General features: G+C 41.9%; 1 protein-coding gene across 1 annotated transcript; it reads right to left on the bottom strand.

Annotated features, from left to right (window-relative positions):
* Window positions 1-61,429: 61,429 nt before the first annotated feature.
* Window positions 61,430-206,858, bottom strand: FAT4 (FAT atypical cadherin 4). Its single transcript, XM_081926415.1, has 17 exons — window positions 200,517-206,858; window positions 125,994-126,125; window positions 122,263-122,524; window positions 120,288-120,638; window positions 113,423-114,345; window positions 112,413-112,587; window positions 101,857-102,037; window positions 97,560-97,810; window positions 92,086-96,435; window positions 87,602-87,706; window positions 81,784-82,091; window positions 78,604-78,689; window positions 76,881-77,060; window positions 72,667-72,791; window positions 71,556-71,776; window positions 68,938-69,199; window positions 61,430-65,095 (listed from the first exon to the last, which is right to left on the bottom strand). The coding sequence occupies exons 1-17, from the start codon at window positions 205,863-205,865 to the stop codon at window positions 63,228-63,230; spliced, it is 15,129 nt and encodes a 5,042-aa protein (XP_081782541.1). The 5' UTR covers window positions 205,866-206,858; the 3' UTR covers window positions 61,430-63,227.
* Window positions 206,859-288,358: the final 81,500 nt, after the last annotated feature.

The following is a 288,358-nucleotide window of genomic DNA, read 5'->3' as shown; positions in this document are numbered from 1 at the left end:
TCCGCAATCTATTTATTTTTTTGCAATGTGTCATTTCTTCCTTCCCAGTAATAAAAGCAGTTGGTCACTCCACAAAGAATGTCATGATGACATGATGTCAGGTCATACTGTGTATGTGCGTATGGGGGGGGGACAATTCAAAGGAAAACAACAATAAAAGACTGGGCCTTAAGTCTGGAACACAGCATTTGCAACTGCATTGAATTGAACTCAACATATAGAAATGGTCATCACTTCTGATGTGGAAGCTTCGATGAAGAAGGTCAAGAAATGCAACATGGCTGATAAGTGTGGTGCTATTTGCCTCTTTCCGCTGCCCTTCGGATGTTTCTGCTGACTTGAATCCCTTTTAATTATTACATTTCTATCCCTCCTTTCCTCAAAGGAGCTCAAGAAGACATAAAATGGCCACCATTTTACCCTCATAAGAACAGGGTGTGATAGGTTGAGCTGAGTGACAGTGACTGGCTCAAAGTCACCCAATGAGCTTCACAGCAGAGGGGGGGACCAGAATCCTAGTCTCCCAGGTCTTGGTCCAGGTTTAATGATAATTCTGCAGAACTGTAAAGTTTCATTAAGTTTATACAGTGGTACCTCTGAATGTGAACGGTATCCAGTTCGGAGCCCCGTTCGCATCCTGAAGTGAATGTAACATGCGACTGTGCATCTGCGCGTGCGCGGGTCACGTTTCACCGCTTCCGCGCATGCCTGTGACATCATTTTGAGCATCTGCGCATGCGCGAGTGGCGAAACCTGGAAGTAACGCGTTCCGTTACATTTGGGTCACCGTGGCGCACAACCCGAAAATGCTTAACCTGAAGCGTATTCATCCCAAGGTATGACTGTACAGTGGTACCTTGGGTTAAGTACTTAATTCGTTCCGGAGGTCGTACTTAACCCGAAACTGTTCTTAACCTGAAGCACCATTTTAGCTAATGGGGCCTCCAGCTGCTGCCATGCCGCTGGAGCACAATTTCTGTTCCCATTCTGAAGCAAAGTTCTTAACCTGAAGCACTATTTCTGGGTTAGCGGAGTCTGTAACCTGAAGCATATGTAACCTGAAGCGTATGTATCCCGAGGTACCACTGTATAGGAACAGCCATTTGGAGAACTAATTCCTTTGTACATTTGCTGGCATCTTCTCAATATATTTTCTTCTCTCTTATCATATTACATTGGAATCGTCCCGTGCAACTGAGCAGAAAAAAGCTCCTGTTGCATTGTCAACTGTTTGTCAGTCGCTTGACAGTAGGCAGACTGCTTTAAGGGGTGGAGGTATTTAAACAGAGAAGGAAATATATCTGGGAAGGTACAGTTTTCTCCTGCCCTACAGATCTTGCATTCTGCAGAAGGCTGAACTAGACAACCTCTGGGATAACTTTCAAATCTATGATTCTATGAATTTACAAAAGATAAAACCCACACTGACAACTATCCATTTAAAATATGATAGGCTATCAACTCAACCTTTTTTTAAAAAACTACATTTTGCAACCCGCCTTTCCCCCAATGAGCTCATGGAGGCCCCTCTCTCCATATTACTCATCTTATCAACCTTGTGATGTAGATTTGACTGAGAGTTGGTGACTGACCCAAGGTTACCCAATGAGTTTCATGGCCAAGTAGGAATTTGAACCCTGGTCTGTCAGATCCTAGTCTGACACTTTAACAGCTACACCACACTGGCTCTCATCTAAATTAAGGATAACATGTACATGAGAACATCAACAACAAATGTTTCAGTAATACTGTATGGTGGCTGGTTACTGAGGACAGGGTCTTTTGAGTGGTGGTGACCCTGGCTTTGGAAATCGCTCCCCAGAGAGGCTTGCTTATTAGTAGAAGGTTATCAGAGCAGGCACCACTCTCTTTTTGATCTGTTTTATTCTGGCTTGGGCATTAATTTGATGATACTTTATTTCCCCCTCTTTTAGAGCATGTGAATATATATATTTTACTATGTTTGACAGATTTTATATATTGGATAACTGGTCTGGCTGGTGGTTTCAGATCTTAATAATAAATAGGGGATTGATTGACAGTGTGTTTAGTTACAGCTAGCCCTAATGAAGCTAAAGTTACCTGATGCTGAAATTACACTTTTGTAATGTTCTCCTTTGATCATGTAGTCAGCAATTTCACGGTCCATTTTATGAAGTTTTATGGAGGAGGCTGAATGGCACAGCTTTTCATTACAACACTCGTAAGCACTGAAATCTAAATCTTGTAGTTTGTATTATGCTCTATGTTTAGCGAAAGGGTATTTGGCCTTAAGCAACGCTGTGCATTTTTGCCTATAGAAGATGAACTCACATCGAAACTGCTTCTGTTATTATGGTGAATTTGTTTTCAATGAAAAACAGGGGGAAAAGAACAGTACTTTCCAAGTCCACTTATGGTGAAGATCATTTTTATATTCTTGCATAGTTTTCTGCCCGTGGAAATAATTTCCAAGTGATTTAAAAAGCTGGTTGCTCTTCACGTTTTCATTCTTTGCATTTGAATGCATCTGGCTTATCAAACTTTTCAAGGAAATGTAAGCCTCGAAGCACAGGAGCCGTACATAATTTGTCTTGTGTAGTCCCGGAGGCAGCCTCTGCATTCTTGAAACCATTTTATAGTGTTAGGGCAGATGTTTCTTTGTAGGTCAGGTCAGTTAGTGTAATGGGGAATTGAGAAATCTAGGGGAGAAATTGTATTGAATGTCACAGTAAGTCTAAAAATAATTTCTTTTACTCTAAGATTGCATTGCCTCGAGCGCAAAACAGCTCACTCCATATAGTAAGTATTAAGTATCTGACTGACTCGTATTCAGAACCGTGGCAACTGGTTTGAAGATACTCAGAACTGACCTGAATTATTGGGTCGTTCCATATAAGGTGGGTTTCCTGCCATTCCCCTGAAGGTTATCCAAAGCAAGTAGGTATGAATGGTAAATCTATTTGGAGAATACAGACTAAGATACTGCTGAGAAGGCATCCTGATGCATATAGCAGATGTTTGATTCAGCAAAGTGCTGCAAACCTTCCATCCTGAAAAGTCTAGTGCTTAATGGGCTGAATCTCAGTGGAGGGCTGTATGCCTAACTGATGATCTTATGATACCTGTGGTGGCATTTCTTCTTGTTGTTGCAAATGGTTCAAGAAAGGAAAATGCAGCACTTCTTGTTTCACAGTGGCTGCACGTTTTGCAGCACTACAACTCTAGAAGACTCTGCACTCAGCCTAAATTATGATAGCACACATAGGTAAATGACGGCTTTTTAAAGATGTTAGAGAAATTTCCATTCCATAAGTAGCATTGGGATGTTGGCTTTAAAGGCTCGCTTACCAGGAGAGGCAGATGGACTTCAAAAAAGTCCATCTGTCCCTACATTGTCCATCACCTAGCAAAATGATGTGGACAGTGGCCCAAATACAAGGGAAGTCAGTCATTCTAAAGTCCTGTTGAAATTCACAGGGCATAAATTGGTTGCAAGAAACCTGTCCGACTGATTTCAATGGGATGTTGGCCGTTTTTCTCAGGATGCAACCAGCATTTTTATGCACTTACCTGATCAAAATGATACTTGAGTGCAGAGTTCTTCAGCTTTGGGCTCCACATGCTGTTGGATTCCAACTGCCATAAACCTTAGCCAGTTTAAACAATCACCAGTAGTGGTGAGAGTTGTAGTCCAACAACATCCAACACCCAAAGTTGAAGAAAGTTGCTTTAGTGTAAATGTGTACTGATAAGTAAGACCTACAGAGCTCAAAAGGCACCTGGGCATATAATAATAATAATAATAATAATAATAATAATAATAATAATAATAATAATAATAATGCTGCGATAAAACTACAAGCATTAAAAGCTTCTCTAAACAGGGTAGTAATAATAATAATAATAATAATAATAATAATAATAATAATAATAATAATAATTTATTATTTATACCCTACCCATCTGGCTGGGTTTCCCCAGCCACTCTGCGTGACTTCCAACAAAATATTAAAATACAATAGTCCTTCAGATATTAAAAGCTTCCCTAAAGAGGGCTGCCTTCAGATGTCTTCTAAAAGTCTGGTAGTTGTTTTTTCCTTTGACATCTGGCGGGAGGGCGTTCCACAGGGCGGGCGCCACTACCAACAAGGTCTTCTGCCTGGTTCCCTGTAGCTTCACTTCTCGCAATGAGGAAACCTCCAGAGAGCCCTGGGAGCTGGAACTCAGTGTCCAGGCTGAACAATGAAGGTGGAGATGCTCCTTCAGGTATACTGGGTCAAGGCTATTTAGGGCTTTGAAGGTCAGCGCCAACACTTTGAATTGTGCTCAGAAACGTAATTCTATGCAAGAATGATTTAGATAAACAATTGGCAAATGTTCAAATTATTCCACAACCTTTGTCAAGGAATTGCAAGGAACAAGTTAATGATATATCCTATTTAATCACCCTTATTCTCAAATTGTTTTAAAATCATCTAAAGTGGTAACTGCTTATTTTCATTACAAGTGCGTCAGAGGCAGTCTTGCTTCATACAGACATAACTCATGTTTTCTTTGCTACCTGCACATTCTGGTTCTAAACATCTGCTCTTGATCTTCTCTTATGAATACTTACACCTTGAATGTAAAATGATCCCTTCAGACTTTTTGGTAGGCCACCCTTGCTCTTATTCTTGTTTCAGAAAATGGAAAACATTCAACAATTGAAGCCACCTCTTACTTCAATTACATGGTCTCTCGTAGGATTGAAATTCTGGTGTTGTTTTGGAGATGTGGATAGCACAGCTTATTTATATTAAACCAGTATTACGGTGCACAAAACACCGCGTTATTTTTAACTGCATTTTTATTCCGATACCAAGTTGATTTTTATTTTATGTTACAATATTTACTTGTAGTTACCTGATGATAAGCTACACAAGGCATTTAAAAGAGCACTGGCCTGCAGTCCCATGAACCTTTGCTCATGAAGGGATGTGGTCCTCAGGGTGAAGGTTTTTCACCCATAAAAGGTGCTCAAATTCAGTATAGCAGTGTTTCTGTAAGAAGGGAAGAATACTGTAAACAATATGAACTGTTCTTCATATAAAATTGAAGGGGAGGCTTAATGATCTCCTTCTGTGATGCAGCAAAAAGAGGACTGTAAATGGCAAGGAGAGTGCATCTCACTTACAAAATTGGAAAATTACAGTTTCTTGCTAAGTTTCAACTAATATATGCGCTTTTTTATACTGTACAGCTGTTTTCGTGATGGTGTTGATATCCCAGTCCAATTTCCAACCTAAAAATGTGCAGAACTAGGATTACTATCAATTTTGTTTTCTCTCAGTTTCTCATTTTTTCTCATCTAAAATTCAGTTCTCCGAATTTCCACACCAGTTAGTTGTTTTTTAAAAGTTTTCATGAAAATTAATCAGCATTTTGCATACATTTCTCCAAATATAGATGCTTTACCCCAGTACATGCATTTCTGTGCACATTACTTAGCTGGAGAAATGTACTGCAAAATTCAGAGAATTGCAAATTTCAAAGGAAGGCTATGTTTTGGATTACATATTGTTTCAGAAATTGCATATTAGGTAAGCTCATCTTTAACTAATAACTGTATCAAATACCTCCCACAGCCATGGTCAGAACGTATAGTCTGCTTACTTCATTTGGGCATTTTATACTGAACATACTGAAGATATCTTTTTCATATTTCGTGCATGAAAGACGACAATGCAATTTTGTAAGGATGCCACAGGAAGCACATATATAAGAAAAAACTGTGGCATTTGCCATCCTGCTTCCTGAATTACAGAAATAAATGGAGGGTGCTGGTGACATGTCCTGAGGTTTAGTAGGACTTCTCTTTACAGTTTGCTGATTCTTTTGGCACTCACAAATCAGCATGACAGCTCCACAAAGCTCCCGGTCTTCAAACTAGACACGTCAAAAGAACTATAAAGAGTAAGTTAGTGAAATGTCCAGTTCAATATCTTTTTCTTTCAGCATTTGCTATCTCCTTTGTTCTGTGACATTGTGCTAAGAAATGAGAATGATTATTTCCACCATAAATCCTCAATCTTTACCCAATAAATTGTGAACAACAAATGAATTCTCCCCAACCAACTCAATTAACTTAGGAGGGATACATTTATTTATTTTTAATAAACAATATTTTAATACTGCCTTTTGGTCCCAACAAGAACCCTCAAGGTGGTATACAAGAAAGGGAAATGCCAGAAAACCATATGAGAATTAAAACGACGTCTTAGAAAGCAAGAACAAAGTTTGAATCTAAGCCACTCTATGAATTGTAGCTCTGTTAGAGGGACAGGGGTTTCCCAACAAACTCTTAGAATACTTAACAAACCCCATCTCCCAGATTCTGTGGGAGAAGTCATGACTGTGGCCATGGTGAACCAGGAGAGACAAAGTGGTAATCAAACCCTTCTCTTATTCCCAAAGCAGGATTCACACACAAACACATGCTACTTCTACTGAATTTAAACCATAATGTTTGAAAGTTTTGAAAATTATAGGAATATTATTTTAATATATGCATATAGTTTAAACACAAATGTCTCAAGCATGCAAAAAAGCTAAATGAGTAATCTTCCAGCATAAATGTCAAATTAGAGCATTTTCTCTGAATCTCGATGTTTTTTACAATGGAAGATAATGCATCTCTCTCCCCCTCCCCCACTTCAGACAGACCATTAGTATATTTGCTATCAGAGCTGTTACATATTACATTCTCAATCCTGACAACAGGAAATAACTGGAAAGCAACAAGGGACAAGGTAAAATGGAGTTCAAGGACCCTTTCAACATACTTTGAGTCTTTGAAGTTCATATGACTAACTGGGGTTGTAGACTATGCATCCACTGGATAGCAAATGACTTGCCATGGATTTATCACTATAGGAAAGCTTGTGCTTTGTTACATATTTCAAATCAAGAGACCACATTCGTTTTCATTTGTTATGTTTGTATCCCACCCTTACTCTAAGGAGTGGAGAGCCTGATTTTCAAAACCTTATCTTTATTGGACTTGATGAGAGACATATCACATATAAATTACTTTGCATACAGCAGTGGCTTCTATATATTTATGTCAAGAACATAAGAAGAGCCTGCTGGATCAGGCCAAAGTCCCATCTAGTCCAGCATCTTGTTCTCATAAAGGCCAACTGGATGCTTATGGGAAGCTCAAAAGCAGGACCTGTTAGGATTCTTGCTCCGTGCTTGCAGTCATGGGATTGTTGTCTATCACATAACAGTGTATGTTTTCATTCCACAGTGTGGGAAATGACGGAAACAGGATGTTTGGTATTACTGTGTTTCCGTGATGTTGGACTATTGTCCTTTGTTCTTTCTCTTTGCTGTCTGATGAGAAAGAAAAAGGAGCTAAGTCAGAATGCTCCGAATGTATTATATGTAAATAAAGTAGATTAGCCAAAATGTTGTGCTACTGAGTTCTGTTACGCAAACTGCTAACACTCTGCTGGATCCTAAGCGTGCTAATGCCTTTTGGTATCAGTCGCTGTATGTTTGGCTGGAGAAAGCTTTTGAAGCTCCCGAATGACCAACCAGGAGGGAGAGAACATGCCAATCGGCTTTGTGTCTCTGCTAGGGTTCTACATGCGAGTTCGACGATCCTAAGAAGTGCAACAGAACTCTGCCCATTTGTAAATCTCAGCTACTGGCACTGGAAGTAGAACATAGCTGTCCTGACTAGTAACCATGGTATTGTGTCTTAACTTGATCTGAAGCTCATGCTTTAATTTGAGTAATGAATGGAACTCCCTCAAATCAGCCTTAAGGAGTAGTTCAGTCTTCTTTAGAGTGACTCACGGAGTGTCCATGGTCAGTCAAATGGAATTTGGACATGGGTTTCTTATACCCAACCTCAGATATCAGGCACCACATCCCAGAGGTTAAAGGTATAATAACAATAAGCTGAATATGTGATTGTGAGGAGTATCCCAATTTTATTTAAGTCTTCAAAGCTACTTTGGTTTTCACACAGGACTTAAAAACTTGCCTCTCACTGTGACATTTTCCAACATCCTCTACAATTGGCTAGTAAACTTTAGCACATTGGGAGTTAACAATTTATTGAAATTAATTGGACTCAGTTTCAAGAACATACACTCAGGCAATTTGTGAATACAGTGGTACCTCGGGTTACAGATGCTTCAGGTTACAGTCGCTTCAGGTTACAGACTCCATTAACCCAGAAATAGTACCTGAGGTTAAAAACTTTGCTTCAGGATGAGAACAGAAATCACATGGTGGCAGCACAGCAGCAGTGGGAGGCCCCATTAGCTAAAGTGGTACCTCAGGTTAAGAACATTTTCAGGTTAAGAACAGACCTCCAGAACGAATTAAGTTCTTAACCCAAGGTACCACTGTAATAGAATTAGGGCAGGTTTCTTCCTCTCCCAGAACTGGCTGTCTCACTCAATCACACACCCTTTATTCAGTATAGTAAAACTGTACGATTACTGCCACCCCTGTCTTATGGGGTGTTTTTAATGTTTGAGGTTTTACTATGTTTTTATATGTACTGTAGGCCGCCCTACAGTATAATCATACTACTAATAATAGAAATCTCCATGATGAAACAAGGGTGATTTATTTACAGAGCTTTCTGTAAAGTCAAGTAGGAATTGTGTTTGAGCCATGGCCCCAGTCTCAAGCGCAGAGTTGGAGGAGTCCAGGGCTGCTGTTGGAGGAGGATGACCAGAGTCCAGGGCTGCTGTACTACCAGATGGGAAACTGGGCAGGGTTCCTGATGCTGAACTTGATGCTGCTGGGCAAGAACCTGTAGAACCCAAACTTTCATGGATCCCTTTCCCTGGGCATTAGATGGAGGGACTCAAGCGGCTTCGGTTCAATTCTAGCCTTCATCAGTTCCAGTTGTCCTCTTGGAGCTGTCCATGGTGCTACAACTCCTGCCTTTTCTTGCTGACTACCTACACAGCAGTAGACAATGGTGCCTGTTTTCCAGTGCTCGAAGGGGAAGGCCAAGAGCACGTGCAGAAGGCCTCAGGTTCAATCCATGTCATCTCCACGTATAGCTTGAAATGCCGAAGAGCAGCTGCCTTTCAGTGTAGACAATACTGGGCTAGGTGGACCAATGCCCTGGCTTGGGCAGCTTTCTATGCTCCTTTACATTATACCCAGAAGTGGCATAGCATATGAGAGAGAGAGCTGCTCTGCTCTGTTAGCTTCCTGGCAGGTGGCTCGCTGGGAGAGAGTGGGGTGCGGCAAAGAGCATCAAGGAAGTTAGCTCAGTGCAAATGCACGGGCAGAGCACATCTAGCGCTCCTGGTGTGGGAGTTGGTATAAAAATGCCCAGTTGTTGTTTAAGTTTGTTTACTGCCCTGTACCAATAGATCTCAGGGCAGTTTACAATATAAAATAACAATATAACAATATAGAAAACAGAAAATACATAATGGAAACAACCCAATAATCTCCCCTTCCACACCACATTTTAAAAGGGCATTGGATGTCAATCAGCCAAAGGCCTAAGACAGTGGTGTCCAAACTTTTTTCAAAGAGGGCCAGATTTGATGAAGTGAAGGGCTGTGGGGGCCAACCAAAGGCCAGTTGAGGGTTTTTTTTGGATTTTACCCTAGGAAATAAACTGCCACAGGGGCCAGATTAAACTGACCAACAGGCCGGATTAGGCCCCCGAAACAGACTTTGGACATGCCTGGCCTAAGTAAATAAATATTCATATTGCCATTGTTGCCCTTGTCGCACTGCATCTGTCAGCTTTGGGAAGTTCATTTAAACTTGTTTGTTTGTTTGTTTGTCCTGTTTGTTTGTTTGTTTGTTTACCACTTAATCCCCAGATAGGCTTCCAAGCAGTTTACACAGTATGTAAACCGAATGCACAAACAATAAAATATAAAACATTGGTAATTAAAATGTGCAATAAGACAATCCCATTAAAACAACACAGCAATTTAAAACACAGATGTGGGACAAGTAGCAGTAGAAGCAATTAAGCCAATGCAAGACTTTTCAAGCTAAAAGTTTAGTGGGGTTTCACCTCTTTTGGAAAGCTCATCAAAAATGACCTAGTTGTGGGTCTGACAACTTTTATTCTAGAAGAGAAACATATCTGTTCCTAAGAAATGTACTTGGTCTGCAACTCTATACACCCTTACCTGGAAGTAAGCCCCACTGAAAACAATGAGCAGCCATACATAGAAATACACTGCTAGTATATTGCAGTACAAAGACAGCGTTCTCTCCAAATTAAAAAACCGTTTGATAAATGTCATCTCAGCAACTTCTATAAAGGTTTCTTGTGTTATCAAAACTGGCAGACATTAAACAGAACATTTTTCAGAATAATGGCTATGGATGAAAGAATAAGCATTTAGACTCCCAGTAGCCCAGCCACCTGTGCAAACAGCAATCCAGCTTCAGTCTGAATGGCTGGATTCTGAAAAGCAAATTATTGCAGGCTTTGTGGAGCACATACTGCAGAAAATATTATCCAGACACGTTTGGATATTCTTATTAAATGGGACTTTCACAGTGCACTTTCACAGCGCCCCAACCCCACTCCCTGTAAAGTTACTTTTGCTTTGTTTCGGTTTTGTGAGATCAGTTCTGCTGCAACTTTGGTGTATTTGCCATCACACCTTCTAACAGACATGCCTTTCTGCAATTTAAAATAAACAGATTTTTGAGTTTACTGGCATCGTAAAAGATGGAAGCATTTTTAAAAATGCGCCATTAATGGCTATAGGAGCACAGGAAATGCTCTTGCTCCATCTAGCTTGTTATTGTCACCACTGATTGCAAGTGGCTCTATTTAAGGCAGAAGTCTCTCATAGAACCACTTGCATACAAGGCAGATGCTCTACCACTGACCTATAAATTCCTTCCACATGCTGAGGCAGCATGCCTCTGAATACCATTCCTGGGGAATAGCAGCAGGAGAGGGCTATATTGCCCTCCTGTCCTGCTCATGGACTTGCCTGGTGGCATGTTGATCAGAGTGAATGTCTTGGGGTGTTGTGGGTGAATGTCACCCCTGCCCCTGTCCACAGTTTGCCCTTGAGTACATGTGTTTTCTTATAAAGGTAGATAAAAGAAAAGATATAGAGAAAAGGACAGAGAAATATTAATTGGGAGTGTACTGTCAATATCTGGCATCCATTCAGCAGCAGCTGATCATTAAAAAGTTAGGCTGCCTTCAATCTGCTTTGCTGAAAAAATCAATCTGAATGGGTTGCTGCCAGGTGTCACTCCAAAAGCATCTCTGCTGTAGAAAGTAAGTATGGTATAGTATTCACTGATGCAGCCCAGTCAAAGTGTGTCCTTAGAATGTCAAAGCATGTGGAAATCACCATCTTGCAAATCGCCTGTGCACAGTATTTAGTTTCATTGCAAATTTGTCCTTCCCCTGTTTACTAATATCTCTGCTCATAAAAAGAGGAATATTTATGTGGCTTCATGTCAGATAATGCTATCATGTTTTTTGGTGTGTCCCCCTGTTTCTTTCACCTCCCCCCCCTTTGAATTAGTAAACCAGGACCTCTGTTTCCCTTACCCCCCTGGCAATGTGCTTAAGTGCTTTTTTATGTGTTGATATACATTGTAAACCAAACAGCGGCTGGCCAACTTTGGATTCCCATTTTCAAAACTGTATATATTTGGCTCGGAGGCTGCAAATGACATGAATGGCCTGTCACAAAATACAGCTCTAGGAAGGCTTTCATCTTGCCCTCTCTGTTCCTTTGCAGTTATGAACTGAGCAAGAATAGTTGAAGGGGGAGGCGGGGAAACAAGACAAACAGAAACTCCAAAAAATCCCACCCCTTTCCTTTCCAGCTGAAAGGCTCCAGGTTGCACACTCTTAACTGAAACAAATGCTCAAAAATGCATCATTCAATTTTGGCCACAATTTCAGCCCCTATTTTACTGAATGTGGGAAAATTAGCTTTTTCACCTTGAATAGCCATGCTCTCTGGGGTAGATGAGAAATGTAGTCCCAACCTTCTGGAGGGCACCAGGTTGAGGAAAACTGTTCTTGAAGGATTGAAAGTTGAGGCACCTCTGGGGGTCCATATGCCAGTGGTGTGTGTGGCCAAAAGTATTTGTGGCCACCCCACTTCATTGCATGGGCACCTTCTCGTGTACACACAGAGGACATGCCTGCTAGTCATGATGGCTATGTTCTACCTCCACTGTCAAAAGTTCTATGCCTCTGAATCTCAGTTGCTGGGAATCACAAGTCAGGAGATGTCAGGGACTGGACTGGACTGGATTTAGGAAGAATGGTGGGAGCCACCCCCCCCTTTCTGAACCTTCCCAAGAGCAGGAGGACAGTATTGATTTAGAATAGTGGTTTGCAGAGGGACATAGTCCAGATGGGGAAAGAAGGGAAATACTGGGTGAGGAACAGCTAGAAGAGGAAACACCAGGAAAGAGACAGCTGGCAGATTCACTGTCTTTAGAAAGCATTCCTGACCCCCTTCACCTAAGACTAGACGGGCTATGAGAGTGATAGAACAGAAAGCAAAGTGGCAACAAACTCAGATTACCCGACATAGGAGTGACAGAGATTAATGGGGACGGAGGGGGTGAACCTTTACTGGGAGCAACACCATTTTTTAGAGAGATATGCATTCCTTTGTCACTCACTGTGATTATTAAAGAACTTATCTGGTAAAAATGCTCCTTTCATTTGATCTGCTTATTTACTGCCACCAGGGGAGGGATCTGATTCCACAAAACCTGACAGGAGAGTAGTGCTGGTCCTGGCTTTGGTCTTCCCACAGGCATCTGGTTGGCCACAATGAAAACAAGAGGCTGGACCAGATGGGCCATTGGCCAGATCCAGCAAGGCTCTTTTATTTTTTAGGTTCATAATGTAGCTTGTGTCTTCACTGATGAATCTGAAGAGCCCTGGAGAGTGGCATAAATACTTGTTTCTTTTTTAAAGCTTTTAAAATGATTTCTTTTAAAGGAAAAAGCAGAGTTAAGAGAAACAAAAGCAAAACATTTCTTAAAGTGAGCCACCAGTGTGTGCAAGATCCACCCCCCATTTTGTTTCTCTGTTCAACTTTGTTTTTATAGAGCACATTTGTTTCATTATTTGTTCAGTAATGCAAATCACATTCATTTTGTTCTTCATTTGTTGCAGTCACATTAATTTTCATTGCTCACATTTGTGGTCTGTGTGCAGCTACTGTGTTTGTGTAACGGAAGCAGAAGTCTCCTTGCCTTCCCATGGCTTCCTAGTGGGCTCCATTTTAATTACCCACCATATTATGTACTCTTTTCTATTTTTATTTTTTAAAATCACCCATGTCTACTGTTAGTGTTTTCTAGGCTTTCTAGCTTGCATGCTAGCCGCCTACTACTTCATTCACACATTGTGTTTGCTTTCTTCCTTGAGGAAGGGGCATAGCTCAAGGGTAGAGCCAACAGTGTAGCTAGCCACTTAGGTGCCCAGGGCAATGCACACATCCTGCACCTGGGAGCAGAGTGAGCGCAAAGCCTCTCCGCCGCCTCCCCCTCAACTGTGGGGCAGCTGAGGTAGAGGTGGTAGGCAGATGCAAGCCCCACGCTGCCAGGAGAGACACTTGGCTCACGCATGCTGCAAGCCCCACGGTAAGTGCCGGCCTCCACAGTTTAGCGCCCAGTGCCAGCCGCGTTTCATTGTTTGTTGACTGAACTAAAAAGTTTGTGAGCCCCACCCCAATGTTTTTATTTTTTTTAAAAAAACACCCTCATATTTTTGTCATTTTGTCAACCCCCTCAGTGATGACACCTGGGGCGGATCACACCCACCGCACCCCCCTTCCTACGCCACTGAGTAGAGTGTAAGAACCCAAGAAGAGCCGGCTGGTTCAGGCCAATTTCCCATGTAGTCCAGCATCCTATTCCCACAGTAGATAACCACATGCCTGTGGGAAACCTGAAAACAGGATCCAAGCACAAAATCACTCTCCGCTCCTGTGACTTCTAGCAACTGGTACTTACACTACTAGCCAAAACTGTGGAAACCTTTTAGGAAAAGTGTATTTCTGAGGTCTGATGGCTCATAACACCACTTTTTTGGAGTAATACCATAAAATTATATAACGACGGAAAGATAATTTAATGAAGAATGGATTGCAACAAGGTTTGTTCAGTTATCTGTATTCTGTCAAAAGTTATAGTCAAATAACCAGAAAAAGCAAGCACAACTTGCTTAGGTTGATATGCCATAGCTTTGAATGTAGCCAATAATCATGAATGTTTAGAGAGCTAATCAGGTGTTATGAGCCATCAAACTTTGGAAATACAGTGGTACCTCGGGTTACAGATGCTTCAGGTTACAGACTCCGCTAACCCAGAAACAGTACCTCAGGTTAAATACTTTGCTTCAGGATGAGAATAGAAATTGTGCAGTGGCGGCCCGGCGGCAGCAGCGGGAGGCCCCATTAGCTAAAGTGGTACCTCAGGTTAAGAACAGTTTCAGGTTAAGAACGGACCTCCGGAACGAATTAAGTTCTTAACCTGAGGTACCACTGTACACTTTTTCATAAAGGTTTCCACAATTTTGGCTGCTAGCGTAGAAGGATTACTGCCCCCAACTCTGGAGCCACAGCATAGCTGTCATGGCTAGTAGCCATTGATAACCTTAAACTCAATTCATCTGCCCAATCCTCCTTTAAAGCCATCCGAGTTGATGGCTATCACTACTTCCTGTAGAAGTGAGTTCCACAGTTAAATATGCACTTCACAAAGAGGTACTTTCTTTTATCTGTCCTGAATCTTCCAACCTTCAGCTTCCTTGGATGTCTATGAGTTGTAGAGTTCTATGTCTGTGTGTGTTTGAGAGAGAGAGCTTTTCATCCACCTTCTCCACGCCATAATGTTATCTGCTTTACATACACAGCATTTTGCTTTGCATACAGAAGGTCCCAGTCCTCAGCATCTCCAGGAAGGGCTAGAAAATACCCCCTGCTTGAAACCCTGGAGAGATGCTGCCGGTCCGTGCAGACAACATTGCGCTAGAGGGAGCAGGGGTCTGACTCAGTATGAAACAGCCTCCTGTTTTCCTACACTCCACAGTGCTGGCGTATTATTTTGTTATCCTGGCTGTTTTACTGCATATAAATAACATCCACTTATGACAATATTAATTCTAATAATTATACACTTATTCCCAGCTGTAATAGTGGCTTGAGACAGCTGCCTTCTGCAGACTCTACTGTGGAGTAGTGCGTAAGTGGGATAACAGCCAGGGGAAAGCCTAGTAATAAAGATTAGTTACCTATAATCTTATTTTCTCCCATGAGAGGAAATAAAAGGATAGAGCTTAACAAATGGAGGGATATTCTGGCAAGCAAACGAAAAAGTACAGTAATATACAGAGAGGGGTTTTAAAAAATTAATTAAAAACATTTCATCTTCTCTGTCAGAAGTTATGTCTTCCTATCTACTGTAATAAAGAATATGCCTAAGTGATATTTTTTTAAAAGGGCTAACATTTGTTGATGGCTTTAAAAACAAAAAGAAACTCGCTTTGCAGAACTCTGTTGAAACAAAACAAAACAGACAATTACTTTCAACAAGTTTGGAGGAAGGTCATTAGCACATCAACTCAAATCTGTGTCAGCCACAGCTTCTGTGATATCTAAGGATCACAAAGCAGTTTTGGAACCTTGAGCATGGCCTCCATTTTCTCATGACTTCAAACCTATGGGCTTGTTTTCAGAATCAGTTATTCTGGGATAATGAGGAGATAGATCGATCTGTCCAATTTAAGTTTCTCACTTTTGCAACTTTAAGTTCAGCTTGATTTTTTTCTCATTGAAAATTCATTCAAATTTCTGCTCATGTATGCATTTTTGGAAACAGATCCCCCAAATTTAGCTTTGCATGTTATTTTGTCATGGGGTTCTCCAACCCCAAAAGTGTGCACACTATTGGGGTTGGAGAACGGCACCACAAAATTCAGAGAAGTGCAAATTTTAGAGGATAGCTATGTTCTAGTTTCCTTATTTGTTAGGGAATTTCAAATTAGGTAGGTACTTATTAAAATGTGAATATGACACTTTTCTCACTCCTTAACACTTCAGCCCATGATTTCTTTATATACCCACACAGCTGCTAACAATCTGAAGTTAACTAAGTGGAGGAAAGCAATTCCAGTTAAAACAGGGGCTCTTCTTCACAATGAGATAAGTGATGGTGTAAAACAAGAATAGAGCAGTTACCTTGGAAATTTACAGTTAGTTGGGATGTTGAACTTCCTGAACAGTCATAAGGATTTAGGAATAACCTCGGAAAGTAAATGAGTCACAATCCTATGCAGTTTTAGCTGCAGAAAAGAAAAAACCAAAACGATCAGAGAACTGAAATAACTCCCCTGCAACAAAAAGGTACAACATTTGAGGCTATTTGGTTTAGAAACAAGGCAAATAAGAGTGAACATGATGGAGGGATATAAAATAATCAATGGTGTGGAGAAGTCAATACAGAGATGTTTGTCTGCCCGTCTTGTAATACTAGAAACCTGAGGTCATCCAATGAAACTAAATGTTGGAAGATTCAGGACAGGCAAAACTAAGTACCCCCCCCAGCACATAGTTAAGCTACTGTATGTAATTTACTTCCACAAGAGGGAGTGATGACAACCAACTAAGGCAGTTTCAAAATGGGATTAGACATTTTATTTTATTTTAAAGAGAAGGCTATCAAGGGCTACTATTTGTCCCTGGCCATTGGCCATGCTGATTAGGGCTGATGAAAGTCTGGAGGGCCACAAGTTCCCGATCCCTGAACCTCAGCAACCCACAGATGGAGCTCCAAGAAAGTCAAATGTCCCCTTGACGCTTTCTGTGAATTAACCGAGGTGAAATTTGAGCAGGATCCAACTTAGACAACTTGTGTCTGTCATCTGAAACAGTGGTGAAGAAAATCTTTTACTATACTTATGCACCTGATCACCAATCCAGGGAAGGTGGGAATGGTACCGCTATTTTCACCGGTTGACAGAACAGCAGTGGGCAAGTATCCCTTGGCAGGTGTCAACATGCACATTGTGGCAAGTTACCACTGAGTAAGTGCTCATCTGTATTCATCCCATGCATTCCCAGTGTGAAAGTATGATTTATGTCCTTTTCCTCACTAACGTTGAGTTTCTACATTTGTTCTGTACAAATTAGTGCAGCGCAGTGTTGCCAGATGAGGTCATATTTGGCTATAGTATATTTTTGGTGACCGCTACTTGTAACCATAGCAGCTGTTTTCTCTGTTTCTTTCTCTCTAGTGCAGAGGGAGGGAACCTCACTTTTTTTTTAAGCCCTCAGGCCTCATTCCCACATGGGCAACCTTCCAGGGACTGCATGCCAGTGGTGGGTGGACCCTGAGGCAAAAGTGGCCAGAGTAACAGATATGACTCTTGCCTTTGTACAGTAGGCTTCATTCCAGCCATGTAAACATATATACTATGTTTGTATACAGCTCCACTTGCACATGTATTCCTTTAAGGCAAGCAAGAGGCATCACCATAGCATAAGAGCCTAAGAAGAACCTGCTAGATCAGTCAATGGCCCATTGTCTCCAGCAGACTGTTCTCATGGTGGCTAACAAAATGCCTGTGGGAAAGCCACAAAAAGGAGCTGAGCACAAGAAGACTCTCCCCTCCTGTAGTTTCCAGTTACTAGTATTCAACAACATTACTGCCTCCAACCATGAAGGCAGAGCGTCATGGCTAGTAGCTATTGGTAACTTTGTTCTCCATTAATTTGCTTAATTCTCTTTGAGAGCCATCCAAGTTAGTGTCCATCACAGCCTCCGGTAGGAGTGAGTTCATGCACTACGTAAAGATGTATCTTGTCCTGGTCTTCCAGTATTCAGCTTCATTGAATTTCCATGCGCTCTAGTGCTATGAGACAGGGAGAAAAATCTCTATTCATATTCTCCACGACACACATCATTTTATAGACTTATATCCTGTCACAGGATGGAATGGACAGGTGGGCAGAGACACTGAGCGCCTCTGGTGCGACAGCCCCACTGGCCAAGAAGAAGAAAGTCAAGGAGGCCGAGTGAGTAGGGGCAGCGAGACACTAGGGGGAGCGGCTGTGCAAGCTGTCCCCTCCCCGCTCCAGCTCTCCCCTGCTCTTTTCGCGCCGCTTTTGCGCCATTACCTGCTTCAAACAATTTATTTATTTATTTGACACAAACACAGTCATGCATAAGTGGAAGGTGCTTAAGGGGGGCGTGTCTGTAATTTATTTATTTTAAAGCATTTTGTGCATTGGCTGGTTGGTTATAATATATGGATATAAAGTTTTCAAAATGGAGGGTTTGGGAGTGATTTAAGTCCTGAGAAACGGGATCTAAGGGAGATCCTCGGAAGATATAACTGTTTGGTAGGGCCTTGGATAAACATCAAATTCTGAGGTTAGCCCACCAACCTGCTTTGAGATGTTATGACCACACTTTTGTTGTTTCTGAGACTGCAAATAATGTGAAAAGTAGGGGAAACCACCTCTAATGAAGTTCACAGCCCTTCGGCTTGAATTCAGACAGCACTAGGTATTCAGTTTTAGAAGGATGGGGAAGCTTGTTCTCAGAAAACAGAACAGACTATTCTTTATATTCCTAAAAGGCATACAATGCATGTATTCTTTGCTTTTACAATAATTGCTGGTGATTTAATTGCATGGGAACTACCATATATTTACAGAGAAAATACATGGATATTTTTGTTCTCTAAATCACAGTGCAGATTATATCATACAATAATTATCCTTTGGACTCTCAATAAGCAGTCGTGAAGTTTGAGAGAACAAAAGTGCTCTAAAAAGACAAATCTTCAAGGCTGGCTGGGGGACTGAACATTTCTTCCATCTCTTCCATTAACCTGCTCAACCAGCTATAAGACCTTTCCCCCCTTTTTTCTTTTGCTCTCCAGTCTTCAGTCTTCAGTCATGAACCACTGATATGGCATGTCAGTTGTATGAGGCAAAGGTGGAGGTGGGCAACCTGAATGAAGCACCCACTAACAGAGGTTATCCTAGCAACTAGGACCTACATTTAGTTTATCACATGCCTTATGGCAGGGATGCTATGAAGGTGTCCATCTTCTACATATGGCATGCCTATTGGGTAATGTTCAGTGGCAAGCTCTTATTTATTGTATTTGCTTACATTTTTATGTTGCCTTTCTTCCATCATGGAGCCCAAAGTGTCATGCATGTGGTTCCTAGGCAGTCACCCATCCAGACACTGTCTTGAACCTCCTTAATTTGCAAGGTGGTGGCATCATGTGTCTTCAGATCATAGTCAGGGGTATGGAACCCCATAGCTCTTGTGAACAGAGTATAAGGTTGAGTACAGGAGAAGCATACCAGGGAGTTATCTTTCCTTTGATAATGTGGGGTAATAGTGTAATTCCATATGCCATCTTTCCTCTTTAGTTTTCAGTTATTCAGCAGGAGGGACTGTGGTTCTGTATAATTTTGGTAATGCAGATGGAATTTTATTTAAAGCAAAAACAATCAAACTTAAAAGTACTATTTCTTTTTTTAAGGTGTAAGATTTGGCAGCTTGGCACTATGGAAAATGTAGAAATAGTGAAGGGACCTGGAAGGAATAGAAGCTACATTGGTGTGTCAGTCAATCATTTAACACTTATGTCCATTCGTATTACTCATATATTATAAATGGCATAGCACTAAATAGACAGGTAGTATTATGGTGCCACTGGTACAGTTACTGCAATTGGCTTTTGCCATCTACGAACATCATATAACTGCCAAAGTTGCTGTTGCATTAAAAAAGTGACTTGTAGGAAATTGAAGAATAACAAAAGAGCATCGTTCTAATTTATAAATAATAATATTTAGCTGATGCCACTCTAAGGACAAGATTTACAGTGTTTTATTTCTCAAATTGTCAAAGAAAATGATTTAAATACACATTTAATATGCAGAACAAATATTGTAAATATTAAACCCATTGTATTTTAAGGACCTTCAGATCTCAGAGAACAGAAAATGCTTTCATTGACCACCTACCTACGTTCTGTCCTTTAGTAGTTTTGCTTCTTCAGGATGCATTACTATGAACTCAAGTATTTCTTAGTTTATTTATGATGGTAATGACCACCTGTTTAAGGCAGTCTGAGATGGCTGGCTTTGAGGCTTTGACTCTAGGCTAGCCAAATCTCTATGTCTAGGAGGATTGTTGAAGTGAGCTGAGTTATTAGATACTTCTGCCATGTTTATGGTATTAACTTTATATTATACAGTGCATATTTGAGCATGTAAGACTAGTTCACTGGGTGATTGTGCCATATGAAATGAACCCACTTGAGTATCCATTACTGGATTCTGGAAATTATATGTGTGCAAGAAAATGCAACTGTGGAAATATTTACACCTTATTGTTGACGATATTATGAACAATATGCCTGGCTCCTCTGTTCAAGGTTCTGCTGTTGCTGATCCTTCAGCAGTACAGATATATGCCTCCTGGAAGATATATGAAATAACAACAGTGTTATGCAATATTCAAAGCCAAACCACCATTACACAACCATTTTTATCTTTTGAGAACCATTTCCTTTGGACTTTAGTCTCTACACCCACCCCCACTTTACTTTTTTATTATTGGACTGCTTTTTAATTTATTTTACTAGACTACATAGAGATGTATATTGTTATCAATAAAACATTTTTCCACCACTAATAACAATACATTGATAGTTTTACAGATGAGAAACTAGTGTCAGGCTTTGGGGAAAATCAGCTCCCTCCCATGGGGGCAGCCTAGAATCAGAGAAACAATAACAGTTCTTACCAAGTTATTTATTCAATTATTCACAGAGAATGATGAAGGAATGCACCCTTCCTAAAAATGGAGTTGTCCCCAATTGAGCTCTCCCCCCCCCTCCCTTCCTAGCAACAGCACTTACCCTTAAGGTGGCTGCCAGGGGCTAATTGTCTCTGAGTCCTTTGCTCTTCCACTTTCAATGCATGCCGGGTTCTGGGAGAAGGGGGGTCAGAAATTATCTCCAGCAATAACATGTCAGCTGGCTGCTCTGTCTCTGTCTCCCCCTTCTCTTCTCCCAACGCCTCCCAACTCGTCTGTTCTCCTGTCTCTGAGCTGTGACCTTCCTCAAACCACTGCTGTAATTCAATACTGCCTTCCTCTTCTCTGGGGAGGTGAGGAGGAGGTAGGATGGTCTCCACCATTCCTCAGTCTCGTCCCCCTCAGTCCAGTCCCTGGCAACTAGACACAAAGGGCCCCTTTGCATATTACATTGGCAGCAAGACATTGCAGTATGGCTTCCTGGTAGCATGTGTGGCAGGAAAGCATGTATTTGATGACATTTGAAGTTCCACATCATTTCCCTGGCAGTGCAGAATGAAGCAGTGATGCTGAGAAGGGAATGAAGGGACTCTGTTGATCATCATACCCTTTCCTAGGATGTTCGCATTTACAATGCCATTAATGAGCAATCTGCTTGGAAGACTACAAACTGTACAGGTTCTCCAGTAATACTGCTCCTGGAGAAAATAGCTCTGATAAATCTAACCAAATGTAAACAAGGCACAGAATGTATGCAAAAAAAGGGGGGAATGTGACCTGACTCTTTTAAGTAAACACACTGCAGACCACCAGGGTGACAGTCAACAGTGTGACCACAGGACACAATATTAAGCAATGTAATGTGTTCTTCAGTAGCTTTTACTTTTTATATTTGAAGAAAGTAAGGTTTGGTAGGCCAGAGTTTGCTGTCCTTTAGATGTTTTTTTAAAATCCACTCCATCTCTATGAGAAGTGACGCCCTTGAGTGTGAGCGTTCACAAAAGAAGATGCCTGGCATTGGATATTTTCTCTGCCTACTCTCAGACAATAAAAGATCATAAACGGCTGAGTGTGTGGTAGCAATGCCAACACTTTATAGTACTTTATACATCACAAATGGAGCAGAAATGGTATGTTTAATTGTATAACACCTTGTTTATTTCTATTGAAACCCTATTTGGGGTAGTGTGGTAGTGATTTAGGCTTTCTCAACCTCGGCCCTCCAGATGTTTTGAGACTACAATTCCCATCATCCCTGACCACTGGTCCTGCTAGCTAGGGATCATGGGAGTTGTGGGCCAAAAACATCTGGAGGGCCGAGGTTGAGGACGCCTGTTTTATGGGCATATACATAGCAAATGGAGCAGAAAGCATATATATTTAGTTTAGAACATCTTATTCATTTCTGTTCAAACCTCAGCTCAGGATAGCTTAGAAACCAGCTAATAATCTATTACAATAAAATCATAAGAATATCTACAATAAAGTCCTTGTAAAATCTATAATACATTCAAGCAGGCACCCAATTAGTCACAGTACATCAATAATCTGTTTCCACATCCTTTTGCTACTGGTGTCTTCTTAGGAAACCTTTGAAACTCCTAGTTCTTCCCTAGGTATAGGAACTCCTTCCCCAGGGGGCAAACCATTAAACAGGCAGAAGATCAGAGCTCATATCTCCTCTGACAGCAGTTGTGTAACATGATTGTATTTGAATGCTTCACTGGCAGATTAAAAGCACCGTGTGCTTCCATTAATGGTGCATTTTAGCGAGAATTTAGATACATATCCACAAATTAATGAAAGTAGGTTAATCCTTTCAGTTCAGATAAATCACCAGAATGCCCTTAAGTGCTAGTCATGTTCAGATACCAGTTAATATACAGGATTGGCATTTGTGTTCTCTAACCTAAAGTTGTAAGTCTTCATGTTCAGCTGGCAAACCCAATCCTCTCTTAATCAACCAGGTTAACCTTAGTGCAAGTTTATTTCAGTGTTCTTTATAATTGCAGTTGGGGTTGGACAAATCTTTCAGTATCTCATTTTTCCTGTCTTAAGTTCCAGTTACTCCATTCCTGCATCAGTTTGAAATTTTGGAGGGGGAAGAAAAGTGTGCATGAAAGTTCACACACATTGTGCTTCTCTCCTGATATACTCATTTTTTGCAAGCAATTTCTAATATAATGCATTTTATACACTTCTTCACTAATATACAATTTCTGTGTGTGCATGTTTCCCTTGCAAATGCTTTCCTGTACACTTCTTTTTAAAAGTTTCACAAAATTAAGAGAACTGTAAAATTCTGTTGACATTCAGCGCAAACTGAGGAAAACTATGCTCTCCCTTTTATCCTATATACTAACAATGAACTATAATGAACTCATTCTCTGTGCCTATCCTTATGTTGCCAAAATGGCACCATCAATGCACAGCAGGAAGGAACAGGAGGTGTGTGGAATCTCCAAGGTTTGTGGAAGTAACCTTGTGGGGGGGGGACCTTCATGGGAGAAAATCTCTATAAAGTGTACACTTCATGTTATAAATCAGTTGGAATGCTGAGAATGAAATCATGTTTTCCTTCAGTGATACATAACTTCTAGGAAAATACTCACACTCCATTAGAAAACCATATGTAATGTAATTAAGAGCTTACCCTATAACTTTCAAGTATATAGAAATAAAAATCTATTTAATTTTTATTTGCATTTTTATGCTTTTTTAAATAGTTTACAGTATTCATAATGACCTTTGCCTTTGACATTTCCTTAAAGTTAATGCCTTGTTAAATTAAGTATAAGCAGGTTTGCTTTCAACTTTCAGCCAGTCAACCATCCAATACCAGGAAATACCTTCTCTATTGGTTGTTACCTCTGACTTAAATTTATTAATTCTACCTTTTAAAACATAATGAGGGTGAGTGTACCCCTCATATTTTTGCTTCTCTCGTCCCCCCACCCCCACTACTACGTACATAAATAAAAGACTTCCTATTATATAATCAAATTCATTTCCAAGGTTTATAAGTATGAAATGAAAAAGTGATCCTCTCTGCCCTGCCATAAAGATTACCAGTGTTATGCACTGACACAACTGGTCATTTGTTGTGTGGAGGGAAGACAGACCCCGCAGGCCGGAAATTTATCTTTGCCCTGGGCAGGGGGCCAAGCACCACCATTGGTCAGTTGGCCCCAAGCCCAGGGGAATGCCCTCTGATTCCTGCCATCAAATCTGGCGGCAGGAGGATGATCCAGCCTGCAATAGGCCGGTTCACAGAGGAGGCCTGGGGCCTGCCCGCAAAGCCATCCACCCAAGAACAGACTTCCTGGATGAGTTCTACCACAGATTCAAAGCCTTTTCCTTCACTCACAGTTTTGCGGAATGAGAAAGTATTGTGAACTAACATAAGAAGAGTTCTTCTGGATCACACCAAGAGTTCATCTAGTCCACCATCCTGTTTCATACCGTAGCTAACCAGGTGCCTTTGGAAAGCCCACAAATAACACAATAGCCATGTCCCATGGTTGTTCCATAGCAACTGGCATTTAGTGGCATTGAATTTATTACTTCTCAGCCATTAGGATTATGTGAAGTATGTTTAGAAACTACTATTGAAAAAGCATTTCCACCAGAGACTATGGATCTGTTTTATTTCATACAATTACAGCCCACCATTCTTCCATCATGGAACTCAACGTGGCGTATGTAGAGGCACTGACCAGACCCAGACCTCCTTTACTGCAGCAAGTTGGTTGTGCAAAGTGCCCTCAGGCCATGCCCTGATGTTTGGCAAAGAAAATTAACTTAGGAGATCAAACTCTAAAGAACCTGACATGATTCCAGTTGAAGTTGATTTACAAATCTCAGCTTGACTTAAGTACGTCAGAAATGGTTCAGTATGTGCTGGAAAGCAAGCCAGGAATGCTTCTGTCTCTTCTTAAAATTAGGCAACTCAACATTCCAGTAATGTCAGAGACACTGCTGTTGAAATCATTTGCCTCTGGAATTCAATTCCCCCTTCCCCCCAAACCCAAAGAATTGGTTCAAATGTTATAGGTCTATAGCTTCTTAAACCTGATCTGAACATTTTGAGGCCCATCCACCATGATTTCAAATGGCTTATGAGTCATACTTGCAAGAACAAGGATTATGCATTCTCACAGTGTTTGTTTTGTTATGCCAAGCCATCTGTTCTAGGTTTTACATTTGATTTTTTTAAAAAAATCCTATATATCCTTAACTCATGGAATAGTATAGGACAAAAACCTTAGTGAATGAATGGGACGGGATTCTCCAGGATCTGTGGAAAAGGTCAGGGCTATACTCTTGTAGATCTCTCATTCATTTGAATGAGGCTTGAACATCAGAACTTCCTCATAGCTTGTCCCCCATCTCTGCATGTTATCACCATCAGTCTTGCCAGAATCCTGCTTCTCAACTAATCTATTGAAATTATAGAGTGTGTTTAAAATATTTCAAGTTTGAACTTGGCTCTCTTAGGACCTAATCATGAATGCAGTTTCTTGGAGGAAATGATCATGAAAGAAAGGGGGGGGCATTGTGTAAGCATACAATCACAGTTTCCCAGAGTTACCTGTCAAGAACATGAATGAATGTATGTGTTGAAATTATGCAGGTTCTTCTTCAGTACTTGGAAACTTTTTTTTTTAATGAATGGCTGTTTCATATTATTCCGCCAGTGGCAAACCCCACAATTTCTAAAAGGGGAGGTGCCATGCTTGAAGCCTGACTGGATTCCTCAATAACAATGCCAATCCCAAGTGTGAACCATGCTGTGAATATTTAGTGGTAAGAGAAACACACTTTGTACAGGCTTAGGTGCTCTTTTTAATGCTGCACATGTTGCAAGATTAACAAGTTCCTGAGCTGAGCACTGGGTTATAATGAACCCCAACAAATGGCTCCCCACCCCCACATCCTAGGAATGATTCCTGCTACCTCATTCAACATATTCTACCAAATCCATACATATATTCTGTGTTTAACCTTCAGAAGAAAATCTGTTTATGTGTGAAATGACTATTACCAGACTTTGGCTAACCTATACAACCTATAAATAAAGGGGTAGAAAGGATCTAAATTTGTACCATTGAAAAAAAGCCTTTCTTTTAGCCAATCTACACCTGGTAATCAGACAAATGCACGACATAGGAGAGCAAGCCTCATCATACCAGAATTGCACATAGGTAGGGAACATGCAGAAATCCAACTCCGTTTACATTCAAAGCTGAATCTACCAAATCCACATATTCCCTAATAATATACACACTGAAATATAGCCATCCTAATTTCACACCTCCAAATTTTGCAGTGTAGTTCTTTGGCAACGTGAAACGAAAGACAAGGGTAAAGTGCGCATATAAATGCTTATATTATTGGAAGCAGGAAACAAAAATGCACTATACAGTCATATCTTGGAAGTCGAACAGCCTAGTTCTCAAACATTTTGGCTTCCGAACAATCGAAACCCGGAAGTGACTATTCTGGTTTTTGAACGTTCTTTTGGAAGCCAAACATCCTATTCTGCAGCTTCCAATTGGCTGCATGAGCTTCCTGCAGCCAATCAGAAGCCACGTTTTGGTTTCTGAACGTTTTGGAAGTTGGACGGACTTCTGTCCGACTTCCAAGGTACGACTGTATAAGGGTAAATTGTATTGGGAAAATGTGTATATTGGACAAAACTGCAAACAAAAATGTGCATATTAGCACACTAAAATGTTGGTGAATTTCCATAAAGATGTTATTTTAAATCTCAAGCTGAGGTGGAAATGTGGCGAATTGAACTAAAGGAAAGACACAATAGTGATGGAGCAACATGCACAGGGCCTGAATTCAGATCCCTGTGCAGCAGCTCTTCTGGAGTGGTTGAGAACTAGGCTGGTTGGAACGCCTCATCGCACTGTATCTTCCCACTGGCCCAATGGATGCTTAAAAGGGCTGGAGATGAGTAGAAAGCTGTATACAAAGGGGAAAGGGAAGTAAAGAAAGAACACACAAGTCAGGTACCTTTCAACAGTTGCTAAGCTACATGGACCCCTGCACCCCTTGAGGGAAAAGAATGCTAAAGATTTCACACTTCCTATGAAAGCAGCAGAAAAATACACCTTGCTTTTGCAGGAGGTCAGATGATTTTTTTAAGCGCTAAGAGGGGACCAAGGAATTTGTGTGTGAACTAGGTTCCATTTCTTTCCATTGGATTCTGAGCACGTTAAAATCTCTTGACTTTTGATGTGTGTTTTTCTGTTTTATGAACAGTTGCATAATTGGTGTAGCAAAACTCCCAGGATTCTTCATGGCCCCTAAAATTCCATCCCACTATAACAAAGAAATGAACATGTTAAACAGTTTCCCCCTCATCAGCTTTGGTATGTGATGGGTGAAAGTCCATTAAATTAATTGGAATCAGTTGGTTGAGTTCAGTGGGCTTTGGCTCAAGCCCAGTGTGAATTATATCATCAGAAAAATATTCTTGGATTTCTTGTCATGCAAAACAAATGAGCAATGAATTTATATATGGAATACTGAAACAAGGGAAGTGTGGACTGAAGTAAGGACTACATTGGCGTGAGATTTTCATCCTCAGATAATAAGCACCATCTCAGGTGAGTGGTAATAAAACCTTTTCGACTTTACTTCCTTACCTGGGAGTAAGCGCTATTGAACTTACTGTTGCTTACTTTTGAGTAGAAGTACATAGGTAAAGTACCTTTTAGGCCTTTATGATATGCAACATCCACTGCACAGAAAACTGTTGAGCAGTGGTACATGTTCTAGGTGAATTAAAACAAGCAATAAATAATCATCCCAATTAGACTTTCTTGCTAATAACAGAGAGCAGATTTAAGCACCAGTGAAAACTATAATCTTACAGTCATTTGAATCACACAAATTATAAGAAGAAAATGAAGAAGTTTTGTCTTTGCTTTTCCATGGGAGCAAAAACATGGTCTGGAAAAAGAACTTTATCCACAGTTATTCAAACAAATAATCATGATCTGATTATTTTGAAGAACTAATCATCTGTTAAAACATTTCTATTGCATACTGCCAGCTCATCAGTTTCATATGCACCTTGTATCTTCCTTTCTGATTTCTAGGAGAAATGTAAAACTCAAAAGTCATTCCTTCGACATCATTTTATGTTGACACTGCAATTTTGCCAGAAACAATCCTGCATTAAACCTACAGAGTATGAGCCTGTTTTCAATATGGCCTGTAGCTGTAGGGGAAACACTCTTCAATTACACAGGCCCAGTGGTGCTGGCAGAAATTCAGAGCAGCTGCAAAAATTACTAACATAAACTAGGACATCACTTGTGAGTTCTTCTTGTCTTAAATTTAGGGTTAAACAGCAAAATCTAGGAAACACATCATTTATGAGCTCTTTTCAAATGAATTTTTTTCCTACTGTGAAATTAATTTAATCTAATGGTCTTCTAGTCTATTGGTGTCTCTTTTCAACAGAACAGTGACAGTGTCAGCTATCCATGTCGTCACTGTTGGCTCAGTCCATGAGTCCACCTCTTCCCCAATGCTTTCACATTCAACTGAATGCATAAAAGTGGCCCTTTGTGCTGTCATTTGTTGAACTGAAAAAATGGGCATCAGGGGTGTGGTCAATGTGCTGTCATGGAGTTACAGGAGTGTGGTTAGCTGGTTTGGTTCCACTCTCTATACACATTCAGGCAACATGTGGACAGATCTTCTGAAAATGCTTTATGTTACCCTGTTATTTTGCCCGGGGGTCAACACAACCCAGTTAGAATTTCATGAATTACACTTAAGAACATAGGTGGGAGACCTGTAAGCAGGATTCAGGCACAAGATGGGGAGTGTAGGATGGGGGCAGGCCTAGTAAGGGGCACACTGCACAGGTTGATAGTGAATGTGCTTTGTTGAAGTCTTCCTTCCAACCTGGGGGATTGTGGTTGTCACCCAGCCCTTGGGTCTGTGGCTGCTGCTGCTGACTGTCAGGTCAGCTTTGAATAAGACCTCCCTCATCCATGATCTGATTGTGGATAAGGAGGCTGATGTGGTCTGTATTACTGAAACCTGGGTGGGTGAGCAGAGTGGAGTTGGTATCGCCAAGCTGTGCCCACCTGAGTACTCAGGGCAGACTTGAGGGCTCAGGAGGGGAGACATTGATGTAGTCTATGAGGATTTCATCTGTCTCTCCAGGCTCTCTGTCCAGTTGAGTGGGCACCCAGAGTGTTTGTTCCTGGAATTGGGCAATAGAGAGAGAGGAGGGATCCATCTGGTTTACCGCTCACCTCACTGCCCAGCAGTTTCCCTGCCTAAGTTGACATAACTGGTTTTGGGGGTGGTGTTGAGGTCTTCCAGATTGCTGGTTTTGGGGGACTTCAGCATCCATGCTGAAGCAGTTAGTTCTGGAGTGGCTCAAGGCCTTTTACAACTCTGAAGGAAGTGGCAGAACCGACAGGAGCTCACTGTGATTTGTTTGCGAAACATTTTGAGGACAAAATCACTTGCAACCACCAGAATCTTGACTCCACTATTACAATAGATGAATCTCAAGGAGTGTCCAGAGCACTGTCTAGTCCTGTAGTGTTGGATGAGTTTCAGCTGGTAAGTCTTGAGGATGTGATCAAGGGGCTTGGATTTTTTAAAATTAGTTTTACATAAAGGTTATACACAACAAACATAACATTTCAAAAAAGAAAAGAAAAAGGTTCTCTTGAATCTTTGAACCTCCCTCCCTCCGTCCATGGATTCCATTTCTACATTTTATTCTTGCATCTTTTACTGTAATCTATCTATTATAACCTAGCAGTTCAAAAGCACGTCAAAGTGCAAGTAGATAAATAGGTACCACTCTGGTGGGAAGGTAAATGGTGTTTCCGTGCGCTGCTCTGGTTTCACCAGAAGCGGCTTAGTCATGCTAGCCACATGCTAGCCAGAAAACCTGTCTGTGGACAAATGCCGGCTCCCTCAGCCAGTAAAGCGAGATGAGCGCTGCAACCCCAGAGTCGTTTGCGACTGGACTTAACTGTCAGGGGTCCTTTACCTTTACCTTTTTATCTATTATATAACCATAGTATCCAAAATTCATGTCACTTTAGAAGTGTCATTGTATTCCTGCTAACAATTTCAACTGTTTACAGTGGTCTCTCAGATATGTTAAGAAATTGTTCCAGGCCTTCAGACATAATTGGTTTTCCTGGTTTCTGATCTTTCCTGTCAATCTTGCCATTTCCACATATTCCATCAGCTTGGTCTGCCACTCTTCTCTGGTCAGTAAAATTTCTTCCTACCATCTCTGGGCTAAGAGCATCCTTGCTGCTGTCGTTGCAAACATAAACAGTTTTTGTTTTCTTTTGGTAGTTCCTCATCTATAATTCTTAACAAAAAAGCCTCTGGTGTTTTTTTTTGACAAAGGTTATCTCAAACATTTTTTTTAACTCATTGTATATCATTTCCCAGAATGCTTTTACCACCCCACCAAAGGGCTTGGATTGGTCAGGGTGACTGCTTGCACACTGGACCCTTGCCCCTTTAGGCTGTTAACAACAAGCAACTGATATTCAGAACCATTACTGTTGCTACTTCTCTTGCCATCGCCACCCACTCATCTGGTCCAGAGGGAGGCCACCAACAAGCAATGAGAAGGAGCAGCAGTTGCCATTGCCTGTTCAGTCATCTTTTCTTTCTATTTTGGAAGAGGTGGAGACTGGGCCTAGAAGTAGTGGAAGAGCAAGTGTGTGATTGCAGGGTGAAGAAGAGGGTCCCCAAAAGGAGCTCTTGCCTATCACTCCCCCCCCCCACATATGCACACACCCAAAACTCCTAGAGCCAGCATTAGTTGAAAGGGTGAGTCTAAGGGTTTTTCCAAATGGAAATTCTGAGGATGATGTACGCAGTAATGAAAACTATTTGGAAGGCACTGACCCACTTAATCTTACATTTTCAAAATGAGAAATTAAACAGTGAACTATAATCAAAGTGTATTTCAAAGGAACAGAATGGATATAATGGTTAAAAGAAGCAGAGAAAATTTAAAGGGATAAGGTCTGCTATACATAATATAATTCTGTTTAGATTAACGGGATGTTTCACCGTTTGGTCCTGAGAATGACTGTCATATATTTTATACAACTAATCAGTTTTGACTTGGTGAAAAAAGTTTTATTTGCAATAATGCTATTAAAGTCTTAACACTTACTGTGTTGTAATTAACGTGTGTATTTCTTTCCCTTTCACTCGGCTAGTTACAACTTCTCAATATATATATCTCTCTCTTCAGCAAGGGGCCTCTCTTGCCTTTTTTATTGCTTTATACAAGAGGGTTATTTATTTTAAAACCTAAACCAAACGTGGGATTGAAAAGCAGACATTCAGAATAAAAAAATGAACAAAAAGAAAACAAACCTTCACCTTTCATTATGCCTGTCATAAGAGTCTCCTTTATTAAATTTGCCTGATGTTTAAACCCTCTTATTTATTTATTTATTTTAAAAAAAGTCAGGTACATTTGGTTTTTACTATTTCGAACAGGCTGTGCTGAATGTAGTAATTATTCTAAGCTAAACAAAGAAGTAATTTGCTCTTTGAAAATTAAAAAAAAAATGCTTCAAGACATCTGTATGCAGAACATGATTCATAACGTTCATATAATTTAACAGATGTCATGGCATACGTTGATTTTGCAGAATAGAAAATCTAAATGGACTTGTCCCACGTAGTGATATGGCCATGCATTAAAGTTGTACTTTGAAATACTTGGAACGAATAAAACTCAGACCTCCTTAAGAGGCACTTTCCACACCAGAAGAGCAATTTCCTTATTTTGCAAATACACCTGTCATTGTATCACACTGCTCCTTGATTCCTCTCATCTATGTAGCTCTCAAATGAGGACTTGCCCTTAAGCCAGAGTAAAGCCAGTTTTCCTTTCCTTACTGTTTCATCTAAAGCTGTTCCCACATCCAAAGTCTTTTTTGCCATGGAATCTGCTTGTCCATAACCAAAAAAGTTCTAGTCGAATTCATGGCTGTCCCCTATGCATAGCACAGATTTTGGATCCCAGCTTATATATTCTCACTGCTGAAGGGTGCTAGGGAAGTAAGGTTTTACTTAAGGAGATGGTTTTTAAATGAAAGTTGGATCAGGGCACTACACAGATTCTTTCCTTCAATTGTTTTTTAAGGCAAACAATATCGCAAGCTAGTTCACGGGTGTAGCTAGGAACTAGTGCAACAAAGATATCCAAGAACAATGCTCCATTGGAAGGCAAAATCAACATAGATTTTACAGGGAAGATTCAGAACATAATCAGTCAACAATCCATCTGTTTTCAAGATGAACTTTGCACAGCAGTGTGACATTTATTCTTTCATATTCTGGTCCATACATATTACGTATAAGCTTGTTTAGCTTTATACGTAAATCTGGCAGTGACAAACTGGAACGTGTCCAGAAGAGGGCAACCAAAATGGTCAAAGGCCTGGAAACGATGCCTTATGAGGAACGGATAAGGGAGCTAGGCATGTTTAGCTTGGAGAAGAGGAGGTTAAGGGGTGATATGATAGCCATGTTCAAATATATAAAAGGATGTCACATAGAGGAGGGAGAAAGGTTGTTTTCTGCTGCTCCAGAGAAGTGGACACGGAGCAATGGATCCAAACTACAAGAAAGAAGATTCCACCTAAACATTAGGAAGAACTTCCTGACAGTAAGAGCTGTTCGACAGTGGAATTTGCTGCCAAGGAGTGTGGTGGAGTCTCCTTCTTTGGAGGCCTTTAAGCAGAGGCTTGACAACCATATGTCATGAGTGCTCTGATGGTGTTTCCTGCTTGGCAGGGGGTTGGACTTGATGGCCCTTGTGGTCTCTTCCAACTCTATGATTCTATGACCCTTAGCCTGAAGTGAGATGAGCCCCGTAGTCACCTTTGATGGGGCTTAACCATCCAGGCGTCCTTTACCTTCTTTTTTTTTTAACCTACTAATGTGATGTAGGCCCAGTGTGGAGGACTGAGGGTGGATGTTAGATAAGGATAACAAACTATGGCTAACATTATTTGAAAAGTATTCTAATTCATTCACTGACAGGCTGTGGATGATCAGTCTCCACTGTTTACTTTTATGTTTCACATCTGACTTTAGAATATAGTGCTCTAAGTTTTCATTTTGGCACCAGTGTGTTTTTATTGTGTTTGCATTTTTCCTCACAGTTTCTTTTGATTTTATCCTATAGAGTCATATGAGGAATTGGCACTTGGCTGCCAGACTAAGAACAGGTGCTACCCATTTTAGTGAGACCAGGAAGGATTTTGTAAATTATCTTCATATTACATATAGATGTGCAATGTATGCATTTATCTTTTTTTATTTTTTAAAGCATTTGCTAGAGTGGGGAATCACTAAAAAGACCAAAAACACTAAATAAGAATATTCAGTTTCATCCTCCAGTGCCAGATATAGGAATAAACATTATCAGATGTACCACAGAAAGCTTTTTATTGACTACTTGTTGGGATAACACCATTTTGTTATCCCAACAAGTAGTCAATAAAAAGCTTTCTGTGGTATAGTCTTGCTCCCCTCACATTTCAGTTCCTGTGACTTTGGGCAGGAGAGTCTGATGGGTGTGAGGGTTTTTTTCAAATAGCCTGGCCACTTTAAAAGAAGGAAAAATACCACCATGTGGCATTATACCTACTTTGGTCTGTCCACTTCCAACATTTTGATGTGTAACTAAGTTCATCACTGAACCAATTTATAAAAGCCAAAATATCTTTACATTTGTGCTTATTTCTCTGGCCTAAGAGAACTCCCAGATATAAAAAGCTGATGCTGATATGAGTTCCATGTTTCTGACTGAGCAGTCCATTACATACGGTAAATTAAAATGCTATATCTAAGCATCTTTTCCCGACTATTTGCTTCCCTTTATTCTTTTTTCATGATGTCAGAGAAAGTCTGTTTGTGGATTACATGAGCTTTGGGGAGTACAAGAAAGGAGAAGGGCCATTAAAACTGAAAACTACAAATTATATATGTCTAAAGAAAGAGAAAAAGAATAGAGAAAGACCATTCTCGGACCTCACACACACAGCTTTCAACAATAGGAAGAAAAACTCTCGGGAATTCATACCCAAAAGTAATGGAAGAATTCTAGAATAATGACTGCTGGCTCAACCACCACCACCAGACCTTGTCTGCGTGCAACATAAACAGTCATTACATCAGCCTCTACAACTGAGAACAGACAATAAAAACTGTCAATTTCCATACACCAGATTTCATAGCTACAGTGTTACTTTTGTGCGTGTGTAGCTAATAATTCATTTCCCTTTTTATATGGATCATAATGTCATTAGGTTGCAATATTGGTTTTCTCTCTTCTCACGAGCTAATTCTTTCTTTATGGAAGACCAGCAATTCATTCTGAAATATATATGTATCAGTGCTCTGTTTCCAATGAACTTACTCAAAGCATTATGCAGAAATGCGGTAAGTCCACAAAAATCCCTTTTAAAAATGATTTGATTGGCTACAGCTGAAGAGAAAATAAAGCCACAAATTATAATTTGTTTACTGGGAACCTTTCTGTTGAACTTTGGCTAGCACTGAATTGCTGGACCAATCTGTTCTTTGGAAAGTTACAAAGAAGACAATGTCCGTTAGTGGACTTTAACAAGGAGCACATCAAATACAGCAGTTCTCAGCATGTTTTTACTTTGCGATTGTTTTTAAGTCACACGCTTCTTTTTGCTCAGCAAATTGTTTTCGAATAAAGTCAACTAGCAACATAACTTCTAACTCTAACTCAGTCTTGTTTACCAGTGATTGCTGGTGCCCATTGGAACTGGTAGGGCAGAAAGCACGGAGGCCAAACAGCAGGTGGAGCCAGAGCCAACGACAGACAAAACCAAGGAATTCCAGTTTTCTAACTCCCTGGTGAGTTCTACAAGGAACAACACTGAGACTAAGGAAAGGGAAGTGACTGCCCGTGTGTTCCAATGGACCACCCTCCATTGAATTTCTGTTCTGAATTGCTTGTGTGGTACTTTCTTCTTGGACTGTCGGTGCTTTAATATGCCAACATTATAACGCCAGGCCTTGGGAGTGAAAACAGATCCCAAGACTAAGTTCTGGGTGTATAATTTATATCATTAATTTTGCATCATTTACTTCATCCTTTGAAGGTATTGTGAGTGCACAAAGTGCTTCCAGATAGTTACTGTGCCTAACCAGCGAGTAAGACTTATGGAATAGTCATTAGCTCCATTGGCTTGAAGCATTGTAAACTACCTCAGTTAAAGCAAAGTGCTCCACACATGTTTTACTGCCCTCCTTTGAGTAGGCCAGTAGCTAGTACTGGAAGTGTTCACCAGACCTGTCCCTTGCCCTGTCCCATGCCACGGGAGTTCAGCCTCCTCTTAGATATTTTTTTCCTGGAGGCAAGAAATGCATCAGGATAGAGAATTGTGCAACCATACATCTCATATAGTTTATCCTCCCAGGACTGCCTTTGTTTTGTTCTTCTCTGTTTGGGTGAGTAGAAAACTTCCTCCTTTCCTGTTCTCAAATGTGTGCAAGCTTACCCGAACTTTTTTTCTCTCATTTGCCATGGTAAGCAAAATAGAATATACTGACAAACATTGAAACTATTAAATATTTTCCCTTATCTCTTCCTCATGCATATTGCATGCCCTGACTAATTGGGTTGTGGATTACAGTTACTAAGTCAGCAGTTTCACAGCTAAAAAGAGCCCCTCCAGAATATTTTCTTTCCCCTAAAATGCTTACGACACTCCATTACGATGCAAATGAATTTGAAGGGGGGATCTATTGGTTTTCTCTGGCATCCACTATCCCTGCACCCATAAAGGACAGGTTAAAATGTGGCTTTTGCCTGTCCAATGCAGCACTGCACAGCCAACAGCAACCTGCCTGTCATAGCTGCCAATGAAAAGGACACTCCTTGAATTGAGGAGTCATGCTGCCTTGAAATCCTGAGGGTGCTGCACAAAACCATTTTTCAGAATCAGTGCTGCTGCACCTTTTCCAAGTTGTCAAAATTTGCTCCTTGCTGAAGAAGTGGTGCTTAAGCTGGAAAAACAAACAAACCCTAAAATAGCATTTAATAGTCAATCACACTAGGCCTGACATATTAACACACAGCCACCTGACACAGGAAAGTGTGCTCTTTCCCCTCAAGTCAGTGACAAGAAGAGACAGTTGTTGTAATCAGCTTTCAGTGTTTCATCCAAAACCAAAATCGTTTCAGTCTAAAAGAGCTTTTCACTGAGAGAAGATGACAGGAGTGGGGCATTCTAACAGGAGCATGTCATCTCTAAATCTACCAGTCGGGAGCTTAAGGTTCTGTTTTATGGCTTTTAATTTCTACTTGTAAGCTTCCCATAGAACCTTTGCTACTATGAGGTATGCAAATAAGTGGAGGGTTAAAAAATAATTAATTTAGGGTAGTGTTTCAGTATTGGGACACCTGTGAGACAATTCTCTTCAGGTGTCAGGATGCTGTCAGTGGCTCCCAGCTGGTTGCCCAGGAAAGTATAAAGACAAAGAAAAGTTTCTTACAGTCCTTTTTTATTTCAAACTTTACAGAGAGAAGCCATCGAACCCTGCCTCTTGGATAATGTCATTGTCCAGAGTGAATCTCCACCCCCTTTCTCTCTTTTCTGTATGGGATAAAAGTTAAGATATAGTGTTGAGAGAGGATTCTGCAGTTTTCTATCTCTCTTTATGATTCTTTTAGATTAGTTCATTTTTTATTATATCATGAAAAACTTAAAACTTTTCAAAAGAGAGAGAGAGAGATAGAAAATAAGTTAGCAAAACAACAACAAGCCAAAACCCTGTGTTAAAGAAGCCAAGGTTCTAAGAACAATCGTTCCTCTAAAGAATGATAGTGATAAAGTTAAGAAGACCTTGGCTGTTTCAATATGGTTGAAGGGTAAAGAAAGATTTAGAAATATGGTCTAGATTAAGACTTTCCTTGTTAGGCCGAATTGCTGTTATTAAGATGAATGTACTGCCTAGAATGTTATTTTTGTTTCAGACGTTACAGATTTTGGACAAGATGGACTGCTTCAAGAAGTGGCAGAAAGACATATCCAAATTTGTCTGGCAGGGCAAAAAGCCCAGAATAAAATTTAAGATTTTAACTGATGCAAAAGATAGAGGGGGCTTTGCCCTGCCGAACTTAAGACTCTACTATGAATCAGCAGCTTTTTGCTGGTTGAAACATTGGCTGCTTCTTGAAGATACAGACATTTTGGATTTGGAAGGGTATGATAATAACTTCGGTTGGCATGCATATTTATGGTATGACAAGGTAAAGGTGTATAAAAATTTCAAAAACCATATTGTCAGGAAAGCATTATACAACGTTTGGATTCGATATAAAGACTTGTTGGAAAGTAAAACTCCCAGGTGGTTGTCACCAATGGAAGCTAAGGCGGTGAAAAAACTTAATATGGATTCTAATTGGCCAAAATACTGTGAAATCCTAGAACAAGACGGTGAGAAGCTTAAACTTCAGAGTTATGAGAAACTAAAGTTTAAAGTTCGAGACTGGCTACATTACCGTCAGATAAATGAGACATTTAAGCAGGACAGGAAAATAGAATTTCAGAAGGAGAGGTCAAAGTTAGAAACAGAATTGTTAGAACCCAATACTAAGAACTTGTCAAGAATGTATAATTTGCTGTTGAAATGGAATACACAGGATGAAACAGTGAAATCAGCTATGATTAAATGGGCACAGGATATCGGTCATGACATTATGTTTGCTGACTGGGAACAGTTATGGACCACTGGTGTTAAGTTTACGGCATGCAATGCCTTAAAAGAGAACATAATGAAAATGATTTATAGGTGGTACATGACCCCAGTCAAGCTTGCAAAAATTTACCATTTGCCCAATAATAAATGTTGGAAATGCAATGAGACTGAAGGTACCTTTTACCAACTTTGGTGGACCTGCCCAAAGATTAAAGCCTGTTGGGAAATGATCTATAATGAAATTAAGAAGGTCCTTAAGTGGACTTTTCCTAAGAAACCTGAGGCTTTTCTCCTGGGCATGGTTGGCCAATTGGTGCCAAAGAAGGACAGGACTTTTTTATGTATGCTACTACAGCAGCAAGAATTTTTCTGGCAAAGTATTGGAAGATACAAGAACTACCTACTCTGGAAGAATGGCAAACAAAGGTGACAGACTTCATGGGACTAGCAGAGATGACCGGCAGAATCCGAGACCAGGGGAAAGAGACAGTGGAAGAGGACTGGAAGAAATTTAAAATATATCTTAAAAACTGTTGTAAAATTGAGGAGTGTTAAGATGTCAAGGGGTAAGAAGCAGAGAATTACAGCTGTAACTGATAAGTTTAAGGAAATTTAATGAAAGGGAATTAATAGATAAACTGACTAAAGGGTTGCTAAAAAATTTTGGAATAAGGATGCAGCGAAAGGGAGGTATGGGGAAGTCGATATATGTTTAATGTTGTGTATGTTTTTGTTTTGTCTTTTGTTTGTTTTTTATATTATGTGTTGGAAAAATGAATAAAATTTTTTATAAAAAAAAAGAAGACCTTGGCTGTTTCAATATGGTTGAAGGGCCCCAAGCACTTGCATTCTGCTTGAACCCTCTTACACTCTGAGTTGCTTTACATTTACACCTTGCCTTGCTCGCTTTATCCCAATAACACCCAAACTCTCAATGCAGACATTCTGGAGAACACTGGGTTGAGGGAATCTTTGCCTTGCCATGGGACATGAGTTTAATTTGAGCGGCGACACAGCAGAGCTCTTTTGAATGCCAGGGTTCACCCCTTGGGACGCACAAAGTAATAATAAAAAGGTAATGCCTATGACGTATGTTGTGCACTTTTACCACTGAATAACCACGGCCAGCTCCCAAACATCTGGGATTAGGGGAAGGGAGCCAGAAGGCAATGAGGGAAGCTTGAAATCATGACCATTTGAACACTTCCATCATGCAGTGGTTATGATAGCACTTGAAGAGTACATTGTAGCTAACATCTACTAAATACATTGAATGAGCATAGACTTGGCTGTAAGAAGGGAATTAGCAAAAGCAAAGAATAAAGAAAAAGGACATCATTGAGTTGGGGAGGGGGATGACTTGAAGCAATTTGGGGGCTGCTGACATGGTATATGGACAAATGAATTCCCAGTTTCAGATGCATTGCTCTCTGGAGACAGTAGTGTGGAATGAGAAAAAGAAACGATACAATTGTTCAGAAGCCCATGAAGTTTGCACACTTTTCCAAGAGAAAGTCTACTCCACATTGAATGAATAATGTGCTTGAGACGATGGATGCCAAACAATGATGTCAAGTAGTAGTTGCTAATACCCTTGGGCACGGGTCTCATGTCATATACTGTACTCATTCAAACATTATAGCCAATGATGTAATGAGTGTAAAAGATGCTTTGCCACATTATTTCCTGCTGCACAGCTCTATCAAACAGACGTGGCTATGTACTCCCAAGTTAGTTTGCTGATATTCTCTCTTTTCTGTATCCTGCATGATGACAACGCTCATTCAGTCTCAGGGAATAGATTGCAAGATATCCACAGCAGAACATGCTACTCCCATTGAATGGAATAGGACTTACTCCCAGGTAACTAGTTATAGGATTGCAACCTTTATTGACTTAAATCTGAGTTCTAGCTCAGATGGCTTTTAAAAGGGGATAGATCTGTTAATGATTATTGGCCATTATGGCCACAGAGAAATATTTTTGGTCACTGTCCTTGATGCTGCGGCATGGCACTACAAATATAGATTCTCTTAAAGACATGATGTTCTTGAATGGTGTTTTCTGTGAGTGCTGCTGACATACCGGTATGTGCACACATGAAATCCCACTTTAAAACGCATTGCTCTTAGGATACATTCAAATGGCAGATTAAAAATATAGAATATATTAAAATAGGTATATCTTATCCATGGCCCCCAACTGCCACATGATGATAATAAAATCCAGGAAATTAGGAAAGAATTATAACTTGAAAGAGTTTTTTAAAATAATTATTTGTTTTATTTTAATTCTTTTTCCCTCTAGCCAGTTCTCTTCCTGCATGCACTGAATGCTAGAATGAATACAAGTGCAATAAAAAAAATTAAATGCTATTTTTTGGAGGGTTTCAATAAGTAAATTTAAATCTTATCCCTACCCCAAGACAATAAATCATTCAAAGCATTAAATGAAGGCTAACATCACCCAGTCATGATGATGGGAGTTGTGGTCCTGGAACATCTGGAGACACACAGGTTAGCCACTACAGCATTAGATGATCAGTGGCTTAATCCACTGGGGAAAATATTGAAAACTGAGTGGCGGGAGAGGAATCGCATATCCAGCTGGAGGGCAGTGATGCTGAGGAATCCCTCCTTCCTACTGGGGATTCCAAATATGCACAGCACAGAATATTCTCTTAAGTGCATATGCTGCACTTGAACTCAAAATAAGGCCAAAACAACTCATTGAGCTGACAGCCTACCTGCCATGTATATAGAATCATGGAATTGTAGAGTTGGAAGGGGGATGCCAAGGGTCTCCTAGTCCAACCAGGTTCTCGGCCCAACTATCCCCTTCCAGTCATTCTATGCAGGTAGCAAAAATAAGGGGTTTATTGCCATATATGCTAAGCGGATGGTGTTTGGTCTGGTGGGTTACTTTCACAAGTTATTCAAACTTTCCTTAAATTAGTTTTTTCCCTCTTCAAATTATGCATTGAGCATTTTTCATCTTTAATATCATTCATTTATATGACTGATTTTTTTCTCTGTCTCAAGGCACTTTTAGAGTGTTGCCATTTTGCATGAGGGATTCAATCGCAAACTGGCAAATTTGGGTTGCCCAATTAAAGTGTTTTTGTAACCCTTGTGCAAGAAACCTTTTGGGGGGCTTTTTGAAATAAGGAAAATGATGGGGAAATGCACTGGGAATTGTTGGATAACATTCATTGTGTGTAATATGTGATAGCAGTATATTCATGTTTTAAATGTTCAGTGTGGATGTGGCCCAACTGAGCTTCTGCAAGGAGTAAAAGGGCCCTTGGGACAGAGTTGTGCCTATCTCCATCACACCAATATCAAGTCTGAAGTGCCTGAGGTGGCGGAATCTAGGAAGTCTCAGGGTGACACAACACAGGGCAATAAGCATTACATGTTTGTGATAGTCAAAATTCTATTTGCAGCTAAAGGACTACCCCTGTAGTCTCACAACTTATTGTCCATGTTCCAGCAAAATGTTACTAGCTGACATGTAAATCAATGATGTTTTGAAAACATCACTGAAGGACAGGCTTAAACTAGATGACCCAGTGTTGGTTATACTGTAAAATACTTATAAATGAATTATTGTGCAGAGCCCCAAGCTGAAGTTTTTATGTAAATACTGTGATCTTAATTTATGGTCTTCTTATTTGTGTAACATTCTAGCTATTGGCATTTGTCCTATGAATATATGGTTTTGGAAATTGTGCACCAAGGTTATAAAACACTCTTGTCCCAATTCACAGCTGTAACAGAGAAAGAAGAAAGAATCACTTCTTTCAAAAGATTTGCCTGGTAAACTGTTTTACATTGAAGAACAGCATCACAGACATACGTTTGAGGGAAGTAAAAGCCTAGCCATTGGCAGGTTTAAAGTCAACAAAGGGATTCTTTTATTTTATTTTTTACATGCTGAACAATTGACCTGTGGAAATCATTGTCAAGGAATCAGCTGCCAGGAATTTTTTTGTTTTGTTTTGTTTTTTTAAATTAGGGACATGAAAATCAGGAAAACGTTTAGGGAGTAGCATGCTATGAATATCTCTCTCCATTGCAGGCCTCCCCAGTGCAGTGATGGAAAGCTTCTCTGTTGTTGGGCTGCCACTGGTGCTGTGCTGCTGGTGGGACCAGAAACAGGACAGTGTGTGTGTGTGTTCCTTCTGACAACAAGCATTCTTACACAACTGTAACACAAATTTCTGTTACACAACCAACAGCCAGGAAACTAGGTGCTGTTTACTTCTTGTGTACACTCCCCCCCCCCCAACCACGGTATCTTAAAACCATGCTTCACTATATTTTGTGTGTGCCTGAATACACATGTGAAGGTGTGTGCAATTCTACTAATTGTGTCTTTATTGGAAGTCACGTGAATTTCAGCTGGGCTTGAACCAGGGATTACAGCACAGTTGAGAAAGCATAGTGCAATATTAGCATCTCTTTCTGAAACGGTGACTTCAGCACTTTCCCACTCCTCTTATTCCCACTGGCTGCTCTTGTAAACGCAGCACCTTTGGATAGAGCACGTATAATCCTGAGATGCCAAAACTCCTTCCCCGCTTCTGAATCAGTTGAGAATAGGCGTGCCACTCAGTTCAGCCATGACAGCCTGGGAAAGAAAGGGGGGAAAGTGCTTTATTTGCCTGGTCTGCAGAATCTGGCTGATTAGAAAAGAGAAAGGGGAGATTACACGGTGTCAGCCATCAGGCACAGTTGGGTTTGGTTTAATTGCTCTGCCGAGCAAACTGGAGGCTGAAGTCTGAGCAATTTCAGAGCAAAAACTTTGTGACTTTCTCAGCACTCTTATGGAAATGTGTGGTATTAATGTGCAGTGAAAGTTCATTCCTGCTGGTGTTATGAAGAAAGTTCTGCTTTTAAAAAAAATGAAATTGTTATAGACAATGGGCTATAATAGATGAAGGATTCTCTTGAATTGATATGCAAAAACAACAAATTCTACCCCGTAACTACATGTCAGTTTCACCTAAAAAGCCTCTGCCCTAGCATCTTCTTCCATTTCTTCGGTTGGAAGAACCATAGCTTGGTGGTAGAATATATTGTTTACATACAAAAGATCCCAGCTAAATCATCAGGTAGCAGTTGATAGGAAAGAGTTCTGCCAGATTCCATGGAGAGCAGCAACCAGCCTGAGTAGACAGTAAATGGATAAATTGTCTGGCCTGGTATATAAAGGATGTTGCTTTGTTCTTCTCTTCCTTTCCCAATTTCTAAGGGTTTGAACAACTGGTAAACAGGGAGCCAGCAAGCTTTTACAATCCCTATCAAATGATTTTTAAAAAATGTTCTTACCATGGATATGAAATGCACAGGGGCTTTCATCGAGATCTGTTGGTGGGAAGAACCTAATGGCCCAGTCCCATATTACATGTTAGATATTGCTTACCAGCTCTGCTATATAGTGTAAAATAAGCAGTTTACTGAGTAATGACTGTGGAAGCAGACCCGTAGGCCTCAGCCAAGATCTCTGAACTCTTAGGCTGTATCTTATAGAAGACTAGTAACAAAGAAGCAGCAAACAGACAAAGTTTGGGGCTTGGGCTTACATCTCTGCCTCCTACAAAATTTGTCAGTGGCCTTAGATAAGCTAGTCTCATCATCATTGTCTGGGCTTTACAGTAGGACAGGCGCATCAGACATGCATCATGCTGCTTTTGGGCCAAGCAGTGAGGTGATAGACCAAATTCTCTCTTTCAGCCGAAAAATGAGGAATGGAGGACCCTTTCAGATGTACCATTTGTAACAGTATAGCTGCTGTTTTGCTTCTGCATAATGTTGTTACCATTTCATCTATATTCCGGAATACTGCAGAAATCAAACCACTTTCTTCTAGCGCAAAAAAAAATTGACATTGATCTTTAAAAAATGTTCTTACCATGGATATGAAATGCACAGGGGCTTTCATCTAGATCAGGGGTAGGGAAGCTGAGGCTTGGTGGTGGAGATGAATACTGTCCTCTAGCCTCTATATGGCTGTTTCCAGGCATGTCAAACCTGAGGGACATTTTAGGGAGTAATCTGTTGGTGGGAAGAACCTAATGGGAGAAACAAACCTAGATGTTGCTGGTCAGGATCAGGAATGGTTAGGTCTTCAGATCTCACTTTTGAGAAGCTGCTGTGAAGGTGGGCAAGGGATGAAAGAAGATGTTATTCCTAGGATGGCTTTTGCTTGCTTGGAATAGAGACAGAGAATACTGTTGTTTGCTGAGGTGTAACTTGTTACTGCGGTGTATGTATGTTGCATGTGCATTGTGTGCAGTCTCTGTGCATGTGAGAAGAGGAAGGTGAGTTATAGCAATGGAGTGTGAATCTACATATCCAATGAGAGTAAGGGCTGGTTTCTGGCCAGTTTAAAATTTGAGTCCCCTGTTGAGAATACTTAAAGCAGAGGCCTCTGCTTTCTGTATCCCAGGTTCCGTTTATTCTTGATGATAGATGAAAATGAGACTACTGTTAGGATAAGATACTAGACAGCCAGGTAGTGTGTAGAAAAGGAATATTGTACGTGGCAATATTGTACAAGGTCAGCAGTAGCTGAAGTATCTGTTGATTACACACAAAAGGAGACAGAAACCATGGCAGGGACCCACTGTGAATTAAGTGAAGAATGAGTCAAAAATTCATCACAGGAAAATGTGCTGAATCATCTGGTCAGCTCTGGGGGTTCCTTTGCTGGAGACAAAGGAGCATCTGTGCAGGTGGGGGAATGTCTGGCTTGGGTTACTTGTGGAATTACAGACAGCTATGGATCTTTGAGTTCTCACAAAGCATAAATGACATCATACACTTGTGTCTATAGTGCTTCGCTTAAGAGTGCAAGCGGGAACTTACATGATGGAAAAACACCTAGAAAACAACCTTCTCAAAGAAAGTTCAGACTCAATTGGTTATAGGGGTGAGAAGGAACGACCAGTTCTCCTTGAGCCCTCAACAACTCAACTGTGCCTCTCTAGCTGATTGTGGGATCAAGGATGCCCTCTCCATAGATTTGACAATGTGTGGTTCTGAGTGGAATATTTAATAAGGAATAAACTGCTAAAACCCATCCTACTATGGACATTTGTTTATTCCATGTATTTATACATTGCTTAATATCTAGAATTTCTAATTTAACATTCCCTTAACAGACCCCAGCAAACACTTCGATTTGGAAGAAGATTGGGAGCTACCAAGAGGCTCTAGCATTCCAGCTGGACGACAGCACCGAAGGACAGCACAGAGCAGGGCTGGTGAGAGGTGAAGCCAGGAGACAAGGTGACCTAGAGAAGAGAAATGGCAACCAGAGAATTTGGAGGACCAGATAGAGAAGCTGTTCCTGCACTAAGGCAATGACAGCCTCTGTCATTATCCTAACCGCTCTACCTCCCCTTGATCAAAATGTTAATTTTCAGTTTCTCCTTCTCTCCTCCACATGGCTCCTACTTGATCACAGTCCACCTGCCAACTTGTGACAACAAAGAAATCCAATCAATCCAAGTCAGAAAACACGATTCCACCCCACCTCCAATAAGGACATTGGCCACAAAAACACACCAGCCTGGAGGGGTTCTTGTGCCAGTCCTGAAGTGGAATAGTTTATTATATTGTTACAAATGTTGGACACGCTCTCTGCCAAGCAGTAGCAAAATTCCAGGCAGGTTCAAGGCACTCACCTGGGATCTGTGTTCCTTTGAGAATCAAGTTGCAGTGGAGACTGCTGTAGCTTTAAGAAATATGATTTATTCTCATATTTACACCTGAGTTTGGATGGAGGGAGTCCAGATCTTACAGCATGGTCATCACAAGAGGGTCTTGTTTCACACAGCAGTGTAATACTGGAGTCTAAGGCATCTCTTCCAACTTTCAGCCAGCTTGCCCAAGATGGATCTCTGTCTTTTTGTTCTCCCTTCTTCCCAGCACACCTTGCTAAAAACACACTTTTCCTGTCACCTCACACCCAGTCACCCTGGCAACCTTCCATACCATCTTTTTGGCCTAAAACTGTTTCTGTGGAATTTAGGTAGATGGTGCCTATTCAGCCCTCAGGATGCTGTTATTGGAGGAGAAAGTCTTCTTTTTTCATGCAGCAAAGGATGGCATAGCTTATCTCACATCACCTTCAAATGAATGCATTGGGAATGTGAAAAGAATGAGCAAAGTTTTAATATTTGACCCATTGCTTTAGGAGGATTTTTAAAAATGTATTTTGAGTAAGTTTAAAAAACAAACAAAAAACTTCACAACTTTTTTGTCGTTGCCAAATAGTTCTCTCTAGAAACTGTTCCAATCTATAAATGCTAAAGGTTTTACTTTACAGTAATGTTATATATGGTTCTTTTTTTAAAAAAGAAAAAAGTCTCAAAAGCCAAATTCTAAATTGAAAGAAAAATCCTTTTAAGGCCTTATCCATCCCTTAAATCCCAGGGAATTGGTGATCAGTGTAAAGTACAGTTTTCATTCTTTACCAGCTACTTATTAGTTCCCTCTGTTACATAAAAACAGTATCTCTCAAAATCTCTGACACCTTTTTTTTCATTGTTTCACATTTTCTGGCAAAAGAAATCAGTGGAGATTATCTAGTTCACTTTCTCAAAACCATGCAGTTTAATCAAAGTCAGTCTGTTTGATTTAATAGACCTCCTGACCTAGTTCTATGTGCTCCTGCAGTGAAGTGATTCTTTATACATCTGGCCACTAGTACATATATTACTGTACATATAGTAATAATGCACAAGTTGCTGTACACTGGGGTGGATAAGGGAGAAGGCCTACCATGGTCAACCTATGCTCACTCACTGAGAGTAGATAATAGCAACTGTGCTACAATGACCCAACCATTTTCCTGCATTCATATAGAATATGGGAAATGGAAAGAAGGATAATGTTTCTACCATACTTATCAGAAATTAGATGTTGCTTCAGGAGCTGACAGTGTAAGAAACTTTGTAATGAGGAGAGTGAATGCACACCTTCCATCCAACCTACTACTATATTCATGTTTAACCTTGAAAGTGGCCCTGTCCCATATTACATTAGATATTGCTTACCAGCTCTGCTATATAGTGTAAAATGAGCAGTTTGCTGAGTAATGATTGTGGAAGCAGACCCATAGGCCTCAACCAAGATCTCTGAACTCTTAGGTTGCATCTTATAGAAGACTAGTAACAAAGAAGCAGCAAACAGACAAAGTTTGGGTCTTGAGCTTACAATACTGCCTCCCACAAAATTTGTCAGTGGCCTTAGATAAGCTAGTCTCATCATCATTGTCTGGGCTTTACAGTAGGACAAGTGCATCAGAGATGCATCATGCTGCTTTTGGGCCAAGCAGTGAGGTGATAGACCAAATTCTCTCTTTCAGTCAAAAAATGAGGACTGGAGGACCCTTTCAGATGTACAATTTGTAACAGTATAGCTGCTGTTTTGCTTCTGCATAATGTTGTTACCATTTCATCTATATTCCGGAATATTGCTGAAATCAAACCACTTGCTCCTAATGCAAAAAAATTGACATTTGTGAAATATTTGGAACAGTTCTGCAATATTTTCATTGTGTCGAAGGCGTTTTGTACTATTTCCTGCACTTTGCACGGCATTTGGGGGTGTGTGGTTTGGCCCCAAGTGAAAGAGCTTTAGAACCCTGTGTGCATGCTCATAACTCCAACATTTACTGGCTGGAGGAGCAAGGGAACAGAAGGGGAGTGCCTACAGCTTTTCACAATTTGTCACAATCTAAACTCATCCATTATTAGTGCAGATGGGGAAAACACTCTTCCCAAAATGATACATGACTGGTGGTGTGGATGATCCACTACAGTTCAGTACAAGAAAACATTGGAACTAATGTCTGTAAAACAGTACACCTGGAGTGGGCCAGAGATCGCCAGAAATGGACAGATTCAGCCATCCCTACCCCTAGATAGGCCCATTGTTCGATCCCCTGGACAGACCCATTTATCTACAATCCACAATTCGTACAAGCTGGTTTGTAGCCCGTGCAGATTGAATCCATAATGTGTTTTTGAATCACAACCTTTAATTTTTAGTTTGAAGAGATCTGAGAGCTCTAGAGTGCCTGCTGCTTTTGTTGAACAGTAGCCTAAAATGTCATGCATCTGGTCTTTTAGCTGTTAAAAATATTTAAAAGCCTGCCCTAGGTACATTAGCCAGGCATCTGATTGCCAGTTGAAACATTTCTTGTTTGTTTTGTATGCAACTTGCTACCGCCAAATGTTCCCAAAATGAGATTAGATTAAGGTACATGCTTTCAAAGAAACATCACAGAAATTAGCCTCCAATATATCCTTCTCATATATCCTCCCAGCCATTACGTTGCTTTCTTTACTTTCTCTCTCTCTCTCTCTCTCTCTCTCTCTCTCTCTCTCTCTCTCTCTCTCTCTCTCTCTCTCTTTAAAAAAGAATAGTGTCTGGCATATGTGAATAATTACTGCACACTCCAAACCCTCTCCTTTAGCAGCACTGAGCATACCAGAGAGTACTGACAGGACAGGCAATATTAGAAGGCCTGTGTATTTCACTGAGCCTCTGAACCCAGATGAAAACCTTTCTTTATGTGAAGTTTAGATGTTCGGCTAAACCATTGCACATGTACTTTACATTACCTATTACATAGGGCAGAAAATATTTGCCTGATTTTAATTAGAGAAGCATTTCTCAAACATCGCTGGGAAACCAGGATTAGCTCAGTCTACCAAAAAGAGAAAGAAGGAGAGAGACATTTAAAGTAGCAGTGAAATGTTGCTGGGGTTTTTTTGGGCGGTTGGGGGGGTGGAGAGGGGCAATGAAACTGCTTTGTGAAGTTTTAGGATTCAGCACACACAGAAACACGCCCAATTTCACCTAAGAATGACTTCTGCCAACTGGTGGCCTTGCTAGGAGAGGACAGATGTGACGTTCTCCTTGCTGTCTCCTAATGCTGAGCACTTAGGGGAAGTCAAGGATAGCATTAGATGGGTGAGCAAAGGATTGCCTTCGCTTAACTAGTGGCAGATGGGGTGGCGAAGCTGTGCTGCTCACCTGCTGACCTCCATCTGTCTGGGTTGCTGCAGCATCCCAGAAGGAGACAGGGACGAATGCAGTGGTGGTGAAGTTGCTGCGGAGCAAACACGTGGTTAGGTAAAGGTAAAGGGACCCCTGACCATTAGGTCCAGTCATGACCGACTCTGGGGTTGCGGCGCTCATCTTGCTTTATTGGCCAAGGGAGCCAGTGTACAGCTTCCAGGTCATGTGGCCAGTATGACTAAGCCGCTTCTGGCGAACCAGACCAGTGCACAGAAACGCTGTTTACCTTCCCACTGAAGTGGTACCTATTTATCTACTTGCACTTTGACGTGCTTTCGAACTGCTAGGTTGGCAGGAGCAGGGACCAAGCAATGGGAGCTCACCCCGTCATGGGGATTCGAACTGCCGACCTTCTGATCAGCAGTTCCTAGGCTCTGTGGTTTAACCCACAGCGCCACCCTTCCCAAACATGTGATTAGGGACCTCCTAACTATCCTCAGCACCCTTCACAACCTGCAGCTTCCAGGATTCTTTGGGGGAAATTATGACTGTAAAATAATAGATACATACGTGGTGTGAATGTAGCCATAAGTTGGCTGCCTTGTTCTCAGGTTGTACGATAGGCTGAGGATGGAAGAGAAAGGAAAAGCAAAAAAGATAAATGAGGACAGAATTAAATGAAGGCAGAGTTAAAGGTATATAATATTCTCTCTGTGTGTATTTCTGTCTCTCTCTGTCTCTCTCTCTCCCTCTATCTGAAAGCATAGTGTGGTAAAATGCCTGCAGAAACCAGGGTGGGAGGTGGGCTCAACAAGGCCTTCACATGGTGCAAAAGCCACTTCCAGAAAACTAATGGAATAGAAATCCATATGTAGCTTCCTTAATCTGGAAAATCATGGGAGTAAAATGACAAAATTTAAGGTGGTATACTTTCATATTTCCTGCTGTTTTCACGAAGAATCATGGAGGGAAGGAGAGAAGCATGCATGTGTGGAAAAGGTGGGTGAGTAAGTAACATTGTCCAGGGGCATTGGTTGTTGTGTCACATTGGTCTGAGTTAAATTTAGCACGACATGCCAATATATTGGTCAAAAAGCAACAGTTCCATAAAGCAACAAATACTGCAGTTTGAAAAGAACATGAGAAAATGTAATGGAAGTTCTAGCATTTCTATGTGGGTTGTTTGTTTGGTGTTAGCCAAGACTCGACTACAGCAGAAAAGTGATAAATTGCAATGACTTTGACTATGTAGGACAGGAGTGGGAAACCTCAGGCCCAGAGGCCAAATGCGACCGTCAAGACCCTCCGGACTCTGCCCAGACCATACCTCTCACCATCACTGTTCACTGCTTGTTTTGGATACTTTTGCCTGGCAGGAGTATCTATTTGAGCTATGATAATGCCTCTTCCTTGCCTGGATGGAGAATGTATATTCTCTCCCCCCCCCCTTCAATGTATAAACCTCTGAATTTTGTGTGGTTGTAATGTAGCCAGTAAACAAAATTAAGAGCCCACTGGAAACCAGGCAGAGGGCCTTCTCAGTAGTGGCACTTCTCTCTGGAATGCCCACCCATTGTCAGACAGATGAACAATGATACAACTTTTAGAAGATGTTTTTAATGTTTAAAGTTTTATTGTGTTTTTAATATTTTGTTGGGAGCTGTCCAGGGTGTCTGGGGCAGCCCAGTCAGATGGACTAATAATAATAATAATAATAATAATAATAATAATAATAATAATAATATCATCTGTGAGGAAATGCAGTCCTTAGCTTGAGAGATGGAATGATTTATGACCCTTCATCTGGGGGCAGATACAGATATTCAGACATGGAAAAGAAAATCCGAGTCCAGTGGTCTCCACGTCTTAGCGTTGTTTTGTTATTGTTTCTGTGTAATGCCTGAAGTGGAGGCTCACACAATATGTCAGTGGTCCTAAACTGGGAACACATGGGTCCATTTTGGAAGTTATAAATATATACAGAATACAGGAAGTCCAAGCCATGCATACTTCCTGTCCCTGCCACCATTTAGAATTCCTGAAGCCACTCAAACCATGTGCAAGAATCTGTAGACTTCAGTGAGTACAGAGCCAAGCTCCTAATTCACAAATGGCTGAAATGTTATAGGTGTTAATAAAACATTCTTCCTGTTCATGCTTACCCCACCAAACATTTCTTGATTGGCTGTTCTTGGGTGGATGCCTGTGACATGTTTTTGTAAAGGGAGATGAGAGTGCTGATATTAAAGCAGCAGATTGCATGTGTGTGAATGTGTATCCTATTTCAACATACTACTTGTAGATCATATGTGTATCCAATTATGAGCTACTAGAATAAAAGGAAAATGTTAAATGAAACAAAAAAATATCTTGGAAGCACCATCAATTTGATCACTAAATCTAGAATAAGAATAATAATCAGGGACCTTTTGAGTTTCCTCTTTCTTTCTTCGCTTTCTTTTTTTGCTCCTTAAAAAAGAAGAAGATCAAAGCCACCCTTACTGAATGGATGTTAATGGTCCATGTGCTCATTTGCGAAAGCTCCGGGCCCCTGAAATTTGCACATTGATTGCCCCCCTCCCCGTCCATTTACAAAGAGCCCAAGAGAAAGTGTATCTGACACTATTAGCAGGAAATATGCCTTCCTAACTAAACAAGGCCAATTTACCATGTGTGAAGCAGCAGCTAAACTGTGAGCCATGCAAGCTTTCATCTTCTGTAATAGAAGAAGGACACTGAAAGCCCGAGCTGCTGTGGGAGGGTTAATGAGTCTCTTCCTCATGCATATGTACCTTCCTCGCATTGTTTTCACAGAGATATATGTGTGTTCAAGCGAAGGCTAACAGGCTTGGGAAAATGACTGAAATGAAGATGGTAGTATTAATCTCCTAGATCAGCCATTACTGTTCAAAAGCAATGTGTTTCTATGTTTATGTCACTGGACATGTTGATACTCCCCCCACCTTTTTCACACATGCACACTTCTGCTGCCCCATGAAAGCAGAAGAAAAAAACCACATGTTGGTCTACTACCTAAGTTTTGTCACTTAATCCCCCTGATATTTTGGGTTAAGAGGGGACTCAGCTACATTGGCAAAGAAAAAGTGCTTCATTTGCGTTGTTTATGCATTTTAACACTTTGACACCAGGTGGAACTGTGGAGTTTCGTTTTTGCCAACCTGATTTCTCATGCAAAGTTTGCAACACGTTTAACTGAAACACTTCTTTGATGTGTCGAGAGGGTTGCCAACAGATTGTTCCTGGAAGCAATTTACACAGAAATGAGAGCTAAACTTCCACTATTTCTAGAAGTGGCTTTCATGTCACGTGAAAGATCAAATAAAATGCAAAAATGATCAGGTAAGGAAATGGCAAGAGAACAGAATGAACTGCCATTGGAATGCATCCAGTGTACTCCCGATGACAGCAACCTACCTACGGGGGTGCAGGGCAGGTTGTCTGAACACCTACCTCTTTCCTCTGACATTTTGCTGCCACTACATGACCTCCACCCCCTCTCAGTACCAGCTACTAGAGACGAAAGGGGCAGGCCCTGCTGCCAAGTAAGGCCAATGGGGGGCACTGTGGCAGAGTCAGTATGTTGAGGGCCCTCAGCCCCTCTTTGTTAGATAATGATTTGGTTTATGATTTGGTGGAAGAAACTCTGGATGGAAAGGAAACTTGAAACCTGGTTTTGTGCATACTGCCTCTTGGCTGTGTAGAGCCTGTCTCTGGATTGTGATCGATGGCTGGGATCCTCTGAAAGGAAATGGATTCTAAAGTATCAGTGGGGGGGGGGGGATAGGTGCAATCTGAACAGTTGGGAAAGGATGTTGATTGGCATCCCATGAAAGAAAATGCACCACTAAAGAGAAGTGTTGCTGAACCAATAGGTAGTTCTGAAACGTGGCAGAGGAAATATCAATGCTTCCTCGTGTTCCATGTTAATACCTCATTAGCAAAATGAGCTTGGAAATAAGCCTGTAAATGCCTGAGAGGCATTTTGTCCATAGAAGGTATATTGTATTGCTGTATAAATAATAGTGGCAATGCGGGATTTCATCACCGTCATAAACAATTGATCAGCAAGCTGTACTTAAGAGAGACCACATCTTGGTGCCAGCAGAGCTGCTCCTCCTAAAGACAGATTAGGTCAGCTAATGAATTTTCCTTCTGTTTCTGAAAAAGACATTTTATATCTCTGCTTCTGGCTGAGATGCACTCTGGCTCTCGAGTTTCATACGATATTGGCCACCAGATAGTGGTAATTTTATTTTGCTGGATAAGATTATGCCAGCCTTCTTAACTATTAGCTAAGGGCTTTTGAGTTCCGTAAAGATTTTTTGGGATAAGAAATGAGAGCCAATTCACACAGCCTCACATTTGGCTTCTTTCACCATTCTCTTTCTCTCTCTCCTTAAAAATTAAAATCTTCATTATTAAATATGCACATGGTGGCAAACTAGTGATGTGAATAAGCCACAGAGTCACCATGGACCTGATGTGGTGGATGCAATAATTCATGAAACTCATCTTAGGTCCATACCACACTGGCCACACCTGCACCAGGCCTTTAAAGCACTGTTATGCTACTTCTTCCAAAAAAAAACAAAAAAAAAACCCTGGGAACTCTAGTTGTTAAGGTTGCTAAAAGTTGCCAGGAGACTTGCTATTCCCACCACAAGAGCTACAACTCCCAAAGGTTCCTGGGAATAAGGATTGTTAAACCACACTGGAAAGTGTACCTTTATGAAAGGAGAGGTTTCCTAACCATGATTCTTTGGGACAATCTATGACTGCTAAAGCGGTATAGCAGTGCTTTCAAGGCATGGTGTGGATGTGGCTTTCGTGTTGTATTGGATCACATGAGCCCCTCCCTTCAGAAAGTAATCAGCAAAGTCTGCACTGATTGAAGAAAGAACACACACGCCACGTCACCTGTGGGCCTATTCTCATGACAATTTAATACCCCTGTTTCCAATCGGCAGATAGTACAGCTCTTTACTATGGGGAAATGGTGTACAAATAAACTGGTGGTGTTGGCGATGATTACATCTTTCACCCTTCTACTTTTTAACACAAAGCTAACTAAAAATAGACACATGGGTGTCCATGGCTGCATTCAGACAGCACTTTATTCCCTATTCTGATGTTTCTTTACCCAATAATTTCCACTTTGTATGTGATATTTCACAGGATGTAAAAGCCACTTCTAGTGGAATCTAACGGAAGTTTGGCATTCATTTCCATGTTATTTGCTTCTAGAGGAGGAAAAAATGTTTGCAGCTCCGTTAAGGCAGAACATTGCTGGAGTTTTGCTTTGAAATTTGGGGTGGTGTTTTGGCATACAATCCTTTCCCACCATTTAAAAGTTAGCATTACGTGGCAGTACATCAAGCAAAAAGCCACAATGCCATAACACGACAGGTAATGCAGTATAAAATCTTGGACATAAGCATGAGATTATTATCAAGAAAACTAATGCAATAACCCCCACATCACACCCTACAGGAATCTTTTTTTGTGGGGTGGGGAGTAAAACACTGAAAGTGGAGGGCAACGATAAATAGGCTTGTTTATCGGGGGGGGCGCGTTATAAAAACAGTGCCTGTACATTTTGCCTTATGCCTTTGGTTCTACAAATGCTAAAAAACTTGCTCTTTTTTTAAAAAAAAAGAAAGAAAGAAAGAAAGAAAGAAAGAAAGAAAGAAAGAAAGAAAGAAAGAGAAAGAGAGAGAGAGAGAGAGAGAGAGAGAGGTATCTAGGGATTATGGTTCATCTGCGGGAGAAGCAACTGCCCCCTTTATCGATGCCCATGGTGAAGTATATTCCATTAGATTTTGAAATGCTTACCTTCCATGATGCTTCTATAGCGGGGGTGGTGTGGGAGTGTCAGTGAGAAGGGAGTTTGTAAGAGGAGACAAAATAGTCATGAAACAAGCATTCGGCCACATGTAGTTTAATGGTTTGATTTACTGAGACTTCACTCTGGAATCTGTGTGTGTGGTTTCCCCCCTTCCCCCTCGCTGACTGAGTTTGCCATATCAGTTTGCAAGCCTGGCAAACACTGAGGACATTTCTCCTCTAATATAAAAGTAAATTTGCTCAGTAGGCAATTTGCATCTTGCCTCTGTCTAGTCATGAGATCATTATAATCAAAAAACAGAGTCCCTAGAAATCTAGGTCACTCAGAGGCAGGGTTTTTCTTTCTTCCCCTAGCAAAAAAGAAGAAAAGAAGAATGGCACAGCATCTTTTATTGGAGGCTGCAGCTGTGGAAACGTGGAGCTAGCTAGCTATTCTTTCACACCCTCCAGAGCCTGATGCCGCTGCGAAAGCCCCATCCACTTTGCCTCAGAGTGATCTTATGATCACAGCATTACTCAGATTAATTGCCTTGGATGTGAACAAACTTAGCCGTAAACTTGATGAGGGAATCGGGGTCTTTTCTGAAAAAGAAATTGTGTACCGATGTCAATCGCAAGCCAGCTAAAGTGGCCTGTTTGATGCTCCATTTAAACCAAAGGAAGCAGTTAGTTAATCTCCACAAACTCAGATACCATCGATTGTAATGCATGGTTTTTATTCAACTATGTTAAAAACAAAAAAAACAACCCCTTCCCCACTAGGTTTTACTCAGATTAGACCCACTGAAATGAACAGATCAGGGGCCATTAATTGAAATGGGTCTTCTCTGAGTAAAACTTAAATACTACATTTTCTGTTTTTGTCATGGCAAAGGACAAAACTAAATTATGGCAAAACATACCACTTTTATTTTAAAGAAAACGCAGCTGTGGGGTCCTGATCCAGAATGTGCTCCAGATTCAGATCAGGGCCCTGATTCAATTTCATGCTGACCACACACACCTGAAGCTGTAATTTCCGATTGAAGGTGCCATAAAGTAATAAATGTATAATGTAATAAATGTCAGGGCCAAATAGCAGCTGGAAGGAAACATGCGCCCTGATCTGGATTGAGAGAACATTCTAGAGTGTGGCTCTGAAACTGCTCCCCCCCCCTGAGTAAAAATGCCCAGTTTACTCTTGGTTTTTCAAAAGCATGTTTAGCATGACCATCACATTCAGCATAAGATGTAGTTTGGCCTGAACACATGCTGCAATCCTGTATCTATTTACCAGGGAATAAGTACTCAGACATCTTTATGAGTAGAGATGTGGGAGAAATTCAACTCAGTTCACATTTAAAGGTGAACCTACCTAATTCATACTTTCAAAAGCAGCACACTAGCTGTTGTTGTTGTTTTGTTTTTTGTTTTTTTAAAAAGGACAACAAAATCACACTTCTCCAAATTTTGCAGTACTGTCTGCCAGCCAAGGAAAGTTTACAAGCATGGATATACTGAAGTGTGCATCCAAAATGCATATGTTAGTAAAAAATATAGAGAGAAAATGCATTATATTAGGAGAAACTGCTTTGCAAAAATGTGTATATTAGGCTGACTTGTGAACAGACATTAGGATATAGCTACACTAAAATGCTGATGAATTTTAATTAAAATATATATCTCAAAATGATGTGGAAATGTGGAGAACTGAATTAAGGATGGGAGGTGGGGAATGAGAAATTGAGTGACCAAAATTGTGAGTAAACATATGTAGGCTTGCATTGATAAACTGTATTGGCTCTGGAATATATAAATATGCAGTATGTGTGTCACCCTTTTGATATGAAGTGTGGGGAATGTGTGTGTGTTTAAATCTTATGCTTTATTAACATCATTACAAAGCTGCCTGGTCTTGTACCACAAGATTCTGCTTCAAAGAATTTGAGGAAGGATAATGTTCAAGCTCCATCTCATGTGCATGAGAAACAGCCTTTAAAAAGAGAGAGAAGGCAAGGAGTTTTTTCGATGGGGGAGGATCTGTGCTTAAAATGGTGTGTTTTCAAAAGGGGGACAATGGATTCCCTCTTCTGTGTGTGTGTTGCATGGCATTCAGGACTGTGCTGGAGCAGTGTGAAGCTCATCAAACAACTTTTTAAACTCGAGTAAGCAGGAACAAGCAAAACAGAAAGAGAAGACAACATGTGAATTAAAACTCTGTGAGGGGATCTCTAAACAATTTCTCATTCATAAGAGTCTTTGAATCTATTACAACACTTTTTTTCTAAAGCTTTTGGAAGCGTCAATCTCCCTGCTGCTGCTGCTTTCTGCATGTAGCATTCAGCTGGCAGGTCATCGAAAGAAATATACACATCTCCCTGAATATAATAACCCTGTAACATTTCTCCTTTGGGAAAGCATCTGTAGTACTGAGGACTGGCTTTCCAGGCAGGTGATCCAAGCAGTCGCCCAGAGGGCTGGGCTTATGGGGTGTTTGGACTCAACTGTTCACCTAACAGCTGAAACAAATAGTACAAATAGTTCATCACCACTGAGGAAACAGGCGATGCTAACCTGTGGGGCTAGCACGGTGTTAGAATTTGGGGTTGTTGTTGTTTACTTGCAACAGTACATTTCAACAATTAGTGTTCACTGTTTTGAATATTGTATTTTAAAACGGTTGTAATAGGGCCCTACTGTGAAATATAAAGAAATATAAAGAAAAGTAACAACAACAGTGGCCTTAACAAATGGTGTGTGTGTGAATTATTGGGCACGACTGTCATCAGATCCTTGTGTATAAACATACTGTCTTTTACCACAGGGATAAAGTGTGTGTGTGTGTGTGTGTGTGTGTGTGTGTGTATTCTAGAGTGCCTCTTCAGGCAACCCCAAAGCACTTTTTACAACACATTTCAAACCAGTAACGTCAGGCCGTATATACACTGTAACTTAAAAGCACATTTGAAGTACATTCTTTTCCGCAAAGAATTATGAACACTGTAGTCTACCCCTCACATAGTTAGAGTTTGCAGCAATGCTTAACAAACTACAGTGCACAGAATTCTTTGAGGAAAAGAATGCATTTCAAAGTTGCTCTAAAATAGCACATACACAGCCTAAAAATTGTGAAATGGGATGGAAATACAATTAAAAACACACACAAGGTATTCAATAGTTAAATAGTGGAATGGATGCAAAGAAAGTTCTTCGCCCAGCATTTAAGACAAGGGTGAACATTTTTCACCCTGAGAGCCACATTCCCTCCAGTAAAACTTTATGAGGGCCACATGCCATGGGTGAGCAGAGCTAGAAGCAAAAGTAGAAGGAGCAAAAGATAGGATTCTTTGTATAGTAGCTTACATTCTAGCTGCGTATAAGTTAGAGATTTACACCCCCTCACACCCTTCCATCCTCAGGCAAACAAGTTGGGACAATTACCATGGTTAGGAACTGGCAAAAGCACTGAAGGGCTGATGAAGGGCCCAGTGCCACACAGCAAGGCCTTGATGCTTGCATTTGGCCCTCAGACCCTTGCCCCTGATCAAGTTGATCTAAGGCTGGCCCTGGTACAATTCTGTGCAGCTGTATATGATTGGAGCATGGTTTCTCTTCATAATGCAGTCGAGGAGGTGAAGCCACCAACCTTTCCTGAGAGCAAAGTTAATTAGATGAGAAAACGTGAAGAAGGCCACCTTAAGCTGCTTAAGCTAATGATGGGTGAGTTTCATTGGAAGAAAAAGGGAACATGCTGTACTAAACCTTTGAAACCCGGAGATAAATGCACGTCCCATTATGTCATGCTTGGAAATAGAAAAGACCCCGCTCTCTGATGCGCCTGCCCTTCTCTTGCTGTTTTTCTTTTGCGTATTGGATGTCACTTGAAACACAACAAATTGCCTGGTTTGTATCCTGTTACAGCTATCCTGGGAAATCACAAAGTCAAAACAGAAGCCGCTAAAATCATGAGGCAAAGGAAACGTCGATGGCACTGCAGGGGAAAAAAGAAACCCTGTCAGACTCAATTTTTCAGGGCCTCGGCCACTGTTGGGAAGGGCTCATTTCACAACAGTCTTGGCACTGCACAAGAGGGGAGGAGGAGGAGAGGAACAAGGCTTATTGCCGTACAATGCAAAGACATTCAAATGGGTCTTTCATATAACACAGAGTACAAAGAGACACCCAAAGGTTTTTCATATATAACCCTGACTACAAAGGGTGGAGGATTACAATTCACACAGGGTCAAAGTAGAGGTGAAATTCAATGCAACTTTGCATGTGTTGTATTAAAAAATAAATAATAAAAACCTACCTTTTCTCCCAGTGTAGACAGCAGCTTCAGAGCAGCTGTTTTCCTCACGACTGCATCAGAGTTAGAAAAGAGTTAGGGACATAGGAAGTCCTTATATACTGAGTCAGATCCATTGGTTCATCTCATTTAGTATTCCCTACGCTGACTGGCAGCAGCTTTCCAGTGTTTCAGGCAGAAGTCTACCTGGAAACATCATGGATTGAACCTAGGGTCTTCTGAATGCAATGAAGATGCTCTATCACTTAGCTATGGCCTGTCCTCAAAATGAGGCAAGACAGCAAAAAGCAGGATGATAGCGAGAGAGTCTAATATATGCTTCTGCCGTGGAAGGAGGGTCTTTTATCAGTTCTTGAAAATATTAGTGCTTGCAACGTTTTTCAGCCCAATGGCCACATTCCCTCACGAGCAACTTCCTATTAAATTTCAGACAGGTATCAATATTGTCTTCTCAGCACCTATTGAAGACCTGCCTCTTCTGTCAAGGCTTTTAAGTAGAGCTCATTTCCAGTCTGCTTCTATACTGACATTGTTTTGAGTTGTTTCAGATGCTTTCGTGCTTGTGTGTTTGCCCCCCTGGGCTCCATTGGGAGAGCAGGTTATAAATTTAATAAAACAGCAACATCAACAACCTTTTAAGGGAGCCACATGCCAATGAGGCCAGAGGCTGATGTGTGTGGAGCAACAGATATGATTCTTACCTACGTACAGTTGGCTACATTCCAACCAACCAAAAGTCTGGGGGGCTCTAAACATGCACATCTTTCCATTAGGCATCTAGGCAAGCAGGAGACATGGTCACAGTTGAAGGGCACACTCTAGACAGGACAAAGCACTCAAGAGTAGATGGAACAAGGCCAGTGAGGAGCATGGTCTGAGTAGAAGCTGGATGTCCTGCAGTGGAACCAGGGGAGAGTTGTGAAGGCCAGACACAGAGGCTGGAGGACAGCATCTGCTCCTGGGCCTGAGGTTCTTCAACCTTGTTGTAGTGTTCTGAAATAGGCCAAGAACTATTCCTGGGAATAAGCTGTCTTTTGCCCATGGACCCAGCTTCTGCTAATGGCAAATCAGGAAAAAGGGGACTTGAATGGTCAGATAGGAAGTCTGAAATGCATAGGTCATATTAGGCCCCAAAAGAGGAATACAAACATGTATTCAGAAAGTCATTGGTACAGGATGCAATATATGTTTTGACTGAGCAAAGAGAAAGAGAAAAATGAGTGTGCTATATAACTGTGAAGGCTTAAAGGAATGTTATCAATTCAGTTTAAGCCAACACAAGGTATAATTTTCCTGTAACAATATAAACCGATAATCTTAAAACAACTTCTTTTTTTAAAACAGGCATATTGCAAGCCGTAAGAAGCCTGGTGTTAATTTCAAAAGATTTTCATCATTGAAGCCTCTAACTGGAGTTCAAATCAGAGTTTGGCTTGGGTACAATCAGTATTAAGAGGATAATATCTGACCCAAACAGACAGCTTTTTAACAGATGCTTAATTAGAGCAAGCCCTGAACCCACAGATCAGCTGTAGATAGCCTGTTATTTCAGATGCAACTACTTAGTTGTAAATGAATACTGTTCTGGCCCACTGTCTTCTGCTCAGCACACTGACAACGGGCAACAACTTGACAACAACAGAAACTTTGCCAGAAAAGATTGGTTCAACTTCCTTGTGCAAATGCAGAAGCAGAAATTTCCAAATTTTGCTCCCTGTGAAGAATAGCTAGAGAGTCTTGCTAAGCAGCACTGCACTTGTAACTCCCATTCATTTTGAAAAATTGACTTAGCATAGTTTATTATGTAGTTTGTTACCATAAGCTAAAGTCATTGTAGTATAACAGAAACCACAATACTCACTTAAATCATTCACAGTTGAAGGAATGAGATGGAGAGAGAGAGGTGCCTGGGAGGGGTCTTGAGGACCATGTAGAGAGTTCTGGAAGGCCACCTGGGGCCCACAGGATGGAGTCTATTCACTCCAGATCTAGATGAACCTGTCCGGCTGGTTTGCGTCTGTCTGTAGAATCACAAAGTTGGAAGGACCCAAGAGCCATCTAGTCCAATCGGCTGTAATACAGGACTCTCAACACATGGTCTCCCATCCAGTTTGAATATACTTGTGTGAACCTGCCTGAACACAAAGGTTAACTCTGGAGCCCCTGCTGTATATCCTCCCACCACCAAAAGGTCAGGGCCTTTTTTGTTTCTTCAAGGTCCAGCTCATCTTCGGGGCTGGCATGCCTGTTACATACCCAGAGTGACAATGATGGCCAGTTGCATTAGCCCATGGCATGGTGGGTCTGAGCTTGTGTTAAATCCACCACTGTTCCCCCAACGTAACAGCTGGGTGACTGTATTAGCCCAAAGTCTGGATCTTTGCCCTTTGCGCCACCATTCTCTGTGTAAGCTGTAACCAATCAACCTGTGGCCATTTTTAACCCGTTCCCAGTTACAGGGTCATTCATGTTCTCTCACTCTATCCGTGCTCCAAGCTGCAGACCCAACTAAGAATATATATATTTTCCCTGGTAGGGGAAAACAGCAACAACCTGGCAAGATGAAGAGTGGCAGATCAAGTAGTAGTTGAGGCGTAACTCCTTGTTCCCATCACTGCACACAAGACAGTTTAAATAAATATTTTAATTCTATTATTGGCATTTACACGTAGAAAGCATACGGTATGTTACAATTTTTATCAAAATGTGAAAAATATGGGTGTTACATAAGTAACAAATGTAAAAAAAAGGGGGGAAGAAAAGAAGAAAAGCATTTTTCTTACTTTCCCTGAAAGTAAGAAAAGTATTCAGTATAGGAAAATATTGATACCAAAAACATAGTTTAGCTAAAACAAAAACGGGCGAGAAAGGGAGAGAAACAGCAACACCTCCCCACGCACACAGAAAACATTTATTTTTAAATTTTTAAAACAGTACTATAGGAGCTGCATGGAAACACAGGGTTTGTTTACACAAAGCAAATTCAAAATGAGGGGGATTTAGAACAGTCACCTACCATGACTTGGAGTTTTTAGGCATTTCTCAGGGTCCCTTCTTAGGATACAGTTTGTACTTGGGTATGGGTAGTTGAGCACAGAACACATGCGCATTGTATCAGCAATGCATAGAGCCTGTATGTATGTTTCCTACTTTCCCCTTTAAAGTATATGCGCTTGCACCAGCAGAACCCCCTCTTTGCATGCATTTTTAAAAAGAAAAGCAGACTGGTGCCATGTATAACTGATACAATGTGTGTATCTTTCATACTTAAGGACCTGTTAAATGCATGTTCCTCTGATCCAAGACTGCAATGATTTCCCCCCCAATAAATATTTTTATGTCAAACACTTCAGTCGTAGTAAACGTTGTGATGTAGGAAAAGGTCACTCCAGGATCTGGTAGGGAAGGCAGTGCTTACAATAATAGTTAGTGCTTTATGGCTTTTAAACAACTTTTTATAGGCAAGTAGTCCTCACAATGGCCCCCTGTGAAGTAGGTTTGTAATTTTCGAAAGAGCCCCCTCCCATTTTCATAGATGGCAAAACTGAAACACTGATATTGAATAGTTGCCAAGACCCTACAGAGCTGAGATTCATTTGAAACCAGTGGAGTTCCGTCTACTAACCTCACCTTGCACTGTACCCACTCCCTGTTCTACAGATTCTATTATTTGTTCAACTTGATAATGTCAACTTGGTTTCCATACTAGCTAGAAATACTGTTGCTTGGAGGAAATAAGGACAGAAGATTCAGAAGTTCTCACACAACTTTGTCAAATATAATAATAAAAAACCCTAAAGTGCTGATGAGCTTGAGCTGGTTCTAGCACCCTTTGTATTGAGAAAGATAATATAGCCATCGCTCAAGCTTATCGTTCCTTAAAGTATCCAGATCTGAGCAACTGCGGTATACAGGAAATAGGTTTTCTGAGAGAACCTGATAGCATTGTTCCTTCACCCAGCCTTTACAGAATTGCTTCAAATATCTCCCAACAAAAACAACATACTTGATATTCTTGCATTTCAGAACAACTTATTAAAATTGGATACAAACACGCTTTCCACAATAAACAGTCTTGGGTCCATATTTAGAACCAATCACTATTAATTTAAAAAATCACAAACCAAACATGGAATACAGAAAATTCTTTCCAAATGCTGCATGCCAAATACCTTGTTTGGAAATATAATGCATGCAGAGAAAAACAAATTCAACCGATCTCAATTAAATTAAACAAAAAAGATGTATTTGTCCTTTTCAGCAGCATAATAATGATAATTTTTTTTAAAAAAATGTGTCCTAACTACTGGCCCTGGGTAAAAAAAAATGTTGTTTTTATAAAAAAAATCTGCCCTTCTCTTATCTACAACGATAGAATGGCTTGAAAGTTTCGTGCTTTTGCATTTTGACAATGTCAGTATGGAGTTCTATACATACTGTTCGGCTTCCCCATCTTTGGGTTGTGTTGTACCATTTTTGCTCTCTTCACTTACATTTGTGGTTGCCTTTTCTGGAAGAGATGCCAGATCTTTAAAAACATCCACATAATGCCCAAATCCTGGGCCCCAGTTCAAAAGGTTGTCCCAGTTGAAATTCCCTCCTTGCTGCCCAAGTCTTAAAGGTGACGTACTCTCATGAACACTGGGTGCAGTTGCTTGTGCACCCACAGGCCCACCACCCTCTCCTCTTCGGCCTGGGTATCTCCTGGGCTTCAACCTAGCCCCATAATTGTCTTCATCATCTGCATCTGACTCATTAACTTGAGATAATTTGGGCATTCTGGAGGTGTACACCATGGGCTTTTCCCTGTCATACTCCATCTCAGAACATGTAAAAGAGTCGTGGGAATCACTGTCAGATGATGATTCCGGTGCTGGAATGCCATCAGCTGGATTCCTTGTTCTGGACAGTGGCCTTCTGCAGTCCTCCTCAGAAGAAGACCTTCCATGGTCAGCGCTGCAGATGCTTGGATTTCTAGGACGCGGGGTGTTAAGCCTCTCCACCTCTTCAATGGAAAGGCCCACCGGAGGACCACTCTCCAGTGGAATCTGCCCTATGGGTTGCTTTAAGCGGCTTCCGGGCCTGGAACTATGAGTTACCATCATCTGAGGGCTCTTGCTTCTTCTCCCTAGTCGAGTGGGGTAGTTAAAAATGCCTGTCTGGCAGACATCATTGTGCATTTCCAAAGAGCTCCCTTCTCTAATGGAAAGATGCATGTCCCTTGCAGGGCTGTTTCTATAGAAAGTCGACGATTTGGAAAACGGAGCAGGGCTGTGACGAGAAAGGTGGTTGGGTGTCGCGCATGCAGAGTGACTTAAGGAACTGGTCCTTAGGCCTTGACCGTATGAAGGCTGGTATGTTAAGCTGCTTGCCCCCAGGGGCATAGGCGACTGCCTTGCAAACCCCAAAGGACTGTGCCTTTGGATGGAGAATTTCGGCGTGTGACTCCGGAACTGCTTATAGTGCTGAATGATGTCTGCATCTGAAGGAGCTATGCTGCTTGCGTTGTCAATGTCATAGTGCTCTATCTCAGTCTCAGGAGAAGCTAGAGGAGCACTGGGGATAGTCTCTGTGTTGTGCGGGATATCCGTCTCATCAAAGATGAGGTAAGGGTTTTCCCTCTCAATTATATCAGGCTTCGGGTTTCCTTCAGGCTGCTTCCTGATCGTCATATCATCGCCGTAGGGTGGGATGTTATCAGGGTCATCAAAAGCATCATTCTCACTCCCCTTCTTTTTCTTCTCCTTTGCTTTCTTCTCCTCTTTGGGGGCCTTGGCCTTCTTTCCCTTGCACTGATTGCACAGGATCAAGCTCAGCACCAGCAAGGCCAGCACAGTAGCACAGCTACCAACAATGGCAGGAACAGCCCAGAGAGGCAAGGAGAGCTCAGCTGGGTAAGTCTGTGGGACACAGACATAGGCTCCATTCGCCTCTCCCTTACACACTTTCCCATGGGCACACATGATGCCCAGGCAAGCCACCACCGTGTCACACGTTCTCCCAGTGTAGGATTCTGGGCAGATGCAGGTAAATCCAGACCTTTCTCCAGGTTCACAGCTGCCACCATTCTGGCAGGGGTTGGAGGCGCAGGCTCCAGGCAGCACACACTTGTATGTATACCATTGGTTAATGCACATCAATTCGCCCCCGCAGGGACTGCTGGCACAGATGTTGGGCCCTCGGCAGCCAATCTTCACAGAGGGGTCTGTTTTAGAGATGGTGGCGAGACTGTGCTTTCCGGTGAAGGGAAGGCTTTCGTCCCCATACTTAAAATAGGCAATGCAGCCATCAAAATCTAGGAAAACAGAAAGAAATAATAAGGATTTGGAAACTGAAGGAGCTTAGCTTGTTTAATGGATGTTAACTTCCCCCTCCTCTTTCCCATTTTCTTTTCTTTGCGTGACATGTCCTTTTATATTATGACCATCTTAGTACTGATTTTTGAAAGCTGCTGAAGGGCAGGGTATAAATACTGTAAGCAAATAAATACTTTAATTAGAGGGAGCAAGGGAGCAATATAAACCAGGTATGAATGAATGAGTGAATACCACTTGGAGTTCTCTACAACATAGCACCAACAAAAGTACATGGACAGTCCACCAAACATGCCTACTTTAAAGCTTTATTCATGTCAGTGGTAGTTGGGAATAGAACCCAGTGCAGCAAACCAGCAACATGGCTTTTGTAAGAAATGGGTTCATATTTTCAGGTTTGCAGCATTATTTATTTATTTATTTATTTATTTATTTATTTTCAGTGCTTCGCATCTGCATGCACTTGGAGTGTCACCATCATGTTCAAAGCAGCAGTATTCACTACTAAAATATAAGGCCAGTCTTTGCTTCCCTTTGAAGTTTAAAAAATGTCTTTTCACTTGGATATGCTGGAATGGAAAGAGGAGGGGAGACTCAAGTGTTTACATGTTGCCTACTGAGTATCTGAGTCACAGCCCACTTGCTTAGAAATTGCTGATAAAATCCACAATTGCTGATAAGTTCACTTATAAAACAATTATTGGACAAAATATCACAGAGTGAGAACAGTTTTAAATAAATAACAATTTAATCAGTCTAAGTAACTCTAAGCACTTTGGAAAGTCACATTAATTTCAAAGGCAGAGGTAAGCACACACATGGCTACTTGAATATAGGTTCTGTTGAGTTCAATGTCGCATATTTGTATAGGACTGCAGTCTCCATCTCTCCCACTGAAGAATCTCCTGTTGGACTCTCTCCCATTCGACTTAAAACTGATACATTTGAATGGCTCATAACTTTACTTTTGCTTTGTTGTACAGTTACACCACAATTCCCCCTTTTGCCCTCTAAAATTCCAGATAAGTTTATGTAATGGTTCTAGGGGTTGCTCGTGCATAAGTTGCCGCCATTCCTGGCTAGGCTACCTGGTTGAACCCTTTCTGTCTGGACAGCCTTTCACTTCGTGGCTGTCTCAGTCGCTGGCAGAATCCGTCAGTGGGCATTTCTTGAACTTCTTCCAGCAAAGAAGTTCTTTGACGCCAAGTCTCCTCCTACTCTCCCTGCGCGGAAGTCTTCTGCGCAGGGAGGGTGTGGGCAGCGGAGTACCCGTGCTCTCCCTGCTGGTCTCCGGTGAAGAGTCCTGGAGCCTCCTCTCCGATTCCCCCATCTGTCCCCCTTCTCCACTGGTGTTACGCTGATTTCCTTCCCCAGCAGATGGGCTGCCTCTCTCCCTACTGGGACCCTCTTCAGCATCCCTCTGGAGCCTTCCCTCCGCCTCTAGCTCCAATGTCAGTTCCCTGACAGTTTATTTAGGATTGCATTATTGCCCAGAGTTTCTAAAACTTTTGCTACATTTTGCAACAGATCACCGAGTGTCTTCATGCACATTTTCTGTTTGATGGTTGACTGCCTTCAGAAGCCAGGAAATAAAACTGATGAAAAGAAACCCCCATGGGCTAAAAAAGGGCACGTGCAAATGGGCACATTTCTGTCAGCCAGTGACCAGATTACATCTGAACTTTGAAATTCAACTGGAGATTTTCGTGACAGTAGCCGGAGAACATGAAAATGTATTGTGACCTACCGACCATCCGATGAAATGTATTGCTTCCACAACTCTCTCTCTCCCCCACCCCCCATATCATTGTTTCTGTGCATAACTGGAAAACAAAGGCATCAGGACTACAGTTCTTAAACCACAAACAATTCTGGTGCTGGAGGAGACTCTTGAGAGTCCCATGGACTGCAAGAAGATCAAACCTCTCCATTCTTAAGGAAATCAGCCCTGAGTGCTGACTGGAAGGACAGATCGTGAAGCTGAGGCTCCAATACTTTGGCCACCTCGTGAGAAGAGAAGAATCCCTGGAAAAGACCCTGATGTTGGGAAAGATTGAGGGCAGAAGGAGAGGGGGACGATGGAGGACAAGATGGTTGCACAGTGTTCTCAAAGCTACCAGCTTGAGTTTGACCAAACTGCGGGAGGTAATGGAAGACAGGAGTGCCTGGAGTGCTGTGGTCCATGGGGTCACGAAGAGTTGGACATGACTAAACGACTAAACAAAAACAAGGAGAAACAGTGCAATGCACTTTAATGAGACTGCGGTGGGGTTAATTTTGTAGCCGATGTCATCCTCCCATTGTTTTTTGATTGTCATGGGGGTTTGTGCAGCTTTGGAGCAGTGTTTTGTATATTGTGGATACTAGCTGAAGATTCTGACACAAACTTTGTTGAATGAATTTATGTTAGAAATAACATCTTCTACAGACATAAAAAAGGGGGGAAATCTTTCATTTGGAGTTATTTCTTTGAAGTTGAAAAATCAAACGTCAGTTGAATTACAAACCATTCTTTCTTTCCTTTCTATGAATAAAATGAAATATTGCATCTCTGCATTTCAGAAGGTATTTCAAATAGCTCCAGGGAGCAGCAGCTTGATATAAAAAGGTTGTTACTATAGTATTACGGAGCAGGAAAAATGCCCAGGATATATTTTCATTGGATTGTGTGTTTTGCTCCATTAGTTGTACATCTCTAAAATTTGTTACATATTTATTTTTGCTTTTCTGATTCTTCAGATATCCTGAACATAGGAGTTCACACAGAGTTTTATACCTCCCTTCATAAATCTTTGGCATGTCACATGCAGTGTAATCCAATATTAAGAAAACACTGAATGAAAAAATGGTTTTGGAGCATGCATCCCTAGTTCAGGCCAGACTCCTGTAACTTGTCAACGTCCACATCAGTCATTTTAGTTAAATGCTCCATTTCCTCCTCTCTTCCCACCAGCTTTGGTCCTAGCAGACTTCCTGTCAATACACATACTATGATTTTGACTTCATAATCAATATGCAGCAATAGGTCAGGAGCAGTGAATGCCCTAAGTGTGATTTCATTCACACCGCATCTCATACAAAACGAGGCAATTTGGATCTCGTTGTTTTCATTGGATACGGTGAAAAATGTGAAGTGTGAATTTACAACAGGCAAGGTTATTTTATCTGGTGATAATCCTTTAAGTTAGATTCTTTTTTTATAAAGAGCTCTCTCTGAAACATCACTCCTTACTGCTGAACTAGTCTGGGTGTCTGTATTTAAAAATCACTTCCATTAAAAAAAGAATAAAAAAGGAATTCCAAGCATGAACACTAACACCCAAACTGCTGATTTAATCCGTAAATGTGACTGTTTCTGTTCATGTGTGGCTCTGATTTAGTTGATCTGAACAACAAGAGGTTGCAATCCCTGCAGCGGAGGCCATGACAAGCAAACAGCAAGTTGAATGGAGCATTCTGCTACTAGGATTTTAAGTAGGCAGCAATGCCATTACAAGAGGAGTGCCAAGACTAGTGCTATAGCAAGATGCTTCCATTGCTCAGAGATGATGTGGGCACTGGGACTGATGCAACTGACCCTATGTGCTCTGGAACTACAGTTGTGCCATATGCATTGTAGAGAACAATGAAAAACTGGATCAATGATGTATGGTTTAGGACACAGCTCCTGATCTAACCCTTAAACAGCCTAATCAATCCTGCAATCCTTCTGTGTTGTTAAACTCTGAAGCTTGCCCTGTTGGCTGTGCATTACAAAATGATGCCTACCTAATGATACCCAACTATTTGTGATACTGCTCATATGTATGGCTTTCCTTCTTACCTGGATTGCTGCTTCTAGGGGCGTGGTTAGGTGGGATTCCGCCAAGTGAAATCATAAGGACATTTAGTCCTCCAAAATCTTGTGTAACATGCAGGACATCTCTACTGTAGGTCTTGTCGACTGTTAATATTGTGGAGCTCCCATTCTTCTCAACGAAGAAGGTATGCCAGTGGCCATCAGAAACATAAGCTTCAGGAATGCTGCGTTCCACCTTTCCACCAACTCCAGCATCAGAGATATACTGTACTTTGCCACCTTTGATCTACAAGGAAATATATATATATATACAGATATATATGTATTTAAAAATCACAGAATTATAGAACTGTAGTGTCTGAAGGGACCTCAAGGGTCATCTAGTCCAAGCCCCTGCAATGTAGGAATTTCAGCCAAAGAAAATGCCTAAGTCGCACATCACACCAAGTCAAAGGCTTGTGTGGCTCATAGAGCTAAACCACAAGGCCAGATTTGGTCCACATACTAAGCAAGCGATGGCTTAGCTTTACATGGTGCATCAGCAAAATGACCAAGAAGGAATGAGGGGGCCATGATCTCCTCCTTTGGAGGCCACATGCTTGTGTTTTTGCACCAAGCCATAGTTGGGCTTCCCGCGATGTGCAAACCAGGTAAAAAAGAAATTGCATCTTTTGTGCAACAGAAACTGCAATGATACAGGCTTAAAAGGCCCCTGTGTATTTCCTTTTACGTTACACATTAATCAGCTAAGAAGCACTGGCGAGAACATGCAAGATTTGATGGGATGCAACTACTCAAACCTTCATAAAGTTTATACATATATAGGTGACAGATAAGAAGCACCCATCTCTTGGGCTGAAAGCGTGATTTCATAGCTTCACATCCATGCTAGCAGTTTACACAGAGTCACTCCTTACAGACAGAATATGACCCTCAAAAAACTAAACCACACATTTTTAAATTGCCTTCTGTACACAAGGCAACACGAACAAAAATTGCTGAGGATGCAGGACTGTAGCCACATAGACTTTGGGGCTCTCTTGTTACAAACAGCCTGCACAACACCTGTGTTGGTCAAAGGATGTGGCTTCTTGATGTTTAGCTGAGAGGTGCTGGGGTCCTTGCATTGCCACCTGACTGAGTGGAAATGCATTCTGCGCAGCTGTGGAATAGCAGAGCAGGACTTCATATGTGCACTGTCGCCAGATAAAGGCCACGGGTGCCTGAGCTTATTCAGTTGGCTCCCTATCCACTTGTGATGTCTCCATTTTTTGCCTCCCATGCCACACTGTGGGAAAAGGTTTGACCTCTGCCCTTGCAGGCTTTCTATAGTGATGGTATCCACTGACCAAGAAAAGGCAAATAAAAGACCATGTTGCTATTGTCTGCTTAAAGAAAAAAGCAGAAGTAATTGCAAATTATGTGATAATATCCTGATAACTTGCTAGTGCAAGCTTTTGCATTGGAAAATATGGGTACTGAGAAGCCAGATACAACTGATAAATTAATGCTGGCTGAAGCACAGAATTGTGGTCTTACACTGGAGAGACTTATAGGCTAGGGAGAAAATGGAAATAATTAAAGCAGTCATGAAAACTTGGATCTTGTAACCATCCAAGAGGTTTGCCAGCACTACGGTTTCACTCATTTAGTGTTAGGGCTAAATTGACAGAGTCAGCCCTAAGAATTGACTCCACTACTTTCTCTTGTGCAAAAGATACAGCAGAATACTCTGAAATCCATTTCCCTATATCGTAATAGTGACGTTCACATGCTACATTAAGAGAATATGCAAGCTGTGTACCTATGTACACAAATACTTGAGCTGTACGATTAATTCACATGCACCACTCAATGTGTGCACAGCCTCTAGGCCCATGTACACAACAGTTGCACAAGTGTACACCATTTTACACAAACACTTGGAAACGTGTAGAAATATCTTGTACCTGTTCAGTGCAATGTGGGAACAAGCCCAATGATTCTTCAGCATCCTTGTGGGAGCCAGCTGTAACTGTGGCTTTAATGAAGCCAAAGTGCCTGGTACAAGTAAACACCACTCAGTTCAATGGTGTATCTATCAGGAGTGGGGAACCACTGGCCCTTCAAATGGTATTAGACTCCATCTTCCAATACCTCTGACCATTGGTCATGTTGGTTATGGCTGATGGACATTGGAGTCTACAACATCTGGGAGGCCACAAGTTCCTCACCTGGGATCAATAGAATTGCAGCTGGTTAAAACCAAGGACTTTGCCTTAATTGATCTGAGGACTGGGTTGTGTGTGCTACTATGCCTTTAAAAAATCCAAGAGTTCTAAATCTGAGCTTGGTGGTCACATTTTATAGGAGGTCTGAATGAGGAGGGAAAAGTTAATCGGAGAAAAGATTTCACTCTAGCGTGCAATGTTTCATTAAGAACATATGCAACAAACATTCTTCCGGCTGCCATTCAAATAGTCAGTACTTGGAGTCTAGACAAAGCTGATTAGAAGCAAAATCATTCAGCCCTTTTGATAGCTGGAGTTGTGCCCAGCACTAGTCAACGCTCTGGTATTTCTAAAGTAAAAGACTGGGGCAAATTCAGGAGAAATGAAGACCACTTCATAGCAAGTTGCCCAATCAAATCCACTCGGCCTTACCTTCACAGTAGTATAATTGCTGCTTTCCTGGATATGAATTAAAACTCCGCTTTTACTCCTTGTCCTGAATTTGACTTCTATACTCTCCATGCTACTCTGAGGCTCCAAAATGGTGTTGTCAAAGCTACGTCTCATCATGTATTCCCATTTCCTTTTCTGACTTATGTGGTAGTCAAGGCGACCTTTGCCTTCTAATGACAAGGCAGTATCAGCCGTAACATCTAGAATAAAGAAGTAAAGTGTGAAAAATATAATAATTCATCATTCACAATTCTATCTCTTTGTACCACCCACCCACCCACCACAGATAAAGAATGAAAAGATAATAAATAAAAGGTAATGAAGAAAAAAAAATCTGTCAATTTTGATTTCTCAGTTTCTAACTTTTCCAATCTTAAGTTCAGTTATCCAACATTTTTAAAGCCCTCATGAAAACCAATTAGCAATTTTCTTCAAATTCTGCACATTTTAGTATGCAAGTTACACTATTGTCCATGTTTTTTCAAAGTTCCCCCCCTGATATAATGCATTTTAATGCTATTTTCATGAATATATGCATTTGTATGCACACTTTTATATGCATTTTTGCACACCTTATTTGGTTGGAGAATTGTACTGCAAAATGAAGAGTAATGTGAGTTGTATTGTATTGTATTGTATTGTATTGTATTGTATCGGAAAGTATGAATTGGGAATGAGAACTGAATTGACCAGCAGACCATGTTGAGAAAATGTGTCTGGTTTTTAATTGGTTAAAAAAACTAGCTTCCTTTCCAACAATTTCCCCAATTCCATTCTATTTCAGCCTTTAAGTGAAAACAAGAACAACCCTAGTTGCAATTAAGAATTAAAAAATATATTAAGGCAATAGAAAGTGGCTGGCTGGGTTTAATAGATGGATTCCTACTTTTTAAATGTGTTTCTGTTGCAATTTGCTGGTCCCTTGTGGAGTTGGGCCAGCATGATATTTTGCTTCATAATTACTGTTATAATGAATTCAATCATTACATATTTCTTCCATGTGCAAAGCAGAAAACACAAAGATGTTTATGGGAGATGTAAATGTAGGTTAAAAGCAGAAGGGGTGGGGGCAAAGAAACACTCTGTTTACATTTTTCACAGTGTTTTCCAGTCAGTCCTTCTTTGCAGTGACACTGCTGCCAAGACCACTGATCCACACAAGTGCCACCATGTTGGCAAGGGTTAATAGCACAAGTTCCTTCCAGCCTAGGACACCTGAACAAGCAAAAATAAAATAAAATAAAATAAATAACGATAGTTTCATTGCTTGCATATTTCTTAAATAATTCCCACCCCAGAGACCAAGACACCACACAGGATCTCCCCTTTCTCCATAATAGCCCTGTGAGACAGTGGGTCACTCAAGCTGACCCATTGAGCTTCCTTGCTGAGAAGGAGTTAGAACCAGAAATGATAAACACTTATTTTTTTATTTCATGTGTCTAGCAGCATCAAACGTGATGAGGTAGAGCCATCCTCTCAATACTAATATCTCTGCTCCTTACCTGGACTGAGCTTGGGTGGGGCAGTGGCAAGGTTGGAGCTACACAGCTGCACTCTCAGGGATGCCAAATTGGCAATGGTCCTCCTGTTGGTGAAGTCCAGCTCCATTATCATCCCACCCGATTCAGGCGAGCAGCAGAAACACTGTTGTCAGAAGAGCAGCCCCACTGCTCTATCCAACAGGTAAAGGTAAGGGAAAGGACCCCTGGACGGTTAAGTCCTGTCAAAGGCGAAGGAGCTTCCAGGCCGAGGGAGCCGGTGTTTGTCCACAGACAGCTTTCTGGGTGACCAGTATGACTAAACAGCTTCTGGCGCAACAAAACACCGTGATGGAAAGCAGAATGCACAGAAAGGCCATTTACCTTCCTGCCGCAGCGGTACCTATTTATCTACTTGCACTGGCGTGCTTTCAAACTGCTAGGTTGGCAGAAGTTGGGACAGAGCTACGAGAGCTCATTCTGTTGCAGGGATTCAAACCGCCAACCTTCTGATCGGCAAGCTCAAGAGGCTCAGTGGTTTAGACCACAGAGCCATCCACGTCCCACCTTTACCAACCGTTTTTTTCCATTGACACCCAAGATGCTTCATTGATATGCCACATATCTTTTGGGCTAACCTGCTGTCCCTGAGAGCAAGCTGTGCCAAAGGGAGAGGATAGCTCAGCGATGATATCGTGGAAACCACATTAGGGGAGAGATCTCTTGTGTTCGGATCCTGCTTGCAAGCTTCCCACAGGCAGCTGGTTGGCTGCTGTGAGAACTGGATGCTGGATTAGAGGAGCCATGGGCCTGATCCGGCAGGCTCTTCTTATGTTTTCACACAGAGGGAGGGAGGAAGGAAGGGTAACAAAACACCAGGGGCCAAGCACTGGGGCTGAGCAACAATGCCAGGATGTTGAGAGAGGCTGTGCCCTCTGAGCTGTCATGCAGTCTATTTCTTATGACAAGAGTGCACACTCTGTATCCTTCATGGAGATTGTGGTGGACAGTGGCTTGTCACCTTAATGTAGGGCAAGAAAGAATGACTTCCTATTGGCCATTCTTGGCTGCGTTTTCATCAAGTCTTTACTACTTCATTTTCTCTCTCTCTTCCAAACAAGATGGTTAGGAATATAAGCTAGGAGGGGATGTATTTGGATTGATGCCTATATTTTAAGTTGAAATTAAATTTCAGGATAGATTCATGCGTTTATAAAATGCAACCCTGCTTCAAAAACCAGCTCCCCCTCCACACATTCCTCACACCCTCAAGCAGGAATGGGCACAGCTACATGAAGAAACATAAACCCTTTAACTCAACTCACACCGTCTCAACCATACATCATCCCAACACCTTTCTCTGAAGTGTGAAGTTAAAATGCTGCAAAATGTTTGCTGCTTCCTGCCTTTAATATTCCAAGTATGAGGAAGGTGCTTTCCGTTGAGGGATTGTTGACTTACACCCATGAGACTGGTCATTTACAGCCTAAGTGGAAGTAAGTCCCACTGTATATTCAATGAAGTGTGCGCCCAAGTGAAAAGTGCACAGAATGGTAACCTTAAATGTTATCCCTGAACAAGAGGCACTCAGAGTAAAACAGTTTCCAAGTAACTATCCTAATGCATAAAGGAAACCAGGCTAAAACTTTTCAAAATGAAAAATGTAGCCCTGTTTTTTCCTATTTCTTAAAAAAAGATAAACTCCACTCCCGACATAACTTGATTTTAAAATACTACTCCTTCAGTTTAATGATGAAATACGTATTTTGATTATATTGTGTCTTCTCATTGTTCCACAACTATGCCTTGTGAAACCCTGATCTTACCAGCTGAATTGGCTCTTATCAGATGCTCAGAAAATCTCAACAGAGGTTTTGCTTACCGAGCTTCCAATTCAGTGGGTAAGAAGATCAGATGATCCCAAGGCACAGGCAGGGAAAAACAAGAAAAGCTCTAGAGACCCATGGGGGAATGAATCAGTACACAATCCAATCTAAATAGATAGCAAGTGAAAGTGTGAAGAAGCCCTTAGTGTGTTTCAGCCAAAGGCTCTGATGGCACCTTATGTCATGATAAATCTGCCAGTCTTTAAGGTGCCATGAAACTCTGTTGTTTTTAAACCAGCTTTTAGTTATTCATTAAATATCACATTTACCAACGTCCACCTGGCAGGATGTGACTGTTCCTGAATGTTTCTCTTATGCTGCTTGAAATCAAGTAAAATTGCTTCATGAGAATATTATGCTTGATTATCCAGATAGACCAAATGACACACACACACACACACACACAACACACACTCTTCAGTTTTATAGCTTCATACTAGACACTGGCCACTTGTGAACCTCTGGGTCCCAGCAGCACATGTTAACACTGAGACACAAAAGAGATTCCAGAGCCATTTAGTTGCAATAACCGCATTTCACACAGCCTGAAAATATAATGCGGAAAGTAACCAGAGTGGAATAAACTTGAGCTGTCCATTGAATTTAGAGCAGTATGATTTTTACTTTACTGTCTGCCAAGTCAATCTGAAAAGAAGCCTGAAACCACTTTTCTCTGTGCAACTGTCCAAGACATTAAATAAAGAATCCTGGTGGACAAGAGATAAAAAACAACAACAATATACACATCTATCCTTCACTGGTGAAGGTCCAATGTTTGGCTGTCTGTGAAATTGTAATTGATGTTGATCTCTGCGCTACAGAGCTTCAGGAAATCTTATGCCACAAGCTGAGACCATGAAAAGCTAACCACTCAGGACATCCTCTTATTCCACCCCTAAGTTCAAACAGTGGGATGGAAGAAACAACAGGTTCAGTTAATCAATCATTTTGAACAGTGTTCACAGGGGGAGATGGTACAGGGAACTGCCTTGACATCTGAGAGGAAAAGTGAGATAACAGACACTTGGACCATATGGACGGCGTTTAATGCACTGGATATAACAATGCAGACAAATGTTAAAGAATGGTGCTTTTCTAGATATAGAACATCTGCTGGTGGACTTTATAGCATACTGTTGCTGATCTGTATGTCTGTTCATAGGAAAGGTGCCTTCTTATGAGAACATTAAGAAGAGTCCTGCTGGATCAGACCAAAGGCCTATCCAGTCCAGCATTTTCACAGTGACCAACTGGAGGTCTATGGGAAGCGCACAAGCATAACATGAACATGATAGCCCTCTCCCCAGCAAGCAGGATACAGAAGCACACCACGCCCGATGCCGGAGGAAGTGTAGCCACCATCATGACCATTGATGGCCTTCTATTCAGCCCACTGGTCCACCTAGCTCAGGGTTATCTGCACTGATTGGCAGTGGCTCTTCAAGTTTTCATGTGGGGTCCATTCTCAGCTCTACCTAGAGGTATCAAGAATGGAACCTGGGACCTTCTGCATGCAAACATGAGCTGAGCTGAGCACACACCCTTCAACTCTTTCACCATCTTTGTGTATGTCAGACTTTGCTGACTTCTCTTCCTAGTGGTGCTTAGGAACAAGCAACAACATGATGGCCCCCTTACATCATGCATAACAATACATATACAATCTTGGAGAGTGGAATTCTCATATACTTTTTAATATGGGTGGAGAACCATCCATGCAGTGTGGTGCAAATAAAGAGAACCCTCAGGTTCTTTTAGTGAAATGCACATTTCAACAGAGAAGGAGCATTTGGTCTATGACATAATTTGCAACCCAGCAAGAGAATCAGCCTGCTGTACCAGAGCATTCATGGGTAACAGACGTGAATTTTCAGACACGTGAAGATCACAAAACAGAGTTAGTCAATTGTTATTCTGATATTACGTAAAACACATACTGATCCAAGATTCCTTCAGCTGCCAAAGCCTGGCTGGGTTCTAAGGGACGTCCATTGACTGCAAATTCCATTATGCAACCCACAAAATCGTGACTTTCCAGCTGCCCCTTCCTTTGAAGTATTGGCTCCAGGGCTCTGATACCTCCGATGGTGACTCTGTTTGGCTGCACGTCTAAAGTCCTGAGGGTGGGAGAGACAAAGAACAAACAATGAACTCAGAGGGACTTACTTAACAATAGGATCCTAGTATAAGGCTGCAATCCTCTAACTAAGAGTAAATTCTCCTTAACTTCTGAGTAGGCATGTTTTAGATAGCACAATTGCTTTGTTACAATCAGAAGTCTCATTTTGACAACTACGCATGTTGTACTGCTGCAAAGCCCTTAGCATGCTTTATACAGAAAGCACCATATATGATGCACATAGAACAGATTATTGTTCCTGAGGGTGTGGTGGAGGCAGGAAAAGACCTTGTAATGACAGCTGTGTCTGGACAATATGAGCTAAGCCAGGCATAAGCAAACTCGGCCCTCCAGATGTTTCAGGACTACAACTCCCATCATCCCTGACCACTGGTCCTGTTAGCTATGGATGATGGGAGTTGTAGTTCCGAAGCATCTGGAGGGCCGAGTTTGCCTATGCCTCAGCTAAGCAATATGCAGAGTGTAACTAAACATGAGGATGCCATTGCAGTCCTCTGGTTTTTTTTATAAGATGTAGCTCCACCATAAGTGGCTATTGGCCTGACCATACTGCATGTGATGTAAAAGCCTAGTGCGGCTTATAGCTAAGTCATTGGACCTCTTTACATGTTGCTCACAATGAAAAGGGTATGGATGGTTAAGGGGTATGGAACTGTGTGTTTTGCTCTGCTCTTAACCTGCCATGCTCACCATAATATATGTAGCAGTGGGCCAATTCCACGCATGGAGGCTCCTGGAGTGATCGAGAACCCTGTTCGGAAAACATGTGGGAAGCCTTCATGGACAGAACAGGCTCCCCGCTGCATAAGTCGTGGGGGAAATGATGGGGGGAGAGGTGCCATGCAATTTAGGATTGGGGCTAAATACATTGCCTGAAAGCTCTTGTCAGCACAAGTGTAGTTTCATTAGGCTTTGCAAACAAATATGTTTTGCTTTTGAATGAAACCATGAACTTTTTTACTTTTATTTTTAACATTTTTGGATCAGAGTCTAGTAGGGCACTGGAGGGACAGACTAATTCGACTTGATTATTTCTCATATAGGCCATTTTTGAAAACTGACAAAACCTTCGTCACCAAAAGCATGAATCTCTCTTTGTTCTTAGATCAAAATGTTCACCTGAAAGTTAGTGAGTCATGCATCCATCTCATCTTTTTAATATATGGGGGGGGGGGTTTGCTAGTAAACCTCGTTACGGCTTACTGAAATTTGATAGCTTGTTTTACATTGTCGGTAGCTGCATAACATGGTTGCTGATGTCATCACAGCCAATTTCTCACTGAATGCTTCTTCTAATTATTCTCTTTTATATTCAGAAACTAGGGAGGTAGGAAAGATCACAGTGATATCTCTTCAGTAGCTTAATTGACTCAGCTGAGGCCCAGTCTGTGAACTAAAGATACATTAAATCCCATAGAATCAATAGGCCTCCTTCTGCAGAAAGGCTTCTTTTATTCTTTGCGGGCCAGGCGGTGTCTATTGAGCATAATCACCAAAGGATAAAATGAAAGGTTCTTTACCAGTCGCTAGATGAAGCCACATTGCTAACAGTGCAGTAGCCAGGTTCTTGTTCCTCTGAGCAGGAGTCCACGGTCAAGGACGCTGCCTGAAAAAAAATCACACTAAGATGATCATTTACGCATACCAACCCATCAAGTTTAGATTACATGGAGTACTAAATATATTTAGGGGTGAAACACTTATATTGTGGCTTAGGTTTCCATGTATATCTTTATGCACTGGAGGGGACGGATACTTATAGGTAAATGAACTCTAATTGTCAGTTGCAGCTTTCATATTACAGACATAAGCACAGATTTGATCCTAGAAAACTAAGGCAGAATTTGGAAGAAGGGGAAAACCATGGCACTTAAATCTGTGTATGATGGCAGCATAGATACCAGGGTGCTATCAGATAAAGTTGTATTCCTGCAGCACTGAAGTGACTTTTGGAGGTTTGTAAGTTTTAACTCAGAAGAGGTGAAAATGATGCCCATATCTTGCCCCCTCTGTGGCTAATAGTAGCTTGGTGTGGGGAGGGTGGGATTTATGTCAGGGACTTGGATTAGGGCCAGTGGTTGCATGCTCTTCCCCCTCTCCATGACTGAAATGCAAAATGGATAGTTTCAGGCTCTAGTATTTCGAGAGAATGAAAAGAAACATTTCTCTCACCACTCTCTCCACAGTATGGATAATTTTACACACCTCTATCCTGTACTCACCTTTTTTCAAAATGGAAAAGCCACAGAAGCAAGGGAGGTCTGTACAGGAATTTCTATCAATTTATAGATTGCTATATATTCTGAGATGGCAGAGCCATCTGAAGGAAGAGTTATTTCAAACAGTATTTTACTTGGATCTGATTTCATACAATTCAACTTTCTAATGATAGTCAAATGTTCCTGCTTGGTGACTTTAGCAGTTAATTTGCTACTGTTACCTCTTTAGTTATGAGAGTTTCTACTGTGTCACTTTGCTATATCTCAAACCTGACAAGTTAATGCTTTTACCAGCTTTCCATAAAAATTCTGAAGTCCTGTAGGAAATGACAGATTTTAAATCCAGTAGAGTTATTTCATACCCTTTTGACATGCAGAATGCTCCCCCACCCCCACCCCTCCAGCAGAAATACTTCAATAAAGGTAGTTCCTCCTTCACATTTTAGGTTTGTAAACACAGGGAGAAGGAAAAGTCTAGAGATTGAATTATTGTAGAGGCCTATCAAATAGTTCATCACGTCTTTTATGAAGTCTCCTTTGCTGATTTAAATACATTTCAACTTGAATATTATTGCAACTTTGCTTGATTGAAAAATGGATTCAATGGGGGACGCCCAGCTGAATAGTTACATTAGTGCAACAACGTTTTGCTGCAGTATGTTAACCCCCCCATACCTTCGCCTGCCCCCACCGCCTAAATCTCCTCCAGAGATTCCAGAAGCCTCTGCAGCAGATTCAGCGGGTACATGTGCATGTATATGTGGTAAGTAGAAAGGAAAGGGCAGGGAAATTTCATTGCACAGCTAGACGTTGCTGTGCTGGCCAATGAATTCACATTTAATTAATTCCAACTGTGTGACTGTGGGAAAAGCAATTTCATTAATATTTGCCTTGATTTCCCCACCAGTAAAATAGGATAGATAGTTTCTACTAAAATACTAAAAAATAAAATAAAAAAAATTGTAGGCTTGTTGAGGTCTGCTTTGAATTTTCCAGATAATCTCAACGGTTATTGGCAGGTCCTAACACTGCAACATTGCAGCTGACACAGCATCCTGTACTGGAAATCATGGAGTCCTCAAAGAATCTGTCGCTGGAGAAAAATATTTCCTCCTTAGAGAACTGTTTTTCTTATGCTGCTTGACATTTAATCTCTCTACTCCTCAATCAGACCATTTGGGAGATGCTACAAATCTTTGGCGGTATGAATCACTATGCAGCATGGGAAATATATTTCAATGGGTTAAAAATAAAACAAAAAATGTGTCTCAGTCACTGAACAGGGCATTTTTGTTGAAGATAAAAAGTACTCAGTGATTTGAAAACAGAAATGATGGTCGCTTCTTTCTAGATAACTAAATTACCAAAGGTGTTTTGTGGGAATTCTACTGTATCAGCATATATAAGGTAGCATGGAGTCGTTCCATTTCACAGTTCCTTTAATGTTGTTCATACTTGCTTTCCTCTCCATCTGTCTCCTGTATTTTATATTGAAAATGTTGCTACTTAATTTAGGAAATAATACTTGTGTCGTTTGCTCTTGCCATGTGTATGAATGATGGTGCACATTGACAAACAGGCAATCTTTTTAATTTGTTCCACCCTTCATGTGTTACGGAGTGAGAAATTGCACTAACATATTTGATGGAGAGATCCTGACTTGGCTGTTTGCATTTAGCAAATCTAAGTTTTCATTTGCTCCCATTCCTTCCAGTTAATGGAAAACTCTGGAATGCTTAGTTTCAAAATCACAGTGACCATTGCTTCCCCTTATTTTAAAATCAGAGATCTTTCTGTCTTTCTTTTTAAAGTGAATGCATCTGCTCACAATCTTTCCCTTAATAATACATAGTGGCCCATTAAAACACAAACCTGTCCATTGGGGCTTAGCAATGGAGAGGGTAAGGTGGTGGCAGCAAAAGATTTAGAAGGAGGTACACTGTCTAATATAAGGCAATTTTCTATATAGCAGAACTGGGTAGTTATCATCCACAAAGAAAACTCTGTTTCACATTTTTCAATAATTTCAGAACATTTGCAGAATGAACAAAATTTAATCATCTCTGTTCAAAAATAACATGCATGGCAATTACATAGCCTTCAGTTACAAAGGGTTTTGTTCTTGCATCATTCCAAACATTAAATCTGCCTCTTAATTAGTCTTCAGTGCTTATTCTTCCTATAGTCTGCACCAATTAATTAGATCTGGATAGTCATTAATTCCCTTCATTAATCAACCTCACATTTAGAGAGCGTCCTTTGAAGAAGCCATTTAAAATGCTTCAGGGTAATTTTTATGGAACAAAAGCTTTTGTGTTTTTTTTAAAAGAAGTTTTTGCAACCCCCCCCCCAAAAAAAACCCAAGTCCCAACAACCATCCATTTGCACTTTCTTCAAAGCTGATGTGACTTGGAACTGAGTGAAGCTTTATCATCATCATCATCATCATCATCATTATTATTTCTGTAAAGCAACGCTTACCATTCCAGCCCTCCGGGCAATAACCGTGTGAAACTGTCCATCAGACACCTTCTTTGCTGTGGTGAGTTTGTAAGTGCCACTGCCAAGATTGTATGAGAATCTCAGCCTCTCTTCTGTTATTTCCAGGGCCAGGAATTCTGCCCGATCTCCAGTCTGGTTGTCATAATTATATAACAGAAGGGCATTGCTTTGGATGGTGGCAAACTTGATGTATATATAATTGTTGTTCGGATCCATACTGGGGAATTCCATGTAAGACAATTCTTCAAATCCGTAGCTATTTACTTCACAATGCTTTCCGAAAACTCCTGCGGAAATAAAAATGTAACAATGATCAAGAACTGCAGAAGCACTCTAAAATATAATTCTTTTAGGGGGTGGCAATCCTGTTGCAAGATCTGTTAGGATGAGAAGCTCAGGGTGCAGTAGATCTTCGATTCAACCAGCTGATTCGTGGCTCAGCCAGTGCTAAGTACCCAACACCGGTTTAGCCAAAGATGTGATCACTGCAGATGGTGACAGCAGCCACGAAATTAAAAGACGCCTGCTTTCTTGGGAGAAAAGCAATGACAAACCTAGACAGCATCTTAAAAAGCAGAGACATCACCTTGCCAACAAAGGTCCGTATAGTTAAAGCCATGGTTTTCCCAGTAGTGATGTATGGAAGTGAGAGCTGGACCATAAAGAAGGCTGATCGCCGAAGAACTGATGCTTTTGAATTATGGTGCTGGAGGAGACTCTTGAGAGTCCCATGGACTGCAAGAAGATCAAACCTATCCATTCTTAAGGAAATCAGCCCTGAGTGCTCACTGGAAGGACAGATCTTGAAGCTAAGGCTCCAATACTTTGGCCACCTCATAAGAAGAGAAGACTCCCTGGAAAAGACGCTGATGTTGGGAAAGATGGATGGCACAAGGAAAAGGGGACGACAGAGGACGAGATGGTTGGGTAGTGTTCTCGAAGCTACAAGCATGAGTTTGACCAAAAGTGCCTGGCGTGCTCTGGTCCATGGGGTCATGAAGAGTCGGACACTACTAAACAACAACAACATGTTCAGACTGGCTTAGCCAGGTCTCAGCCAGCTGAACTGAGGCTAGTGTAAATTCACCCAAAGGTGTAGGACAGGGTGTGGCCAGAGAAGGGGAACTTAGACTGGCTACTGTGACCAGGCAACCTGGCATAAAACATTATTTTAAAGGCTTGCTTTCCCTCTGCCCAGCCTAGGCCAAGCAGCAGAAGCAACCCCACTGCTGAGCAGGGATTAGATCTGGTATAACTTTATGCCATCTTAATTGACACCAGCTTGCTTTTTGCCAACTTCTTGTATGACTGCTCTCTTGTTGAAGAAGCTGTCAAAAATGAAGATACTGGGTGCGAGCCAGCCAAGTTAGCACATTTAGGTGCCATCTATTTCAGTGGATAAATCATGCATTTATATATATTCTAATAGGACTAAAAGTGGCAAATTTTTGCATCATCACTATCATTTTTAAGAAAACCACTATTTGTGTGGCATAAATATCGATTGGGAGTGATCATTTATGCGTTAAAGACATGTGGTCTGCATATTTTTTAACCTCCATCAATTTGATTAAGACCTGTTTACACAGACTCTTTATTAGCACTCTGGTTCATGTTACCACTTAATGTTTTAATGTATGTGTCACTTTTCCTGCTTTCTTTTTTAAAAAAGTATTGATATTTTATGGCATTTTTTTAAAAAAAAGGCTTCTATTGTTAGTAGCCTTGGGTACTAACAGGGTACAATTATTCAAATATAATGTAAAAAATAAAATTCTAAAGCAAAATATTTGCAGTAGCTTCTATTGTTTTAAGCACCAATAAAATATTTTGGATTGTAGCCAATGAGGTTGTCTAGTGCAGTGTTTCCCAACCTTTGGTCTCCAGCTGTTTTTGGACTACAATTCCCATCATCCCTGACCTTTGGTCTTGCTAGCTAGGGATGATGGGAGTTGTAGTCCAAAAACAGCTGGAGACCAAAGGTTGGGAAACACTGGTCTAGTGAGTTCAAGGATTTCTATTTGAGCAATTGAACTTCCCATGCCAGATCTGCTGAAGAATGTTGGGGTAACCCCCAGAACAGATTTTGGGGGAAAGCAGGTGGATGAGAGGCAAATAGGAATCCTTGTGACCACGGGGTGACTTTGATGGACATAACACTTCCCTTCCAAATGTGTTAAAATATCTCTTCATGTGTTACAAAAGTGGAAATGGTCTTTGTGACCTGCACTAACACATACATAATATCATTTAGATAAACAGTACCATATTATCTTGCCCTTTGGCATTCCATACGCCTATGAATTTTGCATACTACGTGTTCCCTGTTATATATTATTTACTTTCAAAACCAAATTTAGTCAATCAGTCAATACATCTGAATGCATTTCCCTCCTTCTGCCTACTTTTGCTTCCTTTTTTTTATTTGTGCTGCTTCTGTTTCCCTTGTTTTAAATCATATTTCATTTCAAAACTAGCCAATAAACCCACCCCCTTTGCTATCAGCATTTTCTAGTTATGCCAAATAATATGGAATAAAAATAAAATCCAATATGGAACCAATGACAGATGCATTCCTCCTTGATTTTGGCAGAACACCATCTAGTATTCTTTAGATCAAGTCAACATACAATGCATTTTGAAGAGTACATACAGTATGTTTCTTTGTTGTTAACTGCTTTCAAACATGCAGGCACTACATTCCATCCATATTATATTTCTTCGAAATATGAATGCTTTTATAATAATATTTTTATAAAATACTTGCCTGCGGTCTTTAAAGAGTTTTAAAATGTTATGATGTTAACTATATTTTTGTAAAATGGCAAAGACCTTTTTTGCATCCTGCTTCTGACTGGCTCATTAATTTCTGAAGTTAGAAAAGAATGTGGCAAGTAGGAAACAAAGAGAAAGGGAAAGAACTAGATTGCAGGACAGGATGGGATTGGGTGGGATCTGAGATGGAGAGGAAGGCAGAAAGAGCAGAATTAGGATCAGGAAGAAATCAGATCTGAAGTAAGTGTTGGGAGATGTAGAATTGGAATATAGGAATGGGTTGGATTACGGATGGTCAAATATGTCAATTTTGGTTCCTCATTTTTCCAGTCTTGAATTCAGTTCTCCACATTAGTTTGCAAAATTCGATATCACTATAGTGACCCCCCCAATATGCACATTTTTGTATGCAATTTTGCCTAATATACACATTTTGCAAGGCATTTTCCCTAATATAATGAATGCATTTGTGCATGTTGTTTTCACCAATGTATGCATTTATGGACGTTTTCCACCTAGCATATGCATTTTTGCTCATATTACTTGCAATAGTGGTGTTCATGCTCCCACTGCTGCTTCTGCTCTTCAGTACCCACTGCCTTGGCTCTCGGTAACTGGCAGTGGTGCTTGGCACTGGGAAGCCAGATGAGGAAAAATGCTACATCCATGGCACATTGTTAAATGTTAGTGATTGTTAGGACAACATTGCAAAATTTGCAAGAGTGTGAATTTTGAAGGATTACTACATTTCAGTCCACATATTGTTTCAGGAAGTGCAAATTAGATCTATCTTGAAGGATGAACTGAACCACATTTCTCCTCCATTCCTAGCTTAGAGTTGGGAGAATTGGAATTGGGCATTAGAATGGAATAGGACTGAGGAGTATCAGGGAAGAAGAATGAGCTCCTTCATTGCCCCAGCTCCTTCCTGTAAAGAAGTATCACCTCTTTCTTTCCTTGCAATGAAGAAGGGAATCCTTTGGAAGACATCATCTGTGATAATAGATTAGGTGAGTTGAACCTAATTTCCCCTTCTCCCCATAATGATTATTTGGGAGAAATGTGATGGGAAGCTGCGCCAGCCGAAACTTACAAACAGATATAGATGCAACAGCTCTATTTTATATGATCAGTGGTAATTTAACATGGATTTTAAGTTCATGCAAGACTTGTATGTGATTGTAGCCAGATGCTGTATCTCCTCTTACATTTTCTATACACAGCAGGCTCACGGTCTAAGCTAGTGATTTCCAAGTTCTTCTATAATTGCTACCATATATTGGTCCTTCAAAAAAAAGAGAAGTCTTTCTGGCTTCATCCATAAATTTCTTGAGAATACTGCTTGGCAATGACTGCAGGAATAAGGCACAATTGCTGCAAATATAATGTAGTTTGATTTTGACATACCTTTACATACGTTTAAGAGAAGCTTTAATAATTATAACATTATAAGTAATTGTGTTATACTGGGATGTCTGGTACCTCTGAGGCACTGGGGCATGATCTTTCTCAGCTCTTTAATGTTTTGTGGTTCAAATGCCCTCACTTATCCTGTGCTTTTACAGCTGTTCCTTGTCACAGGGTTTTCAAAGTACCAAAGCCCCATTCAGGAATTACATGTGATCTGCCATGGACCAGGTGCAGATGTCAAACAAAAACACAGTGTGGAGATTTGGAGTGGGATGCAAGATTTCCTTAACCTTCACACACCCCTTCCATCCAGTGTGTGAATTTCCTTTGCCTACCTTTAATCAATTTCTGTGTTACATATGTGACCATTGCTGAATAAAGCTGAAATGGAACTGTGTATGCTACTAACTTTGAGAACTCCAGTTTAACCGAGGCTCCCAAGGCGTATGGAAATTAAGAGTTTCTTCAAACCTCATCAAGATGTCTTCAGCAGATGCCCTGCTTTGATGTCTCCACCTTCAGAGGCAGGGTAGCTAATCTTATTTGTGGAACTTCTTTAGCTGTGTATCTCCCTCACCACATCTCTTCAACAGGTATCTACTCTACTGATGTTCTGTCTCCAGGTAAATACTATACTTTTTGCCCAGGCTTTTAATGGTCTTCTTTGAAGACAATATTGTAGAATGGAGAAAGGTAAAGAAAAGTGCCATCTTTCTCCTTCTAGAATATTATCTTCAAACTAGGGACTGGTGGAGGAAGGCAAGAAATGGGAGAGATGATAGAGTTTTATAAAATTATGCATGGTGTGGAGGAAGTAAGGAGAGTGTAGATTATCTTTCACATTATGCAGAACCTGAGGTAACATCCAAATAAATTAAATGGTGGGAAATTCAGCACAGACCAATGATGTACTTCTTCACTCACTAGCGGTGTGTAGGGTTTACAATGCAGGAGGCTCTATGGAAGGCCACCAAGCCCAGCAGAAGGGAGAGAACCAATGGTCCTCATGTCCTATTGTAGACTTCCCATAGGTATCTGGTTGGTTACCATGAGCAACACAATATGGAACAAGATAGGTTTTCAGTATGATTCGGTAGGCATTCTTCTTATCTTTGTAATGGCAAATGACAGAAAAAGGAGGAAAAGAAACTCTAGGTCCTGCAAAATATCATTTATTGTGAGTCCAAAGGGTTTTAGATTTTTATTTTGTTATTTTTTTTAAGCAACAGTTCTGACACACTAATCTACAGATACTGTAATTATTTCCTGTGAATACTGCAACATCCCTGGTGTGTCAGGATTGTTGCTAAGATGCCATTAATAAAAAAATTCTTGCAAAACATGTTGGGCACACAACAGATGAAATTTTGTAGCATTTGGAGATCCTGCCTCACCTTTTTTTGACTACTCCAGTTCTTTGTTTGGTTTCCTGCCAGATGGTAACTGACCAACCAAGTCACATTGCTTTGCTTTATTCTGATTAAAACAATATTATCATATAAAAATTAATAAGTAAGCTATAAAATCCATAGGTGGTTGTATTTGGGGGCTAGGGTCAAAAGGATTAGGGTTCTGCAAGAAAATCTGAATAAAGTACCAAATTTCTACTCACCAAATGGACAATGACAGTAATATCCCTCCACTCCATTTTGACAGGATCCTCCATGGAAACAGGGGTTGCATTCACAGTAATTGACGGTGGAGTCACACATTTTTCCTGCAATAGTAGAAGACAGTACCATATGGAAACTGAGTTGCACTTAGGCAATTTGCATTATGAACAAAGTGGGATAATTTGCATTAGTTGTAACTGGAGCCCAGAAATAATTTGTTTAATTTAAAAGTGAGTTTCATTCTCTATATTCTGGAGTGAGTTTTTATTATTATATTTTTAATGTAGAAACACTGAACATCATACTGATGTGGAATTAACTTGTAATACTTTCATGGAGAGTAATTGCCATGACTAGGGATGGTGCAGAAATTCGATTCAGTTTGCATTTGAAGTAAACCTGCGTTTTCTGAAACAGGACCTGAACTGAGAAACAGCCATTCCTCAAAAATCACAATGCAGTTCTGCAGCCAAGTAATGTGTATAAAAATGCTTGCGTTAGGGTATATGCATATCTTTCTGATATGTATTGTATTATGGGGAGATGCTTTGCAAATGTGTCTAATAGGAGAAATGTGAATTAAAATGCTGACAATTTTCATGAGGATAATATTTAAATATATATATATAAACTCATACTGATGTAGAAATATGGAGAACTGAATTTAAGATTGGGGAAAATGAGAAACTGGGACAAACTGAAACTGACAAACTTGTCCAGCCCTAGTCATAACTTCCTAAAATTGACGTGCAACAATAAGTTATTCCAATAAGAACTGGCCACTGCTCAGAGCATGGAAGTTCTCTACGTGCTAACATGAACAGAATTGAGCCTCAAACTGCATTCTAAAATGCTGCCACTTCTATTTTGAAAGAAAAGCCAACCGAGATCTTGATCTGAATCCTGCACAGATTTGCCTCTGAAAATTTCCTATGGCTGCTATTCTCCCCTGAAGGTGATGTTTCAATAGAAGAAGAAGAAGAAGAAGAAGAAGAAGAAGAAGAAGAAGAAGAAGAAGAAGAAGAAGCTGGTAGACTGTTATTTTGTAGAGAAACCTGCTTGGGACTGTATTCCAGAGCAGGGCCTCTCACAGCTGCTTCAAACTGTTTTAAAAATGTGACTAACGTAATGTGTAGCTTTGCCCTAACCTTCAATCGTTGCATTCTCATTTTTTGTCACTTCATGATAGAACTTACTTGGACGCCGTTCATCACTGCAAGGGTTCGCTGCATGGTGCAAGCTGCACAGTTTTATTGCCTTTTGTAAAGATTTCTCCATTGAATTTAATTAAATTTGCAAGCCTGAAGATGGGTTGGTTTTTTAAAATACATTCCTCGGGCTATTTTTTCCCCTCCAAAACATTTCACAGCTCTATAATTAATTGCATATGGTTCAAATAATAATGTTTTGATGAGAGAAACTAGTGATTTGCTTGGGTAAATTATGCCCTGAAGTTAAACAAATCACCAAATGACTGGATTCATGAACTCTGAAGGTCTACAAGAGGCTCATCTACAAGTTTCAATTTCACGGATTTTGAGCACTTTGCCCATTTTCAACCAAACTGGGCAATGACTAATTTTGATAGGTTACTAGCTATTCTGTACATGCATGCCCAAAGATAAACTGTGAGGATCTGGAATAGGAGCCACATAATGTTTATCATTTTTAACAGAAAAACTCAGAAAGAATAGCCCAAAGCTGTACAAGTCTCCTCAGATATAAGCCCCACTGAGTTATATCCAACTTACCCACAGGTATTACTATATATAGATTGAAGGCTGGGGGGAATTCAACATCATGATAATATGATTGTTCTACGGGTAGGAGTGCCATATTTTGAAGAGCAAAAAAGAGGACACATTTGCCAACTTCTACTTTTAACTATGGATCGCTATGACAACTCTAACCATGAAAAAGAGGGCGTGTCCTGGGAAAAGAGGACATATGGCAACCCTACCCAGAATGACAGGGAGGGGCAAATGGGATATGATCCTCTCTTTGGAAGCCTACATACTCTAAGCCATGGTTTGGTTTAGCATGAAGAGAGAACCAGTTCTCTGCATTCCTGGTAAATAATGACAGTTGGATAATATGCAACTGAATCTCCAGTCAGCCAGCATGTCCCAGCAAGGATGGGGAGAAATGAGCAGTTAAGTTTCTGCTTTGTTGATTCACTGACAACCGTATGAAAAGCCTTTCAGTTATCATTGCTTTATATGGAGTATTTGCATATAGTTGTTGGGAAGAACTGATTTAAGACAACGTTAGACTTTTTCTAAGATGGCAGTCTCTTTCAGATCAACTTCTTGCTTAAAAAACTGAATTGATTCCACAAAACTCATCCTAAAAAGGTCCAGAAAAGAGGAACTGAGGGGTTCATGGAAAGGGCAGACAACACACTACTGTATGTCATCTGATATATCCCATCTTGCAACTGATTCGTTCCAAAACAAAATATGATCACCATTAATAGACATAATTATAACAGATTGCTTAAACCTCAGTGTTACACTGATGTAATCTTTCATTATGGTTGCGCTCACTGCAATGAGCCTAATTGCTTCTATAGAGTGATGAAGTGAAATGCAGCTGGCCAAACATAATAAATCAGTGAAAAAAACCTGTGTACCCCCTCAGCAAGGTAAGGGAAGCCATTCTATAGACCTATAATTGATGAACTCAGACTTACAGTGAAAAGAAGGAAAGCTTGCTTTAGAAAACAACAGAAGCTACAGAGAAGAGCAGCTGCCTTGATCCAGACAGGGGTCATGCATACATACATATAGGATGGTATTCTACTAAGTCACTCAGAATAGACCCACTGAAATTAATGAACAGGACTAAGTGTATTTCGTTAATTTCAAAAGGTCTACTCTTTTGGTTCCTAAGGATTCCCAAGCAATACTGGGAACGAGGCTTCTAGTAACATATATTTTAGGTTTTTGTTATGAACAGGATGAAAAGGTCTCTGCCTTCAGTGTTCCTTTTGTATTGTTTTCAAACCTACTTTGGGCTGTTTTGTGATATATTTGTAAATTGTCAATTCAATCAATGAGTTACACTGATTTTCGTCTTTAACAATTATTCTCTCCTAGGAGAAAACACTGCCGCTTTACATTTCTAACATGGGTGTATTGTGTCTGCTACCATATTGCCTTTTTATTTCTGGAGAGGGAATGCAAGAGCATAACCCACATTATGGGAACACTTAATTCTCCCTCCCTCCCCCCCCTCTCTCTCTCACACACACATTACTTTTCAAATTTCTTCCATGACACATTTCTGCTTTCAGCAGATGGGGGAAAAATTAATGTGTTACAATGTGGGGAAATACTGTATGTGACAAGCGTCAGGCATGACAGTCACCTCAGCAAATCACTGTAGTTTCATTAACCCCAATTACAAGCTACAGGACTGATGTGACTGCATTGTGTGCTATTGTTAAAATGAGTGTTCTGCTGAGGTGTCCCAGTGAGCTGGCAAGTACATGCCTATTTAACCTCTGATGCTAATGACTTAAAAGGTTACCCGCAATTGTGGCATGGAATTGTTCTGCTACACTGCTGGCCAAATAATTTGATGTGATGATTCACTGCGAAACACAATCTCAGATCATTAGGTTAATTAGAACAGCCATTCAATTACGAATAATTACTTGTGACCTGAGGCTCAGCAGGCTATACTGATGGCGCATACATAGAAAGATCCCATCAGTGTCTTTTATGTCAAGGCGGCTCTAACAGTGAACATGTGTCAGTTGCCACATATGCTATTTAAATGGAGATGCATTTGATGGCTCTCGATACTTTCCTGGCAGAAAGCTAAGAGGCATCACTCTATATCTAACTGATATGTTTAATAGAAAGGCTGAAAATCCTGATTATGATTTTTTACACAAGGCTCTGTCTGGCAGATAAGTAGGATGGAACCATGCACGCTTTGATGCTTAGCTAATTTCTGGCAAAAAGCATTAACAAAAAAATCCACTGTTTAATTTTAGACCTAGGCTCCTTCCACATGTACATTTAAAGCACTATTATACCAATTTAATGACTTCCCCTAAAGAATTCTGGGAATACAGTTCCCATGATTCTTTGGTGGAGGATGCCATGACTGTTTAAAGTGGTATAATAATGCTTTGAATGTATGGTGCAAGTGGGATCCTTGTTTTCACGAACAGCAGATGATGGGATGATAAACTTGGGGCATGAGCTAACTGAAAACACACAGTGTAATCACCTTATGGAAGCAAAGCGGGTCCTGATCTGATCAGTTCCTGCGGGGATCGGGGGGCAGCTGGAAGCCCCACATAAGCCACCTTGAGTTCCATTATGGAAAAATGCAGAATACACATGCGCTAAATAAATAATACATCTAGGTCTGAATTGCCAGTAGGATTAGATGCTCCTTCATAGGTAATACCACTAGTTCATCTCTGTGTTGCATTCAGAACAATCACACACATAGAAGAAAAAATTACCTGTATATCCAGTTTTGCAGACACAGTTGAAGCTTCCTGGGAAGTTCTGGCAGAGAGCACCATTTTTACAAGGGCCCGAGAGGCACTCGTTGAGATCTCTCTCACAGGCCATTCCAGTAAAACCACTGGGACAACTGCAAGAGAATCCGCCCACCAGGTTGTGGCAAGTCCCTCCATTGTGGCAAGGTGATGGGAGACATTCATCTATGTCTGTTTCACACAGTGTGCCATCATATCCTGGCATACACCTACATGTAAAAGGCCGGAGAGGTTCATTTGCCACAACAATGACTGGGATACTCTCGTGGCTCTGTAGCTTAGGGCTCACACCCAGTTTTTTCAAGCAGCTGCCGCCATTTTGACAAGGATTTTGTAAACACGAGTCATGATCCACAGACTCTATTCGAACTCCGCTTTGACGGAAAAGGATTTCTTTGATGCTTTCAAAGAAGGTAGTCACACCACCTGGATTCACATACTGATAGCTGTTCCGTTTCACAGCTGCCATCAAGAAAGTCCGGTTGCTCTCCTGATAAGCCCCATAGAGTTGCACAGCAGTCCCTAATCCAGTTAACTGTGAATTGGCAATTCGCAGAAAATGAAGGTAGTGGTTGGTCAAAAATTCTCTCACGGATTGCACACTGAGACGAAGGAGAATGCTGTTATCAAGTGTGGCATTACTGAATCCTGAAAAGAAAACTCGGATACTGCTAGTGACTGAGTTGTGTAGCCCATCATTGCTCAGGACTGTGAGATCAAATGTCCCATCGGTAGATCTTGCCAGGGAATTTAAATCACAAGTGCCTGCTGGAATATGGAAGAGGCTTGTAACTCCTGATGTAAGAGAGCACTGGAAACTGTCTAAAATATCTGGATCCTGAGGTTTTACATTGCCTAATGTTCCACCAGGGAACAAATTGCCAAAATAATGGACAAAGATCTCTACTGTTCTGGGTTGTGACGGGTTATCATTTTGATCTATTACCTTTACATGCACAGTTCCTGTGGAAGACATCTGAGGAATGCCCGAGTCTCTTGTAATCACTGACAAGTAGAAATCACAAATTTGTTCTCTGTCAATCTCTCTAGTTGTGGTCAGAACTCCAGCAGTGCTGAGACTGAAATAACTGGTTCCTGTGCCAGTGCTAAGCAAGTAATAAGAAAAGGGGCCCTGATTTGGAGGAAGATCAGGATCGGATGACTGAAGATTCAACACAAGTGTCCCTGCCCGGCTATTTTCCATTATTTCTCCTTCTGTGGTGGAGAGGGTGGGTCCATTGTCGTTGATATCTTCCAAAGCCACCAATAAAGAGGCACTACCTGTTGCTGACGGTGATCCTGAGTCAATGGCTAACACAGATAGGTTGTACACTGGTAAAGTTTCTCTATCCAGTTCTGCAGTCACTGTAACCTGTCCTGTCTGCGGGTTAATAGAAAAGGCACCGTTGTTGTTTCCATTGCCAATAAAATAGGAAAACCTGTTCCAGCTTGGGAGAGAGTCAGAGTCAAAGGCACTTACAAATGTCACGTGGGTCCCAACAGGAACGCCTTCACTGATTTGTACGTTGTATACCATGAAGCTGAAAACAGGGGGGTCATTGGCATCTAATATCGTGATATTCACAACCACTTCATCAATATCTGCACCACGAATGCTCCCAGAATTTTTTGCAAGCACTTTCAGAGAGATCCGTTCTTCCTTTTCCCTGTCGAGAGGTCCTGTGACATAAATCTGCCCGCTGCTGTCATCAATCTGGAAACCCTTTTTTCTGCTATTGCCGAAGATCAGATAGTGGACTTCTCCGTCAGTTCCCATATCGCGGTCACTTGCAAAGACTTCTCCCACAATGGTGCCTTTAGAAGCTGCTTCGGAAACCTCAAAATAGTAAAGCTTGGACACGAATCGTGGCACATACTCGTTTGCTCCTTTTAAATGGATGTTGACATTCGCAAAGCTGCACCTTTCTTCATCGGGAACGTTAAAGGCCTTTATGGTGAGATGATAGCTCTGCTTTGTTTCATAATCTAAAAAGCCTTGGGTGGTGATGATTCCAGTATTAGGATCAATAACAAACAGATCACTGTCTGAAGACTGAACCACATATGCAATTACAGCATTAGATCCGGAATCAGCATCAGTTGCAGAGAGACGAATGACAGTTGTTCCACTAGGGGCATTTTCTAAAACACTTGGAAAGTAGTCTTCTGGGCTAAAAGCTGGAGAATTATCATTCACATCAATAACATCTATGGTAATGCTACAGTAGCCTGTTCTAGCAACCCATCCGCCATCTGCAGCACTCACAGTAATCTCATGTTTTTGGCAAAGCTCATAATCAAGGGGTTTGGCAAGCCTTAATGCACCAGTAGATGTGTTAATTGCAAAGTTCCCAGCCTCATTTCCAGAAGAAATGTTGTATTTGATAAGTCCATTCATAGCTGTATCTTTGTCCCTTGCCGACACAGTCCTGAGAATAGTTCCAACAGCATTACTCTCGGGGGCAGTTATACTTATATGACTTTGAGAGAACTCTGGCGTGTGATAGTTTTCCTCTGTTACAACTATTTGCACAGGCACTTCTGATGAGAGAGGAGGGTTACCTTTGTCCTTTGCTTTTACTTTGATTAGAAAGTTTTTATTCATATCATTCCTCAGTGGCGATGCTACTGAAATCCACCCTGTGTTACTGTCCAGTTCAAATTTACCTGTTAGGTTGTCATTTGAGAGAATGTATTGCACTTCTGAATTTAGACCAAAGTCTTTCGCATCAATGGCAGTTACCTTAATTAGTTTGGTACCAACAGCTACATTTTTAGTAACAGGTGTAAAATATTGACTAAAGAGAAACTGGGGAGCGTTGTCATTGCTATCCACGATGTTGATTGTGACTGTTGTCTCGCTCAGCAAGGGAGGGCTGCCTCGATCTGATGAGGTAACGATGAAACTGTGCCTGTTTAGATTGACATTACTGGGGCCGCTGGAGTTTTGGAACTTTAAAGGTTGCTTATTGAAAATCTCTCCCGTAGAAGCATTAATTCGGAAAAACTCCGACTGGGATTTTATGAAGTAGAAGACTTGCCCGTTGGATCCTTCATCTGGATCTGTTGCAGATATCTGGATCACTCGTGATCCAACTTCATTATGCTCAGGGCAATCCAAGTAATAGGACGGTTTTGTAAATCGTGGGGAATTGTCATTGATGTCTGTTACAAATATGGTCACATCTGTGCTTACCGTCCACCCAGAGTCATGTGCTGAAACTCGGATTCTGTAGCGATCTGTATCTTCCCTGTTCAGAAGTCTGCTGATTGTTATATCTCCTGTATTCGGGTTTATGACAAAAGGTATACTTGTATCCCTTATTGAATATTTACTGACAGCATTTGCTCCAATATCTTCATCTGATGTTGTGACTCGTGTTACAGTGTAACCCAAAGGTGCATTTTCAGGTACAAGAGCGCTGAATATCTGAGAAAATTTGGGTGCATTATCATTTTCATCCAACACATTAATAAGCACCCGGACGGTGGTACTCTGAACAGGTACACCTCTGTCTGAAGCTTTGATAGTAAGTGTATAATGGGCCACATTCTCCCTATCTAAAGGTCGGACACTTCTGACTTCCCCATTGGTACGATGGATACTGAAGCTGTTCTCCTTATTGCCGCTGACAATTTCATAATTTAACTGTCCATTAGAGCCACTGTCCTTGTCCACAGCAGTTACAGTAATTATTTTGGAAGGTGAGAGGTTTTCTAGTACTTCAGAAATTACAGGATCTCGTTCAAATAGTGGTGCATTATCGTTTATGTCTATCACTGTCATTTCCAATTTTACGTAAGAAGAAAATGGCGGAAAGCCCATATCTCTCGCCTCAATCCAGATGACGTATTTCTGTATTGCTTCATAGTCTAAGGGATGGCTGATGGTGACCTGTCCTGTTAGTTGGTCGATCTGAAAGGTGTTGCCAAGATTACCGCTAGCAATATAGTAAGACAAAGAGTCGCCTCTCGATGACAATCCAGAAACTGAAGTGACAAAAGTGCCAACGGCTTGATTTTCAGGAAATGTGAAAGTGTGCTGTTCAGCCTGAACTCGAGGAAAATCTGCTCTATTTACAAATCTTACAGTCACAGTTGTAGAATCTGTCTTTGGCAACGAGCCACCATCTTTAACATTAACAGAAAATGTCATTTCAGAAGTGCCAGACAGTCGTTCGGCAGCCATAATCGCTCCTCGTGATGGATCAATGTGGAATTTTTCAGAATTCTTCCCCGACAGGGAATAGTGAAGCTCAGCATTAGGTCCTGCATCAGCATCTGTAACTGTCACCGCAAATACAAATGTACCTGCAAAGGAAGACAAAAATAAGGTAATTAATCCTGTGAAATGGAACATTAATACTCATGCAACTGTTCACAACCAGAGAATGTTAAGTTATTGGCCAATATACAAAGACTGTAAATAAAACTTAAAAATAAATAAATTACAACCACTAGCAGATGTATTGTTCACACTTAGGAGGTATTTAGGATGTTATAGGCATCCTTGACCAATAGCATATTTAAATCTCACTGAAAGCAATGCAGCATGGAAGGCAACATTTTGAAATTTACATAATTCACACAACAGGTTATGATACCAAAACTTGCTACTGTGCTGGGATCTCATGAGTGGTAATGGGTGCTTGTCTTGTCATAATGCACTGGTCATGTCTAGCAATAGGGTGCTAGACCAGTTGCCTTCACAGTGGGCTGTTGTGTTCGTTCTTTCTCTGTTAATTCAGACTGAGGACAATGCAAGGGATGCATTTTCCTTTGGTCAGATTTCCAGATACCCAACTGTGATGGATCCTATAACACCATGACCATAGGATGCTTGACGCCATGTCTCTAGGATCACATGGAGTTCAGGATCCTCAGCTGGCCAGAAGCAAACAGTAGGAAAGATAATAATTGACCAAAAAAAATTGAAGCAATTGTTGAGCCAGGCAGCAGGTGAAGCAGGTGAACAGATACAGTGATACCTCGGTTTACAAACTTAATCCGTTCTGGAAGTCCATTCTTAAACCAAAGCCATTCTTAAACTGAGGCATGCTTTCCCTAATGAGGCCTCCCGCCACCGGTGCCCTTCCACCATTTGGCTTCTGTTCATAAACCAAGGTAAAGTTCGCAAACCGAGACACTACTGGTTTTGCGGAGTTCGTATACCGAATAGTTCGTAAACAGGGCTGTTCTTAAACCGAGGTACTACTGTATTTAGGACAGGATTTAGTTAACATATTTTGTATGAAAAGTGTATTCCTCCCAAAAATTAGTGCAGCGCTAGTGAAAACCCTAATAAGCTATAGATAACAATAACAAAACCTCAGGGGTTAGTAAGATTTAAAAGTCTCTTCCCCTCTTGTTATCTTGGATTCTTTCTGTGCTATAAAAACTGTAAGGTTAGTATCATGTTGCTCTTATCAGCTTACCTGAACTTGTTGGTGAGGGAATATGAGTGACATAAGGGTGGTGCTGAAATTTGGGAGGATTGTCATTGACATCTGCAACAGTGACAAGGACACTTGTAGAACTGGAAAGAGCCTTTGGGAAACCACCATCCTTGGCCACGACGATCAAAGTGTAGTTCTCCTTAGCCTCTCTATCCAACAGAGCACTTGTGATGATCTGCCCGGTTGAAGGGTTGATTGTGAACTGTGAGTTTCCACCACTGAGACTATAGCTGCAAAAAGTACAAGGAGGGAGAGGTGCTTTTCATACCCATTTTAGTATGAAATATGCTGCTTTATATGTTGACAAACTGTAAATTCTACAGGCAGGGAACCAAAGTATTTATATTTATTTAAAATATTTATATTATTCTCTTTCATCCAAAAGGATTTACAAGGCAGATTAACATCAATATAAAACAAACGTACAAAAGCAAAGTCAAAACAACATAATCACAGCTACAGCAGTGATAAAATGACAGAGATAAATATGGACATAAAAACAACAAATAGTTGCTGCTGAATGGTCTTGATTTACCATATGAAACCCTGTTAGTGCCGTGATCAGATAAGCCTCCATAAGAAAAAGCTCCGTAATCTAGGGTGCCACCACTGACAAAAGCCCTGCCTTATGCAGACCTGCTTCAAGTGACAAAGATGGGTCTGGGAGCACCTCTAGACTATTCATCTTTTCCTTCTGAGGGTAAGGAATCCCATCCAGAACAGATAAATTGTCCTGTCTCCTGGACATGGAAACCACCCACCCACAGGGTTTAAAAAGCTTCCCACAGAAGTTAAATAGTGCCTTGGGCCAGCCCATAGTGTGTTTTACCCCTTTGCATAAGTAACACAAAAAGGACACTAATGTTGCACATATACAGAATGAGTTCTTCCACAACTGGAAGCAGCAACAACACCATTTTTGAATTATTCAGAAGCTTGACGTTATGATAAATACTTAGAAATATTTTATTTGCGGTTTTCAATCAAATGCCTGAGATATACTGCCAATAGACAGATGGAGTGAATATAGCAATTGGTCATAACCAGCTATTTATCCTAGGAAAATGCCCTAGGTAGCAAAATAATTGCTCAGTTATTATTTAATAGAAAAGTCACGACCGCATAATGAAGTGCTATTTGTTTATAGAGAGAGGAGGAGGAAGAAAGGCAGACAGAAACTTTCCACATCACTGAGTCCCAAGAGGCAATTTTCAGATGAGTGTCACATCTGGGACTGACAGAAGTATTCTGCTATCAAACTATTCCCTGGCTTTCAAAATGTGGGGATTCTGATTTAAGATGAGGATAGGGCTACCTGCTGCTGCATTACATTTTAAGCCTTGCTGCAGCTCCTAAGGTGAACTTGATTGTGATAACTTCCAGGGTGAATAACATCCCATGCGTTTAGACATAGAAAGACAGTTGTACATTGGCTCAATTTCATGCCCACTTGACAGGGTCCTTCGAAGTAGATAATCTGTCACACAGAACTGAATCAATTGCAGCTGGAATGCAACAGTAATAACTGCTTCACCCATTTAAAACTATCAAGGCTCTTATTCTCTCCTTCCTTGTGGCCCTTTCTCTTTAAAAGGAGCTATCCTCTGTAAAATAGGACACTTCTGTAAAGTACTACTATGAACTACTTATCGTCTTTCTGTGACTACTTGGCAAAAGGTAGTCTGCAGTGCTAAAGTGTCAAAATCCCTTCAGCCTCTAAAATGTGGTCACTGCACATTCATTGAATGACTTTCCCTTAGGTTTGCCTGCTTTGAAGCTGAAGAACAGTCATCTATCATTAACTACCCCGTGGTGATAGGAGATATGGCAGCTGTGGCTTCTGATGCCTGTTCCCTCCTTGGTCCTCCTGCCCGCTGTCTTCCCAACCTGACTCAACTGGCCAGGGCTTGAGGTTTATAATGCAATACACAAAGAAGAAGATGGACTCTAGAACAACTACCTCTTCTCCTGCTGCATTGGGAGTTTGAAAGGTATATCTGGCTGAATACTACTGAAAATAATATAAAGTCACCACTCCAGTCAGTGCACAATGGATGCCCCCTAAATCAGATAAATCAATAGAAATACTTAACTAACTGAGGTTCTTCCTCCCTCAACATGAAGCCTGTTCCTCCCCAACATAAATCCTGGCTGCACCCATGCTGTTCACTATCTTCATAAGCTTCCTGCTTAAATCCCCTATTGATGGGTTTGGCTTTTTTAATGACCTGTGCAAACTTTTCTGGGTTGTGTATCTTATGGTTTATAATTCATTTAATCCATGTATAGTTTCATTCTGAATTGGAGCATATTTTCAAAAGCTAATGGGAGGTTGTTTGTTTGTTGTTGTTGTTTTTTAAAAAAGCTTACGCACCAAGGCTGCAATCTTGATTCCATTTTCCCCATGGTAATATATCAACTCTTTTAAAGTTTCCATACATTTTACAACTGGACTAAGTGGTGTACAAAAATCAATTTAAACTATCAAATCTGAATTCAATTGAAATGCCTGCTGAAATTTTTAAAAAAGGCCTTCAGAAGTCAGCAGAATTTCAACAGGGAGGGGGCGTGTCTGACCTCAGCTGGAAGTTCCATAAAATTGGACCAAAAATACTGAATGCACAGTCTCTGGTGTATACGTACTGTGCATCTGGGCCTTTTAAAAAAGTTTTGTTGCACAGAATTGTAAAACTGCATTACTACAAATCAGCATAAAAGTTGATATCCCCCCTCTGTGTTTTTAGGGCCACAGGGTAAGAATAATAAAATAGGATTGTACAGCGAATCCCTTTATATATATATATATATATATATAATCCTAGGAAGTGAAAGTAACAGCCACCTCTATTTTGCAATGCCATTTCCACATTATTATAAGACTTCTCAAAAAATGTAAATTTTCATGGGGGAAAATGACATGTAATGAAAAGCATTATTATGTCATATTTTATTAATTTTATTGGATGCTAATCAGGCACACTTGGCAGATGGCAAGGGCAGCAGAGCTCAAAAAAATGGAAGAAAATTACAGTGTTTTGATATTTTAAAGTTCTTATTTCTCTTGTACTTTAATATCTACAAACAATTATGATTTATATTTTGCTTATTGAAAAAAAGCTAATTTGAATTTCCAAAGAAAAGAAAAAGTGTAGTGAGTCATTTAGCTCAGTTTGTGCCTTTTATGCAACAATAAACCAATATTTACACTCATTGAAACCACTTGAGAAAGGGTCCAGTCTGGTTTCTTGAGTGGCAGGTAGTGATAATTGGCAACAAACATGAATCTCTCTGCATTCCATTAGGAACGCATCACTCCTCTGAGCAAATTGCTCAGGCTGTCACTGCCACTTAACCTCTCAATTTTTTCTTTCATATAGTCAGCAATCAGATTTACTGGTAAAACTTGGAGGTGTCAGTAGAAATGTGCAAGCCATTTTGCCATAAAGCCAATCCAGCGAATGATGACTTTTCAGAAGCTGAGTGGCGCAAAGAAATCAGTTCAATTGCCATACACAGATTCTTCCTTTTTATGCTGAACTTTGTCGGAACTTGCTCAGTAAGAGCAAGAGAAATAGATTGGCCAGCAATTCTAAAGCTTTTTACTACATGAAAAGTTAGGGATCAGCTTCTAAACACTCTTGTTGCAAAGTCATTATTGGATACAACCCAGTGTTTTTTCAGCCCACCTAAGTCAAATGGCTTAAATACAGAGCTATTTCATCTCGTTCATCCCTCCTTATGGTTTTGATCCATGGGCTATTATTAAAATGAGGATGCATTTTAAATTGTATTTTTAACCTGTATTTTAAATTGTTTTGTCCTCCCCCCCCCATTATGTTTTTATTGTAATTTTACTGGTGTTAGCCGCCCTGAGCCTGGCTCTGGCCGGGGAGGGCGGGGTATAAATAATTTATTATTATTATTATTATTATTACTGTCACAAACCAATCCAGGGTGGCCATAAAATGACGGTCTCAGGCAACATATTTTTGGTGCCATGAAGCAGCTGATTTAATTTATTATAATTTTATTGACATTTCTGCCTCAGATACTAAAGTAGGTTAACTGGCTTTGGGTACTTTGCACCCTTAAAGGAAGGGCAATATTTTGTTTCATCTCAAGCAGCAAAAAGTCTTGGGCCAACCCTGAACCATGTTGTATTTGTGAACAATGCAAGACAAAACCCAACATGCTCATTTCTCCTTTGTTCCCAAAGCATGAAAAGGAAACAGGACCTAAATTAAACAGCATCGGAAGCACCACAAGAGCAACATACCTGATGATAGCATTCACTGATGCATCAGAATCAGAGGCATTTACAAGCAAAACGTCTGTCCCTGTGGGTGCGTCCTCCGGAATGGTTTTGGAATACATATTGAAGGCAAATTTGGGGACGTTATCATTGACATCATCTACTTTGACAGCAATAGTTCCAGTACCAGTAAGGGCAGGACTTCCTGGGGGGAAAAGATATTTGAAATGCTAGAGGTTACCCAAGTTGCAATACTAATACTGGATATGCCACTCTTCATTTATTATCTCACACATGAACATGTCACAGTTCACAGAGCTAGAAAGTCAAATCCATGCAAAGAGCAAGGTCACTTTTGTTTTTAAAGAAGGTCCTCTGGAACTCTCAGAGTATGAAGTCACACAGGAAAAGCTTTGAATCTTGTATTATCAAGTAAAGGGTTTGCTGCTTGCAAAGAGAAATGAGAACAATACACAAACACTGACCTGCAGTGAACCGGATGAATTTGATGACTGAAATTGGTCATCCAGTGAGTGCCACTAAAGTGAACAAGAGCATGCCAATAGGTGTAACAAAATCTGGACTGCCACTTTTTGTTAGAGAAAAGCTAAATACGGCTATGACTATTCGGGGAAGAGAAGCAACAGGGGGCAAAAGGGAAGGCTTAACTCCTTCCATGCCTGCTGCACAAAGGATCTGCTGTCCAGATGCATGTCTGCCAGCTGACAGAGGACTCCTGCTCTCAGACAACCTCTGCACAGACTAGTTCATCACCCTGGAACATACATAACAATATAGCGAGTGCATTTAAGTATATGTAGAATGCTTCCCTGAATGATGATAGCTCACCCTGCACATATACCTCAATGCCACTGAGTTTTAGCATATTCTGAAAATTGCTGAAATTTCAGTGGACAGAAAAACGAAGTTTCAAGGTTCAGGTAAGCATGTTTCTTGCCTCCTTTGTTTTCTGGAAATATTTTAGAAAACCAGCACTTACAAAAAAAAACAGTCAATATATAAGCCAAGGGTGGCTAGCCCATTGCCCACGGGCCACATTTGACCCCCAAAGAGTTTTTTTTTTTGTCACCCTGAAATTTGTCAATTAAAAAAAATACTGCTCCTGTGGTGCCATGATGTCAAAAGTGTTTTCTGCCCCTAAGCAGAAAATTGTCCATTAAAAAACCCATCTTTAAATTACAAACATGGAAGTTTGGAATCTGTGAAAACTGGCAACACTGTACAGCAGGTCCTCCAGCCCAGCATAATAAAAAAAAAGTAGCTTTCTAGTGCTCAAAGCTCACTCACTCTTAGTCTGATCAAAAGTGGTAGGCAACCTGGTGTCCTTGGACTATATCTCCTGACCATTGATTAGTCTGGCTGAGGATGATGGGAAGTGTAGTCCAATAACGAGGGACAAAGGCTATATTAGTAGCTATGATAGCTATGCTCTGCCTGCACAACTGAATGCTTCTGAATGCCAGTTGCCAGAAACCAAAGGAAGGGAGAGGGCTCTAGTGCTTGGGCTTCCCTCAGGCATCTGGGTGGCCATTATGAGAACAGTATGGCAAACTAGTTGGGCTCCTCTTAATCTTCTTATCTGGAAGGTACCAGGATCCCTAATTCACACAGATCTTGCTGACATGCCCTGATGATCCTTAATGCTCATGCAAAAATAAGTTACACAGAATTTAATGGGGTTCACTGTCAAGTAAGTGTGCCTATGATTGCAGTCGTTGTTTTCAGGCCAGCAATATTAATGGTGAAGCCTACATACAGATTTCTTCCTCAACCATAAAAACTTTTACTTGGACTTGCATCTTTTTTTGTTTCAGCGAAGCTTACATCCATGTAAATGTATTTAGGTTGATGGGTGGTTTGTTTGTTTGTTGTTGTTTTTTGGAAATAATGAAGATATTACTCCCTTCAGAATCAAAGTGACAGTTCTAAAGATTAAAATGAAACCCCAGAAAACTAATGACAAACCGTGCAGGCATCTGCTACTCCAAAAATGCACAAATAAAATAGATAGAGAATTATGATTGCATTTTTTTGTTGGATATCATTTAAGCTGCAGATGAATACAAATGTATGAAGCCCCATGTAAATTAATTATATCATTATCCTGATATACAGAAGCAAGTTGACAGGCTTGGAATTCCTTTTCCACTGAAACCTGTTGCTTTGCAGCAAAGCTGGAATCAAATGCTCACTGAATGGGGCCTCTGAGCAGATGTCATGTGCTATTAGAAAGTTTGAACTTTTCCATGGAATAAACCAGGTTCACTCTCAGCAGGAAAGCCAATCTTTCAAAATGTATTACATTCCAGGCAAAGTCCTGTATACTGTACATTGTTATGATTTTAAATTGGTAATAAAATAGCAAATGATTTCTTCGTTGTTTAGAATTCACCCTATTTTAACCGCAACACGTCGAAATGGCAAATCAGCAAATCAATCTATCCTCTTCTAAAACAAATACTAAAACAGGAGAGTGATGGGGACAGAACATGGATAATTTAATGCAACTTAATTGGACTGACACCCTAAAACAATTAAATAAACAAAAGTGTGATGAATAACACCAGAATGGCATAGACCGTAATTTCCTAAGTTCCTATGAAAGGAATTTCACTAACAGGATACTTCTCCTGGCAGAAGGGGAAGGGGATGGATTTTCCTCCCCCAGTCTTCCTGCTCTTGTGCTGCTATGATTTGTCTTACTGTGGGTTATGATCTGTCTTGCTCGAGACAAACCATGAGATGTAACGAAGGTAAACAAAGGTTTGTTCTTACCCTTTGTGATTTATCTGGAGAAGACAAACCACAAAACCAGGTTTGAACAACGTGCTAAGTCAAACCATGGCTTAGCAGTGGATATCATGACAGAAGGAGAACTAGGGAAAAAGTCAGCAGCACATTGGCTTGTTCATGCTAAGCAATGGTTTTCCTTAGTGACATGTGCAAACTATGGGTGGGTATTATTGCATTGTTTTCCTGGCTACAATGTTAATCATCCTGTCCTGATTTCAAACATTCTTTTCACACTGCATCACCTGTTTTGTTATGGAACTGTGGCCTTTTGATCAATATACTGCCTTGTTGTGCTAAGTTTTCCTCACACCAGTGAACATGATGTGACACAGCAGCAGACATCTTTGGACATTTTACCACCCCCTGTGTGCATGCATGCTTCTGTTTCATGTTCAGTTCTGAAAATTGTGGGAAAGGACTATATGCACGAATGCCATCCCCAATTTTAGCACATGGTGTGATCCATGAAAAGAGCGGGAAAATTACAATACAAAACTCCTGTGATGTTCCATGTTATAATGGGGTTACAGACTTTTTTCCCCTGGAAGCAATTGACATTGAAATGAACACTGAACTTCCACAATATTCTGCTAACTTCCCAGAGGTGACTTTTACACTGTGTGAAAGATCACATAAAATGCAGAAATGATCAAGTAAGGAAAAGTCAGCAAAACAGAATAAAGTGCTGTCTGAATACAGCTTGAGCCACTATATGCTAAGGACTGTAATGATCTGAAAGTTCTGAAACAAAGTGCCTTGAACAGTCTGTAACTATGATACTGAGTGCCAGATCCATGTGGCTATTCTGTACATGAATTGCCTGACATGTTGCACATCATATACTTGACTTTCAAGTGGCCCACATGTAACTGCAGAGTTATGTGTAAGTCACACTTTAGCATAATGAAAACAGTAGCTGTTTTACAATTCTGCAGATCAGAATTCAAAACAGACTATTATCCAAAAAGTAAACAGTGAGGGCTTTGATCAGGCTCCTAATTATCTATGTCCTTAATCTGGAAAGCAAAACAATATTGGGCAATACAAATCCCTGGAAAGTTGGGAGCTTGAAATTCTTGCTTGGAATGGACAGGCTAGCAGATCATCTGTCTATGCAGCAAAGCTGCCATCCAAATCTATGAAGTGATAACTATGTGAAAATTATTGTTGATATGACCCATATTGCACAGTATCTGATCGTAGCCAGATGATTTTACTTTGGATGTTATATCTCCTTTCAAAATATCAAGTCAAGACAATGTGCACTTTGAAGTGATACTAAAAATATGTGTAGTGCATTTAGAAGGTCAAGTATAGACTATAATTCATATTTGTAGTCAAAGTGGAATGTGAAACCTACATGGATTGTTTCAGCTTGGTGCAGATTTTTGATTCACCATGCTTTTCTATATTCTTTCCTATGATCCGTGGGCACAGAAAGAATACACATAAATTCTGTGAAGCATGACATCCTCTTGTTAAGTATAGGGCTTCAGGAATGTGGGTTTTGCATTGCAATTTTAAAAACAAAAAAGAAAAGAAAACCCAAACCTTAAATATATATAAAAATCACTTAACTCTTTGGAAAAGTTATTGCTGTTGGAAGACTAGGAAATCAGGTTATTTAAGAAACCACTGACTAAGTCAGTCTTGCCTCTTAATGACTTCTGCATAACCCACAGTAAGCCTGCCTTTTCTTTGTTATTGAATTATGCTTTAAAAACACCCTGTTTGACTCTTGAAGATTAACCAACAGGATAAGTATTCCTTGCCATATGTTCAGGTTTTACTGGTCTTATCCTAGCAATTAAGTTTTCTGTAGCCTTGGAGCTGAAGAATTAACTCACAGACTTTCAATTTATAAGTTGTAGCATTCTGTTTCATCAGCAGTCCGAGACCACTGTTGCTAGGAAATTTTTGAGGAAATGTATAAGTTGTGAAATTTGCTTTGCACATCACCACGCTACTCAACCAACATCTTCTATTAGAGTTAAATAAAACAGCACTGAGAATGCACAATCGAGGTTCCACATTATTGAGAACCTGCATGTATAGAACAGACCCCCATCTACAGATGTCCCCCAACCAAGTGGCAGGAGGCAGGGGGTAGGTTGACATAATAGAAAGAACAATGGTTAGAGTGTCAGACTAGGACTTGGCAGTAAAGGTAAAGGTACCCCTGACCGTTAGGTCCAGTCGCAGACGACTCTGGGGTTGCGGTGCTCATCTCGCTCTATAGGCCGAGGGAGCCGGCGTTTGTCCACAGACAGCTTCTGGGTCATGCTTCTGGCGAACCAGAGCAGTGCACGGAAACACCGTATACCTTCCCACCAGAGTGGTACCTATTTATCTACTTGCACTTTGATGTGCTTTTGAACTGCTAGGTTGGCAGGAGCAGGGACCGAGCAATGAGCTCACCTCGTCGCGGGGATTTGAACCGCTGACCTTCTGATCAGCAAGCCCTAGGCTCTGTGGTTTAACCCACAGCACCACCCGCATCCCTAGGACTTGGCAGACTAGGGTTCAAATCTCCATTCAGCCATGAAGCTCATTGGGTGACCTTTGGCTAGTTAATGCCTCTTAGCCTAACCGACCTCATGGGGTTGTTGTGAGGATAACATGGACAGGGGGGAACCATATATGCCACCCTGAGCTCCTTAGAGGAATAAGAATAATAATACATGTTAGATATCTGCAAGGAATATATCTTACACACAGAGAGAAGGCCATAGTTGAGTGACATGCAGAAGGCCCTGGGTTCAGTCCCTGGTATTTCCAGGTATAGCTGGGAAAGTACCCTGCCTGGAATCCTGGAGAGCTGCTGCCAGTCAGTGTAGACAATACTGAGCTCAATGGATCAAAGGCCTGACTTAATCTAAGGCAAGTTCCTATGTTGCTTTTATCTGCTGGAAACAAAGGTCATGGATGTTCCTATAGTGACTCTGTTAGCGATGCTAGAAGGAGATACAAAGTAGAAACAGGACTATGATGTAGAGCAAAATAATTCTGTAGGAATATGTAAACATTAGAATTTACACAGAACGCTTTAAAAGGCAATAAGTGGCTTGAAGACCACAGCATGGAATGCAATGGGGGTGGAGTGGGGCAAAGAAAAATAGAATAGCTTTCTTGAAATATGTAATTTGCCAAACCACTTAAGGGAACAGAGCTAACTATGAGGAAAGAAGCGTAACAAATCAAGATTGTGAAGCTGCATGGTTTGGATTTATTTTAAGCCTGAAAAAAAGCATGCCAGTGAGGCAGCTACAAATGTAACCCTTCTCTAGGCATAGAAGGAAGCATGAAAGAAAGAAAGAAAAATCTTGCTAGGTTTTGCAGAGGCAAAAAGAAATACCAAACAATATGTCTGCAAAGGTAGCAGGCTTGAAACAAAGAAAGTAAGGAACAACTAATCTGGCAAGTGCAGGCTTTTAAGGTTCGAATCAGAGCAAGTTGGTTGAAGGAGTTCTTCAGGTAACAGGCCGTTCTGCCTCATAAATGTGCAGGGTGGCAGAAGGGGGGGGGGAGAAGGAGGAAAAACCATAGTTCACTCAGATGGCAAGCCAAGGCTGCTAGCAAGGATCCAGATGTGCTACTCTATAGTCAGGCAATTAATAACAGCAAGGATGGAAGCCAACATTTCTCCAGAAAAATGTTCAAAGATGAAAAAGTGAGGATAAAAGCTGCCGCTTTCTGGGGTGGCACACTGCCATTTCGCTCATCTCTGACTTTCAACATATGGCGTTATTTATTTGTTTTATTTCAAGAAAAGCTTCTCCCCCCCCCCATCATTTTCTCTCTCACACACACAAAGGTAGAGGTACTCAAATCTGAATGCAACAAAACTGACTTACCGGTATTTCACTTTGTGCAAAGACAGTAATACCTTTAGAAGGAAAATGTGCTCTTTTTCAATGGTAAGGCAAATCCATTAATTATATGTTCATTAAATCTTTCTCTTCCCTTGACTTCAAATAGTTGCATGCCATGTTACTAGACACTCACATCTAATAACTGCATCTTCCCTTTGTAGACTATGATAGAGGACACTCTAGCAATGGGAAACTGCTTCATCATGTTTTATGGGCTGACATAAGAGTTGTGGCTGAGTTTCCAACTTCATAGGATTTCACAGTATATTTCTGCTGCTAAGGACCTCAGATGAAAGGCCCATATGAACCACCAACTCAGCAGCCTGCCTGTTCTGGTGGTGGCTCATTATCATTCCCAAACATATTAGCATGGTGTGGGCTGACTTTTTTGTGCAGCTACCCTGAGCTGACCATGCCATGGGAACAAATAATGTTACACAAAGGGCAGATTTACACCAGGCCGTTAAAGCACATCCAGCACACATTTAAAACATATGGCTTGCCCCCCCCCAAAAAAAATTCTGGGTACTGCAGTTTATTAAAGATGCTAGGGATTTGTAGCACTGAGAGGGAAAACTACAGTTCCAAAGATTATTTGTGGGAAGTCCTATGCCTTAAATTATGGTGTGGATATGCCTTTAGTAATATAGATAGCTAGAAATAAAAACTGAAGGTTGGTGAGAGAAGGGGAGGAGCACAAGAAAAAAACATCCATTACCTCATTTTGATTGCTGTTTTGCATAGCTTGCAAATGGTAAGATATATCACCCAGGCTCCAAAATGAACATACTATAGTGGTCACTATGTGATTGACTTCTTCAGTTTTCCTATTAATTGAATTGTGGGGAGGATGCTATCTCTGAAAGCAAGAAGGCATGCAGCCATTACCTAGGGATACCTTTGCAAAGCAGAACAGCTGGTATGCTAGCGGGACACCTGAAGGCAGTGCTTTGTCTCACTTACAAATGAGTGAGATAAAGAGAATGGAGGAAGAGAAAGGAACTCAATAAAGCATAGTTAACACCAAAAAGAATTCTGCCATCAGCCAGCAGTTGTGGCTATGTGTGCAGCTGATCTGCAAGGGCCCTTTTACACAAGCCACACGGGAATGGCAGCTGCTCCTAGAAATCATTGAAGGATAAGAATGCAGGGAAAACGCTCTATGTATTGAGATGGTTTGTGATTCGTGGGTTTGAAGAAGTTTGCTAAAAGTCAGTTCCTACAAAGTTCCATGTAAGCTCTCCCCACTTCACACACAGCTATCTAACCTCTTTGTAACTGAAGTCCACCATCAATGTGAGCGAGTGACCTCCATACCCAGGAGCCTGGTGCACAGAGGTCCTCAGTTTTTCTAGACCAAAGAAGTATGATGTAACAAGCCAACCCCAGGAGCATCATATCTGCAAGTCTACCATAACAGTAGCAGAATGTGTGGTTAGATAGAGCTACGGAGCCACTGTCCACATAAACCTACAGTGATGGCAAACATGAAGACAAATAAGATTCTTGTTTGTGTGTAGACAGACATTTGGATGATATAGATTTTGTTAAGTAACATGTTTGGTGGGACATTTGTGTTACTATTGCTGCTTATTTATTGAGTCAGGATGGTGGAGAGTTTGAGACTTGAAGGATTTCTACCTGTCCTTTTCTGCCACCCATCTGTCTACCTAGAGACACAAAATACATTTGCTTCCATGTCTGCCATCACACCAAGTTTCCAGTACTTGTGTGGAGTATGTGTATACTACTACACTACAGGTGCAATCAGAGAAAGAAAATAATGAGGCAACTAAGACTTTGCCCTTCCCTTCATATGGTACTCTATTTTTGAAAAGCACACACACAACTTATAAATCTGGGTTCTATGTAAGGAAGTACATTTCTGAAAATAACCGACCAGCATTCACCCCCACCCCCTGGTAATAAAAACCAAACCAAGGTCCGTGAGGTAATATCTGTTGCATGATTTATTTTCAGAGATTGTATGGATGAGTGTTAGTTTTTGACAAGCTGCCCTTTTTCATGGTTTTGGCACACTCGGCTTTGCTTGCTGCAAAGGAATTCTGCTGTGTTATCTTGGCTGAAAACTGTGTGAATTACACAAGCTTAAAAATAGAAGTGACACATAGAAGGCATTAAATAAATATTTTTAATGGCTACTATGTACAATAAATGTGGATCCTCACTGTAGCTTACACAGTTGCTTACTCAAGGGTAGTCCCTTTGTCTGTTTTGTCCCCATGAGTCTGAAAGTCAAAAACTTGGCAAAAAAAAACTCCTCAAACAATTCTAGATACGAGGTTTATAGCTTCTTCTTCTTTATTTCAGTAAGATTCTGTTCACTGGAGTATTATGTATTTTTGTGTGTGAACTGGAAACAATGTCAACCAAACCAACAATCACTGGGAAATGTCTATGAACACCTTCCAGTATCAGCTCATATTAGCTCACTCTACCCATTGGGATGTCTGCTCCAAACACAACCACATATATGGAGATCCATGTGGAGATTTTGAAAATGAAGACAGGGCTTTTGCACTTTTAACAGTAGAAGAGAACATTTAAGTGGATGTATCTTGTTATGTAAACTTCAGTGCCCTCTTCTACACAACTGTTAAAGTTCTAAGAGCCCTGTCCTGGGGTACCTTAGATTTTTACCATGCCAGTACATTTCATTTGGGACACAGGAGGAGGTTTCTATTAACACAGCTAAATGCCACAAAAGGCTTGAGGAACCATTTGGAAACTTGGCTTTTAGATGCAGCTCTGTTTACACAGTATGCTGCTGCTGCTGCTGCTGCTGCTGCTACATATATTTCTATTCCAGAAAGAGGCTAAATTCATTTGGCCACTGTAAAATAGTAAATATTTTTTATATCTGTGTGGAATGGCCACAAGATGGAAGAGACCCGTTATCAACACAGCCAGATCTTTGTGTTTGTAACGATTCACCCTAGCGCAGTTCAGTGGTAGAGCATATGTTTTTCATGTAGAAAGTTCTAGGTTTAATTCCTGGCATTTCCAGGTAAGACTAGGAAGGACTCCTGCCTTAAATCCTGGAGAGTCACTAGACAATACTGAGCAAGAAGGACCAATGGACTTACTCAGTATAACACAGATTCCTATGTTCCAATTCTGCGGCTCATTTGGTGCTACTCCTCTTTCCCTTTCTTTATGTGCCAGAAGCAAAAAGCATCAGTTTTTATTCTTGTACACACTCCAGAAAACTACAGCTACCACACCACTGACAACCACATCTTTTATCTCCTGGGCTCCCCAGTGCAAAAGCTAGAAAGAAAAATCCTCTAACAGAGAGGACATAAAACGTGTAACTGATAGCAGTTGCCAGTAAAATACAGGATAACTTTCACTGTGCTTACAGGAATGCAGCATTCTATACTTAGCTTTTCTCTATCTTATTTCAACTTGCATTATTTCTGTTGTTTGGCAAATAGATCCAGCCTTGGGAAAAAACAAAAACAAATGACCAGTTCCTGCACAGGCAGAGAAGCTACTAAGTGATAGTGACAGAGGTAGCAAATCAATAAAAAAGCACCATGGAAGTTAAAACTAGATATTAAATCCAGATTTTGAGAGCATAGATCTTTTACAGTGCAATCTAATACATGTCTACTCAGACGTAAGTACCATTAAGTTCACTGGGGCTTAGTCCCAGGTAAGGGTATAGCATTGCAGCCTTAATGTTTGTAGCTGGCTTTAGTGGAATCAGGATTCCATCACAAGGGTGTTATCAATTTATGTAATTCACCATCCCCCTGAACAGTAAGGAATGTTTAGTTTTACGTTTCATCATTTCTTTATATATAAGACTATGTCTCTTGGTACTTAAATAGGGCTGTGCAACCTGGATAAATAATTGACTTGGCTTACCTGAATCTGCCGCTGTGATCAGCATGTTATATTGCCCCTTTTTTTCTCGGTCCAAGCTCTGTACAAGGTGGAGCTCCCCATTGGCTGAGAGCGTAAAGGCCCCATCTTCATTTCCACCAATAAGAAGATAGGTCAATTTGCTATTTGGGCCCTGATCATCATCCCTTGCTACAACCTATAGAAGTAATGAAGCACAATATAACTGCAAATCCCTACCCAACGTGACTTTGTTGGCCATACAATTATTTTTCATGTATCGAAGGAAAAGTGGCCTTGTGCTTGACGGAGCAGATACATCTATTAAAACTGATTAAAACAACGAAAAGATCCGGCATACCTTTAACTATTCCTTTAAAGATACCAATTATATTCCCACCCCCAGCCAGCTGCTGCTGTCAACAAAAGGTTGAACGTAGCTATTTAGAAAACAAATGGTAGACATGCATCTATATTAAAAAAAAAGATTTAATAACACTTCAGTAACTACACCAAAAAATTACTGCAAAGCAAAAAATTGAGAGAATAAAGAAAAGTGGGTAAAAATGAGAAGCTTTTTTTTAAAAAAGAAATGAGGTCAAGATAAAAAAAAGCTATTTAGTTTTTGTTTAATGCACTGTCAAGGGCTAAAACTATCTTAGAATTATGGAAACAAAACCAAGCATTTATATAGTTAACTGTATATGGTGGTATCAAACCGAATACTTTTGCAAATGAGACAACTTCCACTTGTGCAATAGGACTTCCTCACCTTGTGCTCCTACCAGCGTTGACCCCAAATATGCTCCCAAGGTTTGGGGGAACAGAATAGTTGGAGGTGCAAGGAAGAAAGCAGGGGGGGGGATCCCATTGTGCAAGTGGAAGTCATTCTCCTCATGAAAGGAGCTACTTAAAACTTGCAGCGCATGTTCAGCATAATACAAAATTGACGGCTGACATCCAACAACAGGTTACTCTGATTATGAAGGTGTTGCCTATTATGCACAATTTATTACTTTCTCACACATACTAACCTGGAGAATGACCTTTGGTAACGTTTCCAAGTTTTCTGGGACATTTACAGAATAGGGAGAGAGTTCAAATGTAGGAATATAATCATTTACATCCCTCAGAATAATGCTGACTGTAGTGGTATCAATCCGCGGGCTACTTCCACGATCAGCTGACTGAACTGTTAATTCATAAGAAGGCGTCTTCTCTCGGTCCAAAGGTTTAGCTACTGTTATTACCCCTGTGACGGAGTCAATCCGAAACACATTGTTAGTATTTCCACTGATGATGGAATAGCGAACTTGCCCATTGGAACCCTCGTCTCCATCTGCAGCAACCACCTGAACCACGTCTGTCCCAGTTAGAATATTTTCCGCAATCTCAACTTTGTATAATTGTTGAGAAAAGACGGGATTGTTATCATTGATGTCAAGGACTATCACAACTACATCAGTAGATGAAGAAAGAGGTGGCTGACCTTTGTCCATGGCAACTACAGTCAAGGTGTAATTAGAAACTGTCTCTCTGTCCAGTTCTCCAGTGAGCCTTACTTCTCCATCAATCGTACCAATACTGAATTTGTTTCTCAAAGGATTTAGTAGATTGTATTCAATGTAGCTGTTTGGACCACTGTCTGGGTCTGTTGCTTGGGCTTTGAAAACAATGGTGTCAATAGGGGTATTTTCTGGGATGTAGGTCAGCTTAGGAGAGATAAAACTTGGAGGGTTGTCATTCACGTCTAGCAGAATGATAGATACTTGTGCTGTGCTTGTGTATCTGGAGGCTGGAAGAGGAGCCATATCATGGACCTGAACAATAAGACTGTAGAAAGATTGGCTTTCACGGTCCAAAGGCTTCCTGATGCTTAGAATCCCATTTTTGTCAATGTTAAATTGGCTTTGGCTATCTCCAGAAGTAATGCTGTAGGACAATTGTGAGTTAGAACCTGAAAACCGAAACAAACAGAAAGAAGAGAGATTTAACCACTTTTAGTCATTAAGGACATAAAGCATGTTAGTTATCCTAAATGTTGCATAATCAATAGCATCCTTCAACTGTTATCACCACATACAGAGAACACATGGAGAAATGGGATTGTGTTTGCTGCAGCATGTGAACATCAGTGTGCTCAGTGCAACGTTTGAAAGCAGAGACAATATGCATACAACTAGAAGATGATCCCTGCACTTGTCATTGGTATATTACCAGGACCATTTGGAATATGCACACAATTGCTTTAAAAGATAAGAAGTCATTGATTTGTCCCTGTGACAGTGCCTTTGGACAAGATCTTGTATGCCAAAAGTCAGTATCACACCACCAAACCTGGTTTTGCTCTGGAGCAGCTGAGGCTGTGATCAGGTTACCAGTTTCTATTAGAGATGGTTAAAATTCAGCTGAAGATCAGCAAACATTGCTTTATATGGGATATATAAACTCTCCCACTTGTTAACAAATACTGATTTAGATGTAGGATTTTTTTTCTGCAGACAATAAAGAGTTTCCACAATGACAAGAGATTAATCCGATGAGGTGCTGTGTTGCGATTCTCGGTCATAAGGCTGAGAGATTCTAACTTCTGTATAAAATATTAGGTTCTGATAACATTCACTGTCCATGGTGTGACACAACATGCTACACTGGCAGCTGAATTGGTAATCCTTTTCCTGGCACTAGCAAGTTTAAGTCTATAACTCATGTGTGAGTGATCTATTGAGAACTGCTTCTTGATTCATTGAATAGAAAGGCACAATTTGAATAGAAAGCTGAATAAAAAAAATACAATTTACATTGGGGGGAGGGGTACCAGTTCCTTTTAAAAAGTTCCCATTTAGAAGAAGAACAGTTATTAGGCAGACAAGATTAGAATGGTGAGCAGAGTTTTGGTTAATGGCAACTCAGAAGAACCATAAATAGGTGGCAGAGCACATGCAATACAAGCAAAAAAATTCTCAGGCTAAGAAAGACTCCTGTCAGAAGCCATGGAGAATCACTGCCAGTCAGTGCAGACCAAGGGTTGGGTACCATTTTGCCCAGATATTTTTCATCCACACAGGCATACTGTCAGGTGTGTGGTCTTCTCCAGATGTTAAAGTTTCCTAGTGGGGGAGAGACAGTGACCAAGCAGGATTTATCTCACTGCCCATCAGCTGACAGGGACAGGAGTTAAATACTCTCTTCTGAATGCCCAGTGAACCACCTGACATCAAGGGAGTCACCTGATTGACAGACAGGTGTAGTTTCACTAAAATAGCTCATGGACAAAATTAGAATCCTGGTGGGCCAAGGCTAGGCCAGATTCCAGAGGTCCCCTACTACTGATACAGTTAATAAGGAGTTTTATGAACCAGCCACCTAACTCAGTATGAGACAAGTTTCCTCTGTTTCTTAAAGGTAAAGGGACCCCTGACCATTAGGTCTAGTCACAGATGACTCTGGGGTTGCGGCGCTCATCTCGCTTTATTGGCTGAGGGAGCCGGCGTACAGCTTTCGGGTCATGTGGCCAGTATGACTAAGTCACTTCTGGCAAACCAGAGCAGCGCACAGAAACAGCGTTTACCTTCCCGCCGGAGCGGTACATATTTATCTACTTGCACTTTGACGTGCTTTCGAACTACTAGGTTGGCAGGAGCAGGGACCAAGCAACGGGAGCTCACCCTGTCACGGGGATTCGAACCGCCGACCTTCCGATCGGCAAACCCTAGGCTCAGTGGTTTAACCCACAGCACCACCCACGTCCCTGTGTTTCTTAGGTTTCTATATATTTCATGCACTGACAAAACTACCATGCATCCTTACTTCATTGGAATTTAAGGAGCCTAACTCCGCAAAACATTGCACCAAAAGCTGGTAAGCAGCTCCAAGCGTGCTATACACTGGGAAATATATGGTGACAGTTTAAAAACCCAAAACCCGTTCTGTTTGTATTATTCATTATAAAGTCAAACCAACATCTATCACTTTCTCATGTCTCTCCATTAATGGCTGAGACCTTACAGCGCTAAATAAATAATGTGGAAATTTTATCTGACTAATTGGTCATAAAGATTGAGGTTTGCATTTAATGGCTTTCATTTTCCATCAAGCCCTTCCTCAACAGTCTTTTCCCCCCACTTTTTGTAAAACTTGATATTAGTTATTGATACAGTCAATTGCTTTATTCTTTATGCTAACACTTCTCAGTAGCAATCTGAGGTTCTTAGGGGATAAATTAAGCCCTGTAATATTCAGTGAATCAATCACGGCTATTTATTATTCTAAAACTGAAAAGATGCTATTTCATTTTAGTGTTTATATATAGATGATGTATTAAATAACATTCTGCATATATTTTATGCCAGACCTAAATGAAAACTTGATCCTATATTTACCTTACACTTTAGCAGAGCTCTCTACAGAAAAAAAATGCATTGATATGGGGGGGGGGGATGTATATAAGCCAGAAATAACTGGTAATTTATTAGCTGGTAGCAATTTTTCAACTGATTTAAATAGGAAAAAATAAGACTATAGAAGCAAGACAACAATTTTGGAATCAATACTGAAATGGAGTCATGACAGTGAAGTCTTTCACATTTATCAACTGAGCTGGTGTGATATTTTGAAATGTTTAGTTCCTCAGGGAACTTATAGCAGTTTTCAATCCAGTTGCTGTGAGGAAAAGGAAAGTTGCCAATTTAACTGGGATTAAAATCTTACAGAGGCAGAATATTAGGAGGAGGGCAATGCAGAGAGGAACCTGAAAAAGTGGGTAGATGGAAAATGAGACTTGAATAACATAAAATACGACACTGTGGCCAGCTTCTGGCTACCATTATGAGGAGCTCTGCTGCTACCATAGAACATAAAATTTTCTTCTACTTCTAGCTACCAATGGTAAATACAGGTCACCAATATTGGTTCCAAGAACACCCTGAATAAACAAAACATCTCCATTTTCATCACCACCAATGAATTATTGGGGAATGGATTTCACCACAGCCCTGGCTGAAAGTAGGGATGGGTAAGGCGTTCAATTTTGTTTGCCCTCTATTAGAAAGCAGCTAATTGACATTACTCAATCCAATACAAGAACAAAAATATAGCTACCCTCAGAAATTCTCACGCACCCCAATTCTAAACAAGAACCTCGAGAACTCGTTGACAATCACAGCACAAAAGAATGAACTAGTTGGACTGATGGTCTCAGTATAAAACATTCATATATTTGCATCAGATTATGTTTGAAATTGGTTTGAATTTTACAATCCAAGATAATAAGCAGCCTTCTTTCAATTATTGTCAAATTACATCTCGAAGGTTAACTGATATTATTTTCACAATAAGCATTTCCCCATATTTTGGCATCAGCTCCTGGTCATACAATAAAAGTTTGCAATGCTGGGTTTTAAAGCTGCTTTGCAGTTAAACTTTAAAGTGGATCAAACAATAAAAAATATAATTTATTTGTTCAGGATTTGAAAGTTAGTTAATTTTCTTTGATGTTCATAGAATGCCAAAAAATCCAAAGCTTAAGTTAATAACTATTGTTTTCAAAGGGTGTGTTAAACAGGAAATGACACTGGATATTTAGCATCTGAACTCTCCTTCCATCTTAATCATTGTTTATAACGTGGAAAAACAGGAAATTTGCCAGAATCCTGCCAATCTGTTGTTTCTAGATTCATTCTTGGAACATGCAGAAACAGACAATGTCTTAAGGAGAATGAAGTTTCAAAGTACAGCTGGATTATGTTTTCTGGGGTATTTGTTGAGACATTGGTAAGCTTTTGATCCATTTACAGGAAAACATTGGCATTATATTGACAAAATTAGCCGTGCTTGTTCCATTGAAATCAGTGGAAGAAGGCGATCCTTGCCTAAATAAAGTCTCAGCAATTTCCATAATATATCTTCAAAATAATTATATTGATAAGACACTTTATATGAATTCTTATCAGTGTAAATACAGTGGTACCTCGGGTTACAAACACCTCGGGTTACAAACACTTCAGGTTACAGACTCCACTAACCTGGAAGTAGTACCTCAGGTTAAGAACTTTACCTCAGGATGAGAACAGAAATCATGCGGCAGCGGGAGGCTCCATTAGCTAAAGTGGTACCTCAGGTTAAGAATGGTTTCGGGTTAAGAACGGACCTCGGGACGAATTAAGTTCGAAAACAGAGATACCACGGTATATTGAATACTGAAATTAGAGGGCGTTTACAGTCTTTACCCAATACAGTGGTACCTCTGGTTGCGAACAGGATCCGTTCCGGAGGCCCGTTCAAAACATGAAAAGAACGCAACCTGCAGAGGCGCAGCTGCACACACATGGGTTGTGATTTGCCACTTCTGTGCATGCATGTGATATAATTTTGCACTTCTGTGCATGCACGAGTGGCAAAGCCTGTAAGTAACCTGAAAGAACATAACATGAAGTGGATTTAACATGAGGTATGACTGTAACCTGAAGAAAGTTGGTCACATTTAGGGCTTTTTTTCAGCAGGAAAGTGCCTTCCAGCACCTCTTCCCACACCATGCCTTTGCCTCATGAGAAGACTATCCCTGGAGCACAAAGAGGACATCCTTTATGGGCACTGGAGAAGGTCTTTTCATGAGCCAGAGGTGCAGCGGGGCTTTAATGAGGCTCTTCAGCCTCCTGGGCTAACAGCTGATGTGCGGGAAGAAGCCTCCCTGTGTGTCAGCTCTGCAATCTGCCCTGTCTCTCAGGCTGGCGTGTGCAAGCACAAGAGATAGGGCAGATTGCCAAGCTGATGCACAGGGAGCTCACAGTGTTCACAGAGCAGCCCTGTGTCTTCGGCTGACGCAGAAGCAGGAGGGACAGGGCAGCATTCCTGCACCTTTTTTTCTAGAAACAAGCACTGGTCGCACTGAATATCGCATGGTCTATGCTCTGTAGCAACACCATGTATCTGCTACATGTTCTAATGGCCCACTTTAATAATATCATGCGATAATAACACATTTGAGCTGACAAAGTAAGTCTCAAATCCAATTGTTGGAGAGAGTTATAAGGTAATTTCCACTGTCATGCTTCTGAATGCCAGTTGCTACAAACAGCAGGAGAGGAGAATGTGGTTATGCTCAGGTCCAGCTTGCAGAATTTCTCTACACAGGTGGTTGGCCACTGTGAGAACAGGATGTTGGACCCGATGGGCCAGTAGGCTCTTCTTATGTTCTTATTTGGAATGGAAACCGATCAGGCTAGCATTTTTAAATCAATGCTCTGATTGACATTATGGTCTAGGTGTATCTACAAATGTAATGAGTTCAGTGGGATCTAATCTTAGGTAACTATGTATAGGATTGCAGACTGAATCCTCAAAAAGTTTCATCTATCCTCATTTACCATTTACTTAGTGAGTGAAACAAAACTATTTGATATTTATTTCAGATGCTACTAAGGGTGATGTTGATTATAAGTTTTGTAATATATTTATTTATAACTTTATAATAATTGCTGTTCTTTGACCCCTTATGAGAGATAATACTCATATGGTAGTAAGGTACAAAATTAAATGTGCAAATTAAGGGATCAGGAAAAAAAGTCAAAGGGCAAATGTGACTTACTTTTAAAAAAAAATACAATACCAAAATTAATCTACAAGTAGGGTGATCCTATGAACAACAGTTAAATATAATGAGGGATAAAAGGGGGGAAAGTATGTTGGATTATTAAACTAATATGTAGCATCGTTAGGACTACCAAGAATGCCATGGAAGGCTAGGTTGGGAGGTAGGTATAGAAGCTATGTTTGATGGTGAATTATGATGTGTAAACAGGACAAATGGAAAATGCATAAATAATAAATAATAATCAAAAAGAATAAATGTGTAAATATACTCCCAAATGCACACATTTTAAAAATGGGAAAATACATACCATCATCTGCATCAGTAACATTGAAAATAAGGATAGTAGATCCTGGAGGTTGGTTCTCCATCAAAGATGTGCTATATGATGCCATGCTGAATATTGGTGAATTATCATTTACATCCAGTATGTTGAAATAAGCCCTCACAGTGGAGGATTGCCCACCACCATCTTCCGCACGAACTGAAAAAATGTAATATTGCTGCACTTCATAGTCCAACATGCAAGTTAAGTTAAAAACTCCAGTGACTGGGTTGAGGAAAAATGTTCCATCTCCATCGTCTTCACTCACAGTGTACGTGATTTCTCCATTCACACCTGAATCTTCATCTGTCGCTAAGATGGCTGCCACTAAAGAACCTAGAGATGAATTAGGAGAGTGGAAAAACCCAAATGGTTCATGTCAGAGAAAATATGTGTCCTGCTATCCATTATTATAAGTGTGTGCCAACATATCCATGAACAGTATTTAAATGATAGTTTATTTAAAAGCATTTGTATCCTACTCATTCAGTAAAGAATCAAATCCATAAAGTTGGACACATGATCACCTTATTTTTTTTTAAAAAAAAGCCGGGGGGGGGGGAAGAGAAAATATACACTCAAAATATACCCTGGCCTGGTTCATGCATAACACTGAGCCATGGTTTCTTCAACAAATGGCAAATTTGCTACAAGTTGTTCCACAAATGATCAAACAAGCCACAGTTTGTTTTTCCATAAATTTCTTTCTTTTCAAGCTGCTCTTGCCTCATAGCTTTTTTTAGTTTGGTGAGCTTCTGGGCTGGGGTGGTCAAACAAACCATGGTTAAGGAACAGTGCTGATATCACACATAATGCCAAACCACAGTTAAAAGAAACCATGGTTTGTAGCCAACAACTAATCATTGTTTCAATTTGTGGTTTGCTGGTAGGAAACAAATCCTTGTTGAACCACTAGGCAAGGTTCACACAGCACATTAAGCCTTGGTGTGATTTGTGAACTCTGCACAGCAGCTTAACTATAGTTTGTTCACTGCCAGCAACCCATACTATGTCAAAGAATCATAGAACCGTAGAGTTGGAAGGGTAATGTTTTAATAATCCAGTTTAGTGTTATGCGACAACAAAGCCACTGAATATATATTCAAACCAAAATTTCTGCCCAGCAAAATTTTAACTGAAGTTGAACTTTTTTTTCCTCCTTGGAAAAAAGCATGATACAGTTATGTTCTTAATGGGAAAATGGTGTTCAAGTTAAGTCCAGTAAAACTCCATGTTTCAATATGGTGTACTACCCTATTTCCTCATAGACCTCTGAGAGTATAATTTCACATTTATAACTTTTCAAAAGAGATAACATAACCTCCTTTCGCAGCCTCTTATGCATAGGTGTGTCAAGAACTCCTGATACGTAGCGAGATATTTTAAATGGTCAGCAGCTAATCACTATACTTGCTGGTTTTGAATTTCACTTCATACTTGAAACAGAATATTATATAGTGCTTCAGATATCGAATGTGTTTTCACTCATTCTAAATTCTGTTCTTATGCCAGTCAAAGAATGATATTTTTTTAAAAAAGAAAAAGAAACAGAGGGAATCTAGTGAACTTATTCTCGCTACTCCACCTGTACAAGCTTGGAAAAGAGAGAGCTGGGCTAGTTCAAGCTAACTTTTGGATAATAATGTGCATATATATGCCTATGTCTTCTGAGAGTGACAACCTCAAATTGTAGTAATTGTAGTAGCAATTTAAGAGTTTTATGGAACAAGGGCAGCAAGTCCATAGTGTGCAGTAAACAAAAACATGAGCAGAGAATTGATGCACAAATCAGTTAAGCCTAGATACCTGGCCCTTTTAATGTCGTTCGTTATTTAACTGGTATTGAATTTGCTGAATCCGCACAAGAACATAGTATTTCCAAAGAAGTCTGAGTTATTACAGCTGTTAAAAGCACAAGGAAGCAGGAATGATAAGGACAGTAATGTCATCTACTATTCACCTGGAGTGGTATCTTCTGTTATGTCAAAGGAATAGCAAGGTTTAGAGAACTTGGGTATATGATCATTAACATCACTAATAGTAATGTTTATTCTCATATCTGAAGACTGCAGGCCATCATCAGCACGAACTAGCAGAGAATATTTAGAACGGCGCTCTCGGTCCAAACGCTTGGTGGCTATCAACTCTCCCGATTCTGGATCGATATGGAAGCTGTCATCTGCACCACTGATGATGGTGTAAGTTACCAGAGCATTTGCACCCTAAACAGTGACAAGAAAAGGTCAAAGTGCATTATATTTTCATCCAAATTAATGGCAAGCTTTTGCACTGATTCTAAGAATTTTCAAGAAATTTTCAAGTAAGTAAGTAAGTAAACCATGGATTTGGAATGCTGAGTTGATCATATCACTTTTATATTAAAAAGTAAACAGAAAAGTTAGAGTACGAAGAGCTAAGATTGGAATCTCCCTATAATGTCCCTCAAGGCTCCCTGACAGAAACGATTCCCTTGCCAAATAAACATTTTTTGCAGCAATCTGTCATTCCTGATGTATTTACTTGCACTGGTACTGATCATATAAAAGAGAAATATACAGCTGTGCCCCTTCTGTACCCAGCACTCTGCAAAAATGGGCCATGTGATGTTGTGTTGTCAGGTGACTGACCGGTGGGCAGCCCTTCTTACCCATCCTGTGGGAATGGGGGATCCAGTTCTTCACCTCTACTCCACTATAGCAGCTGGTTAAGAGATGCTGGTTAAGGAAGAACTGTGAGGGGTGAGGCTTCATCAGACAAGGCTTTCTTCCACCTGCATTGCCCCGCCCTCCAGTCTCTGCTTCTCAATTTGCATTGCATTATTTTATGCACTGTGACTTGCCGTTGTTTTATTGATTATAATTTAGATTTTTTTTAAAATTGTTAAGAGTTGATTTCTGTTTAATTTTTATATGCTGGTATTTAATATTAGTCTATACTATTCTAACGGACTGTTGAATATTACTTTATTTGATATAAGTTGCCTATTTTAAAGTTATGCTTTATTATCACATTTTTGTATTGGATTAGATTGTTATATGGTGTACATTCTTTGTTTCTTCAGCTTGTAAACCACCTTGGGTATTGTAAAATAGAAAGACGGTATACAAATTAAAAGTGATGATGATGATGATGATGATGCTATAGCTGCAGCTTGCTTTTGGGGGAACCTGGAGCCTAGCTGGGGTACGACAGGTCAGAGCTGAGCTAAGTCTTGAGGAAATCGTATACCCATATGAACTTTTTCGGATGGCTGATATGAAGCAGAAGGTGGTGTTTCATACTGAACATTGTCTTGTAAAACACACTTCCTCATTCTGGTGATTCACAAGACTATGAAAACAAACAAAATGTTTATCTGTTCAATGGTATGGCAGGGAGCACTGCTCTCACTTTGAATGGACTTCAATGCCAAGCAAATTTGTCAATGTGATGATATCATCAAGCCTCATCAGAGTGAGACAGTGCGTCTAGTTTTTACTGTGATTGACTGTGTTATGTTGACCAATGTAACTGGATGTGTGGCTAAGTAACATTTTCTATATGATTCCTGATAGACTGCAGTTCTCTCACGAAGAAATTGTTTTTTAAAAATGCACTGTGCAGTAGTTGTGAAAAGGCAGGGGATGACACATAAAAAGAGAAGCAAGGGGTTTGAGAAATCTTTGACTCTGAAAACCCTTCTTTTGCCTCCACATTTCTGTGAACAAAAATTCACTGTAGTCTTACTTCCTTGTCTACTCAGGGGATACATTCTACAGTATTACTTTCATACTCAATGTCTGTGCAATGTGTAGAACACTTACTCGTAAAAGTATAATTAAAATGTTTGAACAGATTCTTTCAATAATAATCTTATATTACTCAAGTGTTACATTCTTTATCATCCAAGTGTGATACTTCATTTTTACAACAATGTGACTCAGCTATAGACTCTTCTACCATAACTGCTGCTGTGGGTAAGGAGCAAATCCTATAAATTAGACAAGTAAGAAGAAAATCTAGAAACTTCCTGTCAACACTTTTGAAGTACAGTAGTACTGTGCTGTGAGATATCATAGCTATCATTAATATTCATCCCATGGCACTAGAGAAAATGTTACACCTTCTGTGCAGATTGCAAAATAGTGACCACCTTGATCCCATTAAGTTGAATATTAGCCAAATGCAGCAATCAAATTCTGTCATATGAAACACTCTTTTACACGTTTAGGCAATGGGTTTCAAAGAAGCCTTAACCTAGTCTCGTCATTTGGCATGCACACTTTTTAAAACATGTCACTACAGATTTCATGTAGAGGTTTTTGTATGTCACGGATTTCTAACACTCTACTGAAGCTTAGAGGCTTTCTTGGAGATAGACACAGTGACAGAAATTTCCTCCAGGCATTAATAACTGTCAAATTACTCAGCTTTGGTCATGCTGGATAGCCCTGCCGCTGGTGACTATGCAATTAACATAAATGACTGCTGTGACATAGCTTTCACAGATACAGCTGGACGCATGAAGATTTCCATACGATTTGGAACTCTGGGGCATGTGGAAACCTTATTGCAAATGAATGTATGTGCACTATGGGTGGTAAAGCTACTTGTATGAACATCAAGATGCAGCACTCAGATCCTGTGTCGAAAAAGAACATGAGGGGACAATGTCTGAAGAGGGCAAGAGATATAAAAAATAAATAAATAAAATCATGCCATGCAAAGCAGACACAGAGAAAAGGAAGAAATGTGTACAGCAGTGGATGGTGCCTTAAACCCCCCATGTGGCTCTCCAATGTTTAGGAATCTGCCACCTCACACATTTCTGCAAAATATCATGAATCTATTTGAGGGGGCTGTAGCAGGTGGGGTTGGTCTCTGTGTGGCCCCCAGTATGTAGAAGAAGAGTTTGGATTTGATATCTTGCTTTATCAATACCCTAAGGAGTCTCAAAGCGGCTAACATTCTCCTTTCCCTTCCTCCCCCACAACAAACACTCTGTGAGGTGAGTGGGGCTGAGAGACTTCACAGAAGTGTGACTAGCCCAAGGTCACCCAGCAGCTGCATATGGAGGAGCGGAGACGCGAACCCGGTTCACCAGATTACGAGTCCACTGCTCTTAACCACTACACCACACTGGCTCTCTTTCGGACCAGAAGAGGAGCTGTTCAGGTGTACCACATGTTGAGAAGAGGGAGGGGGCATCTGGCAACGGTTAAAAGGCTGTTTTGTGGGAGAGTTTGAACCATCTCCCAGAAGAAATAAGGAGCAGGTAAACAGGAAAGGAAACTCTACAAAAGGAAGAGAGGGGGTGGATGAAAGATAGGCAAGACGAGAGACTAGAAAATAGGAAGTAGAGGACAGACACACAGGAGAGAAAACATTGTATGTTAAATAAAGCAAAGCAAGCAATGTCTTGTGATGGATGAGGGCAATCAAATTAATTTAAGTAAGGTCTCCACTAGGGGAGTCTCTGAGAACAAGAGACCACATGGGGTCTGAAAAGTCCTGGAATCAGGTGCGCAGGGATAGAATGGGCAGTCTAAACTCACAGAAAAAAAATAAACACTTGCATTTTTCCACTCCACGCCACCGGCTTCCAGGCAAAAATCAGTGGGTGGAGTAGAAACAAGGCTGTAAATCTATGCCTAACAACACTGTTGTGACAGAAGTGTCCTGCTACCCTTCAAAGAAGCAACAATATCTTACCTCGTCAGCATCCATAGCTGTCAGCTGCATTATTTTAGAACCATCTCCAATATTTTCTTCTACAGTCAGATCAAGCATATCTGTAGGGAACACTGGCGGGTTGTCATTGACATCTTGAAGAGTTATTTCCACCTAGGAAGGAAAGGGGGAAAAGCTCGTGATTCATTTATTAAATATAAGTAGTGCAAGCTGCTTAACTTTACATTGAATCAGGTAAGCAGTGCGCAATCTGATTTTTCAGGAACTTTTCTGAAAACACAAACGAGAGAAAAAGTCCCGTGATGGTTAAAATTCCACATTGTTTTGAAATCTTCAGGAAAAAAGCCTGTAACCTACATAAAGCTAATTTGACTTGTTGATAGTAACTGATTTTAAATGGTCCTAGTCTAGTTTACGTTGGACATGGTCCACTGACTGACTGTCAATGTAATCCCTAAAAGTTGGACCCCAGAGGATAGCTGCCAAGACCCAGGGCACGGGATCATTCAACCATTAAATGCTGCTTGACATAAAGATGAGGTGGTGTAAAATTCTCCCTGAAATGTTTACATATTGGCATGTCCAACAGCCAGAAAGAAAGAGTGCAACTTTTAGCATTAAAAAAGAGTTCTGATTTGCCCTTCTTTGTATGAGAGCGTTAGGGGTATTTTTTTTTTATAAAAAAGTCAATATTGGAAGCAAGTTGTTGTAACATCTCTCTGGATCTCCCCCTCTCCCTTTCCATGCTTAAACCCAAACACATTTTATTTTTCACAAGTTCTGTTTATATCTTTTACAAACACTAATGGCAGCATCTGAAATTATTTGCCAAAGCTGTTTACTCCTTCTCCTCTGTAAGCAAGATTGTTTAGTTCTCATGGGCCTGCCGATGCTGCGTTTAAAAAGCCAAGAGCTTAGAGTTCCACTGCTAGGTAGACACATACTAATAATCTCCCAATAAAGAAAAGACAGGCAACAGATGGTTTCTATCTATAGTGAAAGCAAAGGATTCCCAGAAGGCCTGGACCAATAAGTGGTCACCAAAACGTGAAGACCACCAAGGAGATAATGGCATAGTTGGGGGGCAGAGCTGCCTTCAGCAAACATTAGATAGCTGATTGTTTAGCAGGGCTGGAAAAGGGGGGCAGGAAGAGCGAGGGGCAACTTAAAAGTCAAAAGAGATAAGCGGATTGACAGACAGAAACGTCATTGTACTTCAGCAACCCACTTCATCACTATTGACAAGAGATTTCTGGTTTCAGAAACATGGATGGAAATAATCCAAGTATAAAAACCAGCACAAATATCTTTTTGAAACTTGTGTTGTTCATCCAACAAATTTGCATATCTCCCACTCTTTGGGGGATATGAACAATACATTGCAATACCCGGCTTCTTTGATCAAGAAAGCCAAAATCCAACACATTTTGGCATTTATTTATTTTTTTGAAATGGAGAATTAAATCAAATCTCAACCGATCTCAACCGAATGAGGGTAGCAAGAATTTAATGAATAGAAAGAAGCTCAGTGGAAAAATAAATTATGTGATGCTTGCCCGAACTCTTCTCTAATACAATGCAAACTATACAATTAAACTATACAAACTCTATAATTAAAGCACTATTATACAACTTTGAAATTTATGGCTCACGGTTTCCCCAAAGAATCCTGGGAAGTTTCTTAAGGGTGTTGAGAGTTGTTAAGTGTATTCTCCTCATACACTTGACAGAGTAGTTTAATATCTCTCCTGCCATCCAGTCACTCTATGGTGGGAAGAGGGGTCTCCAAATAAATCTCAGCACCCTAAACAAACTACAGTCTCCACGGTTCTTTGGGAGAGGCCAAAACTGTTTAAAGTCATATGACAATGCTTTAAATGTATGGTATGTGCTATATATCAAAATATATGAAGGCAGGAAGTATGATTTTATAAATACCCCACCTGTTTATGTTTTGGTTGTTTAGTTTGAATGCTTATAACCTGGCTTTATAGCCCTGAGAAGCTTTCAAAGTGGCTTACAAAAAATTCACATAATAAAAATCAATAACAGAAATCATGGTGTTCCTCTGGTGCCAGGATAATTCAGGTGGCATTTCCTTTTTTCATCCTTGGTCTTCCCTGGTGTCACCCTTCAGCCTGTGCCTACAAGGCAGCAGAGTCTGCTGGATCACTTCTGAACAGGGCCAAGCAGCTTGTGAGGGAGGTAGACTTTCTCTGGTTGGCAGTTGGCAACAGCTCCTGCGAAGGGCCTCAGAAGTACGTGTGTGGAGATGAGCTGCTGGAACTAACTTGGCCCATGTTGTATCTCTCTCAGGTTGTACCTTCCCATGATAGAAGCTACAATACCAAATATGTATGGCCTAGATACACATGTAAGGTGAGTGACTGCCCTCCACTTGGCCATCAACTCTATTATGAGGTACATATTAATAGACACTCCCTTACTTGTTATGCATATACACATTTCCTTGCACCTCTACCGACTGCTCAATAGCAGCACTTCCTACAGGCTGTTCACATTCCTAGTTCACCTGCAGTTCAACCCTCTCCCTCTCTACCCAACCCCATCACAAAACAAAGTCTTCCAGATGCCAACTCCACGAAGGATCTTCTAATGGTATCATCTGGGACAAATCCGTTTTAGAAGAAGGCATGGAAAATCCCTTTCTCTGAGAGTAAATGAATTGAGCACGAACTAATTACAAAGATGTAAATCATGGTCTCCTCAAGCCTGTCCCTCCTATGCCAAATTTGCACCTGGAGTTTTCTGTAGCTGCATTTTAAAGCTTCTGAACATAAGAATTAGCATACACATTGCTGATACAGCATCCCAAGCACAAACTCTAGAATTAAACAGCTTAAGAGTTTAATTTTCAAAGAATTAAAGTGCCCAAGAGGTTTGCTGAGGGTGGGCGGGGGGGTGGGGCGGGGAGAGAAGAAAAACGCTGCAGCGTTGTAATAATTAATTTTAACACATCAACAACAACCATTCTAAGGTCATTAGAAAAACAAAGATGAATGACTGCTATATGCCACAGCTGCCAATCAAGTCTTGGCCCTTAAAGGAGCACAGCTAGAGCAAGCAGTCGTGCTACCAAACCTATTACATTTCACCAGATCCCGTTTCAAGGTACTGCAGCTGCGAAGCTCTGCAGTTTATTTATTAATACCATATATATCACACACAGCTTGTGTTTCAGCTACAAGCTGACATTTTACCACCAGAACCCAAATTCACAATGTGCAACTGGCAGCTGTCCTTTGTAAACATCTATCTAGCTATTGTTTTAAGGTAGCTGTGCAACCTGCATAAGATGCTATGTTACCAGGGAGAACAAATGCTGAAAATTCATGAAGCACACAGAGGATTAATGGAAAGAGAGGCTCTGTAAGTAGCATTTGGGATGATGAAAAGGAAGGGAGGGAAGAAATAAAAGATGGTTGTGTAAGTTATTCTGAAAACTCTGTGTACTCCATAAAATACAACAGTAATATTAGATGCTGAAGTCCCAACTTAAACTCAGGAACACGGCAAGTTTATGTTTGTTACAGATATTTTAGCACTTGGAATCTAACATTAAAACACTGCACAATATTAATGTGAGAGTTGTGTTACCTTCTCAGACAACACAAAGAAGCTTAGGACCCCTGCATTACAAATATACAATATAGTCATTAAATTCTGATGACACTAACGTATTCATCTTTCGAGAATATAAATTGCATCCCTCAATTTTTCCAGAAAATACACATTATTGTTTTCTTTTCCACAATGACACAACCTTTTTTTCCTCTTAGGATTTACACTCCCGCATGTGCCTGTTTTAACTGTCAAGCTGTCAATTTTGGGGGCCTGTTGGCAACTAACAAAACTGTGTTGTAGTGTTTGTGGCCCTGGAAAACACACAGGAACCACACAGTGGGGAATTTAAAGGTGTGCATAGTGCGTGCAGAAGTAGGGCTCCCTGCAGCTAAGACCCCCCCCCCATTTATTAGTATGTATTGCTAATTGAGAGGATATCTTTAGAACGGGACTTCAAATAATGAATTGCTATTATTCTAGTATTTTAGTGTGTTGAATTGCAATTGCTCTAGCATTTTAGTTTGCTGGGGGGGGGGGGAAGACCAGCAAGGCCCAGTTGGTACTCAGTAATAGTCTGCTACAGGAGAGATGTGGAAGAGGAAAAATGACAGAGCCCTTGTCACATACAGCTGAAACAACTGACACCTATATCATCAATGATCAACAGCTCAGTCTGAATAATGACACTTTCCTATCCCAGGCCTTAGGTGGAAGGACTGTTCTTGCTTATTGACAACCTCCCAAGCCAAAACAGCTGTTATCCAGCAACACATGGCCAAATAACAGAGATACAGACACAAAGACTAGACGCTGCAGCAAAGGCAGATGTCAACTCTGTCCTCATGCCTACCCTGGCAACACTATTACAGGATCTGATAATGTCATATACAACATATGGGGTTCATGCATTTGCCCATCTTCCAATGAGATATAAGAGATTATCTGCCAGCAGTGCCTTCCTACATAGGGTGAACCGGCCAATCTCCATGCAAAAGAATAAATGGACACCAATCAGACATCAGAAATGGCAATATTCAAAAAGCAGTGAGGGAACATTTCTGTCTCCCTGGCCACTCTGTGGCTGACCTTAAGGTGGCTATACTGGAACACAGGAACCTCAAAAGGAGCCTGAAATATGTTGAATTACATCAAAAAGTTCAATGCTATCACTTACAAAACAAATCAAGACAAAGGGTTTTATCTCACTCTGTATTTGTTTATTGACTTATCAATGCCAGGATGTCTGTGTTATCAACAACTCTATTGTGAATGACCAGTGCCTCTACTTTTGCTGCATTTTGTTTGCCTCTGGCCTTACTGTTAGTAATTTCAACCATGTGTCTGCAATATATAAGCCTGCAATTCAGGATAACACTTCATGCATCTCATGAGATGGTCTGCAGTCTACAAAAGGTTCTGCTGTTATTCTTTAACATGACACAAGACTCTTTGTTGTTTATGCTGCAATAGAACAGGGCTACAAGAAGGCTGATTGCCGAAGAATGGATGCTTTTGAATTATGGTGCTGGAGGAGACTCTTGAGAGTCCCATGGACTGCAAAAATTTCAAACCTATCCATTCTGAAGGAAATCAGCCCTGAGTGCTCACTGGAACGACAGATCATGAAGCTGAGGCTCCAAGACTTTGGCCACCTCATGAGAAGAGAAGACTCCCTGGAAAAGTCCCTGATGTTGGGAAAGATGGAGGACACAAGGAGAAGGGGATGACAGAGGACAAGATGGTTGGACAGTGTTGTCGAAGCTACCAGCATGAGTTTGACCAAACTGCAGGAGGCAGTGGAAGACAAGAGTGCCTGGTGTGCTCTGGTCCATGGGGTCACGAAGAGTCGGACACGACTAAACAACAACAATTTAAAAATGATTTATTTCTTTTCTAATTGGCAAGTATTTAAGGGTGAAAAGATCCTCTCCTTAGGAAAAAAAAGCATTGTTTCTACTCTTTTCCTCTAACATCTTTTTAACTGCCTAGCAAAAGAAAGGAAACAGGCAGGCCACAAAAATGCTGAGCCAGCTTATATGTGGCAATTATAGTTTGCATTGGCAAGGCAAGCATCTATTTGATAATCCTTTCTACTAACCACTGTGTCCTTGTGCATATATCCCATCAGAGAACTACGGAAGGAATATGATCTAAGAAGAAAGAGGCCACCAGATGCCTTATTCCATATTTATATTTATTTGCACACTACCATTTCGTTAAAAATAAAACACAGAGGAAACTAGTGTGATGGTGGGCAACTGATTTTTAGAATTCTTTTTGCTATCTTCCTCACCACATACATTAATCTGTCACATCCCATAAGATATTCAAATAAGCTTCTCTTTTGCCCCAAAGAAACTAATCACATCTCAAGTCATTCTTTTCACCAGCACAAACAACATCTCAACAAAGGGTATCGTGACATCTTTCAAAACTAACAAATTAGTCAAATAAAGCTGAGTCCAGCTCAATAGCTGAATGAAATGACATCATTAGTTTACAAGTATATGTGCATGGCTTGTTGGAAGTGAATTATAAACTGTGATCAAAACACACACACACACACGAAATAACATGCCTCTGATGAAGTGGACTCTAGTCCACAGAAGCAAACGCCATAATTAATTTACAAAAAGGTGCCAAAAGATTCTTCATTGTTGTTGTTCCTGCAACAAATTAACACTTTGGGAATGTCTATCTTCATAGTGGGGCTGCCTTTGAAAACTTCCCCAAAATTTCAGTTAGTCTAAATACAGCAGGGACCAGCCAAAGGGAATATCTGCCATTTCTGAAACAACTGCATTGGCTGCTGGCCCATTTCCAAATTCAATTCAAAGTACTTGTGCTTATCTTAGCTCTCAATGACTTCATGTCAAAGGACCTAGAGGAGCACCTCCTACATCAGAGGTGACAAATCTTCTTAAGCTTGAGGGCCATATTCCCTGCTGGGCCACTTTCTGAGGGCCGTGTGCCAGCAGTAGGCAGGGCTAGAGGCAAAGGCGGGCCAAGCAATGAATATAACTTTTATCATTGTACAGTAGGCTATTTTCTGCACACGCTCACACAGTCTGTCTTTCATCCAGGAAAGCAAGAGGCCTAATGGGAGTTCAGTGGCACATTTCTGCCAGTCAAAAACACTCACGGTAATTGGTTCTCCAGTTCTGATGTAAAAGCTTAGAGCACACTTGGCCAAACTGTGACTTATATCCTACCACAGTGAAAGAGCAGGAAAAAGGAGTTGAAAGCAAATTCTTACAAAGTGTGCTTAGGAAGGGGCATACTAACAGTTCCACTGTTATTTGTACATGGGAATAGATGGCAGGCAAGTGCTATTTTTAGTAAAGACTGTAGTGTTTTATCTCCTTGCGTAAAAATCCATCACACCAAAAAAACATTCATTAACTGCTGTGGCATGGGAAACAAAATTATTAGTGGGTGAAGAAATGCATGTGCCTGATAAATTTTATCCCTTTCAAACTGCACGGAAACAGATGAATAAACATTACTGTATACATAGTCAGTCACTTAGATACCACTATTTGTACCACTTAATCCTAACACACCCTCTGTACATTTTCAGGCATGCTAAAGAGAATTCTGATACATTGTCTAATGAAATAAACACTAGAGCCATGGATTGATCCAAGGCCCTCTATCCCAATGTATACTTCCTGCCTCGAATTCCCAAACAAAGATGCACTTTGTGTTTCCCAGCCTGGCTCCCCTGATTGAAACAAACTCATTTATAAGTCTAAATATTCTGTCAAATCAGTTTGTGCAAAGATTTATTGGGGTGTCGAGTTAAGCCACTCCAGGGCAAGCCTGGAAGGGCAAGGCAAAACATAAATCTTGAGCGCTGTCCCAGTTTCATAAGAACCAGCAATGCAGACAAGTTTTTCGCGTACATCTTGTCTGGGGCTTATGCATGTATAGGGCAATTGATTTTATTTCACAAATTAAGATGATTATTTCTATTAATCACTACGTATCACCTAGCAGTCAGAGGCATGTGTTCCTGGGGCCTGAGAGTACTCCTTGTCAAGGGCGAAGGGGGAAAAAACGCAGGATGAATGACAGACAAACTGGGCAGTCGGCCAAGAATTGCAAGAACAGCCCAGTAGTGTGGACAAGAAGTGGTTAGCTCTCCTCTTGACACAGAAATGCCTTCGAAAGCCCACTGAGTGTGTGGTGACATAATAAAGTCGTGCTTTGTGCGCTTGCCATGCTGCTTGAAAAGCTGGAACTGAATAAGTCATTCCCCCTTTTCACTCACCCAAATTCAAAGGAAATCATATTGCCCTGTTTAGCTTTCCTTGAAACTATTACTGCTTAAGTAATTGTTAAACTCATTTGCTGACCTTTTAAGATAGGGATAGCAACTTTTTTGACAAAGGAGAACTGAGGGCTGCAGTGACAGGCACCCCTCCAAGAACCAAATACAGTGGTACCTCGGGTTAAGAACTTAATTCGTTCTGGCAGTGGCGTAGCGTGGGTTGTCAGCACCCGGGGCAAGGCAAGTAATTTGCGCCCCCTAACCCGTGGATTTTAGTAGGGGCAGAGAGCTGCGAGTGCGAGCATGCCCCCCCAGATGTTGCGCCCTGCACCCCCACGCTACGCCACTGCGTTCTGGAGGTCCGTTCTTAACCTGAAACTGTTCTTAACCTGAAGCACCACTTTAGCTAATGGGGCCTCCCACTGCCGCTGTGCAATTTCTGTTCTCATCCTGAAGCAAAGGTCTTAATCCAAGGTATTATTTCTGGGTTAGCGGAGTCTGTAACCTGAAGCATCTGTAATGTGAGGTACCTCTGTACCAATGTGGGTGTGGCTATTTACACACATTCCCTCACAAATTTACACACATTCAACCACATATGCAGGCACACAACACACTTCCATTCCTATCTGCAATATACATTTGAAGCAGTATTATACCACTTGAAACAGTCATGGCTTGCTCCCCCGCAAAGCATCCTGGGAACTGTACTTTAAGTGTGCTGAGAGTTGTTGGGCTACCCTTATTCTTCCTGCAGAGCTACAGTTTCCAGAGTTCCCTTGGAAGAGGGATTGACTGTAAAACCGCTTAGAGAATCAGCAGCCTTAACAAACTACAGTTCCCAGGATTCTCTGGGGGGAGCCATGGCAGTTTTATGATGCTGCTTTAAATAAATAGTGCAGATGAGGCCTGATTCTCTCATCCTCACAGTTGTACAAACACACAACACACTTACTCACACTCTCAAGGCACGATGAGAGCAGCAACACCTAGGAATGGAAATACAGTGGTACCTCGGGTTACATATGCTTCAGGTTACATATGCTTCAGGCTACAGACTCTGCTAACCCTGAAATAGTGCTTCAGGTTAAGAACTTTGCTTCAGGATGAGAACAGAAATTGTGCTCCGGCAGCACAGCAGCAGCTGGAGGCCCCATTAGCTAAAGTGGTGCTTCATGTTAAGAACAGTTTCAGGTTAAGAACGGACCTCTGGAACGAATTAAGTACTTAACCTGAGGTACCACTGTGCAGGATGAAAGAGGTGGAAGAATCCTGTCGAAACCTTAGGAATGTGGAGAAAGAGAAACTGATCTCATAGTTACAGTTCAGGCGACTTTCTTCAGCCTTCAATCCATAGTGGAGATCTGTGTTTGTAAAAGCTAGTACAAAACCAGGAAATGGTAGTGATTCTGGACTGATTTCAGAGTGATCTTGTGTCAAGTCAATTTTCCCATTCTTTCAGTGATGATTAAGGTGGGAGTAGGGATCTGTATAAGTAAAACAACTCAGACACTCCAAGCAAGTACCAGGTGTCAGCAAACTTTTTCAGCAGGGGGCCAGTCCACTGTCCCTCAGACCTTGTGGGGGGGCCAGACTATATTTTTTTTTTGGGGGGGGGGAAATGAATGAATTCCTATGCCCCACAAATAACCCAGAGATGCATTTTAAATAAAAGCACACATTCTACTCATGAAAAAATATGCTGATTCCGGGACCATCCGCGGGCCGGATTTAGAAGGCGATTGGGCCAGATCCAGCCCCCAGGCCTTAGTTTGCCTACCCATGAAGTAGACACTTCATATTTTACAGCATACTGGCAAATGTGGGTTCTGAAGGCAATTTTCATCTTCTAGACCTCCTAGGTCGGTGCCCTCAGTTTTTGACTTGTTCTAATCTTGAGTGGTGACCTAGTCCCAGCTGACAGTGGTCTGTATTTCTCTTGTAAGTCTACATTTGATGTGGTTTGCGGTGCTACACAAAAAAATAAAATAAAAAATGGTTTTGTGTGCGGTGATGTCTGAGTATGACCAAGTCACCCAGGGCAGAGAGCCAACATACACATCCATTTCAAGTGGCTTTCCAGTGGTCACCATTCACAGGATGTCCTTGTGAACTTGGTCTCAGTAGCTTGCAGTTTCTTCCTAAGGGTAATTTTACCAAGTCGTGAAATCGGTGCTGCATGGGATCTGAATGCCTTGATGTGCCTCAGGGTGTTATATATGGATGGTTTTTGCTTCCCTACTAACTGAACACAGGACAGAATGGGGAGGAGGATCCCCATGTGAATTTTACACTTTACACCTGAATAACCCGGGCCTCAGAACTTTAGTCTTACAGACAGTGTGTCATTCCCTTCGGAAAAGTCTGGTGATTTTTCTTTAAGCCTGCATTAAACTTTCTGCAGCTAGCATTACCTTTAGTCATTAAAATCTGTTTTAGCCATCTGCCAGGCTGATACAAACGCTTGGCAAGCACCTTTTCATAGGATACGTTAAGAATAAAATACTGGAATTTTATACATTTGGGAATCATATAGTTTACAACTTTATGTTTAACTAAATGAGATGTATCACTGTTTAATAATATATGGATTTCAGAGGCATGCATATTACCATTCTAGGTGGGGGAGAAGCCAGGTTGCAGTTTAAGGGCAGAAATGTCACCAACAGTAAATTTATAAATGAGCAATTAGGTTTATAGGTGTCACTTCATACTATTAGTGCATTCAGTGGTGCCTGTTAGATCGAGAGCAGAAAGGAATTTATTTTAGATTAATCTTATCAAGCTAGGTAGCTGTCAAAACCATTGGAAATGTTCCTTTTGTGTATGCATATCACTTGACTAAGTTGATAGACTATAGAGTCCACATTACACAAGATGTGAATCATCAGAACCTCTCTCCGTGTCCCTACCCCTCATCTTCTTACTGCAACACCTCTATAAAGAACCTTTCTCCTCTGTTATTTCCATTACACACTTCTGAAGTGCTTCCTAAAGATTTACAATAATGGATGTGAAAAGAAACAGATGAAATAGATTGACCAGGATGACCTTTCTAGTGTTTAACAGAGATACTTTTTCAAAATGGTTTCTTGCATATTTACAGGCTTTTCCTTTTAAAGAAGCCTTCTCTTTCCATGCAGTTTTTGACTCTGCCTTCCATAGTCTGGGATATCAACAAAAAGTCCACCGAGTGACATGGATATTCCTGCTTTTCCAAAATACCTTCTGTGCACGTGGGGTTCTTGTTACACCCCCTGCCTCCCCCCAAAATACCAATTTCACAAACTGATGTGCATTATAGGCTGAGGTGGTTTGTACTGCAAAATCTGATCTGCAAGCACACATACACAGTTTGGTGTCCAGAATTCATTTGAGCAGATTCTATCTCCGCTCACAAGAACTTATACTGCAGAAAGGATGCACACTATTTTCATTGATTCCTTCTTTCATTTGCACAAGCTTCTGAAAAACTCTTCCAGAAAATTGAGGAACCTTCTAGAACAATTAGAGAGATGATGCAGGGATCTGCAGGCAGAAGGGGGAATTGGCCAAAATCAGCTCTCCTTTCCAACTGTCCCTTCCACAAATGGAAGAAGCCCTTTCCTATTTGCAGAAGGGACACTCTGAATACAATCCAGTGTCATCACCCCCCTCCTTAATGTTGAACATTAGACTTTGCTCACAAACATCTAGATCTAGCTCTAGATGTATGCAGTGATGCATGATCACTTGCGCTGATTTATTTTATTTATGGAAAATACTGCTAACTCATAACAAAGAAAATACCAAAGTGGTTCACAACAACTATACAAAGAACCATACAATAAAAACCATATAAAAAGGTTACAATAAAAACTATATTCTAAAAGGTTTAAACAAGACATCAGGTAATCGTTGTGGAAAGAGGTATTCTGAACTGCTCACATAAACCTGACAGAACAGAAAGGTTTTCAGCAGTTGAAACAGAAGAAGCCTACTGAATTTCTGTTGGCAGAGTATTATTCCACAGGGCTGGATTGATAACATTAAAGCTCTATTATTTGCTGCTGTCAAATGAGCCTCAAGCAATAGTCAGTGAGTGACATTTCTACAGATGATCTCAGTGACTGAGCTGAGATATAAGGATTTTGGCAGTTCCTGAGATACCCTGGACCTAAGCTATTCAGGGCTTTGCAAATTAATGCAAGGGCCTTGAACCTGGCCTGGCTGTAGCAGCCAATGCAGATGCTTTAACAATGGGGTCACCTGTTGTTATTCAGAAGCCCCCATCAGCAATTGCAGGGGCATTCCATGGAGAGTGATGCAGTGCTGAAAGACCCAGGCACTCCAATGTACCGTATTTTTCGCTCTATAGGATGCACCCGACCATAGGACTCACCTTGTTTTAGAGGGGGAGAACAAGAAAAAAAAATCTCCTCTCTGTGCAGCGCCCCTTCAGCGAAGCGGCAGGAGAAATGGAGCCCCTTCCATTTCTCCTGCCGCTTCACTGAAGGGGCGCTGCGCAGAGAGGGGGAGAATTTTTTTTCTTGTTCTTCCCCTCTAAAACAAGGTGCATTCAGTGCGTTCAAGGTGTGTTCAGTTGCCTTCAGTGAAGGCAACCGGAAGCCTCCGGAGCGCAGCAGGACTTCCTGCTGCACTCCAGAGGCTTCAGACGGCTACCTTGGAAGCCTGGAGAGCGAGTGGGGTCGGTGCGTACTGACCCCTCTCACTCTCCAGGCTTCAGTGAAGGCAACCCGAAGCCTCTGGAGGCTTCGGGTTCCTTTCGACCTTCTCCCTGGGGCTGGCGGTGGGGGAAGCCCAACTTTCCCCCGCCAGCCCCCAAAAGCAGGTTGGGTAGCAGTGGAAAGGCTGTGCGCAGCCTTCCCGCTGCTCCCCGAGCTTGAGGGGCTGGCGGGGGAAGTCCGGGTCCCCCCCCCAGCCCCAGGGACCACACATTCGCTCCATAAGACGCACAGACATTTCCCCTTAGATTTTAAGAGGAAAAAAGTGTGTCTTATGGAGCGAAAAATACGGTACCTTTTATACATCCTGAAGTGTCTTCAACCTGTGTTCTTCACAACTACTTTTCTTGTGTGAAATCTGTACATCCAGCAGTCAATTGTTGTTGTTTTCTCTAAAGAAGCAAACCCTATAGAACTGGAAATAAGAAAAGAGTGTAACAAGTGCCACAGCCAATATAATAATAGCCACAGCAGAAATCAAGAAAAGCCATTTACAGATTATTCACATTTTCAATTGCATTTTGAAAAAGAATAGGAAAAAAGTATATATTTGTTCTGTTTCTCAGTTATTGGAAGTAGCCTGGTTTGTCATTAACACCCCCCACACCCATACCAACCAAATGAACAGGGTGACCAGCAATTATCCCAGGTAGCAGCTAGTAGCAGTGGGGTGCAGCACAAATTAATATTATATTTCAACACCTCTCCTACTTATAATGACACTTAACAAATACAGAGGGGAAGCCTTTTGGCAAAATGCTTGCAAATAGTCACCCCCAGAAGGCCCTCGGAGCTGGACCTGAGTGTCCAGGCAGAAGCACACATGCATTTGGGCACCCATTTCTTATTTTGTTTTACCACATATATGCATAGTACTAGCACTTCTGTTGTGATCCAGCTTGAATCTGGCCACAACCCATTGGTAGATCTCAAGCCACCAATGATCTTAAGCACTAAACCACCAATCAGTGGGGGCAGGGAGAGGGAGAGAGAGAGGGAGGGAGGGGAGGGAGGGAAGGGAAGGGATACCCAACTCCCTTGCTAGCTTAGAAGGATTTTCTTCCACACTACCCTGTGACAACACACGCTAAGAACTTTGTAACTTTGTATGGTACCTATTAATGGCAAGAAGAATGTGCCGAAAGTTCACTTACTAAGGTAGAGGCTATAAAATTGTCCATAATAGAGCAATTAAATCATAAAGAGATATGGCTAGCATCTGAGTTAATTTATAGATTTTTATTTTTATTTTAGATTCCCATCAAAATCTCCAAATCTTCAACATTACTTAATCACTCTGGAGACCATGGCAAAACAGTGAAACCGCTTAGTTCTCCTTTTTTGCATACCATTCATTTCCAGAGCAAACTTATTATGTAAAAATGACATCCTAACAGTGAAATATAATATCCACTAATGATTTTTGCAGATATCGTCGTAGAGCAGTAACAAATTTCATCAGTGTCAACCTCTGAAGGAAAACAAGGATTGTAACCAAAGAAGAATGATGAAAAATTAATTGGTTGGATGAAGCATTTGAAGGCTGAAACAATGAAATGAGAACTAGTGAGCATGTTGAGCATCATCCTGAGTTTCAAGTATAAACCTAGTTCAACTTCCACATCCATTTTTTTTTTTAAAAAAGACAATGGAATAGATGCCTGCCTTGGGGACTGAGATACTATAAGTTTTCTGGACACAATCCGCATTTGAAGAATGAACTCCAGGAATATCTCCACAATCCATGCCAGGCTGTGATAGGCAAAGAGAGGGGAGAGGAGGATGAAATTGGGAAAGAGCTGAGACCAGGAAAGAGAGACTAGAAGAGGCAGGTACTCCCTTCTCCCAGGAGCTGTGGATTGGGAGGCAGGAATCTGGCCTTTTCTCTTCCTTCCCAGGAACAGAAGAACATCGGTGGAGTCAAGAGTAGGCTTCAACCAACTGCTGGGGGTGGGGGAACCAGAGTCAGAAGGCGGAGTAACAGCTGAGCCGCTCAGGACCAGATGGTGTTTCCACCACTGAAACAGACCCATCCTCCTCAATCTGCATACTTAACATTCCCACAAGGCACAGCAGCCTTGCAAGTAAGCTCGCCTCGCCTCACCTTTACAAGCTTGGTGGATGGGTGTGTCAACTCAATGGGAAAACTCTGTTGCTTCTATGCTGTTCTGAACTCCTTGCCTTGTTTCTTGGACTCCTTAAACTTTTGCTTATGGCCCAGCTAATCCCACTGTTCCTATTATTCGTTCTGAACTTTGAGGCTGCTGTGACTCTATGTTGCTGAGCCTGTACCATAAATCTGCCTCAGTAAATATGAATAAACTATTAAGAAGATAAATTTGGGGGAAAGAAAAAGGATTTTTAAATGTTATATATAATCATGATTCTATCAACAACTGTATGGAAATGTTTTCAAATACTACATTTAAAAAGTAGGATTTTTAATTTAATCAAAATAAATACTTGCATTTATTTCCCGTTCTTAGGAAGCTAATAGCCATTCAATCAGGAAATCCTCTTCCTCATTAAGTCAATTAGAGTTTGAATAAAACTGCAGGTAAGTGGCCAATGACAAGTGCATTTGTCATCTTCATAAGATGACTGAAAACCAAAGATTGGTTTGATTTAAATTCAGTTAGCACGTACCAATTATTAGGGATTGGTAACATTTTATTTTAACTGTTGCTAAACTAATCTTGTTTACTCTAAACTGAAATACGTATTATAAATACATATAATATTCTTTAAGCGGGAAAAGCAACCTACAAAACTCTCCCGTTTAGTGCTTAGAAATTCTTTATAAAGTTGGCTGTGACTGATGCTAACACCTTTACTACATAGCTTCACAGTAGGAGTTCTTTGCCTTGTTAGCAAAACCAGACAAAAGCCATAGAGCGAGAGAAAAAAAATGAATGAAGCCATTTGTATCTTCAAAAGACTTCAGGGTAAAAAACAGCAGAGCACCTGCTGGTTTTTCTATCCTCAAGCATGCTTGACTGAAGCCTAAACCCATAATAATTTCTGATCTATAAAGTTCACAGTGGCAATTAAGAATGTTGCAAACTACTTGTGCTCCTGGGAGAATCCCTCTGAATTCAACAGTGTTTCTAAGTTAACATCTTTTGAACCACATCCTAGGTGCTCTAAGAAGCAGAACGGATTGACTGGGAAACCAAAGAGAATAAAGAGTGATGATCTAGCAGGAAGGGGGAGGGGGACTCACCTGATCCCAATAAGCAGTTTTATTCTGTTTTTAGTGATCTGTTGGGAGTCGCCCAGAGTGGCTGGGGAAACCGAGCCAGATGGGCGGGGTACAAATAATAACATTATTATTATTATTATCTGATCCTGTTATATATGTGATAGGCTATGTATCAGTAAGTGAGATAACCAGGAAATCTTCCTCTAATTAAATTGGCACAGTTTGCCAATATCTAGCCATCTGAAACTGCAAGTAACCAAACATTTTATTAGGCTACCAAGGAAAGCGTTCAGAATTAAAGTGAAAGAATACCAGAAACAAGACCACAGCATCCCAAGACTCTTTTTTGATTTAACCAGAGAAGCTCCACTGACTCTTCATGAGCCATCTAATGAGCTTGCACAAATACTACATAGATGATAAAGGAAGTAAGGCTTGTGCAGTACATGAATTGGAAATGCTGAACAGGGTATGAATGTTGGCAGTGCCAAAAGAATTGAAATGAATAGCTTTGTCCACCTCAGCAGTTCTTTGTGTGATGTGATACATACCTATATTTGTGCAAGCAGTGGTTGTTATCCATACCAGATTGCATGAACTGACACAACTTCTACTGCATTTCCCCTTTTTTCCCATGCATGTCATTGAAGAGGCATGAACATTTTCATGAGTACTGAAGATTGAGACTGAAGTTGTGTATTATACCATCAATTGCCTAAAACCCTCCATTGCTACTTTTGGGAAGTGGGACTGAAACTAAATCACTGCACTAATGGCTCTAATTGGTTCTGTAGCAAACAGTGTTTTAAAAACACATAGCCAGTACAGTGGTACCTCGGGTTAAGTACTTAATTCATTCCAGACGTCCATTCTTAACCTGAAACTGTTCTTAACCTGAAGCACCACTTTAGCTAATGGGGCTTCCTGCTGCCACCGTGCCGCCAGAGCATGATTTCTGTTCTCATCCTGAGACGTACCACGGTATCTTAGAACCTCCCTGACACTCAAAACTAGCTACCGGTATTTCATAATACCACTCAAGGCCTCCATCTTCTTTTGTTGTCTACAATATACTAACTGGAAAGTGTGCAGAATTATGCAATTGGACAAATTCAGCATCTATTTAAAAACAAAACACCACAACCATGAGCGTGTTGTTCTGGCATGAGAGACTTGCCAATTTGTGGAAAGTACACAAAAGAATATTTCAGGACGGTGAGAGGCTAAAAAACCTGAAATGCAATATGACTAGGATGAAACAGGAAGGAGAAAGAGAAGCATGCCCACAGGGGCATCAAAGAGGGGCCAAATGAAGATGTTTGTGAGCTGGAACTGCTTGAGATGCAAAGAACTGAGGGCAGGAGTCTGATGAGATTAAAATAAGAAAACAAACCCTGGAAATGCGGTTGAACTGTAACTAGAAGCAGGGTGCCGCCATTCGAAGGAAGGTCAGTATGTTTGCTGTTTGTGGCAGCTGAGAAATGTGAGCTGGGAGTGCAATATTGGGTTTTTTGAATAGGGTTTATGGCAATGCATATCCTATGTGCAAAGCTGAGAAACAATGCTAAGTAAAACATCATTAGAAAAAGGAGGATTAGAGAGATGGCGAACAGAAATAAGTAAAGTTGTCAAGCTTACTGCTGTATTGATAATTCATTGGATTATTTCTAACTGAGATGTTTGTGTTGTTTTAAATTGCAGTTATGTCAATCAGTGCAAGAATTTCAATGTTTAATCCATTGGTGGTGTTTGGTAAAATATTCCCCTGAATTCCATCTATGAGAAAAAATGAGTATCACTGTTGCATTAATCAGTGTGCTATTTCAGACTGTGGTACAGCTCATAACCCTACATACTTAACAGTGAACTATTTTATTTTATAACCCACTCTTCCTTCCAGGACCTCAAGGTGGCATACATGGTTCTTCCCCCTCCCTCACAACAACCTCATGACTTTTTGGCTACATGTAGTGGTCAGGTTGTCAGACCCGAGACCAGGGTTCAAATCCCTACACAGCCACGAACTTCGCTGGATGATCGTGGGTCAGTCACTCTATCTCAGCCTAACCTACCCCACAGACCTTTTGTGAGAAAAGAATTAGGGGGACAGAGGCAGATTTAAGGCAGCATGACCGGTCCACCGCACTGGGCATCAAGCCTAAGAGATGCTACAGGGTGTTGCAATTATGATGCAATGAATTGAGCAGAACAAAAGGAGGGGGGGCGCCAAATTTTGGGCTCACACAGGGCACTGCTGAAATTTGAATGACCAAAGTCTACTCCTGAGGGGGAGAACCATGTACACTACTTTGACTTCCCTTGAGGAAACATGGGAAACAAATGTAAATAGCAATTCAGCTTGCCAAAATGTCCAACCACTGACCATTCCTAGAAAAGAACCCATAAAATAGTGTGCTAGTTCTGCATGAAGTGATTACAGATAGGAAGTGACTTTGGTAACTTGAGAGACCAGCAAAAGCTGCAAAGAAAAGAAAAATCTGTACATTATATTAATACTGAAATATATTGTGTTAGACCATTGTAAATTCTAAATGAATCCAATTGCATCAATGGCCTTCTTCTCACATTACACAAAGTGTCTTATAAACTCACTTTTGCTGAGCAAGACCTCCAAAGCAAAGGGGGGGGGGAAGGTTAATCAAAACATGCGAGTGCAAAAATGCAAACTACTCAGATCTGTCAAAATTAATGATGGTGGCAAGAAGGAAACAATACAGTTCTCCTTTCTAGACTGCCAGAACCTGCATGGTCTGTGTCATGTTAATAAATGTTGTAGAAAAAAACCTATGCTGTTCCTCTAGTTGTGGTATTTATGTATTTTATAGTCTATGATTTTAAATGCAAGAGGGAATACTCTATTAAACAATGGAATCTCCTGCAATCTGAATGGCCTCTTCGGGGCACAGAAAATTCTAAACATTCCCTTAGCATTCCACAGAAAATATATATGCTAAAGGCCAACTTATAAGGGGAAATTCGTACACAAAAAAAGGTAGACTGGGCATACCATTCAAAACAGGTTTACATCCGGATATCCCAAACACAGAACCAAACCACGCATTATGCTAAATGCCTAGTTTGCACTTGTATTTTAAATCTAAAAGGTAGCTGTCAGGGTTTCTGGGAGAGAGGAGGAGATGACAGAGGAGACGGAGAGCGAGTGGGAGGAGGGGCAGAAGGATGAGGAAGAAGATGACGGAATTCTGAGGGAATCCACGAGTCTGAGCAGCGAGTCAGAGGATTCTCAAAAGGGGGTTACCTTAATCAAACAAAGGGGAGGAGAAGGGAGAAGCGGAGAGGAGCCCAGTGGAAGACAGAGGAAGCAAGAGACGTCTCAGCCGGAACGGAGAAAAGGGGGTGGAGTCGTCAGCCTCTCGGAGGGAGCAGGATTAGGAGAGAACAGAGAGAGGGGGTTGGAGCAGGGTGTTCAGCCGGAAAGGGTGGAGAGCAGAGCAGGGGGTGGTGTAGCGGTCGAAAGAAAGGTCAGCAGCAACGTACGCGCGCCAAGTTCAAACGTAGAGGCGCGCGGAAGTGGAGAGAGCTCAGGGGAGGAGCCCGGCCCTAAAGCCAGAAAGAGGGGGGAAGAGGCGGCAGAGGATTCAGCCTCAGGCGAGTCACGGAGAGAGGGAACCCAGGGGGGCAGGAAGACCCTGCGGAAAAGAAAGGAGAGGAAGAGGTGGTCTAGAGCCAGGCTATTAAGTTGGTGCGGAAGAGGGGAGGAGTCAGAGGGGACTTCAGCGGTCTAACGTGGCAGACGTACGGCCACAATGCTGAACTGTATGAGAAGCAGAAATCTTCAATAAACTTTTCCTGTAAATAAGCTGCAACGGAGTGAGGTCTCTTGTGAGCTGGGACCAGTCCTGGGTGGCCGTGACAGTAAGTCCCCTCTCTGAAAGCAAAAATTTTTTTTTGCGAAGCTCACGAACGGGAGCAGCCATGAGCGCTGAGGAGCAGCTGGTTGCATTGCGGGATCAGGTTACCGCTCTCACATCGGCAGTCATTGCTTCGCAGAAGAAGAATGACGACTTGGAGAAGACGTGCCAGGATTTGCAGGCAAGGTGGGAGCGCGCGGACAAGGCGGGGGCCCCAGGATCCAGAGCGGAGGGCATTGCGCTTGGACGGAGGGGGGGTGCCCTAGTTCCGCATTTTAATGGCAACTTGCAAGACTATCCCAATTTCAGAGCGGACGTTGTGTATGCACTGCACTTACTCCGTCACGATTTTAAAGATGAGGAGGAGAGAGTGGGGTTCATTGTTTCGCACCTGCATGGGGAGGCCAGGGCTTGGCTACGCAATTTGTGGCGCGAAGATGGACCGGCCCGTCGCGATTCAACTGCGTTCATCAAAGCGATGGATTCTTGTTTTCAATCCTCTGTGGATGTGGACATTGCGCGCCGTCAAATGCACGGGCTGAGGCAGGGGAAAGCGACTGTGCGCCAATACCACTCTAAATTTTTTGCATTGCTCACCGCCTTAGATTGGCCAAAGGACAGTAAACCGGTCAGAGATCTTTTTTGGGAGGGATTGAGCCCCCCCATCAAGGATGAGATCGCTAGGGGGGACAGACCCCAGACCCTAGAAGACGTGGTGCAACGGGCTTTAGCTCTTGGAATTCGACATGAGGGGCGTCCGTGGCATGAGGAGGACGGGCCCCAAGCGCGTGCGCAAGCAAGGACTCTCCCTTTTGTGCACAGGGACTTCAGCCGTGCGCACCCCTCGCCGATGGGGAAGGACAGAGAGGAGCCAATGGAGATTGGTGGTGCTAGGGCTCAGAAGCCATCCCAGAGCCCTGTCCCTGGTGCAGCCAAAGCGAAGCCTCCTAGAGGAACCAGGAAGTGTTACATCTGTGACAGTGCGCACCATATGGCGAAAGAGTGCCCCCAGAGGCTCCAGAAGCACACTGCAGCGCTGGCAACTGTAACAGCAGAGGTGCAACCAGGGGAGCAGCTTCAGGGAAACGACAGTGCCTGGCTGGAAGCAGAGCTACTGGGGCTCAGCCAGGCGGATCTGTAGACAAGCCCCCAGCATCACTGCAGAGCGTGGACCCTTTGCCTCCCAAACCGGCAGTTCTGCTCACAGCAACACTCCAGTTGCCTGATGGGAGACTCCTCGAGGTTCCAATAACGATCGATTCGGGAAGCAACGCCGACTTCATGGGACTGCAGTTCGTTAAGCAGCACAACATGGCGCTCCTGCCTGCAACGACGCCTCTGAACGTGGTCACGGTGGACGGCAGGAAGTTGCTGGGGGGGCAAGTGGTGCAGCAAACCCCTCCCATGATGATGCAGATTGGCAACCATCGAGAGCTTATTAGTTTCAATGTCACCCACTTATCGGACACACCCATCGTGTTAGGCATGAGTTGGCTGGAGAGGCACAGTCCCGCGGTTGCGTGGTACCAGAGGCAGATCAACTTTTGTTCATCGTATTGTGCTCAGCATTGCTTTCAGACCGATCAGGGAGGAGAAGCTGAGCAGCCATTGCATCTGGGTATGGTGCAAACAGTGCCTCACAAGTACCAGGAATTCTTGGAGGTTTTCTGTGAGAAGGAAGCTGACAAGTTGCCGCCTCATAGACCTTACGACTGCGCGATTGATTTAGTGCCAGGGGCGCAATTGCCTGCTGCCAAGCTATACTCCATGTCGGAGGACGAAATGCAAGAGCTTCGGGAGTTCATAGACCATAACCTCAAGCGCGGTTTCATCCAGGAATCTAAAGCAGCGGGAGGCAGCCCTGTTTTCTTTGTGAAGAAGAAGGACACGCCCCAAAAAAGGCTTATAGTGGATTACAGGTTCATCAACAGCTTGACTAAGCCCAAAGCTTTCCCCATGCCCAAGATTGACGACCTTTTAGCGACCGTCAGGAGGGGCAAGATTTTCACCAAGCTGGACCTACGTGGAGCTTACAATCTCATCCGCATCCGGAAAGGAGATGAGTGGAAGACCGCCATGTTCACCCCTCTGGGCACATACGAATACAGAGTCATGCCTTTCGGCCTCCAAAATGGCAGCCACGTTTTTCAAGCATTTATGCACCACGTGCTAGCAGGTCTCCTCTACAAAAAGTGTGTCTGCTTTCTCGACGATATCCTGATTTTCTCGGAATCGCCGGAGGATCACGATAAGGACGTGAGGGAGGTCCTGCTGAGGCTGAAGGAACACAGGCTGTACGCCAAGTTGGAAAAGTGCCAGTTTGATGTCAGAGAGGTTGATTTCCTTGGCTACAAGTTGTCCGACGAGGGACTGGCCATGGACAGGGCTAAGGTTCAAGCGCTGTTGGACTGGAAAAGCCCTCGAAATCGGAAAGAGGTCCAGAGGTTCATCGGCTTTGCCAATTTTTACCGCAAGTTTATTAAAGGTTTTGCGAACGCGACGGCGGCGATCACTGACACCCTCAGTTCCAAGAAGAAGAAGTTCGTCTGGACCGAACAAGCGGAGCGGTCTTTCCGGACGCTTAAGGGTCTTTTCGCCTCCGAAGAGCAGCTGCTCCACGTGAATCCCGGCAGACCCATGCGGGTAGAGACCGATGCGTCAGACAGAGCGGTTGGGGCCGTTCTTTTGCAAGAGGATTCACAAGGCAACTGGAGACCGGGTGCGTTCTACTCCCGGAAGCTCAGCAAGACGGAGCGCAATTATACCATATGGGACAGGGAGTTGTTGGCCATTCATGCAGCTTTCAAAGCGTGGCGACACTTCTTAATAGGAGCCAAGCACACGGTGCAGGTCCGCACGGATCACAAGAACTTAGAGTATTGGCGGACGGCTAAGTTGCAGACCCAGCGACACATGCGCTGGGCGGAGTTCTTTGCGGACTTCGACTTCAAAATAGAATACATCCCAGGAGACTCCAATGTTATTGCAGACGCGCTGTCCCGAAAGCCGCAATACTTGGAGGAAGCAGCTCCAATCGCAGCAAAGCACATTTTCGCACCGCAGGCGTGGACGTGCGCTACCATCGCAGTCGACCTGGACGCGGTGCGACGCGCGTTGCAAAGGGATCAGTTTGCACAGTCTAAGATGGAGGAGCTACGCGGAGGGTCGCGACACAACGATGAGTTTCAATTACAAGATGGACTTTTGACTCGTAAGGGTGCCCTTTACGTGCCCACCGACGATCTTCGAGCCAAGGTTCTGCAACAGTTGCATGACGCCCCTAGTGCAGGCCATTTCGGCAAAGAGAAGACGATGGAGTTGGTGGCTAGAGACTTTTGGTGGCCCCAGATGAGAGGAGAGGTGGCGGACTACGTCGCCAGGTGTGATATCTGCCAGAGGTCCAAACCAGTGCACCAGAAGCAGGCGGGATTGCTAGAACCGCTGGAGACACCGCAGCAACCATGGGAGAGGGTAGCGTTGGACTTTGTTACAGACCTGCCCAGCTCCAGAGGTAAGACGGCGGTGTTAGTGGTGGTGGACTTGTTCACCAAGATGGCGCACTTCATCCCTTGTGCCAAGGTGGCGACGGCAGAACAGACCGCAAAGCTCTTCATCGATCACGTCTTCAGAGTGCATGGACTTCCGCAGTCCGTCTTGTCCGACAGGGGGCGCCAGTTTGTTTCCACTTTCTGGCGAAAGCTTCTGGGCATCTTGCACGTCAAAATCAACCTGACATCGGCGAGGCATCCACAAACCAACGGTCAAGCGGAGAGGGTCAACGCGATCATGCAGCAGTACCTGCGGTGCTACGCCAACCAGCGACCTGCGGCGTGGGTGGACTATCTGCCGATGGCTGAATTCGCCTACAACAACACGAAACACGCATCCACCGGGGTGACGCCTTTCTTCGCGAACAATGGCCGTCATCCCAGAACCTTCCCGAGATTTGCGGCACCAGGAGGGGGGGGGCCTCAAGATGCCGACCAGTTTGCAGCGGAGTTGCAAGAGGTGCACGAGGAGCTGCGGAGACATTTGGAGCTGGCAAAACAGGCGTATAAGGTGCAGGCCGATAAGCACAGGAGGGCGGGAGAGGACATCCAGATTGGGGACTGGGTGTGGTTAGCAGCCCACGCGATGCCGGCCAGGTCATTGGCCAAGAAGAAGTTAGGACACAGGCAGCTAGGGCCATATCAAGTTGAGGCTAAGGTCAATCCGGTGGCTTTTCGTCTAGCCCTTCCGGAAGGTTCCAGGGTGCACCCGGTCTTTCATAGGTCGGTGCTCACTCCCTACAAAACCCCACACAGGTTTCAAGAGTCAGGAGCACCCCCAGAGCCACGTAGGAGGGCGCCTGAGAGGGGGGAATCGCCAAGACCAGAACCTCTTAACGAGGTCACAGAGATACTGGACTCGAGATGGGGGGAGGAGGGAGTTGAATATTTTCTCGCCAGGGAGGGCACACCAGCCGCTGCTAATAGTTGGGTGCCAGGCTACGAGTTAGACGAACCCCTTTTGAAAGAAGAGTTCCATGCACTTTTCCCACATAGACCCATGCCAGCTGAGTACTTTGATGACTGGCTTTTCACACCCACATTGTCAGATAGCACGTTCAGGGGTTTCTCTGCCCCCGAGGAAAGAACACCAGAATCAAGCCCGCCCAGGGGATCGTGCTCGGGGGTGGACACGGAAACCCCTTATTGGTGGGAGGAGCAGCCAGAGGAGGAATGGCGTAAGAGGTGGCTGATAGGTCCTTGGCGGGCAGCACCGGAGGAAGTAGCGATGGAAGCAGAGACTGAGAAGCATTTGGGGGAAGAACCCGACTTCGAATACACTTACACAGAACTGCCAGCAGAGAACATTGACGTAGACGACCTGTATCCTGAGCCTACCCCCGAAGAGCCGCAGTTTCCACAACCGGTCCCCGGCGAGCGGGAGGGGGGAAGGGGGGGCTTCGAGGGGGGGATGGATGTCAGGGTTTCTGGGAGAGAGGAGGAGATGACAGAGGAGACGGAGAGCGAGTGGGAGGAGGGGCAGAAGGATGAGGAAGAAGATGACGGAATTCTGAGGGAATCCACGAGTCTGAGCAGCGAGTCAGAGGATTCTCAAAAGGGGGTTACCTTAATCAAACAAAGGGGAGGAGAAGGGAGAAGCGGAGAGGAGCCCAGTGGAAGACAGAGGAAGCAAGAGACGTCTCAGCCGGAACGGAGAAAAGGGGGTGGAGTCGTCAGCCTCTCGGAGGGAGCAGGATTAGGAGAGAACAGAGAGAGGGGGTTGGAGCAGGGTGTTCAGCCGGAAAGGGTGGAGAGCAGAGCAGGGGGTGGTGTAGCGGTCGAAAGAAAGGTCAGCAGCAACGTACGCGCGCCAAGTTCAAACGTAGAGGCGCGCGGAAGTGGAGAGAGCTCAGGGGAGGAGCCCGGCCCTAAAGCCAGAAAGAGGGGGGAAGAGGCGGCAGAGGATTCAGCCTCAGGCGAGTCACGGAGAGAGGGAACCCAGGGGGGCAGGAAGACCCTGCGGAAAAGAAAGGAGAGGAAGAGGTGGTCTAGAGCCAGGCTATTAAGTTGGTGCGGAAGAGGGGAGGAGTCAGAGGGGACTTCAGCGGTCTAACGTGGCAGACGTACGGCCACAATGCTGAACTGTATGAGAAGCAGAAATCTTCAATAAACTTTTCCTGTAAATAAGCTGCAACGGAGTGAGGTCTCTTGTGAGCTGGGACCAGTCCTGGGTGGCCGTGACAGTAGCGTAATCCAGAATGGAACTTGAGCAGAGTGGGATTAACCTTTCGCAGCACACCATACGGCCACAAGTGGCACAGAGTGCTTGGAAAAACAACAACCAAGGAGGAAAATGAAAACAGTAACAATCCCCTCCTAAAGATTTTGGTGAAATTTCTTCTTTGGCTCCACTCTCCATCAATCTTCCTTGTTTTTTTTACCCATCCAATCAATTAATGTTGGGGGGGGGAGGTTTGAAATCTTCAGCACAGCTCTTGTTAAAAATAACAAATCTTCATCTGAATCTATGGCCAAATGATTTTGTTTCTACAGCATCAATTCCTAGTGCTGCATTTATTGTTACATTATCTCTGTTGAATTCAGACCTTACTTATTAGCTTACATTCCTAAGATTGTTCCTGCCTGTCTGCATCTCATATACAGCTTTACGTATCTCCAAAGACGATATTCAATATTCACTGTGTTATGCAGCCAGATCTCAAACCTACTACCAACTATAAAGATATCATACATTCAATTCTTATTTAATGAGAGTGTAGCTCATAAATTATATCAGCTTTTTTTAGAGAGAGAAAAAAAAATGGAGTGGTATCAAAATGATGTGTCACCAGGTGCCTATTTCATTGGAAAAATGCAAGGTCAAAGGCCCATTTAGGCCACAGCCTAAGCACATGCAGACTTGAATGCAGAGCTCTACTGAAATAAGAGACTTAGTCTCAAGAACTGGCTGGAATCCAAAAAGCTACTTTAGTTGAGTACAAGACCTAGCGGGGACCCAGTGGGATTTTCAAATGTTGTTCTTTCAACAAGAGACCCCCATATCACAAGATGTTTCGAAACTTCTTTCAGTTTCAAAACTACTTTGCAATTTGGTATACGGGAACCCTATCCAAAGGTCCCTTTGGCACACACAGCTAGCCGCAACCTAAGGAGAGACTCTAAAGACGACCTCAGTATGCAGGCAGGCTGGTATGGGAACAAGCATTCATTCAAGTACAGTGGTACCTCGGGTTACAGACACTTCAGGTTACAGACACTTCAGGTTACAGACGCTTCAGGTTACAGACTCCGCCAACCCAGAAACAGTACCTCAGGTTAAGAACTTTGCTTCAGAATGAGAACAGAAATTGTGCGGCGGCGGTGCAGCATCAGTGGCAGGCCCCATTAAACTAAAGTGGTACCTGAGGTTAAGAACAGTTTCAGGTTAAGAACGGACTTACAGAACGAATTAAGTTCTTAATCCGAGGTACCACTATATCTTGGTTCTAACCTTTTAATGCAATTTAACACCAGCATTTTGAATTGTGCTTGGAAATAGACCAGAAGGCAGTGCTGTTCTTGCAGGGTCTTTAAGATATGGCAGGCCCAAGCTGTGTACACACCATACATTTGGTGCACATTTAAACCACATTCCCCCAAAACCCGAGAACTACAGTTTATCCCTACCATTCCCAGCATCCTAAACAAACTAAAGTTTCCAGGATTCATAGGGGGAAATGGGCTTTAAATGTATACTGTGTTCACTGCCTCAACCTAGTAGATGTACTTAACTATCTGCAATTCCTTAACAGTCTTTGAAGCAGGTCCAACTGTGAGACTCTCCTAAATGCTACCATAGCATGGATAGCTAACTCGCTTCATTACTTTAGAACTTAAATTAATTCAGAACTTAAACTGGATTAATGTTCTTTGGATCAGGTCCACACTGTTTTGGCAAAGATTCTGAATCAATGGTTACAACAATTAAATTTAGCTGTAGCGATAATAACACAGCCACTTATAGTGAAATGAGACACTGAAAATCATCATCACTCCAAATCATTTTGCTTTTATTGAAAGGGCCAAAGCTTTTAGGATGATAAAAATGAGTTCCTCTTAGTATTTACCCATAATTCTAAATCATGAGTCATTGCGGCTTAAAAAATATTGAAATAATTGAAGCAAAGGAAATAAAAGGATATGCATCTTTTCTGGAACTCGAATCGTTCTCACCAAAGAAGGAAAACCATGCATAGAATTCTCCGGCTAGTCTGGAAAAGATTTAAGGCTGACCACTACAATGTAGTAGCTTGTATTTCCATCCACTGTTTAATTAAAAAATGAACCTTTCCCCCATCTGTAGTTGAATGCATGTAATAATTCATTTAAGACAGTAGCACTCTGTCAAAATTCACTGCTTTCTTTGTGAAGTTTGTCAGTTTACAAGACTTTCCAGACACAGCCATGAGCAAATTATGTTCATACAAATTATGCTGTGTTTCAGTATTATTTCCACGAAACAAAGCAAGTAATTAATGCACATGATTCAGAATTACATCTGAAACAAAACAGTCACAATTCTCCAGGGTACAAAAGTTCAATTCAGCCATTCAAGCATGAACCCAAGTACCCAAATTCAGTTAAAAGAACAATTATTTAAATGCTAATTATTCAAAGTCTCATTTTGTGCAAATTCAAATAGTAGCAGTGTCATGATGTATCAACTCTCTTAAGTATCACACTTATATTAACTTCTGCTTAAAATGTGAATGTTCACCAGTTCCTTCTGTTCAGTGATGTAGTTCCTATATTCAAACTGGATTGTTAACTAAGTACTTACTTGAAAAGCAGAAAGGCAAAAGCAGTCTTTCCTATCATCAAGAGGTAGATGCTTCAGTTACCGGATCTGAGTGGTCATGAAAAGGCAGCAAGTTGTTGTTGTTTATATATTTTACTCCCAAGGAGAGGTGTTTGACGGATTTTCTAACTCAGGTACCAAAATAAATAACTTGATCATGGGTAATATGACCTTAACTTGCATCAGAGCATCTAGCACAGCCTTTCTCAACCTGTGGGTCCCCAGATGTTGTTGAACTACAACTCCCATCACCCCTAGCTAGCAAGGCCAGAGCTCAAGGATGATGGGAGTTGTAGTCCAACAACATCTGGGGACCCACAGGTTGAGAACCACTGATAGCAGTTCCAGCAGGAGCCCTTGCATTACAGAGATCTCCCACTGAATTTAAAGGTGGTTTTTGTGTGTGTGTGAGGATAGTACACTCCACTGTTTGTTGAGCTGCCCTCTTTACACACAAAAAAATTTAAGACACATCTTTAAAAATGACTTGCCAACCATTTTTTTTTGGGGGGGGGGCAAATTAATCAATGGAAAGGCAACTATTGAACCAAGCCAATGCCACCTGATTAAGATTGCAATCGTCGACACCTGGCTAATAGCCACTGGACACAGGAGTACAACCTAATTCCAAGTGCACACACATGAGATCATGCTTTAAGAAGACTACTCTCTGCAAATGTTTACCTTGCTGATTTTATAAATTAATGAATACTTGGGGGGAAAACCACAGGGGTTGAAGTCTGAATTAATATCTTAGTCAAATTGGTTTGAAGTAAATTATGTGAGATATCTGCAGTGAGAAATATAGCAATGCCTCTATGTCCTCTGCCTACTCTTCATCATTAAAAGTTAGATAGAGACACTTTTGAAATCCCTGGTACTATATGCTGTTGGCGGGGCAGTCAGGAACTGCTGAGAACATCGAAAAGCATATGATTTCTATTACACTTTGTGGTTAAGCCATTTTGACCTTTCCTAGTTTATTCTCGCAACACAGATTTCACGGTATTCACCGTAGTCAGTCCAATCCCCAAAGGACGTTTTTAATGCACACGTTCCAAATTGCAAACTCTTAGCAGGGAACCCTCCATTTACCAATAAATTCCTTAACAGTGAGTTCTGTATAATTGCATTATGCTGGAAAGTGTTGAAGAACTGTTAGTACTTTGACCCAGCAAATCTATATGTATTCCAGTAGGGCGATGCAAGTTAGAAACTGCTCGTGTGGGGAGCGCACATGCATATTAATAATTCACATCCGATTTGCATCTGAGATTTGATTTTCACTCTGCAACGGGCATAAGAATCAGTATCTGCTCCTGTATCGGTGTTTGACAAGTGATTAGATAGAGAAGAAAAGGCACACTTGGCCGACACCAGAAGATAAACACAAAAAAGTTTGGTTCCTGGTTTTGCTCTGTGCAAAAGGCTGCATAATACTGAGTGAAACATATCCTCACCCCCTTCATTAGGCATATTGCATCGTGCAGAATATACAGTGGTACCTCGGGTTACATATGCTTCAGGATACATACGCTTCAGGTTACATACGCTTCAGGTTACAGACTCCACTAACCCAGAAATAGTGCTTCAGGTTAAGAACTTTGCTTCAGGATGAGAACAGAAATTGTGCTCCTGCAGCGCGGCAGCAGCAGCAGGCCCCATTAGCTTAAAGTGGTGCTTCAGGTTAAGAACAGTTTCAGGTTAAGTACGGACCTCCAGAACAAATTAAGTACTTAACCCAAGGTACCACTGTACAGGGATGCAATTGTGAGCCTCCAAGCCTCTCTATCAGGCCCTTGGGACTTTGGCCATGTCCCTTCCCTAGACCACACCTTTCACTGGCCCTGCTCCTCTCCCTCCTGGAATGCTTTTGCTTGACTGGAATATGTCCTTGAACTGAGACAATGTTTCTTGGTTGTCTGGACAGAGAGAAGTAGGTGTGAATGGGTGGCTGTGCCTAGAAACTCCTAATAGAATAATAGAATTGTAGACTTGGAAGGGATTCCGAGGGTCATCTAGTCCAACTCCCTGCAATGCAGGAATCTCAAGTAAAGCATCCATGACAGATGGTCATCCCACCTCTGCTTAAAAAACTCAAAAGAAGGAGAACCCACAACCTCCCTAGGAAATCCATTCCACTGTTGAACAACTCTTACCGTCAGAAAGTTCTTCCTGATGTTTAGTCAGAATCTCCTGTCTTGTAACTTGAATCTATTGGTTTGGGTCCTACTCTCCCAGAGCAGGAGAAAACAAGCTTTCTCCATCTTCCATGTGACATACCTTTGAATATGGCTATCGTATCTCCTCTTAGTCTCCTCTTTTCCAGGTTAAACATACACAGTTTCCTCAACTGTTTCTCATAAGGCTGGTTTCCAGACCCTTGATTATCTTGGTTGTCCTCTGCACACATTCCAGCTTGTCAATATCCTTCTTAAATTGTAGCACCCAGAACTGGACACAGCATTCCAGGTATGGTCTGACCAAGGCAGAATAAAGTGGTACTATTACTTCCCTTGACCTGGACACTATACTTCTGTTAGTGCAGCCTAGAAGAGCCTCAGCTCGCTCTCTCTCTCTCTCTCTCTCTCTCTCTCTCTCTCTCTCTCTCTCCGCTGCATCACACTGTTGACTCACGTTAACCTTGTGGTCTACTAAGACCCCTGGATCCTTTTATACTGGAAAGCCTGTGGACCCCCATCTTATATTTGTGCAGCTGCTTTTCCTAAGTGTAGAACTGAATGTAGCCTACTGTACAAAGGTAAGAGTCACATTGGTTGGTCTGGGCCTACCCACAAGGGAATACATTCCTTGGGTTGAAAAAGATTCCCCACTCCTGATGTAAACTAGCTGGAAGTTTCACCTGAATGGAAGGAGATCTGTCAGTAGGCCTAGCCTAGCTGTCACCCGTGACAGAATTATGCACAATATTTTCTGCACTGGCGCACACTGTAGTCACTGTGTGGCAGTGTGTCCCATTTCACAACTTGAGGACAAACAAGAAGGGCTGCCCCCTCTGTTGTTATTGGGCTGCCCCTGCCAAAGCATCCCTTACCTAGGTTGCAAGGCGGTAGCACAAAATGGTGGTGGTGAGGTTCTGGCAATATCTCACCAAAATCCAACAAGATCTCGCGCTCTCCACAAGATGTCACAGGAAATCACCACTTCTGTGGCAGCAGGATGGGTAGAGCATTCATGGGGGTGCTGCTTTGGGGGCTACCACTGCCTGCAGTGACTGCTTCATCTTGCCTCAGGGGAGGGTTGGCCCTACTATGTGGGAAGCTCACAGGCCACAATGGTAATTTCCAGAAGACCGGGAAGCAGAGGTTAGTAAATTCCCTTGGTAACCTGTCCGTATGCTACAAGGTACCGTAGTTTCTCATGTAGTGACAGATGTATCATGACGACTATGTGGGAAACTGGTAATTGTGCAGTCACTCAGCTACTGCCATCATCTCCTCAAATAACTTTTCACAAGATCAAGACAAGTTGCTTCTGAGCGTTGCTCAGTCTTAAAGTGTGGAGCTTGGAATCTCTGATGCTTAAGATATTTGGAGGCAACATGCTTCCTGAGTAATTTATTTTGAAAATAGGTAATTAAATATCCCACCCATCCACTGTCAAAACAGCACTCAGGGTAGCTCACACCATTCTGGAATGAATAAGAATAAGAATATTCTGTACAAAACTTTAGCAACAATAAAAACTGAGGCAACTGCAGCCAACAAAACCAGCTGAAAAGCAACAGGGTGAAAAATGAAACGATGAAGCCAAGGTATGGTTTAAATCAAGACAGGTCAACTTGAAACTTCTTACAGTAAATTCCAAAAAATGTAGTAGGTGTTCTATAGCAGGCTTCCTCAACCTCGGCCCTCCAGATGTTTTTGGCCTACAACTCCCATGATCCCTAGCTAGCAGGACCAGTGGTCAGAGATGAGGGGAATTGTAGTCTCAAAACATCTGGAGGGCCGAGGAAACTTGTTCTATAGGCAGCATACATTGGAGGAGAAACAGAAATAACACTTATGCATTATTCAGGCAGTTTTTATGTACTCTAGTGCTTAGATCCTATACAATGAAGGAACCTAAGCGAGAGGAGGAATATTATGAATTTGTTAAGTGGCATGACAAATGCCAAGCGTTTATCTAAAAAAGCTTATGTTGGATAAACTTGTTACAAACAAAGTGGCTAAAATTGCAGACCTTGCAGGGAGACAAAGAAGCAAATTCATTGACACAAATGTAATTCACTCTTAAAAGCATTGGCTCAAACAGAAACTGTATCACTGTAAATGGTAAGTGTGGAAAGTCCCAATACTCTAGCCATTTTTACTGATTGTTAAAACAAAACAAAAAATTGTTGTTTTTTGCAGTTACTATTTTAGTTAAACAGGTTTGCTATGTTAGTTTGTTGTAGCAGGGGCAGGAGGGTGGGGTGGACTCAGCAAGTCTTGAGGCACTTTAAACCAATGACAATTTTAAGGAATAAATGTTTGCGGTCTAGAATCCACTGCATCATATTGATGCATCTGATGAAGCAGACTAGCACATATGACATAATGAATGCATTCATCTGTAAAGTGCCAGAAGAGTCGCTGACAATGATGATGTATTGGCTTTTTAAAATAATTTTTACCAATTTTTTAAAAATAAAAAGCTGGCAAAATGTTCAAAACAGACAGACAGACAGACAGATAGATATAGATAACAGATTAATCATAAGAATCCTTTGTTTCATTTTTTTTTTTTTTACAAGGCTCAGAAAATGCAGTGGGAAATACTTGGAAGGTCTATTCCTGCCATGAAGAATTCCATATACAGTGGTACCTAAGTTTACAAACTTAATCCATTCCTGAAGTCCGTTCTTAAACCGAATTTGTTCTTAAACCAATGCACACTTTCCCTAATGAGGCCTCCCGCCGCCAGTGCCCTTCCACAGTTCGGTTTCCATTTGTAAACCGTAAACCGAGGTAAAATTCGCAAACTGGAACTGTACTTCCAGTTTTGCAGAGTTCATAAACTGAATCATTTGTAAACAGGACTGTTCTTAAACCGAGGTACCACTGTACCTGAAACCAAGCTGGGGTTACCAGAGCTTCAATGCCTTCATATACAAATCGAATAAAATGGCGCAGATAAGACATTTTTCAATTATTGTTCCATTATATAAATGTACCTTTGAAATTAACTTTTCAGATGGAGGGGGCGGGGACAAACCAGACCCTATGGTGCAATATTCTAAAGTGTCATTTCCCACAATTAATACGTTGAAATATTCAATTAATGTTTTTCTTTCTAATATACGTTGTGTCCCTTTCAGGACTGCTTGAGGCAAAATCAGAATGTTCTGCTTCCCCCACCTACTGCTACCCTGCTGCTGGGGGCAACACCTCTCTTAGCTGTGTTGTGCACCTGCAAAGCACTGGCAGCGACGCCGGCTGTCTGAGAAATCTCATGCACTCCATGAGATCTAATGAAATCTTGCCAGAAACAGGTGCTGCTACCAGTGCCACTTCTCTGCTGATGATGGAATTGGTGGACAGGAAGAGGAGGAGGAGGCAAGGCGGGTGCTGCCTCTTGGGCTTCTGCCACTCAAGATGGACACCTCATCCTGCCTATCAGTGGCATGGGCCTGGTCTTTCAGATGTACAGACACTGACATATTAAAAGTAGTAATGGATAAGATCCATTGTTAGTTGTACTTAGAGTAGAGCCATGGAAATCTTAAACTTAATTGATAATGGTTCTGTTATGAGTATATCTCATTGGGTATCACCCAATAATTCTTTCATTGTCAAGCCACCATTTGCACCTTGCTGAACATTCAGATTCTGACTTGTACACCCGTCCTGCAGAACCAACTTCATATTTGGTTCAGCCAAGAAAATATTATGCTTCTTGCTAACACACCTGCCAGTAAAATGGCCATTCTCTGGAAGCCACTAAGATCCAGCTGTGGAGCCACTGAAGAAAGATTTAAATTGAATTAGGCTATCAGAGACAACGTATTATTTCAGCTACCCTGTCAAAGCTGTTATTGATAGTGATAATAATGCAGCCATCCATCTGACCTCTCCGTGTCTTGACCATTAAACATTTACCAATTTACATCATACACATTTCCTGCTGCAGCATCCTGTCATTGCTCCCTTCAGTCCACACCTGCAGCCATGAGCAACCTCTTTCCTTCATTTATTTTGTTTGGTTAAATATTATTGATAGGCTGTGAATAAGAACTGGCTGAATCTCCTCTCCTTTGGCCTATGAAAAGTCACTCCTTCCTATTCCCCCCCCCCACAATGTTATTCATCTTTGGCCTGATCTGGGTTTAATTTCTTCTACTTAGAATTTCTCCCCACCCTTCATATCCTTCCTGAACCAGAAGAATGGCATTACAGGTGGATGCTGATGCTTAATAAGGGCTGCACAGAGAGCTGTGTACTGTCACTGCATTATTACAACTTCCTATATTTTATAACTGATGCTGCCCCATTACATGCATCCAGAGTGATGAGGGACCTGGCTCTATGATGTGACCCAAAGGCTAGCAGATGCTGCAGCTGTCACAGCTGCCTTTACTTCCCTATTTTTTTATTTTTAGAAAAGAAATTAATATAGAGGTCCTCAGCCATTGCAAAACCATCTGAGAGAATGTCTTCACTATTTCAGTGGTGCCTCAGGTTACATACGCTTCAGGTTACATACGCTTCAGGTTACGGACTCCACTAACCCAGAAATAGCGCTTCAGGTTAAGAACTTTGCTTCAGGATAAGAACAGAAATCGTGCTTCAGTGGTGCGGCGGCAGCAGGAGGCCCCATTAGCTAAAGTGGTGCTTCAGGTTAAGAACAGTTTCAGGTTAAGTACGGACCTCCGGAACGAATTAAGTACTTAACACGAGGTACCACTGTACACAAAAACTTTTGATGGCTTTAAGAAGCAGCAGGTGAGTGTCTAAGTCATCACCTGCAGAAAAAGAAACGTTGGTCCTGGTGCTTAGCTCAGCCTTCTGTAGAGATTTCCAAAAAAAAAATAAAAGTTAGCAAAAACATTTCCCAGCACAAAGCGCACTCTCAAGGGTGTTGACCTCTCAGGCCAACAGACTTCAGTATAACAAATAACACAGCACCAAAAAAAGAGAGCCACAAAGTGGTACACAACAACATAAGACAAGATGCATTTCCATTCTCACTGTGGGGTAGAATGGAAAGGTGTGTCTTCAGTGGTCTGCAATCAGATAGATCTACAGAATGTACCCATATGCATAAACAAGAAATGAATCTCTGCATCCCACACTTTCCAAATGAAGCAGAAGTCTGCACACACAGAACAGCTGCTCCATGCACAGATGTCTAAAGCAATTCCTAGGTCGGGGAGACCAAGGACAGTCCATATATACAATGCACATACAGACACAGTTTACAGCGCACAACATTCTTTATCCCCTTTTCACACTCTCAACGTCACCTTGAGGACCATATCCCTAATAAACGTCGAAGTCTTCATGCAAAAAACATCTGCATCTGATTTGTTCTTCCTGCTGTTGAGCTTACCACCACCACAATCACAACCAGACGGGTTTGGCTGGACACACTGCCCTTTTATTACTTTATTACGCTTCACTGCCAATCCTTATGACAACATAATATGCAAAGTCATGGACTCATATTAAAAAAATATATAGCACACAGCTCTGTTCAGGAAGATCCCATCTGCTTGTAGATATTGTAGACGTTTCCTGGAATTGTTTTTATTCTAATTTCCTTTCATACTCAATATAATCACCAGAAATGCGGTCCTGCAACAACAGTATGCTTAAAACGAATACGCTGATGGATAAGTAAAGAAATAACCTTAGTTATTTCCTTCTTTGGGCTCCCAAGTATATTTTGCGATTTTATTTAGACGACAGACCAATCATGCAAAACTTGGAAATGTTGAATCCTGTGACATTTTGCAAGTCTAGTTAATCCCAAGCTTGTGCAAAACTGAACTTCTGTTGTGCAAATGTATGCAAAGCCTCACTTGAGCTTTCTTCAAAAGTTACCCTTCACAGGCTCCACGAACATGTCCATGTAGAACTCTTGTTCTGCCTCCAATGCCACAATGTACACTGGCTCCAGATCTTTGTGCATTGGTTTGATGGAGAAATCTATGTGCAACTGCATTCTTTTGGCATTACATGAAATTCATAAGCTAGCCTTTTATTTTATTCTTGCTTTCCTAAGGGTATCTCATCTCACCCTGATTTGTATACAAGCAAATAAGGAATAGACTGTAGCTACATGCCAGCTATTTTGCCCAATCTGTCAGAATATCAGATATCTTTTAAGAGAAATCCAGAACTCAGAACCAATCTATGAAAATAACTCAAGCAGTCTTGGAATCGTTTCGGTTTAAACTTATAAAGGGTTCCAAGACACCACCAGCTAACAAAGAATTAAGGGGGTGGGGGAGAGAAGCAACTCTCTTCAACTAATTCTATTCCATGTATAAATCACAAAGGTTTCTCATGAAATTACTGTACGTACTGCTTTTCGTAGCAGCTTGTGCTAATCCTGCCTCTGGGGGGCATCGGTCTCCATTGTGACAGATTAAATAAGGACGGCAGAAGAGGGCAGGGCCCTAAACAAAGCTTCTTACCGGGAGAGGAGAACACTCAACAGAGACCCTTTTTCAGCCTTAAGAGTAGAATCACTCTAAGTTCATTTCATACGGGGATAATTTCCACAGCATGAGAAAAAGAAAGGCTGAAGAATGTGAGTCAATTTATGCTAAGCCTCATTCTTTGCTGGGGTCTTAACAATCAAATGACACCTTCAAATAGATGTAAATTTTAAAAATTAGATGCATCCCCCCCTTACAACATTTTTTCTTTCTTTTAGTTATATTATTTTAGCATCCTAATCCCAAGATTTTATTACTGTGAGTGGGGGCATATCAACAGTTGGGCTCGTGAAGCATCGCAATGGAAACTGATGCCACCCTAGGCTCTTTTGGAAGGAAGCACAAGGTATAAATTTAATTAATTACTTAATAAAGGTGTAAGGCTGGCATTGCAGGAAATATCTGGACACTAGTGTTTCAGGTGGTGATTTCAGTGCGAAAGTGTTAAGTGTACACGCCCATAACAGCAAAGAAACAGCAGAAATGTGAGATGGGAACTATGAAGGAGGAAAAGCTCATTAACCTTATCTGCATCCATCTGAAGATGACTTGACATCGCCAACCATAAATGATACTCGCAATAACTAAAGGAAGTGTTAATATTTTCTTCCCTAGAGTTGGGCTATAACCAATCATCTCTGCACAGCTGTATGTAGACTATGGCTTTATGTCTCATCCGGGACCAATTTCTTACATTCCCCTATAGTTGTTTAATTGTAAGTCACAGTAGGTAACTGCTGCCCTCCATATATAGTTACTGAAAAGGCCTTAGGTAGCCATGCCATTTGCCACAATTATGAGAACTGATAGCGATCCTCTCCAGCAAGAAAACATGCATGCACACACAAACAACTTATTATTCATTAAATGTAAAAAACAACAACTTAGATATGTTCCCATACTCATATATATATATATATATATATATATATATATATATATATATATATATATAATTGGACACAACATAAATCTGTTACCCTGAGTTCTTTAATAGAACTCCACAAAGACTTTTAAAACTAATAGCTGCATTTAGAAGGGGAAAGGTTTTGTACTGCATCCAAAGTAAGAGTAGCTGTAATCTTCAAGCTATTTACTTTGGAGTAGGTCTATTAGTGTCATTTGTGTGGCTGCAGCGAATGGTTTTTGGACTGCAGCCAATTTTTCTCACTTTTATTAGGATGAAGATCATCCTAGATCCTCATTCTGCTTCTTTATTGTCTTCTGCTAGAGAGAGATTATTAGTCAAAAATCGTGAATAACGTATTAAATAGCTATCTATTCTGATGCAAATCCCTGTATAATGGGTTTAGATTTTAAAAAGCAACTGTCAAGCTCTGCAGTTTACAACAATCTTTATTACTTCCATGAGATCATTCCAGAGAAAACCTTGAGATTTTCAATATAGGTTTCCTGAACCGTAGATCTAAAAATAGAATTAATAAATGCTTAAGTATGATGATATTCTGCACTGCTAGATGGTTATTTTGACAAGCTGATGAAGCTAATTGGGACTGGACTGGGCAATCTAGGGCCTTTATATATTACTTGTAGGCTGACTACATATTATTAATCATATTTAAGACATCATTTGAGGAGGCAAAATTCCAGAAGGGCAACTACATTAATCTATTACACACAGAGCGAAAAAGTCTTGCGACATTTTTAAGACTAAAGCTGCAATTCTAGCCTCACTTACCTGGGAGTAAGCCCCACTGTATTCAAGAAGACTTATTTCTAAATAGACATGGTTAAACTTATTGGTTCAGTCCTCATACATGAACGAGCTTGCTTGAGCTCTGCCAATACCTCCCCTCCCCTTCTATCTGATCTCAGAAACCATCATGCACAATTTGGTTACAATATATTCAGAAGAGTCCAACTGTATAGTCAACATACCACTTTCCAAACTATATAATATAGGTGTATGGGCCTCAAACAAAATGGCACATATACTAGACATGGAACTTCCTAAGGAGGGAAGGAACCTCCTCAGAATCTATAGTGTGACATTACAGAACATCAAAGAGAGGAAATGCTTACTCTAGCCACTGATGGAACTATGGTGTAATGGAATGCTTACTAACATTCTGACTACTAAGTGAAGTATAAAGGGCCAATTAGGCCAATTCTAGACATAGAACAAATGAACAGATTGGAATAAGGTGGTAGAATTTAATAATAAAATGACAGAATGCACTGAACCATTTCAGACCACATGCAGGAAATCCACACAATGCTGCTCTGCATTATAACAAACAAAACAAAAAATTCCCTGCAATTTGATAACCAGCACACCAGGGTGAAAACTAAACTACAATAGCTTCCAACTATTGTTGAAGGAGTGAAAGAAGGGAGGAAACTGTGGTAGAACAGTAGTGATTGACTACTAGGTTGAGCACATTAAGGTCCAATCATTACCTACCATATTCCGTCATAATTTGTTTCCATTGAACCTGACCCATACCATTTCAAATACAGATGGATATAATCCCTCTCTCTCTCCCTCTGGCACTCTTCTCCCACACCGCCAACACACACATTTGTGAATATTTCTAAACCAAAGAAAGGAATAAAATCAGCAATGGGTTTCCTTACTTGTTTATTTAATTAAATGTAGTGTGTTTTATAAAACACCCCTCTCTTCAGGGGTACAGAGTTGTTGGTAAGATGAATCTTAAAAATAGACTTAGAAGCTGCCAACATTATTTATTTACTCACCCCGTGGCCCTTGTAAATGATACGCCTACTTTCCCTTGGGTTACATGCTGTGCTGCATGAATATTTTAGCGGCCACTGGTGTGTCAGGTACATGTCTTGAGAGGCTCTGATATTAGCTGCGACAAGACTTTAACTGCAGATCTGTAGAGACGTACATCTTCGAAATCAGTAGGATTTGGGGATGCACAGCTATGAACCATACAGAAGAAACGGAAACGCTAACAAAAATTACTAAAAATATAATGACTTGCCATTATATATCAAATGATTAACGCTTGGATGTGGAAGTCTTGCTTTGTGGCAATCATAAAACAAAAACTACTACAGTGGTACTTCAGGTTAAGTACTTAATTCGTTCCGGAGGTCCGTTCTTAACCTGAAACTGTTCTTAACCTACCACTTTAGCTAATGGGGCCTCCTCCTGCTGCTGCTGCCGTGCCGCCGGAGCACGATTTCTGTTCTCATCCTGAAGCAAAGTTCTTAACCTGAAGCACTATTTCTGGGTGAGCAGAGTCTGTAACCTGAAGCGTATGTAACCCGAGGTACCACTGTACTCAAAAAATTTACTTTGCTTGTCTGCATCAACGAACAGACAGAACCAGTGGGCCTCTATGCCCAACCAATAGTACCTAGTGGGGAAAGGCACAGCTGTGGACATGGTCTTCTGGCAGCATCAGTCTTGCCATATACCAGGATGGTGAAAGGACAGGGCAGAGTGGAGAGCTTTTGGCACACCTGAGAGAGCACTGGATTGGCTCTGACAGTGGCTTTGAAGTCCCCTGACCTCACTGCCGCCCTGCCCCTTACCATCCTGACACAACGCAATAATGCCACTTTCAGGTGACCAGATCCAGTTTTGTCGCTACCAGCTGGTGGCTCCTGGACCCAAAACTATTTTATTGTTTTGTGGTATTTGTTCATGTAAACTGCCGGGGTGGAAGTGGGTGTTGTTTGGGCTCAATGGCAGTATAGAATTGTGTGCATAACTCCAACCCTAAAGGGATAATAATATTTAGCAGTGTTCTTTTAATCGCAGAATTTACACAGAAGTAGGCCTACATGGTTATCCTTCTAGGACATTGTCACTGGCACAAGAGTAACAATGCCCCCAAATTTCAGTCACTTGTCTTTTAGAGGTTTCTCTCTGTACACACACAAATACCCCCCCCCAATCCCTCAACTTTCCGTAAGAGGTACTTTTTGTGCCCTAGCTGATGACACCTGTTGGAGGTTCATCCTCCCCATTAATGACTGAATCGGTGGTGCAAGTTTAAGTACATAGATAGTTTTCCTTTTGAAAACAAAAAAGAGACCGGGGAAAAGAGATATATCCAGAAATCTATTTATTTTTGCCATTATGGTGCTTTTATTTTTTTGTCCCAGACAACATTAATACACTGGAATCCCGTGGCTTTTTCACAGAAAAACTGATCCAGGAAAGTAGATTTATGTATCTTCTTCTGACCCAACACACATGGCTTTGTTTTGGGATATTTTACTATGCCAAGATACATTGAAGTTCAGTCCGAGGTGGGGAAACGTCCCAAAAAATCAATTCATGTTGTGTTTTTCAGAAGTCTAGGGCAATATAAATAAATACTGTAAATAGTACACAACCATTACAAAGCAAAATCGGGGGGCAGGGGGGCAGAATTTTGTAGGCTTAGCACCTTTGTGGCTTTCTCTCTATGCAGACATGCACCACAATATGTGATGTTCAATGCAGTTAGACAACACGTAGGACACAATGGCTGAAAGTGAGCCAAGTTTGAGAGCCAACTTCCTCATTATTTACACTGTGTGTGAGAGACGGGAGGCGAGGGGTTTTGGGTGCTACATTTAAGAAGAATGTAAGCCAGCACCATTGCGGGCACCATTTTGTTTCACTTGGACCAGTTTCAATCTTTTACTACCTTGGTTATTGACAGACTGCTGAAACAAGTGTGAGTGACAACATATGAACCGTTTCTGATCACTGTGGCTGGCCAGGCCCCGCAAGAAGAGGTTGGTTCTGTTTTCAGTCAGCACCACATCTTTGAGGAAGGATAGCTGTGATGTCGGCTGCCTTGCAGAAGGTGGGGGCTATGTCTCTCCTTATCATGGTTAGGCTGTGAGGATCTTAACAACTACAAAACCATTTCTTAGACTTTCTTTTGAGTATGTAGCTACAACACACACACAAACACTGAACACCACGATGATAAAAAAGACCTGGTAAGGAAACATCTACCTACTTTAAATGAATTCAAATTTCCAACACATGATAAGCTGTAGCCAAGGGTCCTAAAGGAGCTTGTGAATGTAATCTCAGAGCCTCTGTCTATAATCTTCGATCCCCAGATGGGACAGCTGCATATTCCTGCATTGCAAGAGGAGGTTGGACCCTTCCAACTCTACAATTCTGTATTCTATATTTTGAGTGGTGCAGTATTTTTCATTGTAGTTTTGTATGATTTGGTGATGGCCATTAGCTAAGTAATAAAATCTTATTTGCTTTCTGCTGTTTACAAAGAGTTGTTTTGGATATTTTCATCACCTGTAGAAATGTGGATAGTAATATCTGCCACCAGAATCTATTGGAGAAACACCTATTCACATTTATTTTTGTAACCCTCAAGCCAAATGTAAGCCCCTCTGGACAAGTGGGCATAGGAGACATACGGGGTGCCTTCTGTACCAGTGAAACTTTAGCAAGCTCTGCAGTACAAACAAAGGGTAGTAACGGGTTTCCTTGCAAGCCCCTTGGGAGGCATATGTTATGATAAATCAAGAAATAATTAAAATATTAAAATTTTAAAAATTGAAATTGAAATTGAAACTTAAACTCATACTATGATCTCTGTGTAGTTCCTTCGTCTATGACGATATTTTAGATAATAACCAAACTATTCACGCAATATATGTCTTTTATTGAGTCAGACTATGTATTTGTTGGACTACAAAAACCCTCGACCACTGGCTGTGCTTGCTGAGGCTGATAGGACTTGTAGTTTGGAGGGCACCAGGTTAGGGACAGCTGTTCTCCAACTGATAAGCTACAGCTCTCCAGGGTTTCAGACAGAGATTTGACATGTTAAACCTAAGTTATGGCCCATGAAGATACAACCTGCTTCACAAACCTGGCAGCTTCCAGTTGTGTTTGACTATTTGTGAACCAAAACATTCTGTTTTCTTTTTCTTTGTATTGTTGTTGGAAGTCACCCAGAGTGACTGGGGCAATGCAGAGTGACTGGGACAGGGTATAAGAAGTTGTTTGTTCTTATTCTTATTCATAAAAGCACCAGGTTGGCAAATGCTGACATATACTGTCTGGTCAAGCTGCCATATCTTTAATAAAGAAACTAGTATTCCAAGACAAAATTAAAATCACTTAAATAGGCAGAATCCAGGATTGTTGTTGAGAAAATGAAGGGCAAAGAGGCACTCAGAAATGAAACTGTGCTGTAGGCTTATTGTTTCCTATGAAAAAGTCTTCCTTCCTCTGGTGATTATTTTAACACTAAAAGAGTTTGTGCCTATGGGTGACTCTGTGTTTTTAAAAAGGGATTCAGAACCCCGGGCTTGTAGCAACAGAACCGTGTGTGTTTCAATAACCTTCAGTTCATACAATGACCAGTCAGCAATGAGAAGATATGCTATTGGCATTTGGGTAAATTCCTAAAGCTTTCATTTTGGCATCTGGCAAGCCTTCTGCAAACACATCTGTGACCCATTTGGGGCTGCACTTCAGGAACCATAAGCTAACCCTTGAACATTAATGCCCCCCCCCAAACTATGAAACACAAACTCGCTGCCTTGGGCTTAATACCCAAACATCCCAGATTACAGTTATATCTTCATTTCACTGTACTTCTTGCCATCATTCTTACTGCACATTTACAGCCACTGGTCACAAATACACATTAGATGCTAGGCTGGCAGAAGGGGGAGAGAGGCAGAGAACTAGTGTACACACGATACCTTTAAAACACATTTTCCCCCCTCAAAGAATTCTAGGCACCGTAGTTTGTTAAGAGTTCCTGGGGATTGAACCTCTGTGATGTATAAACTGCAGTGCCCAGAATTCTTTGAGGGAAAGAATATTCTTCAAATGTGATTTAAAGGTATAGTGTGTATATAGTGTCAGAGGCTATACCACTGGTCCTGTTAGATAGGGATGATGGGAGTTGTAGTCCCAAAACATATGGAGGGCCGAGTTTGCCTATGCCTGGGCTACACTTTGCTTCTGAGAGTTTAGCACTAAACTGTGAGGATAAGAGGTAAGCAGCATGGGCCTAGCCATGCCTACTCAGAAGCAAGCCCTATTGAATTGCATATTTATATTTATTCAATTTGTACCCTGCCCTTCCTCCTAAAGGAGCCCAGGATGGCAAACACATCAATGATAATCCAAGACTCCTGCTACTGTGGCCTGCACTGTGCTGAGCTTCCTGTGCCTTCCCTACCCCCAGGAACTGGCAACAACACTTGATGTGCAAAAGGCTGGTGTGTAATGCTGCTTGCACTGCCCCACAGACTAATGTAATGAACTCAATGCGATAACCACAGTTTATTTCCTCTCCAATCCCTATTTTCTTTCTCTTGCATACCTTAATGCAAGAGACATCTGGGCTTTATTAAAGCACAGTTTCCCATTACATCTGAACCAACAAACTGTGGTTTAAACTCTTACAATCCAGGCTTGCAACCCAGGATCAAATAACTATAGTTTAAGAAAGCATTGAAGTATTGCATTAAATAACATGGGGAAAAGGAACGAGGGAAGGAGGAAGCATGGTTTATCACAGAATTGTTGAGTTGGAAGGAACCGTGAGGGTCATCTAGACCAGGCTTCCTCAACCTCGGCCCTCCAGATGTTTTTGGCCTACAACTCCCATGATCCCTAGCTAGCAGGACCAGTGGTCAGGGATGGTGGGAATTGTAGTCTCAAAACATTTGGAGGGCCGAGGTTGAGGAAGCCTGGTATAGACCAGTCCTCTGAAATGCATGAATCTTTTGTCCAACGTTGGGCTCGAATGCACAACCCTGAGATTAAGAGTCTCGTGCTCTACTGACTGAGCTATAAACCTGGTCCAAGACTGAGATCATTACATCTGAATGTGCTCTGAATCTCAGTAGGTAATGAAACCTCTACGTACAAGCATGTATTCACAAAGGTGGCTTCTAACATATTATTTCACAGAGAAGGAGTTTGTCTCTCACATAGTAAAGTAATTTTAATTAGCCCTGTGAATAAATGTGTGACAACAGCAATTTAGGGCTGCAGTTTTATACATTCCTTTTGTTTGCTTACTGAGAAATGTGCAGTTTCTCCAAGAAACAGTTAGTGAACGAATTCTCAAATACTCAAGAGTCTCAGAGTAAGTGGATTTAAAACCAGACATGCCACAGCTGTGGGTGGATTACCTTCCCTTACAGCTTTCTCATGAGAACAGGTAAAAAGCAGATGCAGCTCTCCTTGGCACTAAATGAACCTAATTTCCCAGTCACTAATCTATAGCTTCCTGGAACTCATTAATTAAGTGAGAATTCCTTCATCATCCATAGCGGTTGGTTCCTATTGTTTAATGTTCACGGCTTCCACATCAGATGATGGGGCATAATTTCCAAGAAAATGTGTGCACTTGTAAATATTATGTAAAAATAATATTGTCAAAATTACATGAGTGCTTAAATAGTTATCAGTGATGTGTGTAACTGAGAACTGATAAAAAGATTCTCAATGATAATTTCTGACTTCCCCTGAGAATCTGAACTACAGTACTACCATTAATAGCTTTAGCCATTAAAAAAAAATGGTAGAAGAAAAAGCTATATTGTGAAGCGTCAGAGTGACATTTCTGAAAACCACACTTATGGCTCCCATAAGATTCTAATACATGTAATTCTATAATTTAAATAACACTTATTTATATTACTGTAGTATTGATTGATTTTTAATCATTTTTTACATGGGTCTCAAGGAGATTTACAAACATACCCTATGCACAGCTACAGATACTTTTAAAAGCAGTATAAAGAACCTACTCTAAGTTTTCATTTTGTATTCTCTTAAACCTTTTCCATCCGGATGGAAATATTTGTTGAAGAATCCACCTGCCCATCTCTGAATCTCTACATATTTACTTATATGGTACTATTATAAAATATATTATTAATAATACTATTGCACCATTGGTGCATTAGAGCAATTTTAGAGAAAAAGATGGAAGTTAGCTAGGTTAGTTAGCCTACTTATGTAGTTCACACCATGATGGACTCTTCTGTCCTCCAAGACTCTTAGGATAGCAGATTATTTGCTAGGTCTCACAGGTCGAACCTGCAACAAAATGTTGCACTGTATCCTTAGCTCCTGTTCAGGGCTAGTCAATTATGCTCTTTTCCACAACGATAAATCATCCGATTCCCTGTTTCATTTCCTAACTGATGTGCAACATTCAGTGGCTACTGAACACGCTTGGTCTTCATTTGGCTATTGTTTTCTTTTTGGATAGATGGAATTTTGTATGGTTTCATACAGGTTTTTAGACTAACATGCTTAGTTGGACAGATGGTTTTTACTGCACTGTATTGTTATCTTCTCTGATTTTATGTTAACTATGTAAAATTCTGTCACATTAAGATAGCTTTTGTTCGAAGCCAAACTTCATTGGAATGGAAAAAGCACTACACCTGAAGAACACAGGTCAGAATGGAAATTGATGCTTTCTTACATCTGTAGTAGTGTTAGTAGTAATAATTCTGCAGACCTCAGGATTCCCCAAACATGTAGATATCTCCCTCCTGTTCCTCAGTGGCCTTGTTTTGGCTCCATTTCTGTCAGGACTCTCCATCTGAGTTTGCTATTAAAGGGAGTGCTGAGTAGATCATAATAACGATATCCAACCTTAAAATATCAAGCATAAATGAATCCTTCTCCAGGTGGTTATATCCCTTTGAACACACAATAAGTTTATTTTCCCCCTGCTGTTAATATGGTAAAATTCAATCAAAATGAAAAACTTTGTAGAATAGAAATGGTGATTTAGAAAAAGAATAGCCTTTAAAGATTAATCTTTGAAATAATGCATTTTAAATAGACTGTAGCCAATGTTATTAATACTCACAGAAGACCCTTTGAAATTAATAGGCATTACTCAGGCTGAAATCCTGCCTCTACATACCTAGGAGTAAGCTCCAATAGGTTTAACAGAAGTTACTTCAGAGTAGTCATAGTTAGGATTGAGCTGTAATTTAGGTCCATTAATTTCAGGGGGTCTACCCTGAATGGAATCAAGTTAGATGCAGCCCACAATTATTTGACGTAGCCTGGCCCTGAAATTCAAAGTAATTTATTTATGTAAGGCAAAGATGATGAACTACTCTAATCTTACAGAAGAAGAAACCTCATCTATCTACTAAGGATTCATGGTGTCAGGTATATGCCAGAACAGGAAATGTGCCTTTTTGAACCCAGAGATTGGGTAGTTACATATCATACTAAAATAAATACTGGTAACGTTACCAATAACATTATCTTGAGATATTTATCAGCACCTTACAAACAATCTCTTGGTAATATACTATCCCTGCCTATATTTTTAAAAGCAGCCTAATTCTCACAGCAGCTTTCCAATAGGCTACAACAGTTGCAGATGCATAACTATGGCTTGCGTGACAGACAGACAGACAGACAGACATCAACATTGCCAAAGCGGGGATATTGACTGGCACATGCTAAATTTGGCCATCATTAATACAATTTAAAGAGAAACACACATCTCACCACAGTGAACAATACTGTGATTAGCTGAATGTGAGCAGCTCAGTCTGTTGTTGAGGTGTGAGCTTTGGTTGAGCAATTTTAAGGCCTCTGTTTTTTATTCTTATGGGTTTTTCAATCTTTAAACCAGACTTGGACTAGTCAACCCTTCAAATACAGAACTATCTACCCTCTGACAGCTCTTTACACCAAAGGCTGTCCTCTGCAAAGCAGAAAGCATGGCCACCCCCCAAATCAACAACCTTCTTTTGCCTACGTCAAAGAACAAAATACAGTGGTACGTTGGGTTAAGAACTTAATTTGTTCTGGAGGTCCGTTCTTAACCTGCAACTGTTCTTAACCTGAGGTACCACTTTAGCTAATGGGGCCTCCTGCTGCTGCCACCATGCAATTTCTGTTCTCATCCTGAAGCAAAGTTCTTAACCCGAGGTACTATTTCTGGGTTAGCAGAGTCTGTAACCTGAAGTGTCTGTAACCTGGAGTGTCTGTAACACAAGGTAATAATAATAATAATAATAATAATAATAATAATAATAATAATAATAATAATAATTTATTTATACCCCGCCCATCTGACTGAGTTTCCTCAGCCACTCTGGGCGGCTCCCAATCAAGTGTTAAAAACAGTACAGCGTTACATATTAAAAACTTCCCTTAACAGGGCTGCCTTAAGATGTCTTCTGAATGTCAGGTACCGGTAGTTATTTATCTCTTTGACATCTGATGGGAGGGCGTTCCACAGGGCAGGCGCCACTACGGGGAAGGCACTCTGCCTGGTTCCCTGTAGCCTCACTTCTCTCAATGAGGGAACCGCCAGAAGGCCCTCGGCACTGGATCTCAGTGTCCGGGCAGAATGATGGGGGTGGAGACACTCCTCAGGTATACAGGACCAGCGGCGTAGCGTGGGTTATCAGCACCCGGGGCAAGGCAAGTAATTTGCGCCCCCTAACCCGGGGCAAGGCAAGTAATTTGCGCCCCCTAACCCGGGGCAAGGCAAGTACAGTAATTTACTCTCCCAAGCAGCAGCAGCGAGGCTTCTCTTTTCCCCGCGCTCTCCCGGAGCTGCCTCTTTTCTTTCCTTTTTTCCCTTTCTTCAGGGCTTTTCGCTTTCTCTCCTTAATTGATTCCCCCTCCACACCTCGGCGTTTCCTGGCTGCTCCGCCCCTTCCCCTCTCTCTCCTCCTCGCTCTGCTTGCCTTGCCCTGCCCTGCCTGAGGGCGCCCTGAGGAGACTCCGCTCTCCTTTTTGACCAGGCGAGGTGGAAAAAAGGGGGGAAAGTCTCTTCCCGCCCCACGCCAGACTCCCTGCTCAGCTCGGCTCACTACCCAGGTGGCCAGTGGAGAGAGAGCCGCAATTACCGTAAAGCTCCTCTCCCTCCGCTTCGCCAAGCTGTCAAAGCCCGGCAGCAGCGGCAACGGCAGCAGCAGGCGCAGCCAGACCCCCGCCAGCCAGCCCGCCCGCCTGCCCGGCTTCCTCTCCTTTTTTTGCCCGCGGCAGAAGGCTTCACTCTCCCCCTTCCGCGACCTCCTCGCCAAGCCGAGCGAGCGCGGGCTCCCTAACCCGTGGATTTTAGTAGGGGCAGAGAGCTGCTAGTGCGAGTGCGCCCCCTGCCCATGTTGCGCCCGGTGCGGCCGGCACCCCTGGCACCCCCCACGCTACGCCACTGTACAGGACCAAGGCCGTTCATGGCTTTAAAGGTCAGCACCAACACTTTGAATCGTGCTCGGAAACGCACTGGGAGCCAATGCAGATCTCTCAGAACCGGTGTTATGTGGTCCCGGGGGCCACTCCCAGTCACCAGTCTAGCTGCCGCATTCTGGATTAATTGCAGTTTCCGGGTCACCTTCAGAGGTAGCCCCACGTAGAGCACGTTGCAGTAGTCCAAGCGGGAGATAACTGTACATTCCTGTTTGCTGAAAGTAATGGGTGCCTTTCATTACTTACAGGAAGTACAGAATTCTGGCCAAATTTTGAACGCTCTACACCTGAAATTTACTGCCCAGTTGTTAATTCACTGTAGGTATTTAAAGAATTATACAGAAGAAAGGGATCCCAAGGGTCATTTAGTCCAACCCCCTGAAATGCAAGAATAACAGCTAAAGAACCCCTGCTTTAAAACCTCTCATGAAGGAGAGTCCACCACCTCCCGAGGGAGTCTGGTCCACTATCAGAAAGCTCTTACCATTACAAAATTCCTCCTAATGCCTGGTCAGGATCTCGTTTCCTATAATTTGAATCCATTGGTTTGGGGTCCTAGCCACTGGAGGGTTTTAAACCTAACAAATTTTATATCATTTTAATCAATTTCCAAGTGGTTTAGTATAAAGCAATATAAACGATTCATTTAAAATGGCAGTAATATCAAATATTAAAAACAATTTTTATTCAAGTACTGTTAGGAATAGCAGGACTAGATTAACCATTGCTCACGGAGCATTACAGATGACAGCCTCAATAAAAATGGGGCCCTGCCGTTCTCCATTGACAGCACCTCTCTGTGACCTCAGACCATCTCTTGGGCTGGATTCATTTGACACACCTCTCCCTTCCTCTTCCCAACCCAAACAAGATGAGCAAAAGCAGCCTTCCTCCAATTTGTGAGAAATTTAATATGTGATAGCAATAACCTTGCTGCACAAGAATCTGAAAGATAAAGATCAATGTATCACGGCGGGTTTCAAATTGGGGAATATGAGCTAGGCTCATTTGCGTGAGAGGTCCAGAGCTGCAGGCCATATTTGATGCCATTTAATTTAGCCCCTCTGGTTGCAGTTGGGGATTTTGAGGAAAGGAGGAAATATTGTTTTCAAATCGAAAGAAATGGCTTCTCCTAAGGGGAAAGGGAAGATTAAGGCTAATCTTTGACTTCAATTTTTCATTGGCCTTCTAAAGTTCTACAGAAATATAATACACTCTCTCTCTCTCTCTCTCTCTCTCTCTCTCTCTCTGTAAAATAGCTTTAGAAAACCTTCTAAAGCTCAATGGGAGGAAGGAAGTCTATCATTTGGTATAGTAACAAGAACATCAGAAAAGTGGGTGTGGGGACGCTTTCTTTCTTGATAATGTTTCCTCATATGTAGGCAATTTTCCCTGTTTTCTCCTTAATAACAGAAATTCAATAGTTTAGTAAATAATACTTTACTTTCTCCAGGGGCGAAACTCCACAAATATCGAATCATTTAGGAATATATATATATATATAGAGAGAGAGAGAGAGAGAGAGAGAGAGGTGTTTTAATTAAGTCACTCTATGATCAATGTCTGTAGAAAGAATTTTTTTTTAATGCAAAGCATAGTGACTGTTACCAGGATCCTGTGACAAAAAAGTGGATTTTTGCATCATTGTTGAGTTTTTCCCCATAGAAGCTTGCCTGGTGCCACTACTGCAAGTTTCTGTGCCAGGCAAATATTTATTCCCTGAAGCATTTAGTCAACAATAATGGTTCTACTTTTAGTAGCTATATTTTGGTGTTCATCCAGCTGGTGGTGGGTATCTCTGTGTAAGTGATTTTGTAGATGAAGCCTTTTACATCACAGAGCCCTCCAGATCACTGCTCTTTTGCAAGAAGGATTCAGTGCCATACCAGCAAATTTGGGTTTCTGAAGTTAAAGTGGATTCAAGTGCTCCAGCATAATAAACTGCTTTTGCAGCAAGGAATGCAACGGGAAACGGCACTAGAAAGTGTGGGATAACATCTGATTGACAAGAAGTTGTATGTAACCTTTGTGCAAATAAATCAGGAAGAATGCTCAATAAAAAATGAGCATCTTTTTGTGTGCAAACAAATCAGGATGAATGCTGAAAAAGGAGATGGTCCGGAGGTGTCCATTTGGACTGTTTTAATGAGTATATCCTATAGACTGTATTTTGATATATATATATTGTACATCACTTTGGGATTTCCTTTGGCTGTGGGAAGCGATGAATAAATCTAATAAACTAAACTTAATAAATGAAACTGTACTGTGGAGATTGAAGACAGATGGGAATACAGAAGACTAAACTGCTTAACAGGAAAAATCTTATGATATATGTAGTATTATCATTTTTATGCTTAGACTTTGAATTAGAGTTTCTGGCGAGTTCTGCAACATGCCAAGCAGAACAGAATGAGATGGAGACTCCAGTAAAAATCTCCTGATAAAGGTGATACAATAGACACTACAGGATTTCCATTGTGCACACACACACACATATGATTAAGAAGCAAGAACTACAGAAGATGAGCATTTACACAGCAGCCTCTGCAAGCAGAACCAGTTCCTTCACTCACTTACATACAATAGTTTGGTAAAACCACAGATGGGAACTGACTACTTCCTCTGACTTACCTTGCTTAACATATGCTTTTTTCCAACTTATCAAGTTTGACTATTGTTTTTATTGGCTGCTCATATAAAGGACTGAACTGCAAAGATAAGGAATCAAAATGAAAATAAAGCATGTTAAAAACAAGGATGTCAGACATCCGACATTACTTTTTCCAGCCCAGCTCAAGGGAATTTCACAGCTGGTCTCCGTGCCATTTCCCAGTGCTTTCACTTTCATCTGCTTCCCCTCTTCCATGGAGCATAACACACCTGCAGTCCAAGAAAACCCATGCAAAACTATTGGGGAAGCCTAGCAAAGTTCCCCTTCAAAAGCTTTCTGCAGTGACTCAAAAAAGGTTTGAGGAATGCCAAAAATCACAAGCTAAACAAACAGTTCAAATGTATGAAAGCATAACAGGAGACATTACAAGGTAAGCAATAAAGACCTATTCAGTTGAAACCAACTCACTGAGAATTCCTACAACTTATTGTGGATTTTTCCTTTGTTGTAGTCTACTTTTTCTAATCTCTTCCAGGGTCTGCTTTGATGACCTACAATGCTTTGAGATCTTGCCTAGCGCAAAATCTCTTATTATTTAGAAATTAGTACTTGTGCTCAGAGGTCCTTATGCACAATCCTTGTTAATGGAAGAGCTAAATCTCCCACTGCTCAATGGGGCTTACTCCCAGGAAAGTGTTCTTAGGAGCATCTTCCACCACACTCCAAAATGTTTGTGCTTACACAATCTGCAGCAAACTCAAGCATAATCATAGCCACTTGTAGCAGGCAGACACAATGATATCACAATCCAGGTTATGTTCACATCAGCATTCAAAATTCACCAGGCAGCAGGCACATTTTGCACCTATCAGCCACTTGCAAGCACTTGCAAGCCTGCCTGGTGTCTCCGCCATCTGGAGGTGCATGCCTGGGGATCCTTGGATCTTGACTGTTTTCACACACTAGCAACACATCCTGTGGAATTCTATCTGTTATATTTTAGCTGCACAATCAGAATAAATTTCAGGAACCAAAAAGTTGCTTTGAAAAATATGACTCTCAAACTGTCTGACCCCAAAATGGCAACTAGGCATTCTGTTTGGGCAACTGCAACCCCGGGTTAAGGAGCCATTTGAGTTTCTAACACTGATTCATATAAGACTGAAAGGTACTCAAACTAAACAAGATGGATGATATCTAACTAAGTCTCACACAAGATCCGTTGAAGTCCATAAGGCTACCTAAATCCATTGATTGCAGCAAGTCTGCTCTAAGTCTGACTAACTCATATACAGTGGTACCTCGGCTTAAGTACTTAATTCGTTCCGGAGGTCCGTTCTTAACCTGAAACTGTTCTTAACCTGAAGCACCACTTTAGCTAATGGGGCCTCCTGCTGCCGCTGTGCCGCCGGAGCACGATTTCTGTTCTCTTCCTGAAGCAAAGTTCTTAACCTGAAGCACTATTTCTGTAACCTGAAGCATATGTAACCTGAAGCGTATGTAACACGAGGTACCATTGTATTATCCTAAGGATGATATCCAGTTAAGTCTCAAAACACACCCAATGAAATCAATGGATTTTAAGTTGCTGTTATTTTCAATAAATTTTGAAGGTTTTGCAGTTTTCTCAATCTGAATCTTATTGGGACTCCTGTAAAGGTAAAGGTACCCCTGCCCGTACCGGCCAGTCTTGCCAGACTCTAGGGTTGTGCGCTCATCTCACTCAAGAGGCCGGGGGCCAGCGCTGTCCGCACACTTCCGGGTCACGTGGCCAGCATGACAAGCTGCATCTGGCGAGCCAGCGCAGCACACGGAACACCGTTTACCTTCCCGCTAGTAAGCGGTCCCTATTTATCTACTTGCATTCGAAGGTGCTTTCGAACTGCTAGGTTGGCAGTCGCTGGGACCGAAAGACGGGAGCGCACCCCGCCGCGGGGATTCGAACCGCCGACCATGCGATCGGCAAGTCCTAGGTGCTGAGGTTTTACCCACAGCGCCACCCGCGTCCCTGTACTTTGCTATTAATTTGTTCATTGCTATTAATTGTTAATTATTAATTATTAATTATTAATTGGGGCTCCTGTACTTTGCTATTAATTGTTTTAGTATTCATCCAGATGCATCGCTTCTTTTCCTTTTTTTTAAGGCTTGGTAGGAAGAGTGGAGGAGCTGTGAAGTTTGCAATGGGATACAAACCCTTTCAACTTGAGGTCAACATTTCAGATCCTGCTCAGGTCATCACTCACATAAGGCTGTTACAGCCTGACAACAGAGGGCATGTGGAACTGACAACTGGAAGTATCACCCACGTTGTTTGTAAAAATGCTCGGTTCAGCTGAATAAAGTATCTCACAAAGCAACACAGCAAAAAATAAATGACTGAAGCAAGCAACTTCTTAAAAAAGAAGCATTTCATTAAAGATAAGAATGCCACCAAAGCAAAAGAAGTATTTTGAACGAACCTTAAGATTGCTTTCGGTCACAAGAAAAATGCAACATGAGGTTCTATAATCAATAAGAGATAGCACAGACACTCTACAGCCAGCAACAACAGTGACAGTAATGTATTGTCTTTAAGATAACTGGTACATAGACAAAGAGTAACGATTATAGAGCAGTGACCTTTCATTTCAAATCTCTCTCTTAATTTGGCATTAGAAGGCAGGGTTGTTTTATCCAGTCGCAGTACTGATATTTTGGTAAAAAAAAAAAATGCTAGATGTTATTAATGAGGAAAAACAGTTTCGCTCTTACTTTGAAATGTAACTTGACTACACGCTTAAAGTTTAATTCTTCAAATACCATCACGATTGCAAACACATCGATGAAAAAAATAATTTTTATTTCAATGAAACAAAATTTCATGTACATCAAACTTCCTGAGTGCTGTTTCACCAATGCGGTCCCTGAAAGGAAAACACTGGCAAAGCTGACCCCTCCCACCCCATCCCTGTGGGTCAACTTTGACAGATAGGACCAGTCACCTGACATCACCATGATATCAGATGACTGATAGGTGTGTGGTCCTGCCCACCTCTGAGAGTTGGCCTGTGGAGCAGGAAGAGTGAATGATATTGCCTGCCAAGCCAAAAAGGTTCCCCACCCCATCAGTGAAAGTTTAGGCTGATTCAAAAGTTTAGGCTGATTTATTCCATCTTCCCAACATTTCCTAACCTGTTAATTTTTGTATTTTAAATTATCTTTCACACAATGTGAAATCCACTTCTGGAAATCTTGGGGAAATTTTCATGTTAATTGTTTCCATAAATAAACCCACTTGCAACCCTATTAACTTGGGAAATTGCAGCTTTGCAATGTAATTCATTCATGTCGTGAACGTTTACGTTTAGTATAATGCGGTGATATAGTGATGAAAAAACCACAGTCCCACAATGTGATAGGTGTAAAAGGAACATTAGAAACCAGGAGAGGAGTACTAACGTTGTAACCACAACAATAAACCTCACATCTGAACGCAGCCTCAGGTACACTGGTGGTGCACACTTTTGGAAAGAATAAGGATCTCATCTTCTCTGGTATGGTTTTAAATGGTGCAAGTGTTCTCTTCTGTGAAGCTGCAGGAAGATGGGACAAGGAAAACCACAGTCCTTTTGCCCTGGTTTTTAAGAAGTGAGCATCAGTGGATTTATACAGTCCAGAGAGCACAAAAGGGTAGAATTGTGCTCACTCAGCTTCATTATCTTTGTCATTAATACCACAAAAAAACATTGTCACTGTTGAGAATACCTTTAAATATGATGCCTCCATTGCCACCCTGGTAAATGCTCTCCAAACCCTTCAAACGGGTTATATAAAGAGCCATTAAAACATCCAGCAGTTCATTATTTGCAGCCGCTGCCGGATAAAAGGAATTGGTGGTTGAACTAAATAATGACATGCACCACTTTGCTGGGAACAAATTATTAGGTTGCACAAAAATGAGGCCACCCTGGCTGTCCATGTGAGCAATAAGGCAGCTGCCACCTTGTCCTCTGAAATAATTCAAAGAGAGTTACAATGACAAGGCAGCTTTTATCAGCCCTGTGCTTGTGCCCACCGAAGAAAATACTGCTGATATACAGCTGACAAATGCACACACACACAGTCAAAACAGCAGGACCTCTACTTTGAAGGAATTACGGTGTCAATCAGGGGATGCAGCTGTGGTACAGACAGCTTTGCAGCATGTCTTAGGTATGCCAGTCTTTGTCAGGTTCACCTTTTAGCCACCGTGCTGAAGTGACAGGAAGCCAGGAAGCCTTTTTGGCTTCCGAGAAATATTTCAATTCACTCAGATTCATCAGTCTGCAAATGAACAGACAGGTCAAATTTTCAAGGAAGGATAAGCCGGACCTCCCTGCTTACTGCGGTTTGTTGTGAATCAGCAGCATGCTGGTGCACACTGCATGACTGCTCCGCTTCTTTCCTAGTGCGAGGGGCATAAACAAAGGGGCAAGCCTTGGCTTCTCATTACATTGGAACCAGGGACTGTGGTTTGTATCCGAACAAGCCATGACTGATAGTCAACTTTAAGCCATTGTGTACTGACGTCTTGCTTCTTAAGGAGCAGCAAACCATGAACTTGCGCACTCCAGGGAGCCAAGTGGGAGTGGGCAGTGGGCTCTAGGATGCTGCTCATTCACACTAAGCCAGAATGTTTGACTTATTGTTATGCGCAAACACAGCCACCAAGGGTTAGAGTCAATGTAGCACCAAGGAGAACTTCCATCAGCATGAGGATTCATCCCTGCACAGCAATATTTTCTTGCTCTCTGTTCTGGGTTCTCCCTCCATCCCTCCAGAGCAGATCTGGGGTGCACAGGCAGAGGGGGAAAGTCCCTTTTTGTCAGTGCTAATCCTTGCACCAGTGTAACTATTTGGTTGAATGCAGATCATAACAGCTGCTTGTTTGTAAAGAATTTATATAAATACTGCACATGGCTTTGTGTTTCTCCTTGATTCTATCATGCAGTTATCACTTGTGAAATTATCTCTTGTGAACCATCAGCACCATTTAACACATAAAGACACACAATGGCCCTGTCCATGTTATGGAACTGAGCTGTGGCTGGCCATGCTCAAAGAGTGAAGCACCTCACATGCTACCTTCTGCATTGGCTTCCGACCAAAAGCTTTATGTGTCAAGTACATTTTCAGTCATGGATTTTAACTAAGTGATCTTAATTAGTTAATATGATTAGGAGAGGCAATCTTGCACCCACCTTAACATACAGAAAGCACACTGGTTGCAATCGTATCCTCGTGTTTCTAGCAGAGAGCAGGAACTGCAGCCTTTATTTAATATTTCAGTCATGAAAAAGCAACAGCAAAAAAGCAGGCTAGTACCAATGTATATCTATCAACAAACCTGATGATGGGTATAAAAGAACATGATTTTTATGCTATGAGACGTATGTGTAAATCTTTGCTTTCTTGCAGTCTACATGCAACTTTGAATTTCATGACAGGTTATTAGACCACCTGAAAGTTCAGCATTACATGGCACCCAAACATTACATGGCACCCAAAGCAACCAGCAAATGATGATATTTTATACCAATAAGGAATGATTGGCCATCTTTGGACAGTGCTGGCTTTTTGTTTTGTGGTTCTATTTGGGCCTTGGAATGTTGTGTCATGTTCATTTGGCTGCTAGAAGGAAGAGAAGGCACCTTTGTGTAAAAAAAAAAAATGTTCATTGGAAATGGAATCAGAATTGTAAATGACATTTTTCCTTCTCAGGATTAACAAATTGTCACCCTGCAAATCAGATAAAGACAGATAATCTCTTAGGCAGAGTGTCAAGATTACTGATCAAACCAATTCCGTTTTGCAGTGCTTTCTTGTGACAAATTGACTCAGACATGTCAGAGCAGCGGCAAGAATACGGGCTGATCTCCTATGCACTTCTCAGGCTGATGAGTTATATACTTTGCAATTGTTACACAGAGGATATCTGTATTCAGAACTTTGTATAAACTAGATAGAAAGATGTGGCACCAAATAGGAGCAAGAAAAAAGACTTTATACTGATAGGACTATTGACACTCATGGGAATTTACCCACATGTCATACGCATGACCAATATAATAATCTGGTAGGGCAAATATATTGATGAGTATTCACCAGTCAGATAGAAATACAGAATCACTTCCAGCATCCCCTACACTTGTAGATCTGAACTGTGAAAAGTCAAAAGGGTATAATATCCATTGACGTTTGAATGTGCAGGCAGGTGCATTCTCTAAGAGAAATGATAAATATCTAAAGTGGCTCATAAGTGCTGAAAGATGAACATTTAGTTAAGAATGAAGATCAAGGGAGGCGACTTGGGCTTATAAATATAACATTTTCAGGCATGAGGAAGAAAATAAACAACATAAGAGTGTTAGAGGTGTGTGTGAGAAAACCCAGATATGTTTATGGGTGAATGAAAGTCACACACAGAGAGAATAACAAGGCTGTAACCGGCAAATGCGTTCACTAATATTTAACAGTACAATTATAACTTTGTTTACTCATAAGTAAGCCCTATGGAACTTAGTGGGGCTTGTCCCCAGGTAAGTATTTTTAAAATAGAAAATGTTGGCTCAAATCTTTTTTCATTCAGCATACATTCAGCACTTATTTTGTTAAAAAACAACAACCCAAAAAAACACCTAATTACGGTTTCTGCCCTGTGCACAGGAAAAAAGAGTAACTCCTCCTTGATTTTGTTTCCAAATAGAGTATACGGAGAGCACTTTGTATTTTCTCCCCTTCTATTTAATTAAGTGGCATTTGTCACTTTAATGATAAATATTTCTCCTGTCACAATGCTAAATGACATTTTCAATAGGAAAGCCTCTAATAAGAAGCAGCCAGTCGGCGGCTCTCGGACACTAGAACTACTGTTCTCTTTCAGTGCTTTCTTTTAAATCTTGCCTTGTTTTGCCTCAACAACCCAATGTACAAAGCTGTTGCAGGCTGCCCTCCCCAAAGCCACAGCTGTCAATATCAGGTTGTTTAGCCCCGGAGTCTGCGAGCAGGCGAGAGTCAGTCTTCCCATGAAAATTGAGTCAATGACCTGCATCCCTTGCTCCTGTGAACCAAGAGATGGCTATAATTTTTCTTCCCCCTCAGTTTTCACATGTTGTAAATGTTCACTCAAGTCATTAGACAATACAAAAATGCATCAGTTCCTGCAAAGTTAAGGTCTCCTTGAATGGTCGTATTGTGGCTGATTAGGCACAGTTTTCTTCTTTGTCAATTTTCAGGGTTTTGGGGGGGGGGGAATAGAGAGAAAATAAAAGGAGGGAAAATCAGGGGGTGTTAAGGTATTTTTTTACTCGCAGGCTGTGTTCGCCTTACTACCTAATCAAGTGGAAAGAGCCTTTCTCTGCCATGTTCCATTGTAGAAAATTGCGGCAATAAAAAAAGCCTAAAGATTTCCCCAAACTTTGGTCATTTAAAAGGCACACGTTTAGTCAATTGCTGTCACATCAAAATGGAAAAAGGGAACCAAAAAGGAATAATTATAAGGGGTGGGGGGGTAAGAACCTGCTTCTGTGGCCATTTGAAACTGCAGCCAATGAAGAACCATATACACCCAGGAATCCTTTTACTTTTCAAAGGCGTGCACTTGAAAAAAGATGGTACAGAGGCTTGAATGGGGAGTTGCTTCTTGGTGACCATAGAAACATTAGAAATGGTCAAAGATGCAGTCCACTGAACTTCAAATGACTTTATTAAAGCGTCACTAATCAGAATCCAGAGTTTCAGCAATGGGGACAAAAGTCTGAATAGCCTTCGAAAGTCAAATGACCGTCTAAGAGCATCATTTTGACGACAACAATTTTTAAAAAAATCTTTTGTTGAAACGTTTACAAGAATTAATCTCCAGAAGATCACATACACCCAAATGAAGCATGACGGTTACCATATACCATGCTGCGGCTCAAGATGGGGTCAGAGCAGATAATGGTGAGCGAGGGGAGAGGAGAGTGAGCGATCAGCATTTCTGTCTATTAAATAAATTAACCATCTTGTAATCTCTGGTGCAGTAACATCTGAAAACAATGCAAGCGTGATCCAATCGAAGTGAGGTCTTCTTTTCTTTTCTTGTTTTTGGCCCCATTGACTTGATCCCATAGGTTTCAATGGACAAGAGAGAAGCATGTGCTTAATTCTCTCAAAATTACATAAATCTACTTATCACTGGGCTGTGTGGTAGCCTATCAACTAAAAACTTTCAGTTGAGCATCAGTGGTGAATCGCTTGCAGGTCTTCGCACAGCAGTTATTATAAGGGCATACCTGAACATCGCACAAATGGAAAGAGAAATATTTACGTATAGCAAATTAAATGGTCTGCTCCCAATTTATCAAAACAAGTCAGGGAGCTTGTAAAGGTAGGAGTAATTTATGGAAATAAACACTCTTATCAGATCCATGTGTTGACCTAGCACAGTATGAATGCTCCTGCAAGGGCTTGATCCTCCTTCTAGTTTTTTAAATAGAATACCTCAGAGAGGTATTCTCTTTCCTTCAATATTGCAAAGCATCTTACTTATTTCTCTACAATTCAGCAGATCAGTCTTCATAAAATATTAACAAAATGCTATTATTATCTTCATATTATCCATCTGTATAAACATCCATAAGCCATACCAGTGTTTTCTAGTGCTAGACCTGCAAGCTGCAGCCATTTTTCTTAACGAAAACTTATATGAAGAGTCTCACTTCATATACTGAAATTCCACATCTCTTTCTGCTCTCTTATAAACTCCATCGTGCACACTGGACCTAAAATCAGAGGGAAATGATGCATCTTCCTTTCTGGATTTTGCCAGAGAAATAACATCACTTTTTAAATATATTTTACAGATAACAACAGTAAACAAAAAAACAAAGCCCAGCATACAAACACGGAAAGTCAATACTGAGATGTCCATAGTATACAGGACTGGTCCTTTTTGACTCTTTACGCTTATATCAACCATTTCTAATATGAAAATACAAACTCGTTTACACAGGTTTGTTACATGCTATGATAAGTATTATTTTTTTAAGAAAAAAATAATTGCTTTCAAAGTTTAGGTGGCCAATCTGCAGCATGGGTGTGACAGACTGTATTTGTATTATATGGACACTATTTGTTATGGATAAATCACTGTGTGTTAGTTTCTGACCTGTTAAAAAAAACAAAAACATGTAGGGACTCTTAAGTGACGAATACAGGAGGCCAAAGTTAAATACATTAAATGGCAGAAGTTCACAGCTCAATGGTAGAGCATCTTCTTTGCAGGCTAAAGGTTCAGTCCCAGATATCACCTGGTACGGCTGGGAAAGAATCCTGTCTGACACATAGGAGACCTGCTACCAATCAGTGCAGATAATACTGAGCTAGATGGGCCAATGGGCTGACTCGGTATAAGGCAGCTTTGAATGTTCCTAACATTTAGCATCATGAATGACAACAATTCCTTTACTTCAATTGTCCAAATTGTTGGACACTTGTTGCTCTGATATATTTTGTATTTTTATTTCAGCCTATTTTCTGAAATGTGTTCAGTGGCACTACTTTTGGACTTAGGGTAATAGGACTTGAATAGTTCTGACAAATGTTATCATTTGCTGCCTTAATAATAATAATTTAAAGTTAGAAGGGAATGCAATGAAGCACAGCTATTTACAAAACAGAATCATGCTATAGTTTATCCTTTTATATTTTATCTTTTAAATTGCTTAAGGCAAAATGCGCAGGACTGGGAAAGTGGGTCTGAAGGTCTTTTGAGCAGCCAAGTACATTCCTTTTTCCTTTTGTTTTAAGGGTTCTTTATCTCAGCTGGACTACATAGAGTTCTGTCCCAGTCTCTTCAAAACCTGAACCAAATAGTTATAAATGGACCATATAATGGGATAACAGCTAATGCACATAATCCACTAGTAACAAAACAGGCGGAGTAAAGAAGAGATTTCTGTTAGGAACCCCGGGGATGCCTCACACTGATTGCCTACTAAGAGTATCTCTGAGCATTCAATGAAGAGACTCCAGCTATAATCTTTTTTCTTGCTGTTAGAAAACTTCTTTGTTTCTTGAAAGGTTGTACTACTTCAGTAGTAAACTCACAATGAAAAGAGAGCACTAATTTGCATTGGCTTTAAGTATGTGCTTTTCTAATGCCACAAAGCTGATGCCTAATAAAGCCCAGCTATACATAATGGTGGTGCAAATGCAAAGTGCTGGCAGCAAGATATGTGCATCTGAATTACTCTCTGATGGCCGTGGAGAATTTGGAATATGCCCTACTGTACTACGGGGGAAATAAAGAAAGTTCCAGCTTTGGCGGTAGCTGTGGAATGTGCCCTCAGTGGATGGCCCTTCCTGTGAGGTGTCCCCTTCCTCCACACCACCAACCCTGTTGCCCACTGGCTTAGCCTTCTTCTCCTAGGTCCAATCTGCACAATCACACAGTATAAAGCAAACAGAAGCCGCTGTTCCTCCTTTCCTTTGCCCTATCACTCAGAGAGGGCAGGTAAACAGGTGCCAGCAGCAATAAAAATCAGGGAGAATCATAGAACTGTAGAGTTGGAAGGGCCCAAGAAGGTCATTTAATCCAACCCTGTGCGATGCAGAAATATTTTACCCAACGTGGGGCTCAAACCTACAACGCTGAGATTAAGACTCTCATGTTCTGCTAACTGAGCCATCCATCAGGTGGCTTGGGCTCAGCCATGTGTGCTTCGCTGGGTTGCAGATCTGAGCAAGTGCCTGATGATGCTGACCATTGGCGTAAGCCTGGGACCCTGCCAGTAAGTCTGCACTTACAAGAGTTTTTTCTTACAGTGTCTCATGGGATGAACTGCATGCAAGGGGCTGGTGCAGAAGGAAAACTGTGCCATCTCTAAGCCTTGCTTAAGAGATCAGAATCGCCCCACGTGTTTGTGTGCTTCCCTACACTCCCTCCTGTTTCCTGGAGAGTTTCTTGGCAGCTCATGTGAGTTTGGAAGTGTTCTGTTAACTGCTACAAAGGAGTACACTATTGCTTCACTGGAATTACAGTGGTACCTCGGGTTACAAATGCTTCAGGTTACAGACGCTTCGGGATACAGACTCCACTTACCCAGAAATAGTACCTCAGGTTAAGAACTTTGCTTCAGGATGAGAACAGAAATCGTGCGGCAGTGGTGCGGTGGCAGCGGGAGGCCTCATTAACTAACGTTGTGTCTCAGGTTAAGAACAGTTTCAGGTTAAGAACGGACCTCCCGAACGAATTAAGTTCTTAACCCGAGGTACCACTGTACTTGCATAAAATGTGCTTTCCAGTAGGATGTCACACACAATCTGCTGTTGTGAAGAATGTATCGTGATGTTGCTGTTTGAGCCGTTCTGGGCACACGATGCCCAAAAAGGCGGCCTATAATGTTGTAAATAAATGAATTGTTGCTAGGGAATGTACACACAGCATCCCAACAATGACTTTGCAGCATATGTAACCACTCACGAACAAGTGAAAGGGGGAAAAAGCCAACTAAAGCCAAGTCACCACACTCCAGGCTATGCTGCAACTTTCGCACTACACTATGTAAACAAAATATCTGTCAGCATTTCTACAAGTTTTTCAATGGAGCAGATAAAAAGTACGGAGAAGACAGAATTCCCCGGTACTAGTCTGAATCGCTAATTAGAGTTGATGTGAAAGGAAATTACTCTTTCACAGTATGTAACTGAGAATCGTCTGTAGATGGCAGATCTATCTGATAAGAGATCAGGTTCTTAAATTTGTTAATACTTAAGGCTAGACCAGGGATGGGGAACCTGCCGCCCTCCAGATGTTGCTGGAATGCAACTCCCATTAGCCCTAACCAGCATGGCTGATGGCAAGGGATGCTGAGAGATGTAGTTCAGCCACATCTGGAGAGTCAGAGGTTCTGCATCCCTGGGCTGGATCACACATCTGGAAAAGCGTTTCCTGTCTGCACCACTTTAGGCTGGGGCCTTCACAGAGGAACTCTGCACCTCCTAGCAAATATTTGGCAAATCTGATCTCTGTAACTCTATTATTCCCATGCAGAGTTTTTGATGTAGGGGAGCAGTGGTACCAGGTGGTACGATATAGGAAAAGTTTCAGCACATGATTCTGCTGGTTGTAGAAAATGACCCTCTGTTTCCCTAAAACCAGCAGAGGAGACCCCACTGTTCCAAGACTTCTTGAGCTTCCATGACGGTAGGTCCCCTTTCCCAAACCCCTTATTCTATCAGAATCGGCCCATTCAGTAGGCCAGGAATACAAGGTTCACCAATCCAGGCTCCCCTATGCGCGTAAAGAAAGGGGTTTTTATCAGTTGTTCACCCATTTCTCACCAGTTCGGAAGAAGTTAGAAAATATTTGAAAATGAAAAATGAAAAAACTTAATAATCTCAACAGTTACTAATGCCATCTTAACACTTTCAAGTCTATGCATGAACTGACAGCCAGCTGAAGAGTTTTAAAGGCATACAAAGACACAAACTCTCTCTCACACCCACACCCACTGCTAGCTCCTCAGTATATGCCTCCTTATTAGAGCACCCTTTTTTTCATTTGCCACAGTTCTTGGCGGCGTAAGCAAAACCCGATTCCTTTGTATTCTCTCAAAGGAAAATGGGCAGACTTTCTTTAGTCTTAAAATTATATCCCCAAAGAAGCCAAAAAATAACAAAATTCTTCAAAAATGCGTGCTTATTAAGAGACATATGCAATAAACACTGCTTTGGATGGAGTCTAATTGACTCCCTGACAGAGGTTTCTATAGAAGGGTTCTCTATTAAGTTGCACTGTTGTCCTCCTAGTACTTGAATTTATCGCTAACCCCATTCAAGTGGGTACTGTGTTAACAATATTGCCTCACAACTCTCATTAATGAATTCTGCCCATGCAGACTGTTTTATTATAGGGTAAAGAATACCTTGATTGCCAAACGATTAATGCCGATAACACAAACTGTGTTTCTCCTTTGACAATTTCACCATAAAAGATTTGTCACTGAGGCTGGTTTTTTTTTCATCCCACAGTGAACTTAGGCATTTTCAAATATTCTGTGTGTGAACCGATAACATGCAGGAGGGGAAGAGGGGAACTTGGGGTTGTAATTAATGGTCCCAATCTTTCATGCACCCAACCCGTGCTTATGAAGTTCTGTCTATATACATACACCCTCAACATTTCTAGGCTCCAGACTCATAATTTACACTCTTGACAAAATAGGAGCTACATATGGTACATGTAGGGTCCTTTAAAGGCAGAAATTCAAATACAAAGAAGTTAGATGTATTCACAGAATGTTTACATAGGATTCTTTTCTTGGAATCCAGACAGAATTTGGCAGAATCCCACATTAAATATATTGCCTCAATAAGACGATTTTAACAGCTTGAGATGTGCACATATAATGCCCAGTCCTATTCAGGATCCTAACCCAACTCCCTTTTTTAGGTTTATCACACCATGGAATTAGACCAAGATGATAGGACTTGCTGGCAATTAACACTTAACATTCCTATAATACTGTAAAGAATTCATAATATTTTATATACATTATTTGAATAATCCTTACAATCACAGTTTTAGTTTTCTCATGTTTTGTTTCAGCTATCCTGTCAAGTAAGTTATTGCTATTCATTTATTTATCTATTTATAGGTTAGACCAGGCATTTCAAACACTACAAACTGTTATGAAAGGCACCATGAGCTAGCACGGCCATACTAAAAAGAAAAACAAAAAACAATTAATTAATTGTTCAATTAAAAAAAATACTAGAAGCAGAAAAACCTATAGGAAGATCAATACTATTAGAAATTATCAGCTGTTCATCAGGGACAGTGTTATCAGAGAAATGAAAGACACTGTGAATTACTGCTCTGCAAACAAATGTTGAAAATTGGTTTAAGAGAGCAATAACTCCTGCTGGAGAAAGTCTGTTTAACTGCCTCTAAAAAGAAAAAGAAAAAGCTTCTCAGGGGGCAGGCCTGAGCCTCAGCAGGCTCACCTTCCTTTGGCTATTAAGAAAAACAAAGAATGGATTTTTTCATGAGTTATTTATTGCTCATTTGTAACACCCACTACGGGAGCTTTCGGAAAACGACTGTTTCTTGCTGCAGTGCTGATGACCTAATATAATGGACATCATCTCAATCCTACTGAAGTAAATGGCCAGGATACAATTCAATGTTCCAGATCAAAACACAACTTACCCTTTCCCGCTGTGATTTTGGGCCTCCCCCGCCCCCCAGCTTCAAATGCATCAAACTTCTTTTGAAACTCCTCACATGTGATTTGTTATGCCACACAGAGAGTTGCAGCAGGGAACATCGTAGCATTGTTCCCTGTGACCAGGAACACAACTGGAATGAGGAGAATTATATGGCTCATTCACCCTATTTGGTATGGATCTTTTTGGAGGTCTTCACAATCCCTTTTATGCACAGTGGTACCTCGGGTTAAGAATTTAATTCGTTCTGGAGGTCCATTCTTAACCTGAAACTGTTCTTAACCTGAGGTACCACTTTAGCTAATAGGGCCTCCTGGTGTCGCCGCCACCCAATTTCTGTTCTCATCCAGAAGCAAAGTTCTTAACCCGAGGTACTATTTCTGGGTTAGCAGTGTCTGTAACCCGAGGTACCACTGTATTTTAACCACGCTGAACAACAGCAAACCTGACCACCTCACACTCGCCCCTAACTCTAGCCCACCTGCATCCATGCTGAGACGTTTTCCTCAGGCTGCCTTCATAGGGCTGCTTGCATCTGTCCAAGGTCCTGGATGCCCTCTGCTTCGCCTGGCCTTTAACTCTGACTTATGAATCGATATTGCCAGCTTTCCCTGAAAGCCACAGACCTGGACACAAAGTGTCATTCAGAAGCCTTTCCCAGCTCAGCCTGGAGAGTGAAACTCATAACCTTCTACATGAAAGACATGTGCTCTATCACCCAGCGATAGCTTTCCCATCTATGGTCCATACAGAATAAATAGACCATTCGCTGATCACTAAACAATGCCAGCACACCAACCACTGATGCCCCAACAGACCACAGCCCCACTTGTGGGGCAAAAATATCCTGAAGGTGTTACAACTCCAAGGTTTTCTTAGCACACATGGACTGCTTTATAGAACAAGGAGACAGACTTGTTGGCATCCATCTGTCTCGAGAGACAATGGAGGGTTCCTCCAGGGATGAAGTTAAACTGCTGCGTTAGCAGCACTGAAGTGACCTCCCCAAAGCACAAGGCCCAGATGACAAGACTCCCTCTCGGCCTTGTTTATGAGGTCCAAAGGAAAGCAGAGCAATACATTTGGCACCAGTTGGCTGCAGGAGTTGCCGGAAGGAGGCGTACAAGGGACCATCCAACCATTTTAGGGACTCCACTCAGATTTGGGTTTACTCCTTAGCCTTTTCTTCTCCCAAAGATATACCACAAGGCAGAGGAGGTTTAGGATCAGAGTCTTCCTTCCCCTAGATGGGCTACCGTCCCAGGTTGAGGAGCCCCATCTGTTCCTAACTTCCTTCTACATCATATGCAGAAATTGCCTTTTTGACTGTTGAACCCATTATTGGTCTTGTCCGCTCAAACCCCCTGAGCCTGTCTTCACATGCAGGGGAAAACAGTCCTAGAGTACCGATTATTATCTTTCCTGTAGTATAAATATCAAATAAACAGTCTTGGTTCTGTGCTGTTCCTTACATTCAACTTACATTGCCCCACCACTGAAGAAAGTTGCAGCAGAACAACGAACTCTCAACATTTATTTCAGCCTTTTAAATTGCTGCTCTTACTATCTTACACTCCTATACTTCATACACAAAGCCCTGATCATAAAAAATAACAATAGACATATTTATCAGTCACAGCCATCTGTGTCCCTTTTGCTTGAGCCAAGTATTTTGGCAGGCATGTGTATTTCTGTTTCTTACCCAATAGGATCTCGCCTTGCAAGGAAAGTATTTACTCCCAATTCCGTCTTTCTCTATCAGTGCAAAGGTCATGTAGTGCTTTAAATCTGTCAAGAACTGGATTTAAAATAATATGGTACCGTTCCCTGTGATTAATTAAGCACGAGCTCAATTTGATGGCTAAAAGTGAGCCTCCCCACTACTGAGAGAGAACATGCCACAAAACTACATGTTACATGCTGGTTGTGTGTTTTCATGCCCAACTTTTTTTAAAAAAAAAGAAAAGCAATATTGAAGGCTGTAATTGAAAGCTCCTTTTTGAATGATGAAAATTGCCCTCCCCAAACTGCTTTTATACCTATGGGAGGAGGTGGGGTGGGTAGGTTAGGGAGTAAGATGCTGTTATATTTTTCCTGTTCCCTGACCAGCACAAGGAAGCTTGGTTAATGTATCCCTGTAAGTTCACAGAAGTAATTATCCTGACCATAAATATCAGCTTCAAGTTATACAGCTACCTTTCTACTCTTAAAAGCTTTCATTCTGGCCATCACAAATTTGATTTTCTTTTTTAAAAAATAAATATATCACAGGGCAGATTTTATACATTCCTCATTTTCTTCTTCTCCATTTTCATTAGGAAAGCAGGTATGACCCCTAGGCAAATATACTATGAAAAATATCAGTGTCCTGTTGTCCACCAGGATTTTCTCTGCAATCAAGTAAATGCTGGATTAAGACATGCTTTTCTGTCTCGTGTTGTGCACATTGTCTCCCAAGACTAAGAAAATGGCATTTGCAGAGGGACAGGTCCCTATCATTTGCTCTGCCACCTGTTCAATAAGAGGCATTTTTCCCCCTAGTAACTTCACATCTCGCTATGTGGATCAACATGGCAGCGACACCCTAAGTCATGATAGTTATATCTATACATATAGTCCAGAGATAAAGTGAGTCAAACTAAGTTAGTCAAACAGTCAGTCAAGCTGTTGATCGGGTGAATTTGGAGTTAGGGCAATTCAGAACACAAACTCCCCCATTCAGAACCCAAGGCAAGCCTATTCCCCTCCAAACGCAGGACTGGGCTTGTATTGGCTGGTATTAGGGTATGTCTAGCTTCCCTGTTGCTAGCTCACCCCTTTTCTCCTCACTTTCTTTTCACATGGGTGAGAAACAGAAACAGCAACGCTTCCCTTACCTCCTTCCATCTGCCACAGCACCTAGAACACCCCAGGTGCAAGGGGCTCTGGGAAACATAATTCACCATGTCTCCTAAGTCTAAACTATAAGGACAAGCTCTAGAGAAATATCTTTTCCTAAGCACTTTGTTTCTGAGACACTGCTTTCTCCAGGTGCCACACCAGAACGAAGAAAGGTTACCATTCCCTATTCAGGAGCATGGCAAGGTTCCCAATTTAGAATTGGCTGGCAGGAGAGGCATAATTCAAGGTTCCAAAATTTGGGGAAACAGCTGAGGCTGCAGAGCCGAAACCCAGAACAAATCCTGGAGATTACAGCCCTCTCTAGAAATGAATGGAACAAGTTTGTCCAAACTAATGGTTCAATCAGGAACTGTATTTGTACAATGTACTATATTTAGGCTGCAATCCTGTAAACACACTCAGTTGAGAATAAGTGACTGAACTTAACAGGCCTTAAATTTGTGTAGATATATACTGGACTACACTGTTATTAGTACTTAGTCAGTATACTAATCATGAGTATATTGTGTTTTTGCCACTAATCAAAGATCAGTCGGAAGGGGGAGAAATCTACATTTAATTGCTAGATCCTTGAAACGCTGCAAAATAGCAACCATGCTCCTGCTGTGTTCTTACGCAGAAGACTTCAGTCCTGATAAAAAACCTATTCACAACAAACAAAGCAAAACAAGCTGAAACAATTAAAAAGCTGAAACAATCCCTGCCTCTTTTAGTGGCAATATTTCTTTATCATTCGGACAGCATGAGGCTTCATGATGGATTACAAAAACAACAGTGGCGGAAGGGGAGATTGGGGGGGGGGGGAGAAACACCAGGGAGCCTAAATAGTTATATGAAAACTCCTAGGAAAACATCAATCTTTAGTTGTGCAGAGGTATTATATATTTTAAAAAATCCAGGCATCTTAATCATGCTTCCAACAAATTCCTTTAGAAATCGCCTGACTTCTCACACAGAACCAAATGAAAGCAACAAGCTCTATAAATGTAAGTTTCAAATATATTTGTAAGAGTAAGTCACCCCCCAAAATTACACAGCACGATTGCCCCAAGTTTAGGTGCCTTCCCCTCTCTGCATCAGAGTAGCCTTTGGTGCTCCAGATGTGGCACATGATTGCAATCCTGTGCACAGTTACTTATGCTAAAACCCCTTTGAAATCAATGGTACTTCATATGTCACACAAGTGAACAGGACTGCAGGCTGAATGTGTATAGGCTAGAAATGTATGAGGTTCGCTGCTCTGCGATAAAAGGCAGGATATCTCCCCCAACATGGCATGTTTAGCACAAACAATACCACTCTGGTTAGAAGCACTCAAAATTAACAGTTGAAACCTGGTATATTCAAGTAAAAGTACACCCCGCCCCACAATATTCCTCCCCAACTTCAACAACACCTGGATTCCACAAGAAAGTAACATCTCAAATAATCTATAATTCAACAGGCTGTCATATGAGCAATACAACACAGGTGGGTGTGGTTATGCAAATTATTTTGAAGCAGCCCACTCCCCCCCCCCACTTTCACACCACTGAGGTAGCAGTGACTGAAGTGTCATGGGATTTTTTTACTTCCAATGTTTTTATTTGTTTGAACACATGAGGGATTGCTTACACCTTTGCCATACATATCACAACTCCTATTAAATCACATTAAAAACACTCCTTGATTATAAAGGAACGAAATTCCACTCTGTCCGAGGACGCAGCTATACAGCAGCAAATAAAATGTTCTAAGTGTGTTTTGACGCGGGTGGCGCTGTGGTCTAAACTACTGAGCCTAGGCTTGCCGATCGGAAGGTCGGCAGTTCAAATCCCCGCGACGGGGTGAGCTCCCGTTGCTCGGTCCCAGCTCCTGCCAACCTAGCAGTTCAAAAGCACATCAAAGTGCAAGTAGATAAATAGGTACTGCTCTGGCGGGACGGTAAACAGCGTTTCCATGCGCTGCTCTGGTTCGCCAGAAGCAGCTTAGTCATGCTGGCCACATGACCCAGAAAAACTGTCTGTGGACAAACGCCGGCTTCCTTGGCATATAGAGTGAGATGAGCGTGCAACCCCAGACTCATCCATGACTGGACCTAATGTTCAGGGGTACCTTTACTTTTATGTGTGTTTTAAGTGCAACATACAATGTGGCACTAGATGGTGATAGCGAGCCTTTTTTTATGGAAAATTCAATGCATTTTTTAAAAAAACGCTTTAAAGAAAAGCATTTTCAGAATTATATATATATATATATATATATATATATATATATATATATATATGCAGGTTTTGGTGTCCTCGGGTGTCTTCCCGTGTAAAAGTTGGGGTGTCTAGGCGACGTTTCGACGAGGTCTCACTCGTCATCTTCAGGCTGGTGCTTTCGGCTTCTTGTTACTGGAACAGAGCAGGATCTCAGTGTTTGAGTTCCTATAAATACTGTTGAGGGGGTGTGGTGTATAGCCTCCAATGTTCTGGGCAGAGAGGAAGTTCCCAGGCTAGTGTGCCTTTTCTTCTTTTGTTCCTTAATTACTTGAGGGATATCTTGAGTGATTTCTTGAGTGATATCCTGAGTACCACTTAGGTGGGTCATTAGGTGTGGATTAGTTGCTAAAGTCTTTGTGTCTTGACCTCTTGAACTTTGTGAAGAGTTCAAGAGGTCAAGACACAAAGACTTTAGCAACTAATCCACACCTAATGACCCACCTAAGTGGTACTCAGGATATCACTCAAGAAATCACTCAAGATATCCCTCAAGTAATTAAGGAACAAAAGAAGAAAAGGCACACTAGCCTGGGAACTTCCTCTCTGCCCAGAACATTGGAGGCTATACACCACACCCCCTCAACAGTATTTATAGGAACTCAAACACTGAGATCCTGCTCTGTTCCAGTAACAAGAAGCCGAAAGCACCAGCCTGAAGATGACGAGTGAGACCTCGTCGAAACGTCGCCTAGACACCCCAACTTTTACACGGGAAGACACCCGAGGACACCAAAACCTGCATTCCTGTACCCGTGAAAATCTACGAAAGCAAATATATATATATATATATATATATTCCACCTGAATTGTCACTGTGTGTAAATTGTGAGGATATTTGTAGCATGTCATTATACAATATGAAAAGGAGCACATGCCAATCAAAGCAGTTATTCAGAATCTTGTCTCCTGTTCAAAATACTTGCTTAGCACAGGGCAGGAAAGCCCTGACATAGAACTTAAATAAGCAGCGTGCAGAGCATGAAGTTATGTCTATCTTCCTCCCCAAAATAATAAAATCATGAAGTTGGAGGGAACCCTGAGGGTCATCTAGTCCAACCCCCTGCAATGCAGGAATTCTGCCCAGAGCCATCCCTGGGTGGGCACGATCCACCAACCTTCTGGCTAAAAGTCAGATGCCATGACCCATTGCACCACCCAGGGCAGCAATAAGTTGTTACTTTTAAAGGATGCTGCTATTTTAAAGGGGGACGTGGATTATTATTCTGCTTCTTTGGAAAAATTATAACATTGGGGTTTTAATCCTATGCAGACTTCCCACCACCTACGTAATTGGTTTCAGTAACAGACCGTGTGGTGCAAATGGAAGCACTTGCCTAAACTCCCGGCAGGTGAGTCGCTGCTCTTTACCAAGAGGAAGAGGGGGAGAAGAGAGGAGTTGCAAACACACCACCAGGAATGGCGTATTGGCTCTGCCAGTGCCTTTGCACCACGCTGAACTTGCCACCACCTTCCCCATCCACTCGTCATTATAAGCTTCTGTTACTCACCTGCCATTAGGTCAGGTAAGCATCTCTGCCACACTATGCTGTCCACTATCAAGCTGCTGTTTAACCAATATAAAGCCTCGTGAAAGCTCCTGGTGGAACATTTACTTGAAAATCAGCTGTCTTGGCATGGTGACACCATGGATCCAGCCTCCCAGTAGCAGCATCCTACTTACTGGGACAGGGCGGAGATAGCTGAGGGCAGTGTAGGCTTTCTAAGTAATCACCTGTTCCTTCCACAGACACCCAATTATTTGCATGAATAGGTCTTGAACCTTCAATTAAGTGCATGCAAGTAAGAGATTGCAAGCTTAGACTTAACTTTTCCATAATCGGATACTATATATTAACACCCCAATTCATAACATCTTTAAATTCAAATGTGAACCTTGTTTGGCTTAGCTCCTTTGGTTTAACTGAGTTGAACTCATAGTTGGAGCTGAAAACCTGTTGATAACATTATTTCTTCCGTAATAAAGCACTTTAAGATTCCTTCTAGTAATATGAATCATTCATTATAACATAGCAACAGCTGAAATCTCTAATATGGTCAAATTCCTTATTGATCTTTCTCATGAAGCCCTAATAAATCATGTAACAACAAATTATGCTCTTTTACACGTTTTCAGCCACTTTCTGCCTTTAAAACTTATTGTGAAAAACAAATGCAAACGGCGTTTTTGCAATCGCTGCTGTCCACAAACTCAGTTCATCTCAAAGGCATAATTCCAGAGTAAACTGATGCAAGTACAGTATACTGACGGAACAAGAAATTTTGGAGTTTTACAGTGCAATCTTATGCAAGTTTACTCGGAAGTATGTCCCAGTGAATTAAACAGGGCTTATTTCCAGGTATGTGGGTGCAGGATTAAAGCTTGCAATCTTTTCCAACTCCCAAGTAAATGTGCAGAGGGTTGCAGTGTGGAGTAGCATATTGATGTCAGTCTTTGGAATATGCAATTGTGTTCAGTTTCAGAACTAAAAGGCTTAAGACCATGAGGGAAATGTTTGACTCATTCTACACTTCCGGCATCCCCTGCTGGTTGAGTATAGAAGAGGTTCTGCTCCGAACTGCCAGTGCACAAAAATGAAATGACTCATGCAGAAGTCAGAGGAGCCTGAACAATGTCAAAATGGGCGGGGGGGGGGGGAGAGAGAATAAAAGCCCCGCCTTGTTGGCTGAGAAGTTTCCAAATTTATCTCTCTGGAAGACAATACCCATTCTAGCCACATGAAAGATTATACAAATATGCTTGCTTAACAGCAAAACACCTTCAGCAGAAACAGACACTTGGCAGAACATTAAGATATCATAACTAATGTTTTGGAATCCGTTCACTCTAAATCACCAATCAGGTTACTAACAGAGTCTTTTTAACATTCACCATTTGGCTTCTGTAACAACCTAAGGGTATCAGCAAGTCTTTAGACACAATCCTGAATATTGGCAAGACCAGAGGAATAGAAGCTGTGTTCAGAGGTGAAGGGAAACTCATTTGGAAGGGGAGTCAAAATTTTCCTGGGCCTTGTCCAAATGCTCTAGCACTGAACAATGATCAGTAAGAAAACAGTCCACTCTCTTGTAGAAGCAGCTAAAAACTCAAAAGTCTACTTAGCAAGTTAAGTTAAACTGAAGTGATCAGCAAGAGGCCTAAGAGAAAGCCCCGTATCATACAGCATTTTTCATACATGGGGAAAATGTCACAGCCCACAGTTAAAGCCAAATAGTTAATACCGAGTGTTGGCTTGTGCAGTCAGAAAGAAAAGTCACTTATGTAGAATGCTAATCAGCTCACGGATGTCAAAGAAAAAACAACTCTGCTTTGCTCCAACACAATCTGTTTAGTGGATATTAATGCTGAAGAAAACAACATGCAATTTCAAAGCGAAGAAAAAAATCCCAACAATGAAAAACCTTGGTACCTGTAAAACAGCTGACTTCTGTAAGACAAAGTCTGCAAATCTATATATTTTTTCCTGGAAGTAAGTCCCTCTGAACTCAGTGGGACTTACTTCTGAGAAGTCCATGCAAGTCTACTCTGAAGTAAATTCCTCTGGAAGCAAGGGGACTGGATACAAAAATATGTATTGCAGAACAGCATAATTGAACTGAGCTGACAGGACCAAAAACAAAACAGCTATTTACTTTTCAAAGAAATAAATAAAATAGATGTTACCTCTGCTCTCTGAGTTCGTGGCAAAGCAGCAGATTTTTCGATGGCATAAACGTCCACCAGATACAGGCGAGCTCCTTGTTCCCGGTCCAAAATGGCCGCAGTCTGGATCACCCCGGTGTGGCGCCCAATGGTAAAGAGTCGGCCAAACATTTTGTCTTCACAACGCACCGAGACTATGAAATACTCCACTAGAGCTTCAGTGCCCCTAGGACTAGCTGCCTCAATGGATATCACATCTGTCCCAATAGGTTCACCTTCTTTTAAAATGGTGATGTATTTTGGCTGAGTGAAAACAGGCCCATCAAGTCCTTGCAGAATTACAGTCATCTCAGTGGTGGATTTCCTTCTCTCTGGGCCAAGATCTGTGGCTGCAACAATGAAGCTGTACATAAGCTGAGATGGCACTAAGGTTGTTGACACTCTCAGGTCCCCACTGTATCGATCCACGATAAAGGTGTCTGTGTCCCCGTTAATTATTTCATACTCCACCTCCCCATTTGCTCCTTCATCAGGATCCGCGGCAACAATCGTGGTCAGAACTGTGCCAATCACAACAGAGGGGTCTGCAGCAAGGGCATTTTGTGAAACAAAAGTAGGAATGTTGTCATTCTGGTCAGTTACCAAAATGGTCACATTCTTCAAAGCAAACTTTCTAGATTCTACAGGGACAGCCTGGTCAGTTGCTTTCACTGTTAGCTCAAAGAGATTAGCAAACTCACGATCTATTTCAGCACTGGTATATATTGTTCCTTTGACTTCGTCGATACGGAAGTGGCTCCCTCTTGGCATCTGCTGAATGATTGTATAGGTCAGCTGCCCATTAATATCTGCATCTGGGTCATGAGCAGTTACAGCAATGACTGAGGTGCCAATGGCAATGTTCTCAACAACAGACTTAAAGATATCTCCAGGTGGGAATTTGGGTGGGTTGTCATTATAATCCCTGACATAGATTACAACAGACATGGTAGAGGATTGAGGAGGCCTTCCTTTGTCTTTTGCAGTGATGTTTAGTTTATACATGGACTGGGTTTCAAAATCCAACTTTTTGGCCAGGAAAATGCTGCCAGTGTTGGGACTGATGCTAAACGTCCCGTGATTATTTGTTCCTGTAATGCTATAATGAAGGTCAGCATTGTCCCCTGAGTCAGAATCAGTGGCAGTAACAGAAGACACAAGTTCCCCAATCCTCATGTTTTCCAAGACATCAACAAACAAAGTTGACTTGGGAAAGGAAGGGCTGTTGTCATTTTCATCCAGTACATCAATGTTCAATGTACAAACAGAGCTTAGGGGAACCACCCCAGAATCTACTGCTTGGATGGTAAGTGAATAAGCTGCAGTAGCTTCGTGGTCCAGTTTGCCAATTAAAGTCACCTGACCAGTGCCACTGTCTATTGTAAACTGGTTTTCTTCGTTGCCCTTAATGACAGAATAGTGGATCAGTCCATTATTGCTTTCATCAACATCGGAGGCAGACACCCTTAAAACGTGTGTCAGGTTTGCAGCTAGTTCTGATATTGTAGCTTGGTAAAGTTCTTTTAAAAACTTGGGTGCATTATCATTGATATCCTTCAAGTAAACCTGCACAATTGCCTGGTCCCTTAAAGGCTTTGGCAACCCCTGATCCATCGCAATGACTGTAAGCGTAAACACAGCTGCTCCCCTCTGCCTCATAAGGGATTCCCTGTCCAACTGATGAGTGCTTGTAATTTCCCCACTCATGGCATTCAACTCAAAATCAGGCTGCATGTGTTCAAATGAGTATCTGACTTCACCGTTCGACCCAGAGTCTTTGTCAACAGCACTGATTTTACCTACAAAGGACCCACCATTCTGCTCCTCCTCATAATAAAAAACATAATTGGTACTGTTAAACAATGGCCTGTTATCATTGACATCTTCTAGAATGACAGTGACATTTACAGTGGCACTGAGCGGTTCCACAGCTCTATCAGAAGCCTCCACCAGAAGTGTGTATCTTTCCTGAAGTTCACGATCCAGCTCACACTTTATATACAGCTGCCCATCTGGAAATATGCCAAAGGCATCTCCAGTATTTCCTTCTATTATGGCGTAAGCTATTTCTCCATTTGCGCCTGAATCTCGGTCAGAAGCATGCACTCTAAAGAACCTGGAGTTCACAGGCTCCAGCTCAGAGATGGTGACTTCGTAGGAGAGCTGATCAAACACAGGTGGGTTGTCATTTACATCATGGACAGAGACCGTTAAAATGAAACTAGAGGAATGCTGAGGGACCCCCAAATCTGTGGCCATAATCTCCACTTGATAAGACCCAGCATTTATGTCCAGTGGCCCTGTCAAGCTTACAGCACCACTCTGCTCATCAACATTAAATAGGTCCTTGGGATTTTGCTTAAGGCTGTAGAGGACCTTGCCGTTCACCCCTTCATCAGGGTCAACCGCTTTGGCTTGGAAGATGGTATGCCCAGTACTCCAGTTCTCAACCACATTCACGCTTTCCACTGCATGCAGGAAGTGGGGGGAATTGTCATTTAAATCTCTGACGGTTATATTGACCAAAGCATCCCCCGTTATTGTCCCACCACTCGCCACCACTTTGAGCTGGTAAAAGGCCTGCTCTTCCCTGTCTATGACGCTGGCAGTGGTGATCAGGCCTGTCATCTTGTGAATCTCAAAGATACCCCTCTGATCGCCTGTGGTGATCAGGTAAGTGATGTTGGTGCTCAGGTCCATAGAGGAAGCAGAAACACGGCCTACGTGGTAACCCAAAGCCACATTTTCAAACACCACAAAGCTGTAGATATCCTGGCCAAACACCGGGGGATTATCCTGGGTGTCTAAGACAGTGACAGTAACGATGGCCTGGTTCTGGGACTGGAGGTTGCCGCCATCACTGGCCACTACCTGCAGCTGGTAAGCAGTCTTTTCCTCTCTATCCAGGACTGTTTTGGTGGTGATAACCCCCGTTAGGCTATGAATCTGAAACCTGGAGGTGTCTCCTGCTGAGATGCTGTACCTGATGGTCCCATTCAGCCCAAGGTCAGGGTCACTGGCAGACACAGTGGCTACATAACTGCCTGCAGGCTCATTTTCTTGGATGTGGGCAAAGTACTGGACAGGGTAGAAGAGGGGGCTGTTATCATTCACATCAAGCAGGCTTACGTTAACCTGAGCCACTGAGGAGAGGGGAGGAGAGCCCAGGTCAGTGGCTAGGACCTGCAGGGTGTATTGCCCCTGTTCTTCCCGATCTAGCTGTGAGATTGTGCTGAGCCTGCCTGATATAGGATCCAAGCGGAAAAATCCCCACGGAGCAACCGACAGACCACCCGCCACCCCTCCTGGCTCAGACTCTTGCAAGGAGAAGCGCACTGTGCCATTATCTCCCAAGTCGCCATCGGCAACAGTGAGAACTAGCAGCTCAGTTCCTGAAGGGGAATTCTCTGCCACAGACACATGATAACCATCTGGCTGGCCAAACCGGGGCCTCTCGTCATTAACATCCAGGATATTCACAACCAGCTGGGCATAGGAAACTTTGGGCTGCACACCTTGGTCACGAGCGCTGATGTTTAGCACTACCTGGGAAGCTATCTCCCTGTCTAGCCCACCAGAAGCTGCTGTGCTTGGGCCAGAAACCCCCAGGAGAGGCTTAGTCATGATGGTGTCAAGGCTTTTGGTGGTGACTAGGCCGCTGTGCTCACTAATACAGAACCAGCCCAGCTCATTGCCAGAAACAATACTATACTTGAGGTTGGCGTTAAGACCAGAGTCACGATCCGTAGCACTCAGGCCTTGCACATAGCTCCCGGGTGGCACCTCTTCGCTGATATTCACTTGGTACACCGACTGCCCAAAGACAGGCGGGTGGTCGTTGATGTCATTCACAAAGATCACCAGGCTAGCCACGGAGGAACGGCTCACCGGGGCAGGAGCAGCTCCTTCTGGGCTCAGGGCAGATGGGAGGGCACTGGGGGATGGCGGGAGAGCCCCAAAGTTGTCCATCACAGCCACGGTGAGGTTATAGGTGGGTATGCGCTCCCGGTCAAGAGCAGCGGCCACTTTGATAAGGCTCAGGTTGGGGACTTTGCTGCTCTGCACCTCAAAGTGGCGCTGCTCATTCCCACCCAAGATGGACACCGAGATATTCCCATTGGCCGCCGGCGAGTCAGCATCACTCACAGTCAACAGCGCCACCACTGTGCCGGGCGCCGCATTCTCATCCACAGAGGCAAAGCGGGAGGTGGCCGGGAAATAGCGGAATTTGACCCGTGGCTCATTATCGTTCACATCGAGCAGGCGGATCAGAGCCTCGGCACGGCCACTTAAAGCCGGCACCCCGCGGTCTGTAGCCTGGACGGTGAGGGAGTACTGACGCCGGGACTCGTAGTCCAGCACCTCCCGGATCCGGATGACCCCGCTTTCCGGGTCCACCTCAAAAGGAAGCGCCCCCGTTCCATCTCCAGCAGCACTTTCTGTCCCCTCCAGACGGTAGCGGATGTCAGCATTGGTGCCCTCATCAGCATCTGCCGCCGTCACCTGCAGGACACTGGCCCCGACAGGTGCATCCTCAGGCACACGAGCTTGGTAGAGCGTCTGGCTAAAGACTGGCGGGTTGTCATTTATATCCTGCACCGTGACGTTGACTTGTAAGTATCCACGCCTCCGCGGCTCCCCTTTGTCCTCCACCTGCACCAGCAGTTGGTAGGCCGGGGTGGCCTCTCGATCCAGCCCGCCACGAGAGACCAAGTGCAGGAAGGCCCCTTCCCCACTGGGGTTGAGAGTGATGTTGAGCCGGAAGCGGCCCTCTTCGTTGCCACCCACGATGCGGTAAGAGCTGTGGTCCACGCCATTGGTCCCACTGTCTGCATCGGTAGCCGTGTCCAGGATAAGCTGCCGGCCGCTCCCCGTGTCCTCCTTGAAGGTCACCACAATGGAAGGGTCCGGGAAGACGGGAGCATTGTCATTCAGGTCCAGCACCACCACACGCACCTCGCTGGGGTAGGTTGGTTGGCTGGAGAGCACCACAAGATCCATCACATCGCTGGCCAGGCTCTCGCGGTCGATGGTGGCACGGGTGTGGAGGTCTCCTGAAGTGGCATTGATGGAGAAGAGGGCGTGGTGCTCACTCAGGCGATAGGTGAAGCCCGGTCGGGTGGCAATGGTGCCCACCCAGGTGCCCGGAGGTTGCTCCTCCAGCACCTGGAACAGCTGCCGGGGCTCAGCTGAGGCGTGGAGCGGAGGCAGCAGCAGGAAGGAGGCAAAGTAGGGGAGAAGAGGCCAGGTGAAAGAGCCCATGGTGCAAGCCAGGATGTCGAGCGGGGCGAGGCAAAGATCCTCCCTCACAGCCAAAGGCCAACCGAGCATGCAAGCCAAGACAACCCAGAGATGCCCAAAGTCCGTGGAGAGTCGGGCGGGCAGCGCCAATCCACATCACCAGCGGAGCCCAGGTGGGGAAGCGCGGGTTGTCACGGCCTCCGCAGCAGCGGGCATCTCTTCTCGCGTGCAGGGCAGGCGCCAGGCGAAACAAGCCGTCGGTCCGAGAGCCGTCGCTGCCTCCCACCAAGGCGCAGCCTTCTCTTGTTCTGTTGCCCCTTCCCCTCCCTTCAAACGACTTGTGCGGGCTCGGGGACCAGCGGTTGCTTGGCCAAAATGAACCCCCCGCGGCTCCGGGCTGGATGGTTACTCACAGAGAGCGAGAAAAGTCCGTCCAGTCCTCTCGCGCCGAGAGCCGACGGGACGCGCGAAGGAACAACTTGGCATGAAAAGTGCCAGCGCTCCCCTCTCGCCAGCGCTCTTTGCTCGCTGTAACCCAGCGTCCTTTCTTTGCAGGGAAAAGATGCAGCCGATTCCTCCTCCTTCTCAGCTTCTTCCGAGCGTCTTTTCTCCGCCGTCTTGTCCCACCTTTAGCCGTCGCCACCGCTGCTTGGAGCACCTCTGGACGTGCGCGCAGCTCCGAGCGCTCCTGGGCATTGTGCGAAAAAGTTCTCTTCGGCTAAGCGCGGCCGCCCCGGCTCGCCTCTCTTTTGTACATCCCTGCGAGCATCAGCTCCGCCGCGGGCTGGGCATCCGGCGGCGCGCACAGCACCCACAAGGCGCGCGGAGACACCTCGCCGGAGATCAGGGGTGCAAAACGAAAAGGGGAGACGCGGGGCGAGGAGACTCCTTTTTTTTACTCTGCCGAGACAAGCAGGAACTTTTTGGGTTGCAGCGTCTCCCCTGCAAGGCTCAGAGCGCCCGGCAGCCGCTCAGCTGGGCGCGAGTTCGGGTCCCCGCTTCGCCTCCATCAGCTGCTCGGCTCGCCGGACGGCAGAGAGGAGAGCGCGCTCGCGCGAGGGAGCCTCCTGCCCGCACCCACCGCGCAGCAGCGAGCCCGGCAGAAACTTTGCACGCCCCTCCTGGCGCTCTCGGCTCTTCACTCGCCGGCGCGACGCCCTCCTGCTCGGCCCCTCCCGCCCGGGCTCGGCCAGCCCGCCCCGTCCCCGCCTCCCATTGGCCAGTCACCTCCCGGCCCGCCCAAGCGCCTCCCCGTCGAGTCCCAGCTCGGCGGCCGGCTCCGCCCCCAGCCCCTCGTCCTCCTCCCCGCGCGGAGAGCCGGGGTCGCTTCGGCCCGCGCGCCACTGGCTCCTCGGCGCGTCAGTCAACAAGAGCGAGAGGAGCCGCCGCTCGTCGGAGAGGTCGGCCAGAGCAGCTCCGTCGGGCGGCCGCTAAGGAGCGTGGAGAGAGACGCTGCTGGTTACTCCGCAGAGAGCGGGCGGGGGAGGCGATGGGCGACTCGCCGCCGTCAACAATAAGTCCGAAAGGGGATTAAGCAAAGCATGTCTGGGAAGGCGCGACGCGGATTTGGCTTTAACCGCTTCGCCGCCGTCGGAAGCGGGCGATTCGCTTTCTGTCCCCCGCTGCGGGACTCGGGAGCGTCGGCGCGGTTGGCTGCCGGGGCTGAGCGCAGGCAAGAGGTCCGCTTTGCCTCTAGATAAGGGTCGAGGCTTTAGACAAGCGGGGAGGGAAGACGTCGGCATTCTATTCTTGGGGACCCCCACACCTTTCCTCGCCCGCCCCGAAAGGTAGTGCTTCTTGCGGGATTCCCGCAGCCCCAGCAGCAAACGGGCAGTTCTCCCTCGCTCTGTGTGCGCGCGCTCCCAGGCGCTTACTTAATTTGCAAACCGGTTACAGAGGTCTTTTTTTAAAAAATGATAATAATTTTTTTTCTTTTTTTTACCCACTCAAGGGAGTAAATTGACAAGTATGGGAGGGCAGCCGGTGGCTGTTGCAGGAAACTTGGGTGCGTCTCATGCATGCTTCTCACAATAGGCATGTCTCTTGCACGCCAGTCTGGCCAGTCCTTTGGGTGATTCTAGGCTGCCACTATTTCCAGGTGGAACTGAATCACAATCCAGGTTGCACAATTAATGGTGATTTGATAAAGAAAGTCATGGGGAAATGCACCAGAAAGTGTGGGATATCACATGCCTGACTCAATATATTTACTCCTATAACCTCCCCACAAATCAGAATGACCACAACCATGTGACTCAGACACTGCTGCCATTTCTCAACCTAACCTCCCTCACAGGGTTGTTGTGGAGGTAAAATGGATTGGTGGTGAACCATGCATGTCTTTTTGAGCTCCTTGGAAGAAAAGTGGGATCTCCTTATGTAATAATACATAAAATACATCTTGTCCTTTGTCTTACCTAGCAGAGTGACTAGAGCTGGCCTGGCCCTGATTCCAGCAAGCAACCAATGAGCAAATAGAGTGGTACCTCAGGTTAAGTACTTAATTTATTCCGGAGGTCCGTTCTTAACCTGAAACTGTTCTTAACCTGAAGCACCACTTTAGCTAATGGAGCCTCCTGCTGCCGCTGCACGATTTCTGTTCTCATCCTGAAGCAAAGTTCTTAACCCAAGGTACTATTTCTGGGTTAGCGGAGTCTGTAACCTGAAGCGTCTGTAACCCGGTACCACTGAACTAGAAATCAACACCGCCATTGCCTCTGTCTCTTTGGAGCTGACTGGATGAAACCACCCTACTTTTCCCTACCACTCTGCTTGGAGAAAGAGTGACCAATTTCCTTATTGGAGTACGCAATTTATAGGCAGAAATTGCTTCAGGGTCAGAGCCACTGCACTGCCTTCTCTCTCTGGGCAGTGTGGTGGACGGAACTGGATCCACTGCACCACCCAAAGGGCAAGGTGGTGTTTGCCGTCATTACTTGTTTTCCCACCTAAAGAGCATTTTTGTGCCCTTCACCTGCTTACTCTCTGGGCGGCAGCCTGATCTCCGTCAGCATCCACAGGCAGGCAGAAGTTGCATAAATTGGGCTGCTTGGGGGAGAGGGAGTGGGGAAGGGTGCTGCTGAAGGCTGCTTCTTCAAGGCAGCTAGTCAAGGATACTGCATTTAATTCCACTGATTTCTACAAGAGACATTTAAGCCGATGCTCTTTCTTTGCTATTACATATAGTTATAAATCCAAACCTGAGCCCAGTCAAAAACAGGTGCCCCAGCTGAGCCCCAGGGATTCCTGGTTCAAATAAAACTCCTTTAATCACATTGATTTCTTGCAAGGGCATCAGTTAGTGCATTCAGGGTATTGTGTTCAGAAAATGCAGGGGGAAGAGTTAAGCAGTTGATGTTTGTATAAAGTGGGTTGCTTCTTAAGTGGTACTTCAAAATCTCTCACACATCATATATCATTTCCCAATTTTCCAGATTGTTAGTTTTGTAATCATTCAAACAAGTATCCTGATAAGACGTTCCTGACAGTAAATATATATATTTTTTAAAGCAAAGCACACAAGCTGTCACTCATGGTTCTACAAGAAAGTAGTTTGCTTTGGGGGGGAAGGGGAAGAGATGAATACAGACTAAATAAAATGTCTATTTTGCTTTATATGCAGAAAAGGAAGGGGGAACTTATCTACCTTCAGATGCTGATGAGCTAAAACGTCTGTTAGCATAGCCAGTGATCAGAGAGGGTGGAGATTGTAGACAACACAAGATTTCGTGGGATCAATTTCCCCAGCCCTGATTTGAAGGAAACCTTTATTTAAACACAAGAAGAACCATGTTGCAGAGAAGATACCATTAGGAGAATAAGCTTTGCATTGAAGAATCACACATTTGTCCTTTCCAGAAATGCAACTAGTGTTGTACATTTTTTAAAATATTTTTTTCACAATCATTCTGCAAGTGAACAAGTGTTACAGCTATGTCTCACAGTGGAGCCATGATGCCACTTGTTATGTTGAGTGACATAAAGGACTTGCACTAATTTGGGAAGGTTTCCTTAAAGCAGCACTCATGGGTTTTATATATAGAGAGAGTGTGAAATATATAAATATGTATAAACAGCAGCCGTGCAATGCCCATTTCAAGATGGTGCTTTTTACTTCTGGGTGCATGCAAGAGAGCTATTTGTAAGGCATGCAGTGATTTCTGGCTTTTTCAGACACATTGCAAATGTACAGTGCCCCAGTGGTGGTATTATGCTCTATATGAGGTCAAGGCAAGAATTTCAGCTCTCTTCTCCTGACCTTTATTCAAGTGCCAGGATCAACCTCAGTCAGACATGCAACTCAATTTTATTTCGGAACAAGTCCATGCCATTGTGTCCAAATGGACTTACTCTCTTATTAAATGGACTTAGGATTGCAACCTAACTCTGCTGCCACTTTCAAGCAACGGAAGGGGTGCTATTTTCCTAAGCATTTCCTACGAGTAAGTCCCACTCGAGCAGAGGACTTCTTCCAGCAAAACAAGCATCCTATTTTATGCCATGGAGAGGAATGGAAGCTTTTTTTCACTCACACATATGGTAGTTTGCTGAGTCCCTTCTGGGACTAGTGGCAGAATCCACTTAAAAGAAACAAAAACTGAACCCAGTGTGCACACTCTCTATATACATAACTACACCTGTTCCCACTCAGGAAAGCTGAGAAAGGCTATATTCCTTCCATACATCACAGGGAGAAGGGATATTTTGTTGCTGGCTCCCATAGGAATGAGCATAAGTGTGACGCTAAAAAGAAAACCTTTTAGAAAAAATGTCTGGGCAGACCCTTTGTTTATGAAAGCACACTGTGAATTTGCCATTGTAAGCCTGGTGTAAATACTTAAATGTCAATCTCCTAATGTGTTTCCAGTCTCATCTACGGATTACTGTCTGCTATGCTGGTGCAGTGCAATTCAACGGCAGGTCAAGAGTGCCCCCTGGTGTTCTTATGCTATTAAACGTTGCTGGTTGTGTGTGTGTTTTTATTCGACTGTCCCATTTAATTTTATTAGTAGAATAGAGGTCTCTGATTACAGCGCTATTTCCTCTTTGTCACCTTGGGACAGTAGCAGGGGGGACAGAAAGATTTGTCGGAATCTCTGAATAGTACCTTTGGGGGAGAAGGTATAATTTCTGCTCAACAATAACTTCAAATTGCATCCAACCACCAGTTGTTTCCGGACGAAGAAACTTCCTGGCAATTCCAGATTCTCAAACTGCCAAAAACTAAATAGCATATTATGGAAATCAGGGGATGGCAGAGCACCAAACCTTCCAATAAACGCATATCTGGATGCAAGCGAAAGAGCTATTTGTAAGACGTTTGGCTTTTTTGCACACACTGCAAAGGGACAGTGTCCCAGAGCCAGTAGTATATGCTGCATGAGAGCTCAAGGAAGGAACTTAAACCCATTTCCCACAAATTCCAGGACCAGCCCCAGCCAAACTTCAACATAAATTCCACTGAGTCCCATAGGATTTAACCACCTTAGGAAATCGACATAGGATTACAGCCGTACTCTGCTGCCACCTTCAAGCCTTGCAGGGGAAGCTGAAAAATTAAACTTAAAAAAATAATAATTTCAGTTTCCAGTTTTTTTAAAAAATATTTCAACAGCAATACAAATCTAATATTACAATAAACAATTTTTTAAACTTTCCCCACCCCTTTTGCAATTTCTAATTTTATTTTAAATAATAACTCTGCATTTTCTTCATTAATCCGATTATTAATTACTCAATTGTTTCCTTTTAAGTTATATTTTAACTGTTTGGTTTCAGTTAGTTCCGCTAATGAACTAATATGTGTACAATAACATTTCAAAGAATCTACAAATGTTCTTCAGTCTCCCTAATAAAGTTTTTTCTCTTCTTGGTTCCTTATTGTTCCCGTTAATTTTGCCGTTTCGGCATAGTCCATAAGTATGTTTTGCCACTCCTCTTTGGTTGGTACAGAATCTTTTTTCCATCTCTGAGCATAAAGCATCCTGGCCCGAAAAATTAAACTTTGAGGCTATGTTCCTAAGCACACCAGGAGTAAGCCCCACTGAACGCAGTATGATTTACTTCTTGCATGGAAACAGGCATCAGATGCGCTGCACATCTCTATGAAACAGAAATGGCAGGCTACAGGGACCACATGTCAATGTTGGTTGGGACCAGAAGCAACATAACGGAGGACTACAGCTTCCATTGCTTGGTCCACTTTTGCTTCTGGTCACAACTTCCCCTTCCATCCATTACAGATTGTCCGGTGGTTAAAGTATTTGATCTGCCTATTCATTCAAGGAAAATGTATGTATGTATCTACTTGCTTCATTTATATCCCACCTTTCTGCCAAGCTGGCATAAACGCCCATCCTCCCCACCACCCTATTTTTATCCTCACAACGATCCTGTGAGGTAGGTTTGGTTAGGAGAGATCATTTATTGCCCAAAACGGCATTACATGTTATCGCTGCAGACCAGTTCGAGGAGATGGCACAAGACCTAATTTTAGCATCTGCTTGTGACTAAAAAGGAAAGATCCAAGAACCTATTTTGCCTTTTGTTTCAAGCAACAAGACTCAGGAAAAGTTACAAGGAAAGGCAGAATAACTGAAAATCAGCAGACAAAGCAAAGATCAAGGAATCCTCAGTGACAATGAGGTGCCACCATGCTAGAGGTTTACCCCCCTCCCTCTCCTGTTGTGATGCTTTCTTGTGGCTGAAATGAAAGAAGAGGATCAAATCTAAACATTACTAGGAGCCTTGGCTGGAGTTCATTACTAAAGAGATGTTTGGGCTGATTCCTGGATGGCTTCGCTCTCTAAAACAAAGAGATATCACAGGTCATTAATTCTTGCAAGTCTCCTTTCTTTTATATGAGTAATTTGGCATCTGGCATAAATATGGGAGAGCAGCAGCGATTTGGTTATGGTCTTTACAGATTAAAATCTTTCAGAATAAGAGAGAAATAAATACAGATGGCAATGCAGAAAGGCTTTGATGTGCATCTGATTATCACATTTAGTTGCATCCTGTTGTCTGGCTACTACTGATTCCTTGGCTACTTTTGCCTGTAACTGCCTGAACAAATAAGCGGCACTGTTTACTGCCTCTGTCCCTCGCAAGCGACGGCTCTTCCAGACTCTGGTGCAGGACTCCCCCAGATGACCAGTTCATTCATCAGTCATCCTGATTTGTTTGTACAAAGTTTAACTGGTGGTTGGACAATGCCTAGTCTCTATTCTGCCTTGTTTTGTTTATGGAGCAGTGATTCACCAATAAGCATTCGTCCTGCATCCATTCTGATTTGCTTGAAGGGAGTTTCCACTTCCTCCTATTAACTGTTCCTTCATTCCACACTTTTCAGTGCATTTCGCTGGCACCACAAAACTTTATTGATTTGTTTTTATTTAAAGTGGATTTCTTGTGCTAGGGCAACAGAGCAATTTAATGCACGTCAGTTGTGCAAACCTTGAATCCTCCCCACAAAATAAAGGAAGTCAGGTAAATGTTGGCTGCAGACCTTTGTATTCAGTGGGACTTACTTTTGAGTAAATGTATATAAGATTGAGCTGAATGGCATAAATGCAAATAGTTTCCATTTCACTTGGTGGGTGAAATAGGGTAACATTGTCCCTTTCTACACATAATGGAAGAACTACCAGCTATTTTCAGAAAATTCTACTGAGGTAAAGGTAAAGGTACACCTGACCATTAGGCCCAGTCGCAAACGACTCTGGGGTTGCATGCTCATCTTGCTCTATAGGACGAGGGAGCCGGCGTTCGTCCACAGAAAGCTTCCAGGTCATGTGGCCAGAATGACTAAGCCACTTCTGGTGAACCAGAGCAGTGCACGGAAACGCTGTTTACCTTCCTGCCAGAGTGGTACCTATTTATCTACTTGCACTTGACATGCTTTTGAACTGCTAAGTGGGCAGGAGCTGGGACCGAACAATGGGAGCTCACCCCTTCGCAGGGATTCGAACCACCGACCTTCCGATCAGCAAGCCCTAGGCTCTGTGGTTTAGACCACAGCGCCACCCGTGTCCGTAGTGAGCTAAAACCACCCCCAATAAAAAGACTTCAGTGTTGTTGTACACCAAAGGAAAGGTTGGGCCTCATTTGCATAGTTGGATATAGTGCATATTTGGAGTTTGTGGGTACCAGATTCCCCTAAATTCCTGGGTCTATTAGAGGTTATAATTTAATCAATGCAAATGTTAAAATATAAGCCAGGTCAGTTTCCTGATCAAGTAATCACTTGGGAGACAAGCCTTTTAGAGAACATAGGGAAGGCGATAATCCATTAGGAAAGCAAAAGAGGGGTGCCCTGTGTGATACAGAAAATGGGAAGGGCCCTTCCCTCAACTCAGAGTTAATAGGTAAACAAAGGCATAGTTTTAAGCAGAGTTCAGAGTTGCGGGTTGGCTATGGTGTGACCTAGAGGAGAAAAAACAATTGCAGGCTGTTGAAAGCAGCTAAAGCTACAGAGGGAGTCAGGCTGATTTCTGTTTGAATTTACAGCTCAGGTTGAATCCATCATAGACTCGGGTTGTATAATGTGTAAATAAACCATATATCATAAAGACACCACAGTCTCTGCTATGCCTCATTTCCAAAAGGAAACATGGCCCCTGGGTAAGCCGCCTGGAACCCCTGGCATCCCACACTGCTCAGAGATTGGGGTCATGTGCAACAATATTTCACCAGTTGGCGTTTGAATTAACCGTGGTTGCACATGGTTCTTATTTTTTGCAAAGGTTAGGGAACATCCCTTTTCTCTCCCCCACCCTCTTTTCTGGGTCAGTTCATATGGTCCTTGAGGTATTGTGCTCCTGAGCCATTTAAGGCTTTTTAGGTCAAAACCAGCACTTTGAATTGGGCCTGGAAACTAATTGGCAGGCAGTGCAGTTGGGCCAGAATCAGTGTTATATGCGCAGATAGTCTTGGCCCCGTGAGCAACCTGGCTGCCCAATTCTACACCAGCTGAAGTTTCTGAACCATCTTCAGAGGCAGCCCTGCGTATAACATGTTGCTGGGTCAGAATGAGATCCAGCCTTTTCCAGCTTGCTGGCCCAGCCAGGATGACACTCGTAAGCAGAGCCTGAAGGCACCAGGTCTTCCCTGTTGTATGTATTTAGAGGTATGCTGTTAGCAGGCTCACAAAATTGGCCAGCCTGCTAAAAATGAATTTGCCTGCTGGGGAAAGGGTTGGCAGAGGAGGAATGGAGAGCTAAAGCTGGCAACAGAACTTAGCATGTTTGGGCAACTGCCAGAGCCCCAGACCATGGCAGTGTTCACCACTGATACCTTCCCTGACCCTGTTTTATTTACTCATTTGGCCTGGTTCTCCATGCTGGGTGCCTCGATCTAACTGTCATTTCAATTTCCCACAGTGCCCCACTTAGTGTTGATGTTGGGCCTTGTGAAAAATTAATACGGTGACCCCATATGTACCTGAGTCTGATGCCAAGCAAACCTGCCAGGACCCACTGACAAAGAGCACTTACCTGGCAGTATTGAGCACCTTGAAGCAGGTGTGCTCAAAGAGATCTAATGTACATTTTAAAAATCACAGTCAGGATTAGAATATGTTGTTACAAATCTAGAGTAAGTGTAAGCTCCGGAGATTATTTTTTTAAAAAAACCAAAACATTAAAACTGATATTCCGGCATCAACAACTCATTTCTAAAGAAGAACATGTAAGGTTGTTCATTAATTATATTTGGTTACTACTTCTTTAATAGGGATATATTTTCCTGTGGTTTTCATTTTTTAATTGTGTGTTTTGCTTATTTTTAAAAGAAAAACTTATACCCAGATTTATCTACTGTCAGGGGCTGGACTGAGAAGGAATGGTGGGAGCCGCTGCCATTGCTCTCTGAACCTTCCTGGGAAAAGGAGGACAGTGTAGATTTAGAACTGTGGTTTGCTGAAGGGCATAGTTCAGAGGCTGATAGGGAAAAAGCTGGGTTATATTGAAGCAGGAGGGTGGAGAAGCATTGGGGGAGAGGCGGTTAACAGACTCAGTGTCTCTTGAAAGCATTCCTGACCCTCCTTCTGTCAAAACTAGGCGAGCTGTGCGTGTAGCAGAACAGAAATCTCAAAGGCACTGACCAACCTGCGCAGGAGTGACATAGATTAAGGGGCACTGAAGGGGTGGGACTTTACTTGGAGCAATGCCATCGTTAGAGAGACAGCGTTCTTTGTCACTCTCTGTGAATACTGAATAAATTCCATGGTAAGAACTCCTTTCATTTATCTGCCTTTTGATTGCCACTGGGGAAGGGGTCCTAATTCCCTGAAGCCTTGCCAGAGCCCTGACATCCACTCTCCCCCCCGCAAGGAACTCAGAGTGGCGAACAAAGCAAATCATCATCATCACCATCATCCAGGGTGATATCTAATGGTGGCTTCCCACAGACAAGTAGGAATTACCCTAACTCCACCCTGCAGTCACTATGCTCTCCCAAATCTGCTATGGAGGATTGGAAGACCCCACTGATGTAGTTTGCAGGGAGGGCAGTAGGGAGAATGGATTGAAGGGACACTGGATATTCCCAACAGTATTTAATCATATCCAGTGGTGGACCTGCATTTTTTGGCCCTTGAAGCTTGCACTGTTATGGAGGCCCCTTTGCAACCAGCAGCAAGGTGGGGTTCTGCAACAGAGTACCACAATTTTTGAAAAAGAGTTAACTACTACATTTCAGATTTTGATTAAAATTGCTGTACTGGATTGTCCTATGTTACATGAAGCACATTTTACAAACTACTCTTTTTCTGGTTTTTCTAGCAACACTTTCATGTACAGTTTCATCATATGAGAGCTTCCTTGCAATGTCATTTTCTAGAGTCAACATGTATACAGACTTTAAGTGCTCTTCAACAGAACAGCCAACTAACCATGACACTCCACCTTTACAACTTCTATGCTACTCATTCTCAAACTTTGGGATTGTTGAAATATATGCAACAAAATAATAATCAAAACAAGTTGTGTGCTACTGTGACACTACTGTGCAACAAAATCACTTGCCAAAAAAAGGGGGAGGCTTTCTGCACCAAGGAAAGTGATTGGGAAAGGCCCTGGAAAGTGTGGGATAACAATTACTCGACATGGCACTGTATAACCTGCCCGCAAACAATTCAAAATCAACAGCCAATATCGTATAGCCACCTTGCAAATTTTGTGCAAACAAATCAGGACAAACACTCAATAAACAGCACCCTCAGTTTATGGGAACAGTAGTCAAAACAGGAACAGCATTAAGAAAAATACACCTTGAAAAGGAAACATTCTGCCCAAAAGCATTTCTGAAGAGCCATGTTTTTGTCCACTTCATAACAGAATAAATGCAGGGCCTTGGTGGATATCAATTACAGGTTTTTAAACAGTAAAACACTCACACACTCACAAACATCCGTACATGCATACGTATTAATCCAAGTACCGATACTTTGAAACTAAAATCCTGAAATTGCTATTTGCAAAAAAGACCACAAGGTGGCAGAATACACTTTGACACGTTATTCCACTGAATGTGTATTGTGAAAACATTATGAACGGTTGTTTTTGAAATTTATAATTTGATGCATTAGATTAGACGATACAAAAATGAATTGCTAATGTATTATCTGCAAATCATCAACTATTGATTGGATACAGTCATTGGTGACTGTAAGCAAGACCCAAAAGTGATCTATTTTGTAATTAACGTCCAGGCTTATTATTCAGACCTGAAAATTAGAATAACCATCACCCATGCTTCCCATTGCATTGCAGAGTTTTGTGCAAAGCTGTTTTAACAGAAAGCTCAACTTTGCATTGTGATCTAGTATAGCTGGGGGAAGGCTCAAAAAGCTGAAAAGTGACATAGGAGCAGGGGGTTGATGATCCTGAGGGTCGCTTCCAACTCTACAATTCTATGATTCTAGTGAGCACAATCATACACATTTCTACACCACTCCACAAATGCCAGCTCCAGGAATTCTTTCAATATCCTCTCTACAAGTTTTGTTCCGATTATAGGTCTCCAGTCATTTAAGTTTTACGCTCAAGCATAAATATGAATAAATATATTTAATAACAATTTTTAGTTCAATTACTGTGACAACAACTTGTTTGTTGTTTGCCAAAAGCAGGCATAGCCAATGTGATGCCCTCCAGATTTGGCTAGACTACAAGTCCCATCAGTTCCTGGCAGATCTACTGGTCATGAGTGATGGGAGTTGTAGTCCACAATATACAGAGGGCACCACATTGGCTGCTGCCGGTTTAAAGCATATAAGCATTTTCCTGCACTTTTTCTTAACTGTCATCTAAAAGTACAGACTAGGCCCAGAGTTTTCTATACAGTACAACAGAAGCCAAAGCAATCGCTTCTGTAAATGTGATTTTTACAGATGACTAGCACAAAAATAACTAATAGAAATCTAGGAGTAAAAGCATGGCAAGAGCTGCTTCCACCTCCTGAAACACTTCTATTCATAACATTCGCCAGCTCGGTGGTCCCACACCAAGGGCACAACCAATTACACTGTGGCCAACACTATTTAACATTTTTATTACTGCAATTACATACTTGCACAGAAAGTGTCAGAATGGCTTCCACTTACTTCCTAAGGAAAGTTAACCACCTGCCTATTTAAACTGCAAGCAGCCCTTTGGAGAACTAGGATGATTTAATTCCTAGAGCTTTCATTGCTATAGAAGGCATACAGGAGTTGTGCTGGTATATCAAGTTCTTGCACTGAACTACCATAATGCTAGGGCTGCAATCTCACTTACCTAGAAACAAGCCCCATTGAATATTGTTGTTGCTGTTAATCATTCACATTTATATCCCTTTTCCCCCAAGGAGTCCAAGCTGGCTCTCCCCCTCTCCGCTTTCACAATAGCCCTGTGAGGAAGGTTAGGCTGAGAGACAGTGGCTGGCCTAAAGTCACATAGTGAGCTTCATGGTTTAGTAGGGATTTGAACCCTGCAATCTCAGGTCCTCTCTCAACACACAAAACCACTATCCCACACTGACTCTGCTATGGTTCTTACCTCTTAAGTGAGCACACACAGGATTGCATTGTAAGGCTGAAATTCTATGCATATTTGCCAAGGAGTTATACTCATTGATCACAGGGCCGCCTATAGCATATGCACCGCCAGGGAGCAAAGATCTGTCCAGCACCCCCAATTTAGTTTAGCCACCCCCAAATTTTTAGGGGGGGCAAAACAGCTTTTTTGTGACAGGTAAATCACTCACCTGTAACAATGACACAGTGGAAATAACAGCTTTTGTTTCCTGACTCTTTGGGAATATTTGAGGCTACAGAGTACCAGAGCGACGGAGGAGGGGAGCGGGAACTTTTGCTCCATTGCTTTTCACTGCTGCCAATCAAGAGGGTCCATTATACAGTAGGTATACATTTGGCACCCCCCCCCCCGAATTTGGTGCCTGGGTGCGCCACACCCCTTGCACTACTGGGGAAAGACGGTCCTGACTGATCATAATAGGCCTTCCTCCTGACTAAACATTAGCTCTGTGCAGTACATACAAGACAATTACGATTTTCCAGGACAGTTGATGGGTATGGGCTGTCTGGGCCTGGTTGTTTATTCCCCAAGTCAGCATGGACCAGGTCAGGAAAACTGCTTTGCAAAAAATGTGCAACAATTAGACAAGATTGCATACAAACGTCTATACGAGGAGATTTTTGCACTAAAACGCTGAGCAATTTTCACGAGGACTTTAAAAAGGAAAACAAACAAGCAAACATGTGTCATTGTTACATTGGAGAACTGAACCAAAATTGGAGAAATGAGAAAGAGAGAGAAACAAAAATTGCCAGATTCTTCAATTCCTACTTATAAGGTGCCTGGGGTGTATCCTTGTTTTCTGCATCTCACAGGGGGGAAATGGTCTCACTGTGGTTTCCTGCCAGTTGCACTGCCTGGAATGCCTTAGGACTGGTGCCATGCCATAGCAACAGTCCCAAGGCATTCTGGGAAGTGCAGCCACTGAAAAGCTTTTCACTGGCCACACTTCCCAGGATGCCTTGGGCACAGGCACAGATCATGCCATGTAGCATCTAATCATTCCATGAAGTGTGGCCAGTGGGAAGCTGTGGAGAGAGCCTTGTACTCTTTGAACAATGTGGGATTTCTTAGGATAAAAAAGCAAGGAGAAATGGAAATCCTCTTGCCACCTCCAAAATTAAGCTACACTAAGTTGTTACCACATGCAGAGAGAGAGTAGAAAGCTTTCTTCTGTTTCACATTTTTGGTAAATTGCAGGATGGTGAAGAAATTTCAGTCCAGTCTTAGTAAGGACAACTGAAGCAGTCCCTGTGTGCAGGTAGCCTCTAGTTATAGGTAAAAAGGTAAAAGATAAAGGATCCCTGGATGGTTAAGTCCAGTCAAAGGAGACTATGGGGTTGCGGGGTTCATCTCGCTTCAGGCCAAGGGAGCCAGAGTTTGTCCACAGACAGCTTTCCGGATCATGAGGCCAGCATGACTAAACCACTTCTGGTGCAACAGAACACCGTGACGGAAACTAGAGCACACGGAAACACCATTTACCTTCCCGCCACAATGGTACCTATTTATCTACTTGCACTGGCGTGCTTTCGAACTGCTAGGTTGGCAGGAGCTGGGACAGAGCAACGGGAGCTCACCCCATTGCGGGGATGTGAACCACCGACCTTCTGATCAGCAAGTCCTAGGCTCAGTGGTTTAGGCCACAGCACCACCCGCATCCCAGCCTCTAGTTATACAGCTGGGCCTTCAGGAAAACTCTGGTCTTTCCCTCTACTTTCTTGCAGCCTCTGCAGAGCACACATTAATTCTTCTTAATTAACCTTTAATTTGCCTTTGGTAAATCATATGGAAAGCTGACCTGAGCACAATATTTGATTCATCTACATGTTGATGTGAAAATGCAAAGTCTTTAATTGCTTCTTTTTGTCCCTTAGGGTTTTGGATCACATTTCCGGAGCATCTATGAAGAGACATGTAACACTAGAGGCCGCTAGTGTCATTTAGGTTTTCCACAGTGTAGCTTATGCAAACAACCATTTGATCTGAAAACGTGGGTGGTTGTGTTTTTTTTTATTTAAGGGGAGAAATGATTTGCATATTCATCACTATGTTCTGTAGTGCTTTAAATATATATTCTTTGAAAAAAAGAAAACAATCTTTTGAAGCCTTACCCCTGGCATGCCTGCAGTTGCTTTTAAATTTAAATAATGGTACGGTTCTAATGAATAACTTCAATTACAAAAACTTCAAGGAATCACCACAAAAAAAGATCATCTCTCTTTGTTGGAAGTAAATGATATACTGTTAATTACAGCAGCAATTTCAATAAGCCGTATGTCCTAGACATTTGTCTGAAAGATTATATAAATTTATATCACACACACACATGAATGAGGCTGGCTAAATTTTTCAAACAAGACTGAAAAATTAATGAAGACGGTTCTAAAGGAAATAAAATCTATTTTTAAAAAAATATTATTTATTATTATTATCCAGCACGCTGTATTTCATCCATATCATGTTTACGATTTTTATATTCTTTGTCTCACACGCCTCCCCTTTCAGAATAGAGTCATCCTTAGAGGCTTTTAGGGTAGAAACTGCTTCCATTATCCAATCTTCCATTATGCAGATTGGTTCTGGAGCTCTCATACTACTGGGCTAATCAAGGTTGCTCTGTGTAGACAGTAGCTGCATAACTATCTTTTCCTGCTGGACGCTGAGCAGCCTTTGCCCATCCCTAAAGACAGACATACAAAAGCCTAACACTAACCCAGTTTTGCCAAGTAAAGTCCTTTAATATGTATGAAACCAGCAGCATGGGCATTACCTCTCAGGTTGAAAAGCAACCTCATGAAATACACATTGTGTGCACGTGAAGGAAGTTTCTTAAAACAAAATTAAGAGAAAGATATAGAGAATGCTAAAACTGCACATTTTAAAAACGCAATTGTGCCATATTCAGCCATCCAGGTGCATTGTATTAGCACATGCATCAGTTTGCCCCTGAGGGAATGTCTCCCTCGAGAGAAAAGCATTGTGCACCCTTAACAAAAGTCTTATAAACAGCAGAGAGTAACCCATGGACCAGGTGTGGACTCCATGATAGGAATTGTAGTACATCAGCCATTTCCCAACCTCTGGTTTAGATATTATAGAGCATGCAGACTATGAACCAACCCATTGCCATGTAATTGATTAATTGATTTATATACATCAAATATAGAAGCTGACAGAGTTTATTTTCTCGGGTTAGTTTATTCTTGGTTTCAGGTGGTGACATTCTTAATCAGCATCCAAATAAGAAGCTCACACTGAAGACCATGGTGAGTTTATCTTTGAAAGCAGCAACACACAACCATTCCTTGGTGTACTTCATTCCTAGCACACAATGGTTCTTGCCAAGCAGCAGCTACGTCTTTTATGTACATACAGTACAGCTAATCTTTTCCTAAGAAAATAAAATGGTTGCCAAAAGCAGTCCTGTCTTTAATAAAAACTAATGAAGTCTGGGGCTGTATAAATGCCTCTTCTGCGTGCTCTGCCATGCTTACGTTCACAAATGTCAGGCTAAATCATTGCTGATGGCCAATCAGAACAGAGCTCCTTTTATGTGTGCAAGTTATGTTTCTTATTTTACAGAATATTTAAGGGGATTACAAACTCAACTTTTGCCCGTTTCCTTCGCTGAGATCAGTGGAACGTATGTTGTGAATAGGGTCTAATGGATGTATTCCTACACCTAATGGGAAATGACCCCACCTAACACAAGGAGCAAGGCTTTCAAGCAAAATAAATTTAGCATTCAACTGCCAGGCTTCAACGGAATGATTCTTCATGTCTACCAGTGTCAAATCGGGCGCAATATAATCAAGGGCAGAAAGGTTTATGGATGGAAATTCATTCTTGTGGCTATTATGATCTCTAAAGTTAATCATTTAGGAGTCCTACGGCGTTGCTTGTACTATTTCATTGTTAGCAACAATATGAGGTTGCCGTTGAGCTTCAGGTACTAGACGCATATAAGGAAGGGTACCCTGTTGTCTCCACATCTGTTTTGTAATTGGTCTCTGTGTGGAAACAACAACAGCAACCAAAGTCTCTAATTAGGGATCAATATTGACCAGTACTGAATTGTAACCTGTGACCCAGAGGTCAGGCAGGCTATATCCCACCATCACATCAATGTGGCATTTGTCATTATAGATTAAGTCAGCAGTTCATCATATTTTCTTGCTAATATAATTTCAGTCCATAATAGCCATTCTATTTCTAAGCCATGGGAAAGTGAAAAGGGGAGGGGGAGAGAGAGAGAGAGAGCATACAATTTATTTGGGTCAATGAAATTTGTTCTGTATACAGTGGTACCTCGGGTTAAATACTTAATTCATTCCGGAGGTCCGTTCCTAACCTGAAACTGTTCTTAACCTGAAGCACCACTTTAGCTAATGGGTCCTCCTGCTGCCGCTGCGCCGCCGGAGCACAATTTCTGTTCTTATCCTGAAGCAAAGTTCTTAACCTGAAGCACTATTTCTGGGTTAGCCGAGTGTGTAACCTGAAGCGTATGTAACCTGAGGTACCACTGTATAAGGAAGATATTAATGAAGGCTAAGGTGGCAATATCCCTGCCCCCCACAATGCCCTTTTGATAACACAGCTGTGTCGCAGGGGACATTGATCTAGATAAACTTAATTATGAGTCCAGTTCCCCTGAAACCAAGAGGACAAATTAGCCACAAATAACTTCGGATTTATTGCAATGGGGGCTTCAATCTAAAACCCAGTTACCTCAGTGTAAGCCCCATTGAATTCAATAGGCCTTTCTTCTGAGTGACATGATTAGGGTTTTGAAGTTAGTCACAACTATCTTGAGCTGGCTTAGAGGTTTTAATTTGCACAAAAGGGCCTCAGGCCCTGTACTATTTCCTAAGTTATTCTGCCACTGGTCAGCACATACCAGGGATAGAGAGCCTGAAGCTTTCCAGATGGACTACAGCCCTCACCACCCTTGACTACTGGCCATTCTCAATGGGGCTGATGTGTATTTGCATCCAACACCATTCAGAGAGCCACAGGTTCCCCATCCCTAGTATACACAGGCCATTTGTGAAAAATAAAACCTATAACCTGACTAAAGTGTTGGGCCACCTTCAGGGTTAGTGAAGAGATGGCGTTTTGGGTGTCTCTATAACCTTTGTTTCTGCAGGATATGTCTTTTACAAAAAAAATATATTATAGAACCATCTAGTTCTTCACAGTCAGTCAACGTTTAGCTGCATTGCCTAAAATAGATGCTTTCAGATTAAACCCAAAACGTATATAAGAATGAACCTGTTTTAGGAGCCACGGGGCTTCTGTTTTTATTCCCACACACCAAGCAAGTACATATCACACTAACATTAACTGTAAAATCCATCCTTATTTCATCTAAACAGAAGGTAGCCTTCCCTGATTTATATCTCCCCTCACAGTTAAGGAAGAAGCGCTAACAGACTCCAAAGGGATTAAAAAACACACAAACTAAGTGGTGTTTGAGATGTGCTTATCATTATGCCATGTTTCTAAGAAGTTCTCTTATTAAATAACTTAATGCTAACATTTCTCTCTCTCTCTTGCTCTCTCCCTCCCCCCGCACCACACCCCCGCTCTCTGTCTCACATACACACCAAACAAAGGTCTTCTTGTGTGTGTCGGCTGTGAATTCCTGCACCATAGGGTATTTTACCTTTATAGGAAACTGCTTTCAGTCATCTTTCACGTTAATGAAAAACCTTTATTTCACAGCCACTGTAATCGGGCTGTTGGGTTTTAAGAGCTATACAATGATGGCAGTGTAACGGTGTATTGATGTCGAGCTTTTAGGCTCTTTATCAGTTGTCAACTTTAGGATATTCAGCCAAGTACAAGCATTTTCAAAGGGCCTAGCTTACAAGCAAGCCTGCCCTGCATTGCTCAGAACAGAGGTGGGCAGAGTGCAGATCAAGATCTATTGGCAGATTTCTGTGTGATTTGCAATGGATCCTGGAGCGTTTCCGACTCCCAGTCATTTAACTCCAAGAATCCCATTTTCTTCCCTTCTAAGTTAGGCTACTGAAATGAATAACATTTTTGTTGGAACCATGAGTGAGTTTTTGTGTGACAGGTCTGTAAGCTTACCTGGGGGACTGGAAACAAAATGGCCAGTGGCACCCGGTTCCTTAATCCCTTCATGTTCTACATATACAGAGACTAAGCCACTATTTTATACTTGACTCTGATTGGTGGGCCTAGGAATTTTAACAAAAAACGAAGCATATTCTGTAATCCGGAAGTCTGCCCACTCCTGGCTTAGAATGTCAGGCATTATAAAGACAATAGCTGTGTTCAATTTGGCTGAGCAGGGAAATGTCCAGGATACCTCCCAGATGTCGGAGTCCTTATATGCCAGCTTGATGACTGACATCAACACCCTGCCAAGAGAGATTCAGTGAGCGCCTTCTGTGCCAACTTTAAAATTCCTGCTGAGAGCTTTTCTATTCCACCAGACCTATGCAGGTACTTAAGAGGACATAATGGCCTAGAGATGTTCGTTATTGATTTGTTTTTGCTTTTAACTGGTTTTATCTATTTATCTATTTTATCTATTTTTATTGTTTGGTTTTATGGTTTTATATTGTTGTAAACTGCTGTGCTGTTGTTTTTAATGATGCAGCGGTATATAAATATTTTTATAACTAACTAAATAAAGGATATATTCCAAGATCCCTGGCTATCTCACATTAAGATGAGGCTTAAGGAAGCATTCACTAAGATGTCATAAAAGTTCATGAGGCACACCTCTCTATCTCGTGTTCCTTTTTTGGCACCCAAAAAAAACATTTCAGCACAAAACAAATCAGGCTGGTCTTGGGCTCATTCTATAAACACACATATTCACATTACAATCATCTCTTTTTCAGTGTTCAGTTATAAGATAACAGTAAGGAGTAATGGGCATTCATTCAAATATTTCCTGCTTGTCCTTATCAGAACAGTCTTATTCAAATTATCAATCATATTGAAGATTAGAGGCTATTTTATAATTTTGCAGGCTGTAATCCTCACCATACCTACTAACGAATTAGTCCCATTTGACTAAGAAAACATACTTTCTAAATTAGCAGCGCTAGAATTACTGTATCAGTTTTTCTCTTAATCAGTGGCGTAGCGTGGGTTGTCGGCACCCGGGGCAAGGCAAGTAATTTGTGCCCCCTAACCAGTGGATTTGCGCCCCCTAACCCTAACCCCCAGATGTTGCAGCCGGTGCGGCCGGGCCCCCCTGCATCCCCATGCTACACCACTGCTCTTAATAGTGAAAAGTGTTTGGTATATCACTGAAGAGTGGCTGGGGAAACCCAGCCAGAGGGGTGGGGTATAAATAAATTATTATTATTATTATTATTAGTTATATTACTAAAAAAAATCCAGTCCCTTCTCTCAATCAATGGAAACTTCTAGCCTCATGATATTATTTTAAATTAAAACATACATGAGGTAAATGAGGGAGGCCAAACACCTCATTTTTCATTCATTTTTAAAAAGATACACACAGAATAGATCCACCCTTTAGGTTCTGCTATGCCAGGCAGTATTCATTTCCCTCAGTTCAATTTGGAGTCATATAACTATTTATAAAACAGAGGAGTTAAGTTGAACTGGTTGCCATTTCCTGTGCTAGGAGACAAAGTCCACCAGTGACAGGACCCCCAAAATGTTAACAGTGGGCTCTACTCCTTATAAGGTTTAGGGCAGTGTAATGGTTATATGGGGTTGCTCGTGCATAAGTTGCCGCCACTCCTGGCTAGGTGGCCTGGTTAAACCTTTCCTGGCTGGACAGCCCCTCACTTCGTGACTGTTCAGTCGCTGGCAGAATTCGACAGTGGGCGTTTCTTAAACCTTTTCCAACATAAAAGTTGTTTGATGCCCAGTCTCCTCCTACTCTCCCTGCGCGGAGGTCTTCTGCGCAGGGAGGGCGTGGGTAGCGGAGGACCTGTGCTCTCCCCGCTGGTGTCCAGTGAAGAGTCTCTGAGCCTGCTCTCTGCTTCCCCCATTGGCCCCCCTCCATCCCTGGTGTTGCGCTGATTTTCTTCCCCAACAGGAGACCTGCCTCTCTCCCTACTTGGCCCCTCTCCAGTATCGTCGTGGAGCCTCGCCTCCTCCTCTCGTTCCGATGGCAGTTCCCTGACAGGCAGCAATCCTGGTTGAATTCTGTACAAGACTGTAGTCCTCACCTACTTAAACAGGTCGCCTATGGGGGAAATGGTCTGAGGAATGCTCCTGTAAGATGCAGATATACTATGTCTGTCACCCAGTTGACACAGGCATTTGCTGGCATTGCATGTGGTGTGTGTGCATGCAAACACAGGCCCTGTTGGAAGCTCAAGTGCTGTGGGCTTTTAGACATTACTCTAGTCCCAGTTCCCCCACCCCACCCCAGTTGTGAACAATAATGCCTTATGCAGGGTCCTGACACATGACACTCTGAGCTGAGCCAGCAGAGGAGAGCAGCTGCTTTGCAAGCTCTGCATCTGAATTTCCTCCTTTCTCCACATCGTCACAGCAGAGCCAAGCAATTCCTTTCAGGAAAGTCAACCACCATCCCTGGAGTCTTCTGCAAATGTGGCTGGAGAGGAAATAGGCCACTTGGTTTGTGCTAACGCCCTAGGATAAAACAAAAGGCAGCTTCTATCTTCCAGCAAGCGGCCTTGTGAGGGCTTTGTTCAACACCCTCTCTAAAACCATTAGGAGAAGAGTGCATTCTGTCAAGTTCTGTTTTTAGGATCCTTCATGATGCATATTGTTGTTGTTGTTGTTGTTAGCATATTTGCTATAAGGATCAAGAACTCCAGATGGTGTATTTTTACTTTCACCCTTCCACCTACTCGTGTTAATATAACCTCAATAATCTGCAACTGAAACAATTACTAAATGGATACTACTGATGGATACTATAAATGGATAGTAAAATGGAACTTTGTACTGATATGTATCACAGCACAGACAGTTCTGGCTGAGTAGAAAGCTGGCCAGAAATGCAGGTGCTGAGGAATGGAAACCTATGGCTATGTATCTGCAGGAGGACTATGCTTGGAAAGAATTGGGCCTCAGACACTTCTGTGCCAAAGAGTGATGGTAAAAGCAATCTGCTTGTATCAGAGTGATAGTCACTTCCAGCCTTCCTTTAGCCACAATATTTATGTAGGCAGAATGATTTCACATTTGCTGTAACCTGAAGTTCTTTGTGGTTGTTGCCAAAAAGACTTGAGTGTAATCTTTTCCTTGTGCACTGACTGATACAGACCAGTACAATGGCCCATGTATCTCTTTGGGGATTCATGCATAGTTTATTTCTTTAAATATCTAAGAGATTATTATCTCAAATCACGAACGCCAATATACAGCTTGCTCTGGATTCTTCAACCTAATCTGTTGCATCTGTGTTTATGTCACACAGTGCCAATAAGCCTGCACTGACAATTAACAAATCGTTTTGGAAGCTCTGAGCTTTGGCTGGTTTATAGTTTTTTTCTACTGTATGCATAAATCAGTAGCTAAATTTTCTATGTATACAAGCAATTCATAAACTGTTTTGATGGTTCTTTATGCTTATTTTTATGGATGGTTACCAATGTAATTTATTGTTACTATTAAACCACTCCAACTAAGAAACATGTTTCAATCTCGCCAAGTAGAAGTCTTCTAGCAAAAGGCAATCCACCCTCAGTCTTATTCGGCAGAAAACATCAATATAGTGGGAAGTAAAAACATTGGGAGGGGGTTATAGAGATGGCACAGACGTGCCTGTGTTTATCAGAGTCAGATGAATCACAAGGTGAAGTGGGAAGTCTCAGGGGTATTTAGGTCTTGTCAAAAGTGGAGCAGGACCTCTAGGAGCTGGTAGAAATCAAAGCAGGGACTTGCTAATCCTTCTGTGACATCTCAGTGATTCAGGCAACAGCATCATGCTGCAGACAAGTATTTGTGGGAAGTGAAAGTAATGTCTTGAGTACTTTAATGCCTTAAAACCAGGGTGGGATGATGCAGGAAAGGGAATGGGATGAGGACACAGAGAAGGAGCTCAGTTGTGATTAGCAGCTTGTAATCAGAGGGAATGATTTTACTAGCACTCTCAAATTCAGTGCTCTCAAATCCAGGTGCTTCTTCCCACACCCAAATCAACTTTAAAGGTACCTGGTACAGAAGCCCATGGATTTATTTGCCTGCAATTTGGTGTGTTTCTTCCTAGGGACGCCTCTCTGATTTTTACAACTTTCAGTCATATTGCCCACAAAACATTAGGGGCAACTGATTCCCTTTTCACCTGGCCCAAGACTGTAATGGCTGTCCTTGCACTTATTCTTCTTGGAATAGGTAGGGAAGAAACCAGAAATTATTATCTGCCTTGGATTTAGGGGGCTTGGAAAACACACCTCCAGTTTGTGGTGGGTTTCTGTGAACTTCTGAAGTTCATTTCCAATCCTGGCATGAGATAACTTTCCCACACCTCTTCCAGGCACTTTCCTCTGAACTATTAGGCTTCACTTTCTGACAAAGACAAAAAATTAAAATCCAATCTCTTATAGTTTTACCATTAAAACTTCAAAGACTGCCATCAAACATATATTTTGCACCTGCAGATCTATTTGAGGCTTGAATAGGGGTTTGCCATTTCAAATCGATTTACAGTTGCTCTGTGAATGATATCTTAGGGGAAAGATTAGATAAGCTTGCTTATATATAGGAGTGAAATTGTACCGAAATCTATGCTGGAACAGAAGATTCTTGTCAGTGTGGGATGGCTTGCAATTTTTGTTCTTTATTACAATGAATGTGCATTGATGATGGTATGAAATAATCTGCCATATGTTGGGATGCAATACAACGAGGCATTATTGCTTTTGTGTATGACATCTGGGGTTACAGTAAACAATGCTGATGGTGAAGTTAATGGCTTGATTAATTTACTTCGCAACAATAAATGTAACAAGGTTGTTGCAGCTGCCTATGAACAATCATTTTATGAGTTAAGCTCCTTAGTTTAGATTTAAATTGTTAGTTCTGCTCCCCTTTGTGGAGCAGAATCTTGTTTCATCTTTAATAATAATAATAATAATAATAATAATAATAAAAATAAATTTTATTTATATCCCGCCCTCCCCAGCCGAAGCCGGGCTCAGGGCGGCTAACAACAATCAAATAATCAAACAGTCAAATAATCACACATTCTAAAAATATTTCATTATAAAAATTAATTAAAATCAAATTGATGGCAACCGATTAAGCAAAATTCTGTGCAGGTTGCCAGAGGAGGGAGTCAGGCTACGCCCTGACCAAAGGCCTGGTGGAACAACTCTGTCTTGCAGGCCCTGTGGAAAGATGGCAGGTCCCGCAGGGCCCTAGTCTCTTGTGACAGAGCATTCCACCAGATTGGAGCCGCAGCCGAGAAGGCCCTGGCTCTAGTTGAGGCCAGCCTAACCTCTCTGAGGCCTGGGACCTTGAGGATGTTATTATTTGCAGACCGTAGGTTTCTCTGTGGGGCATACCAGGAGAGGCGGTCCCGTAGGTACGAGGGTCCTAGGCCGTATAGGGCTTTAAAGGTTAAAACCAGCACCTTAAACCTGATCCTGTACTCCACCGGGAGCCAGTGCAGCTGGTATAGTACTGGATGAATGTGATATCGCAGTGAAGACCCCATAAGGAGTCTCGCCGCGGCATTCTGCACCCGCTGGAGTTTCTGGGTCAGTCTCAAGGGCAGCCCCACGTAGAGCGAGTTACAATAATCCAGTCTGGAGATGACCATCGTATGGATCACAGTGGCTAGGTCAGGGTGAGAGAGATAAGGGGCCCACCAGCCCACCAGATAGTTGAAGATGGCTACCTTATCTCCCCTCAGTCTCCATTTCTCCAGGCTAAATATATCCAGCTCCCTCAACAATTTCTCATAAGGCTTGGTTTCCACACTATTTATCATCCTGGTCACTCTCCTTTGCACATTTCACAGCTTGTAAAAGTCAGGCATTTGTTTGGCCCTAGGCAGATCCTCTTTAGCATCATGTATTGCCAAGATGCTGTTTTTATTTGGGGTGTGGGGTTGGGTGGGTGGTATTTGGACCTTAGTAAAGTTTTAGCCACCTCCAAGAGCTATTCTCTTTCTCCATAGCAACCCTACTCCAATATTTCAGGGGGGGGGGCGCAGACATTTTGAAGTTTGTGGACTTTCTTTCCAGAAACAATAAGAGGCTAAATTCCTTGAGCTGACATATGCTGTTTCTCATTGAGAATCTTGTCATTTGTAATCCATACCAAAGAATATGTTTTTCCTCCCCTTCTGTGCATTTGTTTCTGTTTCAGAGCCAAACACATACACTGGAATTTTGCCAGTCTAAGAATAGGAAGACAGCATCTTTTGGAAGACATGGAGAAAAGGGGAGGGGAGGCTGCATAATCTGTAACCCTGTGGGATGAGAACCTCTCATGGATACAGTGTTAAACTCTCCTACTGCTCTCACATGCCTATTTAAGCAGAAATGAAATGGTCTAATTTTAGTTCATAACTGACCTATTTAATTTAACAAATAAATCAAAAAATCCTTACATCCCCCCACTAAAAACCCCACACTCTCTTTCAATTTTGGTGTGTGGGCTTATGCACAACTCTAAACTGAATGCTTTTCCTTTTCCTTTTCTATACAGTTTACTTAATAAATCCCAGTGTGTTGTAATTTGCAGCCTTGTTAAATGTGTTTTCCACTGTTTGGAACACTGTGCAGTGTTCCTTTCAGTAGAAGAAGCAGATGGAAATCTGGAAATCAAATATATATTCTAACAAAAGCAGCTCAAGCTTCTAAAGATGAATAAATAAGGTGCTCGTGTTATGTGCGTGTGTGGCTAAAGCATAAAACAAATGTGCTGATTATATAAATATGCACAGTGCTTGATTCTCAAAATAAAAAGAACAAACAATCTTCTCTTTCAGACAAAGGAGCCAAAACTGAGGTGAAAAAGTTCATTTTTCAGATTACCAGCCTAACAACATCCCCAATGGGTTTAGTGTGCTAGGAACACTTTTTTAAATTAAATAGTGACTGAAAGTGAGCAGCCCTTTCTGATATCCTTAAATAAATGGAGGAACAATTTTATGTCCTTGGTTTTGATGCATTTTGGTCCTCAATGAAGAAGTATGAGCAAAATGCACAAACCATTTAAAAATCATTCCTTTCAAGAGATGAGACAATTCTGATTACCTGGGAATGATGTTTAAATAATTAAATAATCATTTGATGAGGGAAGTGAAAAGTTGTGTACTAAACTAAAATATGCTCTTTTCTCTGTAAGTAATAAGCATACTTACTGAACTTAATTACATTTGAAAATGGTGAGGATTGCAGCTAAGTAAATGTGCTTAGCACAAAAGTGCTGTATTTTTCGCTCTATAAGACGCACCAGACCACAAGACGTACCTAATTTTTGGAGGAGGAAAACAAGAAAAAAAATATTCTGAATCTCAGAAGCCAGAACAGCAAGAGGGATCACTGCGCAGTGAAAGCAGCAATCCCTCTTGCTGTTCTGGCTTCTGGGATAGCTGCACAGCCTGCATTCGCTCCATAAGATGCACACACATTTCCCTTACTTTTTAGGAGGGAAAAAGTGAGTCTTATAGAGCAAAAAATATGGTAACTCTGTGCAGTTCAATAGATTTCTATGGTTTATATCTATGCATTTTCCTTTCCTTTTTTGACGTATGAATTAGGACAGTTTTTCATATACTTCAAAGTATGATGGGCAGAAGATAATTTGGAAGAGGAAAAATGGGAGATATTTGATGCATCCAGAAAGCTCATGTCAGGGCACAGAGGAAATAGATTCCCTCTGCTGTCTTCCCACAACTGATTTTCTGAAGATCAGATCACGGCCTAGGACCCTCGTACCTACGGGAACGCCTCTCCTGGTATGCCCCACGGAGAGCCTCAAGGTCCATAAATAACAACACCCTAGTGGTCCCAGGCCCTAAGGAAGTTAGATTGGCTTCAACCAGAGCCAGGGCCTTTTCAACTCTGGCTCCGGCCTGGTGGAACGCTCTGCCTCATGAGACCAGGGCCCTGCAGGATCTGATTTCTTTTTGCAGGGCCTGTAAGACAGAGTTGTTCCACCTGGCCTTTGGCCTGGAGCCAATTTGATTCCCTCCCTCTCTTTTTCCCCCTTTCTTTTCCTTCTCCTCCTGCGATGAGGCTACATTTTAATATTTTAATCTTCCATTATTTTAATGTTGTATTTTATTTTTGTTTTTAAGTTGTAATCATTCATCTTGTTTTTATTATTGCTTTTAAGCCGCTCTGAGCCCGGCCTTGGCTGGGGAGGGCGGGGTATAAATAATAAAAATTTATTATTATTATTATTATGAAGATGGGGAGCAGGATCACCATTGATAGAACTGCCCTCCATGAATTTGTCAAATCCATTTTAGTAAAGAATAGAGTCTGAGGTTTGGATGACTGATAACATCTGAAGACTCAGTAAGTCAAAACTAGCTTAACTAATAACATTCAATACTGCGAAAGAGAGATTCATTCTTTTCTTTCTTTCTTTCTGTTTTGTTTTGTTCAGTGAAATCCAGCAGGCACACAAATATCTATCATGCATAAGTTCCCTTGATCTTCTCTGTGCTGGAGGAGGAGGTGGTGGAGGAAGAGAAGAAGAAGATGAAGAAGGCAGGACAGATTTTATGTTAGCTCAGGGATTAAAGGCAAAGACCAAGAAGATTCTAAAGCTCTTTAAAGACAGCCACTAGTTATTTTATGCTACCTGACAATAATGAAGAAAGAAAGTTTGACATAAAATAAATTAGAAAAAAATGGGCTGTGCTGAAAAGCTAATTATTAACAATGTAAACTGACAGACTGAAGAGCGTCACAGTTTCACAGTTAATGAACAATACTGCAGAGCTTGAATTAAAATCCTTTTCTAAAGATGCAAAGACAATTTGACATATTCAGGAGCCCCCCCTGGTATCTACGTTTACTTTATTTTATTTCCTTTGGTGACTAATCCACCACCACCTCCACAACAATGATTAGTTCATTAATTAAATCTCTTGTTTTGTTTGCCTTATTTAAATAATACTGGCAGCTCTTTCGGGGCCAAACTAAGCATGACAGTGGATATGAGTAAATGCATCTCTGCTCCCTTTAAATCAGGGACCCGATGGCTGCATTAATCTTTGGCCAACCCTACAGTGGCCACATGCTGCCAGCGGGTATGGTCAATGCACCCTTTTTCACAGTCCCTCACCTACACATGTACAGTGGTACCTCGGGTTACATACACTTCACGTTACATACGCATCAGGTTATAGACTCTGCTAAACCCAGAAATAGTACCTTGGGTTAAGAACTTTGCTTCAGGATGAGAACAGAAATCGTGCTCCGGCAGCACAGCAGCAGCAGAAGGCCCCATTAGCTAAAGTGGTGCTTCAGGTTAAGAACAGTTTCAGGTTAAGAACAGACCTCCGGAACGAATTAAGTACTTAACCTGAGGTACCACTGTACACACAAACCACACAGGCACAGACCCCGCCTTCCTCAGCTGACTCATGCAGATCAGCTGAGGAGAAAGGCGATTGCTCCCTTCCGCTCATCAAATGATCCGACTGATGAGTTGAGAGGGCATGATTTGCATCTCCATCAGGGCTCCAGGCTATGCCCACCCCCAGCACTGTGCCTATTTTGTTTTCTTTTCTACAGTCACTGCCAAAATTGGTGCATGGCCTAATCAGGCCTTTGAACTAGGTTTAGCCACCCCTGTTTTAAATGTTTGCAAATAGCAATCAGGGGAGAGGGAAGATCCACAACAGGATCATAAGAAGGAGGAGGTTAACTCTTTCACACTGTGCCATTTTCTCAGGGAAAATTCCTCCCTCCCAAAGCTGCTATTTGCCCTAATTATAGTCTTCCCCTTCAGAGGATTAAGCTTGGGATTCAACTTGGGAGAGGGAATTCCCTCAGAGCCAGCCCCACGTATATATATTCAATTAGAAGCACTTGCACTAGAGGAGCTCATTGTGTCATCGCCTGGTCTGAGGAACCTGCATTGTCTTCGTCTGATTCAGATGACTCCAGCTCAGAAGCCCTAGTGGAACCACAGTTTCCTCACTCCATCGGAGTCAATGACAGATAAAACAGGCTGGGTCCCTTTAAATTATGAGACTCCTCTCACTGAAGATGGAGCTAATAACTGAGAAAGAGCTGCAACTCACATTTAAGACTCAGTTCTGAGGATAATTGCTGCTGAAGCAACATCTGAATTCTGATCTTACACATTCTCCAGCCTGAGCGCTGAATGGAGCTGTCCAAGGTACCACTGAAACCCCACCTCTGTACTGCTGAGACCATTGCTCAAAACATAGCAGTCTCGTTCTAAAAATATATATCTGCATGCAAAATGATGTGCATGAAGAAAATAGCAGCTCGGGGGGCGGGGCAGGGGGGCAGGGAGTTATCAGGCTAGAGACAGGGAGGGAAAAAATCATATTTCTCTTCAGATCTTAAAGCAAGTTTCAATAATATTGAGATGTACCCATCATCACATTTAGTTGGGCTTTCAATCTTGGGTTGCTTTTGGTCCTGATTGCGAGACGGGCGGGACATTAAATCTATCAATCAATCAAATATAAAATAAACGACTACTCAAATCAGGAGATTAAGAATAAGAAACTCAATTCCCACTCAGTTATTGTGACAATAGCAAGATGTTCTGTCTTACACAATATGAGGTGACAATTGAAGAATGAAATCATTGATACAGCATGCCTGCTCCAACAGGTAATTTGCTTTGCAAAATCTGTCATAAGATGTGCGTGTTTTGAAGAAACTAAAAAGCATTATTCCTAAAAGAGGTAAAGTGGGATTCTGTGTTGATATTTTCACCTCCAAATCTATTTGTACCAGACAAAGTAATAAGGGGTGTCCCCTCTGCTGTCTTAAAGCAATACTCTTGACAACATAATGAAACTGATACCTGGAAACATGTCAAAAGAGTGTTCATTACTGTGTCTCTAGAGATCAATTCGTCTTCCATGCTTTGCAGGCTACGGTTTCAAAGAGAGAGAGCTGCAATTCTTGGGCCACCACCTCTGGACTAATTAGGTTGCCCATACACACACACACACACACTTCAAAAGGTGATTAGATAAATCCATGGAGAATTTGGGAGCTGCCTATCATGACAGCTATATTACCTCCAGTATCAGAGGCAGCAGACCTTTGAACACCATTTACTGCAGATCCCAATTGGGGAGAATGCTGTTACACTCAGGCCCTGCCTGTAGTTTTCCATATGCAGCTGCTCAGCCACAGGACACTGGAATATACGGGCCTTTATTATTTTATTATTTATTCATTGCATTTATATCCCACCTTTTTCTCTAAAGAACTCAGTATGGTGTACATTTTTCTCCTCCTCAATCCACACAACAACCCTGTGAGGTAAATTAGACTGAGAGGCAGCGACTGGTCCAAGGTCACTCAGTGGCCAAGTAAGGATTTCAACCCTGGTCTCCCATCCCAACTGCCAACTCAGTCTGCCTGGTGATAAGAGTGGCCCTGCCTTGATTGCTGTAATACCAATGGATGAACTGCATGCGAAAATCAGCCATCACAGAATGAATCCCATAGACATGTAGCTTTAATCATCACCTGGAATCCAGTGCTTCAGTGGAGGAAATATGTGGAGCCTTCTTCCAGTCATTAACTAAGCTCTGAGAAACCCAATTATGTGCACACAGGTATGCACATAGTTAAATTGTAGTTTATATTTATACTTCTTTTCAGCTGAAACAGCCCTTGAAATGGCTCACAAAGTTAAAATACAGCACCAAAAAGTAAACCAAAAAGTAAACCAAGTAAGCCAAGAAAATATAAATTGCAAATGAACTGAATCCAAAACAGTAGCATCAGATAACATAAGATATGCAAAATCACAGGGCCAGAACAATGATTCAATTTCCATTAAAAATATTGTTGAAAGAGAACAATAACTCCTTATTCAACAAAAGAGGAGAAAATCCTTAGCAGGATTTCCAAGAGTCCCAAAGACAGGGTACTATTGTAGAGAAAGTCTACTCCTGCATATCTACCAGCCTAACCTCAAACTATGATGGGATGTACAGATCAGAGACCCTTAGGAAGATTTCAACTGGTGTCAAAGACTTGGGGCCTAAGATAAGACATTCTTAGTGGAGGCACCCCAGCTGCTGAACTCCCTCCCAAGGGAAACCAGGTGGTCCTCATCTTTTCCTATACGCAAGAAACACATAAAGACTTTTTATTTTATTCAGAGTTTTGGCCAGTGGTTTTATGGTGTGTTTGTAGTCCTAGTTTTAACTGTTGCCTTCAATATGTTGTCTTAATGTAATTTTTATTACTGTGAACCAATCTGGGTCATGTTGGGGAGGCAGGACAGGTTATAAAAATTTGAAAAAAAATAATAAGCATCACCATGTGTACAGCACAGGATATCACAGATGTGAATCACAAACTTGAGCCCTAGACTCTTGCATTTCTTGCCTTTTGTACTCAAGTGTTCATTATTTTTTCCTCTATAGACCCATGTTATATCTTTATTCATACATCTTCCAACTAGATATATAGCCCGGGCTTCCTCAACTTCGGCCCTCCAGATATTCCCATCATCCCTGACCACTGGTCCTGCTAGCTAAGGATCATGGGAGTTGTAGGCCAAAAACATCTGGAGGGCCGAGGCTGAGGAAGCCTGATATAGCCCATCCTGCATCTGTTGGAAAAGGACTATAGTCCACACATTTTTATACCTTGATAAATCTGTTACATCTCAGGGCAGTCTTCCCAAACCTGCTATCCTCCTGAGGTTTTAGGCTATAACTCTCCTCATCTTGGATCATTGGCTGTGCTGCCTAGGGTTGATGGGAACTGTAATCCAAAACATCTGGAAGGCACAAGGATAGGGAAAAAAATGCTTTAAGATATCACAAGACTCTTCTTTGTAAGTTTGCTGTTCTTTCCTTAGACTGCACTCCTAAACACACATCATAAAGGCTAAGCCCAACTGGAACTCTCTTCTAAGTAAACATACCTAGGAGGATGCTATCAATTACATTACTTAGTGTCTCAGGGACTTACCTAGAGCCTCAGCAGAAGGAGGCTCATCCCTTTTGAACAATGTCAAAGCCTTCATTGGGACTGCCAAACTAACACCCTCCATCAGTGAAGGGTGATTAGTTGGTAGAGAGCAGCTGCCATATTACTTAAATGATGGAAGCATTGCTGGAGGAAATTAGTGTGATCTTGGATTCTTCTGACAGTTTGGGATTCAGTATTAATATCTGTCATTTGAAGTTCTCTTGAACATGTTGTACTAAGCTGTAAAGGCAGCCTTGAATACTCATATTTATATTTGGCATTCCAAAAGCTTAAGTCAGTGAGCAGATATTGAAATGACAAAGAGCAATAAAAGATTACAACATTGATGGCAAAACAAAACAGGAGATAACAGAGAGAGCAAAAATCTAATCCCTATCTTGTTCCAAAATATTGGCCTCATTAGGGAAAGCGTGCCTCGTTTTAAGAACGACTTTGGTTTAAGAATGGACTTCCGGAATGGATTAAGTTCGTAAACTGAGGTACCACTGCATTTTTGAAAATCGATCCCAGAACTAGATACAATTCCAAATGAGGCGTCACTCGTATCTTGCATAATGTTATTAATTCTGTCTCATTGCTACTGAAAATGTCAAGCTGAATACATCTAAGAATCTGGTGGTGTGACTAGTTGTATATATCATCTAAGATATCTGCCCTGGTTGGGCATGGGATTATTTTCAGTGCAGACTCATAGTCACACCATACATTTAAAGCACAAAGGTATAACATTAGGAAGGCACAGCTTCCTCCCAATATATGAAGCTGGGAGCCTCCCATACCCATTTTTAAACCCTGATTTTCCATGGTTCTGAAATACATGTGAAGGAGGCTCCTCTTCATGGATTCTTCCTATAATAAACGTAAAGGGACCCCTGACCATTAGGTCCAGTCGTGACCGACTCTGGGGTTGCGGCGCTCATCTCGCTTTATTGGCCGAGGGAGCCGGCGCACAGCTTCCGGGTCATGTGGCCAGCATGACTAAGCCACTTCTGGTGAACGAGACCAGCACACGGAAGCGCCATTTACCTTCCTGCCAGAGCGGTACCTATTTATCTACTTGCACTTTGACGTGCTTTCGAACTGCTAGGTTGGCAGGCGCAGGGACCGAGCAACGGGAGCTCACCCCGTTACAGGGATTCAAACCGCCAACCTTCTGATCGGCAAGCCCTAGGCACTGTGGTTTAACCCACAGTGGTTTAACCCACCCGCGTCCCATTCTTCCTATAATACATGGAGGCAATTGGAATAATGATGGGTGGAGGAAAGAGGTAACTGTTTTCTTGTTGCTCACATATTGACCTAAACCTAGTGCAGAATTCCTGAAGAGGGCTACCGTTACAGAAACACACTTCATCAGCAAATCACTGTGTGTGTGGTTTTTTTAAATATTTTTAAAATACATGGTTTAAGGGCAGACTTTAACTAGACAGCATCTGCGCTACACATTTAAAGCAGTATCACCTGACTCCAAACAGGCATGGCTTCCCCCAAAGCATCCTGGGAACTGTAGTTTGTTAAGGGTGCTGAGAGTTTTTAGGAGACCACTATTCCCTTCACAGAGCTACAATTCTCAGAGTGGTTTAATGATCAAATCCATCTTCACAGGGAACTCTCAAGTTTTATTCAAGTTATAACAAAGATCATATTCTATTGGGTCCAATTTGGACTCATGAGATGACACTTATCATGGCCTATACTATACCAATTCAGGCTGTGTGTGCGTGTTGTGGAAAAGAGGGTGTTTCATGTCTGAATGGGCCCTGAAGGAAGAAACATCGTTGCTTGTAGAAAAATTGCAGGCTATGAGACTAGGCTAGCTTGCCCTTGAGGTGCTGGTACTCTCTATGTACACCTAGAATTTCATTTTTCATGGGGAGACATAAAGTCTTGTCACCTGCCCATGTTTGCAGCTTGAAGTTTTGTAGCCTAGAAAACATTTTGCCACTTCATGATACCAATTCAATAAACTGTTCCTTAGTGCCCATTATGGAAGGTATTATAAGAGGTATTAAATTTTAGTGTAATAGCAAAGCAGACCGAAGCACCCTTTTATCCGTTACAGTTTGTGCCTGTTGTACATAGTTATATCCTCTATAAATATATGACAGGACAATCTATTTAAATGAGAAGGAACAAGGGGCATAGAGGTTCAAATCTCAGATTCATTCTGGAGAATCTTTATGTTGCTCCATTACAAAAACAGAGACTGGAGTTTAAAAACAGGATGTTGGTTAATCTCAGCTCTGGGAAACCAGGCAGCTGATTTTCTCAGTTTCAACAAGCAGGTGTTAACTTTGCAGCAGGAATACACAGAACAATATGCAGTCTAGGAATTCAGGGGGATATAGTCTGATGAGTTCAATATGCCTCAGGAACAGCAAAAGGCACAGCGGCAAAATGCAAACGTGACAAAAATATGCACTTGTGTATAGCATATGCAAATAGCCAAGTCCTCTCCCACACATCTATTTGCATTCCAAGAGGCTTTTTACACATGCAAATATCCGTGAAGTCATACAGCTTGTCTGCTGATATAAGATAAGAGTTTGATTTAAACTCTGTTAAGTGTGGACCTTCCTGTAAAAATCTACAAAATCTACACACAGTATCTGGAAAACACAATCACTCTGGGATTAATTCAGGCTAGATTCCTTGCACAAAGGAATATATTCATTGAAAGTGACAAGAACATAATGAGACACCCCTCCTCCTTAAACATGTGCACAGGGGGCTGATCGCCTTTCAGGGCTTTTGTTTTTAGTGAAAATACCCACATTCCTCTCAGCCTGGTGCTGCTATTGGTGAAATAGCCATCTCCCCCCACCTTTCTTTTTCTGAGAAATAAAATTCAGGGAATTGTTTATTTATTTAGATGTTTAAACACCACACTTTGATGAAAAAGACAACACAGTGGTATGCCTAAGAATGCAACACCAAAATAAGATCAGTAGAAGCATAAATTAAATGTTGCCTGGTAATAGAAATTCACATCTCAAATGCCTTTCTGAATACAAGAAGGCAGGGATGATTCTGGCTGAACCTCTACTGGTTCCACAGGGCAGGGTCATTCATGCTAAGTAGAGGCCAGCCAAATTTCAGGGGTGTACAGAACCACAAGAATACCTCCATCAGAGGACCTCAGTGATAGTGGTGTAACATAAGGTCAATGTATTAGGAAGAACTTTCTGACAGTAAGAGCTGTTCGGCAGTGGAATTTGCTGCCAAGGAGTGTGGTGGAGTCTCCTTCTTTGGAGGTCTTTAAGCAGAGGCTTGACAACCATATGTCAGGAGTGCTCTGATGGTGTTTCCTGCTTGGCAGGGGGTTGGACTCGATGGCCCTTGTGGTCTCTTCCAACTCTATGATTCTATGATTCTATTAACTGATCAAACTGAGATCAACTACAAGCATTGCCCCACTTTAATAAGGAGGGCATGTGAGGGGGGGGGGGGGGAGAGACTCACATGCAGTTCTGGGGCTGCTGCCTGGAAGTAGCTCATGGCTTTATCATTCATAACTTGATATTCTCCCAAATATGGAATGATGATCTCCCCTTGCAAATGGGCCAAGTCTATACTGCTATAATTTATTACTAATGCAGTTAATGATAATGAAAGGGGCTAGAGACAACCATTTACTAACTTGAAACCACCCCAGTGTGCATGTAACTACTAGATAAACTGGTTGAGTCCACACAGATGACCAAACCAGGGTAGCTTGGTAATCTATATCATCCTGTGAAATGTGAAAAAGAATTAACAAGGTGCAGATGTACAGTAAAATGCGTGGTTAAAAAGCCATCTGTGTGCATCTGAAATATTCTGGGATCCTAGCTTAGTACATAACAGCATCCTTAATTTTAAAAGAGGAAATTTTTATTTCATTGCCAGAACACCAAACCTCCTGTTACTAATTGTAGCAAGCCATGAAGTTCCATAGGAATGTGGAGGGATGGGTGGGAGGAATTTCTCAATGTGTATTTATTGTGGCCTCTTCCTGCTTTCAGTCTGAGGTCCCATCTGTGCCAGACATTTAAAGCACCATGATAGCACTTTAAACAGCCACTGCTTCCCCCAAAGAATCCTGGGAACTGTAGTTTGTTAAGGGTACTGAAAATTGTGAGGATGCTCATATTCCCCTCTCACCATGCCCCCCCGGTGCCCATTCCTTTTACATCATTTGTGAAGACAGGCTACAAATGCATGGGTCAATGTGTGTAAAACTCATCCATGTACAGCAGGTCCCTTTCACACTAACATTAAATGAACAGACATTTGGGATGTGAACTGTACGCACGATCCCAGTCCTCTGTGTATACAATGTGTGTGTGTGTGTGTGTGTGTGTGTGTGTGTGTGTGTGAACATACCTGTAAACAAACAAGTAAATACACAGCAATCCAAGGAAGGAAAAATCTAGGCTCATACTGCATTGCAGTTGAAGTGCCATGAACATCATTTCTAATGAGAAGAGTTTGTGAAGTGTATTCAATTGAAACAATATTAGCAATGGATTATATTATCCAGCCTTTAATTATTGCCCATGTGCAAAATATTTCAGGGCTTATGAATGTCACCCGTTATTATTATTATTTTCATCCCCAGGACAACTCCGCTCAGCTCTTATCTACAACCACACACACACACACACACACACACACACACACCTACATACATGCACATGCATGAACACAAGGAGGGAAGAAAGGGGGGGAAGGGAAGGAAATGCTATCATTTGCTGCATCTTCCAGCTTTGGCTTGATTAAATGCTTTCAAAGCATAATTGCCATATTCTGGGTTTGGCAGGAAAATAGCTCTGGGCAGGTGTAAAGGAAGCTTGGAAAGGGTCACGAGGACTAAGGCCAGGAAAGGAAATGAGTTCAGTCTGGGAAGGAGATTAGAAAAAGGCAGCAAGAGCAGCAGGGACCAAAGCAGAGCTGACTGACCTAGAAAACAAACAACCCTGGAAATGTACAAAGGATGCAGCAAAGGGGTTGTTAAGGACGGGGAAGTGGGAGGAGGATGCAGAGACACACAGATGGGGAATCCATAGGAAATATTAGCTGGGGTAAAAAATACGAGCCAAAACTGAGCTTGTACAATATGGGTTCAATCCACTGGGAAGTTATTGCTGCGTAAGCCCCGCCAAAGTGGAGATGTGTTGTGCAACTGCTTCCATTCCTCTTCATGGGACCTGAAATGAACAAGGGGGCTTGTAAGAGATTCTCAGAAGGTTGTGCCCTGCCTGTCATCCATATTGCAAGGTGTTAGGAATCTGCCTAACACCAAATCAGATCGCTGGTCCATCTAGCCTACCACTGTCTACACTGACTGGCAGTGACAGGAAACATTCCCAGCCCAGCCTTGAGAAGCTGGGCAGGGACGGAGATTTAATCTGGAGCCTTCTGATTGCAAAACATATGCTCTACCACTGAGCGATGGCCCTATCTGCAAAGCTGTTCACTGAGAGTTTCTAGAAAATAATATGTTCCTGCTATGAATTGCACATAATTTAGAAAGAGAAACCCACTGCAATAATAGTACCCCCCCATTTTAACCTAGTGTTCATAAAAGGTGGTTAGATTTAGCCTGCTACTTTCCCAGCATTGGCATGGCATCAATCAAATAGTTTTATAAATATAAAGGTCGCTCTACCTATGGGAATCACAAGTGCGAGTTTCTTCCCCAGAAATTTCCTGCACCAGAGCTGTGGTATCTCCAACCCACTGGTCCTTCCTGGACCATAGTAAATAATAAGTAGTGTAGCTTAGTTGGGAGGAGTGCTAGGTCAATGGTACAGCAGTTGATGCTTTGCATACCAGTTAAATCCCCAACATTTGCAATTGAAGAAATCTCTGTTTGGAACTAGATGTTAGGGGGAAATGGGACTCCCACTGAATACTGATGCCAGTACAACATTCTCCACTCTTGTTACTACTATCCCCTCAGAAGTTCAGCTTATCCTACATCCTGAATCCATAACATTCTGCATTCCCTTGTCCCACTCCACATCACTAGCTGCTACATCATTGGTAGAGATGCAGAAACCTGATTATTTCACTGCGTGAATATTATTACATTGCAGAAGGAGAGAGGGAGAACTCAGCACAGAGGCATTTCTTTTAATGGCAGTCCATGATTTTTTATAACGTCTTGTTCTGCCTCCAGAGAGATGAAAAAGACCTCTCTCTGAAGACCAAACCTGGATATTAATTACATGAAAGTGCTATTCATGCAAATAGCAGCCACAGGGAATCCAGAGCCACCTTAGGATGCAATAAAATAATAATAATAATAATAATAATAATAATAATAATAATAATAATAATAATAATAGAACTCTCTGAAGAAGCTATATGGATGGCAAGGGGGCTTCTTCCGGTGGCATGGGATCTCATAGGTGTCATAGAATTGGAAGGGACTCCTGAGGATCATGAGACTAGACACCCTGCAATGCAGAAATATGCAGCTGTCCTATACAGGGATCAAACCTGTGACCTTGGCATTATCAGTACCACGCTATAACCAACTGAGCTATCAGGCCCATCTTCCCTTGAAATGTAAATAGCAGCTTTGAAAGGGAATAGTTGTAGAATGTGGCAAATAAATAATAATACTATGGAATCAGAAGATGGGGTAAGCATTACTGTACTGTGGATAGCTTAAGCTCCATCCTCCAACCTTGCACACTGATGATGGTTCCTCCACATTTCTGCTTGTCCTGCGTCTAGAAAGCACGAGTCCAAGCAGTTTTCCATGTGTCCTGCCCTTTCCAGGCATGGGAGCATGTGGTTTTGCCTTTGCCCCACTGCTTATCCCTGGAAAACCTGCTCTTTAGTGCTAAATTGGAGCAAACGTCAGTCTGGAGAAAACCTGACTGATGTTTGCTCAGATTGATCAGTAAACAGTGGGTTTTCTTGAGGGCAAGCAGCATGGAAGGCAGAAATGTGGATGAGCCCTAAGACGACTGCTCTGACTTTCCCTCAACTGCTATTTACATAACAAAGACTGTGCACATTAGCTGCATTTTCAAGCCATCACTTCCTATCTGAGTAGACCCTGCTTAGCTAGATGGACCCATGACCTGTGTCATTATGAGGCAGCTTCATGTATTCATGAGCAATGCAATCCAGAGAGCAGCCTTCCCACAGCTTAGGGATCTTGCTTATTAAGTGGTATATACATATTAATAAAGAATCAATAAATATGGAAATGTTTTTGGGGAGGGAAAGGCTACCTGTTTTTCTCCATATGCAAAAATGGTCTACTGAGAGCCTTACATTGCTATTGCCCTGTTTAAGTAGGTTGTGACGGCCCTTTCTTATGAACAGAGTCACCACAATTTCAAGAGCTCTATAGGAAAAATAATAATCAGGGAAACATTTTTTTTCAAGTACAAAGTTGCATTGATGATGGAAAGCTACAGATGTTGATATTCAGCCTCTCATACAAAGCTCCTTTGTATAAAAAAGATGGTAATCCTAGATATGCAAAAGTCCTTCTGAAAAATGCTGCTGATCACAATGAAAAATACACATCCTTCAAAATATCTAACGTTATTTTTCCAGGCAAGGCTGCAGATTCACCTCAAAATCCTCTTTAGGTGAACTCTGGTATCAGCTCTAATTCAAATGTACTATTCCTTTCTCTCCTTTATATAACACAACGTGCCTTCATTTGTATGTGGCTGACAAACAATGGACATTTCAAATCTCCAGATTACTGTACGATCCAGTCATTTTATAGAACATTAATTCTACAATTGTAGAAGAGGTTTTATTGCTTTTATTTATTCTTATTGTGTGCTGCTTTAGTAGCTTTTGGTTGTGAAGCTGTTAATAAATATGCAAATGAATATAAATACACCCATAAATAATAACCGGTGAGGTAAGTCAACTTTCTGGGATGAAAGCTAAATTATTTCTAATGGAAGCTTATATAACCACAGCACCGGTAAAGTTGAGATTTCAATATATGTATGCAGCTATGACAATGTCTGTTAATACACATCCATGTTACAATGTGTTTACATATTTTTGTCTATCTACAGAAAAGTTAACCTACAATTATGACCAGACAACCAGTTGTATGAGAGACTTACACACACATGACAAGCCTAGCTCATCAGATATTTCTTTTGACTTCTGGGTCCCTTGCAGTTTTTGCCATTGCATTTTGCCACATATATTTTTCAAGCATTTGTATCTATAGCCATAAGACTGAGGATTCTTCCTACATTAAAACTGGAAAATTGAAACACATTATTTCATAATGCTACAAAGAATATGTGTGCCCACACAAGGACTCCAGGGAGCTCGTGCAAACTAGTCCTTTTCTGACTCATTGGGATAGTTGGTTTTAGGAGTAATTTTTGAATTGGCTTCTCTTGTGATAAATACCTGGAAAATATACACCTCTGGAAATGTCTCCGTATAAATGTGCACCATTATAACCTGTGAAAATTAACCAAAGTACAGAGCAGAGTAATAATCATGATCATGTACTTACACATTTACTAATTGATCTATCTTCATAGCCAGTTGCAATTTATGACTTCATTGGAGAATGTCAAAGAGGTCCTCAAATGACTGAACCTACATCTATAGAGAACTAATAACAGTGATCTCTGTGGTCCCTCAGTCATAGAGTACAATAGGCATTCTGTGTGAGCAATACTGCAGTGTTATTTTAGGAATAAAATTATAGCATGGCTTCTTCCTTTTTGATTACAGAGGAAATACAGATATTTGAAGTCAGAATATGATTTGGCAGTTTGGAACCTGGCCAAGCCACAGGGGTTACCAACCCATCGCCATGCGGAAAGCTTGTTCAGCTCCTAATAGCACAACTTCTACAGCTTTGATTATAGCAAGTCATAAGTACTGTTGTCTGAAAACAAAAGGCATTCATGCCTATGTCTTTTAAGGCATAAATAACAGCATGGTTTGCTTATCTATTTTTCTACATGAATTATGTGGTCTATTTCTCAGGTTTTTAACATTAAGCGTCTTTGGACTGTGGGGGTGACTTCTGCACATGAATAAAGAAAATAAAAAAAGAAATTAAGTATTGTCCCAAGGCTTTTTTACAGAGCCAGTTACGCACAAATAACCCAGTGCATCACGACAGGAAAGGCTGTTATCACACTCAGCGCCTCTACTGCAAACAAAAACAAACTGACATTGTATCAGTCTCAGTGAATATATGCAGGATCCAAAAATCATGCCCTCGGAGTACATCTAAGAACATCAGAAGAACCTGCTGTATCAGGCTAATGTCCTATCTAGTTCAGCATCTTGTTCTCACAGTGGCCACCCTGTGGGAAACCCTTAAGCAGGACCTGAGAAGAAGAAGAAGAAGAAGAAGAAGAGGAAGAAGAAGAGAAGGAGGAGGAGGAGTTTGGATTTGATATCCCACTTTATCACTACCCTAAGGAGTCTCAAAGCAGCTAACAATCTCCTTTCCCTTCCTCCCCCACAACAAACACTCTGTGAGGTGAGTGGGGCTGAGAGACTTCAGAGAAGTATGACTAGCTCAAGGTCACCCAGCAGCTGCATGTGGAGGAGCGGGAAAGTGAACCCGGTTCACCAAATTACGAGTCTACCACTCTTAACCACTACACCACACTGGGCACAAGAACCCTCTCCTCCTGTGATTTTCAGCAAGACCACTCCCCTTCCCCAGGGGATGGAGTTGCAGGAGGACATCCGGGACCTCCCAGTGACCTGGCAGTGGGCAGAGAGGTGCTGTCTGCATCATTGGGACCCCCAGCCACGTCACTCCCCCAGCTGATCAATCTGGTTAGTTGGGGGCGTGGCCACTGCTGTTTAAATCGCGGCACAGCTGGGGGGTAGCGGTCTCCTTTTCGCCTCCTTGTTGGATCAGTACAGAGCTGGTGTTCAGAAGCATTGCTTCCTCTGACCATGCTTTCTTTAACTGCATGAACAAGGGCATCTTAATGTAGAAGTTATGTGAGTTATTGGTGGTGCATACTTGCGAAAAGACTAGGGCCAATATGAGTGGAGTGTGATGAGATAAGCATGTTGATAAATTAAGTCATTAACTGCAGCTTTTAAAGGGATTTAAATGAGATTGTTCATGGTGGAACAGGGCTCAGTGTCAACCGCATTATTCAAATAGCCCCATGTATATCTCTTGAATCTAGCAAAGTATTTATGATGACTCTACTCCCTTGTCCCAGGCTTATTTTTAATGCCAGATAAATGATTACCTTCATTAAATATTATCAAAATATAGTCAGTGCCGTAACTCAGCGGTATTTATTTTGCGACACAATAGTGCATATGTATGCAATGAAGTAAGTTCCATTGAGTTGCATAGAACTGACTCCTAGGTAGGTGTGAGAAAGCACCATGCAACTCTCTGCCACTTCCTCATAAGGAAATGTATAGAGGATATGCACTCTTAATTATTTAATTCCTTAGTTTCCAAACGAAGGAAGTGAAAGCGCGCGCGCGCGCGCACACACACACACACACACACACAAATATTTCAGGAGTACACAAACAGGACAGTTTTGACAAAATTTACCCAATACAAAAATGTGACACCCCATAATAATTTTATGGAGGGGGGTTCTTTACACCTCCTTCACAAAGAAAGGTGGCTCCTTGCCAGGATTTAGCAGCTGGGTATGAGGAGGAGGAAATCCAGTGTCATGCAGATTTAGTGCCTGGGAAAGCGGCTGTGGTGCTGCAGAGGTAACAGCTGCTGTGCCAGCCCAAAGGATGAAAGAACACAGGCAAAGTGGCTTTGCTGAGCCCTACAGCCACCCTCAATAGCTTTTGTATCCACCCACATTGAGCCAATTATTCTGCATAATATACAATGTATTTTTAAGGTAGTGCAAAGCATGTGCTGTTCCTTGTTTTGTGTGGGTTACTAGGAGCAGTGATAGAGTAATAGGCACGGGGCCATGAAAAGAAGACAGAAGCATTTGTAGCCATTAGGACTTAATTTGAGCGTCGGCTAAACTGGGATTAGCCCAAATTAGATTCCCAAATTGCACGCCGCCAGACAATAGTACGCTTTGAAAAACTTAAGGCACCTTGTTGAATGCATCCATCACAATACGTTGATCAGATTTTGCAGGTCCTGGGCAGCACTGATAGCTGCTCTGTTGGTCAACACGAGTAGTAACAACAGTGGGGGGAATTGAAATAATGTGTGAGGGGGTCACAGGGGATTAGCCCTGCCTCCATGGCTGTCATGTGCAGTGCCCCACCACATGCTAAATCAGATTGTGAAGGGACTCTACCTGAAGGAACACTTTCAATACATTGGTTGAATGTTTTGAGTCCCATTGACATCATTTGAAGGGAGGGAATCAGGATGCACTGGTATCCCTTGATACACCCTGTGCTCCAACTGACACAGGGCAAGGTTCAAAGCTTCATTGGCACTCCCCACCTCATCCCCCAGTACAGAGCCCCGTTTTGGAATCTGCGTTTCAGATTTTAATTCCCCTGGAATCAGCAAGCATCCCAACTAGCACAGTGTCACAAAGCCACAGCCCACAATTTTCTCAACCCCATCATCAGGGGTGCCAACTTGAATAAAATATTGTGGGGGCCCAGGTAAACCCCGCTCCACATAATCAATCACATGATGCAGTGCACACACACCAATTGAATGGGAATGCCAATCAACTCTGTGAGGTCCTGGCTCCCTCAAATATTTCATTGTGGGCCCCTAGGAGTTAGCTCCTATGCTCACCATTCTATCTATGCTCCCACTATGACCAATCCCCACTCCACAAGTGTATGCAGTTTCAAAATGAAAGAATGAGATTCAACTAAAAAAAACCCCACCAGCCATTGTGCAACAGAGCTTTCCCTCCCGCTCCTTCCTCCATGTCTCCTAAAATTGGCTCTGTGGGGGAACAGGAGGATCTCCAAACCAGTGTTCAGGGAGAATCGTTCTGCCTGGCAAGCTGATATGCTTGGGCAGATGGAACTTCTGTGATAGACTGATGTTGAATTCCACCCAATGTCAATAGTAACGACAGCGTGAGGTTTTCTTTTTATTTATAGTCATGGAAATCTGTGTAGCAAAACCCTTGCTCCAGCAAATGGAATTTCTGTTTCTTTCATTCTTCTAGTCTACAGCAACAACCAAAAGCTGAATTTCCATTTGAAAACAAAAGACATTTGCTTTATAGTACATAGGCATACCACAGCGAGGCTTTGTGGAGGGTTTTGTCCTTATATAGTTCATAATTGGAACTGGTTGTTTCAAAAACCCATTGAAAATCATTAACAGGAATACCAAGGGAGCAGGCCATTTCTTGTAATTGAAATGGATTGGTGATTAACATTTGAAAAGCAGCAACTGCATATGTGGAATCATTTCTGACATCTTTTAAAAATACATTAAGTTGTGCTGTCTCTCCCCTTGGGGGTGGGGAGGCATAGTAATTTAAAGAACTGCAACTCCCAGGTGTACATCCAAGCTAATAGAGACTGATGAGGGAGTGTCATCTTCCAAACATTCGTCACTGATTTGTCTTTCCTTGAAGATTATTAAAAATGAAGTGACACATTACTTTTTAAAGAGATTTTAGTAATGCTAATATAAAGGACTTTTAATTATTTCAAGCTGCAGCATATCCACTACTTCATTTGAAAGAATATGACATTACAACTAAGGACATAAGAACAGTAGAAGATGCCCATCTTGTTCAGCATCCTGTTGTCACAGTGACAAACCTGATGCCTATGGGATGTCTGCAAACAGGAGTGAAGTAGACCAGCAGCTGTTATTAAGAGGCACAGCACTTCTGAAGCTCGACGTAGTATACAGCTGTCATGGTTGGTAACCACTAATTGGTCTAATCTGAAATTTGTCTAAACCAGTGGTTCCCAATGGGCAGTCCACAGACATCAGGGAGTACATGTAAGAAGAAGAAGAAGAACAGTTTGGATTTGATATCCCGCTTCATCACTACCCGAAGGAGTCTCAAAGCAGCTACTCATAAGCAGCTACACAATAAACACTCTGTGAGGTGAGTGGGGCTGAGAGACTTCAGAGAAGTGTGACAGGCCCAAGGTCACCCAGCAGCTGCATGTGGAGGAGCGGGGAATCAAACCCGGTTCCCCAGATTATGAGTCTACCACCCTTAACCACTACACCACACTGGCTCTCCAGGGGGTCAGTGGCACCATTCACATACCATAGAGATATCTACATTTTCAAAAGTAGGGGGTCCATGGCTTGGCTTTTGAAAAAAATGGGGTCTGCAGTTGGGAAGGACTGGTCTAAACCATGAATTTGTTTCAACCATGGCTTTGAAATAATTCCTCTGGTTATATGTTGAGGGATAACTTGGCAAGTAGCTGGCTGAAGAGATGCTAAGATGTGGGGAGTAAGGAACCAAGGGAAGGCCGGTATATTTCAGGAACTCCTTGTGTACGTTATAAAAATTAACTCCCAGATATCTTTCTTATTCAGACTTTTAAAATGCATATCAAAGGTGACCCAGATCAAAGGTTTAAAACCTCTCTATCGCTGCACCAGGATTCAAATCCTGCATTGAAGGCTTCAAACTATGCATTGTGTATTCACTTTTTAAAGAGCTATTTGATCAATTGCTAATTCTGTAAATGACACCTTAAGGCTCGTTTACATTTTTACATTTCTATGAAAGCTGTGCTGCCCTCATACTACGAGTGAATCTTGACAGCAGGGGAAAGAATGCAGGCATGAGACAACTGCCTGGTCAATAAAGAGAAGCAAGTGGCCAGTCACTTCTCTTAATGTATGTGCTTCTTCTCTGAAACATGGGACATTATGGGTATAGCGCATGAACATCAGAGGGTGTGCAGCCTTGTTCTTTCCAAATCCAACTGTTCTTTCCAAATAATGCTTTAGGGTGCAAGCAGGACCCACCAATCACAGTTTAAAGGACAGTGGGGTTGTCACATTCATGTGCTCCAGGGACTCAACTGCTCCCTAGCTCTTCATACTGACCTCCTTCACAAGAACTTCTGAGCAAGAGAAAAGAGGGGATCCTAAACCCTTCCCAACTGAAAATACCATGTTACTGGGGGATCTTAGGTGCATCACACATTCTCCAAGTCCAAATCTTCCACGACAATTGAAGCAATTCCTGGACTCTGAGGACAAAAGGTTCAAGAGAGCCTTCATCACTTTCATATTAATGACAGTTTTTGCTACCCTATGCACTTAATATTGTAATTAATTTGAGGAGAAAGTTTTCCCTCTGCATACGTCAGGAAGATTTGACTCTCAGTGCTCGTCTTTTGGCTGTTCACCTTGGTTGGCAGCCAACTGTTGATAAATGGGTGCAATTCACCTGCTGTAGATTCCATTTCAATATGTCAGGAATTATGGATAGATTTTTTTTAAAAAAATCTAATAGTCTGGACACATCAGAAATAATGGATTTAACCTCTCTCCTCCAATTGCAAAAAAAGGTGCCATGTCACATTTCTCTGAGTAGTATTTTGAAAGAGATTTAAAACTAATCCCCACTTCTTGACTCATTTTAGATGATTTAAATTTTTATTTTTTCTAGGTAAGATTTTACAGAGTACAGCTTTTTTTCCAGCAGCAGCCCTGCATATCTTGCTAGAGGGATGCTGAAGCTGTCTATTGCTTTTCAGTATATTAGCTAAATCATTCCACCTCCATCACCAGCAATAAAATGGCAGGTTAGTCACATTTAATCTATGAAGCATTACTCTCTAATAAGTATCCCTATATAATACAGGCCCATGATCAAATCAATTACAATGCAGTGATTTTCATCATTGCAAATGAGGTGTTTTAAATCTACTTAATACTGACATACAAAATGTCACATTCCATATCTGAATGGAAAAGATCTCATATGATCTATTTCAGGCAATTTTGGTTTCCATTCAGAATGTAACCATTTAAACAGAGATAGCAACCACTTGCTGGAAGCAGCTAAGACATCAGTTCTGTGAGCCCTTAACCAGAATTCTCTCTTTTTATCTGAAACTATAGGGTCAACCAGATTCAGGAATGAGAATCAGAGCGCCTTGCAAAACACTATCACTTTGCAAGGGGCTGGATAAAATGGGACAATCCGCTGATTGTTGGGTCTTTCTGAGATCCTTGCAAAGTGGTCCTCAAGGTAATGCTTTGCAAGGGACTATTGGGAGATGTGGGTTTGGCTTGGCCAAAATGGGCTTGCAGGCCGAATGGGAATCCTTCATGGGTGCAATTAGGCTCTTGGGATGGAAGTTCCCCACCCCTGGTAAATAACATACAGTCTTGAGTTATTTGTATTGAATTGCACATACCCAAGTGCACTGTGATGATAACTAAACTTGTGACTCCAATCTTACAACTCTTGGAAGATAAAATTTTGGAACTTGAGTGAGCCAGGCAAAGCTGGCAGGACTGGGCTGAAACCCTGAGGATCTGGAATTAGGAACACAGCACAGCAGAGGCAGTGGTGCAACCCAGTGGGAATTGGTAGACCCCAAACACCTAACAGCAGAGTCTTGCAGGCAGCGGAGGAGCATGTGCCCACACTGCCCAGGGCGGGTGTGCTCTTGAGGGGTGTTTGTGGCACGGAGAGGTGTGGGATAGCCTCTCAGGTGCCCTGAGCGGCATGCGCGCCCTGCAGCTGGGACAGAGCGAGCCACCCAGGAGGGCGGAGTAAGCCGCCCATGGTGGACATTCAGCACACCATCCACCCACAACTCCCAAGCCTCCCCCAAGCTGTCAAAATGAAGGGGGGAGGGAATGCCGCTGGCAAAGCGGTGCAGCTCTCCCCTTACCCCAACGGCTTGGTGTAGGCTTGGGAGTCCCGGGCAGGCGGTGCGTCAAATATCACCCCCCTCAGTGAGGGCACCTGGGCTGGACTGCCCCCACTGCCCCCCTTCCTATGTCCCTGCTTGCAGCATCAGGAGATGATCAGCAATGAAGGTGTGCAGCAGCGGGGTTGCCCAGGACCCTGTTGTCGCAGTGGCCAACCTGATACCCATGTAAAAAGCATGTGCTCTCCTACTGAACTGTGGCCCTTGCCCCTATGGCCAGCATATGATGAATAGAAATATTATTGGACATAAAGAAAGGGACAACATTGCTCTTGTCCCTAAAGAGGACACATTTATCAGATCCATCAGTTTATACCCTTGAATTAAGTCCTGTATATTTCAGTGGCTTTAGATTGTCATTGAAGTGTCGAGGGTTGCAGTTTCAGACACAACCTCAAAACCTACATCAGAGAAAACGACGGAGTCTTTAGCAAAGTCCATTAATAGCTAAAGTCCATGAATTAGTGTTCAGTCTTCTTCATTTATTTCTTTTGATGTCTTGGTCAAGGCAAGCAGGTGTGATGTACAAAGTGGCAAAATGATATAAAATTACTCATAATGCAATCTAATGTTCTGGAGGAAGAGTGTTTCCATTCAGGTCAGGATTATGAGGATTTATGCCCCCTGAGGCCTCCCATCCTCTCGTAATAAATGTTCTAGGACTTTCACAGGTGGTCATACATCGAACCCTGTCAGGTTCTTTTTCCATTTCTTAGTGTAAGATTAAGTTCCATAGGCCAAGGGGTAGTGGAGGAGAAAAGCATCTGACTGGAATATAAATCAGGAGCTCGAATAGAATTTTCCCTCCGCTTTTCCTCTACTCGCTCCCTTGAAGCAATTCCACGCTGGTGCAAACTAATCTGTATACTGAGATTTATGCCACTGGTGTGCAGGAGGGTGTCTTTCAAAAGAAAGGGGTGCTCTAATTTATTTGGAAGGCTTGAAATTATGGTCTAAGTTTTGATTCAGGTGAAAACTTAAAGGATTCCATCTTTTAGCAGCATGGCCAGCCCAATATGTTTTGCTACCTGGAGAGAAATACAAGATGGCACCTCTCCTCACAGCCACCACCATTCCATGCATAAAAGCCAACCAGATTGGCAGTTGTATTTTACCTCAGTAATGGCAATGGAATGTGACTTCCACCATACCTGAAGGCAGCAGACTAGCTTAGGGGGCACAGGACAGGCTTTATAGCACTATATAGTCTATATTTCTATTTTGTAGTTTCTTGAGAAAGCGTGTTCTCCTTCATGGAGTTGCGGTGGGGGCCGACAGGACACTCCAAAGTTGTGGGGCGGGCTAATTGATCATTGGCCACTGATGTGATTGGGCTTCCCTTGTTGTTGGGAATAAATTCATGTTGCCATTTGTTGAAATACTAAAACTCCCTGCATGAGGCGTAGAGCTTCCTCTTTTCGTCCTGTGCATGTGCTTGCCCATCCCACCCTCCCTATATTTAGGGTTGTTCACTTTGACCTTGCTATGCCTGTCATGGGGTCGTCTGCTCTTGGGGCAGAGGCCCGGTAGGAATTTTGTCCATCTGGCTGATTGGCTGGGGCCATTTGGTTTTTGCCTACTGCGTAGCAAATCGTCACAACTTGTAAGGTTGCTGTTAGGCATTGGTTTATGGTTTGGTTGGTTGAGTGCATGGATTGGCTGTGACCGGCCCCGCTAATGCTGCTGCTGCAAGGGATTCCATTAAAGGAATACAGGGGCTCACTATTGCTTTTGTCCACCCTGTCAAGGGGCTCGGGCCATGCAAAAGCCCCTGGTTGCATTTGGGGAGGGCTGAGGGCAGGTTCCCTGCTCCGTTGCTACCCCCAAGTGTATTCCCCTTTTCTGACTTTCGCAGGCGTGCAGACTGTCAGTCTGTCCACAATTGGGGGGGGGGGCAGATATTCGCAACCAATGCCTAAGCAACCACTCACATTTTTGTATTTTAATAAAGTTGTGGCCAAAATTATGGCAAAAATCTTAAACAAAATTTCTCTGATGTGTGAGTTATTGGGGTGGCCCTGAGGACCTCGACACGCAAACACTGCTGTTTGATACATTTCCCCTCAAATCGGTTTCCATCTGATTTGAAAACATAAGCTACATTCACTTTGCAGTTGAGCTGAGGTGTGTACATTTGAGACAGCCATTGCACATCAGAGTTCCAAGGTTTGCAGGGGTGAGGAAACCAAAAACACATACTGAAGACATTCCTGCTCCCTTTCTGGTGTGTACAGCAACATGCACATGTGACTTGAAACACAATAGAGGAAATGTCCTTGCTGTGTTTTAAGCCGCTAATGTGAACATAACCCTAATTAACTACCTACCAGGCCTAATTCTAATCAATGGCACTTCAGAAGCTCTTGCCATGGTCTATGTTTTATCACCTCCTCCTCCAAAGCCCAGCAAAGCCACTTTAGGGAGGTTGATAGATTTCTTAAGCTAGGATTATCTAGCTTTATGCATTATTTATTTCCATCTGAATCATATATTACAATCTGACTGAAGTATATCAGAGATATTTGTATAAAGCAATGGGAAATTTTCTGTTTGTCAGATTAAGGGGAAAGCAGCCACCATGCGGAAGGGTTTCTGCATATTTCACACTGATAATTGCTTCACCCTCCATCTCTTTAAATTCTTTATGATTGGCACTAAAGAGATTTGCTCTGTATTAATGCTGACTAATTTTATGCACTGGGAGGGGAGAATCAATTTTATTTTTCAATATATATGTGGATTTAGAATTTCAATATCACAGACACAATAGAGTATCAATAATATGGATAGGCTCGGTGAATTATTCATGTAGCTATATCTGAAATATGTGATTCATAAAACATTTACAGTGGTGTTCTTACACTTAAAATGGCCAATGTCTGACAAATCAGTGGTATGTGTATTTTAGTCAAGCTATGTACTACTATTAATAGTAATAGTCTCTCTACTGAAGTCAGAGGAGCTATTTATATTCCTATGTGTAATTACGAGAGATATTGTACTTGGTTGTATAACAATAGGCTGGGATCCAGAAATGTCTTAAGACACGTACAACCAAATCAGGCATGGCTTCTTCTTTTCTGGGCCATTTAAATGAAACTGCCTCATTTTTTTCATAGATTCTTCTCCCTTAATAGTTCTCTTTAGAGATGGTCCTTTTCAGCTTTCTCTCCCAGCACCACTGATTCTGACAGTTCATATACCTCCCCCATGCCTCCTTGGAAAGAGTTTTAAATCACACAGTTCCCTGAGACTGAAAGCCATCAGCTGTGCAAATTACAACAGGATCAAGTGGTAGCAGGAGGCTACAGCATGAAGTTGCTTAGCAACATGGTTATTTCTCCCCTCCCCTCCATTATCTAGGATTATACTTTTCCTCCCATAAGCAGCCAAGCAAAGATAGAGGCACGGTTTTAAGTGACAATTCTGCAAATAAATGAATGGGCAGGTTCTCCCTTTCAGGACTAGAAATCTCTTAAAATATACAAGAATCCTTCATTTCCTCTAGGTACTCTTCTAGGGTTATTTAGAACAGAATAGAAAAAGACTCATACATTATTATTATTATTATTATTATTATTATTATTATTATTATACCTTCAGATGAAAACAGTCCAAGAGCCTTTACCCCCACTGCTTAAATTTTGGAATGAAACAGATAAATTCATCCACAACTTGTATATCCTCTTGCTGTTATTAAACAGATGCTATCAGACTCTCTTGGGTACAATTGTCAATAAGTTCAGGAAACTGAATGAGGGCACATTCATGACCATGATAAAGTGGGCTTGTGAAAGGACTTCTGTATATTGCTAATTGCCTTCCCTTGAAATCTGCTAGACAACAAGCATTTTCCAGGGCATGGTAACTCAGGATCTTAAGTCATGACTGACCTTTCAGAAGATCATTTCTCTCACTCAATAATGAAGCAAAATTTGATCTGCCAGCAAATTGTTAAGAGCTGGGATTTTAGACTGAGTGCTACAATTTCCTCACTTTTAAATCCTAATTAGGGACAGAGGGAAAATTGGTTTGGTTGTCATTTTAATGTGCACCTCCTGAACCAATACACAAACCAAAACACAGCTTAGCTATCAAAATTTATTTTACAAAACTCATGTACAAAAATGATGATGATGTATTTATTCATTTACACCCCACCCTTTCCCCAGAACTGGAACTCAAGGCAGCTTATAAAAATTAAAACAAACACGGCTAAAACACAGAAAACTAAAGTCGTATAAAAGATAATAGTTAAAAGGGAATTAAGCTACAATGAAATTAAAACAATCAAAATATATTAAGATGCATATAGTAAAAACACTAAACACAGCACAACACTATGTAAAAGTCCTTTCCTTCAAAGCAGTCAGTTCCCAAAGGCATGCCAGAATAAAACAGTCTTCACCTGCCAGCAGAAGATGGGAGTTCCAAAGTCTTGGAGCAGCCACAGAGAAGGCCCTCTCCTGAAAGAGGAATCTCCCTTGAAGATCTCAGAGCCCAGGCAGCTTCATATGGGAGCATACAATAGCCTGGGCCTAAGCCTGGGGCACTGAAGAATAGCCAGAGGAGCTGTTGTAAAAAGGGAGTCCTATGCTCCCTATAACCAGCGCTGGGCTAGTCAAAGTTTCTGAGCACTTTTCAAAGGTGGCATCAGAGAAAACTGATTGCAAAAATATCCATATTAAGCAACATTGTGAATAAGAAAAAACAGCAGAAATGCACACACAAACGATGCAATGTTTGTACTGAATAATAATAATAGAATTGCAGACTTAGAAGGGACCCCAAGGTCCATCTAGTCCAATTAATTCTCTGCAATGCAGGAATCTTGGCTAAAGCGTAATAATAATAATAATAAATTGCACCCTGGTGCAGAAATTGGGCAGACTGAGTTTAAGATGGAAAAAGAAAACTGAGAGACTGAAGACAGATTCACCCATCCCTAGTTCTGATATGAAAATGTTGGCAACCATTGGGAAATCTGCAATGCTTTTGATGACTCTGCTATGACTCATGCTTGCTACACATTATATCCTCTCATGATATTTGCAGTCTGTGTTGTTGTTATGCCAGCATCATCCATCTATTATTGAGAAATTGCTAGTTAGCCTCCATTTCATATGAGCTGCTGACATCACTTTAAAGATGGAACAAAGCACAGCAGATTCTTTTTTCTATAGTCTATATTTTTGGGCAGGTTTCCGCTTCACTTTGCCCCCAAACCCAGTTGTTTTTGATGCTTTTGTTTTGCATTATAGGTTTCCAGACAGCATGCATTAGATTAAGAACATTCTGAATCCTCCTTTGTGATTTTCTTCTGCAGTTGCAGCCACAGAGGAACTGTAGTTCTCAGAAATCAGATAAGGCCAGAATGGGTGTTCAGCTAACAGAATGCCAGGAAGAGAGTGAAAACAAATATAAGTGCCAGGGGAAAAACATTTTCCTGTCTCTTTCAAAACTCATGGTCAATATTTCCAACGTTAGCCTGCATTTACATGACGCTGCAGCTGGTTCACATGTTTTAAATTTAATTACATGATGCAGAATATCAGAACTTCAGTGAGGTCTTGGCATGTTTGTGATCATGATTATTCTAGTACAAATGTGGCTTTAATACAAGGGCGCTCATTCATAATCAAAAGCCTTTTAAATTATCTGAATATTTGGGGTCAGAAGAGGACTTGCCTTTTATGCATGGTCAAGTATTTCTTTTGTACAACAAACTAGCATTATTTCCGCTTCAACATTTAGCTATGACAGAAGCCATTCCTTTGCTCAGTAATCTAAGGGCATTTTCTCAAGTGAGGCTAAACACAGTTTTGGGTCTGGAACATCATTTGTGGATTTTGTTATTGTGATACAGAAGGAAAGTAGTGTATTAAAAACAAAATTCATGATTCTCTTCAATGCCATTCCTGATCTCAGTTTGCAGGCGCCGGAAATGTAGGGCAAAATACCTGCAGATACCATTTTCATACCCTCCAAGGGTCCCAATTTTCCAGAGACAGTCCAGAAATTATGAAAGCCATCCCAGCTTCTGATTGGATCCCAGAATGTCCCTATGTCCCCCACCAGTGCTGCTGCTGAGCTTGGGGTGGAAGATGAGCCAGTGTTTATCCCAAGTGACAACTGTGGCTACAGTTACAGCTTGCCTCTCCATGGCCACCACTGCCATCCCCACTCCCCTGCCCCGGGCAACTAGCACTGGCTGCTGGAGAGAGGGTGAGCAGGAGAGGCTGCTGCCACTGAGGCCTGGAATAGTTGAATCCAACTCTAAGCATTCAGCAGTGATGGAGTGTACAGTGGTACCTCGGGCTACAGATGCTTCAAGTTAGAGACGCTTCACGTTACAGACTCCACTAACCCAGAAATAGTGCCCCGGGTTAAGAACTCTGCTTCAGGATGAGAACAGAAATTGTGCGGCGGTGGTGTGGTGGCAGCGGGAGGCTCCATTAGGTAAAGTGGTACCTCAGGTTAAGAACAATTTCAGGTTAAGAATGGACCTCTAGAACAAACTAAATTCTTAACCCAAGGTACCACTGTAGCTCACATTGCTTTCATCGGAAACTACCGAATTCCGATGAATCCTATGAAAATTGTAGCAACCTTCAGTGTAAGAAATGTAAGAAGTTGACAGTCTTCTATGTTGATGGATTAAAAGAAGACAGAGCTCAATATGAAGAAAACCTTCCATTTCTAATACTATGATCGTTTTAGTTGGCCAATTTGATTATGTTGTTTAGTCGTTTAGTCGTGTCCGACTCTTCGTGACCCCATGGACCAGAGCATGCCAGGCACGCCTGTCTTAGATTATATGTATTGTTTATAAAGCCAAGGAACAGGGTCCCTGTGGTCTGGTCCCTGTGAACACTTGGGGAGGTGTTTCTTTTAGGGCTGCATGCCCCAGAGGTCCACTCTATAGATATAGGGGGCAGGACTTTGAGTGTACCAACCCCATTAGGAGATGACTATGATGACATGGGAATGACTATGTTAAGGCATGTTTCCCTCATGGTGTGTGCATCACAAATTGGCTGTGGGGGATCAGCTTCCTGGTGCAACTATCAAGAGCAAAAATTAACTGGCTTCTCCATTATCATCATGATACAAAAAACATTGCTGCTCACAAGTTGGGACCTTTGTGTGAAAATGTGGGACTTGAGCCTTGCTAAATTAAGGATGAGAACCAGCCTCCTTCCAGCCCAAGATTACATGAAGCACATCCTTGCACCTCAGAACAAAATTGTGCAGTACAAAGTCTCAAACTTGCATGAAACAATTAGCTCCAGTCTTGTGACCACTTAAACATTTTAACCACGTGGGCATAGTGTTCATTTGCAGCTGTCAGCCACATAGTGAAGTAAACACTTCTATACCCCTCTTCGCCCCTGAATTTCCAAGTAATTTCAGAAGCAAGAGGCTAGGCATAACCAGGTCTCTGGGCAGTTACAACCACCACAAGGTGAGATTTTAATTGGCTGCCATGTTGCAAATGAATCACTCAATACAACATCAATGAGGTGCTTCTGTGGCCGGGAAGCCTGCTACACAAGGTATGCAACAGCTGTGTGCTAAGCAATTGCAATAAAGAATTTAGCTGTGTGTATTAAAGAGTGATAACAACATATCTGCTGTATGACGGCTGCCACAGTGTGCGTGCGTGTTTGTGTGGATGTGTATCAGTCCTGGGACCAATATACAGGAAATAGGAAAGAGGGGGCTAAAGGTTAATGAGGATAGAGTAAAGGGGCTGTTTTTAGTCATGAATGCATTTGCTGTCTGGAATTATGCTGGAACTCAAATCCAACCATTTGGAATCTCTTCAGAGAAAAGGAAGCATTATAATAGTATAAGAGCAGTCTCTGATAATGTTCAAAGGAAGGGAAATCAAATAATTATTTCCTAAATATAAATAGATTACATTTTAAAATATTTTCAGACCAGAGAAAGGGATTCCAAGATCTGCATTCCGTATCTGCATTCTAAATATAAATCCAAACAGCGAATAGAATATTTAGTTAAACAACTACAATTCGTGAATGTTGAAGAAGACTCTTAGTGTTGTTCTGCCTTCTAATTTATATGACATTGAGTTTCACAGTGATTTCAGTGTTTTCTAGGAGCTTAATTGCACGCACATACCCACACCCATTTTGTACCCTTTTCTCAATCATACCATAGTCTATAATTGTAATACCAGTCTATTACTTGTGATTTCCATATGAGCACTGTTTTAGGACACCCCCCCAAAAGGAAGCAGATTCTAAATGATCAGGGGGACACCCTATATAAGCAGAAACACATAATTCTGTGAATTGAAAGAAAATGGCATTTTAAAACAACCCTTCACTGCATGTCAGGAACCTGTGAGCTTACAGAATGTTGGTTGAAATTGAGCCCACAGAGAGAGAGGAGAAGGGTCCAAAAGAGGGATGGAAAGGCTTTAGCCTTGTGGGATCTACTTTGTTTTTCTGCTCTTACTAGAACATGAGAAAAGCCTTCAATTTGATGAAGGCCCATCAAGTCCACCATTCTGAGACATACTGCTTCTGATACCCATGTGCAGGCATCATGGCTAGTAGACATTGGCAACCTTACTCTCCATGATTTCACCCCTTTTAAAGGTGGCAGTTCTTACGACATGTTGTGGCAGTGAATTCCATAGCATGAATAAGTATTTCCTTTTCTCTGTCCTGAATTCTTCAATATTCAGCTTCATTTGATGTCACTGGGTTTGTATTATGAAAGAAGAACACTCCCCCTCTCTTTTTCCACTTTATCTACACAATGCATAATTTTATACACCTTTATCATGTCTCCTCTTTTGAGCCCTTTTCTAAACTAACTTCTCCCCCCAAATCTTTTTTAAAAAAATCGTAGGGCAATTGTTCCATTCGCTTGATCATTTTGATTTTTCTTTTCTGAATCTTTTCCAATTCTACAATATTCTTTTTGAGGTGAGGCAAGCACAGTATTCCAAGTGCGGTCACACCATAATTTGTATAACAGCATTATGATACTGGCAGTTTTATTCTCAATCCCTTTCCTCATTATCCCTAGCATGGAATTTGGCATTTTCACAGCTGCTATACACTGGGTTGACATTTTCATTGAATTATCCAGCATGACTCCAAGATTTCTTTCCTGGTCAGTTGTTGCCAGTTCCAACCCCATTAGCGTATATGCACATTTAAGATTTTCTGCTACAGCAAAAAGATTTTTTTTGCCACTGGCACGTTAAAACAAGAAGTCAAAAGTGTGACACTGACTGTAGAAACTTTGTGGTGAATGCCAACACCTTTTTTCCGAAAGAAAGAAAGAAAGAAAGAAAGAAAGAAAGAAAGAAAGAAAGAAAGAAAAGCACTGGTTAAACCTCTCTCAGAATTGCAGCTCTGTGAGGGGAATAGTGGTCTCCTAACTCTCTGTTTTCGAGGTTACCAGCATGAGTTTGACCAAACTGCGGGAGGCAGTGGAGGACAGAGGTGCCTGGCGTTCTCTGGTCCATGGGGTCACGAAGAGTCGGACACGACTAAACGACTAAACAACAACAACAACAACTCTCAGCACCCTTAACAGAATGCTTTGAAGGAAGCAGGATAATACTGCTTTCAATATATAGTGCAGTTGGGGTCTAAGTTGTTAACGTCTGCACTTACACAATACATTTAAACACACACACACAAACATCCCACTCACAAGGCGATGTCCTGATGAAGTGCGTTTATGTAACAATAGCCCTCTTCAGAACAATATGGTTAGGAAAATACACAAACGGCGAGCAGTCTGCCCCCTGTCCCACACGCATCATTGTTCCAATCACCTTCATGTATTTAAGGAAGAATCCATGAAGGAGAGCCTCTTATACAAGTGTTTCAGAACCATGAAAAATCAGGGTTTTAAAATGAGTAAGGGTCCCGGCTTCATGCATGTTCCCCTAACCCATGGAGGTTCATTGGAATGATAGTGGGAGGCAAAGCTAGTGTCTTTGCTGCCCTTCCTGTATGTTTACTAAACCTTCAGAATTCAGTCTCAAACAAATAAGAATTGATGTGTGAATGTGACTAATCAGTGTTCAATAAATAACAGCCAGTGCGGGCATGTGGGACATGGATTATTTCCTGGACAGTTCTTAGCCTTCTCTGAGATCGCAGAATAGGGAGTGGCAAGTGCAGGGGTAGCCAACATGGTGCCCTCCAGATACTGTTGGGCTCCCATCTGCCCCAACCAGCAGACAGAGATGATGTGAGTCACTGGCACCATATCCAGCTGGTTGAGGAAGCTGAAGCTCCCAAAGTCAATGAGAAAAGTTTAAGCCTCTCTGGCCCTACCTTCTGGTGGCTGGCCAGGCCTTTCTATCTCTCTCTTCTCTATCACAGAGGAGAGCGAGATAGAGAGGCAGTTCTGCTTCCCAGAAGGTAGTGCCAGTGAGAGAGGGAGAGAGATGCAACCAGTAGACAGCTGCATTGAATGCTTCAGCATTCCTTGACTTATCACTGTCCTTTCAGGCCACACCAGTTAGCTTTCTTCATTTCAGCCTGCACTGGCTGGGAAAAGCCATTGGGATGACTGAATGTGTCAAATGAGCCCTTTGGTGTGTGTGTGTGTGTTTTAAAAAAATATAATTCGTATTATATATTTTCTTGTGCTACAAAAATACGTGCATTGTCTCTATTTTCAGGCCGCAGAGTCTTTTCTGCAAATCAGTCATGTTTGATGTGAGACATTCATGCTGTACACAATATAACGTTGTGGGAGAAGAGGGGAGAGACAGTAAACTTACATTATTTTACTTAGTGTATGTTGAGGTGTTTGTGTCAGCATCACTTGGGTAGGAAGAAAAGGAAGGAAGGAAACGGGGGAGAAAAGGAGGAGGGAGGATTGAGTGAGGGGAGCACGGTTGCGGCAGAGGCAGATCGCTGCCATGGGGTTGGAACAGCAGGAGAAGTGCCACACCGGGAAGGCGGGCAAGGAAGGATGATTGGGAGAGAGGGGATCACAGTCTCTGCCTTCCTCTGGTACTCTGGTGCCACAGCAGCGACCAGACCAGGGCCTGCGCCTCCATCGCAAGGCCCCACGGCAGAGGCATAGGTCCTTGCCCCACCCCACGCTACACCATCATGATGTTGCAATGTGACGTCATGACATTGTGACGGTGGGTGGAGCATGCTGGGTACCCACAGGGTGGGGCCCAAGTCAGTGGCCGAGTTGTAATCCATAAATCTCTTGAGGGCACCATACTGAGGGCCCTCTAAGATGAAGTGAAAGTTGAAGAGCAGCTTTGTGGCATTGCAAGTAATCTGCTTACTTGTTCCAAAGGGAAGTTCTCTTTAATGAAATAATAATATATAGGTATACTATTACTTTTTAAATTGCATCTCTATCCCACCAAGGCTGAAGGCTGATCACCAAAGAATTGATGCTTTTGAATTATGGTGCTGGAGGAAACTCTTGAGAGTCCCATGGACTGCAAGAAGATCAAACCTATCCATTCTGAAGGAAATTAGCCCTGAGTGCTCACTGGAAGGACAGATCGTGAAGCTGAGGCTCCAATACTTTGGCCACCTCATGAGAAGAGAAGACTCCCTGGAAAAGACCCTGATGTTGGGAAAGATGGAAGGCACAAGGAGAAGGGGACGACAGAGGACGAGATGGTTGGACAGTGTTCTCGAAGCTACAAACATGAGTCTGACCAAACTGCAGGAAGCAGTGGAAAACAGGAGTGCCTGGCCTGCTCTGGTCCATGGGGTCACAAAGAGTCGGACATGACTGAACGACTAAACAACAACAAATATCCCACCAATCTTCTGAGAAAGACCAAAAAGGCATACATGGTATTTATCTCCCTTAGTCTTGCAACAAGTGTGTGAGATAGGCCAGGCTGAGAGACAGCAACCAGCTAAGATAATGCATAGGGTAAAACTGAAGAAATATACTTAGTCCTAAATCCTACTAAGTTTAATGAGGCTTACTACTTAATAAGTGTGTTTAGGATTACATCACCAGTTAACTTCAAGGCCAAGCAGAAACCACCAAATCCCATTTTTAATTCTACCAAATAGTTTTGTGGAGGGTGGAAAACAGCTGAATCAGGAAAAACATTTGGCTATCAAATTCTTGCACATGTGTATTGTTTTTGCTAGACTTGAAAGTAACATTGGTTCTTTGTCCCTAAAAGGGAGAATTGTGTGTAATTTGTTGTTTATCATATTAATTTTCCAATTTTTCTTTGCAACATTCTTACATTACTCTTTTTGATTGTATGATAGCTGTAGTCAAAGTCATTATAGCTACTCATTTATTTAAAATAATTTTTTGGCTGCAAGAGATCATTAACACAATGAGCATGCATTACTGCTGCTTGGCAGAATCAATTTCTAAGAAGATGAGGAAAATTAGCAGTGTAGTATTCTAAACAATTTTTTTCCTGCTTGCTAGGGAAGTGTGTAATTTGTGATTGGGGGGGTGGCATTCTTCTTTATGAGCTTCATGCAAATAGATTTAGCAGTTATGTGAATGTTTTTGGTGCATCTATTCAGTGAAAGATTTACTAAACAACTTGAAACAGATCACTGCTGATATTCAACATTATTGTATGCCAAGGAAAATGACCCCATATTTTTAGGTGTTGTTTTTGAGTTTTTGCTGTTGCATATTTACCCTTCATTGTAGTGAATTATTGTAGTGATTTATTGCAGACTGGTGTGCTAAATTATGTTTCCATATTAACTGGTTTAAATCAGTACCCTGTCTATATTGAATTTCATGTGTTAAGCATGAAATGTGCCTTTTGTTATTTCCATGCTTGATGGTTGGCTTAGATGTTGAAATTTGGAAAAAGAAGAAGTCAGAATTGATTCTGCCTTTCATGCTCACAAGTTTTTGATATTTTCTGAAAACAAATATATAATTATATGAATATTTATTACTTTTATTTTTATTAAGCAAACATAGGAACTTATTGCTGGTCCATCTAACTCAGTATTGTTGACATTGACCTGCAGTGACCCTTGAGGGTTTAAGCTCACACATTTTCTTAGCCGTACCTGGAGATGTTAGGGAATGAACCTGGGATCTTCTGCTCAGAAAGCATATGCTCTTCCACCAAGTTATGGACCACTACTACAAACTTTGTATTATATTATATAGTGCTGCAGACTAAATATGGATTCTAATAGCTTGAATTAAAACAACAGCCACAAAATTTCTGTTGCAAGCTCACAGCATGTGTTTTCTCTCTCATAATTTCATATCCATGCAGTCCTAATGAGGTGAGTTTAGCCAAAATGTTCTTATGCTCCAGTATTTTAATGCCACTGGCCAGTGAACATGATTTCTTTAGTGTGTAGAATAAAGATTTAAATCTGTTTTGGTCTTCTGCTGCAAGATCCAAACATCTACTCCCATCACATTTGGAGATTCTAAATTTCTAGCTCTTTGAGAAAATAGCCAATAGAAGGCAGCTGGTTCTTTCAACATGCTGCTAAGGAAGCAGTGGCAAAAGCAATCTGTCACCAGAGCATAGCTGTCAACGTTTCCCTTTTTTAAGGGAAATTCCCTTATTCCGAATAGGATTCCTCGCAAGAAAAGGGGAAAGTTGACAGTTATGCACCAGAGACTGCTATAAATGTGGGGCATGTGTAACAGAGGCGCTACACCAACATTACTATTACACTGGTACCTCGGGTTACAGACGCTTCAGGTTACAGACGCTTCAGGTTACAGATTCCACTAACCCAGAAATAGTACCTCAGGTTAAGAACTTTGCTTCAGGATGAGAACAGAAATCGTGCTCGGACGGCAGCAGGGGGCCCCATTAGCTAAAGTGGTGCTTCAGGTTAAGAACAGTTTCAGGTTAAGAACGGACCTCTGGAACGAATTAAGTACTTAACCTGAGGTACCACTGTATTTGCACCCCAAATTTAAGAGGCACAATTTAGAAGACAAATTTGTATCAGTAATAAATGAAGTGGTGAAAGGGAGTCTAGTACTTATAACAATGAATGTGGGTGATATATGCCGAAAAGCTGTACTTGTCTGTGTCTCATCACTAAATAAAATTCAACTCGTCCCTGAAGTGCTAGGGGAAAGCATCCAGAATGTAATGAAAAGCTTAGGTGCAAACACAATCTCCATGTCATTTGCTATCTAATCAGTGCAGCTTAGTTTTCAAGTAGTCTAGGCCAGATGGCTTGGACTGAAGTGATATAGTAGGACTTTCATGGATGAAGGGAGAGACACTGCAATTATGAAAAGAAATGCCCTCTTCAATCAGACTGCAAGGGACTAGAACATGAATGACCATAGGCATGCAAGAGGGAATAAGTAAATCAGATCAGTTCAGAGCAAATGGAAAACAGGTTTGCGAGAAGTTATTCTGGGTAGGCTAAGCCGATTGGCTTCAAAAGAGCTCAACGTAAGAAAAATATGGAACTAGAAATGCTATTAAAAAGGATGCTATAATATAGAAGCAAAATCCCTCTTCTTAGGGCTGTCCAAGATACTATTCCAAGTTCTTGTCTCCATTTCTCCAAGTTAAATATGTTCAGAATAATCTGCCAGCCTTTAAACTTCCTTGGAAAAATATGGAATATATAGGGATGCTTCCAAAATTTTCACCTGGATTTCTCTAGATTTTGAAGTTTCCTAGGTGGAACCTGTTCATTAAAAAATTACTCTCTTGTTCTATTAATCTTTTTGATAAATCTGCATTATGTATGAGCACTTTGCTGCAGTTTTCAAAGCCTTGCAAAACAATCCAATACACATCTGTTCCGATGTCATCCTCATTGTAATGGGACTTACTGCCATGGGATTTACTGCCCAAAGAGTGTTATCGTTTGAAATTTAAGTTCATATGTGTGCTTCACACCTTTTGTCAATTTGCAACTTACATTGACAAAACACTGCAAAAACAATCTTGATGTGATTGTAACAGGGCTATAGCAAGATTCTTTGTGCTGATCCGCATTTGATTTAAAAAAATGAAATCATGCGTACAGCTCTCAATAATATTTTTGCCTGGTGTTTGACACAATCTAGGATTTAAATGGCACACTAAACCGTGGTTCAATGAAATCGGAAGCAAAAGGTTCCAAACTATGCCTTGCATCTGCATAAGGGATGTGGAGAAGTGTGGAGCTTGAGGGTCACTGCTACTCATTCTTGTCAAACTAAACTGTCCTTTCGTATGGGCCAATGGCTCCACTGACAGACTGTGTTGATAGCAGCCAGACTTAGATATAGTTGAAGAAAGCTTGTTTTGAAGGAGGAAGGGCCAGTGGAGGCCGCAAGGAAAGAGCCAGAGGTGTTTGAAAATCCAGACCTTCTTCCTTGAACAGATCAACATTGGGATTTCATTGGGCCAGCTGCCCACAGGTGCCTAGATTAGACAGATGAATCATGTTCACATCTTGCATTTGTGCCAATGGTTATCCAGAGAAACTAATGAAAGTAGATTGTGGGTAGGAGATGGGTGGCACAAGGAAGGAAATATGCATTCTTTATCAATATGAATTTTGAGAGAAATCTGTTGGAAATACATATTTACCTAGAATCTAAATGCACATTTTCATAGAGGTATTTTTTTTAATGCGCATTCATGTCAAAATGGGATAGAATGAGGGCTAGGCGAATGTATGCAAAAGTAACATAAGCCAGAAATAGATTCATGCATTAATCCCCAGAGAGTAACTCCACTTCTCTCCCATTTCCTGATTCCTTCCACCATTTGCTCTTCTGAAATACTATCTCTCCAGTAGTGGGTTTCTGGAGTTGCTTAAGTCCAAAAAATGAGGTGAAACCATCAATTTCACTTGTTTCTGCCTTGAAACAATAGCAGGGCCGCAGAGACAGAGTTGGGAAAAGTCAAGAAAGTGTCAATTTCACTTTTAAAAATGAAACTATGCAGCATTGTTCCATTAAGCATGTTTACATTGATCAAAATAGCAACAAATTAAAAGGAGAATTCAAGACAGCACCATGATGTAACACAACGCCAGTGCCAGTGCTAAAAAGACACTAGTGAGAGACACAATTTACAACTTCTAAATGAGAACACACTAGCGACAGAAAACTGATCCATACCAATGATAGCTCCAGCTGCCAGGAGTCTCAATCATGACACCGGCAGTTCTCCCAGCTATGCGATGCATCTTTCCTTTGAAGGCTTGGTTTCTTTATTAATATATAATATTACAGTTTATTGGATTATTACCACTGTCTTGCAGCTGAGGCTGTGGTCTAAAAACAATCAAGGTTTTATTGGCTTCTTATTGGAGCAGCGGGCAGGGATCATCACAAACTTAGACGAGTTTTTAATACCACTTTAACAGCCATGGCTTTCCCCAAAGAACCTGGCAACTGCAGTTTGGTGAGAGTGCTAAGTAGAGGCGCCAACTTGCACAGAACATTGAGGGGCTGATGATGTGAGTGGGACATCAGGACATTGGGAGGAGCCAGGGCAGAGCAAATGCAGAAGCGGTGTGGTTTCAATAGCCGGTGGCTCCTCCTCTCTCACGCTTGGCCTCCTCCTGCTGCTGCCTCCACTGGCTGGGAGCTGCTTCCCCAATCCTTCCCTTACACAGCTGACCATTGAAGCTCCACTGTGCTTGGCTCCACGACTGGCCTCCTCTTCCTCCTCCTGCAACTAACACCAGCTGGGGGCTGCTTCCCCTCCTTCCCCTCCACAGCAGCAGCAGGAGGAGGAGCTGCTCAGTGGTCACAGCTGATGGGAATTGTAGTCCAACAACGTCTGGTGGACCACAACTTCCCCATCCCCATCAAAAAGCTTCCTCCATTAGATGAGGTTAAAGGCTGCTGAAATAGCATTTCCCCCCACTTTGTCCTGCATGTCAAACTAGTGTCCTCAGTTAGAAAGGGACAGCACTTTTAAGCAACACTAATTTTGCTGCTTTTGGGGATAGCAGAAAAATCCTTTGGGCCTGTAGCCAAGCAGCGGTGGATTTGCATTCTGCAGATTTGTTTTTCTTAGTGTGCCTCTGAAGCTTTCACTGTGATCATTCGCAGAGACAATGGAAGCACACTTCAGAGCCCCAGAAGGACACATTAACCTCCTCTGCTCATCTTAAAAAGACCCTTTCTATGTTCTGCTAATAGACACATTCGAGTGCAATGTGAACAAAAGGGGGAAAATGGCAAAAAATGGCCTTTTTTAGCCACTTCCCTGATATGTTTTAGAAACGCAGCTTTGTGTGCCTGTCAGTCATGCACAAAGACGATGAAACATAGATATTGTAAATCAAGCACCATTAACACTACAGTTCCAAGTGAGTTTTTAGCATGGGGGTTGGTACTCACTGGGAGGCATTTTTACCACTGCCCATCCCAATTTTTACCACTGCTCATCCCCATAATTAACCACGGCTAATTATCCAGGGTTGCCTCAATATTATAGGCAGCTGCCTTGGGCAGCCTATTTAAAGGGGCACCTGCTTGCCTATTCCTTCCAGGTGCCTGGCTTCCCTGTGAGGGAAACCACTGGTCCTTTAAGAAGGACTTGTCTTTGAGAGTAGCCTGATGACATACTGTGCTTTTCTCACCCTTGCCTCCAAAGGGTAGCAGATCTTAGTTTAAAGACTGTCTTTAAACAGCCTTACTTCTTGCAAAGCCTATGGATCTGGGTTAGAGAAACAGAGACACAGGAAAATATAGAGATACAGTTTCATAAAAGTAGAGAGTACAGAATAACAGGACAACATAGACTTTGGGGGGGCAGGGGACCTGATCAAATTTTTAAAAGTTTGTTGACATTGTGGTTTGACTTGGGAGGGGTGAAATCACCCACTGGCTATTTGGCCTCAGCACAGAGCTGTTGTACACGCCTAATAATTTTACCAGTGACTACCTACAGGCTTCAAACCTACCTTGAAATTATATCCTCTTACCAGAAAGCTCTGTACTTTGTGCATGTGTAAAGTGCAGAGGCACTTCATTCATGCTGAGGATTAGTTATTAAGTTTCAGAACTGAGACCTGCCATTTGTAATGTTTGTGGTAGATGTGGATCCAGGGAATTTTTTTTCAGAATACCTTGGGCTAAGCACAGACAGTGCCAACTGTAGGACTTGCACTTGACTGGCAGAGGAAGGGAAATTCAAGGACTGTCCTGTATGCAGAGACGGAACTATAAAATAAGACTCTACATCTATTAAACTTAGAATGGGTCCAGATTCTTATTTCCCAGCCAATTAAACCCAACACCATGCAAATATATTTTAGTGATGAACTGCATCATGAGCCCTGATGCAGAACATGTCTTTCTACTTGTCTATGTCTAATTAACCTGATGGGCAGTTGCATCAGTCTGTCTAACAGAGAGTTTTGTTGCATCTTGATGACTAGAAGGTTTATTGTAGCATAAGATCTAGGAGTGCCCCCTAATCTAAGAACAGCTGCTCCTAAGGGGAAAAAACAATACGGGAGCAGCCTACCAGAGACATGAACCAACAGAATAGGCTCTACAAGAAACTCAGACATCAAATCTTGCTATAAATATTCACATAGGCAACATTAGTACAGGACCTAATAACATAAGGAGATAGTTCAATTCCTCTTTTGCCAATGTGGCGTATGACAATCTGCCAACAATGCCCTTCAACTGTTCCTTCTAGTTTTCTTTTGAAAAAGAAAAGCAGTATCACATAGATCATTTATAAGTATTCAGTACTTGTGCCGTTTATTCACATTCATGTTTCATGCATGGTACACTACAAATGCCTGTGATTAATGTGGCTTTCAGCGGTTGAAAACAATCCCAGAGCACGGATATTGCTCTTTATCAACCATTTTAATTACCTGCAACTTTTCAAGGAATACAAATCAAGAAGTGCTAAAAGACTCTATTTCAAATAGTCTCCATAGGTGGGGAATTAAATTATTAGTTCAGAACCTCACAAAGACTCACACTTTATTTATAAAGAGGATGTCCTGCAAAGTACATAGCTTTAATCACACCTGCATTTAATCACCCAATTGTACACCCACTGGCTGTGGTGATTCAGCTGGTGCAGCAGAGCTGGAAAACTAACCACTGGAAAGTAACCATCAGCTAGGGCTGATGGGAGTTGGAGTCTAACAACATCTAGGAGGTCACAGGTCCCCCATCCCTGAATTAGAAGATGGGCCTTGCACATGGATCAAGCACTATGAACTTGTCTGGGTATTAAGATGATCCCCTGGGTTTCAGTCCCCCAGTTTCTCCTTTTTCCGATCTTCAGTTCTCCACATTTCCACATCAGTCTGTGGCTTTTTTAAAAAGTTCCAGTGAAAATTTATTCACATTTCAGTGCAAATTTCACATTGGTTGGTTGATTGGCTGCCATCTGTCTGTCTTGGGAGGCAATGGAGGAGTATACCTTTGGGGGTCAAGTCTGTTAGGATATTTCCGTTCCTCCTTAAAAAGGGAGCAGGCTGTTGTGTGTCACAAGCCTGCATACTTCCTGCGCACAGGGAGTTTTTGTATATAGCTTTTGTTCCGGCTGTTTTCCTCGACACGAAGGCAAGCAGTCATATTTTTCCTTTGTTCTGACCAACGTTGAATAAAGTTGTAAATATGCTCTTCTGGGTGCATCTTCTGTTGCGGAGTCTGCTGAAAAGGGCGTGCACGAGTCCTGGAATGTGTCTGAGGCTCATGTCGCTAATTGACTGATGCTGTTCTACTGGAGATTGATGGATTGTCTGGAGATGACGTATAGGCTGCCTGATGCCTTTGTCTGCCTGGCAGTATCCCAACAACGTCAAACTATTGGAAGGTTGCAGTGTCTACATATATACATCCTTCTGTGAAATTTCGCCTAAGATACACATTTTGGCAAAGCAGGTTTGTATGTCCAGCCAATGTTTTAATATGCAAGCAGTGCAATGCTAGGCCTTGGGAATGAAAGCAGTCTCCAAGGTTGAGCTCCCGTAAGCCCCTTCTCTTGTTAAGCCCTGGCAGCATCTTGCCCTAGATGAGAACCAGAGGATGAATCTATAAAGATGGTTAAGGGATGCATGCTTAGATAAGTGGCTCTTGGCAAGAAAAACGCCAAGACTACAGCCGTGTCCTGGCCAAAGCGATTTATGACACACAGGAGTGGCAAGGGATACATATATGACACTCGATAGGAGGGGAAATCACACTGAAGGGCAATATTTAAACAGCCATGAAAAGTGAGCCACTGGGGAATAGAGATTAGAATTAAATCATGGTCAGGAGATTTATTTGCAAAGGCCAAAAGTCTCGTACATCAGGGAATGTGAGTGCTTGTGATTTAATTAGGCAAACATCGTTGGGTGTTGAAGGAGCAGCAAAGCTGTTTCAAGATAGATTTGGATGCGACTGAGCAAGAGTTTCAAGTATCCTTCTTTCATTTTGCCAAAAAAAAGGAAAGAGAAGGGGGTTTATAGTGGGTGTGGATGCCTGTGAAGGGCCATTCATATTATTTCACTACACTGGCTAGAGGTTTTGCAGCTGCAGTGACAACATTCTTTTTACTTTTTGTTTTACTACTGTGTGAAAACACCAACTATCTGCAGAATTCTTCACAGCAGGAAACTCTTTTAAGTGGCGCTTCTTTTTGGTTTCTTAATTATAGGGCAGGGTAAGAACATTACCATTCCATTAACTGAGCATATGCTTGTTTTTCATGCAAAGGCAGAGAAAATATTTGCCACATTCTGTTAAGAATGTACATAAAGAGGACAGTATGGCTTGAGCATCTGCAAAATGTTGTGTGAGAGTAATTCATTCACTGGAGTCTTTTTGGACTATGGTTTTTTTAAAAAAGATATCTCAGCATTAGGTTTCTTGTTTAAAGTAAACAGCTGATGATCTCCAGACGTGGGGCAAATGCTAAGGCCTACCAGGGCCACTAGCCTTGCTGCCTTCTTACAAAAAAAGGAGTTCTTTTAAAAAAGAAAGATTGAGCGATGTCTGTCTTCACTTCTGTCCACCTCCTGATAAGATGGGAGAATATCATGGAAGCATAGCCAAAGCATAGGACACATTGCCCAGCACCGGTGCCAACTACAGGGTGCCCTGGAGGCCCAGGCACCCACAAAAATTGTTGTACCACGGGGCCTCCGATGTGACTTCTGGGTCCTCACAAAGCATTGGAAGTTGCGTCCAAGGCCTCACAGGGCCTTGGAGGTGGCATCTGTGGCCTTGCAAGGCCTTGGTGGTGGTGTATGAGGCCTCACGGAGCCTCCAACACAACTTCTGGCGGTCCCAGGTGCCACTGTGGCACATGTGACATAATGTGATGTCATGACATCATGCTGTGCAGCTGGGCACCCATAATCTGGGGCCCAAGTCAGCACCCCTGTCGCCCAGGAACCTCTGGAATCAGGCAGCCCTGACAACCTCCCATGTAGTTGATGTAGTTTTGCAATGTGATAGGACCCGATTCTCCTTTTTGTGATATTGATACCAGGAATAAATGATTTCAAGCCTTTTAAAAAAAAAATTAATCAAATGTTAAAAGGTGGAAGGTGTCTCATGATCATTGCCATCATCATGTCACAAGCACTAGCCAATAGGTGCCCATGCACTGTTGTAACCATATTCAGTGTACCATTCCAAACAGTATTCATTGGGTGGCAAAACAATTCCCATCAGTGAAACATTAAAGTTTGAGTTTAATGGAAAATATATTTTTCCTCACAGCAGATGTGCTAGCTTAGCAAATATATTTGGATTCTTTGCAACAACTGACGACTGCGTATTTATTGTGAAATAACATGATCATCTGCAAAGACCCTTACCAGTTTTCTTATTTCATCATATGACAAATTGAGAAGGCTTTAATTTTAATTTAAACTCATTGAAATAAAAAATAAATGAGTAATCCTTTGGGCTGATAATGAACGATTCTCTCATAACAAGAGGTGATTTGTCAAAGCTGGAATTTGATTGTACAGCCATTTAAGTCTTCCAAATGATGAAGTCATTTTCCTATTTCTGGCAAAATTGCATGTTTAAAATATTACACATACTAGATATCAAGTGACAGAGGAGATTAAGAGAGCTTGCTATAATATAATTGTGTAGCTATTAACCTTGATCTTGATGCAACATGTGTCATATAGTGCTCCTTCCAATGCCCAAGCCTTTTTTTCATCTTTTAATCCTGATGGCTCCAGGAGACTCAGGTACTCCTATGTTCTTCTCTGTGGCCTATAGAAGGCCTTACTGAATGCCCAAACCAATGGTGGGGAAGATCTGGGCCCTCCAGGTGCTATGTGAAATATTAAGAGTTTCTAAGATTTATCCTAAAAACTCTCAGCACCCTTAATAAGCTCCAGTTTCCAAGATATTTTGGGGGAGCCATGACTGTGGTATAATGCAGCTGTGTGGTGAATAGCATATTTACAAAGAAATTGGACAAAACCAGGGAAAGAATAATAACTCAGAATTTCCCCACCACCAGTGCCCACCACTACAGAAACTGCAAATTGTGTGCTGCTAGAAAACATGGCCCGCTTGACCTGTTTAAGCAACAGTGCACAAAACATTCTGTTTACGATATTCCTAAACAAGTTAGGAGTCTCTGTTAGTGTGGAGCTGGGTAAGGTATTTTATCAAGAGTGCAGGGAAGGTATCACTTAGTAGGGAGACTTTGTTCAGTCATCCATTCAGTCAGAAAATAATCAGTCCGTCGATAGATCAGCAATGTGCAGTCTTGCATATACACCAAACTGTAATCATCAATGATTTCCTTTAAGTGATTTCTCTGTACTCAACATTCATTCAGCTATTTTTTTAAAAAATGCATCCAGCTCTTCTTTTCTGCTTTTCATAGGGGGGGTGGGGTAGAGTCTGCGTTTACCAAAAAGTCCTGGCGGATGACATTGCAAAGATGGGAGATGAGATACATACATAGACTCCTGTCCTGGAAATGAATTTCTTGAAGCAAAGTTTGCCTGATTATTGTGAGTCACATCTCTCATAAAAGGCTCTGAAAATGTATCCAGTCATTGAATTCTGGGCAGGAAAAGGGTGCAGGGAAGCAGCTAAAGTGCATTGCATTAAGAACCATTATCCAGTTCCTTTTGCAAAGTGGAGAGCACAAAACATGAGAGCAGACATGAAAGGTGTATGTGTAAAAAGAAAAAGGGAAAAAAGCAGCTCAGGGTCAACCTAGTGCAAAAACAAAGGTGTTATAATGATTCATGATTCAAGGGATATTTGGACACACACAAATACATACACACACATCAGAGTATGCACAATGCATAGAATACTTTGTGTGGGCTTCCTATTAGCATCCGGTTGGCCACTGTTTGAACAAAAGAGATGAGCCGTTGGTTGGTCCAGCAGGACTGGTTAGCTTCATTTCTGCAGCCTAACTGAGGTGCGTAATCTGCTTTGCTGTTGCTATTGTTAAATAGCTGGCATTCAGAAAGCCTTGCCAATCTACCACAGATCACCCAGAGATCTACTAGTAGAACTCAATATGTTTCTGACCACTTTTGGTCTAGCTCAATTAAGTAAAATAAATAATATACATTGATTCACAACATAACCATTTCTTGAAACGTATGTACAATTTAGGGTTTTCTTACATCTGCTCAATCTAACATTGCATGTGCTTTAAAGCCATCTTAAAACCATAAATGAAGTTCACGTGAATCAACCTGTACAAATTCTGTATAAATTCTAAAGGAAGTGATGGTTTGCTAGCTGGCCTCCACTGCTTCCAAGTAAGCTCACGGCCTACAGTGGGCACTCGTGTGCAAGAGCCAGCTCTGCAGTCAGCCATAGTTTGCATAAAGAAAAGGGATGTGAACTTCTTCAAACATGGGTCTTTCCTAAGTTCAGGGACTGCACAAGGCTCTCTTTCCAAGACCTGAGGGGTGTATGTATCTTGGTGGGGGACTCTGCGTGTTCAGACCCAGAAACCTTTCCCCTAAATAAAACACATGACTCAAATTTTGGTTTTGGTTTTTGGCAGAATTTAGGCCACAACTTTATTGATTACAAAAAGTGACTTGTTGCATAGGCTCTGGTTCAACTAGCTCCCCGCCATGCAGGGTAGCGCTGACCCAGGGTTCCAGGCTATCTCCACCACCCAAATGTCCCCCTGGACTCAGGAATGGGCACAACCCCCTCTCAGGCGTTGACCAAACCATCGAGTCCCTGGATTCCTTTAATGGAATACCCTTCACATAGAGATAGTGAGAGTGTTCTCACATCCCTATCACCTGAACCAGAGCCTATCTGCAACCTTACAAGTTGTGACGATTTGCTACATGGCAGGCAAAACCCAAATGGTAACAGCCAATCAGCCAAATGGAGCAAATTCCTGCTGTGCTCCTGTCCCAATGACAGACGACACACGACAGCATAGCAAGGTCAAGCACAAGCCCTAAAAAGTAGGGAGAGGTGGGCGGGTGTTCCGAATGCACGCGCCGAAAGAGGAAGCTCTGGGTCATGTGCATGGGCATAAACAGGTCCCTCGAACTGTTTAGACTATGTCCCATTGCCCAGATTGCACCCAGCTTCGAGGGACCTACCAGTTGGGTGTTGTGGCTATCGAAACGTACCCACCCACAACACAGGGTGTCAGTTGTCCAGGTCTCACCGCAATACGTGCCCTCTTTAAAGGAGGATCCGATATACAACTTACTTAGTAAAAGCTACATTCCTCTCTTGCACTGCCAAAGAGATGGCAAAAAGAAGGGTTGCATTTGTCAGGCATCAACACAAAAGAGCAACTGTGAGTGTGGTTTTGGCTCAGTCCCAGTTACAGAGATGAAAAGGTTTGGAATTTGCTGTGCAAAACTAATAATTATACTGAAAATGAATGCCCCCCTTACACACACACATTTCTTCCATTCGCAGCAAATAATATACTGCTGCTTTGTAACAGAGAAATAGTCTTAACTGATCAGGTTTTTTATTTAAACAGCCCCCCACAAAACCACTTCAGAATGCAAGAGAAAAGAAAGCCACAACATTTGTGCTGACTACGATCTCCTAATGAAACCCATGTATCCTGTAAATTCTGGCTGAACCCTGTGACTCAGAAAGGCCTGCAGATACAGATATAATACAATGGGTTTTAAGAGAGAAGCATCATCAGCACCTGTTCCATAAAAGACTTCTGATATTATCATCATGTTCCTTTAAAGAAAAAAAGGTAATTAAAGAAAGGAGTTTTATTGAGTTGAAGATTTTCATACATACCCTCCAACATTTTCCGATGAAAGTAGGGACGTCCCATTCCATAATGATAATTTTATACCACACACATCTTACTGGGTTGCCCTGGCACTCTGGGCAGCTTTCAACATACAGTGGTACCTCACGTTACAGAGGCTTCAGGTTACAGACTCTGCTACAGACTCCAGAAATAGTACCTCGGGTTAAGAACTTTGCTTCAGGATGAGAACAAAAATCGTGAGGTGGTGCCACAGTGTCAGCGGGAGGCCCCATTAGCTAAAATAGTACCTCAGGTTAAGAACAGTTTTAGGTTAAGAACGGACCTCCAGAACGAATTAAGTTCTTAACCCGAGGTACCACTGTATATAGAAACATAATAAAAGATTAAACATTTAAAAAGCTTCCTTATACAGGATTGCCTTCAGATGGCTTGGGGGTCGGATAACTCTATACCCTCTAACATTTCTCCAATGAAAATAGGGACATTCTAAGGAAAAGTGGGACATTCTGGGATTAAATCAGAAACCGGGATGGGTTCTCTAAATCAGGGACGTCCCTGGAAAATAGGGACACTTGGAGGGTCTGTGGCTGCTATAAACTCCTAATTGCCTCAACAGTTCTTTCTAGACACCCTATTTTATTAACAGTTCTAGCCTATAAGTGTCTACAGAGAAGTAAGTCCCATTGTTTTGTCTCTGTGTGTATGGGCAAGTTTGTTAGGATTGCAGCCTTACAGGGCAATCTGAACTCCCTTGGACAGCTGTCTTGGGTGGGTGGGGTTAGGTGAAGACTGTTATGTACTGATCTTGGATCCTAGAACAAGAGGCAGGTAGGATCCCAGAATGCAGCAGCCTGATTGGCCTGCAGGAACAGCCAATCAGGCCCCAGGGGGGAAGCAGCATCAGCCAATCACATGGGACCCATTGTGTAAATAATGTATATAAAGCCAGAGGCTTGGGGGGAATTTCAATCACTGTTTTTAGGAGCTGCAATAAAGAGCATGAAATCACTATGCGACTCAGTGTATTTCAAGACCATGGATGTGGAACTCTGTCTGCTCCCCACCTCATGCTGTGACTGGTGCAAACAGGTATTGCTTTGGAAGTGGTGGTGAATCTGCCACTTAGCCCCCACCCCACTTATGGCATTATACATACCATTCTTCGAAATTATTAAAACAAGTGTGTGCAAACCAATACACATAAACTCGTAGGTTATTTCCACTGTGTAAAATAAATAAATATTTATTTCAGCTATTTATATACCGTTTAATCACCAGTGTTTCTAAGTGGTGCATGTAAACACTGCAAAAAAAGCATATAATGAATAAAATCTATTAGAATTAATTTTAAACCAGAAATTTTCCTGCAAAGAGTGGCATCCAGAATGAGACCCCCTGGAATTGATGGCCATAGGTTACTTAATTCCATTGATCTCAATGGACTACTCTGAATGTGACTAATTTTAGATATCACCAAGCCTATTTCTTTATTAACAGTATTTATACAGTATTATTATACTCGTAATAATAAAAACATAATAAAACACAAAGCAAAAACAAACAAACAAACAAACAAAATACAGCATTGTATCTCCAGCAGTAAAGAACAAAATCTCTAAAACAAACTCTAAAACAACAGCAAAAACATATATTACACAGATTTTAACATTAAATTTTTTGTTTCGAGGCATGGGATAATAAAAAGATCTTCACTGGGCACTGAAAAGGCTAGAAAGTAGACCTAATTTAGCAAATTTAACAAGGCCCATCTGTTCAAACAACAGGAAAACATGTTTTTGGTTTTGGGCCCTGAAATCCAAGTCATCATACAACAAAAGCAGCCGAGAGATGCCCTCATTTAATGTATTCCTCTCCCGACTCATTTAACAAGGTTGCTCACCTCCATATGGAAGGAAGTGCATTGAATGCTATTGACTGGTTTGCGAACCCTAAATTGTTACAAAATGACCTGATACAAATGATTATTAAAAGGCCACAAACCCACATCCTGCTCATTTCACTGGAGAGAGCACTTCATTTGTATTCAGATGCAGTGAAGGAATTAGTCAAGGTCACTGGGAAAATATTGGCTCCTTGAAAAGCAGGACTGAAAAACATAATAGCCGTTTCCTTTCTGCTTTGATTTCCTCCTCTCGCATAACCAAGGCGTTATGCTTTAATTTCTCTTTCCATCCTCCATTTGGATTTTGTGGGATAATGTTGCAAAGTGCTCTACCAGCTCCCTCCTGACTTTCTTGTGGTGTTTCATGGTCTGTTGGCAACAGGGCTCTAAACTACAGGCTGGCTTCTCTATGCAACCACTGCTGACACACGGAAGTGGGACTTGTGCGCATCATCCCTACTCACACTGAGAATTTGAAGGAGGGAACCATTGCTCCGATTCTCAAATGTCAATTTTGAAAGAGATTCCCTTAAAAAGTGGCATGAGCTATTTGAGTTTCATTCATCTGGAGTAAATTCTAAACACCGGCATACACACCAATTAAAGCACATTACTTTCCCCCAAGAATGCTGGTATATATAGTTTGTGAATGGTGTTGGGAATAAACCACAGTTCCCAGGACTCTCTGGGGAAAGTCATGTGCTTTAGACATATGATGTGTACACAACCTAAATTGGAGTATCATTGAAGGCCAGCTTGTTGTTGTTTAGTTGTTTAGTCATGTCCGACTCTTCGTGACCCCATGGACCAGCGCACGCCAGGCACTCCTGTCTTCCATTGCCTCCCGCAGTTTGGTCAAACTCATGCTGGTAGCTTCGAGAACACCATCCAACCATCTTGTCCTCTGTCGTCCCCTTCTCCTTGTGCACTCCATCTTTCCCAACATCAGGGTCTTTTCCAGGGAGTCTTCTCTTCTCATGAGGTGGCCAAAGTATTAGAGCCTCAGCTTCAGGATCTGTCCTTCCAGTGATCACTCAGGGCTGATTTCCTTAAGAATGGATCGGTTTGTTCTTCTTGCAGTCCATGGGACTCTCAAGAGTCTCTTCCAGCACCATAATTCAAAAGCATCAATTCTTCGGCGATCTGCCTTCTTTATGGTCCAGCTCTCACTTCCATACATCACTACTGAGAAAACCATAGCTTTTACTATACGGACCTTTGTTGGCAAGGTGATGTCCCTAGCCCTAGGTAGCATGACTAGCTTCCAGGTAAAACAAGACTCAACATCCCACATCTCCAGGGAGTGGAAAAGGCATTTTTCTTTGTGACAAGTCTCTTCCTTTTGAGGAGCTGCATATCTACAGAATCATAAAATGATTCCACCTACCAAAAGAAGACAACCAGCTTCTTGTCTTTTCAAGCCATCTCCAGTAGGTTCCTTTATCAGGGGTGAAACTACGCTTTATTTCACCTGGGTCAAAGAACCAGTTTGGTACCTCCCATGCACATTTGCACACACACATTGGAAGTCTCTGGAGGCTTTACCTGGGACAAAAAGCATGGCTACCCTCCCACCCTCAGTTGCAGCTCTGCCTTTACAATTTAATCAATTTGGACAGACAAGCTTTTCAAAAAGACCGACTCCTTCTGTTGTAATGCACAGTGAAAGGAGTGTTCTAGGGAACACTTTCAGGTCTTCTAGAACCATACCGAACCCCCCGAAAGGCCCAATTACTGTCTGGATAAGGCATATGATGCTAGGGATGTACAAACATGTCACAATCTGTTCTAACATTCATCTGCATGTCCGCCTGGTATTTTTTCCTTTCCCCCACAATTGGTTTATTTTGTGCATGCTTTTCTTCCATTTCGTTGTCCGCTGATGCAGAAATATACATTTCCCCATGTATTCTCGCATGGTAGGCATTCACATCTCAGCTATCCACAGATATTTATAAATAAGTTACTTTCCCGGTGAGTTTCCTTTCAAAATTAACGAATTTCCAGAGGGGTAGCCCTGGAAGGCTTTTGAAGCAAGACCAACAAAGAGTCCTGTGCCACCGTAAATTCGAAGTTAATGAAGTGGCTAATGGCACAACACAAAGCTATCGCTTTGTGATCACTAACCACATCTACTCAGAAGTAAGTCCCACTAAATTCAATTGGCCTTACTCCCTGGGCTAGGGTTTAAGCCTCACAATTTTTGATTTTATACTTCAGTGTACTGCTTTCTGTGCTTGGATACCAATAAAGACATATATTGTTTGATGCAGTATGTACCTCAAGTATACACAGTGTCTGATCTTAGTGTGCTTGAGTGCATATTTCGTAAGTTGTTTTATTAACAAAGGCACATTCTATACAGGCAGTGACATGACTGAGGGTTTTCCTTTCTAGCAGAGAACAGGAAGCTCAGCTGGTCAGTCCTGCAACATGCAGAGCTTGTCTACCTATGACTCACTTATGCTGTACCAATCTTCGGTAAGGAATAATTGTTTAATAATACTGACTTCACAAATTGCATTTTCACAGCTATCCAAACACAATAATCACTTGCCTGAGTAACCTCAGACGAGAAAAATGAAACATGTGAATTGACCCAACTGTGTTAAAGTGATGATCAATGCACTTTAAATTAATCCCACTGAAATCAATGAACCATGCAGAGTGAACAAATTCAAGAATTGCCTTTGTATGTAAAAGCCAGATCTGGGGCAATGGAGGCAAAGCGATTTGTTTCTTGAAGACAGGTGCCAAGGATACAGGCTGGGTTCCAAAAAGGTGCTCAGCAGAAAAGGAGGAGGAGGAGGAGAAGAAGAAGAAGAAGAAGAAGAAGAAGAAGAAGAAGAAGAAGAAGAAGAAGAAGAAGAAGAAGAAGAAAAGTTGCCCATCTGACTGGGGCATGTTTTCTGTCAGAGACCAACGACTGACAAAGTAATGAGTGAATTATAACAACTGAATGTTTTATTTTAGTGGGTCCTAAAGAATCAGTAGCTATTGGCAACAGAAACAAGGCTGAAAAGATACTTTCAGGGTGTCCTTGAAACAGAATCTGCCTCTTACTAATCTATAGTCAGCTAACTACACGACAAACTAATGAAGGCTGACTATGATTATAATGTCATTTATGTTTCTCATGCAGGAGGCATTGCTCAGTTGAGAAATTATGCTGTGTGTTCACTTGGAGGGATTAAAAAAAAAAAACCCCGGTGAAATTGGCTGGCTTCCCAAGCCGCAGCTGATCTTTTCCACACTGCATATGTTGGAGCGTTGTCCCTTCCCCCACTTCGCTTTTCATTTTAAAGGGTGGGTAAGATCAGATGTGATACTACAGGGCAGGGGTCCCCCCTCCCGACTCCAAGCAACTTAATGAGGTGGGGTGGGACTGGATCAAAAAGCTGGTAGAAATGGGGTCACAGAGAGGTTAAACTTCATGAATTTATTCATTGGGATGCAGCTCATGAACTCCTGAAATGAGATGTCATCATTAACATTGTAGATAGCACTGTTGCACTAGGGTGGTTCATGGAAAGTGGTCAAGGGGAAGGGAGGGGAAGAAAAAACAACAGCAACATCGAAATGGTGCTCATAGTGGTTTTTATGTGCTCTTAGGGCAGAAGACAAATCCACTGTGGAGGAGAAGGAGTGCGGAAACATCCAATGCTTACATTCAGTGCTTTAAGAAGTGAGATGCTTTCTGGCCTTTAAATATATGCCTTTCTTCCCGAGAGATTACTGGACAGCTGCGTACAAAAGGAGTGTTCAGTCCTTAGTAAAAGGCTGAGGAATCTGTGGTCCTCCAGATTTTGGACTACAAATCCTATCAGTCCTTTGGCCATGATGGCTGGAGCTGATGGGAGTTGGAGTCCAACAACATCGGAGAGGCCATAGCTTCCCCATTCCTGCTTTAGTGTAAAACTGGGTCAGTGAATAATGCAGGATGCTTCGGAGATAAATATATATGGTTTCCCTTTATTTTCATTTTTCACTTCTCCTTGCTGTATTCCTTTTGAAATTCCTTTAAAGAAACGTAGTCTCAATTCAAGCATATTTTGGTACACCTAGCTGGCGGGAGCAGAATGTAAATAATGAACCTGTTATCTGAAATGACATTTATCTATGACATAACTTGTGATAACTACCATACATACCCTCCAACATTTCTTCGGTAAAAATAGGGACATTCCATTCCACAATGATAAGCTTACCATTTATACCACACACATCTTACTGGGTTGCACAAGTAATAATAAAACATTAAACATTAAAACCTTCCCTATATAGGATTGCTTTCAGACGGCTCAGGGGTCAGATAACTCCAGAGTCTATATCCTCCAACATTTCTCCAATGAAAATAGGGATATCCTAAGGAAAACTGGGACATGCCGGGATAAAATCAGAAACCAGGACAGCTTCTCTAAATCAGGGACATCCCTGGAAAATAGGGACACTGGGAGGGTCTGTAACTACAGTTATTTTTATTACATATTTTGTGTTTTTTATATTGCAATTTTATGTTGTGAACCACCCTGAAATCTATGGATGAAGGGGGTATACAAATTTAATAAATAATAATAATAAATTTCTAGATCACATCACATCACACACACACACCCATCCTTGAAAGCATGGGGTTTGGAAGATTTGCAGGAATCTGAAAACAAATCCTGGCTGTGTTTTGAGTTGTGGAAATTTTAAATGTCGATGACCTATTCTAACTCAAGGATCAGTAGGTGGGAGAAGTTCCTTTTCACTATGGTATCAGCAGATGTCTGGTTTCTGTATTGGTCTGAATGACGATTTTGCACAAACTTTCTGACAGAGTCTGTCTAGTTTTTCATTGATCTGTAAGCTGCTCTAGGAGGCCTTTTGGCTGAAGAGCAGGCTAGCAATACTTTAAATAAATAATAGAAAACACAGAGCAGTATAATGCTAGAACAGAAATCTTCTGAGTCCAGGTTCCTAGAATGTTAGATGAACATGAAACTAATGAAACCCACCATGTACCTTCCTGTTTCTTTTTTATTTCTTTTCTCTGGAATAGCCTTGACGCTGCTTTGGGGGGGGCACCACTCTTGCGGGGATGGGAGAACTGGTAGATGTATGAAATTAGATCACATAATATGTGGATTTGGATGGAGGGACAAAGAGATATGCAGTAAGAGCAGCAGATAAAACTGGCTCATAAATTCAGGCTAATGGAAGTGGGGTTTTCTCTGCAAAATCCTTAACAGCAGGGTTTATTAAATCCACTCCTGTTTTGCATTCTTTAGTTCTCAGCTTTCACTGCCATGCTGGTTTGGAATGGATTAGCCGTCCAGATAGTCCTAATCATTGTGTTTCCTTGTGCCACTAAATATTTGTAAGGTTATACTTTCGGCGAAACCACCATCTATCGGCTTCTGGGATTAATTTAAACATCCTTTGGACTCCCCCACCTTTCAGCCTTCCTGGACAGTTAAATGTTGAAAGAAGGGAAGGGGTGCATATCTACTATCATACACTGTTGGTATGATTTAATGGAGAATTTTTTTTTAAAAAAAGTTTCAATTTAACATCACTGGATAATTTCTAAATTGCAGTCCCCAAGGAGGGTGTTTTCAATGTGCCAAGAAAGGAAGAACAACTCACCGTCCCATGGCGCTGTGGGTTAAACCACAGAGCTAAGGCTTGCCAATCAGAAGGTCGGCGGTTCGAATCCCCATGACAGGGTGAGCTCCCGTTGTTCTGTCCCAGCTCCTGCCAACCTAGCAGTTTGGAAACATGTCAAAGTGCAAGTAGATAAATAGGTACCGCTCCGGCAAAAAGGTAAATGGTGTTTCCATGCGCTGCTCTGGTTCGCCAGAAGCGGCTTAGTCATGCTGGCCACATGACCCGGAAGCTGTATGCCGGCTCCCTCAGCCAATAAAGCGAGATGAGCGCCGCAACCCCAGAGTCAGTCACGACTGGACCTAATGGTCACGGGTCCCTTTACCTTTACCTTAATTAATGGACAGCTTTACTCATTCCTGTATAAGAGACTCTTGTCACCTTCTCTAGTCCAAGCAATTAGAATTGATGGTAGACAGTGGGCTATTTTATGCTTTTCCCTTTATGCATAGACTAACTGCATGGGGATAATAAGACAGGGGTGGTGCTTGCTGCCTGACACTGCACACCTTGCTAGCCCCACTTTCAACACCTCAACATTTGTTGGGAGATCTGTAAAGGGGACTTGATCAAATGCAATGCTAGTATGCAGGTTCTCTGTGCAACCAGAACTTTAGGTAATTGGGGATCCTTATCTCCCAGGGCTCCTGGGTAGGGTAGGATATAAATTGAATAAATAAATGTATAATCCTGAATAAATCTTCGTTGTGTTGACAACCTATGGGAATGCACATAGGCTTCCATTTACAGAGATAATATTGGATTCATGGATGCTGGGGGCATGGTGAGTGAGTGTGATCCCATTCTCTCTTCCACATGCCTAGTGTATTTCTGTAGGGAACGAATGAAAAAGGACTACCTTCTCCCCAAGTATGTTGATTAGATGCTGCTAACAGTAACACATTCATAAAGTATCGTGTTATTTTGTTTAATGAATTTCCTTTGAAAACCAAAGTACATCCTTGTTCTAAGTGTATTGCTATTAACTACAATGGATTTCTAATAAAGATATAGCTGGCTGGCTGCTATAATATGTCCAACATAGGCTATTAAGCTAGTACTATACACAATCATTGGAAATGGATAGAGGTTCCCCTCCCCAGCAGCTCCCAGTATGCCTGGAAATAGAAATATTAGAAAACAAAGAAATTTTGAGGATGGCAGCATTGGCTGATTGTGATTGAGTTCAGGTGAAAATGTGTCCCCTTGGGACAGCCCCAGTGTTTACAGAGTGATTTTGTGTGTGGACGGTGAGTGAATTTGAATGCTAGTCAAGGGAAATCATTGTATTTCTTATGCTGATATCCTGTTGTTCCCCCAAGAAGCAGGTTTTTGATCAGTGAAAGGCAGCAGCTCTCTCTTCTGTCATTTGAAGTTATTCACACAGAGCTCAAAGCATGAAAGAGGAAGGTGCAGCATAGGAACAGGTAGAATAGAGCAAGGTTTCACTTGAACCAGAATGGAGCCAAGCTGTTGGTGCTAAATATAAATTTTCAAGGGTGTCAGGGTAGCTTTTAAACTGATTTCTGGGCGGAAGCCGGCAGAGGATATCAATAATAAAAAAGAGGAAATACGCCACCAGAAAAGGAGGACTAAATGATGACGCAACTATAAACAGCATTTACAAATACTAGTTTGTGTGTATTAATGCAAATCTATCAATATTTACTACATTAAACAAGTGTTTAGGGTCATGGGCATAGCCAAGGGGGGCAGGGGGCAGCTTCCCATCCTAAATCAAGTAAAACAATAAAAAAACTGAGGTTCTGCCTCCGTAACATGGAGCCTACTCCCCAACATAAATCCTGGCTATGCTCATGTTTGGGTGT

This window comes from Podarcis melisellensis (assembly GCF_964234715.1).
Source record: "Podarcis melisellensis genome assembly, chromosome: 9".
Lineage (NCBI taxonomy): Eukaryota > Metazoa > Chordata > Lepidosauria > Squamata > Lacertidae > Podarcis > Podarcis melisellensis.
This window is presented reverse-complemented; position numbering and strand designations above follow the sequence as displayed.

Excerpts from the sequence above, each read along its gene's own strand:
- FAT4 (XM_081926415.1), bottom strand. The coding sequence starts at position 205,865 with ATGCTCGGTTGGCCTTTGGCTGTGAGGGAGGATCTTTGCCTCGCCCCG. Across the intron at positions 102,038-112,412 it reads GATCACAGCGGCAGATTCAG|GAAGTCCTGCCCTTACTGGT; the intron begins GTAAGCCAAGTC and ends TTTTCCCCCCAG. Across the intron at positions 97,811-101,856 it reads TCAGTGAATGCTATCATCAG|CTATAGTCTCAGTGGTGGAA; the intron begins GTATGTTGCTCT and ends TACTTTTTGCAG.